The following is a 219,515-nucleotide window of genomic DNA, read 5'->3' as shown; positions in this document are numbered from 1 at the left end:
ATATATCGTGCGATCAGTTTTCGTTAGGTACTGTTTATATTTAATTTTAAATAAAAAATTACAATAATTATTGATCGCATTATATATAATGAACGAATATAATTAAAAGATCAGTAGAATCTTCGTAAAGAAAATTCGAATAAGATGCTCATTCTTTCGGAATGATGAAAAAACGAGGGTTACTTTATTTTTCTTGATCTTACCTTTTCTCTCTACCGGTCCGGATCTGGTAGCAATTTGCATGCCTTGTACTTATGTTTTGGTTTTCTTTTTGGGATGTGCTATCCACACATTTTATTTTACTTCTCACACACTTTTTAATAACTTCTGTCCGTTGATCTTCTTCAATTCATCCAATCCGACGGACGAAAATTAAAATGGTATGTGAGAAGTAAAATATGATTTGTGGATATCACACCTCTTTTTTTTTTTCCCTTCTTTATTCAACTGATCAATTATTATAACCATGATTATGATTACTTAACACTGTTACAATGTCCACCTTCTTATTTCTCCTGTTTGGATACCCTTCCCATCCTTTCTTATTTGTACAGTCATGGTTAAGCCATATCAACATTTTATATTCCTATTACTTTTTGTCTTATTATCTCTATAAAAAAAATTAATATAAAATATTAACGTGACTTAATCATGATCGTACAAATAAAATGGGATAAGAAAGACGTCCAAACAGGAAGGCAGACAATCTATCTCCCTCTATATTTACACCCCCAATTAAAAGTAAAAAGGGAGCAAAGTTATTTCCACACTTACCATTATTCCTAAAATAGCCTCAACGGTCCAATATTGTTTTTTCCTTGAATCCACCCGGCAATCCCTTCGTTAAACTCAATATTGAAGAATTTATTGGTAAGTTCATCGCTTCTCAATTTCGCAACCCTTTAAATCTATTAACTAAGCCTTCAAGCATCTAATTAAAACAAACAAACAAAACCAGATACAATTAATCTTTTGCTCTTTGAAGACCAACTTTAGTAAGCTTTTTTATGGTTTATTAAACTCTTATCTAATTTTGTCGACCAAATCACAAAACCCATCTAAAGAGTACCTAAATTGGTATCCGTGCTATTGCCGACAAACCCTAAGTTTTAATTTGTTACAAGTTTCTCACCATTTGCGTTTATATCATGAATCGTTTCTTAAATTCAAGAATTGTATAATATGTTTGCTTAATCGAATTTCTCTTCAATATTAATTGTGATGTGAATTGCAAACACCAAAATGAAGCAGCAACTTAAATCTTGGATCTTTTGCTTGAGTTGGGTTGTGAGGACCGGTGGTGCATCAGAAAGAGAAAGATGCGGAGCTGCCTACGTCACTCTAGTCCCCAAAAAAACTCTTTTTTTTATATTTTACTAGCATTTGCCTACACACTTTGTGTGTATGAACACATTGTTTTAGAAAATGAGAGAGAGAGAGAGAGAGAGAGAGAGAGAGAGAGAGAGAGAGAGAGAGAGAGAGAGAGAGAGAGAGAGAGAGAGAGAGAGAATGAGAGGTTTTTGCTTTTGGTTTTTTTTTTTTTTTTTAATAATAGAGGAGGTATTTTAACATCACTAGTAGGTGATGCTTCAATAAAAAATAGTAAAATTTGGACATGTGAAATTACATTATTGGCCATCATTTTTTTTTGTGTGATAGAAGATTAATTTGTCTTTTCATCATCTTTTGGTTGGCAAAGAAGGTTTCATTAATTAATAGAGATTATGTCTCATTCTATGAAATTTTGCCATAAGGTAAACTTGTTATTAAAACTTCCATTAAAACGTGTGTGGAATAATAGACAATGAGTGACGGGACTGAGATCCTCGCAAGATGTCTTTTTTGCGGGTTTGACGGACCCTTAAATCCTAGTCGTTCACGCAAATCAAACGGCCATAAATAAATCACGAAAACGATGTAGCACCACCCCTTTCTTCTGTTCACTTATGCTCTCTCTCTCTTTTTTTTTTTTTTTTTTTTTTTTTTTTTTTTTTTTGGGTGGGTTGGGGGGATAAAATATTACGCTCTCCCCTTTTTCTATCTCTGTTCACTGCCTTCATCTCCAACCCTCTTCCTGGATTTTGTTATCATTAGGCCCATGGAGTTCTTAATAGGAAAAAAAATGCAAAAATAGTTCTTGGGTTTTTTTATAAATTTTTTTTCAGAACCTAGACATGAAGAGAGGCAGGGAAAAATTTTAAAAGCATATCGGTGGCAAATTGCAATCAAAGGGAAAAAAAATTAAAGAGATTAGAAAGAAAAACAGTGAGTTATGAGTCTTGATTACTAATATCCATGGCGATGGAGCTACGAATAGAGAGAGAGAGAAAGTGAGGATAAAACGGAACGGAAGGAAGAAACTAGAAAGGGGTGAGACTATTAACTACATTAAGAAAGAATCAAAGAGCAATAAGAATGGTAGGAAAATGAAGTACTTGAGAGAGAAATAATTGAGAGAGAGAGTAAACTGTATGAAGTGTATTTCAGACTTGATGCAATAGATCCTCACAATTACAGAGTTTTTATACGCATATATCTAACTTAAAACTTCATTCTTACACTTCTAACTAACTAACTAATTTTTTTAATAATTTAACAGCTTTAGTATGACATGACAACCTCATTAACTACCTAATGTTGAGTTGTCAATTTATTAATACTCAAGAGAGGTAGCCTTGTTTCATGTAAAATAAATAAATAAATAATTATTTCTGGTCGTTTGATTTGTGTGAACGGCCAAGATTCAAGGATTCGTCGGATCCGCATAATTAAAGAGACGTGGAGATGATCTGAGTTCGGGGTGGGCATAATTATGATTATTTTATTTATAAAAAAATTCAGTTAATTTGACCACCTTTGAACTTTGGGAACTTTAACGAAAAACTTCTGGTACTGTTCACTTTAACGAAAAACCATATTTTTACACTAAAAAATCAATCTTGGTACTGTTCATTTTACCATTTATTTTATCCTTATCTTTCAAACCGTTTTTATTAGTTTTCCTTTGAACTTTCCAAGTCATCCCCTAGCCATAGAATGGTTGCCGCCAAAATATTTCGCCTAAGGTAGTGTTGCACATGTTGAATATTTGTTGGATCGAAAATAATACCTCTAGAATTTCATACAATTTTTTTTGTTGAACGAATGATATTATCTACTCTAAGGGGAAGGAAATAGGTTTAACCTCACAATGAACTAGTAAGAATGTGGTTCAAATTCGCATTTGATAAGAATTGAACTTATGACCTCTCACTTACAAGTGAAGAAGAGTACCACTAGATTGTAATACTAAGTAACTAAATTAAAAAAAATAATAATAAAAACCTTCAATTGCAGCTAATGTGTCATAAAAGTAGTTTATTTACAAAATTGCCCCCGCCTCTTCAGTTTCAGATTGGAAATTTTGATTATTTACGAAATTGCCACCCCTTCAACCATTCACATATCGACCATCGTAGAAAGGGTGGGGATGGAAACACACTTCATTTTCACTTGCTTCTTGAAACCCGAAGCTCCGATTGTATCCTAACGAGAGTTGGGGAACGAGTGTCCGTTGCAGAGAGATGGTACTAGCTGAACAGAGTTTCTCTCTTGCAATTCCTCTCCCACAGGCCTGAACCTCAACTAAGGATGGAAGCTCGCTTCTCTGTCTCAGCTGCTTCTTTTATTCTCCCCATTTAAAACCTCATCTTCCTTTCTCCTTTTCTTCTTCCTTGCTCTTCGGAAGATCCCACCTTCTGGGTTTAATCCCCATTTCTCTCTCATCCTTAACGTGTGCATGTCAGATCTCCGTCCCAAATCCTGGCCCAATAACACTTCAGAGGTAAAGTTCAACCTTCGTCCCATTTAGTTCCTATCCACAACACAGATTAGATAAAGATGAATCAAAAATGTCTCATGTATGTATGTTCTCTGTGAGTTATCTCGATTGACGAAGATGATATCGAAGAGTGGCTCAAATCACAAATTCAAAGGCTAAATACTGTTAGAATATATAGTCAATGGTCCATGATTGTGACACTTGTCACAATCTTGGTCTATTGGTTCATTAGTAACTAGTTTTGTAACTGCCTATATAAGGCAAGATTGTTGGATTACTTAGTATGAAAGAAATATACTTTACAGAAATAATATCTCATCTTCTTCTCCTTTTTCTCTCTCTCTCTACTCTCTCTAGTTCTTGCATACTATAGAAAGATTATAGAAAGATATATAGTTCAATTCATGAAGATTAACATGGTATCACTTGCCATTGTTGCTGACGCGTGATCTTCGATCCTTCTTGCTTCCGCTTCTTCCTTCTTCATCTTCGGTATTCTCGGTTTTTTTTTTCTGATCAGACTCAATCTTCTTTGTTTTTAGGGTTTTGTTGGTGATTATTCATTGTGATCGATTACTGGTTTAGTTTATGGATCAGTTTCTGGTTCGATTTGTTGTCTGCGATCTTTGCACATTACGTGTTTGTGAAAATTTCTGACTGAAATTGGGGTTGTGTTTCAAGAATTTGCAATCTTGCGTGAAACATGGTGACTGCGTCTCAGCTACAATTACTTCAATCGCCGGTTACGAACCTTATTTCGTCGATCTCGATCTCTGTTAACGTCAAGCTTGATGACTCCAATTATCTTAATTGGCATTTTCAGATGCAACTATTACTGGAAAGCAATGGTCTTATGGGATTTGTGGATGGATCGACCTCTTGTCCCTCACAAACTGGTGAATCTGGTATTAATTCTTCTATGTCTACTGAGAATGATGATGTTTTGATTTGGAGAATGCATGATAGGGCTATAATGCAATTGATTACTGCGACTTTATCACCTGTGGCTATGTCATGTGCTATTGAAAGTCAAAGTTCGAGAAATCTTTGGAATCGTTTAAAGGAGCAATTCTCCACTGTATCCAAAACAAGTATCTTTCAGATGAAGTCGAACTTGCAGACAATTAAAAAGGGGTCTGATTCCATTTTAGTTTATCTACAACGCATTAAAGAAGCTAGGGATTATTTGTCAACTACTGGAGTGTTATTTCAGGATGAGGATATTGTAATACTCGCTCTTAATGGCTTGCCTTCTGAATACAATACTTTTCGTTGTGTGATTCGAGGTCGTGAAAGTGTCATTACCCTGAAAGACTTTAGGGCACAGTTACTTGCTGAAGAATTCATTGTTGAGAATCATTCGAATGCTTCCTTTATAATTGCTATGGTTGCTAATTCTCAGCCTAAAAATGTATCATCCTCGCAGTCGTTTGGCAATATTCATGGTCAATCTCAATTTACCTTTGGCGGTTACAAAGCTTACAATGGGAATAAACATAAGGGTAAAGGAAAGTATCAGGGACATAGATTCTTCAATCCCAGACCTGTGTACTCAACTCAGGCACCTGGTTTGTCTACTTCTGCATCAGGAATTCTTGGTCACTCTCTAATATCTTCAGTGGGGCATTCCTCTACCTCTATGCTTCCTACATGTCAGTTATGTAACATTGGTGGTCACACTGCTCCATTTTGTGGTGCAAAGCCTTCAGAAAGGCATGGCTGTCAAATCTGTGGAAAAATGAATCATGTGACTTGGTTTTTTTCTACAATGATAAAAGACCTAACTACATTGGTTCTCCTAGTTCGCCACATTTCAATGGGTTCCCATCTGCCCCTCCTAACTATCACATACTGCCTCATTCACCTCGGTATTCATATCAAGTGTCTCCACGGCCACACACACATCAGTTACAGTAATCTTCAATATATGCTATACACACTGTGTTCAATTCTACACCTCAACCAGCTACTCCATCAGCACCTCCCCAAGTTTGGTTGACTGATTCTGGCGCAACCAATCATATGACTGCTGACATGAACAACTTATCCTTGGCATCACCTTAACCTACCAATGAGACCATACAAACTGCCAATGGTGAAGGTTTACAAGTCTTCCATGTTGGGAATTCTATTATTCATAATCCAGCAAAACCAATCAAATTAAATTATGTGTTATATGTTCCCAAGATAACACACAATTTATTGTCAGTACATAAGATCTGCCTTGATAATAATTGTTGGCTAATCTTTGATGCCTTTTGTTTTTGGACTCAGGACAAGGCCACGGGGAGGATCCTTTACAAAGGGCTATGTAGTAATGGACTATATCCTATTCATTCCCTTTCCTATCCCAACTCCGGTTCTTCACAAAGTTCACTATCTGCAAAAGCTTTTCTGGGACAACTTGTTAAATCTCAGCTTTGGCATGATAGGTTAGGTCACCCAACAAATCATGTTGTTTCTCTTATGTTACATAAAGCCAATGTACCTGGTACCCCTTCTAAGTCATCTGTTTTGTGCCATCATTGTCTTGAAGGAAAATTTAGCAAATTACTCTTTCCACCTCATGTCAATAAGTCTGTTAAGCCCTTTCAAATTATGCATAGTAACTTGTGGGGTTCTACACCTTGTGTTTCTGTTGATGGTTACAAATATTATGTAATCTTCATTGATGAATATAGTCGACATTGTTGGCTTTTTCCATTAATAAACAAGTTTGATTTGTACTCTACCTTTGTTGCATTCTATTATTTTGTACTTAATCAGTTCTCTACTACGATTAAGATTTTACAAAGTGACGGTGGAGGAGAGTATATGAGTCATAGGCTTCAATCTTTTCTTCTGGACAAAGGTATGGTTCATCATAAGTCCTGTCCATACACCCCTGAACAAAATGGGTTAGCTGAACGTAAACATAGACATATTATCGAAACCACTGTGACATTATTGCAAACTGCTACACTGCCACATCAATTTTGGTCTTATGCATATCAAACTGCTACCTATCTGATAAATAGAATGTCAACTGTTATTCTTCAAAACAGGCCACCATTTGAACTCTTATTTGGTAGTGTTCCATTATTATCCCATCTTCGAATTTTTGGTTGTGCCTGTTTTCCTTTGTTAAAACCATTTAACAGCATCAAACTTCAACCCAAAACCACCAGGTGTGTTTTCCTAGGCTATGCTTCTAAGTATAAGGGATATATGTGTTATGATGTGCCTAAGAAACGGATTTACATTTCTAGGCATGTTATTTTTTATGAACAACAGTTCCCATATGCAGCTTTACTGACACAAGCCACCATTACTCACCCTAATTCATCAGTTCTCACTTCATCTTCCCTTCCCATAGCAGTGGTTAATACAAACTATGTTATTGTGTCTTCATCACCAACATCTTCAAATCCTTCACTTAATCCTCAGTCCATTACTAGTGCACCTGTATCCTCTTCTCAGCTCCCTGTGGTACCTGATCCCAGTCCTCTACTAAGTATTGAGAACACTGAGTTTCATCCTGATTCTCTGAAAGCTGTTTTGGATATTCCTCCAATCAATTTGCATACAATGCAAACTCGAAGCAAAAATGGTATTTGTAAGAAGAAGGATTTCCTTGCATCTGCTCAAACCTGTGAAGGGATTGATTTGTCTCTAATTGAACCCAGCTCTTATAAGTAAACTCTTAAAAATCCTATATGGTTCAAAGCTATGCAAGAAGAACTGGATCTCTCCAAGCTCAGGGTACTTGGACTCTGGTTTCTTTGCCATCTACTAAAAATCTTGTTGACTGCAAGTGGATCTTCAAAATCAAAAAACACTCTGATGGATTTATTGCTCGACATAAAGCCCGTTTGGTAGCTAAAGGGTTTAGTCAAAAACCAGGTTTGGATTATGGTGAGACTTTTAGTCCTGTGGTTAAACCTACTACTGTGAGGTTAATCCTTGCTCTTGCTGCACATTTTGGGTGGGATCTTAGACAATTGGATGTTAAAAATGCATTCTTGCATGGAGTTTTGGAAGAAGAAGTTTATATGGCACAAGCACCTGGTTTTCAGGATCCAATTTAGTCTCATTTAGTGTGCAAACTTCATAAATCACTTTATGGCTTGAAGCAAGCTCCTAGAGCCTGGAATGATCGATTTACAAAATTCTTGCCTCAGCTGGGATTTGTCAATACATATGCAGATTCTTCACTGTTTGTCAAATATGTTGAAAATACAGTTGTGATACTATTGCTTTATGTGGATGATATAATCATCACTGGGAGTGCTACAACTTCAATTCCACAGGTTATCAGTGCTCTTACTACTGAGTTTGATATCAAAGATCTGGGGATTTTACATTTTTTCTTAGGCATTCAAATTTCCAAGACTCCCAGCGGATTGTTTCTGTCCCAAACTAAATACATTCATGATTTGTTAGTGAAGACTGAAATGCTTGACGCCAAGGCATGTGATACACCATGCATTCCATATAGTCGACTTCTTAAAGATGATGGTGATCCTTATTTTAATCCTGGTGCTTATAGGAGCATTGTGGGAGCTTTACAGTATTTTACTTTCACTAGGCCTGACATTGCATTTTCAGTGCATCAGGTATGCCAGTTTATGCAGCAACCTATGGTCGCTAATTATACTGCTGTAAAACGAATTCTCCGGTACTTAAAAGGTACTATGAATGTGGGAGTGACCTATGCTCGTGGAGATCTTCACCTCAAGGCCTTTAGTGATGCAGATTGGGCAGGAGATCCCAATGACAGACGGTCCACTACAGGGTTGGTTGTGTTTTTAGGATCAAATCCCATATCTTGGTCTTCCAAGAAACAACAAACTGTGTCTAGATCATTTACTGAAGCAGAATATAGAGCTCTTTCTTCCACTTCTGCAGAATTGGATTGGATTAAGCAACTGCTTGTCTTTCTACATATTCCCGTGACCATACCTCTAGTTCTTTTCTGTGATAATTTGTCAGCTATTGCCCTGTCATTTAATCTTGTGCAACACCAGAAGACTAAGCATATTGAAATCGATGTCCATTTTGTTCGCGAACGGGTGGCCAAGAAACAATTGACAATGCAGTTTGTTTCATCCCAAGAATAGTTTGCTGATATATTGACCAAAGGTTTAAGTGGTCCTCTGTTTAGAACTCATTGTATCAATCTCATGCTTAGTTCATCAAAGCATGAGCTTGCGGGGGGATGTTAGAATATATAGTCAATGGTCCATGATTGTGACACGTGTCACAATCTTGGTGTATTGGTTCATTAGTAACTAGTTTTGTAACTGCCTATATAAGGCAAGATTGTTGGATTACTTAGTATGAAAGAAATATACTTTACAGAAATAATATCTCCTCTTCTTCTCCTCTCTCTCTCTACTTTCTCTCTAGTTCTTGCATACTATAGAAAGATTATAGAAAGATATATAGTTAAATTCATGAAGATTAACAATACCACGTGATTCTCAAATCCAAAAGGTAAGGTAAAAATCTGACACCTCCCAAAATGATTTGACAAGTAAAATCTTATATATTAAGTTGTTTTCTCCCCAATTTAAATATTTGGAAATGACCCAAGAAGGGTTAGGATTTCTCTACATTTCTTATGTAATAGTGTCATGGATGCGCATGTAGGACTGAGGAATGAGGACTAGTATGGGTAGATTTGGGATTCAACGACGAATTTGGGTGATGTCACTTATGTGGGAGGAGAGAGAAATCGACAAGGAGGGTGGTGGGGTTCAGGTACTGAGGTGAGGCTTGAGTCTGAGGTGAGAGAGAATGAGGGTGTGGACAATTCCACCACTATTGATTGACCCGACTGACTAATCTCCCAGGCACAAAGCTAGCCTTTATGCGTATGTTGGGTTTTCAGAAAACCTATTATGTAATATACTATTGAAGTTTTTATAAACTTTGGGGCTTAGTATGTTGAATAACTGTTTTATAATTATGTATATCAACTTGGTCCACTTATGTTTGTTTTGCGCCCCCTCAGGACATAGGAATGATGATTACGACCCGAACTACGAGGTTTTCCCCTACCAGTGATATCATGTCATCTTTTTTGCTTTGACATCATTGTCAAATCACCTTTCGCTTGTATTCTAAATTAGATGTATGATCTGAACATGTCATGCATTATCATTATGTTTTCATTGTTGGCAGTTGAATTTATTTTATTATCTCAGTAGTTTATATTTAATTATTACTTTGCGTCTTTATATGTGAAATCTGCATGCATGTTTCACATGTCTTAGTATATACATTCATTAAATGACTTGCGTCACCCTCAAGTGTCGGCCAGCACGTGACCATCCTGATGTCCCACATACATCAGGATCGGGGCGTGTCAACAATCTTAACAACCTTATAACATATTCCCTAATCTATTGACACATGTCACTTTATGCATCCATTGATCCTATAATGTCATCATCCCCTATCAAGCTCAGGAGAGGAAGCACCAAGTCTGAGATTGCAGCAATGTGTATGAAAAAATGGTGTAGACAATTATTTTGTCAAGATATCATCAAACTGTTCATTTGATAAGACAAATTGCATGTGTAAAAGTTGTTTAGCAACCCTTTACCTAGCAAAGTGAACATCAATCTCTATATGCTTTGTCCTTTGACGCATGACTGGATTACATGTAAGAGAAATGACATACAAGTTATCACAAAACAATGTAGAAGGAATAGGCACTGGAATCTGTAGAAAAACAAGTAATTGTCCAATCCAATCAATATCAGCTGTTGTGGAGGCAATGACCCTATATTCAGTCTCAATAAAGGATCGAGAAACTGTGTTATGTTTCTTGGAAAACCAAGAGATAGGATTATACCCCAAGAAAACTACAAGTCCAGTTGTTGACCTTCTGTCAATAGGGTCTCTAGCCCAATCAGCATCATTAAATGCATGTAAATCTATGAAACCCTTAACAAATTGAATACCATAGTTCTGTGTACCCTACAAATACCCAAGTATCCTTTATACAGCAAAACTAACAGATTTGATGCACTGAGAATGCAATATCTGTTCTAGTAAAGGTAAGGCACTGAAGTGCCCCTACAATACTTCTATACAATTCAAGATTGTTAAAAGGTACCTGTAGACATCGAAATTTCAGTAAAACAAATGTTCACCAATGCATTAAAGTTTTGACGTGTCAAGGCATACATGGCATACGCCACGTGTTGTACAAATTGTACACATGGCGTGTGACTCAACAAAATAGGAAGAAATACCCTTGAAGGACTAAACAAGTTTTTCTTCTCATTTTGGGCAATGACAAGGCAAGTACATTTCAATCTATTGAGGATCAAAACAAGTTTTTCTTCTCATGTTGGGCAATGACAAGGCAAGCACACTTCAATCCATTACGGATCAAAGCAAGTTCTTCTCATTTTGGGCAATGACAAAGCATACACATTTCAAGTTTAAAATGGTGTTAAGTGGGAAATTAGGCCATAAGTTAGACCACTTCAAGTTTAAAATGGTATTAAGTGGGAAATTAGGCCATAAGTTACACCACTTCAATTTCAATATTGCATTAAGTGGGAAATTAGGCCATAAGTTACACCACTTCAAGTTTAAAATGGTATTAAGTGGGAAATTAGGCCATAAGTTACACCACTTCAATTTCAATATTGCATTAAGTGGGAAAATTAGGCAATGGTGCTTGGAAAGGAAAAAAATATTTTGTGGTGGTGATTCATTCTCAAAGCCTATAAATAGGCTTCTCCATCAAGGTATCAAGCATCAAGGAATTCACAAATACATTTCTCTACTCCAAAATTAGAAGAGAATTCCCCAAATCCTTGAAGCTTTGAAACTCCAAAGCTTCCAACCATCCAAATTCCCAAGAATTCCGAAGGACCAAGAAAGCTCTCTTCGTTCTTCGTTAAATCCTCTTTCAAGATCAAGCCCCGACGGCCCTTGAAGAAAGTGTTCAACTGTTCATCCTAAGATCAAGCCCCAACGGCCCTTTGGATCAACAACCTCAACAAATCCACACATCCAATCGTTCTTCAAGATTAAGCCCAAAAGCCCTTGAAGATCCGCTCATCCATCAACCTTCAAGATTAAGCCCAAAAGCCCTTGAAGAAATCCACACAACCATTATTCAAGATCAAGCCCCGACGGCCCTTGAAGAAGTCCACACAACCATTATTCAAGATCAAGCCCAAAAGCCCTTGAAGAAAACCAACTGTTCATTCAAGATCAAGCCTCGACGGCCCTTGAAGAAAACCAACCGTTCTTCAAGATCAAGCCCAAAAGCCCTTGAAGATCCGCCCATCCACCGTTCTTCAAGATCAAGCCCAAAAGCCCTTGAAGATCCGCTCATCCAACAACTATTCTTCAAGATCAAGCCCCGAAGGCCCTTGAAGAAACTTACAACTGTTCATCCAAGATCAAGCCTCGACGGCCCTTGGATCAACAAATCTACATCTTACGGAGATAGAATCAGAGGACCAAATTTGAGAGAGATCGTAACCCCAAAATCATAAACACAAAAATATTATTTTGTGCCACGTTATTCTGGTTTCTTGTTTCAAGGAATCTTTCGTGTTCACAAATTTGGCACGCCCAGTGGGACAATCTCTACCTCTCATCTCTGTCTCCGTTCAAGATATTCAAGCACAGTCCATGGCTTCAAACAAAGAACAAGTCATGACTATCGGCACTACCTCCATTGAAAAACAGCTGGTTCAGATGAAGGAAACAGTTGCAAGGCTGATAAAGACTGCAGAGGAGAAAAACTTGCAAACCGCCGGACTCATCAACCGTCTGGAGGCACAGCATGGCGTCAAAGTGAAACCAAGTTCTCTTCCAACTAAGAAGACCGAAGAAGGCTTTAACCCAAATGCCTACAAACTCATGTCAAAGGCTAGGCATGACTTTGCTTCCTCTTCAAATCTTGGAAAGAAGGTTTCAAACACCGTCAATGACAAAGATCGTGACCTCACCGAGACTCAAAAGAAGTTGAAGGAGCATGATTACGGAGTTGACAATAACAAAGCTGGACTTGGCTTCACACCAAATACACCCGTGAAGATTTCAAGCAAAGTGAAGAAAGCTAGCACTCAACACATCAGCGTGAGCATTGAACAAGACCAAAAAGAGCCTAAACCCGCCCCTCGGACGTCGGTCTTCGATAGGATGAGCCATTCAAGCTCCAGAATTTCAGTGTTTAATCGCATTGGTAGTCAAGGCCAAACCTCTGTCTTCAAGAGGCTTAACGCGCCAACATCCCAAAGCTCTGTTTTTGAAAGGTTGTTAAAGCCTAAGAAACAAAGCAACACAGCTATCTCTCCTCTGCGACGATCAGCTTCGGAAAGATTTGAAGATAATGAGAAGCCTTTTGGAAAGAGGAAGACAACACCAAAGGAAGAAAATTTCGATGGGTTAGCAGAAAAATGCGACGTTCGAAGCTTGATTCCTTCAAGGATGAAGCGCCAAGCAATCCTAGAGGTCGACACAAAAGGACCACTGAAAGTAAGGAGGCGCATCATCGTCCACACTGGCAAATCTTCATGCCAACAAACCCAAGAGAACGGCACTGAAGATGAAATCCCTAAGAAAGATGTCACTTCTGGCTCTTTCGACTCAAAGTCTTCACCTCGACTGTTGGGGGCATGCTCCAAGTCAAGTGAAATTGAAGGATGGACTTATGTCACTCCAAAGAAAATGCACAAGAAACATAGGTCTCCTCCACAAGTTCACCAATCGGAAAGGGGGCAAAGCAGCTACCGTCAACCTTCAAAGCTATATGAAAGTGTTGAGGATGAGGAAGTTATGACACAAAGATCGTCCGTTGCCATCACAATGCGCGATTTCTTCCCCAAAGACTTCTTCAATCACTCGGTCAAGACTCCTTGCTATGAAGATTGCAAGGAATGCCTCTCTAAGATCGTTTGACAAATTCAAACACGCTCCTGGTCCGCATGAGCCTAAAAGGCGACAACCAACGCTCCTGGTCCGCATGAGCATAAAAGGCGACAACCAACGCTCCTGGTTTGCACGAGCATAAAAGGCGACATCAATTGCTCCTTGCCTGCACGAGTTGAAACTGCAAGCAGCACCAAACGCTCCTTGCCTGCACGAGCTGAAACTGCAAACGGCACCAAACGCTCCTGGCCCGCAAGAGCATAAACTGTGTACGGCAAAATCATCAAAAAAAAAAAAAAAAAAAAAATCATCACTCATTTTGAACTACGTCATGACTTGATCCCTCCTCAACCAAGGGTACGTAGGCAACTTGAAACTTCAAAACTTCAAGTACAGTCACATCATCAAAAAAAAAAAAAAAAAAAGAGGAAATAACACATCTTGGTGATGTATATGTTTTATCTGTATTTAGCACAATACACTAAATAAGTAAAGCATGTTCATTGATCTCCGAGAAATTACAAGTGCGTACAAAAAAAAAAAAAAAAAAGAGATGGAGCTTTCATAAAGGTTGTTCACGTGAAGCCCCACTACTTGGGAAAACTACAGAAGCGGGAGGCATCAAAGAAGAGGCCTCAATACTTGGTGGAACGCTAGATGAGCCAGGAAAAAGGTGCCTCTGGAAAAAAGCAGCAAGCCTTTGACGGTCACTTTGAATTCGACCACTGGATTCTTGCAGCTCATCAAGCTTCCTCTTCATGCCCGTCGAATAGTTATTTGCAAGCACATGCAAACTTCTATTCTCGTGCTTAAGCTGTTTGATCTCTTGCTTAAGAGTTTCCACCTCCGCCATCAATGATTCCACTTGGCGGGATCGAGCAAGTAGGCGTTGGCCCATGTTGGACACAGAGCCTGCGCACTGAACACTGAGAGTTAGGGACTCTTGAACGGCCAACTCATCGGACCGTTCTGAAAGCAGCCTACTATCTTTTGGAGTGAGGAAGTTCCTAGCTACTATTGTAGCTGTTGTTGCGTCCTTCATCACAGAATCTTCACCTGTCAAAGGGCCATTAGAAGATAAGAAAGAAGGGCACCATACATTTACCTGACGCGGCGCACTCGGATCATTGCTGAGACTCAAATCTAAGCAAATGTTAGACGGGTTAGCCATTGTCAAAAGGTTAAAAGAGAAAGGTGGATGGAGTAAAATCAGAAAGGGCCGAAGACGATTTTCACAAACGGGCGATCTTCAAAGTGTGCATGTTGGAGGTAATCGATACCTCTATAAAAAGCCAAGGCGACACGACCACCGATTCAAAAAATCGGATTTTCCTGCGTGAAGTTCGGCGACGCTTTCGCGGCTTTTCAGATAACGCGTTCAACTTTGTCAAAAGATCTCTGACAAAGTTGAAAACACGTGAAGGTTATCATCCCAACTACGCGCCTTTGCCAACAAGCGTGGTGACAGAGCCGCACCCGTGACTACTTTTTCGAAGAGGCGCTCGCTCAGAAATCGAAAAGACGCTTGTTAAAAAATCGAAGAGACGTTTGTCGACAAGGGTAAAAGAACATAACCACCACTTGCTATTGGGAAATCCCTATATATGTCGACCTTCATCTTTTATGGCAAGGCATACCTGAAAAAAAAAATGCCCAACTCTTCCTCACCTCTGAGGGCGCACTCCCAGCAAAGCCTTTCGAAATACTCAATTTTTTCTTCTTCCCCAAAGAAGATACCAGATGCCTGGAGTACAGATGACCCAGGAGGAAACGGTAGATTGAAGTATGTGGAGACAAGCACAACAAATACATGTGCTGATCCATTCGCCGCTTCTTCAAAAGCAAAGGTATCTCATATCATCAAGGTCGAAAGCAAAGGTATCTCATATCATGCTTTTTCCTTGTCTTTTCCTTTGTCCTTGTTCTTACTCGCATGGCAAAGTGAAAGAAGCAATCAGCCGGCACTTGGAGTCAGTCTTCCGATCTGGAACCGACTGCCTGGAATCTATTCCCTGGTTGCTTACCTAGCGTTGCTCTCGAGTAGTCATCTTCAACGGTTGATACACTTCCAGAGAAGGGACCACTTCTGCAAAGGGGAGCAAGTAAGGCAAGTGAAAATGATACATTAAAGCATGTGGAGACAAGCAACAACTGCATATGCTGAGCTATCCTCTAACCCTCTTCAATACGAATTGGAGAGATTGAACAAAGAAACAGAAAAAAAGAGTAAAGCTCAGACCTTCGGGGAAGACCAAAATATCCTGCTGCCCAGTTCAAGACTAAGCCTGTGGAAAATCTACGATTGGAGGAAACCAAAAAATCTTCCAGTCGAACTCAAGATCAAGCCTCAATGGCCCTTGAAGAAATTTCCAGCCCAGTTCAAGACTAAGCCTGTGGAAAATCAACGATTGGAGGGAACCAGAAAATCTTCCAGTCGAACTCAAGATCAAGCCTCAATGGCCCTTGAAGAAATTTCCAGCCCAATTCAAGATCAAGCCTCGACGGCCCTTGGGTTGACATCTACATTAAGGGACTTCAAAACGCATCTTCTACACGTGACAAACACATGTCTACGACGCGCCTTGAAGTGGGGGCATTTGTAGACATCGAAATTTCAGTAAAACAAATGTTCACCAATGCATTAAAGTTTTGACGTGTCAAGGCATACATGGCATACGCCACGTGTTGTACAAATTGTACACATGGCGTGTGACTCAACAAAATAGGAAGAAATACCCTTGAAGGACTAAACAAGTTTTTCTTCTCATTTTGGGCAATGACAAGGCAAGTACATTTCAATCTATTGAGGATCAAAACAAGTTTTTCTTCTCATGTTGGGCAATGACAAGGCAAGCACACTTCAATCCATTACGGATCAAAGCAAGTTCTTCTCATTTTGGGCAATGACAAAGCATACACATTTCAAGTTTAAAATGGTGTTAAGTGGGAAATTAGGCCATAAGTTAGACCACTTCAAGTTTAAAATGGTATTAAGTGGGAAATTAGGCCATAAGTTACACCACTTCAATTTCAATATTGCATTAAGTGGGAAATTAGGCCATAAGTTACACCACTTCAAGTTTAAAATGGTATTAAGTGGGAAATTAGGCCATAAGTTACACCACTTCAATTTCAATATTGCATTAAGTGGGAAAATTAGGCAATGGTGCTTGGAAAGGAAAAAAATATTTTGTGGTGGTGATTCATTCTCAAAGCCTATAAATAGGCTTCTCCATCAAGGTATCAAGCATCAAGGAATTCACAAATACATTTCTCTACTCCAAAATTAGAAGAGAATTCCCCAAATCCTTGAAGCTTTGAAACTCCAAAGCTTCCAACCATCCAAATTCCCAAGAATTCCGAAGGACCAAGAAAGCTCTCTTCGTTCTTCGTTAAATCCTCTTTCAAGATCAAGCCCCGACGGCCCTTGAAGAAAGTGTTCAACTGTTCATCCTAAGATCAAGCCCCAACGGCCCTTTGGATCAACAACCTCAACAAATCCACACATCCAATCGTTCTTCAAGATTAAGCCCAAAAGCCCTTGAAGATCCGCTCATCCATCAACCTTCAAGATTAAGCCCAAAAGCCCTTGAAGAAATCCACACAACCATTATTCAAGATCAAGCCCCGACGGCCCTTGAAGAAGTCCACACAACCATTATTCAAGATCAAGCCCAAAAGCCCTTGAAGAAAACCAACTGTTCATTCAAGATCAAGCCTCGACGGCCCTTGAAGAAAACCAACCGTTCTTCAAGATCAAGCCCAAAAGCCCTTGAAGATCCGCCCATCCACCGTTCTTCAAGATCAAGCCCAAAAGCCCTTGAAGATCCGCTCATCCAACAACTATTCTTCAAGATCAAGCCCCGAAGGCCCTTGAAGAAACTTACAACTGTTCATCCAAGATCAAGCCTCGACGGCCCTTGGATCAACAAATCTACATCTTACGGAGATAGAATCAGAGGACCAAATTTGAGAGAGATCGTAACCCCAAAATCATAAACACAAAAATATTATTTTGTGCCACGTTATTCTGGTTTCTTGTTTCAAGGAATCTTTCGTGTTCACAGTACCCCGTCATCCTTGAGCAATATGTTATATGACACATTTCTGTTTTTGTAAGTAAATCAGACACGTACTTAGCTTGAGAAAGAAACAACCCCTCTTGATTCTAAGTAATCTAATTTATCTAAATGCCAAGAAAGTGTCCCCAAGTCTTTAATATCAAATTCCTTAGTCAAGGAAGCAATAGCCAGGTTGCTAAGACTGTTATAAGGTTGTTGAGTAACAGAAATATCTTCAATTGTTTTTGGTAATGACCACACAACGAGTTTGCATTGTAGGTAAAAAGCTCAATTCAATAAATCAAATATTGTAACCAATCATGTGACATGACAAACAATTAATAGATAGTTGGACTAATTTGCAAGGGTTATTATATACAAAATGGTCCTTGAGATTTGCATGATCAATAGAAATGGTCCTTGAAATTGAAAATCAACAGAAATGGTCCCTGAGATTGTCCACCATCTATGATTTTGGTCATTCTGTTAAAAATGATTTTGGACAATTTTCAAAACTTTATAACTCAATCATTTCTTAATCAAATTCGACCCATAATATATCAAAATGAAGATAGGAAAGTGTAGAATAACATTATACATATTTGGAAGCCCAATGGTTGCCGGAGATGGCCGGAAAATAGCCTGAAAGGTGACTAATCCGAGAGAAAACTGGTAAACTCGTCGGAAACTGGGTAAACTTTAAACGTTCATAACTTCTTTAATACACAACCAAATCGAGTGACTGGTCCCTGAGATTATTATAAATTGGATTATTATACAAAATGGTTCCTGAGATTGTCCACGGTCCATCCATGATTTTGGTCATTCCATTAAAAACTCTTTGGGCGATTTTCAAAGCTTCGTAACTCAATCAATTTTTAACCAAATTTGACCCATAATATATCAAAATGAAGATAAGAAAGTGTAGAACAAGATTATACCTATTTGGATGCCCAATGATTGCCGGAGATGGTCGAAAAATAGTCTGAAAGGTGACTGGTCCGCGGGAAAAAACTGGGTAAACTGGGTAAATAACCCCAAACACAAGTCTTATGTGAGGAACTTGACTTATATTGGATGGAAAACCTAACGGCAGTTAGGGTGAGGTGACAAATTAATGATTTTTTAAAGTTGGTATGACAAATTGCTTAAAATTTTAGTTTATATAACAATTTGAAAAATAGGAATAAGTTCATATGACATTTCAAAAATTTTCCCTTGAAAGTATCAAAAGTTGCCTAATTCCTTATAAACACATATAAGGTTTCTTATATTCTCAATGTGGGAACCCATACTCTCTATGTATTAAGAGCAATGTAGGTTGATGCATGGAATAAAAATTCTTTCAAAGTTATGAAAAAGAGTGAAAATTCTAAAATATATTAATGTATAACATACATTTATACAATGACGGAGTCTTTTTTTTTGTTGGGGGGGGGGGGTGGGGGGTTGGGTTGCGGATAGGCAAAACATATAATATAAAAGAAACATTTAATGATGGATAACTTGTGCAAATCAAGGAATAACGTAAGCTTGCTTAAATGGTGCGACAGGGTCAGGGCCACCTACAATCTATGTCAGGCTCCGGCCCTGGTTAGATACATGTGCCGAAAAATTTCAACAAATTTAAACACTTGTACTCTTCCTTCTATGGCATTTTCTTCTCAGGCCAACTTTGCTATCTCCACTCCAAATATTGCTCAAAAAAAGATCCTACTTCTTAGGCACTCTAATCTCCTTCAGCTATTTATATCCACCTATGTCCACTCTTCCAATAACTCCACCTTGCTTGCAGGATGACATGCCGTTTCTAACATGAATAAAAGTTGGAGGTATTCAAGAATGTATTGAGCAAAGTAGGAGGAGAAGGCGCGCTCGAAAGTTTGAACATGATCGATGTCGTTCAACGTCTAGGTATAGATTACCACTTTCGAAGAACAAATTGGCCTAATCATATCTATCAGCTCATGGCCTTTCTCATCAACATAATGACCTTCATGAAGTTGCCCTTCGGTTCTGGCTAGTCAGACAACATGGTCACTTCGTGCCTGAGGGTGAGTATAACTAAAATTTCGGTAACAATTTGTTTCATATATTTACGTAGTATTGTAGATTGATATTCAGTATCAGTCAATCACTCCCAATTATAACTTTTGTTATTAATAGATGTGTCAACAACTAGAAGGAAAGCGAAGGAAGCATTTTAAGAAAATGTTAATTAGTTTAGAGGTCAAGGGATTGGTGTATGAAGCTTCACGGCTAAGCATGGAAGCAGCAGATGCACTTGATGAAGCTGGAAAATTGAGTAGTGATCTCCTAAATAGATCATTGTCCTATCTTGGTCCTCATCAGGCCAGAGTTGTGGGCAACACACTGGAGTACCCCCATCACAAAAGCTTGGCCACATTCATGGCCACTCTTTTTTTTTTTTTTTACTAATTCCCTAGCTGGCGTGAACAATAGATGGCTAAATATGCTACAGGATGTGGGAAAACGGATTTTAATTTGGTTCAGTCCTTACGTCAAAAGGAGATATTCAAATTTTCAAAGTTAACTGACATCGTGCATTTAACAGCATTTCTTTAAAATGTGGTCCAATTTATCGTCAGTCATGTTGTGCACATATCTACAAGGTCGAAGTACTAACAATATTATCAATATCAAGAATATATCCGCATGTAGACAATATGGTTAACTGCACTATAGAAATCCTAATTTGTCTGTTTATTTCATCCAACAAATTAATTAGGTGGTGGAAAGAGATGGGACTGCCTAGGAACTGTAGTTTGCGCTCAACAGATCCAAACTGAGAGGATTCAGCTCACAAAACTATTTATTGATGACATTTTCGATGTACGAGACGCGTGATGAACTAACTCTCTTCACTGAGGCCGTCAATATGTAAACAATAAAATGTCCTGTACTTTCTTAATTGGCTTCACCAGTTTTCACCGTGAATTGATCAGTAAATATTATAGAGCACTTAAACCGGACTACATGAACATATATTTAATGGCTCTTTACAATATGACGAATGAAATCAGCTGCAAATTCTATCAAAAGCATGGGTGGTACCCATTACGTTCGTTTAAGGTAATATATTAAACCGGATTAGTGTCATGAAATTTAATTACTAATTTGTTCAAGAAAAGGTTTAACAGATAGTTAATTCTACTATCACGTGCAGTGGAGGATTCTGTGCAATGCATTTTTATCAGAAGCAAAGCGGTTCAAATGCGGGCACTTGCCGAAGGCGGAAGACTACTTAAAGAATGGTATTGTTTCTTCTGGGGTTTGTGCGATGATGGTGCATAGATTCTTTCTCTTGGGTCAAGGTACAACGAAAGTGTGGAGCCATTGAATGAAACTCCAGAAATTGCATTTTCCAAAGCAGCAATTCTTTGGCTTTGGGAAGATTTGGGAAGCGCCTAGGTGATTATATATATAATCAGATTCAAATCAAACACGTTACATAGAGTAAACATCTTGTTCATATCTCTCAAAATGTGCATAGTTTGACTGAAGGATGAGAATCAGGATCGGCACGAGGGGTCATAGATACGACGCTACTTAGATGAAAATCCGGGTTCTTCAATGGAGGAAGCACAAGAAAATACTGTAAATATGATTTAAGAAGAATGGAAGCAGCTAAACAAAGAATTGGTGTCTCCTAATTACCCTTGTCCAGCGACATTCACCACGGCTTCCCTTAATTTTGTAAGAATGGCCCCGTTAATGTGTCGCTACGATGATGACCAACACCTTCCACCTGTTGAGGCGTATTTGAAATCTATGCTGTATGAAAATCTGTGTAATAATAACTATTCAACACTGAAATTGAAGGAATATTTGAAGCTTGCACAAATTTAACTATAAAATTTAGAAGGGTCTAGCAATAAAAGCACAAACATTTCGACATGCGAAAAGAAACAAACAACAATAGAATTACATTATTCCTCTGAAGGCAACTGCAAATTGTAACTTAGCTATGTATTTGTGTTCCCAAGCCTCACAATCTTCTTTGCGTCATTGATCCTGGAAGCATTAGCTAGCCCATCCACCAGTCTGCACTCTGCAGTAACTCCACATCCACAAGGAGACGCCTTTTGAAAATTTCCTCGCCGAGTTCAAAGGCTATGTCCAAATCACTCCTCTCGCAAACAAAAGGTACAAGAGCCTGTGGAAAGTCCATTTTTGCAGAGCACAACTACTCTTCACCAGTTAACGATACCACTGTTTAGCTTCTTCTAATTTACCCTCATTAACAAATCCCTTGATCAAGGCATTGAAGCTTAACACATCAGGTTTACTTCCTTGTTCCTCATTTCCTCGAATAATTTAACCGCCTCGTCAGTTTTCTTCTCCGAAGCCAATCCCAACAACCTGGCATTGTAGCTCCTAACATCAGGGACAACATTCTTCATTCGACTCCATATCTTCTCGGCTGCCAAAAACTGACCATTCGCAAACAACGCATTCATGATCGTGTTGAATGTGATCATATCCGACTCAACACCCTTCTTCTCCATCTCAACGACCATCGAAACCGCCGCCTTGATCACAGTATTATACGACACCACATCTGGTTCAATTGACAACTTCTTAGAGACCCCTCTGAAAACCTCATCAACCTTGTCAAATGTCTTGGAGTTAACACAAGCACCCAAGAGGGCATTAAAGGACAAGACGGTGCGCTCACAGTTTTTCTCAGGCATTTCGTCAAGCACCGGGATTCTCGAACATGCCAGATTTCCCGTGAAGCATAACCAGTCGGACAGCGAATCCCTCGTTGGAGAGGTCCGCGTGCTGCTTCTCGTCCTCCAGGATCTCCTCGATCCACTCGAAGCGTTTTGCGGAGGCGAGACGGCGTACGGTGTCCTCGTAAATGAGAGTTTGGTATGGAAGCGATAGAGCACGGATGATTTTTTGAACTTCTCAACGAGGCGTTTGAGGTTGCGCTCTTTGTAGAGGTCGGTGGAGATGGCGCCAATGCTCCTACTGCTGGTGACGTTGGATTGGGTGGCGGTGCAGAAGGAGCGCTGGAGAACTCGAGAGAACGACATCCCCTCGGAGGTGTTGGCCGCGGGATTTTCGGATTTGGGCCTTTGTAGTTAGTACGTTTGAGAGAAAATAACTCGTCCTCTATTTCTTAAAAAACATTAAAAAAAAAAACAGAAAAAAACAACTCGAACTCTTTGGATACGGGCTTGAGTCTTGACCGCAGCCCAAAAAGAAAATGTACCCGTTGAGCATATTGGACTAGGTTATTTAGCTGTAAAATAAGTAATGTGACAACACATATATGAATACTTGATGAACATGCGTCTTGTTCCTCTCAGTAATCTTGTCCATTGACTAAATTTAACGATCAAGATTATTGCACTAAACTTATACATGTATATGATTAAATCGATTCCCAACCTAGGCCGTTTATGCATCCAAAAACGCATTATAAGTTCTGTAACAAAAATTGAACTTTCCATTTCACATTCATTTATTGTCGTTATTTGTTCTACGTACTCTTGACTCTTGAGCCTTTTCAAGACTAAAATTATAACTCATACATTGTTCTTCAACAGTAACACATCAAGCTTCGGCAGTCGCATATGCATTGGAGCATCCTTATCACAAGAGCTTGACAAAACTAGAGTTCAACATGGTTTAGTCTCTAATTGTTTAGACTCGATTTAACACCATCGCCCGCTATAATTAAGGCTGTTGGATGAAGAAAGGATTCCGGTTTTACACGTTAGATTTTGAGAGATTATTATTGTGATTTTGTCATGGTATTATTGCATTAGGATCAATCATGGCCGATGCCAGAAGATAGGCTGCTCAAGTTCAAATGAAGATCCCATGCAATCCTCTGGATAAGGATTGCTTTTGCTTGGTCGGTAAAGCTGGGATTAAAGATCCTCTGTTGTTTTATGGACTAATGTGACAAGGAACGTGAAAAAACTTTACCATGTTGTGCAGAAGGGATGCTGATTGTGATTAAGATGGTACAATTTGTAATGACTTTTCAGACTGGGTTCATAGTGGACTAATGTGAAAAGGTGATGTCACATTTTTTTTAATTGTTTTATTATGCGGATCCTATTAATTCACTAATTATAGATCTTGAAAATGTATTTTAATTGATTTTTTTTTTAATGCATCCTAGATATATCATTTATAACAAAGAAACATATCGGTTGGAAAAAAAGAAAATTTGACATTATCATGTTAGCCATCAAATTAACATTTGATATTTATACTTTGACATCTTCTTTAAAGATGATCTTAGTTGTGTATGTAGGTGAAAAAGGACGATGCATGGAGTGGAATTAATACCAATTTAGCTTTCAGTCTCGGGGTTCGTAATCAATGTTTAACAAAAACAATGAAAGTTCCACAAAGTTAGGGTTTTGGGTTGTTGTTCTTCTTAGAGGGAAAAGATTCCTGTTTAGATTCTCTTTGTCAGGATTCGGAGGATCGATCAATTACTGTCGTTCATCGTACATCGTATGATCAGAAATTATTTAAAATTTAAAATTTAAAATTAAATATAACTAATATTTAACGAAAACTGATCACATGATAATAATCGCGATTGATGAATTCTTCGGATCCCCACAAAGAAAATTCGAAAATAATCATTTCCCATCTTATAGTAAGTAGTCACTAGTCATTCGACGAAAATTTCAAAGTTGTACTCGTTTTTTTTCGAAAGTCTTGCCGGTCCGGTTTCCCGCAGCATACCAAAAAACAAACGTGTGGGATCACAATAGGATTTGACGTGAGTCTCGTATGCATCGTGAAAATGTCTGAGGATCACGTACAGTCCCATCAATATTACGTGCCATTCCCAACTTTACTTAACAAAGTCCCAAAATTAGGTTTGCTAGGCCATCCCTATTTCCTGTAATTATAATCATGAGGAATTAACAATTAATCTTTTTTATTATTACTGATAAATTGTTGAAAATCTTGTCAAAATTCTTTTTAAGGTTGTCCTTCACCTAACACTCAAAAATAATGTTCGAATAACTTTATTTTAAAATGGTATAAGTAGTAGTTTAATTAAATTAATCAATAAATTGAAAGAAAAAACAAATTAAAACTAATAAATTATTGATGGACTATGCTTAGCTCTTTCAGTTAAAAATGGTATATGAATATGCTCTGATACTATTTATTTAAAAAAAATAATAATTATACAACTATAATTTTGGATGGAATCATATTTAACCATTTTGGTTGAAGATGACCTTAGTAGTTAGTACCCAACTTTACTCATCATCTTCTGTCTAATTTGACTAATTTCAGTATTCCTACCATATCTCATGTATTATCCTTTCAGCTAAAAGAACAAAAGGGGAATCCGCTGATGAACAACCACCCTAGCTAACTTGCTAACGAAAGTGCTAATGATCTTCCGTCTTTAATAATCTCGCAAGGGAGAGTGCACATAAACTAAAGGAAAAAAAAAAAAAAATAGAGTCGTCAAAATGGAGCATTGAAACGTTTTTCTCAGTAGAAATGAAGGAAGAAAGAAGAAATAAAAATGATAATTGGCATTCAATCAGTACCACATAGGTCAAAAAAAAAAAGAAAAAAGAACAAAGAATAAGGAAAAAAAAAAAATGGAATCTCTCTTGTAGCCAGCGCTTTAGGAAAAAAAAAAAGAATAAGAAAACAAAAGTACGCATAAAAAAATGGTATAATAGGATAACTAACATGTAACAAATTTTTTTTTTATTCAAAATGGTTTTTGATGTCGATGCAAATTTTCGTCGTTTCTAGTTTTGACGAAAATGCATATGCAAAACATTTAGCACCTTTAATCAAAGACCTAGGCCTCATGCGCATGAATCTCTGATGCCTAAGTTAGTTTCTCTAAAAAGAGTAATTATTTAGGGCTTTTAGCGGCATCAAAAGCTTACTGAAATTTGGTAGAGATGGAGGAATTTATAGGAGGAGGTGCCGGCAATGGTGTTAGGGTTTTATCCTACACATGACGACATCCTATTGGCCAAGGTTTGTGGAGAGAATATTCCCAAGATATTAAATAGGAAATAATATCTTGAGATAATGGTGTAAATATCCCTAATCGATTTAAATATGGAATACTTACTTGAATGGAGTCAATCTTCAATTGGGAATATATTAAAGATAGAATTTGGGTAATTAATCATTATCCTTAATACTTTGACTTTTCCTTGTCATAGGCAGGTAAGCTGTGGACAGTCGTATACAATTGCTTGGACCTTCAGGGGTGCTGAACTGCGCTTGAGTTTCTGAGAAGCTTGCCTATTTAATGAGGGAAATATTGTCTTTCTTGAGCAAAAGTTCACATGTCACCTCTAGGATTTCTAGGATTATTTTAGGCTCCACACCTGGCATAACTCCTCATTTTGGTCCCTAAGATTTGAAATCAATAGAATTGGTCATTGAGTTTGTCCACCATTAATCATTTTGGTAATTTCGTGAAAAAATCTCCATTAAATAATGATACAATGACAAAAATACCCTCAAATTTTGTCAAATCATTTTGGCTTATTGTTTATTAAATTGAGGGTAATTTTGTCCTTTTAATCTTTATTTAACAAAACTATTCATAGAAAAAAAAAAAAAAAAAGATTGATGGTGGACAATCTCAGAGACCAATTGTATTGATTTCAAATCTAAATAACCAAATGAGAAGTTATGCAAATCTTCGAGATTATTTTGGCTAAATTTCCTTAAAAAATGTATAAAAAATAGTTTGGTCATAATTAGGTGGTGTTGAGTGCTGCTGTCGAACTCACTAAATTATATTCAACAAAAACAATTCTCTAAATAATACATAATTAACGAACTACGTAATCGTATACATGAACCTTAATGTAGATAATATCGTTTATTAAAAATAAAAAAAAATTCTATTTTGTTAGAAATTTTTTACCAAAAAACATAAAGAAATAGATATAGTTGAGATCCCCACAAGTTTGCCAAACCAAAAGGTTGTAGATCTGACTTCTGAGCGTATTTCATTTATTTATCTTTTTTCAGCAATTTGGGCAGATGTGTTTGGAAGCTTCCTTCAATATTGATGGTGTCCGAAACAAGCTTTTGCCGAATAGCACTATCTTCGCCTTCTGTACACTGCATTTGAACTTTCAAGCATATTTGGTTCTTTCTTAGATCCCGAGTTCCCGACCCCACCCCTGTACTTTTTTTGCAAATAGAAAGAAGAAGAAAAGATTCAAAGGTTACAAAATGTCTGAGCCGCCCATGTTGGTTTAAATTAATACTCTAGTCCCTTTGTTGTTATATATATAGTTTGGAACATTATTAACCAAATTTTGTGTACTTTAGAAAGTTCAAATTTCAACTTTGTTCATTGATGATGCAATATATGGAGGACAGGAGGAGGCCTGAAGGAGGATAGAGTAAGAAAATAAGAATGAAAAACAATAAGATTACTAAATGGTCCTTGTCAGTAGATCATCGCTCTAATAGGATAAAGGAGTATACACTTTAGTGCAAATTTTTTTTTTGCGTCAGACAGTGATCAGATGAGGTGGATTGTCTGATCTATCTTCAAAGAAAAACACCCATCTATATTTAGATGTTACTGTGATTTGTTTAGGTTGAAACTCCAATATAAGAGTTACATTCTATTATAAGTTAGTAGAACAATCCACCTAATCCCGTTGTTGATGAACATAAGACTTTGCAAGTTTCTCCCCTTCACGAGGGTTAACTTGAAATGAAAATTGAGGTTTCATTATAAAATCAAATGGCAGTATAGAGAATAGTCTAACCTCTTATAAGCTCTAGCAAGGTCTTTGATTTCACCAATGTAAGAATCTTTTACCTTTCACATCCTCACGCGTCATCTCGCGTGTGGCAAATTTTTAAGTCTAATAAATGAACAACACAAAAGGAGTAAGATAAAGCATGTGTGGGCGTTGAGCTTTACACGTGAGCCAACCTACTCTGATACCATAAAAACTTGAGATTTCACTATAAAATCAATTGCCATATGGGAGTATAGCCGAACTAATATGAGAGAAAAAGGCGTGCGGTACATATGATGGTGGAGTGATCGTTTTGAGCCCTAAACACAAATTTTGACAGGAAGATGTTCCTCCATCTTATGTTTCAAGAAATTCGTTACCTCAAGCTTTATGGTCAAATCAAGATTAGGCGGTGAGAAAAGTGGCCGCAAATTGTCTAAATGCATGACAGAATTATAGATTGTAGGATGCTTAATCTTAATTATTGTACTCTCTGCCTTTGAACTTTAAGTATATTTGATTCTTTCTTGGACCACCGACACAGATACTCAGGACTCCACACACGAAAGAAAACTTGAATAACTAGCGACGATTGATTTTCATGGCGATTATGTAAGACATATTCTGAAATCATAACAACAAGACATTAGAATCACAAATAAATCAAATCAATATGAAATAGAGATCGATTAATTATATTGAACTTATCTGTAGAATTCGGAAGACATGATTATGAAGATGAAGCCATTGATGAACTCTAGGTTGTCTTCTCCCTCCAATACTCCAAAATATCCCTCTACTATATGAATAGGTTTTAGTATTATGAGGAATTCAACGTATGGAAGCAGGGACTTAACCTAGTATTTATATACCATTAGGGTTCCTTATTAGCCGGCCTATTAACAACTAAGAAAGTCAACCCTATCACCTTGATTGAGTCCTATCATGATGCAATATCTTTGTATTTGAATCTCTAGATGATTCTCCTAGATTAGCTGCAATGATTTAAGACTCCACAATTCTTACCTACCTAGGACTCTTAATTTACTCGAATTGCACATCACTGAATAATCAAGTGATTTGTTCCACAAGTAAACCAATTGTCAGACATTGCCATTCACAGAACTTTACATTCTCCCACTTGAATGTCAATGTGATGTCCTGATAAGAACTCATGGTGATCATTGAGTCTTCATGAGTTTGCAACCAATCTTTCCTAACAACTTGTCACTTTTGAATCAAGTGCAGAACCACAGAAAACAAGGCACACATTGCACAGTTCCTTGCACTCCATGATTACATGCACACTTAACTCAAAGCACTATGTTACTAACAAAGTCATGATATCAAGAGCTAATAGTCAAAACATTAGCTCACAATAGTCGAACTGAAAATATGAAAATATATTTCAGTACAAAAGTAGTTCACAAAAGAACTCAACAACGTGGGTAACAAAATCCAACTTTTCTGTCAATTTAGAATATAATAAGAGAACACGTAAAATACGACATACTATTTACAAAATCAGGACCTCTTATTAAAACTTACGAACAAAATTTACTCTTAAAGTATCAGCCACTAACACTTCAAAAAAAAAAAAAAATTAACACGAAAGGTAATCTCTTACTCCCACTAATTAATAGAGACAAAATTATATATAGATAAATTATTATTACTCCCACTGATTAAGAGAGTAAAACAAAACTTTGTAAATGTCTACAAAATGAAATAGATACCTTTCAAATACTCCCATTAGCAAAACATTAGTCATGGGATCTAAAACATAAAATTTGTGAGCTCAACATCTTTATTCTAGATATCTGTACGGAAGTGACTCTTGTGACTGAAAAACTATACAAAATCATTTGGTCAGTTCTGTTCATCTAACATTTGACAAAAATAGAAAACTTTAACTAAATGTTTTCTAATGCATCAAAAGCATATAATTCTAGAATCATCTTTGGACAGAAACTAATTATATTAGGTTTGCATAGCTAAAACATAAAATACAAGGGCAAACATATATAGCTTCAATACTTTTGAGCAGATGAAGTATATACCATCTTGTCAGTTCCATGTTTCACTATACATTGATTTATAGTTGTACTGAATAAGAAAACACTTTTGAGCAGATTAATTATCCATCAATAACATATTAATCACAAGTCCAATTTCTTGAACAACATACAAGAATTAATAAGCAAAACACTTTTGAGCAGAATATACTCATTTACCCTTCTTGAATTTCCTACAAGATTAGTTGCATATATAACAAATAAAATATAAATGAGTATGACAATATACGTTTTATCTACCAAAACTATGACCATTAAAAGCATGCAAAATTGATTAGTGTGAAGCCCATAATACATTATTTCTCCCACTTGGGCAAACACTCAAAATTGCAAGATTAAACACTAGAGAAAGTGGGTTTCATATAACAAAATATAGGCTAGTTGAATCAATAAAGATAGTGTAAGCTCTAGCAAAATTTCAAAATTAATCATAATTTAAATAAAACCAATTTACAATCTTTAATATGCTCAAAACACAAAAATTTCTTAAACAAATTTGTTGAGTCACAAAATAGTCGGTTTGGACATAATAAACCAATCTATATGTATCGCAATTAGGCTTATATAAGGAACAATATCTCAACATTATTAATCAATCTAAAAGTGACAAGTGATTAGATAAACCAATGGCTACAAAATTTATTTTAGTGTATGAGAGAAGACACATATGTGTTAAAGATTAGGTCAAAAATTAAAAAGAAACCTAATAAAAGAATCCAAAATCAAAATTTATGTTTTAATTCTAAAACAAAGTCGATTAAAGTAAACACATAGATATCTCAACAACATCAATTTTTCAACAATAATTTTAATTCAATTTAGAACTCACAAAAAATTAAGGCAAAAGATTGGCAAATTTACCTACTCATTCTCAATTCTGCAAGATTCATCTGGAAGTAGTCGAGTTGTGGAGGATCGAATAAACTCCAAATTGCATGATTGTTACACCTTTGGCCAGAAACTAATCATGCAAAGAAAATACCCACATAGCTAGCCAAAACATAAAATACACAAAATACACATAGCTTCAACAACTTTGGCCAGATGAAAATATGTTAAAAGTACTTTATGATTTGCTATAATACTAATTTATAATTGGCGATTGATTTCCTGAAATTCCCATTGGGACAAAAGTATTCACCATATAAATTAGAATGTTGATTTTTCAAAATAATCCTTTAGAACAGTATTAAATAACTGTTTTGTTGGATATTCAATGATTCTCAAAAGATTAAATCAAACACAAAAGTATGTCGTTATTGACATTGAACAATAGAGTTCTCGAAAGAGACCAAAATGATCAATTAGTAAAATGATGCCACTTTCCAATTTTCTCTCAAAAGACAATTATCATCATAATCAGAATTGATGACCAAACAAAACATTGGTTTAAGCAAAACAAACCAATACATCTTTAAATCAAAATTTAATCGGTGTTGTCTATAAAATTCATTAGTATTGAGAATTTGCATAAAATAAGGATATATTGGAACCATAAAATTGTATAATAATTGGTACCAATAGATGTGCACAAATCAGTGAAACAATATCACATATCAAAACTAGTTTTGATGTACCAAAATTCAACAGTACTACTTTAGTTTGCAAATTCACTAAAAACTCAATTCTGTTTAGATTGTCATGAAAATTTTTAGGTATGCACTAGACATATATGGCTACTATTTCACAAAATTTAATGATTTTTAAAATTTTAAGCGAGCCAAAAATGAATTCGAAAAGAGAGGTGCTGTAGAAACTGCAGAAAATGTTCAGTACAAACCTGAGATTACAAATTCACCAAATATTCATTGTTCATCCGATATGCATGAAAATTTTCAAACATAAGGTAAACATACAAACCTGTTAATTCGCAAAATTTCATAATTTTTGACACTTTACATGTGTACTAAAAGAAAATACGAAATGGGATGTGCTGCAGAAACTACAAAAATTCTGCAGTACATACCGTAGACTAAATAATTCACCAAAAATTCAAATTTTTTTTTCTCCAATATGCATAAAAATTTCCAGAAATAAACTAGACATGTAAATCTATTGTCACCCAAAATTCCATGATTTTTTTTGTTTCGATTTTAAAATGGGCTAAAAATAAAAACCAAATGGAATTTGTTGCAGAAACCGCATAAATTCCGCAGGGCAGTCCCTGAGATTAAAAATTCACCAAGAATTCATTTTCAAACCAATGCTCATGAAAATTTCCAGATTTGAAATAAATATCTCAATGTATATCATACTAAAATTTCATGAATTTATCAATTACATAAATATATCAAAATAATATTACAAACACACTATTCTGCAGAAGTCCGCAGAATTCCAGCAACAGGGTATCTCACTTAAAAATTTACCATAAATCCATTTCTTGCCCAAAAAACGTGAAAAAATACCAGCATCTAAAGTCCATTTAATATTACGATATGACCGAATTTCATAAAATTTGAAGTCAGGGAAGTCCATCAAAAACTAGAATGTCTATCAGCCATACGAAATATGCACTTATACCAAACAAGAGTCTGCAAAAGATTTACGATGCCATTGAAAAAACCTCCCCAAAATCTCAATTAAGAATCGATAGCCCAGAACTACTCATATAAATAAGGTACAGGAATTTCAAATTTGTCAAAATAACTAAAGTCCATCAAAATTGCAAGATTTATGGCCCGAAAATAATCTAATTCATTGAAAGCCCCAATAAAAGTTTCCTTCCAACAGATTTAATTAATCATGAAATCAATACAGCAATATAATTAATAAATACAAATAACATAAATCCGTGTTGTAATCCTTCTCTGCAGCACAACGATAATTATTGTGGAAAAAGAAGACAGCCCTATATACTCAAGAAAACTCCATAATCTACCGAAAGGAAGAAGAAGGAAAAAAAAAAAAAAAAACAATTAGCCGGTGACTAATTATGAACTCCAAATTCACCGTGTAGTTAAATTATATCCCTTTTATTTTTCATGCCCAATTTCAATTTGTTTGGACCTAAATCCCTAAACAAAATTGCAAACTCAAGTGATACAAAATTGCGGAAGCATCTTTATGAAGTCTCACAGGATCGAATAGTCAAAATAGCCAACCAAACGATAAACACAAATTATGCTTCACTTTTGTCAATCATCTACAGTTAATCAAATTACCTGTGAATTGAACCCTAAGCTTGTTGTGTGGCTCTGATACCACATGTAAGACATATTCTGAAATCACAACAACAAGACATTAGGATCACAAAAAAATCAAATCAATACGAAACAGAGATCGACTAATTATATTTAACTTATTTGTAGAATTCGAAAGACATGATTATGAAGATGAAGCTATTGATGAACTCTAGGTTGTCTTCTCCTTCCAATACTCCAAAATATCCTTCTACTATATGAATAGGTTTTAGTATTATGAGGAATTCAACGTATGGAAGTAGGGACTAAACCTAGTATTTATATACCATTAGGGTTCCTTATTAGCCGGCCTATTAACAACTAATTAAGAAAGTCAACCCTGTCACCTTGATTGAGTCCTATCATGATGCAATATCTTTGTATTTGAATCTCTGGATGATTCTCCTAGATTAGCTGCAATGATTTAAGACTCCACAATTCTTACCTAACTAGGACTCTTAATTTACTCGAATTGCACATCACTGAATAATCAAGTGATTTGTTCCTCAAGTAAACCAATTGTCACACATTGCCATTCACATAACTTTACAAATTATAAATAGGAGAAATTTTTAGTGTGACCGTACATCAAGTGTCATACTACAAATGGTTGAAATTTTTTTTTTTCTTCAAATATTCAACCACTTGTATTATGAGACTAATTGGTGTATCGAAACATGTTCTACACACTGAACAATCTCTCTATAAATTGAGAGATCAAGAGGAGCGAAAAACATCTCATTTTCTCTATTGGCCTTCTACTTCTTTGGGAGTTGATTAGATATACAGAAACATGGAAATTTCTAAATTTCTGTCCTCCCTTGCGACCTCGTCTTGTACTCCTCCAATTGCTCTGAAAAACCCTAGTTCTAAAAAATGGAGCATCCCCGAAGATCACAGCTTGCTTTCTACTCCCTTAAAACCACTTAACTCCAAAACGAAGTATACTTCATCTAAGGTAAGAAAAATCCTCTCTTTCTCACACAAACACACACACACACACACACACACACACATCTAAGGTAAGAAAAATGGAGCATCCTTGTGCGCAGGATGGCATAATTTGTTTCCAGCATGAACAAAAATTGGCCGACTTAAGGCATGCATTAAAAAAAGTGGGAGGACAAGCAGTTGTAGGTTTGGACATGATCGATGCTGTTCAACGTCTAGGTATAGACTACCACTTTGAAGATGAAATTGACCAAATTCTCCAAAAGCAACATATAATATCTATTACTACTGCTCACGGTGCTCATGATCCCACCGACCTGCACGAAGTTGCTCTCCGCTTTCGACTACTCAGGCAGCATGGTTACTTCGTCTCTGATGGTGAGTACCATCTATATATAATTCAATATTGTAGGTTGGTATTCGGTACTAGTAAATTAGCTCAACCCACACTGGTATAATTTCAATATGTGATAACTAGCTAATCCAAAATTTGTGTTTATCATGTGAATATCGATGTGTTCAACAATTTCAAGGAAAGAGAAGGAAATTTCAATCAAATGTTAAGTGCAGACATCAAGGGGTTGATGAGTCTGTATGAAGCTTCACAGCTAAGTATAGAGGGTGAAGTTGTACTTGAAGAAGCTGGAAAGTTAGTGGCCATTTCCTAAATTCATCCCTGTTACATCTCGACATCACCAGGCCAGAGTTGTTGAAAACACATTGAGAAATGCTCATCACAAAAGCTTGGCCCCATTCATGGCCAAGAACTTTTTTGTCTCTGGTTTCCAAGGAACATACAATAGGTGGTTAAATATATTACAAACTGTAGCAAAAACAGATTTATATATGGTCCAGTCCCTTCACCAGAAGGAAGTTGTTCAAGTTTCCAAGTTAGTTAATAACTTTATTGGAAAATACCGCCCTAATCTTTAATTGTTGTCTCTACATCTAATTCATTAACCAATTATTAATCAATGTTAACTTATTTGTTTCAATTAACTTAATTAGATGGTGGGAAGAGCTGGGATTGTCTAAGGAGTTGAAATCAACCTATTAAATGGTACAATTGGTCCATGGCAGGCCTAACAAACCCAAACTTGTCAGATGAGAGGATTGAGTTCACAAAATCTGTATTATTTATCTATTTGATTGATGACATTTTTGATGTTTACGGGACGCTTGATGATCTCATTCTCTTCACGGAGGTTGTTAATGGGTAATAACAACTTAATTAACTTCTTAATTAACTTCACCAATTTTTACAGTTAACTGAACAGTAAATCGTTATGCTGCAGATGGGAAATTGGTGCTATAGAACACTTACCGGACTACATGAAGATATGCTTCAAAGCTCTTTATGATATGACGGATGAAATCAGCTGTAAGGTTTATGAAAAGCACGGATTGAACCCGTTGCATTCCCTAAAGAAGACGGTATATATACAAATCGTAGTATTGGCTTATTATTAAGTATATTTATCTAACTGGTTTAGTGTCGTGACAATGAAGTACTAGCATAATTAAGAAAGGCTTAATTAACAGATTGTTCATTCTATTTGCATGCATGCATGCAGTGGGAGAGTCTGTGCAATGCATTTTTAGTGGAAGCAAAATGGTTCAAATCCGGGCACTTGCCTAGGGCTGAAGAGTACTTGAAGAATGGAATTATTTCTTCTGGGGTGAATGTGATGTTGGTCCACATTTTCTTTCTCATGGGTGAAGGTATAACCAAACAAAGTGTGAAGCGCTCTTGAATGGCACTCCAGCCATTATATCTTCAACAGCAGCAATTCTTCGGCTTTGGGACGACTTGGGAAGTGCCAAGGTAACTACATATTTATAGCACCATTTATATCAAGCACCATAGTAACTAAATGCATATTCATCCCTGCATTTAAGGTTCTATATTATGTGTGGCGGATGTCTTATCCGGCTCCATCACACAAATATTTGTCTATCAAAATTTGTAGCATGCATATATGCACATAGAACACGTCAGATTTTCTTATCGTGATACTAATTGTAGGATGAGAATCAAGATGGGGACGATGGGTCATACATAAACTACTATTTAAATGAACATCAAGGCAAAACCATGGAGGAAGCACAAGAACATGTTACGAATATGATTTCACAAGAATGGAAGAAGCTGAACAAAGTATTGGTGTCTCCTAACCATTTCCAGCAGCATTCACAAAGGCTTCCCTAAATCTTGCAAGAATGGTGCCATTAATGTATAGTTAAGACGACAACCAGCGCCTTCCATCTCTTGACGAGTACGTGGAATCGATGCTTCATGCATGAAGTTGATTTGATTCCGATTTCATACGTGCAGTGGGTCCAAATAAAAATACCATAGTATATTATCTTATGGAGGTATAGAGTAAAAACAAGAAATAAACAATTAGAACATAAGTGCAAGGCACATGAATTGCTACCGCAAGAGAGAATGTAAAAATAAGAAATCTTAATTTGATGCTCTTGTAGTATTTTATTTTCTGAAGAAACAAAATATCCTAGTTCTTTTCTCCCTAAAGAAAATATCCTAGTTGTTGAATGGCCGAGATTTTTTACTAAACTTATTACCAACTGAACTTTTATGTCAGTTAAATTTTGACTATTCAACTAAAAATTGATTGACTGGATGAAAAGATACAAGATTATATCAACTATGTACATATTAAGTGAGACATTAATTCTTTGATATCAAGTTCATACTCTTAAAATAATCAACCAGCTGGATCATGACTAGCTTATCCTCATGAATTTGGGGCAAATATCTTGTGGCCCCAACATTTAGTAGTTTTATGGAGAGATTCTCTCCAAAACTAACGCACACTTTAGGTGGCCATATGCTCAGAAATTACTCCAATTATCTACTAACTGTTTTATCATGTCACATGTGGCGCCGGTTCAGAGTTTTTTTAGGTCTGGGGCGATATAAAAAAATATGTCCTAACTTCTTATAAGAAAATTATTTATTTTCACACGTAAGACATTAATAAAATTATACTTAGAAAAGCAGTTCAAACTTAATAATTTAAAAACACATAAAGACTAATATATTTTGTATCCAGAGAAGGAAACCAAAAAATTCCGAGCTTACATATAGATAGACGATAAGTTTTGTTTTCCATCTGAACTTTTGAAATGTTTTTGTAGAAAGCATGAGGTGTTTTTTCTTATTTATTAACCTTGTCAATATGAGACTAAAAAAATAATGATGTTTTTTAGTCTTTAATTAATATGTATAAGTAATGAATGGGCACTAAATTAAACTATTGATAACACGTCATATGATTTGCAAATTTGCTCCAAAAATTTGGTCTGCGTATTACTCTTTGTAGAAGATTAGACTTGAATTCAAACAAATATTTAAAAATAGTAACTCACATAGCTACTAGCTAGCAACTAAAAATAAATTAACAACCAAACAAATATTCGTAAAAATTGAAAAGAATAAACACGCATATAGCATTTCGAACTTAGGAAATCTTGTTAATTTTAAACAACAAAAATCATTGCTTCTAATTAAACTTCTTGATCATTTAACCAAATTTTATAAATTTATACTCTTATGAAAAAAAAATTGTAAAAATTGGAAAGTAACTAAGAACATGTAGTGTTTTGAACTCAAGACCTCTTCATTATTTTCCAACAACAAAACCACCACTTCTAGTTAAATTTCTTTGTCATTGAACCAAATTTTATAAATTTATACTCTTATAAAAACTTATATAAATTACCACCCTAATAATTTTGATGCCCCAAACCTTTTTTAGCCCCGATGTAACAACCCGTCCCGGGATTTAAGTAAAAAAATAAGTATTTTTGTATTTTTACTAAGTTTAGGGGATACTTTTCTTTTTAAAATTGTTTTTAGTCTTAATTGGTGAGCCAAGGGGCCCACCTCCTGTCTTGTTTCCCGGTTCCCTTTCCCTTTCCCTTTCCCTTTTCTTTTATTTTTTATTTTTTGAAATGTCTCTCTCTTCTCCCTCACTCTCTCTTCTCTACCGTGCTCTCTCCTTTCACCCCCTCTCGGTGCTCTTTTCTCCAACAAGAACACACACACACACACCCATGCCCACACCTGTAGCTCATTTCTAACCCCGTGGTTGTGTTTTGGACGTCAAACCATGAAGAAACCACCTCGGAGACATTTCTCCAGTTTTCCGGCGAGCACCGCCCATTTCGAGGAAATTTCCAGCCAAACCACGGCGAGTTGGTCGGCGTGAAAGATATCAATCTCTTCGTCTCGCTGAGTACTACAACTTTCCTTTTTATTTCACCCAATTTCATTGAGTATTAAAGAAGTTATACTCATTCGAATCTTACCCAGTTTCCGGCGGACACCCGTGGCTTCCAGGCTGTTTTCCGGCCAACTCCGACCACGATGACGGGAACCAAGGGTATATTTCGATTCCTTACCTTCGGGACTTCAATTTGGTATATTGAATGACATGTTTTGGTTGAGTTTTGAGCCCCATCGGAGCTTGGGAATTCTCCGACCGAAATCCGGCCTTCTCCTTCCTTGGAATCCGGCGAACACCCAAGGCCTTTGGGCCTTTCCTACCAAGCCCAAAACCCTGGGCAGCCCAACCCAACCCATTTTATTTATTTATTTTTGTATTGTTAATTTTAAGGCCTTTGGGCCGTTTCATTTAGGGCCTTTGGCCCGTTAACCCTAAACCCATTAAATCCCAACCATTAGGCCCAAACCCGGATCCAAGCCCAGACCCGTTTGACCTGTTAACCCGGACCCGGACTCAGTCTGACCGTTGACCCGGTCAACGTTGACTTTGACTAGTTAACGTTGACTTTGACTGGTCAACGTTGACTTTGACCGTTGCCTTTTTGGGTTTTTGTGCGGGACCCCTCCTAAGCTAATTTCGACGTTCTGAACCTGTTTCTGATGTCCATTTTCCCAAATTCAATCGTTTGAGTAGAGTTTGACTAAATGTACCATTTATGTGCTTAAGGACAATTATCTGTGGCGTTTCCTTCTTCGCTAGATGACGTGGCTTTTCAACGGCGAAGTACTGTGAATGGACCCCTTCTAAAAATGCATGTTTTGATAGTAGAAATGCATACATGAAAGCATGATTTGATGATTATTTTTTATGAAACGTTTTATGAGATAACATACTTACTGAGGCTAGTTTGAATTATTACTATTTTTCCTATAACCCATGTTCTTATAGAATATCTGATGGATGAAGATATGATATTTAGAACATGTTTAGAACACTTCTTTATAGTATAGATGATGGATGACTTTATACTATGAAGTTGATTTTCAATATATGTATGTTCACTGGTTTTGTACTTACCTAGTGGTCATTTCCGCTACGGGACGTAGTGATAGATCCGGTCCGTCCCGGGCGACGATTTGGTGTTGGCATAGGGCCTGGAGTGTGTTTTCCTCTGACTGTCTGCTTAGAGACGGGGAGCCGGCAAGGGGCCTGAAGTGTATTTTCCTCTGACTGTCTGCTCAGAAACGGGGAGCCGGCATGGGGCCTGAAGTGTTGTATCGGACATTCACTAGTGTTTATTATTTTTATGCGAATTATGATTTGAGACATTGCACGACATGTTAGGTTTCGGAAAACCTATGTTTATCATTATATATGTGTTTTCATAAAACCTGGGGGTTAGTATGTTGATAACTGTTTTATTATATATATATCAACTTGGTCCACTCATGTTTGTTTTGCGCCCCCTTCAGGACTTAGAATCGAGGCATACAATCCCGACGTCCAGGCACTTCCACATCGGTATCTTCGAGTCCTCGTGGTGTAGGACCCACTCCTTTGTTTCATTCAATTTTATATTATTTTCTTTTAGTGTTCTAGATTAGAGGTGTGCTCTGAACACGGTCCTTATTTGCATATTAATTATTCTTTTATATTTATAAGCCTTATTTATCCCTTGTTTTCAGCATTTGCACTTATTAAATGACTTTCGTCACCCTCGGATGTCGGCCAGCACGTGCCTATCCTGGTATTCGGGGAATATCGAGATCGTGACGTGTCACCCGGACGGTCCCCCTACCAGCACTGGACCTAGGCCAGGCCTGGTCATGTGATTGGTTACAACACTTGTTTTATTAAACTGAGCTTTTTACCTGCAGTGCAAATTTCTTGTGTGATCATTACGAAAAACATTTGGAGATATTTCTATTATGGTACAAATACCGCGATGGTATTTATTAAATGGCCTTATAAAATAAGTGTACTCTACGGTCTACAAGAAAGGAATATAGTCTGCCCTAACAAACCTACATTGTACCCCAAAAAAAAAAAAAAAAAAAAACCAACCTTCATTCGTTTATGTACTTTTTTCCAGTCAACAAGACCAACATGTATGACATGCATGAACATATTCAAACACAAAAACAACAGTAGCGATTTTTGCATACCATTTTCCTCCCTATCCACTCCTACCTTGAAATCGAGAGTTGGAAAAAGAAGAAGAGAGCGTAGAAAAAGAAAATGAGAATGTAAAAATCACTTCCCAAAAGCAAAACACACACATATATGCATGGTTGTTGAAGCTGCTTCTTGTTCCTCTCTTTAATCTCATCCATTGATTAAATTTAACGACCAAGATTATTTCAGTAAACATATAATTCGAAGGACTAAACTGAATGGCTAGAACATCTCTCTCTCTTTCTCTCTAAACAATCGTGATAAATTTATCTTGCATTCCTCTCCCCCACAAGCAATGGAATGATACCCTTGTAAGGGCCATCTATATAATTTCATAACAGAAACTACTTCTCCCACTTGTTTAAACTAACTTTGATCCAAAATATATCAAGAAATATGGACTCTGTGAGTTGTGTGTTGGATGAATTATGCTTAGTAGAAGGAGGCAGCCGAGGGGGAAGGATGGGTCGAAGGAGACACAACAATGGTGGCGAATTCAAATCCAAAAATCTCGTTGCTGAGAGGAAGAGAAGGGAGAAGCTCAGTGGAAGGCTCCTTGCACTACGTGCATTGGTCCCGAATATCACAAATGCAAGTCCTCAAAGCCTCCCTTAAATTTTTCCAGTTTCCATTATTAACACGAGAGTATCTCGACTATGGTCTTTCGTGTTTCAGATGAACAAAGCAACCATTGTTGAGGATGCCATCACTTACATCCAGGAGCTGCAGCAGAAAGTAGACTTCCTCAAAGACCAGCTTTTTGAGATGGAAGCATCATCAGAAGAAACACTGCAGCCGAACAAAGAAGAAACTCATGCTGCAGAAGAGATGAAGAAATTCGGGATTCAGGTTTTGACAACCAGCTAACAACTCATCATATTCAATCTCTTTGAAACAATATAGGAGTTTTTATTTTTTCTGCTCATATATTTCAATGTTGTTGCTGGTATGGGCAGACAGAGGTGAATGTGACTAAGATTGATGGGAACAAACTTTGGATGAAGACAGTCCTCGAGAAGAAACAAGGCGTGTTCACAAAACTGATGGAAGCCATGACCGGCTTTGGCTTCGAACTCACTGACACCAGCGTCACTACCTCCAACGGAGTAATGATGGTTTCATCCTGTATAACGGTAAGTCACAGTAAAAACAAAGAAAGCTCTGAAATTCTACCTGCACCAGAAGTTAATATAAATACTAATGAATTTCAGGGATTCTGCTGTGATAAGCTTGAAGTTGAGCAAACCCGGGAATTGATGCTGGAGATCATCAATGGCATATAGCAAAAGGGAAGGATCAGATCATACAAACATATTCAATTACAACACAACACAACACAACACAAACAACTTGAAAAAAAAAAAAAACAGAGTTTTCTGTTTTGATTTCTTGTTAATTTCACCTGGCATATGGCAATCCACAAAGTTATTACAGTCATGTTTTATCTGAGTGATATTCTAGTTTAATCTAAATAAAGGCATTTGATTAAAGAAATGGAAAATTGTTTGGCTAGCTTGGCAACATAAAAGAACAAAGGGGCCTGCACCATCCCACAAACGTGTCAATGAACAAAAATCACAAGCAAGAAAAGGCCACAAGACAGCTAACCAATATTCCAATATTGCAGGCTTAGGGATAGGAACCAAGCAGCTAAAGGGCAACCCAAGCCAACAAAGCTCCTTGCATTGTGAGGACTAAGACAAAAATATATAAAACCAGAAAATTTCCAATTGAGCAAACTTCCAAAATTGCACCATTTGATTCAAAATCTTACACTCACTTTTGCTTTCCTTTTGTTTTTTTTACAATCCTAACAAGCTTCTATGAACCTTCAATCTTTTTTGCTCAAAATTAAGAGAGAAAAATACCCAAAAACCAAAAAAGGAGAAAAATTATCCAAGTGACAAAAGATCAAATCTTCATCTCTGGGCCTGAAATCCAATCTTCCTTCCTCCTTCACTCTTCAATGAAATGCCTGCATTCCATGATTCTAATATCAATTTTACCAACCCTTAATGCTAAAAATTGCAATAATGCAACGATTTTCACACAACCATTTTCTCATCCAGCGCTCCCTTCTAAGATTTATTCAAACGCCACATAAAATCCAGGATGTACATTGGAGAAAAAGGTGTGCGGAACTCACTTCTTTTCACTAATACATTGGATCAAAATATCAAATAGACAAAAGGCGCGACCCCAAATCAACCAAGCTCCCTACTTTATAAAGGTCGGGAGAAACGTGTATCGCACTCAACTTTACTCTTGTTTTGTAAAGAGATTATTCTCATGACTCAAGATCACAGAGGAACAATCTTTCCGTTTCCTAAGGCTCAAATAGACAATTGGAATTTAATTGTGGAGAATAAAAATTCCCAAATTTACATTTCATTTCAAAGATTAGTACAAGTCTACTGAATTTGTAGAGAGAAAAGAGAATAAAAAGATGGGATTTTTTTAGTACCTTGAGATTGAGGCTTGGAGACGGGGGGGTCTTCAAATAGAGAGAGAGAAAGCTGCTTATGGGCAACACCAATGTCAAACAAAATCAACCCAGAAGACGGATCGCTCACTGAGATTCCCTTCACCGGCAGCCAAAGAAAAAGCTCCTCCTGAGTCAAACCCTCCAAGCCTCTGGGCACGCCATAGTTGAGATTAGCTCTAACTATGCTCTCAAAGTAGACTCGTCTCGAACTTGGTCATGCAAGAACGGTCCAGATGCACCTCCAGGTGGCCCATCTGATCGAGATTGTAGGACTTCACATTGTCCAGGAAGAGCCCGGCAGGAAGGCCTTGGCTTTGGAGGATGACACGCCCCGACCCCGATATTCCCCGAATACCAGGATAGGCACGTGCTGGCCGACACTTGAAGGTGACAAAAGCCATTTATTGAGTGCAAATGCTGAAAACAAGGGATAAATAAGGCTTATAAATGTAAAAGAATAATTAATATGCAAATAAGGACCGTGTTCAGAGCACACCTCTAATCTAGAACATTAAAGAAAATAATATAAAATTGAATGAAACCAAGGAGTGGGTCCTACACCGAGAGGACTCGAAGATACCGATGCGGAAGTGCCTGGACGTCGAGATTGTATGTCTCGATTCTAAGTCCTGAAGGGGGCGCAAAACAAACATGAGTGGACCAAGTTGATATATATATAATAAAACAGTTATCAATATACTAACCCCCAGGTTTTATGAAAACACATATATAATTATAAACATAGATTTTCCGAAACCTAGCATGTCGTGCAATGTCTCAAATCATAATTCGCATAAAATAATAATCACTAGTGAATGTCCGATATAACTCTTCAGGCCCCATGCCGGCTCCCCGTCTCTGAGCAGACAGTCAGAGGAAAATACACTTCATGCCCCATGCCGGCTCCCCGTCTCTGAGCAGACAGTCAAAGGAAAACACACTCCAGGCCCTATGCCAACACCAAACCGTCGCCCGGGACGGACCGGATCTATCCCTACGTCCCGTAGCGGAAATGACCACTAGGTAAGTACAAAACCAGTGAACATACATATATTGAAAATCAACTTCATAGTATAAAGTCATCCATCATCTATACTATAAAGAGGTGTTCTAAACATGTTCTCAATATCATATCGTCATCCATCAGATATTCTATAAGAACATGGGTTATAGGAAAAATAGTAATAATTCAAACTAGCCTCAGTAAGCATGTTATCTCGTAAAACGTTTCATAAAACATAATTATCAAATCATGCTTTTCATGTATGCATTTATACTATCAAAACATGCATTTTTAGAAGGGGTCCACTCACAGTACTTCGCCGTCGAAAAGCCACGCCATCTAACGAAGAAGGAAACGCCACCGATAAACGCCTCTAAACACATAAAGGGTACACTTAGTCAAACTCTACTCAAACGACTGAATTTGGGAAAACGGACATCGAAAACGGGTTCAGGATGTCGAAATTAGCCTAGGAGGGATCTCGCACGAAAACCCAAAAAGTCAACGGTAAAAATCAACGTTGACCGGTCAAAGTCAAAGGCAACGCTGACCGTTGACCGGGTCAACGGTCAGACCGGGTCCGGGTCCGGGTCAACAGGTCAAACGGGTTTGGGCTTGGATCCGGGTTGGGTTAAAGGGTTTTGGACTTGGGTTGGATCCGGGTTTGGGGCTTAGGGTTTGGGTTAAAGTAAATGAGTTTAGGTTTTAGGTGGGTTGGGTTTGGGCTTGAACCTCACGGCCCAATGGCCCAATTAAAAAGGGTTTTGGTTTGCTAACATGGCCCTAAGGCCTTTGGGTTTTTAAAGAAACAAAATAAAAATAAAAATGGAAAGGGTTAGGGTTTTGGGCCAAATACCAAAACAGGCCTAAGGCCCGTGGGGGAAGGAAACGGCCTGAAGGCCTGGGTGGTTTCTTGGGCTGGGTTTCACGCCGGAGAAGAAGGCCGGAATTTAGACAAATTTTGAACGTCCATAACTTTGTTAATACTGGACGAAATCAAGTGATTCAAAAATAAAAATCGTAGCTCTCGAAGAGACGAAGAGAATGGTACCTCACATGACGTCTAACTCGCCGTGGTTTGGCTGGAAAACACCTCGAAAGTCACTGAGGTTGCCGGAAACTGGGTAAGATTCAAATGAGTATAACTTCTTCAATACTCAATGAAATTGGGTGAAACAAAAAGGAAAGTTGTAGTACTCAGCGAGACGAAGAGATTGATACCTTGCACGCCGGCAAAATCGCCATGATTTGGCCAGAAATTTCCTCGAAAGGGGCGGTGCTCGCCGGAAAACTGGGAAATGTCTCCGAGGTGGTTTCTTCATGGTTTGACGTCCAAAACACGACCACGGGGGTTAGAAAAGAGCTATAGGTGTGGGCATGGGTGTGTGTGTGTTCTTGTCGGAGGAAGGAGCACCAAGAGGGGGGGAAAAAGAGAGAGCACGGAGGAAGAAAGAGAGAAGAGAGAAGAGAAGACTTTTCAGAAAAAAAGAAAAGAAAGGGAAAGGGAAAGGGAAAGGGAACCCGAAACAAGACAGGGGGGTGGGCCCCTTGGGCTCACCAATTAAGGTTCAAAAACAATTTTAAAAAGGAAGGTATCCCCCTAACTTAGTGAAAATATAAAAATACCCATTTTCTTCCGTAAATCCTGGAACGGGTTGTTACAGAGGAGGTTGTGGAGGGTTAAGGTGGCGGTGGGAGGAAGAAGGAGAAGGAGAAGGATACAGAGAGTGAGCAAAGATACTGGTGTCAGAGACATTGTGTGAAGGAAGGACAAACAAAAGCTGAATGTCTGAGGTTTCAAGGAGGGTTTTATTTGAGGTTTCGTTTTGGGGAAAGCTAACATGAGAAGATATTAGTATATAAGTTGGAAAAAAGAGTACATTTTATTTAAAAATAATTACACATAGAGTCAAATTACAAGACTATATTTAGAAGAGAGACATAGTTTTTTATTTATTTCATAAAGAAATAAAATTTATCCACGTGACAGGTGATGTCATAGTTGTTTTTTTAATTATCTTTGCATTTACAATTTACTCATATATGTGAGTCGTTATCTTCTCATTTTTCTTTTGTCTCTTTTTCTCTCCTCCTTCTTGAATTTACTTTTTATTTCATTTATGGGTACGATTGAGACTTTTTATTTTTTATTTTATTTTAGTTTTTTTTTTTAAAGTATTTGATTTTTCATGTTAGTTTTGACCAAAAAAATACTGGAGGTCTACCGTGGAGAGGTACTCAAATGAAACCAGTGATCGCTTTCTAGGTATTTTGATTAAGCGAAGCAACTTAGTTGTGGATTGGAACTGAATGAGAAGGGTAATTGCTTCAGTTCAGAATGCCCGAAGGGTTTTGATAAATACAAAAGTTTTGCTTAGAGCAGAAAACAGCATAACACTTTGCCTACTTGTACAGTCAGTGATGCTATTCGTTTTGTTGGATTTATATATTATATATCAGGACTATATAACTTTATCCATTTAGGATTAACCCCTACTCAGTCAGCATTTTCCCTACTGTTCAAGTTCGTTTTCTTAAATAAATCAGTGAAAATGGGTGTATTAAAATGATATTTCCGTACATAAACAGATAAACTTCATTATTCTTGGCAAATATTTAAGGAAGATGATTTTGTTGATGCATCAGGCAGCATAATCAAGTCTATTAACCATCAAATCAAAGGTTTGCTTCTTAAAGAGCTTTATCATTGTGCCTTCATGAGGCAGACAAATTCATTCGATGATTTTGATTCATGCCAATGGTCCTTTCCTAAGTTAATTTGTCCACTGATGCCACCTGCTGTGTTATCGCCTTAACAAAAAGCAATCAATAGCAAGTGGGTTAGATTAGTTGGTTAGATTAATGTGTTTGTCACTTACAATTAGGTTTAGATCAATTAGTTAGCACAATATATCCGTCCCCTTATAACAACAATTTATACCAAGTTTTTCTTTTTTTTTTTTTTGAACAATTTATACCAAGTATTGATTAAGAAGGTTTTGTCCAACATAATTATTCATTCGTACAAAGTTACAATCAAAGCCTCTGACTTGAAAAAGTTGTGGACAACCACAAGCCAGAGTTCTTACAATCTCCAAAACATCTTCAATTTACCCATCAATAAATCCTCCTCATGCTCAACCCTGCCTATTGTAAATAGTTGCTTCCATCATCCCTTATTTCTCCATACGAATTTGAGCTTCCGAAAAGACAATCTGCAGTTCCGTTCCATGTATTTCCCTATCTTCCTTCATCACTACCAAATTCATAGCAACAATCACCATTTCCATTGCCTCTCTTGAAAGCACGAGCAAGGCAAGGCCAGTACCCAAACAAACTCTCACAAATATCCATGGCTTCCAATCCATACCCACTAGGAACTTGATTATACACTTCCTTCTCATGTTCATAACTACCCTGCACAACTTCTTCACTTTTCTCAACTTGATTAGGGTTTTCTTCTACTCGATTATGGTTTTCATCTACTTGGCTTGGCTGATCTTCTATCCTTTCTTGGTGCTGCTTCTCTTCTTTAACCGCCCATATCAGTTCACTTCCATTTATGGGTTTTGGTGCTTGCTCAGCAGTTTCTTGCTTACCACTCAACGGCACGATAGAGCCATCAGTGACGCCATCGAAAGAGGAGGGATTTAAGGCACCAGGCCCAGAAGAACGTGGATAACAAGTTTCAAGTGAAGGCAAAAGGGGCTGTCCGTAGGTTTTTGGGTGATATCAAATCCACCATCATAAGTTGTAGGATCATATTCTTCAAATTCGGGCTCATTAAACTCGAAAGAAATGGAATAAAAGATCATAAACCGAGTCACTTCATTATCATAACTCGGGTTATAAACATTTGGGTTGTAATAGTGGAAAGAGGTTTGGTGTAAGAATTATGACAAGCATGATAGTATTGAGATGGAGTTGTATCATACTGAAAGAAATTTTGGGTAGGGGGCTCATAGCTAGAATAATTATAAGATATTGGTCCCTGATCTAGAGAAGCATGATGATCATGAGTATCAGCATAAGGGTTAACTTATACTCACCAAGATCACCAGCCTCATAGTAGTTGGAGCTATAGAATTCCATCTATGAATCAACCGACATGATTCATAGACGATTTTCTCTCCTTTCTGTTAGATTCCAGATGTTCTAGGATTGATATTTTCCACAACGTCAGAGGAATTACATTGAATTTTATAACATCAAAATGGACCCTAATTTACAACTGCCTGTGATTCCTATATATCTCTCTATCTTCTAACTAAATTCCCATACACACAAATCTATCCAGTTGGGAAGAAAATGTGTGCCTCACCAACTCATGTGCAAGAAATAGGAAAGGTGGGTTCGCTAAATGTCAACACATATAACAGACTGATGAGAGGGCAAAGGATTAAGCATTTCATAAACATGTGATTGGAGAGAATTACCTTTGCCAGAAAGTGGATTGAGATGTTGATGAAAAGGAATCCTGAGAAATTTCGCTTGAAAGATGATGAGATTCAACAAAATTTTCTGCGCTTTTTGTATTTTTTTGGTTGCCTAATTTCCTTTGCTTAGTAAGATGGTAGTTGTATAAATCATGGCAGCATGTACAGATTGCAGAAAAATTTGGCACTTTAGACACTACTTGTGTTTAGCGTTTGACACCGAAACCCTTGGATTGGATGATGGCATGGTTGCCAGAATAATAGCAAGTGCAATTAATTAGGGAACGACTTACTAGTTTTGATTCAATTTTTAGTTCATTCAAAATTAGCTATTTGTTTAGTAATACTTCTATCTCAAAATTTAAGGAAGTCCAAGTTCAAATTTCACCTTTGAGAATAACAAACAAGAAAATGTGCCAGTCATACATTAAAGAGGTAGATGCAAAGTTTTCCTATCTTCTCACAATAATGTCATTTGAACTATCATCCGCATGTTGTTTAGCCAACCATGCTTTTCTGGATTTTTAGATTAGGGTTAATTATGTTCATGCATGATTCATCGCAAAACACTTACAAAATAGCCTCACAATGGGCTTAACAATAATGTGGTTCAAATTCGCCTTTGACAATAATCAAACCTAAGACATCTCACTTACAGAATGTTTACCAACTTAAATTAGGAAAAGTGATAGAGAGGTGGAGATGTCAAATATTATGGGAGACTCATGTATTGGATTAAAAAAGTAATGTGAGCCTTAGCATACTTTTTGATTTCGTATAGTCAGAAACGTTTGAAAAGTTAGGAAATTGGGTTAATTTCATTTATTATCATACTCATTCTAATTTTCAGGTAAGCAAACATGTCAAAGTGTTTTTAGCGAACTCTAGTATTTGCCAAGGTTAATAGCAGACATTAATTTGTGCAATTTTAGGAAGCTGGACAAGCCAATGGCCCAATTTAAAAACCATATACCCACATAATATGAACTGGATCAGAAAAATGAAAAGTCAACTCAACTATTAAACCCCCAACTCATTTTGGATTGACCCGAATCAGGTTCCAGATTGTGGCCTAAAACCCTAAGGGAGCCCAAGGCATTGAAGTCAACCGTGTATGTTTTGACCTTTGTTTCTTGATTTCTTCTTTATAATTGACTTAATGTAAAAAATGGTTCAAAATCTCAGAGGATCTTTGTGAATGAAACAAGTATGAATTATCAACAATTGCAACTGCCCTTACGTATTTGACACTTGATTTTCTGAGTACTTACAAGATTAGGTGCATATTACATCACTAAGGTTGTCGAATCCAGTTGAAGAAAAACCGGATACGTCAATGATAATTTTTTCTCCTAAAACACCGAGTCTACGGGATATTGTTATATTTAAAATCAAAACAAATGGCCTCTACTTTTATTGATTATTATTTGACCAAATCTTATAAATAATAGTAGTTCAACAGAACTTTTTTTTGTTTTTTTTGTTTTCATAGAAGTACAGGAACACAACAAAAACTATTTGTTTATAAGATTGGGTTTGTTTTTCTAGTTTATGTGTCTATTAAAAAAATGGTTATTATTCTGAACTTTTTTGGAGATGTTGATTCGGATTTATGACCTAATTTAAAGGTAAAAAAATAAGTCGCACGAAATTAATACTAATAGCACTTTGTGTTGAAGATTTCAAATCTGAAAGGCAAAATTAACAGAAAAAATTTCAATATATAATACTTGTCTATTTTTAAATAAATTGAGGTTTATTAGAATAAAATCTCACTCCTATTGGACTAATAATGATCAAGTTGAAGATAATATTTGTGTTGAATTATAGTGTATGCGATTTTACAATTCGTATAAAAAAGTCGCTGATCCATTTAGGACAAGGGTATCTCACATATATTGATTTAAATCAACTGGCAACATAAATGACAATGTTGTCTCGTCTTGTTCCCCATGCATAATTGTCTCTTAGCTGTTGTATATATATGTAACTCTCTTTGATATTTAGTACTTTTATATCATGATATTAAGTTGGAGGGCAAGTAACTTAACCATCCAACTTCTTTTGTTCTTTACTATCAAAATTGAATGATATTAAAATTGAATGGTACAGAAGCTTCAACTTTTACAAGTAACTTAACCATCCAACTTGTTCTATTCTTTACCAGCTGCGTACATAAAAAAGTATTAAATATTAAAGAGAGTTACATAGTTTGTCAAAAGTTTAGAGCAACCTGTATTATTGTGAATCTTCCTGTATTAGAGCTACCTAACCTTGGATTAATTTTGTCAGCTCTCACGGTCATGCTTGTGATGTGGGTTACACAAAGTATACATAAAACATAGATTTGAGAAACCATGCATGACCTCAGATAAGGGACAAGAAAGAGGAAATCAAGAAGATCACTGTATTTTTGTTTTTTTTTTTGTTGCTTTTGAAGAAAGAAAAGAGAGGAGAAAATTTTCATTCATTGTGCCAAAATATTTGATTAATGATTATGACATTAGCGAAAGAAACAGAAAAAGAAGGTCCAACCCAACTTTCAACTCCATTTTAATTACCATCATGAAACCAACAAAAATTACTTTGTTATGCAACTCTTTATATATTCCAAGTCCTTTGATCAATTACAAGAAAGTTGACTTGCTTAAGAATTTTATCTATTATGCACAATGTATATCATACTTGCGAGAGGTCATCTATTGACCAACAGTTTGTAACCAGTCTTGTGAATTTAGAATATTCGGTATTATTTGTGAACATGTATTCGATTTAAAGATTATTTCTACTCATAAACACTTATGCTAGAATTTTTATTAGAAATACGTTGAATATTTTATTAAAATTCCTACTACTAATCTAAAAAACACTGAACCATATAGGATACATTTTGTCATTGTCATTTTGAGAAACCTAGGACACATCATTACAACCATCAAGAATGATGAGCTAAAGATATTGAAAGATTTGCGTGAAGAGCACGAGACAGAGCATGACACATAATTCAATCAATGTCCCAGTTAATTAAACACTTGTATATTTGTTAAGACTTAAGAAGTTCTCTTAATTAAATGGTTTAATAGATGTGGGACCTAATGATCGATGACCGAAGGAATGTTTTTGTATAACATGGGACAACCATGTCAACCTCATCACCCCACACGAAGGAGGGCCAAAGTAGACTAACTTGGTGACGTTTCATATTTAGGTCAACAAAGCTAATGATTAGTGACTTGTCGTTCTTTGGAATATTGGAGCCTCCTCTTTGGTGGAAAATGTATTGGAAATTAATTGAATTAGACTCCTGGAAGTCAATCTTGAGAGGGATGGCTATTGAGAGGGAACCAACTTTAACGAAAAATTTCCGATACTGTTTACTTTAACGAAAAATCACATTTTTACACTAAAAAATCAATTATGGCACTATTTACTTTACCCTTTATTTTGTCCTCATCGTTAAAACTCAAAGTTTTTAAGTTTTTTTCATTAATTTCCTTTTATTTTTGGGAGAGAGAGAGAGAGAGAGAGAGAGAGAGAGAGAGAAAGAGAGAGAGAGAGAGAGTAGGTGAAGACTAAAAAGATTAGAACAAGTAGACACCAACAGCTGCTCGATCAATCAAGATGATAAATTAAAGAAGAAGGACTGCACGAAAAAGCAAAGTTTAGAGCTTTATTTTCGCACTTTAATCATTTTTCAATTGAACACGCATGCCTTATCCCCACAAATCAATACAATATGCTTAGTTGCTCACTAAGGTAAACATAATATATTATTGCCTGTCTATAAAAACCATTAACTGATACAATTCCCATTAAACTACTCTAACCACTGCAATTGCCTTGCTTTTCATATCACAATTAATTGAATTCTTTTTACGTAATAGTTGCAATAAAAACTGAGACCAACTTACAAGACACATCACGATTATATCGTTGTAATGCCGTTTTGTTCATCTTTTTCAAAGAACTATAGAATAGCAGGAACATTTAAATAAATTTGATTTTAAGAACATATGAACAAAACATATATTTATATTTTTATCGTTAGCAAGAAATGCCTCAGTAACGATATATCATTACTGTAGAAGTCCTCACAAAAATAAAAAACAAGAAGATAGGATAAATGCGAACAAGAGAAAATAAAAGAATGGACGGCTCTCACTTTGGTGCGTGCTTAACTTAGTTTGGGGTAGACTAAGGATGCATAGCTAGACAAACACGTTTGATTTACACTACAGATGGTCCACTACCTTAGATTGGACTTAAAAAACACATGGTCAACTGGTGACCACTCAAACTCGTTTTGTTTTGTTATTTTTATTTTATTTTATTTTATTTTATTTATAAAAAAAATTCATCATAGAATTTCTCAAAATTTTCCATGTTGTTTTTGTTTTGGAATACTTTGGATGCGGTCTCTAATCCTTCACATTATTTAATTAAAACCTTAATAGTATTCAAAGTTTGATCAATGTCCCTTTACCTTGTACACCTCATTATATTACTATTAATATTAATATTTTTATAATTTTGACATTAATTATTTGATATTTTATGAGATTTATAATCCTATAAATTTAAAATCCCTTATTATAATACTATTAGAAACGGTTACAATAAAAAAAATTCAAACATTTTGATTGAATAAATGGATAAAAACTATGTAAAAATAAGAAATAATAAATGGCAAAAGAATGTATCCATAGTGTTAAAAAAAATTGGTACATTTCACATATAACAAAGTGGTACATTAATAAAGAAGAATGGGTACATTATAAATAAATTAGGGTACATATAAAAGATTAAAAATTATGTGTACAAATGAATTTTTAAAAATATAGGCGCTAAAAGAAATTAATACATTGGTACAAAATAAAACTAAAAAGAAAATACTACAAATTAAAAAAAAAATGTTGCAAATTAAAAGTGGGTATAAACTAAAAATATAAATATATGATACAAAGTTTAGGCATAAAACATAAATATACCATATGTAATTTTTCTATAATTGATTAAATATATAATGTCATGTGACGGTATACACATGAGTACAAACACAAATAAAACTTTAAAAAATATGGGCACAAAAAGAAACTAATATATGGGTACAAATTAAAAATGAAAAGAAAATTGGTACAAATTAAAGAATGTTTGCAAATTAAAAATAGGTACAAACTAAAAATAAAAATATATGATAAAAAATTTAGCCATAAATATAAATATACTAATTATAACATTTTTAACACTAAAGGAGTATATTTAAAAATAAAAATATTTTATTATTCGAATAATTAATGATGTTATTAATACTCAAAAACTTTGATCAAAAATTCAAAATGAATAGGATTTTAATCAATGGCCTAATGGAGTAATAAAAAGAGAATGTGAATCTAATTTTCCTTTTTGTTTTTCTTGTTAATACCATTTTGATTAGGCATGCCACGTGATCCCGTACGTGGTACTATTCCAAGGCCGCTACTCTTACTACATGTGAGTTCTTTTTGTGCACACCTCAAGACTTGCTCCGCATGACGTCACTAATTTTATTTATTTTTATATTAATATGTATGTTTAGAAAAGATAGAAATAAAATTAATTGTCATACTGTCAACCTACATCTCAATCATTAAAAGTGGACTAATTTAATGGCTAGAGACTTGTAAAGTTTTATTTATATTTAACTAGCATATGGGCACACACAAAGTGTGAGAAAATTTTTTATTTTTGTTTTTGAAATAGAAGGAGAGAGGAAGAGAGTGATAGAGAATGTGGGAGTAGAATTTTTTTTTTTTTAATTAGAGATATGTTAGGATTACAGGTATGTGAGGCTTTGAAAAAAAACAACAAAATTTGGTTGTGTGAAATTACATTTCTGCCTCATATTTCTTATTCATATTCTGTTTTAATTAGAGGGTTAAACTGGTAATTTCATAAGATTTTGGTTGAAAATGAGTGTTTTATTAATTAGTAGAGATTAGTATTTTTAGGAACATAGAAATAAAATTAATTGCCATATTGTCAACCTACATCTCAAACATTAAAAATGGACTAATCTAATAGCTAGAGACGTGTCACAAATTGTGTAAAAAAAATGATCTCACTGATCCGCCCCCATATATATTATATTTATTTTGAAAATTATTATTATTATTAATATCCAAAAGAAAATGGAAAATTCAAAAATATTACAATAATTAAAAAAAGAAGAAGATAATTTCGTATATATAATTGCATAGTCGATGCCAATATTCAATAGTAAATGATCATCAGTGCTAGCTAGGGTTAAATAATCACTTTCATATTATTGCATATGTGAGAATATTGAGGATAATACACGTATTATGATTTTAATACACTTATGTATTTGTAGGAATAACTGAGTACTTCTCTTTTTTTTCTTTTTTCTTTTTTTTTTTTGAACAAATTGAGTGCTTCTTTTTATCTTTGAGAATTGAGATAACCCAAATAGTACACGCGCCTTAATCCGAATTTAATGGGTAGGTGGTTTCTTCTTAAAGCTAACAAATATATAATTTGTGCAATGATCGTAATTAATTGCATAACATAATAATTAATGGATTAGTATTAAGCAATTAATTATAAGAACATTCACTCACTACTATGGTCTGTTGGTATTCCTCTTCACTTGGAAGCGAGAAGTCTTAGGTTCGAATCTCGTGGATGGCGAATTCGATACTAAATTAGGTTGCCTATTGTGTGGCTTAGCTGAACTCTTCCTCCCCGTAATGTAAAATATCGAGGTACTAAAAAAAAAAAAAAATTATAAGAACAAAATATGAACAAACCATTCGGGGTCTGGTAGGGAGTCACAGGGCGTGACATGAGCATGAGGGTCCAAGGTAGTCGGTTTTTATTATTGAGGGAGGAACATTTCTGTATGCACAAAAATACAAGTAGAAGATCCAATTAGAGTTGGATCGCTGTGACCTAATTTTCTTTTAAATCAAGACAAAAAAGAAAGCGATTATAACGTGTCTTACTCTCAATTGCAAAGCCGACACCTCTCCTATCCCATGCCATTAGGGTAATCGCCTCAAATTATAAGAGAAAGGATTTTTAATCCAACATCTTGTGCCACAAAAATAAAACATAAGAAAGCAAACGTTTTGTAATTAGTACTCAGTAGAAATTTGACATAACTAGTCGACTAGTGGTCAAAATTCTTGTTTTTTTTTGAGAGATTGTCATGGTACATTTTTGGTGGTTTCGTGAAGGTATTGGTCATTATAATATTTTTTTGCGGAATTATTGACTATCATTATTAGCGTAAAATTGGCTTATCAACGGGATTGGCATTATCTTTGGTTGAAAAGTGATTTTACTAGTGCTCTTGTTTGTCCTCGTTCAAAGGATTTTTTTTTCATCCTTGGCCTCTTCGCACTCAATATTATACTTGCTTGGATTGAATTCAGGAGATGATTTTTTGGTGCTCACACCATTTATTGAAAAGGGAATGTAGTTGCCAACAAATTCGATGCATGGGCTTGTCTTCTTCAACCATGGTTTGGCATGACTCCCCTCTACTGGCGGTCTATGCTTCTTTACATTTGGATTTTCTTGGTTTGTTTGGTTTTCGATTTTTAGATTAATGTGCATCCCCGGTTTACAGGTTTGTCCTCCTTCATGATGTGTGTTTCTCCTCTTTTTTTTTTTCTTCCTAACCTATTCCTTTTGGTGCTTTGCAACTTATTTTGTAGGTTTAGACCTTTTAGATTTTTGTTTAGAGGGGTTTAGGCTTTACTCTCCCCCCCTGTATTTTTATTTTTCTCTTAAGAGAGGTCAGGTTTATGTCACTCTTTTCTTATATTTTTCACTTTACTTGTTCTTCTTGTATTATTGAGGGGTAAAATTATATACCTCTGTGACTAGATATAACTTCTTTTTTTATGATTCAATAAAATTTCTCTTGAACTGTCGATGTTTTTCTAGTAATAAAAATGTTATATGTAAATGTACATACTTTTTTATGGCAAAACATGATTTTCTATTGATTTTGAATTTTCTCCACAGAATGGGGACTTGGGGAGTATAGTTTTATTTAAAATCCCATTAATATAAGCAAATACAAATTGCAATTTTTAAGCTAAAAAACTTAACAACCAACTTGAAAACACATTATCACATTAGTGTTAGAAACTTCAACCAAAAACTGAAAATCAATAAGGATTTAGTTGAAGAACATTGATAGCTAGAGACCACATCCAAATTTCATGATTAAACTAAAACCATTCATTCATTCAAAAAAAAAAAAAAAAAAAAAAAAAAAAAAAAAAAACCTAAAACTATTCATGGTAAAATGTTAGAACGTTAACATACATATGAACATTAACGTTCTAAAATGTTAGAAGGTTTTATCTTTATATTCATAGTTGTTTGTTCAAATATTCTCTCTTCCAATATCGCTTAGTGCTCTCAAAATTATATCTGACCTCCTAATTAAGTCACATTTCTAATTATCCAGTGGGAGACCATGGTTTTTCTTCTATTTTCCCCTCCATATATTTTGCAGGAATACCACGTTTTGGATATAAAGTATTGAATAAACAAAGTAATCATACCTAGTTGTATGCCGCCCATGATTTGGTTATGAGGATGGGAGCTGGGCTACGTGGTTGATTTTTTTTTTTTTTTTTTTGAACAAATGATATTATCTACATTAAGGAAGAGAGAGAGAGCTTTACTTCATAATGAATTAGTAATAATGTAATTCAAAATCGTCTTTAGCGAGAATCGAACGTAAGATCTCACATTGGGCTACGTCGTCGTGTTAGCTGCGAGAAATGATCATTTGAAGGAAAACCCCGTCTCTCAATTCTCAGGGCTATTTGACGGTTGTTGAGCTCAGCCAAGCTTGAGAGGCCCCAGCGTCGACGCACGCGTGCCTGCCCCAATGGGTCCCCGGTTGACTCATTTTGCTTCTCAAAGGACATAGGTCATAAGCATGCTTAACCAGTTAATTAACTAATCCAAATCAAACAAGAAGTCATACCTTTAATTTACTTGAATCAATTTTTTCTGCTGGTTAGTTCGATCAGATCTTGCTGTATCCTCTTTTTCTTTTTATTAGTGCTTTTAATCGATTTTTTTGTTTATTAGAGAAGATTGAGTAATAGCTTAACCTAAATAAAACCAATTACATAAACTATTAACCATTTTAGTAGTCAACCATTAATTTTTTATATTAATAGATATGAATATTAGGTAGTGGTCCATTGTATTAAGATGTACCATCAAATTTGAAAAAAGAAAGCAGAAGAAAGAAAAATTAGGTTGTTGTCCATCATAACTAGCTAATATTATTTTGTAAAGGAAATTTGAAAACAAAAACAATGAAACTATGTGTATATACACAAATTGGGATGACTAATACACATTTTTGTATCATTTCATTTAAGAAAACAAATTGTATTACACACGTGGACCGTTGTATGATCAGTATAATCAGTGTGTCAAAGCAGATTTGTTAAAAATTCCTACCATAATTATTAAGGACAGCTGCTGCAGAAACTCATGGATCTGACCTAACACTCCTTTTGAGTTCTATGTATAATTGCAGTCAACCATTTTCTTATTATTTTTAACATACATAGTCACTAACATCTGAACGAAATGTCAAAAATTATGGGCTGTAAGATTGCGTTTGGCTTAGTTGAGAATGAAAACTCATACCTGCACGTTTGCCCTAATTGACCGCCATCAAGAATATTCATTCATTCTATATATAAAATGTGGTCCTTGCTAGTCAGTTTTAGTTTAAAAGCCCAAGTGTTTCTTTCTACTTGTACTGTACATATGATGGTCAGCCCCAAATTCTATGCTCTTCTTACTTGAATTTTCAAAGGGATCGAAATATCAGACTTCAATTGCGTGGAAAATTGGAGCAGCAGCTTGTCAAGTCAACCGCGCTTACTGAATTAATCACCACTCGCTGACTTTAAAGAGTAGCTAGTTAGTGTTAGAGCTAGCCATCTTCTTCCGTAACTTACCAAGTGTCTACTTGCTGGCTTAAAATTCTTACCCTTTTGATCTTTTGTTAGATAAGGATGCATGATTGATTTCGGTATATTTGGTGGTTACGTAAACTTCTGATTGAACGTTGTTGGGGCTGTTCAAAACAGAGTTAAAATGACAAATTTACCATCGAAGTTTAAGCGATAAGACTGATGATGATTTGATCTAATGATATTCAATGCTTCAGAATAGGAAAATAGATTTGATAAAAAGGAGCCATATTTTAATGATTTCATACCATGAAAAATATGAAATGATTTTTTAAAATAAGCATATACAACACCATTTTCTTCCACAAAGCGTTAGGCAAATATGGTGTATTGCACAAATTACAGTAGCTAGGTTTGCTTTGTCCATCTTAGTTTTTTTCTAACTTGAATAGTTTGAGATATTCTGATATTATTCTCAAGGCTCTTTTATATATTTTGAATTTAGTTGAGCAATAAGCTACTCATCATCATACATTGAGGTTGCTACATTAAAATTGTTGAGGATCAAATAATATATGAAGACTCTGAACTGAAAAGTGAGCGTCACTCACCCCTGCGAATTGCGATGTCGTAGGGTTGGAAATTCAGAACATAGAAGCGTAACCTAATAACCGATAATCATTTATACGCAGTCCATCTAGTCCCCATGGGTCCTAATCTTGAAGATTTTATACTAGGACTTGGACTTTTCCATTATTATTCTAAGACCCTGATCAAATTTCAACCGTCTGATTTCAACAAAGACAATTTAAAAAGAAGTAAGTTATTCTTCCAAAACAGTGAGGTGGCGGTCAGATCAAACACCATCATCATCATCATCCCTTTATTCACAAGCATCAACATAAGAATTTTCCACACAAAAATAATATAAAATAACATAGAATATAAAATAACTATTAAAAACCGAAAAGAAAGAGATGAAGCATAAAAAATATATGGATAGGCTATAATAAACTATAATAAATAATAATAATTTCAAAGCTAAAAGAAAACGCAAAGAAAATTCGATTCGGAATGCTCTCTCTCATTTGTCCAATCATCTCCCTTAAAAAAATGTCAACCGGATTCCCGTAAAATAAATTGCAACTACTATATCCGTACCCACCCTACGGGCTACGGCCCTAACTGTTTGATATATAGAGTTGTAAATTGCAACTTTGCAAAGCTCGCAAGACAATATTTCATATTTCCTAATTGTGCTATATATAGCTTATAGCCTCCCTCTCGCTTATATGGTGAATACTTCTACTTCGTGAGACCCAAATACAAAGAGGCAAATTAAGAGCAAGGGATATATTTATTAACAAAGGTTGAAGTATTATTACTTTTGAGCTGAATAATACTATGGCGGAGGAGTTTCAGGCCGGGATTTGTGGCGGCAACTCATGGTGGAATTCATCGAGACACGTGCTGGCGGCGTCTCCGTGTTCTATGGGTTTTAATGATCATATGGGGGGCTTCGGCTACCCCAACGACATGGTGGACATCAAGGCAACAAGGTCTTCCTGCGGTGAGATTAATAACTCGGTTTCTGATGATCATGACGATGGTGATCATAGTAAATCTATTGCTAATTTTGATCAATATCAAGATGTTCAAAAGCCTGATCATGATCCCACCTTGCAAATGCTAGGTTTTGGTCTTCCGTCATCGTTATCTTCAACACCCTCAGATTTTAACCAAGCTTTGCTCGTGTAAGTTCTTTTGATTCATTTGCCAGCTAATTAAATAGCTACTTCTCTAAATTAGTTGAAACCCAGGCATGAAAATCCTTGATTATATTAATCTGGAAGAAGAAGGAGCTTCAGAAGAGAGAAAGAGCAAGAACACGACAGCAAAAGAAGAAGATAAAATCTCTTTGTATTTCTTTAGTCTTAGTTGTATTATTGATTTAGAAAAAGAGACTAATTTGATATAAAGATCTCTTTGTAGTCTTAGTTGTATCATTGATTTAGAAAAAGAGACTAATTTGATATGATCTTCTTGCAGTAGTCGCAGTAGTAGCGGAAGAGGTGAGAGCACTTTTCATAATCCTATGCTCCAAGAAGATATGGGTTTGAATACCAAGTTGAACACCGCCGCCCTAGGTGATGAAGAATCGTCTTCTATCATAAATGGTTTCAAGCCCATGAATCAAGATTTCTCTTTAGACCAATTAGGTTCACCATCATCTTCTGGCTTTCCTATAAGCTCATCATCAGCAGCTGCTAATTCTTATGGCTTCTCCTCAGCCTTAATGTTGCAAACTCTATTTGATTCTGTACCAGTACCTCAAACCCAACCCCAGCAATCACTTTTCAACAACAATCACCTTTCAAATGATTTGTTCTTATCACCTTCTCCTACTAGTAATTGTTGGCCGCCGAGATACTCTCCAAACAGTTGCCTAAGACCCTCGTCGCTTCCAAAGCAGTTACAACCTGGTGGCAACGGAGGCAGCGGCTTGCACTTTTCCAATAACATTAACACACCCTTCTGGAATGCCCCCGCTCCCGCGGCTTTAAATCAAGACAATACTGTTCGATCTAGTAATGATCTTTTTTCCTCCTCACAAGCACAGTACACAACACCTTCTCCGTCACCGTTTCACGAAAAGAAACCCAATTCCAACAACTTTACCACCAAGGTAATTCATGAAATTTACAGTTTACCTATTCAGCATATATGACAAAAGGGTTTGAGGCTAATGATTCAGATGTTGAAATTTTAGGCCAATACTAATGAAGATGTTCAAGACTCAAGCTCATCCGTTGTAAAGAAAAGTAGCAGCAGCGCCTGTGAACCTGTATTCAAAAGAGCTCGAATTGAAACACCTTCACCCTTACCGACTTTTAAGGTACAACACACACATGTCTAATCAAGCTTTTGGCAGCAGCCATCGATTGATCAGCTAGCAAGCTTTTTCTTTCTCAAAGTGATTTTTAAAGTTTTAATTAAAGCTTGATTAATTTGTTATTGATTAGGTTCGGAAAGAGAAGCTTGGGGACCGGATCACTGCTCTCCAGCAATTGGTTTCACCTTTCGGAAAGGTGAAGTTTTGTTGTTTTCTTCTTTACTTTTTCGAGAAAAAAAATACTTTACTAATTTGCTAGATAAAGGAATTCATCTAACTTACCTTGAATCCTTTTTGTTCTTTTCTTTTTCTTTTTCAGACTGATACAGCTTCTGTCCTCCACGAAGCTATTGAGTACATCAAATTCCTCCACGATCAAGTCAGTGTATGTTCCTTTTAGTATCTTCCTTTTTTTTTTTTTAGTTTAGACTTGTTAAAATTAGGTAACCCTAGTTGCCTCTAGAAACAAAATAAGTAATTGGTTAAATTGTTTTCTGGTTTGTACTTAAAAAAGAAGTTAGACCTAACGAAATTCTTTATACAAGTCTGGTTCTGATGTAAGTTTTTTCTTTATGTAATATTTCAGGTTTTAAGTACTCCATATATGAAAAATGGAGCTCCCATGCAACATCAACAGGGTATTGATAAAATGAAGGAGGCCTCGGAAGGAGCAAAACAAGATCTACAAAGCCGAGGGCTGTGTTTGGTTCCAATTTCAAGCACATTCCCGGTTGCTAATGGGACCACCGCTGATTTTTGGACACCAACATTCGGAGCAACTTTCAGGTGATCGGCAGAGAAGAGCTGATGGAGCCAAGGCCTAATATATATATGGTGCATGCCGGGCCAACTGCTAGCTGAGGAAGCGATTAATTATTAGCTAGTGACCATTTCTTTATAATTATGTAAAACCCTAATTATTATTAGGTGGGTTTGGAACAGGAACAGGTGCTAAATTTAGCGGACGTTGACAATATATTAGGGTTTAGAGATATTAAGTTGTTGACAAGAGCTGAATTTAGCAGATGGGGTGTGAAGAGCTGCCTTTTGTTCCTGTTCATGTACGTTGAGGGTTGGCACCAACACCTTCAGAGAAGAGAAAAATAAAAATTAAAGCGATCTTTATTGTAGTTAATTGATTTATATATTGTATATATTGTTGATTGTTGTAAGAACAGGAGAGAAAGATGAGGGTGTGGAGATTATTTGATTGGCGTTTTCACTTTTTGAATTCGTTTATTATATGTTTGGAATGTGGTAGTGGGAAGTCAGAGGTCGGCCCACTGTTCCTGCTTTTAGGGTTTGTGGTGAATCTGGTCATGACTCATGAGAAAGAGAGGGCGAGAGTGACAGAAAGATGTGCATGCGCGAGTACATGTCTTTGCGCGTGTAAAACCAACAACCCTTATGTTTTATCCTTCAATATTTCTTCCTATGGAAATGGCCACGCAAATTATAAGATTCGCCCATTAAACATATATCACGAACTGAAGAATCCTTATGAATAGATGGATAGGGTATTGAATTTCTACCTATGCGTCGTTCCAGGTTCGAAATTTTCTTTTTCCTATATTAATGTAATAGTCTTATACCCTGGCATTACTATATGTTTTATCCTTCATTTTCTTCCTATGGAAATGGCCACGCAAGTATAAGGTTCGTCCATTAAACATATAAAAAGAACTGAAAAATCCTTATGGATAGATGGATAGGAAGTTTCATACGTCCTAGGTTAGAAATTCTCCTCCCTATGGAAATGTAATAGTCTTAAACCTAGCATTATTATATGTTTTATCCTTTAATTTCCTCCTATGGAAATGGCCACGCAATTATAAGGTTCGTCGATTAAACATGTAACAAGAACTAAAGAATTCTTATAGATAAGGTGTTGGATTTCTCCCTCTGTGTCCCAAGTTCGAAATTCCATTCTCCCTATATTAATCTAAGTCTTAAACCTTCCCCTTCTGCTTAATAATAGCTTTTTTATTTTTATTTTTATTTTTATTATTATTATTTTTTGTAAAGAAGAATCTGTATTATAGAAAAATTAGCTGAAATAATCAATTTATAAATTCTAATAATTGAAATATAAAATTAAAAAAAAATTCATATTTGACTGATATGTTTTTAACAATAGATAATGTTAAGAATGAATCCCACATACTTATAATTAAGTTAGGCTATTCCTCATATTGCTAATTGGTTTTATAGTGGAATCTCAACTTTTTTTTTATAGTATCAAGGCAAGTTGTCACATGTCTGAAGCCAACGGCCACACGTGCCCAACATCACACAGTTCGCGTTGTCCACATGTTAGGCTTGAAAATTTGCCACATGTGAGAGGGCGTGTTGAAAATGAGTCTCACAATGATGAGAGGAGGGACCTTGCATGAGCTTATGAATAAGTTGGCTACTCCCCATATTGTAAATTGGTTTGTGGTGGAAGCTTAATTTTTCTTCAGATATGATGTTTATGTTTAATTCATTGGTAGTGCTAGGGGGAATATCTATTTAAATCAGTTTATGTAAAGCATATGACGTGGTTACTAATGATTGTGTTATTATTTAAGTGTTGATTAACGTGCTTAATTCATATTGGTGACACATCACATGGTTAATTTGCAAATGGGATTTAAAAATTATTCTACCTATCAGTACTTTTAATTCATATGTATTATATGATCTATAAGTTGTCAATATTTGATTTTGATGAGTTTAGAAATTAAAATTTATAGAATAATTATTTCAGTCAATTTCCCTATATTATATATATTTATGTTTGTGAAGAAGTAAATTACGTTATCGTAATTTGAGTCATCAATTATTTGCTTGGCAATATAAACGTATGTCTGGTAAAATAACACAGAATTCGGATTTTCTTTGTGTGGATCTCAAGAATCCTTGAATCGTATATGTTCATCGTACATCGTGTGATCAGAAATTATTTAATTTTTTTTATTTAATATTGAACACAAACGATACCTAATTAACAAAAACTGATTGTACGATGTACGATAAACGAATACGATTCAAGAATTCTCAGGATCCTCACAAAGAGGATCCGGAGAGGAATCCTGTTGGGTTATCACCTATAGTGTTGATTATCTTTTAACTTCTACGATTCCATGATCTACATAATATTATCCTTGGTGGCAACTAGCTAGAAGTCTACAACCAGCTCAGTTTAATTTAATGGCCGGATCATTTTCCTAGGGATTTTAGATATCCTGTGATTGTGACCGTTCATTGTATATCGTGCGGTCATAAATCATTTCAAATTTTAAAAATTAAATATAAATAGTACCTAATGAAAACCGATCGCATGATGTACAATGAACGGTCACGATCGCACGGATCCTTTTCCTAATTTAATTACTCATTTTGCTTTTTTGTGTTTGTTTATAGGCTAATGCTAGGGAGATTAAATTTGAAGACAAAATTATGAGTTTCCAATATGAATGAGCACGTTTATCAACATTTAAATATGCCAATCATCAATTTCTACGTCTTTTAGTTTCACAATTTTTTTTTTTTATAAATTTAATCTTCCTAACATTATCTTTATTTATATAGAATGAGAATCCTCTTTGTGAGGATCTTGAAGATCCTCCAATCACATCCGTTCATCGTATATTGTGTGATCAGCTTTCGTCATATATTGTTTATATTCAATTTTAAATAAAAAATTTAAAATAATTTCTGACTGCACGATGTACTATAAACAAATGTGATTGAAAGATCCCAAAGAGGATCCTTGTTCATTTATATATTGGAACTTCTACAAAGCATCACTGCATGGGGTGAAAGTTTTCCTCACTTTTCCCAACACGAACAGTGCAGATGGAACACTGCATATGTATTGTTACTTTCAGAATTATGGCTCATCATTTGCAATCTAAACGAGAGAAGTGATCATATCCAAACAGAACCTAATATGTACAAAACTCCTGACGAAAGTATAGCCGGTAGAACTTGCATACTTGTGCTGTCTAGTAAGCATAAATTATATTCATAACTCCATGTATAGAGAGAGAAATGTTAAAGGACTCTCTCAAAGTAGAACACTTCACAAATTTTTTGTTATCTTATGTTTTTGGCATAATATTTTATAATGTTGACACGAAAATTGACGTTAAACTATGAGGTGACAGAAAATCTATGAAGAGTCCCTTAACATTCCTCATCGTATATATAATTATTATTTTGAAAATCCCAGAGTATATTTTGGGTGTGTATATGTTATATATTACTAGTCATTGTTTGTTGAAATTAAAGTCGCTTTGAACAAATTCCAAATTTTGAAAACCAAAGAGCCTAATCAAGAGGAAGCTTAAAATTGAAGAATCCCTATAAAAGATGACTAATCATGAGAGAAAGCAAACGAAAGGTACTTTAATGGTTCAAAATCTGTTGGGGTTTGGTATCTCTTGGCGCCCACTTTATCATCTTTTTGTGACTTGTGAAATTGATCGGCGGAAGGGTGTGATACCAAGCACTTTGAAGCATTGGGATCAGTACCATTTGCTATAGCTAGCCTCTCTCTCTCTCTCTCTCTCTCTCTCTCTCTCTCTCTCTCCCTCTCTCTCGACTACTCGATGGAATATTGAAATCTGTAATTATTTTCTCCAAGCTTCGGCATGGTACTTAGTACTACTAGGTTTACTCATTTGAAAAGATGAAACATAAAACGAATACTTAAAGGGAAAGCATCTTGGCATTATTGTGTTATGCTGTAGTTGTAAATAAAGCAAATCTATGACTTCCAGCAATTACAAATCTTTACTTTAATGGATCAATACCTCTTTTTCTTGTTTTGGCTAATCAATGAAGACTCTTATCTCTGTCTTCTTCTTGACGTTTTCCAGCTTCAAAAGGCTTATTTCTTTTAAAAACTTTGAATCTTATCTTCCACCCCTGTTACCATTACATAAAGCTTCTAATTGAGTTCTTAAATGAGTTTGAAACACGCAAACTTAAGTTAGACTAGTTCGCTATAGTAGCGTGTTCTATTTTTGGCACACGGTATGAATCTTTCACCTTGAAAGTTAAAATTTAGAGAATCACATTGTTAAAGAAAAATAAGTGGAACTACATCTTTTCCCACTTACTAGCATGACATCCTTATTTTTGAGCCCAAGTCATACCTCATTAGTTCTTGGATATGGGCTCACTATTTCATTTTGGGTGCCTAATTTACTATTTTAGTTTCTTCAAGCTACCCCCATAACTTTTAGATGACCATCCCAAGAGAGAGAATAAAAATTCCTGGGAAAGTAGCCTTTGAGGTTAGCCAAGGGATGAGAAGGTGGATCGATGGGTTAGGATAAGGATAGCTTCAATATTTGATTCCTCCCATGTAACCCAAAAAAAAAAAAAAAAAAAATCCTTTAAACATGGTACAAGCTCCTTCTGCATATGGTCATGGAGTTCATCATATGCAGAAGGCGTTTGTCCAATGGACTACATAGACTCCTGAAGTGAATGTGATAAGATCACTTGGATCACACTCATCATGTAGATATTCAGCAACGTTAAGGTGCATGATGATGAAGCTATGGGCAGCCACTTGTGCCTTTGATAATTGGGGCTCTTGGGCCATGTTTGGTGCATATGATTGAATAGAATAGGATAACTTACAATTTTTAAAGTTACAGTGTGGAATACCGAGGCTTAGGCCACGTTTGATGTATTGGATTGGATTGGATAGCTCACCAAATTCAAGACTATGTTGTACAGTGTGGAATACTGAGGCTTAGGCCATGTTTGATGTATTGGATTGGATTGGCTAGCTCACCAGATTCAAAGCTATGTTGCATGGCCTTAGCATTCGTGGGATAACTTCTTTTTTGCATGGCCTCATTTGATATCTGAATGTGAAACTTCTCACAGCCAATGCTATATCCAAGTTACAATGAAAGGTGTAGCAACTGGTAAGAGACCGAGATCTCCAGTAAAGTTTACATTGTATACTGTATACAAGCTTTAATCTTCAGTAATAAAAACTGTTTATTCAATAATAAAACTTGTTACAACAAATACATTTGACAAAGCAAATTATTCTTCACGAAAACACGAAATTGCAAATTGAAAACCGGACTGAGAATCAAGAACAGAAGAAATGAAAGTACGGAACACTCAACAGCGATTGTATAATTGATCATCATAATTAGGCAGATCCCTTAAGCTTCTTTGCGATGCCAGCGAAGTACTTTCCCTGGTGGCTAGCTGTTTCTAGTTCTAGATCAGAAGGTTGTCTTGTGCCATCCCCAGCAAAAGTTCCCGCACCATAGGGGCTGCCACCCTTGACCTGCTCCATCTCGAACATGCCAGCTCCACTCGTGTATCCGATAGGTACAAAAATCATTCCGTGGTGAACAAGCTGAGTAATGGTTGTCAAGCTGCACGGTTTCAAGTAAATCAAAAACAGGACATGAAAAATCACATTGCAAACAATTCAGTAAAGTGCAACGCAATAGGGAAAGAACGAGAAACAGTTCAAAAAATCCAAGTTATTGTACACCTAATGAAACGAAATACTCTTGTTGGCTGAAAACTTACGGGGTAGTCTCTTGTCCACCACCTTGAGATCCAGTGCTGTAGAAAATTCCAGCGGGCTTGCCAGCAAGTGCTTGAGTTCTCCATAAGCCTCCAGTTGAATCAAAAAAGGCTTTAGACTGTGCAGCCATCATTCCAAATCTGGTAGGGAAACCGAAGATTATCCCATCAGCCTCCACAAGTTCCTCAGGTGAAATTACAGGCACTTCACTCTTTGGTGGTGCACCCATCTTTCCAAGAACTTCTGCTGGCAGTGTTTCTGGTACCTGTTAAGGCGCCAAGTATACTGAACCAGGTTAATTATGTCGACATTTTGCAGGAGAGAAACCAATATCCCTTTCAAAGACAAATTCTGAACACAAGATCCCAGCAAAAGAATTAGTGCTATTAGTACATTTTGATTAGAAACTCAAGTCAGCTTATCCTTTATCCAAAACTGCATGATTGTCCGACTTTTAAACTGCGGAAACCAATATGTGAGCTTAAGCTAGCGATTCAAAATATCTATGTATTCTAGAAGCTTAGTTACTAAACATCAAAAGATCAAACTAGAAATTTTATAAGAACACGTCGCTTTGGGATAAACTACAAGTCTACAATCTGCAATAGCAGCCTCATGGTTGTTGCCAAAATGTGCAAGGAACATTTATGTTTAACAAAAGGGTAAAAAAAAAAAAAACCATTTCCTGAGAGAACTTGCCTAAGAACAAAATTAATGTAGCACATCCAACCCGAGGACGTGTGACACACATGCATAATTATATGCATACAGATACTCTGGCTAACAGATGTTTTCTGTAGCTGTGATAATTTTATGTGTTGATTCAATGACAATTCGTACCTGCCATAGTTTGGCTTCTACTCCTTCGACAGATTGAACTCCTTTTAGTATCTCTTCAGCCAACCTGGCAACATGTCCGTACATAGAATAGTACCTGTAAAATGCATAGCATATTTTAAAAATTAACTCAAATTTGTAATAGCATATAACATTTGGAGATCAGTACTTTATTGTAATAATCTTCTTTGAATGCTAAAACAAAACTGCCTCAAATTGCCGGCGCATTCTTTCATTACACCATATATGGGAATGAATGTGGTGTAAAAATGAAATTTCTGTAGTACTACAACAGAAAATGTTATCCTTCAACTAGCCAAAAGAATATGGTAGGACAATGACCAAAGGGAGACCAAGCACGTAACAAAACTTTCAATTTAACTTGCCAGTGATAAAAGATGATCAAATAACCTTCATGGAGCCATCAAATACACCCATATGATTAACTGTTCGATTGTTTGACAAGAGTGTAGAAGAAATGTAAGACAGTTCAGAAGCAAATGTAAATATTGACAGGAACTCACACGCGTATCAATATAAACAGAAAGAACCAATTTCGACAATGGCGCATTCTGGGGCCACGGAAAGCAGGAAAGCAGAGACCTTGCATCTCTCTCTCTCTCTCTCTCTCTCTCTCTGTGTTTATGATTTCAAAAGGTAGGTCAGATATCACAACAACATTCGAATTGTTACTGGATAACAGCACAATGTCGTTTAAACCTTAAGACTTTCAATCTATTCGAATTACTAGTCCCTCCTTTTCTAGATATTGACACATACACACGGTAGTTAGTGTAAAGTTCAATTTCATGAATCGATCATGAAAATCAAAGAAAAACAGGCCTCTGTCTCACCCTCCCTCACCCCACTCAAGACCGGGAACAAGAACACAAATGATTGGAAATTCAAACCTACAAGAATACAAGCTAGACACTTTAGGCCACTACCTGCAACCTTACTTTTCTATGAGAGCAGATAAAACTTCCCCTAATCTTTTAAGCACTGGATGTTAAACTGAAACCGATGGGACGATAGGAAAACTGCAAAACTTTCTACCCAAAACCAAAAGTGAAATGTAGCTATCGAGATCTCGATCCCACAGTACAACCAGCAAATAATATGAATTATATAAATTATTTGTGATGCTTTAAGTTTGACTTTCAGTAAGCAAGAGCAAATGCTTCCCTTTTTTCTTTTTTCTTTTTTCCCAAGGCAGATTAAGAAAACAAATTAGCACACCCAAGTAAATTAACACTAAATAGATTAACCTTAGCAGATGTTCAGAGGTAATCATTTACAACGAAATGTTCCAATATATTGTTCTTCTAAACCCTTTTTAGCCGAAATGGTTATAAGATTGGAATAATTCCTCACTTTGTCCTGACATTGACAATCGGTAGAAGAGGTCTATGAGTTTGTCTTTCGTCAATCATTTTGATTCTATGAAAAATCTTCCGTTTATAAAAAAAAAAAAAGGTAAATGGAAATGTTGATTTGACAAAAATACCATCAATTTAATAAAGATTTTTCACGGACGGATCAAAATAATTGGCGGTGTTTGACCACTTCTATTGATTTTCAATCTCAATAAGAGTAAAGAGTTATATCAATCTCAGAGACCATTTTAGCTAAAAAATTCTTCCAAATAACAAGTCAACAAAAAATGACCAATGCAAACCATCTCCAACAGAATGCCAATCTTTTGCATTACCGAACCCACAACACAATCCATCACCTCGCAAGAAGCAAACTTGATAAACCCAGAAAAAGATTTCATTTTTCATTCATCAAAGATGATAAACATTTACTTAATTTAATTAAATAAACAAGACCCAGAAATACTAATATGGGAGCAAATAAAAACACTGATCAACCCAGAAAAGATTCATCTTTATTCATCAAAGATCATCGACATTCACTAAGTCAATGGAAAAAAAAACCCAAAAAGCATAAAATGGAAGCAACTAGAAACACCATTACTACTTTTAAGAACACAAACAAGTTTAATAAATCACTAAGCAATAGAGGGGGAGAGAGAGAGAGAGAGAGAGAGAGAGAGAGGCTTACACAATGTAGATTTTGGTGGCCATTGATGGAAGAGTATCTCTTTCTCTCTGGTTCTTTTTTGTGTATGCGCTTTGACAGGGGTGCACCAACCATTTGGGGGGGGACCCTATTTATAACGCACCATAAGCCTTAATTTTAATTTTGTAAAATTTAATTCTTTGTATAAAAAAACCTTAATTTTAATTTAATGTAATTTATTAGACTTTGTTAATGGAGAGCTTAAACCATTATTAGTGGATCGTGTCTCCTTGATACGTAATGTATACGGTATTGTTGATGTCATACATATCTACCTCATAATATTCCTTGTTTTCTCCAATATACCTATGGAAATTGATTTGCACATTTCTCCTTTTGCTCATTTATATTTATTTACATCATATGATTCTTTGATTTATTCACTTTAAAGGTAAGAAATATGCATAAGTTCGATTCCTGCACTAGTGAATCACACAATGGTGACCTAATGGGTTTCAAATGTTTTTATATGTCTTTCTGACCTCCGAAAAGATGGACTGTCATAGCTAAATCACTAATTGATTTTTTTTTTTTTTTTGAGAAAAAAGGAAAAAAAAGATACGTGGATGTGCATGGAAGAGAAAAGAAGCGTACAAAAATCAATTCTCTACCTTGTTGTATCAAATACATGATTTTTTTTTCTTACACATTTTAGCTTCCAACTATTGTACAAATACATACTTAATCCGATCACATGGATACTCCATCATCATGACATAATTCGTATGTCATTCATAGGTCAGCATATTTAACTTGTATTCATACTATAGAAAATCAATATATTTCACACAAAATTTTCATTTTCAACATAGTTTTGTGCTAGATTGAAAGCATATAGATCAAAATACAATGTTTGTCTTTGACCATATCAAGCATTCTAGCACAAATCCATCCCATAATTGATTTTTCTTTTTTTTTTTTTTTTTTTTTGTTAAAAAAGAGACCCGATGGTAACCAGGAAAACTTACAAAGGCATTTTAAGCTTTTTTTAGCCTCCATTGTGTTATTTAACAGCACTATAAATCGAACTCAGAACGTACCGTGTGAACCGGGGTATTATTATTGAGTGTAATTAATTTAAAGATCATCGGGTGATGTATTATTATTATTGTTATTGTTGTTATTTTAAAGATAGAGTGCAATATACTTAAACATAATTTGCAGAGAAAGTCACGTGCTTATGCCCAAACCACGAGGTATGATTTGCATTAACCAATCACCATCCCCATTAGGGCATATTTGACTTCGTAGATGTAGATGCCTCCTGTAAATAATAGTAAAATACAAAAAACAAGAAGAAAAATATATTTCAAGTAATTAAATATTCAATTTACAAATTAAAAAAATGGATATCCCGTATTGTGCGACCAATACCTTTGCAAATCGGAAGAAGAATCAGCCCAGATTCAAGGGTTACAGAAAGTCTGAGCCGCCCAACCAGGATTAAATTAAAAGTAAATTGTAGCAATGGTCCTTTAACTTTAATCAAATTGAAGCACTGATCCATTAACTAAAAATTCATTACCATTGTTCCCTCAACTTATCAAAATGTGTAGCTATAGTCATTTTCATCAATTTCGTCAAAATTTTGTCAAAATAAGTTATGTTGGAATAACCATTTATATAATTAGGATTCCTCAACTTATCAAAATGTGTAATTATGGTCATTTTCGTCAACTATGTCAAAATTTTTGTCAAAACGAGTTATGTTGGAATGACCATTGCTACAATTAGGTTAAAGTTAAGGGACAATTTCTTCAGTTGAATTAAAGTTAAGTGACCAATGGTAATAGATTTTTAGTTGAGGGACCATAGTTAGACGTTTTGATGAGTTGAGGGACCAATGGTAATGAATTTTTAATTAAGGGACCATTGCACCAATTGAGTTAAAGTTAAGGGACCATAGTTATAATTTAATTTTAAATTAAAACTCTGATTCCTTTGTTGTTATATATGGTTTGGAACATTATTCATTAAATTTTGTGTACTTTAAAAATATATTGTTCTACTTTCAATATGGTGGAGGTTAATGATGATGCAAGTCGCGGGATACAAAGGTTATCCTAAATGATTGAGAGTAAAGCATCTGTAGGTGGTTTTTTAAGTTCGTCGACAAATCTCAGAGCTCAACCGTGGACCTCCGGTGGAAACGACCAAGCAATATATGGTGGAGGCATGCAGGAGGATAGGAGTTTGGAGGCTTATATATTACATATTCTGCAATATAATGTTATAAATTAACATTTGATTCTTCTGTTCTATATAGTTTTCATTTTTTTATTTGTTATGGAGAAGAAATTAAAAATCAAAAAAGAAAACAGATTACTAAATGGGCATTTAGTTTTCACAAAATCCACCGCTCTAATAGAATAAAGGAGTATACACTCTAGTGTAGGAGAAATTCTTGCGTCTGACAGTTAAATCAAGTGGGTTGTTTGATCCATCCTCAAAGAAAAACACCACTTTGTGTTTAAATGTCTCTTGGTCTGTTTAGGTTGAAACTCCAACAAGTAAGGCCATCTCCAACCGAAAGGTCCAGAGGGCCAAAGGGCCGAAAATAGTCCGAAAACCGTCTCCAACCGAGGGCTAGGCCAGAGGGCTCTGGAATCTGAGAGGGCTCTGGAATCTGAGAGGGCCCCACAGAATCGGAGAGGGCTAAAGGGCTGGATGGCTAGCCAGAAAATTCAGTTTTCCTGTCAGTTATAACCGACAAGAATGCTTAAGAAAAAAATTCAAATGCAACGGCTAGCTGACGTCAACTAGCCGTTGCATTTGAATTTTTTTTTTTTATAGTTTTATTATTATTTTTTATTTACAAAATTTTTCCTACAACTTCTATTTTTAATATTTTTTTTTAAATTCTATTTTTTCCTATAACTTTTATTTTACAAAATTTGTTTCATTTTTTTTTAATTTCCATTTTTTCCTATAACTTTTATTTTACAAAATTTGTTTCATTTTTTTTTTAATTTCCATTTTTTCCTATAACTTTTATTTCACATAGTTGCTTTAATTTATTTTAAATTCTATTTTTATCCTATAACTTCTATTTCACAAAATTTGTTTCATATTTTTTTTAAATTATATTTTTTTCCTATAACTTCCTAAGCCATTATACAACATTAAATTAAATTAAGTAACATTAAACAATATGAAATAACATTAAATAACATTAACCAACATACAAATTATACAACATAAAAAAAAACATTTAACAACATGAAACTTAAACAACATTTTAAAAAACATTTAAGAACATAAAACTTAAACGCCTACTCCATGCTTCTTTTGGCCCAAAGATGTGCAACAAGATCATGTTGTAGGTACTTGTTTGTGGCACGAGAACGTATCATTCTATAGCACCTCATGTACTCATTTATAGAGATACTACCAGTTCTTGGATTGAAAGGCAAATTAGGCCCATCATATATTTTTGCACGAGCCCTTCTTGACCTATTTGGATCTTCTTGGTCGTCATCGGACTCTCCATCAATATACCCATCTCGCTCATCCTCCATTATCATATTGTGTAATATGATGCAAGACATCATGATGGAGTCCAAATTTTCTCGACTCCACCCTTTTGCTGGTTCGCTAATAATCTTCCACCGTGCTTGTAGAATACCGAAAGCTCTCTCAATATCTTTCCGGTATGCCTCTTGGTGTAAGGTAAACAACTTTTCTGCGTCATTCCTAGAGTTAGGAATTGCTTGGACAAGTGTCACCCATTTTGAGTAGATGTCATATACCAAGTAATACCCCATATTGTATTGACGATTGTTGATGTAGTAGTGAAGTTGAGGTGCTTTACCTTCCGTCAAGTTATTAAAGAGGGGTGAATGGCCAAGAACTGTAATGTCATTTTGGGATCCAGGGACTCCAAAGAAAGGATGCCAAATCCATGTGTCATATGAGGCAACCGCCCCTAACACAACAGTTGGCTTTTTCGACCTTCCGCTAAAGCCTTATTGCCATCCGGTGGGACGGTTCTTCCAATCCCAATGCATGTAGTCTAATGACTCTATCATGCCCGGAAACCCACAGTCTTCAGTTTTGCAAATAAGCCGATTCAGATCTTCTTGATTAGGCTCGCGGAGGTACTCGTCTTTGTGAACCTGAACAATTGTGTAACAGAATTGTTGAAGAGTATTAAGGCATGTAGACTCAGACATACCATGGGTTTCATCCATTGAATCAGCTGGGGAGCCATAGGCCATCATTCGAAGTGCAACAGTAACCTTCTGATGAGGTGAGAAACCAGGGCGGCCTGCTCTGTCCCACTTCTGTCGAAAGTATGGATTGACTTGCTAGACATCACGAAGTAAACGCTAGAAGACATGACACCTCATCCGGAAGTGACATCTGAAATCCTTTTCTGTGTACACCGTTGGGGTTAAAGTAGTTGTTCATCAAATTGGCATGTGACATCGCTCTGTTTCGTGGTTTGTAAGAGTGACCAGCAATAGAGCCACCCCATTGAGGTTGTTCCTCAGTTGGCTGACACACCATGGCCGCAGCCATGACTGATGCTATGTTTTGTTTGTTGCGCCTTACTTGAACTTCTTCATCAGACTCCTCATCTTCTCGTCTCATTTGCGCCCATTTTGCTTCCAATTTGGAATTGGATGAGGACCCCCAGTTGGAATCTAAAGAGGATCCAAAGTTGGAATTCATTGCAAACTTGAATTGAAATAGATTGAATTCAAAGTTGTGTGAATTATAGCCCAATATCCACCCTATTTATAGCAAAAGAAAATTCCAAATCCAACGGCTAGCTGACGTCATGCTGACATCACTTAGCCGTTGGATTTGAATTTAAGTTGTAGTTTTTAAATAATAAATTATGTTTGGCCCTATGGCCATTTGGTCCTTGGTTGGAGACGATTTTTTGTGGCAGGGCTAAAACGAGCCCTCTGGCCGTCTGGCCCTCAGTTGGAGACGAATATGGCCCTGTACTGTTCATTAAAATATTAATATCTTGGAGAATCTTGGAGGGCCAGAGGGTTAAAACGAGCCCTCTGGGCAGCTCTCGGTTGGAGATGGCCTAACGTTCTTTTATAAGTTTATCGAACAATCCACCCAATCCCCTTGTTGACTTGATGAACATAAGACTTTTGCAAGTTTCTCCCTTTCACGAGGGTTTACTATACAACAGTTAATGAGAAGGTAGGAGGTGTGGATGCTTGTTGCAGTTCAAATTAATATGCAGGTCAAATCACATATGATGATGGTGGTGCGATCACTTGAGTTTGAATGCCCTAAAGGCAAGTTTTGACAGGAAATCTTCCTCCATCTTGTCTTATGTCTCAAGAAATTAGTTACCTCAAGCTTTAAGGTCAAATCAAGATTAGGAGGGGAGATAAGTGGTCCCGAATTATCTACATGATAGAATTATTAGAATGGAGGATGCTTAATCTTAATTAGTTAACTATAATCTTTTTTTTTAAACGAAATGATTTTGGCATGAAAATGTGGCAAAGGTTAAATGATGAGGGAGGGAGTGTCTTTGCGGTAAAATTTGCTCTCCCTCTCTCTCTCTGGAGAATGAATCAATGGCTCTTGTCTTTAAGCGTGCTTCTCTTCTTGGTTCCCCAATCATCGATGATTCCTTCCATGCCCTCATCGATTTAATCCAGTTCACGCATTTTTCTAATAATTTCAACTCCACACCAAATGACATGGCCCCTTTCATCATATAATATCCAGGAGGGAGAGAGATCCCACAGTACATACAAAATAAGTGGAAGGCCGGCTACAGCGACTCTCTTAATTTTTTTAAAGAAAAGCACCGGCTGCAGGCTGCTCCCATCAAATACACACACACACACACATATATTTATAATGTTTTTGAGTAGTAAACAAAGGCGGCTGTCCATGAGTTCAATAATTTAACGATATCGTATTCTTATATGTGTTGATTCAAATACCAGAAAGAATTTTTATTATCGAAAAAACAAATACGAAAATATAGTTCTTTAGCCAAAACGGTTTATGAGATCGACATAACTCTTTACTTTAATTTTGACAATGAAATTCGATCCAAGTAGTCTTTAATGTTGTCCACCGTAAATCATTTTCGTCATTTTATGAAAAATCTGTCGTTATTTAGAGAGGTTGGCTTGACAAAAATACCCTTAAAAGGTGGTCACGTAAAATTTTCAATACTTGCTCTCCATTTCAGCATGACTGAATTCATGCTCAAGACGGATACACAAGAAGCCTTCATTGTTGCGTACCCTAAAAGGCTGAACACAATTCAAGTAACGACGTCTATTAACTAAGTTAACTTCAGAGGAAAGATATGCAGGCTCAAACATGCTGAATCACCAATCTACAATATTGCAACGCAACACATAAGTCGAGCAGAACCGTCAAAATTAATCAAAACACATATCAGCAAGTGGTACAGGATGTGAATTACTTGAGCTAACCCACCACAGTAACAGCTATAAGAAAAGATCATTGCCTATGCCTCAACCATAAACGATAACAAAGAACCCAACAAGTTTGGCACAATAACTGGAGTTCCTAGTATTCAAAATGGGGTAGCTCTTTTACAATACGCACCCACGTACTTCTACATTCCAAGTACGTATTCCCCATACAAAATACGAAAGGGCCTCCCCATCTCCATGAGTTAGGCAGACATATTATGGCTTAAGCCTACAGCAGAGCAAATCTCTCAAATTATGCATCAAATCTTTATATTTTTCAGAAACAAAGTTGAAAAGAAAGAGGTAAGTTACAAAGAGACAACACAATACATAGATAACTTTCACGTATATGCCTTCTAAAACTGTTTCTCAAGAACAACAAGATCTAGAACCAGCGTTTAATTACATCATATACACACCAGAATTAAAGTCAACTGGTGGTAGTCTTCAGAATGAATATGAAAGCAGCGGTTTATGATACATAACTGAGCTGCCTTGGGACACAGACTACCAATATAAGATTAGTACTCCAAAATGAAAAACTGACGATATTAAAAAATTCGTCTAACAAATAAACACCCATAAGAAATCAAGAATCATGTGAGACGTAAAGCATACAAAGACCCAAGTCCTGAGTTTCTTCATTTATGCATGAGTAAGAACTAAGAAGCTACTGAAACTGAGCTTAGGTAAAGAAGCATCCTAAGAGAAATAACTTCTCGGCCATTTATTGCTCTCAAGATTAAAGGCACGAGAACAATCAGAAGGGCCTGTGATCGGACATATGAGAGCGTTCTTACATAAACACATATGAGAAACATAAAAGTTTCTTATCATCACAATTACCATCAATATACAACCATGAAGGTTGCATAGGAAAACTTGTAAAATACTTTCCTTTTGTATCCTTCTTGATCTCATCACTACTAAAAAGATGTCATTGACCGAACTTTCCTCACCTTTCTACAATCCTAACATAAATCGAATTAATACAAATCACCGTTGGATCTAATTCATGTGGATACAATTTCATACTATAAACGGACTCTCGAGTTATTAGTTAATAGCACAAAAGATACATAAGTAGACAGTATTCGGAAACTATGAGATGGCACGGAAGTATCTAAAGATAGGACAGAGGAATTCATTTCCAGGAAACCAAAAAAATTCTATAAGCTGAGGCAACTTACAATTCAGATAACCAATTTGAAACTTTCATAATACATACTTAAACAACAGAAATCCAGCTCATCTGTGTACTATTTTTTATTTCGAATGTACAAGAAACAAACAACCATATCCCAACAAAAATCTAATCCCTTTTCTTTTGTACATAAAACTATCCCAACAGAAGGAGAAACAATAAACCAAAAACGCAACTCACCTCCACTGATGCCAACCATTCTAACCCGCAAAATCGATAATTTCTTCGGCTTCCATTCGCAGTTCAGCTCATGGAATGGTTCCCACTGAGAACCTGAACAAAATTAGAAGCATTTTTTCTAATCCTTTCATTGTCATCTTCAACCAAACTTACACAAATTGCCAAAGCCCCTTCATTTTTCGCATCCACACGCATTCTTTCGCTGTAAGAACAAAGCGAATTCAATGTAAGCAGGGCATACTGAACTCCCCTGGAGCTCCCATTCTCTAAAACCCTCACTAAAATCCCCACACATCCATTAAACCTCTCCATCTCTTCTCTACCTTCCTTGCACTTCGCCAAAAGACCGAGAACTTCAACCGCCCGTTCGAGGCCCGATTCAGCAATTCGGATCAAAAAAGACACCGCCCCACATTCCACCGCCCGCCGCCGATTATCTGGGAACAAACAGATGGTGTAAAGCGCCGTTGCCGCCTCTTTCTGCTCTCGACTCTTGCCGTCCCTGAGAAGCGAAACCAGAGCCCGAATTGCATACGGGTATGCCCCGATTGTGGCCTTGTTGACCTCCACCACCGCCAAGCTAGTCAACATCGTCGCCGCCACGGCGCGGCTGTTGGGGGACCCACCTTGGAGCACCTCCACGATTCGAGCGATTGCTCCCTCGGCGACAAGACCCACTTTGTTATCGTCGTCCAAGCTAACATTGAGCAGCAAAGTCAGAGCCTTTTCCTGGAGGCGGGGCTCCTCCGAGTCAACGCACTTGAGGACGGCGGAAACGGCGCCGGACTCGGTGAGCTTGGCGCGGAAGGCGGCGTCGCGCTTGGAGAGGCCAGTGAGCTGGTCGAGCGAGTCGAGCTTGGACTCGAGGGTGGAAGCTGGGGAGGTAAGCGTCGAGACTGGGGTTTGGGGCTGGGAGTGGCGCTGCTGGCGGTGGTGATGGTATTGGTGGTGGTGGGGGTGGTACTGGTGTTGTAATTTGGCAGGGGAGAGAAGGGTATAAGTGGAAATCAGGCTGCGGAGGGCGTGGTTGGGGATTAGGGAAGGGTGGTCGGGGAGCGGCAGTTTGGAAATTGGGCAGGTGCGGTGGCCGGCGTCGAGCCAGCGTTGGATGGAGGCCCGATCAAAGGTGTGACCCGAAGAGAGTATAACCGGGTCGGACATAATTTCGAGCGAAATCGGGCACTTGAAATCGACCGGGAACTGAGTCGCCATTTATCAACTCGCTCGCGTCAATCAGCAAAGAAATGAAATGGAAGAAAAGGGTTTACGAGGTTTTCGGGTGCTACGGGATGGAAGTGTCTTTGAGGCTTCCAGAATTCGAGCCAGAGGAGGGAGACAAACAGAGACTTTCACTACCAAATCCTACCTACACTCACAAATCTAAATAAACACATTAATACCCATTTTTTTCAGGCCAAAAAAGGAAAACAATTGTAATTAACGAAACTACCCTTAAGCCCTCCCTCATTTCTGTCTTCAAAGGCGTTTTTTCTTTGCTTCGACAACTTCCATCCAATTGAAAATAATTGTTTTTCTTATGAAATCATTAAGCCATTTGTAGTAATTTTATATATGGGTATAAGAGTCTTCTTACCTTTAACTAAAATTGACGGGTGTCTAGAGACGAAAGTCAGGTATACCAATCCTATAATGACCATATCTGAAGTCAATTACTTAACGTTAATAAATGCGTTATAACAAATAATAACGTGTAAGTAAATTTTGAAATGCATAACGATGGATAATTAGTTAAGGTTATTGGACAACTATATCCATGTTGTAAGTAAATTTATCTCCTTAAACAGTCACATAAAGAAGTTAAAACGTTAAAATACGTGATTGGCTTAAAATATTTTGTTATGATGGATGCATCTGCATACCAAACGATACCTTAGGTATCGTTTGGTATGCAGGCGGGATGGGACGGGACATGACGGAATGGAACAGAGCGGGACTAAAGATGCTCTCGGATGGAAACAAGGAGGAAGAAGAAGGAGACAGAGAGGTTATAATTTTGTGTTCATTGGATGTGGAACGAGTCGTTCCAGGGGGTGAGGTGGAACGAAAATTCACCCAAAGCTCATCCCGTGGAACAGCTCGTTCCACCCGTTTTAGGCGCACCAAACGTGGGACGGAACGCCTTATCCTACTCTGTTCCGTCCCGTAGGATAGAACGAGATTTACCTCATTGGCCAACTCTTGAACCGCATAAGGATTTCCACTGTTAATCAACATGCCAAACTAATCGTGCACTATCATGTGAGTTTTACCGTAACTAGTTTCATTGTCATTTTATGTAAGTTTTTATTTCCTTGAATTGAAAATTGACATGATTTTGAGATCACATGTCCACAATGCATTGACAATTTTTTATTTTTCTTTTGACAAACGATATTGTTAATTGATTAAATTATTAATTGTTAAGAAAGAAAAACAATGAATAATCAAATCATGCATAAACATTATTTCTTTTTACCATTACCGTAAAAACGTCATCTATTTAATGTCAATCTTTTTGTTTTTAAAGATGATGTGGTGTCGGTTACTTGCCAAAAGCACTCTATGTCCCTTTTTTCCTTCATTATTTTAACGGTTCTCTTCTTTATAATCACAATCACGGGAAAACCTCACCTGTTACCCAACAGTTGAAGAATGGAATCAACAACTACCTTTACTTTGATTTGAATTACTTAAATGCCCCTCTCAGAGTCAACATTGCCGGCCAAAAACAATTGCCACTTGGAACACACGTGTTTCCTTCCTCCTATGTCACGTGACCGATTATCCACGCCACTTTCACACCATAATTGAAGGAACAAATCTCACATTAACGTTGACAAATCCTCTAATTACGTTTGGAAAGGATTTTAGGCCACCATAATTAAATATATCTTTTTCATCTCTTAAATTAGTCACAGACAAAATGCTGTAAGAATTTGTTTGGAAAGTATTTTTAAATGATTAAAATTTTTAATGAATTTTTTGAAACAAATTCTTAATAAATCCAGGTAAACGTGATTAGGTAGACCTTAAATTCTCCATCCATATTTGTTTGAAAAAACACATGCATCATGAAATGTGAACGCTCTGGTCTAAATGCGATTAATAATTTGGTTTTATCACCTAAAAAACACAAATTTATTATTTTGTATAGAATGAGACGCAATCCGTGCTTTATTTTTTAGACCTTGGGGGTGATCGTTGAATGTTTTCTTCTATATTCTAATGCAATTATGTAGGGTGATTCTATACACACAAGATAAGTAAGGGCTAATTATGTAGAGTGATTCTATGGAGTCTGGAAAATCTACAGTAATTTGTGTAAACTAGGGGGAGGGGGCCAAATTTGAACACGAGACTTAGGGTGAATGCTCTTGACTCGTGAGCAACTGAACCACAAGCCTATTTGGCATTACTTATTCAAATTAAGTCTTTGTTCTTTCGTTAATTAAATAATTTCAAATCAAGTCTTGGTTCTTGAGTCAATTAATCAAGTTCAAATTAAGTTTTGGTTCTTTCGTCAATTAATCAAATCCAAAATCAATACAAATCATGTTTCAATCAAGACATGGAGAGGCATATAAATACAACGCTTTAAAACAAAGAAAGGGTCTTCACACATGCACACATCCCTCAGGCGCAAGGGTTACAAAAGGCCACTAAACCGCAAGGGTTATAAAAGGCTTATTATTGTAGGTTTAGTATTCCTTCAGTTTCTTTTTTAAATAAAGAAATTTCTATCGGGTTCCATCTATGTGTAATTTAAATAATTGAACTAATCTTAATCAATTTTCAATTCCTCACATATTTGGCAGAAACAAAAGAAAGAAGGTAAACTGATAAGGGGAAACAATACCCAGAACAACTGCATCAACTCGCACATATAGTTCTTGGTTTGCATCCAAATAAGTCCTTGTGTCCATCAAATCCCCATGCCATGTCGCGCACTCCCTCCCTCCCCACCTATCATCTGCATTCGAATATGCCATGCAAGAACATTTCCTCAAACACTCTTCTTCACACTCTTTCAAGCTCATACTTATGTTCACACGTGCCGTAGAAGCATTCGGCACCTTCACACGTGCCACCTTGACAAACCGTTGCCCATTTTGGCAAACGGGCACTCCTTTTCTCCTTACACACCCTCCCGACCCATCTCTCAAGTTCCATTCATTTTGCAACTTCGGTTCGAACACGGGTAGGCACGTGCACTCAAACTCATGGGCATTGGTAGGGTCGCAGTTGCTGTTTGGACCGCACTTTCCATAGAAATCACACAGCTCAACCGGGGCGGACCAAAACTTGTCCCATCGACGCGCTTGATCGTGCCACATGGACCCTTCTGTTAAAATGCTTGAAATAAACATGTTGGAATAATGGTAGGCTAGTCAATTTTCTTGTTCAAAGTTAGGCAAGTTAGGTTAGTCAAGCAAGTTAGGTAAGTTAGGCAAAATTAGGCTTATGTTTTTTTTCTTCCCTATATATATGTTTCATCTTGTAATTGTTTCATCAAGCAAATATACAAAACCATCTTCAACACTTCTCTCTCATGGGTTAAACCCTAGAACCCACGAAACCCTAGCAGGTTCATATTTTATCATGGTATCAGAGCACCGTTTCTGGTGACTCTGAATACCCCACCTATCTTCAATGCTTCCGCACCACAACCAACAACATCGTCATCATGAGTGATTCAGGAACCAACACAAAACCACTAGAGATGGCTACTGATCTCTCGAACCCGTTTTTATTACACCCCTCTGATCAACCTGGGAACATCTTGGTCTCCAAAACCCTTCAAGGAGACAACTACAACACACGAAGCCATGTGTTGAGCACAAAGCGAACAAGCTAGGTTTGGTCGATGGAACCATTGACCCACCTGCTGAAACAGATAAACAATTTGCATTGTGGCAACGATGCAATGACATGGTTCTCGCATGGATCCTGAATTCTGTACATGAAGACATTGCAAGCAGCGTTTGCTACTACACTTCAGCAGCAGATGTGTGGGCTGACTTGCGTGATCGTTTCTCTCAAGGGAACGATTCACGTGTTTACCAAATTAAGAGAGAAATTGTTGAGCACAGACAGGAGCAACAATCGATCTCAGTCTACTACACCAAACTAAAGGCATACTCTCTTGTTTTACAACAAGAGAAACAAGTGGAGGTATCTCTCACTCGTCATAACAACAGTTTGCATGCGATGCATTTGACAAGCCATAGGCTGCACAACGAGGTAACTCCTCTATTAAATGCTCATATTGTGATAAAAAATATCATACCGTAGATCGGTGTTTCTATCTCAATGGTTTTCCACCGGGGCACAAATACCATGGCAAAAAGACGATTCTTCCTAAACAAGAAGAAACCTGCGGCTAATCAAACAAAGACTGGCAGTGAAGTCGCCACAGTCACGGATCAGCACCGTCATGAAACCAACGGTGACAGCCCCAAGTTCACTCCTGAAGAGTACAACCAAATCATGGCCATGCTCAAGAAAAACAACTTGGATGGTAATCCTCACCATTTTGCAAACGCCACAGGACATGGCTACGAGGAGGACGATTGGCCTGGGCAAGCGATATAATGGGCTCTATTACTTGTCGTCAACACAAAATCCTCATTTAGCTCACAATGTCAACCGTCATTCAAACCTTTGGCACCCAGTAAGCCGGCTTCATCAAGAATGTCAAGCGTGTATTTCCGTTGTGAGATAGAAATACCTTGAGAAGACTTAGCCACCTCTACGCCGAGAAAGTATTTTAATGGTAATGGTGCAAACAGCTTACATACGGACCTCGAATCAACCTGCAGACTTGTTCACCAAACCACTAAGCTCGGCACAATTTGAGGTCTTAATTAGCAAGTTGGGTGTCATCGACATTCACACTCCAACTTGAGGGGGAGTGTTAAAATGCTTGAAATAAACATGTTGGAATAATGGTAGGCTAGTCAATTTTCTTGTTCAAAGTTAGGCAAGTTAGGTTAGTCAAGCAAGTTAGGTAAGTTAGGCAAAATTAGGTTTATGTTTTTTTTCTTCCCTATATATATGTTTCATCTTGTAATTGTTTCATCAAGCAAATATACAAAACCATCTTCAACACTTCTCTCTCATGGGTTAAACCCTAGAACCCACGAAACCCTAGCAGGTTCATATTTTATCACCTTCAGTGGTTCCTGATTCATCAATCACCATTCTTGCAGAGTAGATTGATTCATCCTTCAGCCAAACACATCGGATAACTCATCTTCGTTGTTCACAAAACTAGCATTGAAGATGAAATCAATTGTCATTTGGTGCAAACCGGCACATCTCTCACTGGTCCAAGTTCCAGCTCGCCACCACGGAGTTTGGCCCTTGTAAAACATTTGAGGAAAACCGCCTGGGTCAATCCGATATGAACAACTCCCAATTCCCGGGTCATCTTCAGATTTCCAAGGTGTCAGGAACCGAAACTTTCCGGACCGCCGGTTCAACCCAAGTTTCATAAACGGAAGCACAGTATTTGTGGGATAACCAAAGCCCTGCCACAGCAACCTTTCGCTACTACTGCCATTGTTTTCAAGCACAAGAAGATTTCCCGTATCCGAAAGCTTGGCTGTGATGGAACTATTGGGAGAAGAGATGGTAACGTTAGCATACGGGTATTTTGGTCCTTATCATAAATAACAAGGCCTCCATGCTCTCCATTAACCGCCATGACTTGTCCAGTCCCAGCGATAGGGTTGTCTCTGTTCGCAACCCACCCAACGGTTTTCTCTGGGACTTTGTTGTACCCGACTCTAACATACCGGTTCGGAGAACTGCCCGGGCTGAAGAACCCTAGGGCGAAGATCTTCTTGCTGGAGAGTAAAACTTCGCCGTCTTTGATTCAGCAAGGATTTGGAAGATAAGCAATACATGGATAATCACACATTTCTTAGAGTCCATATGTGTTTTCTGAGAGGAGTTTTTGTGAGTTCAATATTTGAGAAATAACTAAATGACCTGAGATTTGACATGGTGGAGGTAGCTGAGGTTTTAAATGCTACGTTCAAAGCTTAACTTCCCAGTCCACTAGGGGGTTAAAAAGAGACCATGAGAGAGAGAGACAGAGACGAGTGAAGATTTGCTCTCCACATGTTTAGGTACCACTTCGTTATTATCATTAAATGTGCTTGATTTAATTACAGCATTTACGAATCTCAAAAAGTAAATCCATTTAACGATATATCATGCGGTGGTGATGCTCAAAGACGCTCAATTAAAATGTTAGCTGGCTAGGTTTTGAACCAGGAAAACTTGCACGTCACATTGCATATCTTAGCTTCTCAATGAAAGTATAACATGTGATTTTTTTTTTTTTTTTAGCAATTCTTTTGTCAAAAAATTTAGATCGTTTTGAGAACTAATTATTTTATTTCGATGAATACTCTTCATGAGTTGTGACTTTTCAAATTGAAGAGCCTAGGGCATCAACTTACTACAAATCACATCATTTGTAGTTTTTATTTATAACAAGACAGATGATGAGTGTTGTAAATATAGAACTTAGATTTATAGTTATAATTTGTATATCCTCTTTATTTATGTCACTCATCACCTGATCATGCTCTCAGTTGAATGGTATAGTCTACCGCTTATACATCTGATTCTCCCCTTAGCGAGCTTCTACTTCTGTACAAGTCACATCGTTTATGGAGTAAGCTCCTTCAGTACTGGCTGATGGATCTCCACTAGCATGATAAGTTCTCTTCAACAAAAATCCAGGTTGCCTTGGTGAAGGAAGTGCTGCATCATTACCCAACATGAAAACCACTGCTGACATGAGTGGACGATCTGTCGCATGTTCTTGCACGCACAAGAGTGCAATTTGAATGCATCTTAGAACTTCATTGACAGGGTATGATTCTCCTAGAGACGAATCAATAATTTCCAACGCTCTACTTTCCTTCCACAAGTCCCAAACCTGAAAACCATTTACAAATTGTTCATCAAGTTATAGAAGCAGAAGGAGGGGAATTTGGTAACATCTTAATGTTATGCTTACATGTCCAACTAAGTTTGAGTCAGGATTATCGTGGTAGTAACCGGTGTTCTTTCTGCCGCTAATAATTTCTAGCAGTAAAACACCGAAGCTATACACATCAGACTTTACTGAAAAAAGTCCTTCCATTGCATACTCTGGTGACATATAACCACTGAAGCAACAAAGAATAGTGATTAATTATCACAGCTTCTTTATGTACTAATCAACAAAATTGTTGTACTCAAGTTTGTGGCCTTGTGACAGATGAATGAAATTGTAAAAAATAGTTGTACTTTCAGTTTTTGAAGGAAACTTACTATGTCCCAACCACACGATTTGTATTTGCTTCAATTTGTTCAGCGCCAAATATCCTAGCCATACCAAAATCAGAAATCTTGGGATTCATAGCAGAATCCAACAGAACATTGCTAGCCTTTAGATCTCTATGGATGATTTTTAATCTTGAATCCTGATGAAGGTATAAGATTCCTCTAGCAATCCCACAGATTATCTCAAAGCGTCTTGTCCAATCCAAAAATGCCCGTTTTGCTTCATCTAGAAAAGTAAGCAAAGTAAATTAGATTGTATTCTTGCTTGGTTAAAGGTTTTAACCGACAATTTTAGAAACACAGGTAAACAGCAAAGGGCTTGTAATTTATTTGGTTAAGAGAATTCAATCATGCATAGTTCGATTCTCTCTCCCCCAATATCTCTCGTATAACATGAAGATACAAAAGTAAAAAGAAGACATACCAAAAATGAAAAAGTCAAGACTTCCGTTTGGCAAGTATTCGTAGATCAACATCTTCTCATCATCTTGAACGCAGCAACCTATAATCCTCACAAGGTTCCTGTGTTGGAGCTTTGAAATCAGCAGCACTTCATTCTTAAACTCTCCAATTCCTTGGCCGGAATTCTTGGCTAGTCTTTTCACTGCTATCTCATTTCCATTATATAGCACACCCTGAAATTATAATCCAAATTATTCAAATTATAATGCATTTTTCTTCAAAGAAAGTTATCAACATATTCCTAGCTCTATATATATATCCTCCCATTGAAATTGCATTTATACTTTGACAGAGTAAAACTCAATGTATATACATAAAAATGTTTTGGCTAGTGTATTCCAAATGAAGGAGATACACGATTATAATAAAGAAAGATCCCAATATTTAAAAATTGTATCTAAAATGATTGTGAAAAGCAGAAATTAACAATACAATTCCCATCACTTCTCGATTAATGATTAGGTATGGATTTTACAACAGAGGCCCTAATGGAATTTATTATGGAGTCAACCTTCCTAGTCTTTATTGGCATGGAGCTCTTGATATTTTGTTTTCACCCTTTTTATATCTTCATGCACTCCAACGTCGAGAGCATAATTTTTTTTTTTTTTTTTTTATAAATAATTGGTTTGAAGTGCAAATAGCTGAAAAATGAGTCTCAAAATGTCCATCCAAAGTCTGATATACTATTTGAGACATTATCTGAGGGCAACTACTTACCTTATAAACGGAGCCGAAACCGCCTGTTCCAAGCTTGTTGTTGAAAGCGAAATTGTTTGTGGCTTTAGCTATGGTACTTAGTTCAAAGAATGGTAAGTCTGAATTTATTCTGCTTTCATCAATATCTGTTCTAGCAGGAGAATCTTCCCAGTAGGATGGTGTTGTGGTCACACTGAATGGAAACTTATCCCGACTTCTCCTACCTGTGAAAAAAGTACATAAACAGATAATGGTGAGTTCTTAAATTATTAGAACTAATACAATATCTAATTTACCTACTGGCTTTTTAAATAATTATGATGATAAGAGGGCAACCTAGTCAAAGGAAATTTGTTTACCTTTTCTCTTCCTCATCACCAACCAACATGCAAGGGAAAGCAAGAGAAGGAACACTAGACCACTTATTAGCGAAACTTCCAGCTTCCTCTTCTTGCCAAAAGAACCATTTGACTTCTTTGCATATTGAGCTGCAGAGATACAAGCATTTTTTTTTTTTTTTATATTTCAAAAACATTATGAAAAGCTCCAAAGAACATAAGAACTCAATTTTAGTGTTTACAGAAATTTCCGAATTTTTTATAGAAAAATTAGTATTTTTAAAAAATCATTTTGCACTCTTGATGGAACAATTCACTTTTCTTATTTGGCAAGAGATGAGTGCCAAATGATATTTTAGAATGTACGGCTCCCAATCTAAATAATTCCTCAAAATGAAATAAAAGAATGAAGATTTTTTTTTTTATGAAACTTCGATGGTACGAGGGGATTTATTGATAACGAAAAGAAAAGAAAGACAATAAATTGATAAGGGAAATATACCTAAAACAATTGCATCAACTCGCAAATATAAATCTTGGCCCGTATCCGAATAAGTCCTTGTGTCCATCAAGTCCCCATGCCAATGCACACACCCATTCCCTCCCTGCCTTTCATCTGCATTTGCGTATGCCATGCAAGAACAATTTCTCAGGCATTCTTCTTGACATGCTTTCAGACTCATACTCATGTTCACATGTGTCGTAGAAGAGTACGGCACCTTCACACGTTCAAACTTCACGAACCCTTCCCCGTTTTGGCAAACAGATGATCCTTTTCGCCTCACGCACCCGGCCGAACCATCTCTCAAATACCACTCATGTTGCAACTTGGGTTCGAATCCAGGTAGGCAATTGCACTCAAACTCATCCGCAATATATGGGTCACAATTGCTGTTTGGACCACACTTTCCGTAAAAATCACACTGCTCTACCGGGGCGGACCAAAACTTGACCCATTGATGCACTTGATCGTGCCACGTGGACCGTTCAACGATTCCTGATTCTTTGATCACCATTTTTGAGAAGATTGATTCATCAACAATACTATACATGACGGATACCTCATCTTCATTGTTCACAAAAGTAGCATTGAAGATGAATTTTTTTGTCATTTCCGGCACCCCGGACCATCTCTCACCGGTCCAAGATCCGCCCCGCCAAAGTGGAGCCTGACCCTTGTATAAGAACAGCTGCGGACTTTCACTTGGCTCTATCCGGTACGAGCAGTTTCCAATTCCCGGGTCATCTTGGGACTTCCAAGATGTGAGGAACCGGTTCAACCCGGACCGCCGGTCCAGCCCAATTTTCATAAAAGGAAGCAGTGTATTCGAGGGATAATCAAAACCTTGCCAAAGCACCTTACCATTATTTTCAACCACAACAAGATTTCCCGTATCCAAAAGCTTGGCTATCACGGAATTGTTTGGAGAAGAGACGGTGACATTAGCAGACCAGAGAGGGGTACTTTTCTCATTCCCATAGATCACAAGGCCTCCATGACTAATCACTGCTAGGAGTCCGGAGGTATTAGAGACAGGGTTGTTTCTATTTGCAACCCAAACGATGGTTTGCTCCTGAACTTTGTTGTACCAAATTCCGACATAGCGGTTCGAAGAATTGCCGGGGCTGAAGAACCCTAGTGCGAAGAATTTCTTGCTGGAGGTTAAAACGTCCCCGTCTTTGATGGGTTTGTTTAGGGTGATGGTGTCAAGGGAAAAAATGCAAGAGAAAAGAACAAATAGCTGGAAGATGAGCAATATATTTTTCATCTTCGCAACCCATTTAGTAGAGTTCATGGTTCGAATTTAAAAAAAAAAAAAAATTCAATGAGGACTTGAAGTGCAATAATTTGGTATAATAAGATGAAATTGATATGCTTTTGGGGTTGCTGAGATTTTAAATGCTACAAGCTGGACTTGATCAGATTTAGGTCCACACTGGGAGTAGTTGTAAAAAGATACCCTGAAAGAAACATCTCAACCATAATCTAAACCGGCGTGTACTGGCTAGAGTTTTTTGGTTCCTGTGCAGAGTCGTAAAAAGAGTTGCAAAATGCAATTTTTAAAGGTAACGGAGGACGCGTGAACGTGTAGGATCATCTGAAATACAAAAGGAGATCCAACTTTAAAATTGACAAAGTTCTACACCGCTACTTAGTTCAATTGGGGTTATGTCATGCTATTTATATACTTTTTTTTTATTTTTAAATTACCTCTTAAACATCCTTATTTAATTTCTGTTATTTGATATTCTGCAATTCATTTGATTCGATGATCAGAAAATGAAAAAGGTATGTGAGAGATTAAAAAAATGTGTGGATAGCACAACTTTACGCATATAGACCTATGATGAACTTTTGATCGAAGTAAGAATTACAAGGACACGAGATAAACAACAAAAGTGTAGCAGACTGTGTAACATATATACCGCTTATTATTTATTTAATATTTTTATTTTTATTTTTATTAATCAGTTTTATTTGTGCAGATTTATGAAAACGTCAAACATGGCATATGAACATAAAAAGGGTGAGATTAGACGATGTATCTTCAAAAATGGGCCACCATTTTGGCAGTATCTCATTGGAAACCTTGGCAGTTGAAACCTTTCCCACAGAACGCATCTGAGACTTTTCAACTCTTTTTCTGCAGCAGTTTGATCAAATGGTGGTGACGGTTTGTATATTTTGAAACCACTAATTCTAACTTCCTCCACACTTCAATTCATAAAGAAATTGTCGGCGGCAGCAACTATGCTTCATAGTTATCGGGAAAAAAATGGGTTAAGTTTTTTTTATTTTTATTTTTATTTTTTTATATTTTATGAGTTCTACCATTGATAAGCTTCATTTTACTTTCATTTTAAAACGCATGTTTAGGTAAAATTTGATCATCCTTTCTTCACACTAACAATACGATTAATATATGATGTTTTGCAAGCTGCCACGCTAGCTAGTATATGTTGTTGTAGCGTAAAGTGCATTCCTAAACTCTAAATCCTAGGCCACATGTTAGATCTCATATTGTCCAGGGAAGTGGATCCTTTATATCTTATATGTACATGCCCATCTCTTTTAGCACGAGGCCTTTTGGGAGCTCTCTAGCTTCGGAGTTCATCGGAACTCCGAAGTTAAGTGAGTTTGCGCGAGAGCAATCCTAAGATGGGTGACCCACTGAGAAGTTCTCGTGTGAGTTCCCAAAAACAAAACCGTGAGGGTGTGGTCGGGGCCCAAAGTGGACAATATCGTGTTACGGCGAAGTCGAGCTCGGGATGTGGTGGAGCCCGGGCGGGGATGTGACAATTTGGTATCAGAACCAATCCCTAGCCGGAAGTGTGCCGACGAGGACGTCTGACTCTTAAGGGGGTGGATTGTTAGATCCCCTCTTAGAAGGTGGATTGTTATATCACACATCGTCCATGGGAGTGGATCCTCTATACCTTATATGTACATGCCCACCTTCTTTAGCACGAGGCATTTTCGGAGTTCACTGGCTTCTGAGTTAAGTGAGTTTGCGTGAAAGCAATCCCAAGATGGATGACCCACTAGGAAGTTCTAGTGTGAGTTTCCAGAAACAAAATAGTGAGGGTGTGGTCGGGGCCTTAAGCGGACAATATCGTGCTACGGCGGAGTCGAGCCTGGGATGTGATGGAGCCCGAGCTAGGATGTGACACCACATGCTTTTCAAAGAGAACATATTTTTTAGTGTATCGAGAACAGGGTTCAACACACAAAATGTTGTAATACAAGTGGTTGAAATTTTTTCTTTTCATGTATTCAACCACATATACTATGACACTTGGGTACCGAACCGTGTTTTTGGCAAGCTAAAAAATTTCTCTTTCAAAAGATTCTCTAAACAACCAAACTTTTATTTTAAAAAGCTAAATTTAAAAATAATATCTCCAACAAACTCTATAAAATGTCTCTATGACAACTCTTCATCAACTAAATATTAAAAATAAAATAAAACTCAAAGGTGGATCCATGATCAAGGAGAAAAGGAAGAGACGGAAGACGGGTTTAAAAAATAAGTGGGTTGTGTTTGAATTGTTAATATTAAAACATTCAAAGTTTGTTAAAATAGATAGTGGTTTTGGAGATAAAATGTTAAATTGCGTAGCTAAAATAGTTTTATACATTAATTACTTGCTAGTTTAATACAATTTTAGAGCGTCTATTTACGATGCTTAACGACCTTCGACGTCTGTACATGTGACATCATTTATAGAAGGCTTTTTAGCCAAAATGGTCCTTGAGATTTACATAGCACATCACTTTGGTCCCTGAGATTTCAAATCAATAGAAGTAGTCCCTGAGATTGTCCATCATCGATCATTTTGGTCATTCCGTTAAAAATTCGGTTAAGTGTCTCGGAGCTCTTGGCCGTAAGTTTGGGCAATTTTCAAAGCTTTGTAACTCAATCGTTTCTTAACCAAATTCGACCCATAATATATCAAAATAAAGATAGGAAAGTGTAGAATAATATTATACCTATTTGTAGGCCTAATGGTTGCCGGAGATGGTTAGAAAATAGCCTTAAAGTTGACTGGTCCGAGGGAAATGGAAAACTTGCCGAAAACTAGGTAAACTTTAAATGTTCATAACTTCTTCAATACTCAACGAAATCAAGTGATTCAAAAACAAAAATCATACTTATCGACGAGATGAAGAGAATAGTACCTTTTTCAAAGGCTAACTCACCTTGATTTGGCCGGAAAAAGGCACGAAGTTAGCTGTCTTGGTCTCAAGTTCTTCAGTAGTACGACTCATCCTCAATAAAATTGCAGCTGTTTTGGGGAAGGAACTGCTACCTTGCTCGTTGCCTAGCATGAAAACGACCGCGGACAATGTTGGCGATTTTAATACTCACACCTTTATTAAACTCCTAACTAATTTTCAATTCAAAACATTTCCTCAAAAAAAATTAGAATAAGTTTGTACCCATTAATTTTTACAAAAAGGTTTCCAATTTTTTTAATCTTATATGTACCCATTCATCTAATTTTTTAATTTTTTTAATCTTAAAATGTACCCGTTCTTAAACATACCAATTTGTTGTAGTAAAATGTACCATTTTTTTTATATAAAATCTATTCCATTTTAGATAATCCATTTTTAAACTTATATGGGTACATTCTTTTTCTTGATTTGAGAATGTATCCATATCAAGTTTAATCAAAGAAATTTACTAATGTTATTAGGCCTAATATCTATTATTTTTGTGTGGTTTTGAAGAATGTACCCATATTTGGTACAAAATTTTTTTTGTTAATTTTGATAAATGTACCCATGTTTATATACATACATATATATATACACACACAATATATTGGAGAGCATAATTTATATTTTAATAATTTTAATCCAAAAATTGTGGTTTTTTTATTTAAAATCTCATTAATACAAACAACTATAATTTTTAATTTTTAATTAATATAGTAACCTACATATAAATACATTATCACATTAATTTCAGGAACTTCGATCAAAAATTAAAAATCAACAAGGTTTCAGTCAAAGAATATAGATGATTAGGGACCGCATCCAAAATATCCCTAAAAAAAAATAAAGCCATTTCCTGCGGTGTTTTGGGTGAAAGAGAAACCGAAATCACAATTTTTTGCAGTTCGATTTGGTGTGGTTTTGAAGCTAAAACCGAAATGAAACCAAACCGTTTGGTTCAGTTCGGTGCGATTTCAAACAATTTCGATTCGGTTTTCAAACCATTTACATATAAAATGAAAAAGATTCTCTTTGTTCTCCTCTCTGTCTCCCCTCTCTCACAAAAAATATTAAACAAAGCATACACACCCTAAGAGAGAGGTGTTGCTGCTAAATTGCCCAGCTTCTGTGGTGCAAGAGTATGCCACGACCGGCAAACAATGTTGGCAGTCGTTTTCATGCTAGGTAATGAAGAAACAGCTCCTTCACCAAAACAACCAGCATTTTTATTGAAGAGGAGTTATAATAGTGGAGATCCATCACCCATTTATTTATTATTATTATTATTATTATTATTATTATTTTTATAATTATTATTAAGGGAATGAAATGGTTCAAAACTATTATAAAAATTTAGGGGTGGAGACAATTTCGAAACTAGAACGTATGAGTGAAAACCGAATACCCTAATCATTAGGATATTGAATCACATGCATCACCCAATACTAAAAATTCTTTAAATGATGTGACATGTAATAACATAGAAACTTGCTAAAGTTGAACTCGTTAAGATATTTCGAGTGCATTGACGTGTAGGATGTCAGAATTATTGGTTAAGATTGCGAATTTGCTAGGTAATTGAAGAGAAACTAGTCTAGTTAGCTAATTCTGTCAATTGTGTGACGTACTATGGTGGAAACTTGATCGCTATCAGACACTTTCACGTCAATTAGTGTTGAAGAATGAGAGGTTTGTGGTAATCAAACTTCAGCATAGCATAGGGAGCAGGTAAGACTTTTTATCTAGGTTTTGGCTTCTGGGATTCATACAGGAGAAAAGATGTTGACCTGTGAATCTTTGCTTGCCAAATAAACAATGCTAGGACTTTTCAAATTGGTTAACTATTTCATTTTATCATGGATCACTTTTGTCATAGTGTCCACTACTTCTCAGACCTAGTATCTTACCACATACGAGTACAGTATCTGTTGGACTCTATCACAATAATAAAAAGTAAAACCATTCATTATATATTATACATATATTAAAACCCAAACTCTCGGTTACTGTTCATTAATAGTAAAGTGGCAAAACTGCACCTCAAAACTTTCGTCCTCTCCATTTTGGTGCTGCGTTTCAACAATGATAAGACCATTTTGCCCTTTTGGTTTTACAAGTCTTTCATCGCTAGGTGCTTTGGCTTTGGTAGTTCTAGATATTTCTTTCCATTTTCTCTTCTCAGTTCCCCTTGAATGCATAGCCCTACATTTTCCCCAATCCCTACCGCGATCTCGCCTTCAATGCCTGTGAAATCATGTTCCTAGCTTTCACCATTATAATTTATGTATTCATATTCGTGGGATTTTATATTATTTTTGCAGGAATTTAATTTAATTTAATTAATTTAGAATTTTAATTACTTAGTTATAAAGTTTGAAGTTTTGAAAATAATCATTTAAATTTCGTAGACATTTCGAGATCACAATTAATGTTTTCAAATAGAGTTCGATCCTACGAACGTGTAGGCGAAGACCATTTGTTAATTGAAGCTATAACGAAGAAGTTACAAGCAACGGAAATTGGAGATAAATATTAATTTAGGAATTTCTCTAAATAAAAAAAAATTATTATTTTTGTTTGGAAGAAGGACCAATCAAATTGTGGGGAAAGCCCCATTTAATGGAAGGGTGGACCAATCAGAAATAAGGGAGGGAGTGAACCAATGGGAGAGGAGAGAAATAAGAGAGTCAGTGGGTCTGGTCAGAGATTGACCCGCGTGACTCGATTGCTGACCAAAAGGCAACAAGCTCGAATTTAGGCGATTTTTAGCGAGCTGAAGTCCGCCACCACTTGCAAACATCTTCTCATCATCCCTCCTACGATTTTCACCCTAAACCTGACAAGTTTTGGCACCATTTCATGGTGCATAATGCACACGGGTCCGAGAACCCTCCACCGGCGATCCACCATTTCTGAAGCGTTTTCCTTCGACCACCACCATCTTTAGCATCATCTTGAGTCCAGGACCAAACCCCAAACCCCAAACAAGTTTGGGGGCTTCAGAGCAGCGAAGAAGACGAATCAACAACCACCCAATTCTAGGGTTTTTGATGATCCACATTGGATTTTAGGTATTTCCTGGCCAAATTGGACTTCGACCTAGTTATGAAAGTTCTTTCCCTAAAATCTTATAAAATTTGGTAATTTTTAGAGTTGATTGGAAAACTTAGTTTATGTTCACCGTGTGTGGCGACAATGCGTGGCCCGAGAAACTACTTGATCCTTCTAGGTTGAATTTGATACCTCAGTTCCATATTTGACAGCTGATTAGTGAAATTCTATCATTTGAACCTAGCTTCATTAAGGAAGACCACCTGACCATTGTAGCGAACGACGATCTAACCGTTGGATTGTCACCAAACTTTAGTATGTTATTGTACGTAATATTTAATAACTTTAGGAACTTACGAATCGAAAATCCGCTGGATGGATCTTCCTAATTGGATTACTAGGGTTGACTTTGGTCAAGATGTTCTGAAGCGTTCTTCAATACTAAAAGTAGCATTATTAGAGACTTAGTGGATCCTAGTGGGCCTATCTTAGTTAGCGAGTTATCCTAGGTGATATGCACCTCGATTTACATGCAAGTGGCACCTTATTGTGCTATACATGTTTACTAAACTTCTAGATGATATGAATGAATGTATGATTGCTAGTATTGAAATGAGAGCTTAGAATCTCATTAGAAGTATTATATAGAACTTATATGCTGGTATGACAAGATAGTTAGTAGTCGTGATAAGTTAATAGTGCAAGTGCTTACGTAGTAAATCATAGGGGTTAAGGTAGGGGTAAATAGGTTGTGTGTTGATCTAACTGCACCATGAAGCAGTGGTACATGCATGGTCCTACTTCGTGTATCCGCGATAGGTGATCACTGCCTGCACGATTAGATTATGCTTATGGTTCTACTTGGTATATTCGCAATAGGGGACCATACGCATTCTATGGGTGATGAGGATTTGTTGTACTTGGTACATTTCGATAGGCGACCATATTTTAATTGGATTCCGTTGAGTGGTCCGAAATCCCTACTCTTGCTTATTTCCATAAGGTTAGTCCGACCCTAGATTCGAGTGAATAGGAATTGCTCATAGTAGACGTTGTGTTTATAAATTAGATTTGTCATGCTATTACTTGGAATCCAGGTAGGGAATTATGTAGAATTCCTTTATTAAATTTCATGAATTGATACGTGATCTTATTGATTGATTAACATATTTAAATGTTAATATCGTGCATCTTTGATTCTTGGGATTGATTAATTAGAGTGATTGTGGAAAGATGTTGGATATGATTGTTATTACTATGATCAGGCATTCTTCTTGACATGCTTTCAGACTCATACTCATGTTCACATGTGTCGTAGAAGAGTACGGCACCTTCACACGTTCAAACTTCACGAACCCTTCCCCGTTTTGGCAAACAGATGATCCTTTTCGCCTCACGCACCCGGCCGAACCATCTCTCAAATACCACTCATGTTGCAACTTGGGTTCGAATCCAGGTAGGCAATTGCACTCAAACTCATCCGCAATATATGGGTCACAATTGCTGTTTGGACCACACTTTCCGTAAAAATCACACTGCTCTACCGGGGCGGACCAAAACTTGACCCATTGATGCACTTGATCGTGCCACGTGGACCGTTCAACGATTCCTGATTCTTCGATCACCATTTTTGAGAAGATTGATTCATCAACAATACTATACATGACGGATACCTCATCTTCATTGTTCACAAAAGTAACATTGAAGATGAAATTTTTTGTCATTACCGGCACCCCGGACCATCTCTCACCAGTCCAAGATCTGCTCCGCCAAAATGGAGCCTGACCCTTGTATAAGAACAGCTGCGGACTTTCACTTGGCTCTATCCGGTACGAGCAGTTTCCAATTCCCGGGTCATCTTGGGACTTCCAAGATGTGAGGAACCGGTTCAACCCGGACCGCCGGTCCAGCCCAATTTTCATAAAAGGAAGCAGTGTATTCGAGGGATAATCAAAACCTTGCCAAAGCACCTTACCATTATTTTCAACCACAACAAGATTTCCCGTATCCAAAAGCTTGGCTATCACGGAATTGTTTGGAGAAGAGACGGTGACATTAGCAGACCAGAGAGGGGTACTTTTCTCATTCCCATAGATCACAAGGCCTCCATGACTAATCACTGCTAGGAGTCCGGACCGGAGGTATTAGAGACAGGGTTGTTTCTATTTGCAACCCAAACGATGGTTTGCTCCTGAACTTTGTTGTACCAAATTCCGACATAGCGGTTCGAAGAATTGCCGGGGCTGAAGAACCCTAGTGCGAAGAATTTCTTGCTGGAGGTTAAAACGTCCCCGTCTTTGATGGGTTTGTTTAGGGTGATGGTGTCAAGGGAAAAAATGCAAGAGGGAAGAACAAATAGCTGGAAGATAAGCAATATATTTTTCATCTTCGCAACCCATTTAGTAGAGTTCATGGTTCGAATTTAAAAAAAAAAAAAAAATTCAATGAGGACTTGAAGTGCAATAATTTGGTATAATAAGATGAAATTGATATGCTTTTGGGGTTGCTAAGATGTTAAATGCTACAAGCTGGACTTGATCAGATTTAGGTCCACCCTGGGAGTAGTTGTAAAAAGATACCCTGAAAGAAACATCTCAACCATAATCTAAACTGGCGTGTACTAACTGGTTAGAGTTTTCTTGTTCCTCTGGAGAGTTGTAAAAAGAGTTGCAAAATGCAATTTTTAAAGTTAACGGAGGACGCGTGAACGCGTAGGATCATCTGAATACAAAAGGAGATCCACTTTAAAATTGACAAAGTTCTACACCGCTACTTATTTCAATTGGGGTTATGTCATGCTATTTATGTACTTTTTTTTTACTTCTTAAACATCCTTAGTTAATTTCTGTTCTTTGATCTTCTCCAGTTCATTCGATCTGAAAGTCAAAAATTAAGAAAGACGTGTAAAAGGTTAAAAAAATATGTGGATAACACAACCTTACGCATATAGACCTATGATGGACTTTTGATCGAAGTAAGAATTACAAGGACACGAGATAAACAACAAAAGTGTAGCGGACTGTGTAACATATATACCGCTTATTATCTATTTAGTATTTTTATTCTTATTTTTATTAGTCAGTTTTATTTGTGCAGATTTATGAAAACGTCAAACGTGGCATATGAACATAAAAAGGGTGAGATTAGATGATGTATCTTCAAAAATGGGCCACCGTTTTGGCAGTATCTCATTGGAAACCTTGGCAGTTGAAACCTTTCCCACAGAACGCATTTGAGACTTTTCAACTCTTTTTCTGCGGCAGTTTGATCACATGGTGGTGACGATTTGTATATTTTGAAGCCGCTAATTCTAACTTCCTCCACACTTCAATTGATAAAGAAACTGTCGGCGGCTGCAACTATGCTTCATAGTTATCGGAAAAAAAATGGGTTAAGTTTTTTTTTTTTTTAATTTTTAATTTTTTTTATATTTTATGAGTTCTACCATTGATAAGCTTCATTTTACTTTCATTTTAAAACGCATGTTTAAGTAAAATTTGATCATCCCTTCTTCACACAATAACAATGCGATTAATATATGATGTTTTGCAAGCTGCCACGCTGGCTAGTATATGTTGTTGTAGCGTAAAGTGCATTCCTAAACTCTAAATCCTAGGCCACATGTGAGATTTCACATCGTACAGGGATGTGGTGGAGCCCGAGCCGGGATGTGACAATTTGATATTAAAATCAATCCCTGGCCAGAAGTGTGCCGACGAGGACGTTGGGCTCTTAAGGTGGTGGATTGTTAGATCCCACATCGTCCAGAGGAGTGGATCCTCTATGTCTTATATGTACATGCCCATCTCCTTTAGTACGAGGCCTTTTGGGAGCTCACTGGCTTTGAAGTTCATCGGAACTCTATAGTTAAGTGAGTTTGCTCGAGAGCAATCCCAAGATGGGTAACTCACTGGGAAGTTATCGTGTGAGTTCCCAGAAACAAAACCGTGAGGGCGTGGTCGGGGCCCAAAGTGGTAAATATCGTGCTACGGCGGAGCCGAGCTCAGGATGTGGTGGAGCCCAAGCCTGGATGTGACACCACCACATGCTTCTCAAAGAGAACAAATTATTTAGTGTATCGAGAATAGGGTTCAATACACAAAATGTTGCAATACAAGTGGTTGAAAATTTTTCTTTTCATGTATTCAACCACCTATACTATGACACTTATGTACCGAACCGTGTTTTTGGCAAACTGAAAAAATTTCTCCTTCAAAAGATTTTCTAAACAACCAAAATTTTATTTTAAAAAGCTAAATTAAAAATAATATCTCCAACAGACTCTATAAAATATCTTTACAACAACTCTTCATCAACTAAATATTAAAAATAAAATAAAACTCAAAGGTGGATCCACGATCAAGGAGAAAAGGAAGAGATGGAAGACGGGTTTAAAAAATAAGTGGGTTATGTTTGAATTGTTAATATTAAAACATTCAAAGTTTAGGTAGTGTTTTTGGAGATAAAATGTTAAATTGAGTAGCTAAAATAGTTTTATACATTAATTACTTGCTAGTTTAACACAACTTTAGAACGTCTATTTATGATGCTTAACGATCTTCGACGTCTGTACATGTGACATCATTTATAGAAGACTTTTTAGCCAAAATGGTCCATGAGATTTGCATAACATATCACTTTGGTCCTTGAGATTTCAGATCAATAGAAGTGGTCCCTGAGATTGTCCACCATCCATCATTTTGGTCATTCCGTTAAAAATTTCATTAAGTGTCTCGGAGCTGTTAGCCGTAAGTTTGGGCAATTTTCAAAACTTCATAACTCAATTGTTTCTTAACCAAATTCGACTCATAATATATCAAAATGAAAATAGAAAAGTGTAGTATAAGATTATACCTATTTGTAAGCCTAATGGTTGCCAGAGATGGTCGGAAAATAGCCTCAAAGTTGACTGGTCCGAGGAAAAATTGGAAAACTCGCTGGAAACTGGGTAAACTTTAAACGTTCATAACTTCTTCAATACTCAACGAAATCAAGTGATTCAAAACGAAAATCACACTTCTCGATGAGATGAAGAGAATGGTAACTTTTTCAATGGCCAGCTCACCGTAGTTTGACCGGAAAATGGCTCGAAAGTGGCTGTCTTGGTCTCGAGTTCTCCAGTAGTACAACTCATCCTCAATAAAATTGCAGCTATTTTGGGGAAGGAACTGCTATCTAGCTCGTTGCCTAGCATGAAAACGACCACGGACAATGTTGGCCGGTCAGTGGCATATTCGTGCACACACAAGAGGGCGGTTTGGATGCATCTCAAAACTTACAGGGTACGATTCACCCAGAAATGAATCAATGATTTCTAGGGCATCGCCTTCTCTCCACCAGTTCCAACATATATATATAGTCAAGTTAGAATGAATTAATTAGAGACTAAGTTTATGATCATTCTTTGCAAATACGCTAGCCAACTTGCATGTCCAACCAAATTTATGTCAGGGTATCTCTCATTGTAATAACCAAAATTTTTACTGTCAGCAATGATTTCAAGTAGTAGCACGTCAATGCTATACACATCGGATTTTACTAAAAAGTCTTTCCATTGAATATTCAGGTGACATATAATCACTGCAAGAGAAGCAAAAAGGAAAGTGATTATCAAGCTTAGAGTTACCGCATAGAATAAACATGTAGACATTACAACTTCGAATAGAAAGCTCTTTGTTTTGTAGGAAACGTACTTTGTTCCAACGACACGATATGTATTTGCTTCATTTCGTCTCCTTTGAATATCCTAGCCATACCAAAATCCGCAATTTTGGGATTCGTAGCGGCATCCAATAGAACATTGCTTGCCCTTAGTCTCTATGGATGATTCTTAATCTTGAATCCTTGATGAAGATATAGGATCCCCCTCGCAACCCGGTACATAATATCAAAGCGGTTTGCCCAATCTAATACAACCATTCTTTTTGTTTCATTTGGATCACAAAGTAAAAAGTTAATGATGAATTCGTGCTTCCTTAGTTTCAAGTGACAAGTAAAGAAATTAAGAGAAAAAAAAAAAAAAAAAAACAGTACCAAAAATGAAAGAGTCCAAACTTTTGTTTGGAACGTATTTATAGATTAGCATCTTTTCTTCGCAGCAACCTAAAATCTTGACAAGGTACCTGTGTTGGAGTTTCGCAATAAGCAGGACTTCATTCCTAAACTCTTCGATTCCTTGACTAGAATGCTTCGAAGTCTTTTCACTGCTACTTTGTTTCCATTATAAAACACACCCTGATATTATGATCCAAGAACTTTCGTAACTAGACGCTTAACCTATCAATTTTCTCATTTTTGTTTTAGGCTTTTGTTCATAACAATATGATTTATGATTCAAGAAATTATCGAAGGGCAATTACCTTATAGACCGAGCCAAAAACTCCTCTTCCAAGCTTGTTTGCAACAGAAAAATTTTCCGTGGCCGCTGCAATGGTTGTTAGATCAATCGAAGGAAAATCTTCGTTTGTTTTACTTTCATCATGATCACTACCAGTAGATTCTTCAAATTACCCTGTGGTAAGTCTAAACGAATATTTGTTAAAAGATGATGCTAAATGAATAGATCGATATAGTTATAGCAAATTTGTTTACATTTTCTCTTCCTCTTTGCCAACCGACATAAAATGGATACTAGGAGGAACACAAGAGCAGATACTGGTGAAATTGCAATCCTTGCCTTCTTGCTAACAGAAGAACCACCATTTGCAAATTGAGCTGCAAAGCCAAAAAAAAACATCCAATGAACTTCATATTAGAAAACATATGGCTTTATATTCTAAGGATCGAGCTCCGCGGTGGCTAGCCGGGCTATGGCCTATTTGGGAACTTGGGTTCGAACCCGGGCAGGAAAACACAAGAGAAGTTAATATTAGTGTACGGATCACAGTTACTATTCGGACCGCATTGTCCATAACTATCACACCACTCACTTGGGGTTGTAGCTTAATCTGATCCATTGATTTTCTTGATCAAGCCACATCAACCGTTGATAATTTCCTGATTCATCAACTACTTGTGGAAATTGGGTCATTGGAAATATTATGCGTTACAGATATCTCGTATTGACTGTTCATAAAACTCATATCATAGATTCATAGTAGACAATAGTTAATAATATTTCGGGGTCCCCGTCCCATGTCTCCCCTGTTCAAGGCCCAGATCACCACCACGAACCTCGATCCGTGTACACAAATATCTGCGGAAACCCACATGGGGAAAATAAATAAATTAGAAAGACTCAAATCTTGTGTATAAATGATATTATTTATGGGAGGGGATTTGGATTAAGATTCACAATGAGACAACAATAATGTAGTTCAAATTTATATTTAACGAGAATCGAACTTAAGACTTCTCAATAATATGTTATATTTTGGTTATGTAAGTCCATTTTCTTTCATCTTTTTCAACACAAATAATTTTGAACCTGTTGTTAATATGGTATTTCATATGACCTTTTTGTTTAGATGTTTTGCAGGTAATCATGACAACAACACAATAATTCAAAATTCAAAAAAGAAAGAAAAGGAATGTATGAATTCGGGATTCTAATTAATATTTATAATTAATCATGGCAAGTGGTCCGTTGAAAATACAGTAGAATTTAAACTCATGTATGATTTATGGTCTTGGTTTCCAGGCACGAAGCTGGCAAAAAGATGGACGAATCCCTAATTGAAATTTTTGGAAGTACTTGTGTCGTTATCTGAATGTAGTCAGAGATGTGGGATACCTTAGGCTTCGACAAAAAAAATACTCATAATTTAATTTAGGGGTGGGATGGACATATAACAAATATTAAGACATTAACTAACAAAGAAATTGTCTTGGTATTTTCTCAAATTATTAGAGTAACGTTATTGTTGACCCTATAAATTACAAAGCCTACGTAGCGTGCAGGCCGAGTAACTAATCGGCTAACTAAGTCCTTCGGTTGAATGCGGGGCGTGCCAACTCGTCGGCCGAGCTCGACCGAGGAGTAAAATTCGTTGTTGTCGCGTTGAGCGCATTGCTGACTTCTTAATCTTGCGACTGTGACCAAGGAAGGAACACTCTCGGTCTTTGGGTTCTAGAGCCTGAAGACGAGGCTGCTAGTTCTGCGAAGTTCACAAATCGTCGGTGCCTGATTCGGTCACCGTGATTATATTCGTAAGAGTATAAGCACGTCGAATCGACACCAGACTACACGGACACAAATATTCAAAGGTAATGTATGTCTTGATAGTGAACGTGGTTCGGCCGTTAGAATGCCAAACTCTAAAACTCACCTGTGAATACCCAATCATAAAATTACTCGGCGTCCGATACGCCGAATGTCGTAACTCGTGACACCTTACTTCGCCGAGAAGGCTGATAAGATGACCCTTGCCAATAAGGATTCGAAAACCCTCCTCGGCGAGACTTGGATAGGTAACCAGTCGGCCTCGACGCAGTGCTGTTTATCCAAACTGAAGATGCCCCTTGGTCGGCTGATTTTACGACGACAGTGCTGTTGATCTAAACTGAAGATGTTCGCCGATTGCCTTCACAGTGCTGTTTATCCAAACTGAAGGTGTGTTGGCAGAAAAAGAAAATGAAAAATCTCAAGGTGTTTGAGAGGTTTTGCGCAGGGCAATTGTATGTTGAATTGAAGGTCCCTCTTTTTGTTGCATGATTTCTTGTATTTATAACACCCATTCCTTGAGATCGAATCGAACCCCTATCTGGATTGGGAGTCCTTGTCCCGTTCCAACTTTACTTCGAACAAACCTACTCCCATTAGGACTTTGAACTTTCCCCCATTCCGAGGCTTTATTCCTTGCTGGCCGGGAATCTTGGTTGCACCAGGACTTCCTCGACCCTTTTTATTTATCTGGACTACTTCTTAGGATAGGACTCGACCGACCCTACTAACTGGCCCGAAATCTATCACTCAGCCCATAGCATTTGACATAGCTTTGGCCCAAGCACAACCCTCTGCTCGGCCCAACAATATTATTTTGGGCCCAAACAGTTATTCATACTATGTTTTTGTACCACATTTTCATACCACTTTAGGTGACATTTGATGTGGACAATCACATCATTTGAATTAATCAGATTTTTAAATTTAATTCATTATTTAATAAACTAATAATTAAAAAAAACTAGTTAATTAAATAATGATTGTGGTATACGAGGAGTCTTTCTTCTTCATTTCCTTGAGTTTTGCAAGTTTTTCAAATGATGTAGCTGTCCACATCAGATGCCACCTAAGTCGGTATAGAAATGTGGTATAAAAATATGATATGAATAATATTACTCAAATTATTATGTATTGACTGAGTCTATATTTTTTTTAAGGAATGATTTCTTTAGACATGCCCATTTTTCCATTCTCCCCCTTTTATATACACCTGAGATTGACCGTAGCATCATTTGAATTAGGAATGCTACGACTTAAATGGTCCATCAAATTTGAAAAAGTCCAAGCTTTTGTGTGAATGCATGCAGGCAGCAACCAGCAACCAAAACGCCTTTGGACATGGCGTTATATATATATATATATATATATATATATATATATATATATATATATATATATATATATATATTAAATATTTTTGTGAGTTCTAACATCATGAAGCTTCACTTTGCTTGGGGAATCTTATCTTCAAAGCATAGTAAATTTGGTTCACCCTTTCTTCACACAGTAGCAAATTGTATGCGGTTAATATATTATCCTTTTGATAGCTGCTCCCAGTACATACATACATACATACATACATACATACATACATATATATATATATATATATATATATATATATATATTGCGGAACATGTTGGATATCCTAGGCCTTTCTTTAGCGAGCTTCTATTTCTGTACATGTCACATCATTTATAGAACCAGCACTCGTTGATGGATCTCCACTAGCACAACTCCTCAACAAAAACGCAGGCTGTTTTGGGGAAGGAACTGCTACCTCGTTACCTAGCATGAAAACAACCGCCAACATGGTTGGCCGGTCAGCAGCAAACTCTTGCACACACAAGAGGGCAATTTGGATGCATCTCACAACTTCATTGACATGGTACGAATCAGCCATAGATGAATCAACGATTTCCAAGGCTTTGCCTTCTCTCCACAAGTTCCAAACCTAAAATAGTTTTGAAAAAATCAACCAAGCGTGAATAAAATAGGGGATAAACTTGGGGGAAAATCACTCTTTGCAAATAGGCTATGGTTAACTTACATATCCAACCAAATTTGAGTGGGGATATTTTTTGTGGTAGAAACTGGAATTCCTTCTGCCAGTTAAGATTTCTAGCAGTAAAACGCCAAAACTGTACACATCAGATTTTACTGAAAAAATTCCTTCCATTGCATACTCTGGTGACATATAACCACTGCAACAGTATAAAGAGATAAAGGTGAGGTTTGTACTCTGAAGTTGGAACTGTTAACCTACTATTTTGGTAAGCTCTAGCCAACTTTTATCTTCAATTTTGTTGAAATTTAATTAACTTACTATGTTCCGACCACACGATGTGTATTTGCTTCACATTGGTCCCCCATAAATATTCTTGCCATGCCAAAATCTGCTATTTTGGGGCTCATAGATGCATCCAGTAGAACATTACTGGCCTTTAGATCTCTATGGATAATCCTTAATCTCGAATCTTGATGAAGATATAAAATCCCTCTAGCAATCCCACAGATAATCTCAAAGCGTTTTGTCCAATCTAAAAGATTTCTTTTCGTTTCATCTGGATAAGTAAGAAATTGAGACCAAATAAATTCTTGTTAACTTTAGTTTCAAAACGAAATTAAAAAGAAAAAAGGTAAGAAGAAGTACCAAAAATAAAAGAGTCCAAACTTTTGTTTGGTACGTATTCATAGATTAGCATCTTCTCTTCATCTTCAACGCAGCAGCCTATAATCTTGACAAGGTTCCTGTGTTGGAGTTTCGCAATTATCTTAACTTCATTCTTAAACTCAACAATTCCTTGACAAGAATGCTTCGATAGTCGTTTCACCGCTACTTCCTTCCCATTATGAAGTACACCCTGAAATTATAATCCAAGTACTTATGTTACAGTTCATTTTTAAAGGCTTCAAACATGAATTGTCATGTTTGTTGTAAACTTTTAGGTTAACCTGAAGTTATGCATGATTCAGAAAAGTATAGGAGGCTAACTACCTTATAGACTGAGCCAAAACCTCCTTTCCCAAGTTTGTTTGCTACAGAGAAATTGTCCGTGGCCGCTGCGATGGTTGTCAAATCAAAGAATGGTAATTCTGAGTTTATTTCACTTTGATCATCAAGATCTGTTCTATCTTCCATGAAAAACGTTTTTTTTCTCTGCCTTCCTGCTGTCATGAAATACATAACAAGCAATGCAGCGTTATAGCCTTTTGGTCATTAACAATCAGTATTGCGCGACACTACAAGAAAACTTACAATAACAGTTGGCATTAGTTTTACATAATAGAGTGAGTAAAAGGCCTCATAGTATACCTATCCAGTAGCCCCTAATAAGTCTTTTACCCATCTCATTTTGTTCAACACCATAATAGTTTTTTTTTTTTTTTGTTAAACAATAGATTTGTAGATTAGATGTTAAATTAAGGAGCCGACGGAGTTCGAACCCACGTCGTGGTACAAGAGCAACACTATCATCTCCACCAATGTGGTAGATGGTCACTTGCACCATAGTAGTTTATTAATGTAGTGTTGATGTAACAGAAGACGGACACAAGAGGGATACTAATTAAGATAAAGAAAGAAAATTATTTACCTTTCCTCTTTCTCCTTATCAACCAACACAAAAGGAATACTAGGACAAGGAACACAAGAGCGGATAGTAGCGAAATTGCCAGCCTTGCCTTCTTGCTAATTACAGAACCATTTGCAAATTGAGCTACAAGAATATAAAATAAAAATAAAAATCCAAAGAATTCAACAGTTGTGAACTGTAAATAGTAGCAAATCACTAAAAAAAAAATCAAGGAAAACTATAGGATTTTCTCATGTGTGAGATAATTGTGGTATGTAAGTAGCTAGGCGGATCAGGGCAAAGTACAACCGGTCAATCAACATGCAACTACGTACTATCCAACAAGATTTATCTCATAGTAGAGAAATTCTAATAGAAAGTGTAGAATACAAAATATTGTGAGTATGAAAAATAAAGTGACTACCTAGAGTAGCTGCATCCACTCGTACATACAAGTCCTGCCCAACATTTGAAAAAGTTCTTGTGTCCATCAAGTCCCCGTACCACGTCACACAACCCTTCCCTCCATCCCTTTCGTCTGCATTTGTGTATGCCGTGCAAGAACAATTCTTCCTGCACTCTTGCTCACACCCTTTCAGACTCAAACTCATATTCACACGTGCCCAAGATGAATCGGGTACCTTCACGCGTGCCACCCTGACAAACCCATCCCCTTTTTGGCATGTAGACGCTCCAGATTTTCTCAGGCATCCACCCCATCCAACTCTCAGAGACCAATCCCGGGGGAACTTGGGTTCAAATCCGGGCAGACAAAGGCAAGAGAAGTTATAATTACTGTATGGGTCACAGTTACTATTTGGACCACACTGTCCATAGTAGTCACACCACTCACTAGGGTTTGAGCTTACTTCGATCCATTTGTTTTCTTGCTCTCGCCATACGAACCGTTGAAAAATTCCTGACTCATCTACCACCCCCCTTGTGAAAACCGAGCCATTTGGAACTGTATACACCAGATATATCTCATCTTTATTGTTCACAAAGCTGCGGTGACTATTAGATGTTATTTCGGGGAGCCCGCTAAATCTCTGGCCAGTCCAAGGTCCAACTCGAAACCATTTGGTGCGACCCTTGTAAAAAACCAACTGCGGAAACCCGGTCGGATCAATCTCATACGAAAAACTCCCTGATCTGGGATCATCGTGGGACTTCCAAGATTTTAGGATCCAGTTCAGCCCTGACCGCCGGTTCCGCCCAATCTTCAACGACGGAAGCACTGTATCGGAGGGGTAATCAAACCCTTGCCACAGCACCCTTTGGCCACTACCGTCATTCTCAAGCAATACAAGATTTCCTGTATCCAAAAGTTTGGCTATTATGGAATTGTTTGGCGAAGAGACTTTGACATTAGCGGACCAAAGAGAGGTATTTTGGTCCTTCCCATAAATGATAAGGCCTCCATGATCTCCATGAATCGCTAGGAGCCCAGCTCCATCAATAGGAGTTATGGGGTTGTCTCTGTTTGCAGTCCAGACGATGGTTCGGACTGGAATTTTGTTGTACCAAACTCCGACGTAACGGTTATGAGAATTGCCTGGGCTATAAAACCCGAGTGCAAAGATTTTAGTGGTGGAGAGAAGAACGTCGCCATCTCTTAGGGGTTGGTTTGGTGTGATCGCGTCTATGGCAACCGAAAGGGAAGAGGGAAGAATCACAAGGAAGATAAGCAATGGACTTGTGACAAAAAAGAATTTAGTGGAATTCATGGTTGATGGTTAGCTTTCTCATTGAGGAGTTTACGTGCCAAAAAGGTTGCTTCTTTTAATGGCAAGCAGAAACAAAAAGCCGGAAGGGTTGATTGTTTTATTTTTTTCAAGTTGGAGTAACACTAACGGCAGAAACAAAAAGGTTGCTTTCTCATTGAGGAGTAACACTAATGGCGCATGGGCAACTTCCAGTCGTTGATGCTACGGTCAACTCACCCCCAACTTCCCGTCGTTGATGCAAGGGAACTTATCCACGACTTCCATTCATACGTGTCAACAAGGCATGAATTCCCTCAAACTGATCCTAGCTAGAAAACTCCACTTCAGTAATGGCTGACCACACTCCAGTTGTATCCACTTCGATTGATAAAGGCAGCTGAGCTAAATTGGCTCCGAGTAGGGCCAAGTACAAATATGGCATAAAAAAAAATCTCATGTTGAAAAATTGACAAAATAGAATACAACTAACAACGACATGCTGCGGATTTAAAAACCGTTTAAAATATTTGAAAATTTTTAAATATATATTGTAACACCCCATCCCGATATTTTATTTTCGGGTTTTTGAAACGAGAGTACGTCCGTAAAGGTACACTTTGGGCTAGACATTTTGCTTAAAATATTATTTGTGGGTCTTATTAGGTGTGCCCAAGAAGGGCCCACCTTCGGTTTGTATCCCCCGGCCCAATCACTCAACTCTCCCTCTTTCTCCGTCTCTCCTTCACTCTTTTCCTCTTTTTCCCCCGAGCCTCTCTGTGCTCTCTCCTTCTCCCCGAGTACCACACATACACACACCCATGCACACACAAAACAATACAATGGCTGCACCACCATCATCCTCACATCGTCATATCTTCCTCCCCGATCCTAAGCTCGTCGAACAATCCTTGGACCCACGTTCAAATCGGAGGAAAACTGGAAATGGAGAACTCCGGCGAGTTCTTACTTCCTCCAACATGGGTAAGTCATCTAACCACTCCAAATCATCGTAAATGGTGTTTAGAAGTAAACTTTGGTTGTTGTTGAAGTGGCTTGGCATGTTTGTACGCAGAAACGAACTCGAATCATAAACCCAGATTCCGGCGAGGAAACCATGGCATTCCCGGCCACTTCCCGGCCACGACTGGCCCCGTCATTGGTATGATTATCTTCCTCATCCCCGTAGCTTCATTATCACAGTTAGATCGTCGTTTTAAACGTTAGAATCAAGGTTGGCAGGAGCTGGGAAGCTCCGGCGTCCTTCTCCGATGAAATCGGCCAAACCCAGGCCTTCTGGCCGTTGCTTGTGAGCCCATACCCTTAACCCTTTGTTAAACCCAAAACCCGGATCTATATCCTTTGAACCCAGCCCAAGCCTTTGGGCCGGGCTGCTGAGCCCAAAACCCACTTCGAACCCAAGTTCCAAACCCCTTAACCCATAGCCCTTTTAGTTTACGCCCTTGGGCCGTATAGGACTCGGGCCTTAGACCCGTTAACCTCAAACCCAAACCCAAACCCTATTTTTCAAACCCTTAGAGCCAGGCCCTTGGGCCGTGCACCTGGGCCCAGGCCCGTTACCAACCCAGCCCAGTTGACCCGGATCCATTTGACCCGACCCGGTTGGAACCTTTCAAGAATATTCTCTGAAATATTCACATGTTGACTTTTTCGAAATTTACCCAGGACGGTTCTTAAGGTAATTCGACGTTTGGAATTCGTTTTTGACGTCCATTTTCCCAAATTCAATCGTTTTAATATAGTTTTATTAATTGGACCATTTATATGCTTACGGGCAATTATTTGTGGCGTTTCCGTCTTCGCTAGTTTGTGTGGCTCTTCGACGGTCGCTAAGTATCTGTGAGTGGGCCCCTTCTAAAATGCATATTTTAATAGTAGAAATGCATACATAAAAAGCATGACTTAATGATTACGTTTATGAGATACTATGCTTACTGAGAATATTTTGAATTACAATATTTTATCGAACTCATGTTCTTTGTAGTATAGATGATGGATGACTTTATACTGCTGATGAACATGCTTTTACACACTTTATAGTATAGATGATGGATGACTTTATATTATGAAGATGTTTTTGAGATATATGTACCTATATTTGGAAAGATTATGTTCAATGGTTTTGTGCGTATCTAGCGGTCATTGTTCTGCCTACGGGCGAGGGAGAAATAAGGCTGAGGGAGATATATTGTTGAGGGACATTTATGGTTGGCAAGAGGTATATGCTACTGGCTTCGGGCCGAGAGATACTAATACTGATACTAATACCACTAGTTAGCACACTATATACGAGATATGTTTTATTTTATGGCATGCTAGGGTTTTTGGAAAACCTATTACATATTATACTATTGCGTTTTCACTAAAATTTTGGGGGTTAGTATGTTAATAACTGTTTTAGTATTATATATATATATATATATATATATATATATATCAACTTGGTCCACTCATGTTTGTTTTGCGCCCCTTTAGGATTTAGATTCGAGGGGTACGATCCTAGCGTCAAGGCACTTACGCATCGGCATCTTCAAGTCCTCTCGGTGTAGGATCCATTTCTTGTACTCATTCAATTTTATATTATTTCTTTTTAGGGTTCTAATTAGTTGTATGCTCTAAACACGTTCTTCAATTGCATATTAATTATATTTAAATTTATAAGTCCTATTTATTTCTTGTCCTCATGCCATCTAATATGTCTTCGTCACCTTCGGGTGTCGGCCAGCACGTGCCTACCCTAGTGTTCGGTGAATATCAAGGTCGGGTGTGTCATATATGGTACAAAGTACTATTTATATATATGTTGAAATCTATTTATAATAATATGGATTGGTGGTTTTATTGCCATTGTTCTAATATTCACATCATTTGAATAAAATTTATTAAAGAAATATAGATTGTAGTTGTCACATCCCCGCCCGGAGTCTACCATATCCCGGGCCCGCTCCACCATCGTAGTACGATATTATCCGCTTTGAGCCCCGACCACGCCCTCACGGTTTTGTTTCTAGGAACTCACACGAGAACTTCCCAGTGGGTCACTCATCATAGGATTGCTCTCGCTCATTACTCGCTTAACTTCGGAGTTCCGATGGAACCCAAAGCTAGTGAGCTCTCAAAAGGCCTCATGCTAGGTAGGGATGGGAATATACATATAAGGATCACTCCTATGGGCGATGTGGGATATCACAATCCATCCCTCTTAGGGCCCGACGTCATTGTCAGCACACCACGGCCAAGGTTAGGCTCTAATACCAAATTGTCACATCCCGGCCCGGGGTCCACCACATCCCGAGCCTGCTCCACCACTGTAGCACGATATTGTTCGCTTTGGTCCCCGACCACGCCCTTATGGTTTTGTTTCTAGGAACTCACACGAGAACTTCCCAGTGGGTCACCCATCATGGGATTGCTCTAGCTCGTTACTCACTTAACTTCGGATTTCCGATGGAACCTAAATCCAGTGAGCTCTGAAAAGGCCTCGTGCTAGGTAGGGATGTGAATATACATATAGGGATCACTCCCCTGGACGATATGGGATGTCACAATCCATCCCTTTTAGGTGCCCGACGTCCTCGTCGGCACACCACGGCCAGGGTTAGGCTCTGATACCAAATTGTCACATCCCCGCTTGGGGTCCACCACATCACGGGTCCGCTTCACCACCGTAGCACGATATTGTCTGCTTTGGACCCCGACCACGCCCTCATGGTTTTGTTTCTAGGAACTCACACGAGAACTTCCCAGTGGATCACTCATTATGGGAATGCTCTCGCTCGTTACTCGCTTAACTTCGAAGTTCCTACGGAACCCGAAGCTAGTGAGCTCCCAAAAGGTCTCGTGCTAGGTAGGGATGAGAATATACATATAAGGATCACTCCCCTGAGCGATGTGGCATGTCACAGTAGCACACGGTTTTGTTTTTGGGAACTCACACGAGAACTTCCTAGTGGGTCACCCATCATGAGAGTACTCTCGCGCACTACTCATTTAACTTCGAAGTTCTTACGGAACCCGAAGCCAGTGAGCTCTCAAAAGGCCTCGTGCTAGGTAAGGATGAGAATATATATATAAGGATCACTCCCCTTAACGATGTGGGATGTCACAGTAGCATACCTTGTAATTTTTGGAAGCTAGGGAGCTGCAATATCAATAGTGAGATAATTTCTAGTCTTCTTAGAGTATGGGAAAAGGGAAATCCGAACAAGTTCCTCGTTCCTTTTTTGAGCAAATGAAAAAAAGTGATGTTTCTTTTTGGGAACCTGTAATTAGACAACGCTGCAATCAGATGATACAAAAATGCACAAAATAGAAATAAAAAAATAAAAATTGAACACTGAGTGGATAAAAAAAAAAGTCACCCTTCTCTTCTTGGTTGTATTGCTGTTGTTCTAATCTTACCATGTTTTACGAACCGATGTGCTAAATGTGGTTAACTGCACTATCAGCAGCGATGTAATTCCCTTCCAAACCATGAGTAAAAGTAAACTTGAATAGAATAGTTATTAAAAGCTGAAGAGAACAGCAAAAAAAAAATTACTATACAACATGAGGAAGAACTGTCGTAATTTGTTTATATAATTGATATGTTTGTCTGTATTTATTTTTTTTCCTCAGCAAGTAAAAAGGCCTATCCTTATTTTATCAAATTTGGAAGCACACAGAATATTATAATAAAATGATCAACTGCATATTACAAAATTACTGCCAAGACTTCTTATGGTTTAAATATAAACTAAGAAAAATTTGTAACAAAATCAAATCATACAACTCTTTGTTTATATCTTGAGTTAGTTGTTCATAATGGTGTGTTTCAGGCTGTTTACCAACTGTTCTACTACAACATCATAATTTGACTCTGCTCTCTAAATTTAGTTAAATTTTTTTATTAGAACACATAAGATAGGGTAATGAAATATCTTACCAAAATAGACATTGAATTTTTAACATTTAAAATTAAAGAGCACAAAATTGATAGATTTGGACAAAAAAAAAAAGAAAAGAAAAAAAACTGCTGTAAATCAAATAGTGAAAATGAAACGACATGTCTCCAAATTTTAAAGTTTTTATAATATTTTAATACATGAATTTACAAAAATACCCTTGCAGGCAAAATGTTGACTTTTGTTGATCGCCTTGTCGTGTCATGTAAGACTCATTTCCTTGGTATATCCTTGTAGTATTTGTCGTTACGAACGCGTGAGCCCAGACAGAACCGAATTTAGAGTTACGATAAATGTTTTATGGAACTATGAAGTCGAAGGGCAAAATTGTCAATGCACTATTCTAGATATTAAGTTTGGTTTTTTTAATTATTTAAATATTATCGTGGGGCCCACCTCCCCTTTTCTTTCTCGTGTTCCCTCATTCCTGAGAGATTTTTCAATGTAACCGTCACATGAGGTGGTACACCACGTGTCCCTAAATAAATAGTGGGTTATGTGTGTTAAAAGGTTAATAACTTAAAAATTAAAATTTTTTATCACTTGCATAAAAACACATGGTGTACCATTTGTATTCCCGTCACAACTAAAAATTTCTCCTCATTCCCAATCTCTTGGACTCTCTCGAAACCTTTCCTTACGCTCTTTCATTCTTCCCTCCCTTTTCTCCTTCTTATTCCTGTGGACGTCTCTCACCTTCTCACTCACAACTCTTATCTCTCTACCGTTATACTCTCTCTTCCCTTCAACTTCTACTCACTTCTACTCACTTTTTCGACATGTCGAATCCATATCCACTGTCCGTTTTTCCAAATTCTAACATTTTTGTAGAGTTTTACTAAATGGTCCCTAATTGTGTTTAGGCTCGTTGGCGGGAAGCAACATCATCCTCGCTAGCTCGAGCTGTTCTTAGGCAATAAAATATTTGTGAGTGGACCCCTTCCTAACTTATATGTTTTCATAAAATAGTAGCCTAGCATGCATTACGTATTTAGTGATTTGAGTATGTTTTATATTATGCTTTACGAACTTCTATAATTACAGTTTACGAAATATTCATGATTTTATCGAAATTACGTTTACGAATGGTTATGAATGATTGGATTTGCATGTATGGATTTCTATTGATCTTGAACATGACTTATATTATGAATTTACGAATATGATTTATTTTATGGATTTATGAAATGGGGCTTTGAATTTTCGAGCTCCAGTGTTTTAATACGAGTTTTAAAATATATTTTTGGTACTTATCTAGTGGGTTAGACCATCTCCAACCGAGGGCTGGCCAAAAGGCTTGTTTTAGCCCTCTGGCCCTCTAAGATATTAATATTTTAATAAACAGTATAGGGTCATATTTGCTTCCGTCTCCAACCGAGGGCTAAAGGGCCATAGGGCTCGTTTTAGTCTTTTCACAAAAAACCGTCTCCAACTGAGGGCCAAAGGGCCATAGGGTCAAACATAATTTATTATTTAAATTTAAAAACTACAACAACTTAAATTCAAATCCAACAACAACTTAAATTTAAAAACTACAACGGTAACTGGCCCAATAACCAAAAAAATTAGAACTTCAATTTAATGAATGGTTTAGGTATTCAATGGCTAGCTGACTAGCCGTTGTATTCAATGGTTTAGGTGTTCATTGGAACAAAGAACCAAAAAAAAAAAAAAATGAATACAATGGGTAGTTAATTTTTTTTAAGCAATCATGTCGATTATAACCGATAAGATTGCTCTATTTTCTGGCCAACCCCGGGCTGGCTGCAGCTAACCCTCGAGCCCTTTGGCCATTTCAAATTCCATGGGGCCCTTCAGATTCCACGAGCCCGCTGGCCTAACCCTCAGTTGGAGATTGTTTTCGGACTCTTTTCGGCCCTCTGGACCCTTCGGTTGGAGATAGTCTTATTATACAACACATCTGCACACCACGGGTATAAATGTCTATGGCCATAAGACAATTGATGAGGAGGAGTGAGATATGATATATGATATACCCCCAGCTTCACTGCCGAAAGCAGTGTCGGATAACTTCACTAGACACAACTAGTGTTGGTGTGGATGCTATTCTATTTTATACAGCTTCACCATCAGGTAATGGACATGTTATTCAGCTTCACCCTCGGGTGATGGACATGTACTGCCTTCGGGAGACTATGATACCCCTAGTTAAGTACATCACGGATACAATTTACAAATGTTTTATGATTGTTTTGCCTAGCATTCTAGGGTTTTCATTAAACCTATATGTATTATTATATATGTGTTTTCAAAACAGGGGGTTATTATGTTCAAAAATAAAATCTTTTCCTATTATTAGTACTAATATTATAAACTTTGGTCCACTCACCTTTTGGTTTTTGTGCTTCATTCCTCAGGAGTTAGGATGGAGGCACATGATTCCAACGTTAGGACTCTACATCATAGGTATCCTTGAGTTTCCTCAATATACGTATCATTCCCTTGTTTGTATATTTTCCTAGTAATTCTTCCTTATTATTTTTAGTAGGTTTATACTCTGAACACGTTTCTACTTTGGCATAATCGTTCTAATTACTTATTCTTTATTTGCATGCATGTTTAAACTGGTTTCGTCACCTTCGAGTGTCGGCCAGCACGTACCTTCCTTGATATTTGGGGATATATGTCAGAAAAGGAAGAGTAGCATAAAGAGTGAAAAGTAGGGGAAGATGTATGAAAATGTATGAAAAAAGTCGGTACCAAGTATACTAAATGATGCATTGGTCAAATTGGGTATTACAACTGTCAATCAGTTGTTAATTTGATAAAAAAAATATTTATATAAAAATGGAATAAATGATGTAGTGAGATGGATCAGACCTCTTTGATTTGTTTTTTTAGGCCTTATAGAGATGTAATTTGCTGAGGTATTTCACATATCTTAATTTGAGAGAAAATCATCATTTTCATCTTTTTTTCTTAGAGGAATTGCTTGTTACAAATTTATAGATAAACCCCTTTTCCTTTTGGTTTCCTTTATATACATAACCAATTATTCAACTGTTTATTGACAGGTTTAAGGTGGAGGTCTAAAAGTATGAATAACAATGCTCCCACTAAATACATGCCCTCTCCATGTGGTTTAATTGATCCAAAGAACATGTTACAACTGGAGAAATTATTAAAAAGAAAACTAATGAAAATGACTTGAAAATTTTGAGTTTTAACGATAAGGACAAAATAAAGGGTAAAGTGAATAGTATCAAGATTGACTTTTTAGTGTAAAAATATGGTTTTTCGTTAAAATGAACAGTACCACTGACTTTTCGTTAAAACTCCCATTATAGTGAGAAACGAAAATAGTATATGGATAGATTTAACTATTTCTCTATTATTAAGGTGTTTTTTTGGCTTAATTAAAGCATGTGGAGAGGGAATCTCTAGTGGTGACTTTTTTATTAATACGTTTGGATGTCGAACTAAACCTTTCAGTACTCAAGCAAACAATTGGTTATGTATTAAGAGGAAGTAAAAAGAAAATAATCACTTTCTATATTTATAACAGCCAATTTCCCCGAAGAAAAATGTTAGCAAAGATTGCATTTAAGTGTTAAATGTTGAGAAAGGAAAACTAATGAAGTATGAGTTTTAGTGCCATACCATTCGATTATTGTAGTAAGATACCATTCAATTGTTGTATTGCAATTGAGGGATGCGGTAGGCAACAATGGAATGAACCTGCTGAACTAGTGTTACTGTTCATTCATTACTTCTGAATAAGCAGGAATGAATTTAAATAAAGAAAAAGCATAGAAGGAAATAGATATATTATATATATATATATATATATATATATATATTTTTTTTTTTTAAACATGAAGGGTTTTAAATGTCACATCCCCGCCCGGGGCGGATCACTTCCCAGGCCCGCTCCACCACCGTAGCACGATATTGTCCGCTTTGGGCTTACCATTCCCTCACGGTTTTGTTTTTGGGAACTCACAAGCAACTTCCCAGTGGGTCACCCATCATGGGATTGCTCTAGCCCTCTTCTCGCTTAACTTCGGAGTTCCTACGGAACCCGAAGCCAGTGAGCTCCCAAAAGGCCTCGTGCTAGGTAGGGAAGGGAATATACATTTAAGGATCACTCCCCTGGGCGATGTGGGATGTCACAATCCACCCCCCTTAGGGGCCCGACGTCCTCGTCGGTACATTTCCGGCCAGGGATTGGCTCTGATACCAATTGTCACATCCCGGCCCGGGGCGGATCACTTCCCGGGCCCGCTCCACCACCGTAGCACGATATTGTCCGCTTTGGGCTTACCATTCCCTCACGGTTTTGTTTTTGGGAACTCACGAGCAACTTCCCAGTGGGTCACCCATCATGGGATTGCTCTAGCCCTCTTCTCGCTTAACTTCGGAGTTCCTACGGAACCCGAAGCCAGTGAGCTCCCAAAAGGCCTCGTGCTAGGTAGGGAAGGGAATATACATTTAAGGATCACTCCCCTGGGCGATGTGGGATGTCACATTAAATATCAGAAACGGAATGTGTTTAAAAGCAATGTTTTGTGAAGCTGGTGAGAGAATTATATAAGATACTTATACACAGTAGCTAATCAAGGATAGGAAACATACATAATCAGAAAGGTGAAAGGTAAAACGTAAAGACAAAGACGAAAAAAGAAAAAGGAAAAAGTTATGAACTGATAGATTTATAAAACTAACCTAATTTTATTCTAAATTTTGTAATACATCTTTAAAAACTATGTTAAGAGTGTAATTATTTGCACTGTTTTCTCCATTTTGTATCAATATTTTTAGACCTTCTTTTGATGTAACTCTGGACAATACAACATATAATTGTCCATGAGTGAATATAGGCTCATGAAGATATAAGCTAACTTGTTTTAAAGATTGTCCTTGGCTTTTGTTAATAGTCATTGCATAACATGTTCTAACTGGAAATTTACGCTTCTAAAAACGAAGGGCCACTTACTTTCAATTGATGTAAGAGTTATTCTGAGTATAAAAACTTTATGTCCAATATTGCTTCCAACAAGTATTTTAGCTTCAATAACCCTGTTAAAAATTTGAGTCACAATCAATCTAATTCCATTACACAAACCATAAAATTGATTTAAATTTCGTAACAATATAATTGGCATTCCTATTTTCAAAATTAGATTATGTGTTGGCAAACCATTGAAATCGTGTTTCTAGATTCTCAATGTTTCCACTTGAAGAACATATAGAATCATGACTTAAAAACATATATTGTTCTTCAGGTAACAAATTAATTATATAGCTATTTATTTTTGATACAGTTGTGTTGCGATGTGTTATAATAGCTCGTTCTCTTAAATAATCTAAATTGTCAAAACAATTTTCAAAATTGGGGAAAGTTGCAACAAAGATTGGAGAAATTGGGTTTGTAGAAGAATGAATCATTAAATCTTTAGGTGTGAAATCTCGTTCCTAGATTTCACAATTATAATTTATGTATTCATATTCGAGGGATTTTATATTATTTTTGCGTGAATTTAATTTAATTTAGTTTGTCACATCCTGGCCCGAGGCGGATCATTTCCCGGGCCCGCTCCACCATCGTACCAAATTGTCACATCCCGGTCCAGGACGGATCACTTCCTGGGCCCGCTCCACCACCGTAGCACGATATTGTCCGCTTTGGGCTTACCATTCCCTCACGGTTTTGTTTTTGGGAACTCACGAGCAACTTCCCAATGGGTCACCCATCATGGGATTGCTCTAGCCCCCTTCTCGCTTAACTTTGGAGTTCCTACGGAACCCGAAGCCAGTGAGCTCCCAAAAGGCCTCGTGCTAGGTAAGGATGAGAATATACATTTAAGGATCGCTCCCCTGGACGATGTGGGATGTTACAATCCACCCCGCTTAGGGGCCCGACGTCCTCGTCGGCACACCATGGCCAGGGTTAGGCTCTGATACCAAATTGTCACATCCCAGCTCGGTGCGGATCACTTCCCGGGCCCGCTCCACCACCGTAGCATGATATTGTCCGCTTTGGGCTTACCATTCCTTCACGGTTTTGTTTTTGGGAACTCACGAGCAACTTCCCAGTGGGTCACCCATCATGGGATTGCTCTAGCCCCCTTCTCGCTTAACTTCGGAGTTCCTACGGAACCCGAAGCCAGTGAGCTCCCAAAAGGCCTCGTGCTAGGTAAGGATGAGAATATACATTTAAGGATCACTCTCCTGGACGATGTGGGATGTTACATAGTTAATTTAGAATTTTAATTACTTAGTTATAAAGTTTGAATTTTAAAAATAATCATTTAAAATCCGTAGACCTTTCGAGGTCACAATTAATGTTTTCAAATAGAGCTCGATCCTACGAACGTAGGCTTAGGCCGTTCGTGAATCGAAGCTATAACGAAGAAGTTACGAGCAATGGAAATTGGAGATAAATATTAATTTAGGAATTTCTCTAAAATATTTGGAAGAATGACCAATAAGATTGTGGGGAAAGCCCCATTTAATGGGAGGGTGGACCAATCAAAAAAGGGAGAAGGGAGTGAACCAATGGGAGATGAGAGAAATAAGAGAAGGGAAAGGAGAGAGCCAGTGGGTCGGGTCAAAGATTGACCCGTGTGACTCGACGGCAGCAAGCTCAAATTCAGGTGATTTTTCGGCGAGACTGTCATGCCCCGATCCCGACATACAACCAAGATCGACACGTGACGTCACTGCATTCCTATTTATCTATCATGTTTCGCCTCCGAGACAAGACCAAAACACAAACAATGATTTAACCACGCATTCATTTTCTTTTATTTCATGATTGCATCTAACCGTAGCATTAGATTGCCTACGTACCCTAAGAAGGGATCAAGCTATTTGTAGTTAACCATTCACTAAACTTAGACATTTATCGCAGTTGGTTCTAACAAGAAGGCATAGCATTCCTTAATCAATTATTGGGACTTGACAAGCATGAATTACTAGATTCAGGGTTACATAACAAACCCACATGACAATCATGATTTTTCATTTCATCCATCTTGTAAATCACTATGCTTCAACATAATACCGTTATTTATAGCATGCAACGTCTCAAAGAACAACCAACGAAGCACAATATTATTCTCTAGCCACATTGATCAACGAATCTGATCATAGTAATAACAATCATATCCAACATCTTTCCACAATCACTCTAATTAATCAATCCCAAGAATCAAAGATGCACGATATTTAAATACGTTAATCAATCGATAAGATCACATATCAATTCACGAAATTTAATAAAGGAATTCTACATAATTCCCTACCTGGATTCCAAGTAATAGCATGACAAATCTAATTTATAAACACAACGTCTACTGTGAGCAATTCCTATTCACTCGAATCTAGGGTTGGACTAACCTTATGGAAATAAGCAAGAGTAGGGATTTCGGACCACTCAACGGAATCCAATTAAAATATGGTCGCATATCGAAATGTACCAAGTACAACTAATCCTCATCACCCATAGAATGCGTATGGTCCCCTATTGCGAATATACCAAGCAGAACCATAGGCATAATCTAATAGTACAGGCAGTGATCATCCATCGCGGATATACTAAGTAGGACCGTGCATGTACCATTGCTTCATGGTGCAGTTAGATCAACACACAACCTATTTACCCCCACCTTAACCCCTATGATTTTCTACGTAAGCACCTGCACTATTAACTTATCACGACCACTAACTATCTTGTCATACTAGCATATAAGTTCTATATAATACTTCTAATGAGATTCTAAGCTCGCATTTCAATACTAGCAATCATACATTTCATTCATATCATCTAGAAGTTTAGTAAACATGTATAGCACAATAATGCCACTTGCATGTAAATAGAGGTGCACATCACCTAGGATAACTCGCTAACTAAGATAGGCCCACTAGGATCCACTAAGTCTCTAATAATGCTACTTTTAGTATTGAAGAACGCTTCAGAACATCTTGACCAAAGTCAACCCTAGTAATCCAATTAGGAAGATCCATCCAGCGGATTTTCGATTCGTAAGTTCCTAAAGTTATTAAATATTACGTACAATAACATACTAAAGTTTGGTGACAATCCAACGGTTAGATCGTCGTTCGCTACAATGGGCAGGTGGTATTCCTTAATGAAACTAGGTTCAAATGATAGAATTTCACTAATCGGTTGTCAAATATGGAACCGAGGTATCAAATTCAACCTAGAAGGATCAAGTAGTTTCTCGGGCCACGCATTGTCGCCACGCACGGTGAACATAAACTAAGTTTTCCAATCAACTCTACAAATTACCAAATTTTATAGGATTGTAGGGAAAGAACTTTCATAATTGGATCGAAGTCCAATTTGGCCGGGAAATACCTAAAATCCAATGTGGATCACCGTAAACCCTAGAATTGGGTGGTTGTTGATTCGTCTTCTTCGCTGCTCTGTCGCCCCCAAACTTGTTTGGGGTTTGGGGTTTGGGGTTTGGTCCTGGACTCAAGATGATGCTAAAGATGGTGGTGGTCGAAGGAAAACGCTTCAGAAATGATGGATCGCTGGTGGAGGGTTCTTGGACCTGTGTGCATTATGCACTATGAAATGGGGCCAAAACTTGTCGGGTTTAGGTTGAAAATCGTAGGAGAGATGACGAGAAGACGTTTGCAGGTGGTGGCGGACTTCAGCTCGCCGAAAAATCACCTGAATTCGAGCTTGTTTCCTTTTGGTCAGCAGTCAAGTCATGCAAGTCAATCTCTGACCAGACCTGCTGACTCTCTTATTTCTCTCCTCTCCCATTGGTTCACTCCCTCCCCTATTTCTGATTGGTCCACCCTTCCATTAAATGGGGCTTTCCCCACAATTTGATTGGTCCTTCTTCCAAACAAAAATAATAATTTTTTTTATTTAGAGAAATTCCTAAATTAATATTTATCTCCAATTTCCGTTGCTCGTAACTTCTTCGTTATAGTTTCGATTCACAAATGGCCTTCGCCTACACGTTCGTAGGATCGAACTCTATTTGAAAACATTAATTGTGACCTCGAAATGTCTATGAAATTTAAATGATTATTTTCAAAACTTCAAACTTTATAACTAAGTAATTAAAATTCTAAATTAATTAAATTAAATTAAATTCCTGCAAAAATAATATAAAATCCCATGAATATGAATACATAAATTATAATGGTGAAAGCTAGGAATGTGATTTCACATGAATCGAAGGCGAGATCGCGGTAGGGATTAGGGAAAATGTAGGGCTATGCTTTCAAGGGGAACTGAGAAGAGAAAATGGAAAGAAATATCTAGAACAACCAAAGCCAAATCACCTAGCGATGAAAGACTTGTAGAACCAAAAGGGCAAAACGGTCTTATCACTGTAGAAACGCAGCACCAAAATGGAGAGGACGAAAGTTTTGAGGGGCAGTTTCGCCACTTTACTATTAATGAGCAGTAACCGAGAGTTTGGGTTTTAATATGTGTATAATATATAATGAATGGTTTTACTTTTTATTATTGTGATAGAGTCCAACAGATACTGTACTCGTATGTGGTAAGATACTAGGTCTGATTAGTAGTGGACACTATGATAAAAGTGATCCATGATAAAATGAAATAGTTAACCAATTTGAAAAGTCCTAGGATTGTTTATTTGGCAAGCAAAGAATCACAGGTCAACATCTTTTCTCCTGTATGAATCCCAGAAGCCAAAACCTAGATAAAAAGTCTTACCTGCTCCCTATGCTATGCTGAAGTTTGATTACCACAAACCTCTCATTCTTCAACACTAATTGATGTGAATGTGTCTGTTAGCGATCAAGTTTCCACCATAGTACGTCACACAATTGACAGAATTAGCTAACTAGACTAGTTTATCTTCAATTACCTAGCAAATTCGCAATCTTAACCAATAATTCTGACATCCTACACATCAATGCACTCGAAATATCTTAACGAGTTCAACTTTAGCAAGGTTCTATGTTATTACATGTCACATCATTTAAAGAATTTTTAGTATTGGGTGGTGCATGTGATTCAATATCCTAGTGGTTAGGGTATTCGGTTTTCACCCATACGTTCTAGGTTCGAAATTTTTATAATAGTTTTAAACCCTTCCATTCCCTTAATAATAATTATTAAAAAAAAAAAAAAAAAAAACTGGGTGATGGATCTCCACTGTTATAACTCCTCTTCAATAAAAATGCTGGTTGTTTTGGTGAAGGAGCTGCTTCTTCATTACCTAGCATGAAAACGACTGCCAACATTGTTTGCCGGTCGTGGCATACTCTTGCACATAGAAGCTGGGCAATTTAGCAGCAACACCTCTCTCTTAGGGTGTGCATGCTTTGTTTAATATTTTTTGTGAGAGAGGAGAACAAAGAGAATCTTTTTCATTTTATATGTAAATGGTTTGAAAACTAAACTGAAATTGTTTGAAACCGCACCGAACTGAATCAAATGGTTTGGTTTCATTTTGGTTTTAGCTTCAAAACCACACCGAATCGAACTGCAAAAAATTGTGATTTCGGTTTCTCTTTCACCCAAAACACCACAGGAAATGACTTTATTTTTTTTAGGGATATTTTGGATGCAGTCCCTAATCATCTATATTCTTTGACTGAAACCTTGTTGATTTTTAATTTTTGATCGAAGTTTCTGAAATTAATGTGATAATGTATTTATATGTAGGTTACTATATTAATTAAAAATTAAAATTTATAGTTGTTTGTATTAATGAGATTTTAAATAAAATAAAACCACAATTTTTGGATTAAAATTATTAAAATATAAATTATACTCTCCAATATATATAGTGTGTGTGTGTGTGTGTGTGTATGTATATATATGTGTGTATATAAACATGGGTACATTTATCAAAATTAACAAAAAAATTATTGTACCAAAATATGGGTACATTCTTCAAAACCACACAAAAATAATAGATATTAGGCTTAATAACATTAGTAAATTTCTTTGATTAAACTTGATATGGATACATTCTCAAATCAAGAAAAAGAATGTACCCATATAAGTTTAAAAATGGATTAGAAAAAATGGGATAGATTTTATATAAAAAAAAAGGGTACATTTTACTACAACAAATTGGTATGTTTAAGAACCGGTACATTTTAAGATTAAAAAAATTAAAAAATTAGATGAATGGGTACATATAAGATTAAAAAATTGAAACCTTTTTGTAAAAATTAATGGGTACAAACTTATTCTAATTTGTTTTTAGGAAATGTTTTGAATTGAAAATTAGTTAGGAGTTTGATAAAGGTGTGAGTATTAAAATCTTAAATCAATTATTAATTTTTATTTTAAAAATTATATAACTTACATGTAAATTTATTATTACATTAATGCTAGGGACCTTGATCAAAATTTGAAAACTAATAAGGTTTTCATCAAAGAACATTAGTTACTAATGACCGGATACTAATTTTTCCTTTTTATAGATTATATTTTTTATGAGTTCTAACATCAAGAAGCTTCCTTTTGCTTGGAGAATTTTCATTTTCAAGGCATATGGTAAATTTCGTTCACCCTTTCTTCACACAGTAGCCAATTGTATGAGGTTAATATATTATTCTTTGCAAGCTGCTACTAGTACATATATATAAATGTACGGAAATAGAAGCTCGCTAAAGAAAGGCCTAGGACATCCAACATGTTCCACAATAAATAAATAAATATATATATATATATATATATGTATGTATTTATTGTGGAACATGTTGGATGTCCTAGGCCTTTCTTTAGCGAGCTTCTATTTCCGTACATGTCACATCATTTATAGAACCAGCTCCTTCAGTACTCGTTGATGGATCTCCACTAGTACAATTCCTCAACAAAAATGCAACCTGTTTTGGGGAAGGAACTACATCGTTACCTAGCATGAAAATGACCGCCGATATGGTTGGCCGGTCAGCAGCAAACTCTTGCACACACAAGAGGGCAATTTGGATGCATCTCACAACTTCGTTGACATGGATGGATCAACGGTTTCCAAGGCATTGTCTTCTCTCCACAAGTTCCAAACCTAAAACAGTTTGAAAAAAATCAACCAAGCATGAATAAAGTAGGGGATAAACTTGTGGGAAAATCATTGTTTGCAAATAGGCTATAGTTAACTTACATATCCAACCAAATTTGAGTGGAGATATTTTTTGTGGTGGTAACCGGAATTCCTTCTGCCAGTTATGATTTCTAGCAGTAAAACACTAAAACTATACACATCAAATTTTACTGAAAAAATTCCTTCCATTTCATACTCTGGCGACATATAACCACTGCAACAGTATAAAGAGATCATGATGAGACTTGTACTCGGAAGTTGGAACTATTAACCTACTATTTTGGTAAGCTCTAGCCAACTTGTATCTTCAATTTTGCTGAAATTTAATTAACTTACTATGTTCCGACCACACGATGTGTATTTACTTCATATTGGTCCCCCGTAAATATTCTTGCCATACCAAAATATGCTATTTTGGCGTTCATAGATGCATCCAATAGAACATTGCTGGCCTTTAGATCTCTATGGATAATCCTTAATCTTGAATCTTGATGAAGATATAAAATCCCTCTAGCAATCCCACAGATAATCTCAAAGCGTTTTGTCCAATCTAAAAGATTTCTTTTTGTTTCATCTGGATACAGTAAGAAGTTGAGACCAAATAAATTCTTGTTAACTTTAGTTTCAAAACGAAATTAAAAGAGAAAAAAGTAAGAAGACGTACCAAAAAAAAAAAGAGTCCAAACTTTTGTTTGGTACGTATTCATAGATTAGCATCTTCTCTTCATCTTCAACGCAGCAACCTATAATCTTGACAAGGTTCTTGTGTTGGAGTTTGGCAATAATAACAACTTCATTCTTAAACTCTTCAATTCCTTGACCAGAATGCTTCGATAGTCGTTTCACTGCTACTTCCTTTCCATTATGAAGTACACCCTGAAATTACAATCCAAGCACTTATGTTACAGTTCATTTTAAAGGCTTCAAACATGAATTGTCATGTTTGTTGTAAGCTTCTAGGTTAACCTGAAGTTGTGCATGATTCGGAAAAGTATACGAGGCTAACTACCTTATAGACTGAGCCAAAACCTCCTTTCCCAAGCTTGTTTGCTACAGAGAAATTTCCCGTGGCCGCTGCAATGGTTGTTAGATCAAAGAATGGTAATTCTGAGTTTATATTACTTTGATCATCAAGATCTGTTCTATCTTCCATGAAAAACGTTTTTTTTTCTCTGCCTCCCTGCTGTCATGAAATACATAACAAGCAATACAACGTTATAGACTTTTGGTCATTAACAATCAGTATTGCGCGACACTGCAAGAAAACTTACAACAACCGTCGGCATTAGTTTTACATAATAGAGTGAGTAAAAGGCCTCATAGTATACCCACCCAGTAACCCCTAATAAGTCTTTTACCCATCTCATTTGTTCAACTAAAATTAGTGACATAGTAGTTTATTAATGTAGTGTTGATGTAACAGAAGACCAACACAAGAGGGATACTAATTAAGATAGAGAAAGAAAATTTATTTACCTTTCCTCTTCCTCCTTACCAACCAACATGAAAGGAATACTAGGACAAGGAACACAAGAGCGGATACTAGTGAAATTGCCAGCCTTGCCTTCTTGCTAATTACAGAACCATTTGCAAATTGAGCTACAAGCATATAAAATAAAAATAAAAATAAAAATACAAAGAATTCAACAGTTGTGAATTGTAAACAGTAACAAATCACTATAAAAAATAAAGGAAAATTATGTGGTTTCCTCATGTGCGAGATAATTGTGGGATGTAAGTAGCTAGGCGGATTAGGGAAAGTGCAGCTGGTCAATCAACATGCAACTACGTACTATCCAATAAGATTTGTCTCGTATTAGAAGAATTTCCGGTAGAAAGTGTAGAATACAAAATATTGTGAGTACGAAAAATAAAGTGATTACCTAGAGTAGCTGCATCGACTCGTACATACAAGTCCTGCCCAACATTTGAAAAAGTCCTTGCGTCTATCAAACTCATATTCACACGTGCCCCAGATGTGTCGGGTACCTTCACGCGTGCCACCTTAACAAATCCCTGCCCTTTTTGGCATGTAGACGCTCCCGATTTTCTCAGGCATCCACCCCATCCAACTCTCAGAGACCAATCCCGGGGGAACTTGGGTTCAAATACGGGTAGACAAAGGCAAGAGAAGTTATAATTACTGTATGGGTAACAGTTACTATTTGGACCACACTGTCCATGGTAGTCACACCACTCACTTGGGTTAGAGCTTACTTCGATCCATTTGTTTTCTTGATCTCGCCATACGAACCGTTGAAAAGTTCCTGATTCATCTACCACTCCCCTTGTGAAAACTGAGCCATTTGGAACAGTATACATCATATATGTCTCATCTTTATTGTTCACAAAGCTGCGGTAACCATTAGATGCTATCTCAGGGAGCCCGCTCAATCCCTTTCCGGTCCAAGGTCCAGCCCGAAACCATTTGGTTCGACCGTTGTACATAATCACCTGCGGAAACCCGGTTGGGTCAATGTCATGCAAAAAATTCCCCGATCTGGGATCATCGTGGGACTTCCAAGATTTTAGGACCGTGTTCAGCCCTGACCGTCGGTTCAGCCCAATCTTCATCACTGGAAGCACTGTATCTGAGGGGTAATCAAAGCCCTGCCATAGCACCCTTTGGCTACTACCATAATTCTCAAGCAATACAAGATTTCCTGTATCCAAAAGTTTGGCCATTACGTAATTGTTTGGCGAAGAGACTGTGACATTAGCAGACCAAAGAGGGTTATTTTGGTCCTTCCCATAGATGTCAAGGCCTCCATGTTCTCCATGAACAGCTAGGAGCCCAGCTCCAGAAATAGGAATTATGGGGTTGTCTCTGTTTGCAGTCCAGACGACGGTTTGGATTGGAATTTTGTTGTACCAAACTCCGACGTAACGATTATGAGAATTGCATGGGCTAAAAAACCCTAGTGCAAAGATTTTAGTGGTGGAGAGAAGAACGTCGCCATCTCTTAGGGGTTGGTTTGGTGTAATGGCGTCTATGGCAACCGAAAGGGAAGAGGGAAGAATCACAAGGAAGATAAGCAATAGACTTGTGAAAAAAAAGAATTTAGTGGAATTCATGGTTGATAGCTAGCTTTCTCATTGAGGAGTTTAAGTGCTAAAACGGTTGCTTCTTCTAATGCCAAGCAGAAACAAAAAGCCGGAAAGGTTGAATTTTTTATTTTGTTGGAGATTGAGTAACACTAACGGCGCGATTTCCAGTCGCACATGTCAACAAGACACGAATTCCCTCAAACTGATCCTAGCTAGAAAACTCCACTTCAGTAATGCTGACAATACCCCAGTTGTATCCCGTCGATTGATAAAGACAGCTAAATTGGTTCCGAAAAGGGCCAAGTACAAATTTAGAGAACAAAAAACAAAAAAAAAATCTGATGTCTAAAAATTGATAAAATAGAATACAATATAAATAAATGGTTTTATTTTTTATTATTGTGATAGAGCCCAACAGATAATATACTCGTAGGTGGTAAGCTATCAAGTCTGATTAGTAGTGGACACTATGAAAAAAGCGAACCATAATAAAATGAAATAGTAAACCAATTTGATAAGTCCTAGGATTTTTTATTTGGCAAGCAAAGAATCACAGGTCAACATCTTTTCTCCTGTATGAATCCCAGGAGCCAAAACCTAGATAAAAAGTCTTACCTGCTTCCTATGCTATGCTGAAGTTTGATTACCACAAACCTCTCATTCTTCAACACTAACTGATGTGAATGTGTCTGTTAGCGATCAAGTTTCCACCATAGTACATCACACAATCGACAGAATTAGCTAACCAGACTAGTTTCTCGTCAATTACCTAGTAAATTCGCAATCTAAACCAATAATTCTCACGCCCTATACATCAATGCACTAGAAATATCTTACGAAGTTCAACTTTAGCGGGGTTTCATGCTACTACATGTCACATCATTTAAAGAATTTTCAGTACTAGGTGATGGGATCTTTGCATGTGATCCAATATCCTAATGGTTAGGGTATTCGGTTTTTGTCTATGCGTCCTAGGTTCAAAACTGCCTTGTCTCCTAAATTGTTGTGATATTTTCGAACCCTCCCCTCCCTTTAATAATAATTTTAAAAAAACGGGTGATGGATCTCCACTGTTATAACTCATCTTCGATAAAAATGCTGGTTGTTTTGGTGAAGGAGCTGCTTCTTCATTACCTAGCATGAAAACGACCGCCGACATTGTTGGCCGGTCGTGGCATACTCTTGCACACAGAAGCTGGGCAATTTGGATGCATCTCAGAACTTGGTTGACATGGTCCGATTCAGCCAGAGATGAATCAACGATTTCCAAGGCATTTCCTTCTCTCCACAAGTTCCAAACCTAAAATAGATTTAATAGTTAGTTAATAAATACGTTTATATTTGTTACTTCAAAGTGCTAAATCCCCTAATTATCTTCATCCCCACCCATCATGCTCATTACTTAGTTGACTATTATCTCAGTACGGTTAATTCCTGTGACTACTTGTGAAGACAATTAGTGAATACTCTGTACCAAGCAAAGGGGAAAACAGGGTAACCGGGCCAGACTTTTTTCGGTTATCAACCAATGTACTGAAGCAGTATTCTACCCAAAATTACAACCTAGAGCTTTTTTCGCTGAAGTTTGGTAACACATGACATTACAAAAGACAGTTGTAAGAAATTTTCTTTGAATACGACGTATAAGCCCATGCCATTAGCACGCTTCAGTCATGGTTATTGTTAACTCATTTAGTGAACAAGTTTCTCCCTGCGATACTGCTGAGTTTGGATTTTTGGACTGTCATATAAATGCAGGTTTATCGGGAGAGGGAAGAGTTGTTTCATTACTCAACATGAAAATAACTTCCGACATGGTTGGCCTATCCGATGCACTTTCTTGCACGCAAAGTAGCCCGATCTGGATGCATCTTGAAACCTCGTGAGTAGGACGTGACTGATCCGAAGATGAATCAACTATACCTAATTCCTCCCACATATCCCAAATCTGATGCAATTAGGATCATTTTAGCGTACACTTTCAGAAATAAAAATTGGTAAATCATTCCATACATAATTTAGAAGTTTAATGAATTGCCTACTTGTCCAATCAAATTTAGGGACGGATACTCAATATCACAATTCTTGTTCCTTTTGCCGCTAACGATCTCTAGCAGTATGACACCAAAGCTAAAAACATCCGATTTTGTTGAATATCGCCCTTCCATTGCATATTCTGGTGACATGTATCCACAGCAGTTACATAGCATGATATAAAATATTGAGCATGTTAATTGTTTGCTAATCGCTGTATGTTTCTATCTGTATATGCTCAGCAAAATACTAAAACACTTACTATGTTCCGACCGCTCTGTTTGTGTTTGCTTGGATTTAGCCTTCCCCAAATATTTTTGCCAGTCCAAATTCTGAGATGTTGGGGTTCATAGTTGAATCCAATGAAACATAGCTAGCTTTTAGATTCCTGCGGATGACTTTCAGTCTTGAGTCTTGATGAAGGTATAAGACCCTTCGAGCGATTCCAACAATAATCTCGTTGCGCTTTTCCCGGTCCAACAATGACCTTCTACTTTCATCTAGTCCAAAAACATAAATTCAAAGTATGAAGAGTAAATAAAGCGAAAGATAGCATTGACAAGCTCTGCTGTAATTAGTTCTTCGTTATAGACTTTAGTTCATTCGAGTTATAGAAATCATTTAAATATGAGGTGAATAAATCAAAGGATTAAAAAAGAATTAAGGGACTTCAAACAAAAAGGGACGCGCATGAGGAGAAAAATGGTGAGCGGAAACACTTCCCATGAAAAAATTGTTGCTATTTGTAAATTAAAAGGTATATTAATTTTCTTTATTTTAGTTATTAGTCCAACACCATATCAAATGCTACGCTAAATTAGTCCAGCTTAGTCTATTCTAAGTTAGTCTAGATTAGTCTATGAACCTAGTCTAGTTTGAAATAATCCAGTGCAACAAACGCACCCAAAAGGTTCGCCAAATTTGCAAAATGTCCAAGCTTTTGTGTGAATGCATACATGCAGCAACCAAAAGCCACAGGAAATGGCGTATTTTTTAGTTTTATTATATTTAATTTTTATGAGTTCTAACATCAACAAGCTTCGCTATACTTGGAGAATCTTCATTTTCAAGGCATAGTAAATTTCGTTCACCGTTTCTTCACAAGGTAACAAATTGTATGTTGTTAATACATTATCTTTTGCAAGCTGCTACAAGTACATTCATGTTGTGGAACATGTCGGGTAATCCTAGGCTTTTCTTTAACGAGCTTCTATTTCTGTACATGTCACATCATTTATAGAACTAGCTCCTTCAATACTTGTTGATGGACCTACTCCAGTACGACTCCTCGTCAACAAAAATGCAGGCTGTGTTGGGGAAGGAACTGCTGCCTCGTTACCTAGCATGAAAACAACCGCCGACATGGTTGGCCGGTCAACAGCAAACTCTTGCACACACAAGAGAGCAATTTGGATGCATCTCACAACTTCGTTTACATGGTATGATTCGCCCATGGATGGATCAACGATTTCCAAGGCAATGCCTTCTCTCCACAAGTCCCAAACCTAAAAGAGTTTTGAAAAAATCAACCAAGCATGAATAAAGTAGGGGATAAACTTGTGGGAAAATCATTGTTTACAAATAGGCTATAGTTAGCTTACATATCCAACCAAATTTGAGTGGGGATATTTTTTGTGGTGATAACCGGAATTCCTTTTGCCAGTTATGATTTCTAGTAGTAATACGCCAAAACTGTACACATCAGATTTTACTGAAAAAATTCCTTCCATTGCATACTCTGGTGACATATAACCACTGCAACAATATAAGGAGATCATGGTGAGACTTGTTCTGGGAAGTTGGAACTATTAATTAACCTACTATTTTGGTAAGCTCTAGCCAACATGCATCTTCAATTTTGATGAATTTAATTAACTTACTATGTTCCGACCACACGATGTGTATTTGCTTCACATTGGTCCCCCAGAAATATTCTTGCCATACCAAAATCTGCTATTTTGGGACTCATAGATGCATCCAGTAGAATATTACTGGCCTTTAGATCTCTATGGATAATCCTTAATCTCGAATCTTGATGAAGATATAAAATCCCTCTAGCAATCCCACAAATAATATCAAAGCGTTTTGTCCAATCTAAAAGATTTCTTTTTGTTTCATCTGGATATCGTAAGAAGTTAAGACCAAATAAATTCTTGTTGACTTTAGTTTCAGAATGAAATTAAAGGAAAAAAAAGGAAGAAGACGTACCAAAAATAAAGGAGTCCAAACTTTTGTTTGGTACGTACTCATAGATTAGCATCTTCTCTTTATCTTCAACGCAGCAACCTATAATCTTGACAAGGTTCCTGTGTTGGAGTTTTGCAATTATCACAACTTCGTTCTTAAACTCTTCAATTCCTTGACCAGAATTCTTTGATAGTCGTTTTACCGCTACTTCCTTTCCATTACGAAGTACACCCTGAAATTATAATCCAAACACTTATGTTACAATTCATTTTTAAGGGCGTCAAAAATGAACTGTCATGTTTGTTGTAAGCTTCTAGGTTAACCTGAAGTTATGCATGATTCGGAAAATTATAGGAGGCCAAGTACCTTATAGACTGAGCCAAAACCTCATGTCCCAAGCTTGTTCGCTACAGAGAAATTGTCCGTGGCAGCTGCGACAGTTGTTTGATCAAAGAATTGTAATTCTGAGTTTATTTTACTTTGATCATCGAGATCTGTTCTATCTTCCATGAAAAACATATATTTTCTTTGCCTTCCTGCTGTCATGAAATACATAATTAACAAGCAATGCAATGTTATAGCCTTTTGGTCATAAACAATCCGTATTGCGCGACACTACAAGGAAACTTACAAATAACTGTTGGCATTAGTTGTACAGAATAGAATGAGTAAAAGGCCTCATAGTATACCCGGCCTGTAGCCATTAATAAGTCTTTTACCCATCTCAATTCTTACAACTAATATTAGCGACTATAGTCGTTTATTGTAATATTGACGTAATAGAGACCTCAACCGACACAAGAGGGATAGTAATTAAGATTGAGAAGCAAAATTTATTTACCTTTGCTCTTCCTCCTTACCAACCAACACAAAAGGAAAACTAGGCCAAGAAACACAAGAGCGGATAATAGTGAAATTGCCAGCCTTGCCTTCTTGCTAATTACAGAACCATTTGCAAATTGAGCTACAAGGACATAAAATAAAAATTAAAAAACTAACGAATTCAACAGTTGTGAACTGTAAACAATAGCAAATCACCATCAATCTCATGTGCAAGATAATTGTGGGATGTAATTAGCCAGGCGAACCAGGGCAAAGTACAGCCGGCCAATCAACTCGCAACTACTATCCAACAAGATTTGTCTCTTATTAGAGAAATTCCGGTAGAAAGTGCGGAATATATACAAAATATTGTGAGAATGAAAGATAAAGCGATTACCTAGAGTAACTGCATCAACTCGCACATACAAGTCCTGCCCAACACTTGAAAAAGTTCTTGTGTCTATCAAGTCCCCGTACCACATCACACAACCCTTCCCTCCTCCCCTTTCATCTGCACTCGCGTATGCCATGCAAGAACAATCCTTCATGCACTCTTGCTCACACCCTTTCAGACTGAAATTCATATTCACACGTGCCCCAGATGAGTCGGGTACCTTCACGCGTGCCACCTTAACAAACCCTTCCCCATTTTGGCATGTAGACGCTCCCGATTTTCTCATGCATCCACCCAATCCATCTCTCAGATACCAATCCTGGGGGAATTTGGGTTCAAATCCGGGCAGACAAAGGCAAGAGAAGTTATAATTACTGTATGGGTCACAGTTACCATTTGGACCACACTGTCCATAGTGGTCACACCACTCACTAGGGTTAGAGCTTCCTTCGATCCATTTGCTTTCGTGATCTCGCCATACGAACCGTTTAACAATTCCTGATTCATCTAGCACCCCTCTTGTGAATACTGAGTCATTTGGAACAGTTATCTCCATATATATCTCATCTTTATTGTTCACAAAGTTGCGGACACTATCAGTTGTATATTCGGGTACCCCGCTAAATCTTTGGCCGGTCCAAGTTCCGCCTCGAAACCATTTGGTTCGATCCTTGTAAACCATCAACTGCGGAAACCCGGTTGGGTCAATCTCATACGAAAAATTCCCTGATCCGGGATCATCCTGGGACTTCCGAGATGTTAGGCGCCTGTTCAGCCCTGACCGCCGGTTCTGCCCAATCTTCATCCATGGAAGCAGTGTATCTGTGGGGTAATCAAAGCCTTGCCACAGCACCCTTGGGTTACTACCATTGTGCTCAAGCAATACAAGATTTCCTGTATCCCGAAGTTTGGCTATTACGGAATTGTTTGGCGAAGAGACTGTGACATTAGCAGACCAAAGAGGGGTATTTTGGTCCTTCCCATAAATGACCAGGCCTCCATGATCTCCATGAATAGCTAGGAGCCCAGTTCCAGTTCCACCAATAGGAATTATGGGGTTGTCTCTGTTTGCAATCCAGACGATGGTTTTGATTGGAATATTGTTGTACCAAACTCCGATGTAACGGTTATGAGAATTGTCTGGGCTAAAAAAACCTAGTTTAAAGATTTTAGTGGCGGAGAGAAGAAAGTCGCCATCTCTTAGGGGTTGGTTTGGTGTAATGGCGTCTAGGGCAACAGAAATGGAAGAGGGATGAATCACAAGGAAGATAAGCAATCTAATTATGACAAAAAGGAATATAGTAGAATTCATGGTTAGTTTCTCTTTTAATGGCAGCAGAAACAAAAAGCCGGAAAGTTTCGATTTTATTTTCTTTGGTGTTGAATTCACCGGCGAATTCTAGTCGACGTAAGAATACTGATCCTAGCTAGAAAGGTCCACTTCATTAATGCTGACCACACCCCAGTTGTAGTAGATTGATAAAGACAAATTTTCTCCTATGCTGGGATTTTAAAGAATCACAGGTCAACATCTTTTAAAGAATTTTCTCTTATGCTTCGAGAAGATATTTTTCAATATGATCTTCACATGAGATGATACATTACGTATTCCTATATAAATGGTGGGTTATGTGTGTTAAAAGGTTAATAACTTAAAATTTAAAATTTTTCATCACTTTCATTAAAACACATGGTGTACCATCCGAATTCCCATCACAACTAAAAATTTCTCTCCACTCGGAAGTTTGATGACCACAAACCTCTCATTCTTAAACACTAATTGATGTGAATGCGTCTGTTAGTGTTCAAGTTTCCGTTCATAGTACGTCTCACAATTGACATAATTAATTAGAGCTAACTAGACTAGTATAATTTCGCTTCAATTACCTTGCAGGTTCGCAATTGTAACCAGTATTTCTGACGCCCTACAAGTCAATGCACTCAAAAATATCTTTAACAGTTCAACTTTAGCGAGGTTCTATGCCACTACATGTCACATTATTTAATGAATTTTCTCCTTTAGTACTGGGTAATGGAGTCTTTGCATGTGATCAAATATCTTAGTAGATAGGATGTTGGATTTTCACCCATGCATTCTAGGTTCAAAACTGCACCCTCCTCTAAATTGTTGTAATAGTTTCAAACCCTCGCCTCCCTTTAATAATAATTAAAAAAAAAAAAAAAAAACAAAGATAAACTGGGTGATTGATCTCCACTGTTATAACTCTAATGCTGGTTGTTTTGGTGAAGAAGCTGCTTCTTCAGTACTTAGCATGAAAGCAATCTTGATATTTTTGACCGGTCCGTGGCATACTCTTGTCCACATAAGCTGGGATATTTGGACGCATATCAGAACTTGACATGGTCCGATTGACCCAGAGATGAATCAATGATTTCCAATGCATCGCCTTCTCTCCACAAGTTAGAAACCTAAAACAAATTTAATAGCTGGTTGATAAAATCGTTTATTCATGTTACTGCAAAGCTACGATGCATGGCCATCGTGATTTCTTCTTGTATTCCCGTGTTGTATCGTATCCCTATGTTTGTGTCTGTATCCATGCAATCGTAGCTGCAAACTGTTAAATCCCCTAATTATCTCCATCTCCGTCACCACTCATCACGCTCATTACTTGGTTGACTGTTATTCTTAGTATGGTTAACTTCCGGTGACTATTCCTGAAGTCAATTCGTGAATACTCTGTACCAAGACGGGAAATACAGGGGAACAGGGGAAGACTTTTTTCAGTTATTAACTGATATACATTCTCTATACTAAACTAGGATAAGCAAAGAGGAATCAACATTCTACCAAAAATTACAAGCAAGAGCTTTTTTTTTCACTAAAGTTTGGTACCACATGACATTATAAAAGACAATGGCAAGAAATATTTCTTTGTATACGACGTATCAAATCATCCAGGAAAGTTGAATAACAAATTCATTCAGGAAAGATACATGCAATGTAAAAGGAAAAAGAGTCTCTATTTGAACAGACAAGAGTCAAACGAATCTTCAGTGCTAGGTGACTGTTGAAATCATTAAAAAATATTAGTAAGTATGAATTAGGATAAAAATACAGAATAGTGTCTGAAGTATATATTAACAAATGAAACCATAAATGTAAGAAGAAAATGAAATGGTATACTCTTGCACGCATAAGAGGGCAATTTGGATGCATCTCAGAACTTGGTTGACATGGTACGATTCATCCAGAGACATACAATAAAATAATTATCAAACGAATCTGAAATAGATTATTTTCTAGAAGCCATAAAATTTTGTGTTGGATAAAATTTCGGTTTTAATGACTACCATTTGGTACGAATTTTCTATTGAAGAGACAAAATGTCACTTTGAGGAAAGAAAAATGACTGCATTTCTAGAAATGTTGGACAATCAGAAGGGCATGAGTATTGACCATTTCATAAAGTTGAAGACCAAATTTATTAAGAAATTGATACCATGGCCCCATCACTCACTAGGTCACAGCCACAAAAGTCCACTTTGGAACTTTCCCATAAGAAATTTAAAATATTCCAACCACTCTAGCACTAATTACTAAACAGACAATTGCTAAATGCATGTTGTCCCTCAATAAGCTAACATACTTAATTAAAAAAAATTATACATTTTATTGCTAGTGGTTGGTGGTCGACGTGGATCTTATAAAATATTTCATGTAGGACAATTACTGTATTCTAAACTCGAGAAGAGGTGGCGCTGTAGCTTGGTTATAGTGCAATTGAGGGGGAATTTAGTTTTAATTACGAAATAGCCTTTTTTTTTTTTTTACTTTTTTTATTTATGTAAATATGGGCTCTTGGGTGGGTTTGTGGATTCGGGCCTTACATGCGTTGTGGTGGGAATTTGTGAGTTTGACCTTGTATTGTTATTTTTCATCACTTTGATAAAAACACGTAGTGTACCATCTGTATTCCTAATATAACTAAAAATTTCTCTCCACACGGAAGTTTGATGACCACAAACCTCTCATTCTTAAACACTAACTGATGTGAATGCGTCTATTAGTGTTCAAGTTTCCGTTCATAGTTCGTCTCACAATTGACATAATTAATTAGCTAACTAGACTAGTATAATTTCTCTTTAATTACCTTGCAAGTTCGCAATTGTAACCAGTATTTCCTACGCCCTACAAGTCAATGCACTCAAAAATATCTTTAACAGTTCAACTTTAGCGAGGTTCTATGCCACTACACGTCACATCATTTAATGAATTTTCTCCTTCAATACTGGGTAATGGAGTCTTTGCATGTGGTCCAATATCTTAGTAGATAGAATGTTGGATTTTCACCCATGAGTTCTAGGTTCAAAACTGCACCCTCCCCTAAATTGTTGTAATAGTTTCAAACCCTCGCCTCCCTTTAATAATAATTAAAAACAAAAAAAATAAATAAATAAAACAAAGATAAACTAGGTGATTGATCTCCACTGTTATAACTCTAATGCTGGTTGTTTTGGTGAAGAAGCTGCTTCGTCAGTACTTAGCATGAAAGCAATCTTGATATTTTTGACCGGTCCGTGGTATACTCTTGTCCACATAAGTTGGGATATTTGGACGCATTTCAGAACTTGACATGGTCCAATTGACCCAGACATGAATCAACGATTTCCAAGGCATTGCCTTCTCTCCACAAGTTCCAAACCTAAAACAAATTTAATAGCTAGTTGATAACGTCTTTTATTCATGTTACTGCAAAGCTACGATGCATGGACATCGTGATTTCTTCTTGTATTTCCGTGTTGTGTCGTATTGTTATGTTTGTGTCTGTATCCATGCAATCGTAGCTGCAAACTGTTAAATCCCCTAATTATCTTCATCTCCGTCACCACTCATCACACTCATTACTTGGTTGACTGTTATTCTTAGTATGGTTAACTTTCGGTGACTATTCCTGAAGACAATTCATGAATACTCTGTTCCAAGATAGGGGAAAAACAGGAAACAGGGGTAGACTTTTTTCAATTATTAACCGATATACATTCTCTGTGCTAAACTAGGATAAGCAGAGAGGAATCAACATTCTACCAAAAATTACAAGCAAGAGCTTTTTTTTTTCACTAAAGTTCGGTACCACATGACATTATAAAAGACAATGGCAAGAAATATTTCTTTGTATACGACGTATCAAATCATCCAGGAAAGTTGAATAACAAATTCATTCAGGAAAGATACATGCAATGTAAAAGGAAAAAGAGTCTCTATTTGAACAGACAAGAGTCAAACGAATCTTCAGTGCTAGATGACTGTTGAAATCATTAAAAAATATCAGTAAGTATGAATTAGGATAAAAATACAGAATAGTGTCTGAAGTATATATTAACAAATGAAACCATAAATGTAAGAAGAAAATGAAATGGTATACTCTTGCACACATAAGAGGACAATTTGGATGCATCTCAGAATTTGGTTGACATGGTACGATTCACCCAGAGACGTACAACCTAGATCATTACCGCGCTTCAACCACGGTTATTGTTAAGTCATTTAGCGAACAAATTTCTCCTCTTGATGCTTCTTTGTTTGGATTTGTGGATTGTAATATAAATGCAGGTTTCTTGGGACAGGGAAGAGTTGTTTCATTACACAACATGAAAACAACTTCCGACATGGTTGGCCTATCCAATGCACTTTCTTGCACACAAAGTAGCCCGATCTGGATGCATCGCGAAACCTCATGTGCAGGATATGACCGATCCAATGATGGATCGACTATACCTAATGCTTGCTCCTCCATCCACATATCCCAAATCTGATGCAATTTCAAACATCATGTTAGCACAAATATTCAGAAGTAAAAATTGGTAGCTCACAGCGTATATACTTTAGAACTTAATGAATTGCCTACTTGTCCAATCAAATTTGGGGAGTAACTTTTATCATCATAACTCGTGTTCCATTTGCCACTAACGATCTCTAGCAGTATGACACCAAAGCTAAAAACATCCGATTTTGTTGAATATCGCCCTCCCATTGCATATTCCGGTGACATGTAGCCACTGCAATCACACAACATGATACAAACTATTGAGCATGCCAATTGTTCCTTCATAATCATCATATGCTTCTAATCGGATGTACTCCGAAATACTTACTATGTTCCAACCACTCTGTTTGTTTTTGCTATGATTTGGTCTTCCCCAAACATTTTCGCCAGTCCAAAATCTGAGATCTTGGGGTTCATTGTTGAATCCAATAGAACATTGCTAGCTTTCAAATCCCTGTGGATGACTTTCAGTCTGGAGTCATGATGAAGGTATAAGACTCCTCGAGCGATTCCAACGATAATCTCAATACGCTTTTCCCAGTCCAACAATGAGCTTCTACTTTTATCTGGTCAAGAAACATAAACCTTGATTCAATGTATGGAGATTGGAGAGTAAGGAACCCATAGGATAACATTTACAAGCTCTGCTGCAATTAGTTCTTTGGTATATGCTTTAGTTCATTTGACTTATAATTCAAATATCCGATGAAGTAAGAAAAATGATTTCTACACACCCATTTTCGCTTTCAGCTTACCATTTTTTTGGCCTTTGGATTGAATATAACAGAGGCTTAAAGGAGAATCAAGGGAACATAAACAAAGAGAGGCGTGTAGGAGAAAAATGCCGTGGCGAAATAACTTCATGCAAAAAAATTGTTGCTATTTATAAATTGAAAGGTATACCAAATATGAAAAGGTCCAAGCTTTTGTTTGGTAAGTATTCATAGATCAACATCTTCTCTTCTGCCTGGACACAGCAACCTACAAGCCTCACCAGATTCCTGTGCTGAAGTTTTGCTATCAACATAACCTCATTCTTAAATTGTTCTAAACCTTGCCCCGAATCCTTTGATAATTGTTTCACAGCAACCTCTTGTCCATTAGCTAGTAAACCCTGAAAATTATCATCCCGTCTTTAGTTTAAGATTTGATACAGTAACGAAAATGCTATGTCAATGTGTGCTTAATTACATACTTAGGAATGGAGTACTACTTGAGAGATGTGCTTAATTATGTTATCGAGGTTTATGTATTATACTGAGATACCTTATAGACTGAGCCGAATCCACCTTCGCCGAGCTTGTTAGCAGCAGAGAAATTTTCCGTGGCAGCAACTAAGCTTTTTAGGTCATAAAATGGTAGGTCATGATGAGTTTCACTATCATCTTCCCTTTTTTCCTTTGAAGATCCTACATATAACATAAAGTGCCTATTAGACTCACTAATAAGAAGCTTGTAATACTTTGGGGGAATAAATTTTTGCTTACCTTTTCTCTTTCTCTTTAAACACCAACAACATCCGACGAAAATGAAGGAGGATACCATAGTAATAGATACTACCAAAACCGGCAGCATTCCCTTTTTGGCAAGAAAACTCTTCGACTTCTTTGCGTATTGGGCTACAAAGTTAAAAATACTTAATTGAGAGAAATATGCGAAAGAATATTATTTCAGTACTACTGAGAAAGTTAGCCGCATACCATACTCAAGTGCATCCACGCGAATGTAAAGCTCGTCACCACCCCCTTGGGTATTATCTCGAGTATCTATTAAATTCCCATACCATGTCAGGCAGCCAATGCCAACTCGTAATTTTGTGTATGCCAAGCAAGAGCAATTTCTCAAGCACTCATCCTTACATTGTTTCCAACTTGAATTTGTATCCACCAGTGCCCATGATGTGTCAGGAGTTCTCACGTTGGCAACTTTGATGAAACGTTCGCCATTTCTGCATGCCTCGTGCTTCCTCACACAGCCACTTGATGCATTTTTCATGTTCCACTCAACTTCCAACAAGGGTTGAAACCCTGGGAGGCATTTGCACTCGAACTCGCTCAAGCCATAAGTTCCAAAGGGGTCACATCTGCCGAATGCTCCACACCAGCCATAAGAGTCGCATTTGTTCAAGGGTTCAGACCAGACTAGGTTCCACCCCTGCTTTTGTTGATACCATATAAGTTCTTTGATTGATCCAGAACTGTCCATCACTATTACTCTTGAGATGATCGAAGGGTTGACAACGTCCCACATTATTGTGATCTCATTATCGTCATTAGTAGTGTAGATTTCAAGGCCACCTTGCACTGTGGTTGTACCATTCCACCACCCCCTATTCATATTCCAATTACCAGACCTCCACAATCGGACGTTACCTTTGTTCACCACAATCTGGGGAGCTCCACCTGGGTCAATCCTGTAGGTGTAATTCCCTGTTCCGGGATCATCTTCCGACTTCCAGGAAGTCAGGAACCGGTTCAATCCTGTCCTCTTGTCAATACCTAGTTTCATAAATGGTAGCTGCACATGCGTGGGGTAATCGAAGCTTTGCCATGCTACCTTTTCGCTGTCTTGTTGTTGCTCAACCAAAACCAAGTTTCCAGTTTCTAAGAGCTGAGCTTTGTAAATAGGATCTTGTTCGGATGATAACGATGAAATTGAAACCCCGGATTTGGTAGACCAGAGAGGAATATTGCTTCTGTTTTTCGCATAGACGAAAAGGTTTCCATCTGTACCGATTGAGAGGACTCCTGAAGTGTCATTGACCGGATTATCTCTGTTTGCGACCCACACAACTCTGTTTTCTACATCTTTCTTGTACCAAATTCCAACGTATCGCTTCGTGGATTTCCCAGGGCTAAAGAACCCAAGCTCAAACACTTCTCCACTCGAGACGAGAACTTCGCCATCCCTGATGGCTTGGTCTGCTGCTATGCTATCCGTTGAAGCGCAGCACCGGATGAGAAGAACGATTTGAACTAGTGTTGTAACAATCACTCTTTCTGTAAAATTCATGAACATGTATCTCTCTTCAACTAGAATACCATCAAAGAAATTTTTTCAATGAGAAGATTATATGTGACTGTTCCAGAGGAAAGTACTATTCATCCCAAACCAACGATTAGAGCATTCATTCAAAGAATTCGTTTCGAAAAAGAAAAAAAATATGCGACTGCAAGCTCCGGGGAAGAAGTGTTATGCATTAGGAAACCTCAACAACGACCTTGTGGCTAGAACTTGCAAGATTACAAGTGTTGAGAGATCCAGATTGAAAAATGAGAGATCTTATAAATAGTTGGGTTATTTTTCATACTGCTTATTACTTTTTCATGGTATTAAAGCAAGTTGTCCAACAATTACGTATATAGTTAAATTATTTTTTTTATTACTAATTAATTTTATAATAAAACCTCAACTTCTTTATTAAAATAGTTCTAGAAGAACCTTACTAGATCTTTCCTTCATATCTTTTTCAAGATTTGGCTGACAATGCTAAAAAAAGTCCACTATGGCAACCTTATAGTCACTGTTTGATGTTTGATGCGTAACAATTTTTAGCTCTTATAGAATTGACTGACTATGCTAAAATGGTCCGCTACGGCATCTTTATAGTCAAAGTTTAACTACTCATGCGTGACAATTTTAATTTTTTGTAAACCCAAGCGACAATGACAGTATATTCACATATGCAACTCTACCATCTCGGGCATATCTTTACGGTTAATGATTTTGAGGTTGGTTTGCGATGTATGTTTTGTGACATAGAATTGATGGATACGAAAGGAGAGCAAAAATAAATGAATCCGAAAAATGAAAAATGAAATTGAGTTAGAGTGATTTCAAAATGGCTCGGTTTTAGATTTTTTTTTTTTTTTTTTTTTTTAACTGAGAATTAAAATTGGTTACCAAAAATTTTCAGTTTTAGTTTTTGAAAAAAGTTAAAATTAAACTAAAACTTGTTACTAGCTTAGCACGTCTTCATCTTTACAACTAGGAATTTCAATTCTTTCTAACGGAACTTATCAGGTGCCTTAGCATTTATAAGTTGATTGGACAAATTGTTGTACCATCCTCTCTTCCATGCATATTCGGTTTTCTTACATTTATCGCGAAGGAAATAAGGGGGTAGATTGTTTGGCAAACTATGGTGTTGATCATGTTGGGGTTCATTGGTGGGATTCTTGTCCGCCATGTGCAGTTGTGGCTTTTGTTCATAATCCTTTGAAGCTTCCAAATTTTTTGTTTCTATTACAAGTTCTCTTAATTGATTTTTGTTTCTAATAATTTTCTACTTCTTGTTAGGGTTTGGCTTCATGTCCCTCTATATTTTTTTTATCTTTACTTTTTTCTTCAATATATATTCACAATAATGTCTCTTTCCATGCAATGCTGGAGGATATGACATTATTGTTTTAATTAAAAAAAAAAAAAAACTGAGAATTTCAATTTGTTACTCTGCTTACCACGTCTTCATGGTTGATCTAAAATTTAAACATTTAGGCCCGTTTGGATTCTAGGATTTGAATTTGAATCTTTATGTACAAAGAAATCTTGAATTGAGTATAAAGACTTAAGAAGTAATGCAAAATCTCTACAAGGATCTGAAAAATGCAAACTCAACGAGCTTCAATAACTGTGACTGTTACATCATTTACAGAAGAAGCTCCCCTAGAAGTTGAAGAATCCGGACCGCTATTTTTGAAGCTAAACGCTGCCTTTTTCGGATGTGGAAGAGTCATTTCGTTCCCCAGCATGAACACAACATCTAACATGGTCGGTCGGTCTGTTGCGTATTCTTGCACGCACAAGAGCCCAATCTGAATGCATCTCATAATTTCATGAGTCAAATATGACCCGTTTAGTGATAAATCAACTATGTCCAAGACTTTTCCTTCTGTCCACAAGTCCCATATCTGAAACCATTTCGGCATAAGTGTTTAGATGGATGGACTATTGAAAAGTTAAATTCATCATCTAAAATATTATCTGTTTACTTACTAGTCCAACCAAATTCAGAGAGGGGTTTTCGAATTGGAAATTGTTCTTCCTGCCGCTAATGATCTCTAGTGCCAAGACTCCAAAGCTAAACACATCAGATTTTGTGGAATATAGCCCATCCATAGCATACTCCGGTGACATGTAACCGCTGCAATGACACAATATTAGTACTAAAAAAATATTGGCTCTACTTGAGTTTTATTTCAAGGGAGAGAAGAGAATTACTAGGTGCCAACAACTCTATTCGTGTTGGCTTCAATCTGGTCATCCCCGAACATTCTTGCCATGCCAAAATCTGATATTTTTGGGTTCATTGAACCATCCAGTAAAACATTGCTTGCTTTCAAATCCCTGTGAATTATTTTTAGTCTCGAATCTTGATGAAGATATAGGACGCCTCGAGCAATCCCAATGATAATTTGAAATCGCTTTCTCCAGTCTAACGACGACTTTCTGTTTTTATCTGAACACAACACATAAAAGCGCCTATTAGCTAGATACTAGTTAAATGACGAAAGTATTTATTAGCGTATGTAGAGATCGCATACCAAAAATGAATAAGTCCAAGCTGCGATTCGGCATGTATTCATAGATTAACATCCTCTCTTCTTTATCTATGCAGCAACCCAAAAGCCTCACAAGGTTTCTATGCTGGAGTTTTGCTATAAGCATGACTTCATTCTTGAATTCGTCTACTCCTTGTCCTGAATTTCTCGATAATCTTTTGACAGCTATTTCCTGTCCATCAGCTAGATTTCCCTGAAATGGTGATGCAGACTCGAAAATCTTAACGACAAACTTCAGATCAATATAAAGTTTACATACAATTCTATCTTATCCTCCTCAACGTCACAGAGCTTATGTATTGGTATGTTCGTAAACAAAGTACAAGATGTGTACTTCACATTTTATTTTAAAGTCACACAATGCTGAGTTACACAGAACGGTTCTAGGAAAGTACCTTATATACCATGCCGAAGCCACCATGTCCAAGCATAGTAGCAAAAGAGAAATTTTCTGTGGCTGCAACCACGGTGGTTAAATCGAAAAAAGGTAAATCTGTTTTTCCTCTGTGCCCATCAACCTCTTTTCTTATTGGCAAATCTTCACAGCTTCGTGAACCAAAAGCAGCGGGATCATTCAGCAGTTCAGGTTGTCCTCCTCTCTCTGTTTCCATTCCATTGAAATTTCAGGTTATAAATTTCAAGACGAACAAAATGAAACTTGAGCTGAAATAAAGCCGTAAAACAAAATTACGAAACGAAAAAAGGGGAAATTTTTCGCATACCCTTCCTGCTTATTTTCCTGAACCAACACAAAACTGCGAGGATGAGCAATGAGGCGACAGAAATTGACGCTCCCAATATAATAGCCAGTCGCCTTTTTCCGGAAGAAAACCCTGCTCCTGACTTCTTTTTATACTGAGCTGGAAAAAAGAAGAAAAAAATATGTTACTAGTGCCATCAATGGTATGAAGTTGAAACATGTAGCTGACGCAATTTCTTGGAAGATAAGGTACCTAAAACTACTGCATCTGCGCGAATGTACAAATCTTGCCCGCCTTCTGTGAACTGCTTAGTATCCATCAAATCTTTATACCATGTCATGCATCCAGTACCTCCATTCCTCACATCTGCACTCGCATACGCTAAGCACGAGCAGTTCCTCAAGCACTCCTCCTCGCACACTTCCAAGCTCAAATTCGTCTCCAATTTTATGGAGGACGTGTCTGGAACCTTTACGTTTTTCATCTTCACAAATCCCTCGCCGTTCCTGCACATGGACCGCGAGCCCTGCTGCCTTTTGCACCCACCTGTTCCGTCTCTCAAATCCCAATCCTGCAGTGAGGTTGGTTCATAACCGGGGTAGCATGTGCAGTTGAACCCACTGTTAGTGTAGGGATTGCAATTGCCAAACTGACCACACTTGCCATAGCTGTCACAGGCATCCAATGGCGCTGACCAAAGCGAAACCCACTGGTGCTGTTGCCCCTGCCATGCTAGCTGGTTGAGTGTTCCCATCCCATCTATTGTGATCACCGAGTAAATTGAAGGGTCGAGAACAGTCCACTGCACAGCAATTTCATCTTTGTTGTTCACAAAATTGATCTTAAACACAACGTTCCGCTGTACAGCAGGTATGCCGCCCCATTGAATCCCGTTCCAATGTCCTGACCTCCACCACTTAGCCTCATTCTTGTACAAGATCAACTGAGGCGATCCATTCAGGTCCATTCTCAACGAAACATTACCCGTCCCTGGATCATTGTCCGATTTCCAACACATGAGGAACCGGTTGATGCCACTTGTCCTGTCCAACCCGATTTTCATATTCGAAAGAAGAATATGTGTAGGGTGATCAGTGCTCTGCCAAAAAACATCCTGGCTGCCTTGTTGAGCCAAAACAAGGCTTCCCGAATCAAGGATTTGGGCGAAAATATTGCTCGCTGATGATATCGAAACATTCGTTGACCACAGACGAACAAGGCCTTGGCTAGTATTGGCTTGCAGCTCTAGGTTTCCATCAGAACCTATTGAGAGAACTCCTGAGCTGCCATTGATGGGATTATCTCTGTTGGCCACCCACACAACCCTGTCTTCTGAAAACTTGTACCAAATTCCAACATAGCGGTCGGTAGATGTCCCGGGACTAAAGAACCCCAAGACAAAGGTCTCATTCTTGGACACCAAGAAATCACCGTCTCCGACGGGTTGATCAAATTTTATGGTGTCCAAGGAAGAGCAGAGCTGGACAAGGAGGAGATGAAGAACTAAAACATTTAGCAGACGTTTCACCAACTGCATTTTGCAGAACAATGGTTTGCCAAAGCACGATTGATTGCTTGCTCAAGTAATCTTTGAATTATTATTAATATTTTGTTTTATGCATAAATTTATGTAAAATATATGTAAATAATAATTTTTTGCCCCACTACGAAACGTACTTATGGAAGAAATTTTTGATACAGACAGACTCTACATAGATTGCAACACCTTTTGGACTTTGAACAACTTGGTGGGATTTGAAGGGTGAAGGGAGGATGGTGAAAAAAAAGTTTGTTTAAGTCTTATTCATTCACCATCCTCCCTTCACCTTTCGTTTATATATAAGTCTTAACTTTTTCATATTTATTATAAATAAAAAAGAAAATGTCTGTGAAAAAAAATGAGAAATGAAAAGTGAAGTGGATGATAGTGAATGATTAACTAAATAAAATTAAAACAAAAAATGAAAAACAATTTTTTTTCACATTCAAGTTTTTATTTTCATGTGGTCTCTTTTATTCATTCCTCTTCCTTCCTACCACCTCTCTTTCTCTTAAATATATATATATATATATATATATATATATATATATATATATATATTTTTCTATCTCACACACAAAAAGAAAAAAAGAAAAAAAGAAATGAAATAGTTATCAAACAAATTCTAATTAGATTATTTTCTAAATGTCATAAAATTTTCAATCTCACACATAAAAAAACAAAATAATTATCAGACGAATCTGAAATAGATTCTTTTCTAGAAGCCATAAAATTTTGTGTTGGATAAAATTTCGGTTTTAATTACTACCATTTGGTACGAATTTTCTATTGAAGAGACAAAATGTCACTTTGAGGAAAGAAAAATGACTGCGTTTCTAGAAATGTTGGACAATGAGAAGGGCATGAGTATTGACCATTTCATACAGTTCAAGACCAAATTTTTGAAGAAATTGATACCATCGCCCCATCACTCACTAGGTCACAGCCACAAAAATCCACTTTGGAACTTTCCCATAAGAAATTTAAAATGTTCCAACCACTCTAGCACTAATTACTAAACAGACAATTGCTAAATGCATGTTGTCACTCAATAAGCTAAAATACTTAATTAAAAAAAAATATACATTTTATTGCTAGTGGCTGGTGGTCGGCGTGGATCTTATAAAATATTTCATGTAGGACAATTACTGTATTCTAAACTCGGGAAGAGGTGGCGCTGTAGCTTGGTTATAGTGCAATTGAGGGGGAATTTAGTTTTAATTACGAAATAGCCATTTTTTTTAATTTTGTTTTTTACTTTTTTTTTTTTAATGTAAATATGGGCTCTTGTGTGGGTTTGTGGATTTGGGCCTTACATGTGTTGTGGTGGGAATTTTTGAGTTTGACCTTGTACTGTTATTTGGCTGGATTGTTGTCTTTACTCATTTATGCTCGTATTAGGCCTAATATAATTAGTTGTGGCTCATTTAAACGTATTTGGTTTTGCTTTAGAATTAGCGGTTTTAATAGTGATGCAACTTCATTTTTCATCAATAGATAGTGTGTGGTATCCCGTCCCCAAAATTATTATTTTATTTTATTCTTGACGTATTTCGAAGATTTGATTGGAACTAGTTCTTTATTTCTCCAAATTTAAGAAAACGAAGTGAGGGGTACTTTAGTCATTTCTAATTTTCTCGACCTTTTCAGTCAACTCTTGAATTGGTTAGGTAGAGTTCGATTCCATGAGCACGTAGGCGCAAACAGATCTTATTTCCGAGTCTGAACGGAGAAGTTAGAGTCGTTTGAAGTTGGTGGCTGGTTATATTACCAAAATGCTATAAATTGGGGGGATTTCAGAAAATGGGAGGAAAAACTGCACAAAACCGTTTTAGGGGGAAATTGACCCATAAACCCACCAAACTTGACCCGCTTGTATCTTTTTCATCCGAGCTCCGTTTTGGATGATCTTGGTGTCCCTGTAAAGCTCTTGACGAGCTCTACATCTCTGTGATTTTATATTTTCCCATTTCTTTTTCCATCCGTGCAGTTCGAGGTCGCAAAGTCCACGACCTTACCGGCGGATTTATCATCTTTCCGGTGATTCCGGCAACGATTTCCTTCGAGTGAGGTATGAAACTTCATCGACTCTTCATAATCTTCAAGTGGGTATGCTTAGTTTGTGCTTTCGTATTCATTTTAGAGTTGGGTGTTTAGAACACCTAGAAATCCGGTTTTCTCCGGTGAAATTGGACTGTTTCCGGTTAGAATTTTATCGCCGGCCTAGTTGTAAAAAGTGTTTCCCTTGTTGAGCTCTAGATACCACGTAAATTTGAGCTCCTCTAGTTAAGGTTGAAATTCGGGGTTTGTAAACCCTCCATCTTGGCTTCCACCGCGTGTGGCAGTGCGTGGGATCGTTCCCGAGTTTTGTCTAGGTTTTAAATACCTTCTAGTGACCATGTGAACCTATGTCTAGCTTGGTTTCCAAAGATTCAATTGTTGGGTGTGTAGATCAAATTTCTTGATCAAGGGTTTGGTTCAAAGGTCAATTTCTTGTTAATTTTGAGTCATGTTAGTTTTGGATGTTGTGTACATGACTTCTGGACTACCGGGAAGTATTTTGGGATGTGTGATATGAATTGGAAGTGGGTTGTTACGTAAGTTGCAGAAAATTGATTTCTTTGCAAAGAAAACTCAAGTTTCGAGTAGCCTTCTTTGGCTCTTAATTTCTAGGCCTTCATGTGCTCCTTTGGAGAAAATTTTTAGTGTGTTGAAAGTATATATGCTCATGATCGTAACCCAATTGGTTTCACTCAATTTCGTTGAGTTTTGGTTGATCAAAACCTTCTTTAAGTTTGGGTCGCGGGCTGCCAAACAGCAGCAGAAAATTGGGTTTCCAGTTTCAAGACTCCGTTTTTCCTTTTGGCATAACTTCCAATTTAGAGCTCCGTTTTCTACAAACTTTGTATGCTTTTAAAGTACAGAACACAAGCTTCAAAACCCATATAATATCACATGATTTGGTTTAGTTTGGAATGTCCCAAAGGGAGCCTAAACTTGGTCTAATAGTGCTGTTTTCTGCAGATTTTGTGGAGAAGTAGAGTACTTTTTTTGCCACATCTATTTTCTTTTCCAGTTTCCTTTCTAATCTTCTTTACTACTAATTGAGTGATATTATTTGAGTGGTAGATTCCATAATCAGTGTACTTTCTTTAGATAATATTAATTTTGTTCCTTTGAAGGGCCTAATCGGAACACAAAAGTACAATCAAGAGTATAAATACAAGTAGCACACATTACTAACCAAACTAAGCTATTAAAATGTGATTTCTTTTATAATTGGCCATCGATCTATTTTTGTTAAATGTGGTTTGATTATGGATGGGTAATATTGTGGAAAAGTGATTCGAATTGCATATTGAAATGTGAATTATATATATACATACGCCATAGACCTATGTTAATTAAATGTGAATTCTATTGAAGTGTTATTTTATTTGTGGCCAGTGATCTATTTTCAGTAAGTATGATTTGACTTGTGGATTGGAAATATGGTTTGTATTGTATGATTGGATTGATGTGATGAAATGCGAGAGCTAGTAGTGGACCTTTAATCCATTGTTATGGGGTTTGTTGCTTCGAAACATGTTTCAACCCTCGTGTCATTATTCATTCTCGTTTCATTGAGTCTTTGTACCTTGAGTAACTTGATCCATGTCTTGTTTTATCGATTGGTGTTACACATTCTACTCTGCGATTTCGTTGAGTGATGGTCCGAAATCGTATCCTGGTTTGGATTCCGTTGAGTGATGGTCCGGAATCCTTCCTACTCCACTCTGCGATTCCGTTGAGTGACGGTCCGGAATCGTATCTTGGTTTGGGTTCCGTTGAGTGATGGTCCGAAATCCCTCTTACTCCGCGATCCCGTTGAGTGATGGTCCGGGATTGTATCCACCTTAGTTCATGGAGTTTAGTTTGAGATGGTTGCAAAGTGTAGGTTTTGGATGAACAGTGTCGCCTAATTCTACTTTCATTGTGTGTATGTGAATATGGGTGTGAGATGTTATGGTCGTTTAAAATGAACTTTTGGATGTCTGGGTGCCTCCCTCGGAGTTTTCAAAAGTTTGGTATTGATTTCCTATGAAAGATTTATATTCAAGGTTTATAAATTATGATTGATGGCTGGTTTTATTATTGTATCACATGCTTATTTTATTGTCCCTCACCCGAGTCTCTCAGCTTATCTGAGTGCCTGAATTACCAGTGCACCAATTCCATAATATGGGCATTGACTTTACATATGACAGGTTTGGGTAGATTATGAGAAACCGCTTAATATTTTGGTTCCGTTGAGTGGTCCGGAACCCAATGTTGTTGGATTCCGTTGAGTGGTCCGGAATCCTTGCTCTTGTTCATTCCGTAAGGTGATTTAGAATCCTAAATTCGAGTAGATGGGAATTACCCACAATAGATATTGTGAAAATAAATTAGAATTACCATGTTATTATTCTTAATCCAAATTGGGAATTATGTAGAGTTCTTTAATTAAATTCGTGAAATGATATGTTATCTCATTGATTGATTAACGTAATTAAATGTTAATATTGTACTTCGTGATTCCTTGATATGTTACAAGCTATGTATTGAAATATAATGTTGGAAGTATAGTGATTAGTATGATGAAGTGAAATGTGATGTAACTTGGGTATTGGAAATGGTTATGACACATGATTGTAATGCATATTGAATTGCTTGGGAGATGTGAGGCTAGTAAATGACCGATGACCCATTGTGATGTGGATTTTACTCAAATATTGCTTTGCTTCGTTGAGTTTCGTGAATTGGGTAACTTGAATCATGTCTTGTTCCTTCGAGCCGTTGTTATGTTTCTTGGACTTCCGTTCAATTCAGTTGGGTGGATTGGAACTGAGTTCTGTTTGGATTCCATTGAGTGATGGTCCGGAATCCCCTTTGGAGCCTTGGTCCGTTGTGCGGTCCAAAATCCCCTTTTCCAAAGATGTAGTCTTCAACTGAATTGTGTTGCTCTAGCCTTGCGTTTCGACTTGTTGTATGTGTTATTGATGATGTGATGGTTGACATTATTGATTAATGTGATTGTGGAATGACGTTGGATATGAGTGGAGTTATCATGAGTATTTTAGTTGATTAATGTTTCTAGAGATTAATATGTTCTTTGTTAATTCTTAAATATGTTACTCGCTATGAAACGCGAATTTATGTGGGAAACGTGAGGAATTTATGTGAGGGTTGAAGTGGGATATGTTAATCGTCATGTGGGATTATTATGTTGGATACCATGGTTATTGTTATGACTAGACTTGTTGATAAATGTGGCTAGAGAATGGTATTATACATCTTTGATTCTTTGAAATGATATATGTTGTGAATTACGGTATCATGTTGTGACATAATGGCCTATATATTGTTGGAGGGGAAATCATGATTTTCAGATGGGTTGTTATGTAACCCTGAGTCTAGTATTTTCATGCTTGTCAAGTTCTATTGACTGATTGAGAAATGTTATACCTTTCGACTTAATCGGACTGTGTTATATGTCAATTATTGTGCATGACGAACTACGAATGGCTTGATCCCTGTCTAGGGTACGTAGGCAGTCTAACAGGGAGGTTAGATGCAGCCATAAAGCATACGAAAATAACTATGTGATTCGATTACTGAGTTGTGCTTGGCCATATCCCGGAGGTGGGATATGATAGATACGGATTTTTGTTGACGCCACGTGTCAATTCTGGACGTATGTCGGGATTGGGGCGTGACATAGTGGGTTGAATGTCATAATACGCACACTTAGTTGTATTGTCGCTGTTGTTGGGTCTTCCCACCATCGTCTTTTGGTCTTGGTTGGCTACGTTGGTTGGCTCCAGTTTGTGACTTGTGATGGCTCGCGATTTTGGAATTTTAGTGCAATAGGTTTGCAACAATTTTTGGTTGCTTGGTTGCAACAGGGCAACTTGGAACGGTGTTTTTTAGGTTCTGCAACTAAGGTTCTAAAAGATACTAGGCGCTAGTCGGACGATGAGCTGAGGCTTAGCGGCTAGACGGGGCCTAGGCATATCTAAATAAATCTGTTATATTTCGTGTAAATAAGTGTTTGTTTATACTTAAAATATATATAATTACATCATAAATTATGATGAGTCAATATTATATTCTAAATTTTACCCTATTCTTAGTATTAGTTTGTTGATTATTTTGGTAGAATTTTGATACTTTGCTTTATATTTTCAACATAGGATATTCGACTTCCTCTGGAGCAAAACATAATCAAATGGACGAATTTTGGAGTGATTCAAATTGGAGGACGTTCGTGTCTCTTGCTGTCTTCATATCAAAATTTGGAATTTTTCTACCAAGCGGTTATTCTAGCGATCAAATAAAGAAGCAGTGCGCATTGATGAAAAGTGAGGTTTATGGGCTAAAACTGAGTTTTTGGAGCCCAAGATGACATCAAATGGGTTTGTGGCCTTCTGGAGATGTTCAAAATAGTCCAAGCTTTAAATCCAACTATTTTGGGCCAGTTTTGGAGCTAACTTAGGTCCAAAACGTGGCTATGCAGATTTTTGGGCAAATTTACTAAGTTAATTTAGGATTATGTTTCCTATTTTATTTCAATTTATTAGGTTTCCTAGTTTTATTCTAAGACCTTTTCAAGGTAGGGTTTTATTTTCTAGTAGTGTAAATAAGGCTTGTTAGCCATTAGGGTTCGCTACACAACATTGGAGGGGAACGTACTTGGAGAATTTAGCTAGGCTTTTATGCTTTGTATTTTCAAGGTGTTTTCTATCCTTTTTCTATTTCAATAAAAAAAAAATTTATGGTTGTTCGTAGCTAATTTTCGTTTGCTAGGGTGATGCCTTGAGCCTTAGTATGAATATGTACTTTTTATTTAATTACTTATGATATTATTCATGTATACTTTGAATTACTAATCATTGTGCTTTAAACTGTCTCCATATCTTAATGCTTAGCTACCATTAGGATGTTCAAATAAGTAATTTGATGCAATTCGGTCGAAATGCCACTGGGGAATTGAGTATTGCTTCTTGTGATTGATACTTGTAAGTTCATCTAGGGCGAATGCCACATCTTAGGGGTTGCATGGTTTTTCAAAAGGTTTTCACAAAGCGTAATGAGTCATGCATGCTTATATTTAATCTGAATGCCACAGAAGGATTGCATGTTTGATATATGTTCTAGCTTGGATGCCATAAGTATATGCATAAGGAAAACCTAACCTTCAAAGTTGCATATGTAATTCATAAGTAATTGATAAAACTACATAGGATTGTTAAGGGGACGGCGGAACCCTAGGCTTTTACAATTTGATTTTCAAAACTATTTTCTTTTGTTTTCTTTACTTTGTCAATTTATTTAATTGTTTTAATTTAAAATTTTGTTTTTAAAATTTTAAGTCATAAAATCACCTTTTTCCAATTTTTGTTTTCAATTAATTAAGATTTGGTATTTACATAAATTATTCATTCAATTCCTGCGGAAACGACATTGCTTTAGCTGTTTATACTACAACTACCTTGTTCTCTTGCAAGTATTTTTAAGTGTTTTTATCCCTACTTTTGCAGGTGGTAAAATTTTTATCAAATTACAAAATAAAATGACATATATATTATGAAGTACTGAAACATAATGAAAACATGGGGAACAAGCATATAATTTGTGTTCATTTTAGTATTCAACAAGTTTCTTACAATTTATTTTTAAAAAATAATGCAAAATGAAAGTTATCTATTTTCTGTCTAAATGAGTCGCAACTTAGGTGGGTGTCTAAGCGTATTTAGGCGGGTTAGGCGATCTAGGCAGGCGCCTCAGCAGGTCTTGGTGGGCACCTCAACAGGTCTAGGTGCCATTTCTAAATTTTCAAATGTCTAGTCATTAATCGGGACAATGGCCAACTGTCTAGTGCCTAGGCCGCACTAAGCAGAGATTTTTAGAATAGTGTCAGTGTCTGCAACTATGATAAGTCTGCACCTACAGATTTGTGACACCTACACTGTACCAACCGCTTTTGGTTCTGCTTTGGAGAGGACTTTCAAATTGTTGCACCTACAGGTCCCACGCACTTTTTCAACAGGGAAAGGGATCATCTCCGGATCCCTTCCTCCTAATCCATCAAATTAGGGAATTCGTGCCGTTGAAAATTGATCCAACGGCTAAAGTTATTACAACTTTTAAAGTGGATCCTTATTTGTAGCCGTTGGATCAAATTTCAACGACACAGATCCCCTTATTTGGTGAATTAGGAGGAATGGATCCGAAGTGGATTCCTTTCCTTTCAACAGGCTAAATTTCAATTTTATATTACTTAATTTGTTATGTATTATTTTGGAATGAGTTTTGTTTTAGGTTGATTGCTTTTGGCTTTATTGGACAAGTCACCCATTGCCCTATGCCTATGGGGCTTCCTTGACTTCTCTGTTACTACGTTCAAATTGAATATTGTCATTGGTCAACAATCTCCAAAAGCACAGATCTTTGCTTCCATTGTCACAAATGGTGCAGAAAGTTCAATTTATATAAGCCAACTTCCTACTCCTACTATTCAAGAAGATGTGACTTATGTCAAGATTGGTGAGGACCTTAATCAAGATTAATTACGCTCATGCCGAACGAACCTCATGGGTGGACTTTTGTTAAAAAAAGGAATGATGCCGATGAAGATTGAGTTTCTCAAGGGTGCTTTGGCATCTTTATGGAAGCTTCACAATTCTTGGAATTGGTACCTCTAAGTAGGGAATGCATTTTGACCTTCACTTTTACACCGAAAAAGATATGAGAAGAGTGTGGGGTGGTGGAACCTGTACACTTCAATTTGGTCTTTTTAGGTTGTCTCACTGACAACCAGATTTCAAGCCTGGTGTGAAATCACATCTTCGTATTTCACTATTTAATTCTATGTATTTTGTATTTTTGTATTTCAATGGCAACCATGTTTCTTTTGTATTTTTATATTTTTTTTGATGAACCACGTTCATTTTATTTTGGTGTTTGAATTGAATATAGCAAAAGATAGTTTACGAAAAGTTTTAAGTAGGAATGTGCAGAATGAAAGGTAATGAAACAAAAATTCCTGCACAAATAAATACTTTTAAGCACTTGAATTACAAGTCTTGTAGCCTAACACTTACCACCTAATATTCAAGGTTTATTAATCTCAAATGCCTAAAATTGATCGAACGGGGATTAACTAGAGATTAGCCCATTTTAGTAGTCGAGGAAGAAACTCGGTCTTGTAACTAATAGAGAACGTGAAATGAATATAAAATGGTCAAAATTGGGATAACTCCTGCCACTCTTTTTCTTGTACAGTTATCAGAGTCCTATTCTTTTATCTCCCTTATAATTGAGTCTGTTGATATACTCTTGGCATGTTACGATTTAGGTAATTGTCAACAATACCAACAATGTCAATGTATAGGTGCCAAAGTCGCATGGAAAAAAATTAAAATCCATTTCAGACACTGAGATGCCCCGAAAATCTTTATGAAAGTGTTGCTTGTGGTTTTCCTCTTCCGATTCTGCACTTCCAGGGACACCCTCAACATCTGAAGTATGTTGATTGTTAACCCTTTCTTCTCCAAAAAACAGAATCATACTTGGATTCACATATTCATGAATAAATCACCATATCGTCACCTTTGGTATTCTTTTTACTATTCTTTAGCCAGTAATTTGGTTCTATTTTGTTCATATGCAATGGATACATGTCAACAAATTATGCAGTGCTTAGGAGGCCATTCAACAGCATCGGATGTCTTTAGTTAGGGGGGATCATGTTGTTGGAGATTGTGAGTGGCAAGAAACATGATACTATGACAGCTTTTATTAGGAGGGCCATTCCATGAACTTGATAGGACATGAAATTTATACAAACTTTGCGAACAATATACCTTTGCTACTTGCTACTTACGTTTATCCCTTTTTCTAAATGTTACTTTCAACTGCTAGTTTGGCAGCCGTGGAGAGAAGACAGAGCCTTAGAATCATGGATCCGTCTCTGGAGTTGTATCAGTCCAGTGAAGTCATGTGGCGCGTTCAAGTCTGATTCTAGTAACGACTTGACAATAACTGAATCCGAAGAGCGTTAATGGTGCAGATTCTGGCTTGAACAGTTGTCAAAGTTCCGTAATATCTTTGGCAGTTGACAAGTTTTGAATATCATCAGTAGTCATTTTGGAAGTAAAAATAGGCAACTATAAGTCAATTCAACCCACAGATACGTCGTTGTTTAGTAGCTCATACCAATTGACCAAAATTGCCAAAATTCAAAGAAGCCGCCAATTTGTCAAACCAAAAGTGTCAATTTATCCCCACACTCCATTTATTTTGTCGACAATTTGTGATGCTTGTTCTGGCGTGCCAATGGGAGGGTTAGCATGTCAAGACAAGTCATGGCTTGTCACGACATGTGACATGTCATTGCATACCAATAAAGATGTTTTAGTGTGCCACAATGCGAGGATTAGCGTGTCAAAGTGTTTGAAAAATGCATGGCATGACACGCTAACCCTTGCATCGTGACATGCCAAAACATTGTTGTTGGCCTTGACATGACAAGCATTGCGAATTGTCGATAGAATGCATGTCATGCCACGCCATGCATTCTAGTGACAATTCACGAGGCTTGTTATAGCGTGCCACGATAGGAGGGATAGCATGTCAGGACAAGTTATGGCTTGTTAAGACATGTCATGCCTTGCATTCTGCCAACAACTCACGAGGCTTGCTATGACATGCCTTTTTCTAAAGTTTGCCTACTATTTAGGAATAATTAAAAAAAAAAAAAAAAAGATATAGGAAAGAGTAGACCTCGAGGCCTAAAATTATTTTTTTAGAAATTAGTACAAAACATGATGGTAATCATATATGAACGTGTTTTTACCGGCCAGCAAGAACACGTTCATTAGTAGCTAGAGCTGAAAATTTACACGTGTTCTTACCAGTAAAAAACGTTCATTATGTGAGTTGAATATTTACAAGTCCTAGTCTAGTCCGAAATAGTCCAATACAACAAACGCACCCAAAAGGTCCAGCCAAATTTGAAAAAAAAAGTCCAAGCTTTTGTGTTAATGCATGCATGCAGCAACCAAACGCCACAGGAAATGGCGTATTTTTTTATTTTTATTATATTTAATTTTTATGAGTTCTAACATCAACAAGCTTCGCTTTACTTGGAGAGTCTTCATTTTCAAGGCATGATAAATTTCGTCCACCCTTTCTTCACACAGTAACAAATTGTATGTAGTTAATACATTATCTTTTGCAAGTCACTACAAGTACATATATATTGTGGAACATGTTGGGTAATCCTAGGCCTTTCTTTAGCGAGCTTCTATTTCTGTACATGTCACATCATTTATAGAATTAGCTCCTTCAGTACTCGTTGATGGATCTACTCCAGTACGACTCCTCGTCAACAAAAATGCAGGCTGTTTTGGGGAAAGAACTGCTGCTTCGTTACCTAGCATGAAAACAACCGCTGACATGGTTGGCCGGTCAACAGCAAACTCTTGCACACACAAGAGGGCAATTTGGATGCATCTCACAACTTCATTGACATGGTACGATTCGGCCATGGATGGATCAACGATTTCCAAGGCATTGCCTTCTCTCCACAAGTCCCAAACCTAAAAGAGTTTTGAAAAAAATCAACAAAGCATGAATAAAGTAGGAGATAAACTCGTGGGAAAATCATTGTTTGCAAATAGGCTATAGTTAACTTACATATCCAACCAAATTTGAGTGGGGATAATTTTTGTGGTGATAACCAGAATTCCTTCTGCCAATTATGATTTCTAGCAGTAATACGCCAAAACTGTATACATCAGATTTTACTGAAAAAATTCCTTCCATTGCATACTCTGGTGACATATAACCACTGCAATAGTATAAGGAGATCATGGTGAGACTTGTTCTGGGAAGTTGGAACAATTAATTAACCTACTATTTTGGTAAGCTCTAGGCAACATGTATCTTCAATTTTGATGAATTTAATTAACTTACTATGTTCCGACCACACGATGTGTATTTGCTTCACATTGGTCCCCCAGAAATATTCTTGCCATACCAAAATCTGCTATTTTGGGGCTCATGGATGCATCCAGTAGAATATTACTGGCCTTTAGATCTCTATGGATAATCCTTAATCTCGAATCTTGATGAAGATATAAAATCCCTCTAGCAATCCCACAGATAATCTCAAAGCGTTTTGTCCAATCTAAAAGATTTCTTTTTGTTTCATCTGGATATAGTAAGAAGTTAAGACCAAATAAATTCTTGTTGACTTTAGTTTCAGAATGAAATTAAAGGGAAAAAAAAAGGAAGAAGACGTACCAAAAATAAAAGAGTCCAAACTTTTGTTTACTACGTATTCATAAATTACCATCTTCTCTTTATCTTCAACGCAGCAACCTATAATCTTGACAAGGTTCCTGTGTTGGAGTTTTGCAATTATCACAACTTCATTCTTAAACTCTTCAACTCCTTGACCAGAATTCTTCGATAGTCGTTTCACCGCTACTTCCTTTCCATTATGAAGTACACCCTGAAATTATAATCCAAACACTCATGTTACAATTCATTTTTAAGGGCGTCAAAAATGAATTGTCATGTTTGTTGTAAGCTTCAAGGTTAACTTGAAGTTATGCATGATTCGGAAAATTATAGGAGGCTAAGTACCTTATAGACTGAGCCAAAACCTCCTTTCCCAAGCTTGTTCGCTACAGAGAAATTGTCCGTGGCAGCTGCGACGGTTGTTCGATCAAAGAATTGTAATTCTGAGTTTATTTTACTTTGATCATTGAGATCTGTTCTATCTTCCATGAAAAACATATATTTTCTCTGCCTCCCTGCTGTCATGAAATACATAATCAACAAGCAATGCAATGTTATAGCCTTTTGGTCATAAACAATCCGTATTGCGCGACACTACAACAAAACTTACAAATAACTGTTGGCATTAATTAGTTGTACAGAATAGAGTGAGTAAAAGGCCTCATAGTATACCTGGCCTGTAGCCATTAACAAGCCTTTTACGCATCTCAATTCTTACAACTAATATTAGCGACTATAGTCGTTTATTGTAATATTGACGTAATAGAGACCCTCGACCGACACAAGAGGGATACTAATTAAGATTGAGAATCAAAATTTATTTACCTTTGCTCTTCCTCCTTACCAACCAACACAAAACGAAAACTAGGCCAAGGAACACAAGAGCGGATAATAGTGAAATTCCCAGCCTTGCCTTCTTGCTAATTACAGAACCATTTGCAAATTGAGCTACAAGGACATAAAATAAAAATAAAAAAACCAACGAATTCAACAGTTGTGAACTGTAAACAGTAACAAATCACTATCAAAAATCAAGGAAAACTATGGGGTTTTCTCATGTACGAGATAATTGTGGGATGTAATTAGCCAGGTGGATCAGGGCAAAGTACAGCCGGCCAACCAACTCGCAACTACTATCCAACAAGATTTGTCTCGTATTGGAGAAATTCCGGTAGAAAGTGTAGAATACAAAATATTGTGAGAAAGAAAAAAATAAAGTGAGTACCTAGAGTAACTGCATCAACTCGTACATACAAGTCCTGCCCAACATTTGAAAAAGTTCTTGTGTCTATCAAGTCCCCATACCACGTCATGCAACCCTTCCCTCCTCCCGTTTCATCTGCACTCGCATATGCCATGCAAGAACAATCCTTCATGCACTCTTGCTCACACCCTTTCAGACTCAAATTCATTTTCACACGTGCCCCAGATGAGTCGGGTACCTTCACGCGTGCCACCTTAACAAACCCTTCCCCATTTTGGCATGTAGACGCTCCCGATTTTCTCTGGCATCCACCCGATCCAACTCTCATATACCAATCCTGGGGGAACTTGGGTTTAAATCCGGGCAGACAAAGGCAAGAGAAGTTATAATTGCTGTACGGGTCACAGTTACCATTTGGACCACACCGTCCATAGGAGTCACACCACTCACTAGGGTTAGAGCTTCCTTCGCTCCATTTGTTTTCGTGAGCTCCCCATATGAACCGTTTAACAATTCCTGATTCATCTAGCACCCCCCTTGTGAATACTGAGTCATTTGGAACAGTTATCTCCATATACATCTCATCTTTATTGTTCACAAAGTTGCGAACACTATTAGTTGTATATTCGGGTACCCCGCTAAATCTTTTGCCGGTCCAAGTTCCACCTCGAAACCATTTGTCTCGACCCTTGTAAACCATCAACTGCGGAAACCCGGTTGGGTCAATCTCATATGAAAAATTCCCTGATCCGGGATCATCCTGGGACTTCCAAGATGTTAGGCTCCAGTTCAACCCTGACCGCCGGTTCTGCCCAATCTTCATCCAAGGAAGCAGTGTATCTGTGGGGTAATCAAAGCCTTGCCACAGCTCCCTTGGGCTACTACCATTGTACTCAAGCAATACAAGATTTCCTGTATCCCGAAGTTTGGCTACGGAATTGTTTGGCAAAGAGACTGTGACATTAGTAGACCAAAGAGGGGTATTTTGGTCCCTCCCATAAATGACAAGGCCTCCATGATCTCCACGAATAGCTAGGAGCCCAGTTCCAGTTCCAGAAATAGGAATTATGGGGTTGTCTCTGTTTGCAATCCAGACGATGGTTGGGATTGGAATATTGTTGTACCAAACTCCGATGTAACGGTTATGAGAATTGCCTGGGCTAAAAAAACCTAGTTTAAAATTTTTTTTGGCGGAGAGAAGAAAGTCGCCATCTCTTAGGGGTTGGTTTGGTGTAATGGCGTCTAGGACAACAGAAATGGAAGAGGGAAGAATCACAAGGAAGATAAGCAATCTAATTATGACAAAAAGGAATATAGTAGAATTCATGGTTAGTTTCTCAGGGGTTGGTTAAGTGCTAAAAAGGTTGCTTCTTTTAATGGCAGCAGAAACAAAGAGCCGGAAAGGTTAGATTTTATTTTTCTTTGTCGAATGCGCAACGTTAAAGGCTTCCAGATGTTGAATTCACCGGCGAATTCCAGTCGACGTAAAAATACTGATCCTAGCTAGAAGGTCCACTTGACACGTCCCGACCCCGATATTCTCCGAATACAAGGATAAGCACGTGCTGGCCAACACCCGAGGGTGACGAAAGCCATTTATTGAGTGTAAAAACTGAAAACAAACGATAAATAAGGTTTATAAATATAAAAAAATAATGAATATGCGAATAAGGACCGTGTTCAGAGCACACCTCTAATCTAGAACACTAGAAGAAAATAATATAAAATTGAATGAAACAAAGAAGTGGGTCCTACACCAAAATGACTCGAAGATGCCGATGCGGAAGTGCTGGACGTCGAGATTGTATGTCTCAATTCTAAGTCCTGAAGAGGGCGCAAAACAAACATGAATGGACCAAGTTGATATATATATATATAATAAAACAGTTATCAACATACTAACCCCCAGGTTTTATGAAAACACATATATAATGATAAACATAGGTTTTCCGAAACCTAACATGTCGTGCAATATCTCAAATCATAACTTGTATATATAATAAACACTAGTGAATGTCCAATATAACTCTTCAGGCCCCATGCCGGCTCCCCGTCTTTGAGCAGACAGTTAGAGGAAAATAACTCTTCAGGCCTCATGCCGGTTCCCCGTCTCTGAGCAGACAGTCAGAGGAAAAAACACTCCAGGCCCTATGCCAACACCGAACCGTCGCCCAGAACGGACCGGATCTATCCTTACGTCCCGTAGCAGAAAACACCACTAGGTAAGTATAAAACCAGTGAACATACATATATTGAAAATCAACCTCATAGTATAAAGTCATGCATCATCTATACTATAAAGAGGTGTTCTAAACATATTCTAAATATCATATCGTCATCCATCAGATATTCTATAAGAACATGGGTTATAGAAAAAATAGTAATAATTCAAACTAGCATCAGTGAGCATGTTACCTCGTAAAACGTTTCATAAAACATAATCATCAAATCATGCTTTTCATGTATGCATTTCTACCATCAAAACATGCATTTTGAGAAGTGGTCCACTCACAGTACTTCGCCGTCGAAAAGCCACGCCATCTTGCGAAGAAGGAAACGCCACAGATAAACGCACCTAAACACATAAATGGTACATTTAGTCAAACTTTACTCAAACGATTGAATTTAGGGAAACAGACATCAGAAACGGGTTCAGAACGTCGAAATTAGCCTAGGAGGGGTCCCGCATGAAAACCCGAAAAATCAACGGTCAAAATCAAAGTCAACGCTGACCGTTGACCGGGTCAACGGTCAGACTGGGTCCGGGTCCCGGTCAACAGGTCAAACGGGTCTGGGTTTAGATCCGGATTGGGTTAAAGGGTTTGGACTTGGGTTGCATCCGGGTTTGAGCCTAAAAATGTTTGGGTCTAATGGGTTTAGTGTTAATGGGCCAAAGGCCATAAAGGGAACGGCCCAAAGGCCTTAAAATTAACAAAACAAAAAATAAAAAAATATAAAAAGGTTGGGTTGGGCTGCCCAGGGTCTTGGGCTTGGCAGGAAAGGCCCAAAGGCCTTGGGTTTGGGTGGTTCGCCGGATTCCAAGGAGGGAGAAGGCCGGAATTCGGCCGGAGAATTCCCAAGCTCCGTTGGAGCTCAAAACTCAACCAAAACATGTCATTCAATATACCAAATTGAAGCCCCGAAGGTAAGGAATCGAAATATACCCTTTGTTTCCATCATCGTGGCCGGAGTTGGCCGGAAAACAGCCTGAAAGCCACGGGTGTCCGCCAGAAACTGGGTAATATTCAAATGAGCATAACTTCTTCAATACTCAATGAAATTGGGTGAAACAAAAAGGAAAGTTGTAGTACTCAGCGAGACGAAGAGATTGATACCTAGCACGCGGGCCAACTAGCCGTGGTTTGGCCGGAAATTGCCTCGAAAGGGGCGGTGCTAGCCGGAAAACTGGGAAATGTCTCGGTTTCTTCGTGGTTTGACGTCCAAAACACAACCACGGGGTTAGAAAAGAGCTATAGGTGTGGGCATGGGTGTGTGTGTGTGTTCTTGTTGGAGAAAGGAGCACCGAGAGGGGGGAAAGAAGAGAGCACGGGTAGAGAAGAGAGAGTGAGGGAGAAGAGAGAGACTTTTCAGAAAACAAATAAAAGAAGATGGAAAAGGAAGGAACCGGGAACAAAAACAGGGGGTGAGTCCCTTGACCTTACCAATTAAGACTAAAAAAATAATTTTAGTTACGTAAATTTCAAGACGGATTGTTACACCACTTCATTAATGCTGAGTCAGTAGATTGATAAAGGCAACTTTCTAATTGAATGGAAGATTTGAAAAGTCCACGTCAACATCTTTTAAAGAATTTTCTCCTATGCTACGCGGAAGTTTGATGACCGCACACCTCTCATTCTTACACACTAATTGATGTGAACACATCTGCTAGCGTTCAAGTTTCCGGTCATAGATGTCTAACAATTGACAAAATTAATTAGATCAGTATAATATCTCTTCAATTACCTTGCAAGTTCGCAATCGTAACTGGTACTTTTGACGGTTTCAAAAAAAAAAAAAAAAAAAAAACCTGGTACTTTTGACATCCTACAAGTCAATGCACTCAAAATATCTTTAAGAGTTCAACTTTAGCGAGGTTCTATGTCACTACATGTCACATCATTTAACAAATTTTCTCCTTCAGTATTGGGTGACGAAGTCTTTGCATGTGTAGGATGTTGGATTTTCACCTATGCATTCTAGATTCGAAAATGTGCCCTCTCCTAAATTGTTGTAATAGTTTCAAATCCTCACCTCCCTTTAATAATAATAATAATAACTGTTAAATCCCCTAATTATCTCCATCTCCGTCACCACTCATCACGCTTATGAACGTGTTCTTACCGGCCAGTAAGAACACGTTCATTAGTAGCTAGAGCTGAAAATTTACACGTGTTCTTACCAGTAAAAAATGTTCCTTATATGAGTTGAATATTTATAAGTGTTCGTACCAGTAATAGCCTTTGTAAATAAGTGAAAAGGCCCAAAAAATGTTAAATGAAAGCTTTGCTTGTTGTGTTCTTCCTCCTCTTCCCATTTTGCACATCCGTTGACACCATAGAAACAGAAATATCTTCGAACTAGGGTTCTTCAGCCCCGGGAACTCCAGGTCCAGATATGTTGGAATTTGGTAATGCTCAAAAAGATAAAAAAAGCAGTGGTTTGGGTTGCAAACAGAAACAACCCCATCAAGGATACCTCTGGAATCCTTACTATAGACAGGTATGGAAGACTGCTTCTTTATGCTTACGATATGCATATTAGCCATAATCTTGCGGCTAATATGCATTATCTGGTATTCAAACCGTGAAAGTAGCCAAATCGTCAATGGAGAAGTTGTTGAGGATCGAACTAGTTACAATTGCATGATTATGTTACCCCTTTCAGTAGAAAACAAATCATGCATGAAAGACGTCTGCATGACATAGCCAAACCATGAAATACACTAGATACATATTCTTTCATCAGCTTTGGGCAGAAGAAAATATGTTAAAAATATTTTATGATTTAGTATATTCTATTTTACAGTTGATTGTGTGGTTCCAAAAATTTCCTTTGGAATAAAAGTACTCACAACATATAAATTAGAATTCTGATTTTCCAAAATAGTCATGTAGAACAATATCAAGTAATTCATTTTGGTGGAATATTAATTTAATGATTCTAAAAGACAGATATAAGAACATGTTGCTAGTGATATGGAACAACAAATTCTCAAGAGATAGAAACACGGTTATTCAATTGTTCAACAATGATAATAAAAAGATCACTTATTATACTGATGCTACTTTTCCAATTTTGTCTTGAAAAAAATGATCCTCATAATCAAAATTGATAATCAAATAAAACAATTGGTTTGAACAAAATAAACCAATAGTTATTTTCAACCAAATTTTGCTAATTCTGTAAATTATGTGACATGTACTATGGTGGAAGCTTGATCCTTAACAGCCTTGGATTTGAAATATAAATCCCTCCACTACATGACGCATTCACATAAATTAGAGTTTAAGAATATTGAGAGGTTTGTGGTTTGTGGTAATCCAACTTCAGCATACCATAGGAAGCAGGTAAGGCTTTTTAACTAGGTTTTGGCTGCTGGGGATTCATGTACAGGAGAGAAGATGTTGATCTGTGGTGCTTTGCTTGCCATATAAACAAATCCTATGACTGTTCAAATTGATTACCTTTATTTCATCTTATCATGGATCGCTTTTATCATAATGTCCACTACTAATCATACTTGGTATGAGATTTTTTGGTTCGCTAAATTCGTACGTACTTGGCCCCTTTCGAGCCAATTTGGCTCTGCGATTTCTTCGCATATGCACAGAAACGTTAATTAGAATTGTCTTTATCAACCCACTGGTTGCAACTGGTCAGAATTAAAGACGTGGAACTTTCTGGATTGTACTAAATGACAATATATAATATCACTTCTGGACTTGTTAAAAAGTTTTACTAGACCGGTCAAAATCAAATATCAAATCAAATAACAACCACGTATTGAAAAACTGAATTATTTCTGTAAGTGAGGATTTAGCTAGGTTTGAAAAATTATACTTTCGGCCAAGTCATGATTCGATATTATTCACCAACTCTTTTTGTTGAGTTGTTATTTGCTTTTCCGGATTTGGATCCTCTCCTGCCCAAGGAGAGGTTTCTCCTGATCAAATAACTTGAACCGTTGAATGAAAATTCAACGGTTATAATTATTATAATTTTAAAAAGATCATTTGTTTGTAACCGTTAGATTTTCATTCAACGACCCAAATTATTTGGTTAGGAGGATCATCTCTTTGGGCTCAGGAAAGGATCCAAGTCCCCCTCGTGGACTTTCGGTGTTCCTCCTGCCTTTTGCGCTGGTTATGAAAATTCTCAGTTCATCATAAAAAAAAAATAAAAAAAAACTAATGAAAAAGATTTGAAAACTTTAAGTTTTAACGAAAAAATAAAAGGTAAAGTGAATAGTATCAAGTTTGATTTTTTAATATAAAAATATGATTTTTCGTTAAAATAAACAGTACCACGAACTTTTCGTTAAAACTTCTAAAAAAAAAAAATGATTCAATATTATTGAGTTAAGCCCAGAATTGCGCCTTTAGAACTTGCCACGCAAAAACTTCGACGAAAACATCTAACATTGTCAATGATCCGACAGAAAAATAAGTAAAGCACCAAATGCCCAGAAAAATGGTTTTCAAACTACTTTTGCATGTTGTCTTCCTTCTCCTCATCGTCCTCTTCCCATTCTGCACATCCATAGACACCATAGCATTCAACCAACAGGTCAAAGATGGTGACTTCATAGTGTCGAAAGAAAGCAACTTTGAACTGGGATTCTTCAGCCCCGGCAACTCCAGCTCCCGCTACGTCGGAATTTGGTTTGCTCAAAAATATGAAAAGGGACAGAAGGTAGTGGTTTGGGTTGCAAACAGAAACAACCCCATCAATGATACCTCTGGTGTGCTCACAATTGACAGGCATGGAAATTTAGTTCTTTATGCTCTTGAGAATATTTCTATTTGGTCTGCTTACGTGTCGGTTCAAACCAGAAGCACTTCTGCGGCTCAGCTTTTGGATTCAGGAAACTTGGTGCTTTTCCAGGACAATAGAAGTGACAGCTTTATATGGCAGAGTTTTGATTATCCAACTGACACTTTACTTCCTGGAATGAAAGTTGGGTTGAATTGGAAAAAAGGGTTGGAATGGATCTTAACATCTTGGAAATCAGAAGGTGGCCCTTCAACCGGGGACTACAGTTTTCGGCTTTTTTCGAATCAGACTGCCATTCCACATTATTTTGTGTACAAGGGTTTAGCTAAGTATTGGAGATCTAATCCCGGGCCATGGCCTAATTATGTGAGCAATAGCGAAGAGAAGTATTATTTCCTTGTAAATGATCACACATCTGTAATCAGAACTGTCTTGAGGGACTATGGTTCATATCAACAACTGAAATGGAATGATGGTGATGATGAATGGAACTCTGGGAGGTGCCAAAATATCGGTGTGACAATTATGGACAGTGTGGTCCTAACAGCAGATGTAGCCCCGAAAATATTTTGTATGAGTGTGAGTGTCTTCCAGGGTATGAACCAAAATCTGTGAATGATTGGAACCGGAGAGATGGGTCGGATGGGTGCGTGAGTAAGCGAATTGGGGTGTCAAAGTGTGGGAATGGAGATCAGTTTGTGAAGGTGGTGCGTGTTAAAGATCCAGACACATCGAGAGCAGCACAGTTGTTAACAAATATCAGTGCAAATGAGTGTGAGCAAGTGTGCTTGAGCAATTGTTCCTGCACAGCATATCTGAGAGCAGAATGGGAAGGGCGGAGTGATTGCTTGTTTTGGTATGGTGATTTGATGGACATCTTAGTGCAGACAGAGTTGGGACGAGATATATATGTTCGCGTAGACAAAGTCGAATTAGGTACTCAATTTTCTTGTCTGGTTTTGGTGTCTAAATATGTTCTCCTTTCATGATTTTTTAATCCTTTATGTCACTCTTATTTGTAGATCAGAATACTAGAAAATCGAAAAGTTTTCTGAGATGGAGGGGTTTGCTTGTTATTCCAATAGTTTTTGTTCTTCTGGCATTTGTACTAATCATTGTGTTTGCCTGCTGGAAGCTTAAGAAAAAGTGGAAGACAGAAGGTATGAGAAGTGCTAATCCGTTCTGAATAGTTGAACGTAAATAAAAGCAATTTGATTTCATCTAACTGAATGTCTATTGGTTTTTGTGATAGCACAGACTTCGTGGAGGCAGATGAACTTGAAGCAACTAGGAGACACCCCGAGTTGCAACTTTTCGATCTGAGCACTATAATAGCAGCCACAGACAACTTTTCGCCCATCAGTGAACTTGGCCGAGGTGGTTTTGGGACTGTTTATAAGGTAAGTCCGAATTCAGAATTCCTAATCTTTTTATGATGGAATGATTTCTTCTAAGCAGTTTTGTTTGAGTCTCTGACTGTCTTTTCTTTTATCATGTGAAAGGCTAATAGTAAAACTGATTCTTTACTTTAGGGTCAGTTACCAAATGAACAGATTATTGCTGTAAAAAGATTGTCAAGAACGTCAGGACTAGGGGTTGAAGAATTCAAAATTGAAATTGCACTGATAGCGAGACTTCAGCACAGGAATCTCGTGAAACTTTTAGGCTGTTGTATAAAGGGAGAAGAAAGGATGTTAGTCCTCGAACACTTGCCGAACAAAAGCTTGAACTCCCTTCTTTTTGGTATGTCTAACTCAAACTATGGAGTATATATTTTCAAGTTTCATGCTAAAACGTACTACATATAATTACACAAATACCGATCAATGCAGATCACAGAAAAAGGTCCTTGTTGGATTGGAAAAAACGCTTTGAAATCATCAACGGGGTTGCTCGTGGAATTTTGTATCTTCATCAGGACTCAAGACTTAGAATTATCCATAGGGATCTAAAACCCAGCAACATTCTTCTAGATTCTAAGATGAACCCAAAAATTTCAGATTTCGGTATGGCAAGAGTCTTCCATGAAGACCAACTGCAGGACAAAACCAACAGAGTTGTTGGAACATAGTAAGAAACATACTAGCTCTCACACATTGATGGAATAAATCACAATAAAGTCACCTTTCATTAGCTTTCCTTCTCATTTTACTATTCTTCGGCTGTAACATATTGTTCTATTCATATGCAGTGGCTATATGTCACCTGAGTATGTAGTGTTTGGGAGATTTTCAACCAAATCGGATGTTTTTAGTTTTGGGATCATATTATTGGAGATTATAAGCGGCAAGAAAAACAACGGTGTTTATCAAGATGATCATTCCGTAAACTTGATAGGACATGTAAGTAACAGAAATTCTGCTAAAAATCTACCCTTTTTTTACTTCCCCTGTTTAAAATGATACTGTTACGACAGGTTTGGCAGCTGTGGAGAGAAGGCAGAGCCTTAGAAATTGTGGATTCATAACTAGAGTAATTTCAGTCAGATGAAGTAATGCGATGCATTCAAGTTGGGCTCTTGTGCGAGGAAGAAGATTCGAAGGACCGACCATCAATGTCAGCTGTTGTTTTCATGTTGAGTGGTGAAACATCTCCACCATCTCCTAATCAGCCTGCATTTGTCTTCTGAAAAAGTTCTTGTGATGATGCTGATCCATTAATTCCGAAAGGGTCAGATTCTATGAACGGCTTGACAATAACCGCATTTGAAGCTCGTTAGTTGTTAATGATGCAGGCTCTTGATTCTGTAATTACCAAAATTGTTTGATCATTTTGTTTCCCTTCCTTATTACTTGTATTAACCAAGAACTCATTTTCTAGCCTTTTAACTTCAATCCAATAATTTCACACCAAAGACATAGAGTTAAGATTACTTAATTCCATGTTTAGTTAAGATCAATGCACAGTTACCTGACGAATAACGAGGTCCATTTGGCAGTCGAGAAGTTTGAATTCAACTTAATCAGTAAGGGTAGTCATTTTCACACTCCCAGTTTCTCCTTCCGATGCCTCCCTTTACTTTTATTCTTTGTTCTATAAAACGAGGGTGGTGAAAATCACTTCGCAATCAGTAATCAAGGTGAAAGTAAAAATAGGCAACTGAATTACTGTCACCGAGTCGGTCAAATACCAGTTGAACAAAAATACCATATCCAAATAAATACCAATTCAACAAGATCCAAGGATCGACCAACCATGTCAGCCGTTGTTTCATGTTGAGCCGCGAAGCATCTCCACCATCTCCTCAGCAGCCTGCATTTGTCTCGTGAAAAAATTCATGCAGCGATGCGGATCCATCAGTTTCAAAAGAATCATGTTCTGCCGCTTAGCACTACTGTTTAGTGATATTCCTTTTTACTTGTAAGTGAGAAATATTAGGTTTGAATCTCGCCAAAGGTGAATTTGAACCACATTATTGCTAGCTCATTGTGAGGCTAAGTTCACTCCTTCTCTTAATGTAGATAATATCGTTTGTTTAAAATAAAAAAAAATAAAAAAAAAGAATCATGTTCTATAAATGACTTGACGATAACTAAATTCGAAGCTCGTGTGCACTTGATTTGTAGTATGATTATGAGCCCTTGTGATCTCTTTAACCCGCGTTAATTCTTGCTGCCATTTTGGCACAAGCAAATTATACAGAACCGAAAGATGTATGGTTGGGAGCTGTCACGCATCTCACATCTATAAATTACAGGACTAACTCTCTAGTGTGGTGTGACTTACACCGGCACATGTTACATAAGCAAAATTAAAAGGAAAACTCGATGGATACAACTGAACTGATGGCTAAAATTAGAACCAAAACGAAATGACCACAATGGTATAGTTCATGTGAGAAATGCAAATTACTGTACAACAATTTTTTTTTTAAACAAACGATATTAGCTATACCAAGTGAGTGGGGGAGTGGGCTAAGCCTCATCATGGACTATCAATAATGTGGTTCAAATTCGACTTTGATGAGAATTGAACTTAAAATCTCTCATTTTTAGGTGAAAATTATTACCCTTAAACAGTAGCATTATACATTTTCCCTTTCATTGCTGATTTTTTTTTCTTTTTTTTTGTTTAAATGGAGGCTTGCAGCCCAAACACTTTCTAAAAGTCGGCCCATAGTTAACATTGCCGTCAGCTGCTCAAGATTCGGCCCAATAAATCCAGACCTCATATTCAGATTTTTCGGAAAGGAAAATGAAAATTCCTTAAGAAAAGTCCCAATCTCTAAATTTTTTTTTTTTTTTTTTTTTTTTTAATTTTATGAACGATGTTTGGTTTATTTTGGTGGTTTGAATTGAATATAGCAAACGAGAGTTCATGAAAAATTTTAAGTAGGGGTGTGCAAAATGAAAGGTAATGAAACAGAAATTTATGTATAAATAAATGCTCTCAACCACTTGAGTTACGAGTCTTGCAGCCTACAATTATCACCTATATCCAAGGTTTATTAATCTCAAATGGCTGAAATTGATCTAACGCGGATTAACTAGAGATTCGTCCATTTTAGTAGTCGAGGAAGAAATTCGGTCTTGTAACTAACACAAAATCCTAGTGAAATGAATACAAGACGTGTACAAGTCTGATTCTAGTAACGACTTTGACAATAACTGAATTCGAAGATCGATAATGATGCAGGTCCTTGCTTGAACAGTTGTCAAAGTTCCATAATATCTTTGGCAGTTGACAAGTTTTGAATATGATCAGTAGTCATGGTGGAAGCAAAAATAGGCAACTGTAAGTCAATTCAATCTTTAGATACGTCGTTGTTGAGTAGCTCATACGACCCTACCAAAATTGCCAAAATTCAAAGAAGCCGCCAACTTGTCAAACCAAAAGTGTCAATTTATGGCGACAACTCAGAAAAATAAGTGAAAGGCCACTGGTTGATGGATGGAAATGCCCAGAAAAATGTTAATGAAAGCTTTGCTTCTTGTGTTCTTCCTCCTCTTCCCATTTTGCACGTCCGTTGACACCATAGCAACGGACCAACATGTCAAGGACGGTGACTTGCTGGTGTCTAAAGGTAATATCTTCGAACTAGGGTTCTTCAGCCCCGGGAACTCCAGGTACAGATATGTCGGAATTTGGTATGCTCAAAAAGATCAAAAAGCAGTGGTTTGGGTTGCAAACAGAAACAACCCCATCAATGATACCTCTGGAGTCCTTACTATAGACAGGTATGGAAGACTGCTTCTTTATGCTTACAATATGCAGGATATTCCTATATGGTGTACAAATGTGACGGTCCAAACCGCAATCACTAGTTGCAGGGCTCAGCTGTTAGATTCTGGAAATCTAGTTCTTTTCCAAGATAACAAAAGTGAAAGTTTTATGTGGCAGAGTTTTGATCATCCTACAGATACTCTCCTTCCGGGTATGAAACTTGGCTTCAATTGGAAAACGGGGATACAATGGGTCTTAACATCTTGGAAGTCACAAGATGACCCTGGAACTGGGGACTACACTGTTAGGCTCCGTTCCAATCAGCATTTCAAACCCCAATATTTTGTTACTTATAAAGGTTTGACTCCATATTGGCGAAGTGATCCACTGGAAGACCCTAGTTTTGTCAGTAATCAGGACGAAATGTATTACTTAATTCAAAGCGATACCACTCCAATAAGGGTGGTCTTGAATGATTCTGGGTTACTGCAACACCTGAGGTGGAACGACGCAGATAGCAAATGGAAGGAAATCTGGTCTGCGCCAAAATATCGGTGTGACCAGTATGGACAGTGTGGTGCCAACAGCAAATGTAGCCCTGACAATATCAATTTATTCGAGTGTGCGTGCCTGCCAGGGTATGAACCAAAGTCTGTCAATGATTGGAATAGGAGAGATGGGTCAGGTGGTTGTGTCAGTAAACGAGTTGCGGTGTCAAAGTGTGGGAACGGAGAGGGGTTCATGAAAGTGGCACGAGTTAAAGATCCTGACACAATGAAAGCAGCACGGTTGGAAAACAGTACAAGTGACAAAGAGTGCAAGCAGGTGTGCTTAAGAAATTGTTCTTGCACTGCATATATGACCATAGAAGCTGAAGGGCGCATTGATTGCTTGACATGGTATGGTGAGTTGCTGGACATTTTAGTGCACACACAGGTAGGGCGAGATCTACATGTTCGTGTGGACAAAATCGAATTAGGTACCACTTCTTGCCATGGAAAATTGAGTTTTAGATTTTCAGAATTTGTGATACATACTGCAATACTGGTTTTGATGTTTTCTAATCCTTTGTCCCACTCTTATGTGTAGCTGAAAATTCCAGAAACTCAAAAGGTTTGCTTAAAAGGAGGGGTATGCTGGCTATTCTGATGTTGTCTGTTCTTCTGGCATTGATACTAATCCTTGCGTTGTCCTGTTGGCGGCTCAAGAAAAAGAGGAAGACGAAAGGTATGTAGTCAGCGATTATGAATTCTTTAACCATGTCAACTAAACAGAAAGCATTCTACTCATTGAAGTATGGCGTTGGTCATAACACTTCTGCAGTTTGTAAATCACATCAAAGCTCTCTACTTCCGATGTCATTTTTTTCAAAGCAAATGGAGCAGTGAGGAGAAATGACATGGATAATGTTTTTCTTTTATTAATTGCAGATGAACTTGAAGAAACCAGAAGACACCCTGAATTGCAATTTTTCAATCTGAGCACGATAATAGCAGCTACGGACAATTTTTCTTCCGTCAATAAACTTGGCCAAGGTGGTTTTGGTACGGTTTATAAGGTTAGCCCAAATTTAGAAGCCATAGATATCTTATAATTGAATGATTTCTTCTCAGCATTAGAGAGTACTCTGTTTCTTTACTATTCTTCTTTAGCTTATTGCAAGTAAATATATCGTTAAAAGTGGCAATTACGTGAAAGCTTAATGATAATACTCAATAAAAACTTCAGGGCCAGTTACCAAATGATGATCGGATTATTGCTGTAAAAAGATTGTCCAGAACTTCAGGACAAGGGGTTGACGAATTCAAAAATGAAGTTGCGCTGATAGCAAGACTTCAACACAGGAACCTCGTCAAACTTTTAGGCTGTTGTATAAGGGGAGAAGAAAGGATGTTGATCCTGGAACACTTGCCGAACAAGAGCTTGGACTACTTTCTTTTTGGTATGTCTAGAAGAAAGATTCATTTGTTCATAATGTTTCTAAAACTATGTACAATATATGTGTGTGTGTTAAGCTTATATCAAAGAAAAATATGACATTTACATAGAAACCATATCATTTTGTAGACCATACAAGAAGGTCCTTGTTGGATTGGAAAAAACGTTTTGAAATCGTCAACGGGGTTGCTCGTGGGATTCTGTATCTCCATCAGGACTCAAGACTTAGGATTATCCACAGGGATCTAAAAACCAGTAATGTTCTTCTAGATGCTGAGTTGAACCCGAAAATCTCAGATTTCGGCATGGCAAGGATATTCCATGGGGACCAACTGCAGGATAAGACCAGCAGAATTGTCGGAACATAGTAAGAATCATACCACATTCACGCATTCATGAAATAAATCACACCGTACTGTCGTCTTTATATTCAACAGAGTTGTCTGTAATATGGTATTATCTGTTCATATGTAGTGGATATATGTCACCAGAATATGCAGTGTTTGGGAGGTATTCAACGAAATCGGATGTATTTAGTTTTGGGATCATCTTATTGGAGATTGTAAGCGGAAGTAAAAACAATGGTTCGTATCAGGAGGATCATTCCGTGAACTTGATAGGACATGTAAGTTACACAAAATCCGATAACAGTCCACCCTTACTACTAATTACTACTTACATTCATCCCTTTCTCAAAATGTTACTTTCAACCGCAGGTTTGGCAGCTGTGGAGAGAAGACAGAGCCTTAGAAATCGTGGATTCGTCATTGGAGTCGTATCAATCAGATGAAGTCATGCGATGCATTCAAGTCGGGCTCTTGTGCGTTCAAGAAGATTCAAAGGACCGACCGACTATGTCAGCAGTTGTATTCATGTTGAGTGGCGAAGCATCTCTACCATCTCCTCAGCAGCCTGCATTTGTCTTCAGAAAAAGTTCATGCAGTGTTGCTGATCCATCAATTCCGAAAGGATTATATTCTGTTGACGATTTCACAATAACTAGAGTTGAAGCTCGATAATGATTCAGCCTCTTGCTTGACTATAATTCCTAGATGATCTGTACAGTATACTGTGAAATGTAATCGTATAATGTATTCTAGATAAGTTCACGAGCGCCATTCGGACTCGGTAGCACGGTGCCAAAAATATCGAGAAATTTCAGTTCCTTCCTACAGAATAATGAACAAATCCGGTAGCTAGGTCTCTAACGAAATTTGGTCAACAATTCGGTTCGTTTGGCCGAACGGCTTTGATTAGAAGCTCCCTTTGGAAATGACCAACACAACATGTCTCTTGTATTCTTATAGAGTTCGAAATTCAAAAATCATAATTTTCTGTATCAAAATGTGTTTTTCATATTTTCCTCATGAGGAAAATGTTAAAATAATTAAAAGTAAATAAAAAGAAATTATCCCACCATTTTTTTGCGTACCGAGAAACTATGAAAAACTTAAAGAAGCACAAGAAAAAGTCACGCTGCAACTTTACAATGTATGAAAACGGTTTTAAGGAAGGACGATGATGCTTGCAGCCACTCTATGGGAACATAGACGAGCTGACTTATCTTGTGAAATTACTGGGATTGCTTTTTGCATGAAACCTGTGACTATAACTCAGTATTCACGTTGGCTAGCTATGCCTTAAAGAGTATACATGTACATTGTAGCTTCAAAGCTAGATGAACACTTCACTGAATATTGAACGGATGAATAATCATGTCTTCGTTTTCATACGGACCGTTCGATCCTTGATTCGGTAGCTTTTCATTCGTGTGATAAACTAAACTACCATGAAAAGTAAGGAAATGTTGCAGACAAGGCAGGGCTGCTTTGAATGTTATATGGATTTGTTTCAATCTCTGATAGGGAGAATAATGATCTTTCACAATAACAGTAACAATGTAAACAAAGAATATTAGGTAAAATCTAATCTCTACTTTTTGGGAAAAACTTCAATAGGTGTAGGAACACTTCAGAACAACAAAATCCTTCATGTACAGTGAAGATTACCGTCCTTCAATGGTTGTTATGGTATCAACATTTGCGGAGTATATACTGTCTTTCTGAGATTGAGGATTGGAGAGAGCCTTTTGGAAAGTAAATATTGGTCGCTGAGGTTGTGGACGATCTGTCTCGCTACTTAGCATCAAAACTACATCCGGCATGGTTGGCCTGTCTGTAGCATTGTCCTGTACACAAAGAAGCCCAATATGCACGCATCTCATAGCTTGGGATGATGGATATGAATCCGCCAAGACTTCATCTACTAAGTCCAATCCCCTGCCTTCGTTCCATAAGTGCCATGACTGAAAAATTGTAGAGATTGTTTAAGCTATGAGAAATAGAATTTCACATGAGTATTTTTAGGATGTGAACTTACATATGCTAGGAAGCCGAGCTGTTTTTCATGGTAATAAAAGCTGGTATTCTTTGTCCCGCTAACAATCTCCAACAGCAAGACGCCAAAGCTATAGACATCGGATTTTTCAGAAAGTATACCACCCATGGCATACTCCGGAGCCATATAGCCACTACACATGCAACTCATTAGTATTTAACAGACAAAAATTCAGCTTGTGTATAAATTCTATAGAATGATAATATGCTAATGTGAGTCTTGTGAGAACAATTCGGAGAAATGGAAAAGAATGGTGCTTACAGTGTTCCCACAACCTTCTGAGTATTCTCTAGATTCTGTGTCCCTTGAACGATACGTGCCAATCCAAAATCTGATATTTTCGGGTTCATATTCTCATCCAAGAGAATGTTACTGACCTTCAAATCTCTATGTATTACCTTCAAACGCGAATCGTGGTGGAGATAAAGAAGCCCTCTAGCAACACCCTGAATAACATCGAAGCGGCGGGCCCAATCAAGCTCTGCTCGGCGCTTTGGATCTAATCAATGCACCCATTCAAAATGTAAGCTGTAGTGTCACTCAAACATCATTACGCAAAATTCAGTTAACGAAAGAACAAGACTAGTAACAAAGAGAAATTGGAGCCATGAATAAAGTACAAGTGAAACTAACTGAATAGAATAGTATCCAAGCTTCCGTTTGGCATGAACTCGTAAACTAGTAACTTCTCATCATCTTTCACACAGCATCCCATGATCCTAACAAGATTTTTATGTTGGAGTTTGGAGATCAACAGCATCTCATTCTTGAACTCTTCTATGCCTTGCCCTGAGTTACTTGATAGTCTCTTTACTGCTATTTCCTTCCCTTCTTTTAGCTTACCCTGCAACGAGTCCACAAATTAATCGTTCAATTCATGTCTGTATTGCGCAGCTAATGCCGTAATTTTCTTTAGAAGAAAGAGAATGAATACACACTCACCTTGTAAACAGGGCCAAATCCTCCTTCCCCGAGTTTGTTTGTGATGCTGAAACTGTTCGTAGCAATTGATATGCTGTCAAACCTATAGATGAATAGATCCGACCGCTCATGTTCTCGTATATATTCTTGAAGAGTGCTGTCACTTGAATTCTCCTTCGGATCAGTCAGTTCAACGTACTTTTTTGTTACTTTGATGTTTCCTGATTTGGTAACTATAACAATCAAATAAACAAATATTCAGAGATTAAGAGCTAATATTGGCTTGCAACTAGTAAATATGCTTAACTGCTATTGCTCTATATCTTTATCTCTCTCTTACCCCTTCGGTTAGCTTGCAATCTGCAAAAAACGAACACCATGGCAACCAAGACACCGATAAAACATATAGCCGAGAAGCTGACAATTAACCATGTTCGCTTTCCTTCACCTGAAATAAATGAATTTTGTAGTACAAAAAGCATGAGACAGAAGCTGAAGATAATTCATAATTAAGTTGTGTAAGCAATATTATGACTTACCAGATTTTGTGTGTCGGAGGCGAATAAAAAGATCTTCTCCACCAGACGAAAACTCCTGAATATCAATTAGGTCTTTGGGCCAGACCAAACACCCGATGTTGTTAACATATGCATAAGCCAGGCAAGAACAACTATTTAGGCACTGTATCTTGCACTTTTCTGCATCCAAAGACGAAATAAATTCATGGAAATCTGGTAGTTTTACACTTGACATCTTCGTAAAACCGTCTCCATTTCCTCTCGAAGCAACTGACTGACTTGTGTTACTCTCACAAAACAGTTTGATTTGCCTCACACACCCTCCTCCCCTGTTTCCTCTGCTCCATTCCTCACGTGACTTCGGTACAAATCCTTTCAAACACTTGCAGATTGGAAATCCAGAAGCTTTGCAAACCCCGAAAGGTCCACATGCTCCATAATTGTCACATGGATTCTTTGCTGCTGGTGCTTCCCAGAATGTATTCCAGTTCTCACCATGTTTCGAATAGATGAGCCTTAATACACCTTCCGAAGAGATGTCCATAAATGCTGCAACAGTTTTATCAAACAAATCAAAAGAGAAGTACTTTTTTCCCTGCTGCGTATTATCCTCGAGATTAAATCCGCTTCGATATTGATCATCCATTTCTGGCACGCCGATGAACTTTGATTTATCCCATGGCCCGCTTCTCCAGTAGGGAGTCGACCCATTGATCCAAACTACCAACTGTGATGGCTCCTCGTGTGACAGTCCAGCCAAGAACATCCCAGTTGACGGATCATTCTCACTTTTCCAAGAAGTCAACGAATTCCTCGTACCAGATACACTATCGAATCCCATAAGCATGTGCGGTTGAAGCGTGTCGCTAGGATAATCAAAGCTCTCCCACAAGTACTGATCAGCTGCAACTCCTACATTAAATTTGACAACAAAGTTTCCATTGTCTAAAAGAACTGCAACTGCTGCTGAACCATTATTCAAACTCGATGCTGTTGCCGAAAAATTGGTTGACCAAACAGAATTCTGTTTGCCATCGACAATCTCCAAACTCCCATTGCTGCTGATTGTCAAACCAGCCGAGGTGTCTGTAGCTGCAATAGGCTTCTCTCTGTTGGCAACCCACACAACTTTTCGAGGAAGTATATCTTTGTGCCATATCCCCACGTACTTATTAGCGGAATTATTGAAGAATCCCAACTCGAAAACGTTGCCTGCCGAGACAAGAGTTTGTCCCTGCGCTAATGGTCGCGACGGAGTTATGTCGTAAATTTCTTTGGCGCAAGAAATCAGTGAAAGAAGAAGCAAAGTGAAGAAAATACAAAAACTTTGAGCGTCGAGAACCATTTGTATCCAAATAACTTAGTGCTCAATGTTCATTAAAACAAAGAATGATGACAATTCAGTACTGAATTCTGAACAAGTATGGTGTTATCTACTTGTCGTCCGAAACCTTAATGACGATAATTATGTGGTGTTTAAATGTAATCAATCATCGTTAAGCCTTTTTTTTTTATCAAGTTTATTTTCTCTGGTAGACTGGCAGGGATGGTCAACTTTGTCAACTTCTTAATTTCAGTAGTTTGATAGTCCATTATGCCCGGCCACCTGCGTATACTCTATTGGGGTTGGTACTTTTGGGTCCCTTTCTTTGATCACATTTTCTGGCGTCCAGCCTTTTTATTCGAATCATAACTTTGAAAAGTATTTGAGCAACTTGGAGATGCTATGATAAAATATTAAATTAACAATACTATGAAAGTATTGCTGATATAAAAGGAGAATTGTCAGCATGCCAGAAACACGGCCCTACACCAATTTTTCGTAATATAAATGGCTGAAATATGTTTTTTAAGTATCCAACAATTTGTATTATGAAGATGTACCAGACCGTATTTCAGCACTAAGTGAAAAATTGCTCTTATAAAATGACTAGTGAGGAATACAACGATGCTTCTTCACCCATTGTAATAAAATGTTGTGAGCCGACGAGAAATTTTTTTATTGTGACAGGAATACGAGTGGTACATCATGTATTTTTATGTAAGTGGTGAGGAATTTTATTTTTTAAGTTATTAACTTTTTAACACATATATCCCACCATTTGTTTAGTAACACGTGGTATACCACCTCGTGCGCCAGTCACATTGAAAAATCTCTCGTGAGCTGACACACCCAGCCCTGATATTCCCCGAACACAATGGTAGGCACGTGCTGGCCGACACCCAAGGCTGACGAAAATCATTTATTGAAAACATGAGAACTAAAATATGAATAAGATAAAAGAATTTTAATATAATTAATATGTAAATGAGGAACATGTTCAGAGCATACAACTAACTAGAACACTAAAAGTATGAATAAAAGAATGGGTCCTAGACCAAGAGAACTCGAATATGCCGATGCGTAAATGTCTTGACGTCAGGATTGTACGTCTCGATTCTAAGTCGTGAGGGGGTGCAAAACAAACATTAGTGGACCAAGTTGACAGTTATAATAAAAATAGTTATCAACATACTAATCCTCAAAATTTTATGGAAATTCAATAGTATAAGATTCCGAAAACTGTAGCATGCCATAAAACCTTTCAAAACGTAACTCGTATAAAGTGTGCTAACTAGTGGTATCATAATCGACCTGAAGGCCCCTACATCATTCGACCCGAAAGCCTAATATATAAATCTTCAATCGACCTGAAGGCCCCTACATCACCCGACCTGAAAGCCGATATAATAATCTTCAATCAACTCGGAAGCCCATGCATCACCCAACTCGAAGGCCAATATATTATCTTCAATTGACCCGAAGGCCCCTACTTTACCTAACTCGAAGGCCAATATAATAATCTTCAATCGACTCGGAGGCCCCTGCATCACTCGACCCTAAAAGCCAATATAATATCTTCAATCAACCCGAAGGCCCCTACATCACCCACACCGAAGGCCAATATAATATCATTGCCCGAAGGTAGAACAGTGACCACTAGATGCACACAAACCATTGAATATAGTATTTCCAAACATAGGTATATATATCTCAAAAACATCTTCATAGTATAAAGTCATCTATCATCTATAGTATAAAGAAGTGTGTAAAAACATGTTCTAAATAGTATATCGTCATCCATCACATATCTTACGAAGAACATGCGTTCAATAAAAAATATGGTATTCTAAAATATTCTAAGTAAACATAATATATCGTAAGTGTAAAGCCAATTTACTCATAAAATATAACCATTAAATCATGTTTTTCATGTATGCATTTCTACTATTAAAACATGCATTTTAGAAGAGGTCCACTCACAGATACTTCGCTGCCGAAGAGCCACACAAATTAGAGAAGACGGAATCGCCACAATATATACACCTAAACACATAAAGGTTACCATTAATGAAACTATATTCTGACGATTGAATTTGAAAAAACGAACATCAAAAACCGATTAAGAACGTCGAATTACCTTAAGAAAGGTCATGGGTAAATTTCGAAAAAATCAACACAATAATATTCCACCAGGTTGGGCTTGGATCTTAAGGGTTTTGGGTTAATAGGTAGGGGATTAGGTTAAAAGGGTTTGGGTTTTGGGTTATTTGGGCCACAAGGCCTGGGTCCACAAGGCCCTAGGGCCTTTGGGTTCCAGAAAACAAATAAAATAAATAAATAAATAAAAGGAGTTCGGGCTTTGGGGGTCACGGGCCTAAGGCCTGAGTTCTAAATGGCCCAAAGGCCTAGACTCAAAAGGACTTGGGCTTGGGCTTAAGTGGGTTGGGCTGGCCCAACTCAACTCATTGGTCGCCGGACCCAATGAAGGAGAAAGCCGGATTCCAGCCGGGATAACTCCCGAGCTCCGACGGAGCTCAAATCTCGACCAAAACATGTCATTTCATATACCAAAATGAAACCCAGAAAATAAGGAATCAAACCGTAACTTTGGTTTCCACAAACGTGGTGGGTGTTGGACGGAAAATGACTCGAAGCCACGGGGTATTCGCCGGAAAATATGGAGGATGCTCCCCGAGCAGTTTTCACGTTTAAACCTTCACCCAAAACCATTTTTTTTTAACAAAAACTAAGCCTGAAACTATCCTTGAGAACCAAATAAAAGGCTATGGGGACTCACCTACAACAAGGGCTAGCCGGAAAACGAACTGCACAGTGGTGTAGCCACGGTGCACTTGCTACGGTTGTCATTTCGTTCCAAACTTGTGGAACTCGCATGGGGGAAGGGAGTAATGGTGGGTTGCGAGAGAGAAAGGTCCGAGAGAAAGCGTTCGTGTGTGTGTGTGTGTGGTGCAGCTAGTGGAGAGGAAGAGAACAGAGATAGAAAGAGAGAGAGAGAGAGAGAGAATGAACTGTGAGAAAGCACTAGGGGTAGAGGAGAGGAGAGAGGCCGAGGGACAAAAGTTCCGGGGTGGGCCCCACGTGGCTCACCAACCAAACCCATAAAACAAATTTTAAAATAAAAATCCAAAACTTAGTGAAATTTCAAAAATATCATTTCTTTCCATAAATTTTGAGACGGACTGTCACAATGATCGACATTTAGCTTCCGTCTGTCGTCCTTCAAGCAATGTTATGGTGGCTTCATTGGCGGAGCAAGTATTGTCATACCACGGCCGTGGATCAGAAACTGGGTTTTCGAAAGTGAATATAGGCCGCTTAGGTTGTGGACGATCTATCTCGCCACTTAGCATGAAAACCACCTCGTGCATGGTTGGCCTATCTGCAGCATTGTCTTGCACGCAAAGAAGCCCAATATGCAAGCATCTCATCACTTCTTCTAATGCGAAACACGAACCATCCAATACTTCATCTACTAAGTACAATCCCTTGCCTTCACTTCAGATGTGCCATACCTGACAACATTCATAATGTTACATAAATGAAAGAGACTCATCATGAAATCACAATGTGACATTAAGATTGAGAGTTTGAACATACATAAGGTATGAAGGATAGCTTTCTTTCATGGTCATAGAAAGCTGGTGTTCTTCCAGCCGCTAATAATCTCCAATACCACGACCCCAAAGCTATACATGTCAGATTTTTCAGAGATTATCCCACCATGACATACTCTGGAGACATATAGCCACTGCACAAGAAAATTATTAGTACTTAACTAACAATTATCCACTTGAATTCTAAGAATAGAAAGAAGGGTGAAATGATCAATACTTACAGAGTTCTCACAACCTTCTGAGTGTTTGCTAAATTCTGTGTCCCTTCAAAGGTACGTGCTAGCCCAAAATCAGAAATTTTGAGATTCATGTTTTCGTCCAAGAGAATATTACTTGCCTTCAAATCCCAATGTATTACCTTCAAACAGGAATCATGGTGGAGATAAAGAAGCCTTCTAGCAACACCCTGAATAATATTGAAGCGTCTAGCCCAACCAAGCTCCTTTCTCCGCATAGGATCTAATTATTGCACACATTACAGTGAAAACATTTTCCAGAAGATACAGAACAGTTGTATGAACAATGAGAAACTGGAGGCAAACATAAAAGGCCGGTGAAACGAACCAAATAAATGAGTATCCAAGCTTTTGTTTGGCATGAATTCGTAAATTATTAACTTCTCATCATCTTTTATGCAGCAGCCCATCAGCTTACAAGGTTCCTGTGTTGGAGTTTGGAGATCAAGAACATCTCATTCTTGAACTCTTCGATGCTTTGCCCCGAGCTGCTAGGTGGTCTTTTTACTGCTATTTCCTTCCCTTCTTTTAGCTTACCCTATACGAGGTCGAAAAATTAACATTACATTCCTGTCTGTATACCTATATACTTTCTTTTGAAATTAAAGAAAACGCAAATGAATAATCACCATATAAACTATGCAAAATCCTCCTTGTCCGAGCTTGTTTGTGATGCTGAAATTGCTTGTAGCAATTACTATGCTATCGAAATCATATTCATAGACTAATAGCTCTGATGGATCATGTGTTCTAATATATTCTTGAAGTCTTTCTCTTGATGTATAACGTGTATCAGTCAATCTAATTTCCTTTCTTGCTTTGATGATTCCTGATTTTGCTTGCAACCTGTGCAAACCGAACACCAAGGCAACTATATATATACTGATAGAACAGATCGCCGCAAGGCCGACAATTAACTTTATCTGCTTTCCTTCTTCACCTGAGAAGAATATTGCATGGAGTATGAGACAGAAAAAATTGATAAGTGAAGTTGTTCAAGCAATATTATCACATACCGAATTCTGTGTTCGCTAAGAAAAGATTGATAACTTTAAAATGAGCATAATGATTGATAAAAGAAATGTCATTAAATTTATCAGAACTAACAGCCGATAAAAAATTAGACATTTACCTGAGCCGCAATCTAATTGTCATCCGAAACCTTGGTGATGAGTATTTAGGTGCTGGTTTTGGCTAATTAATTATCATAAAGCTTACTTAATCGACTTTATTTGCCCTCTCTCACTCTTTTTTTTTTTTTTTTTTTTGTTTTTGCAGTGGCTGTTATATTTAGCTCAAATAATATTTTAAACTATTCTAATTTTTTAAAAGAAAGAAGATTCGAACTGATGAGCACAATAATTGGATTATCTGCCCTCTCCATCCCATACCCTTCCCATCTCCTTCTATTTCTGTGGTTACGGTTAAGTCACGTCAACATTTTATATTCTCATTACTTTTTGTCTTATTATTTCTATAAAAAAATCAATATAAAATGTTGACTGGCTTAATCGTGATCACAGAATATAGGAGGGGATGGGAAGAGTATGGGATGGGAGGGCAGACAATCTAGGTCCAAAACCAAAAGGATTTGCACGCAACCAACTCTGACAAACGACCTAACAAAGCTAGTGAGCAAACTTAATGCTAATGATAGACTAATCAATTTTAACCAAAACTAAAAGGAATTGTTATTCGTACTCAAAATTCCTTATTCTACACTCTAAATTTTCTATATTTAGAAAAATACACTGTGTAGAATGAGATTTTTGAAGTGACAATAACACTTCCCAAACTAAAAATCCCACTAACTAAAATAAGCCAGTGCTGTGGTTGATTTGAATCGTGTGGATGCGATTGTCTTGTCTTATCTTCACAGATAATTAGCATCAGAGGTAGATTGTCTGCCCTCCTGTTTGGGTGTCGTTCTCATTCCCTCTTATTTGTGCGATCACGGTTAAGCCACGTTAACATTTTATATTCCTATTACTTTTTGTCTTATTATGTCTATTAAAAAATCAATATAAAATATTGACGTGGTTTAACCATGATCGTATAAAATAGAAGAGGATGAGAAAGACACCTAAACAGAGGGCAGACAATCTGCCTCAATCAAACATTTCTGCAAGTACCTCTGCATAATTTTTCGTGCCGTTATTTGTCGTGATTGCTTAAATGGATCCATTTAATCGTAATGTTGCTATGTACTTTTTGGGAACTAGGATAATTTTATTTTAGAAAACCTGGATGATATAAGAAGAATTTTAAGAAATTTGAAATAGGTCCAATTTTATAGACTACCTTTTGAAATAGGTTCAATTTTTAGTGACTTTTAACTTTTAAAATAGGTCTAATTTTTAGTTACTTTGGACCCATATCAAAAAATCCCAAAATTTTATTGATGGAGCCAAAAAAAAAAAAATTATATCTAGCCAGCAGGACATATAAACTTAGCCGATAGGACATATAAACTTTAACTCTTCGTAATACAAGAAATAAAATACATGAAAAAGAAGGAGGATATAAACAAATCCAGCTCTAAAGGTAGCCGGACAAGGCAACTGCCTAGGACCCTAAATTTTTGGGGCCCCCGAAATTTTTTTAATATATCTATTTGTATTATAAATACTATGAAAGTAAGATAGATGACAAGGAAAGCAAACTGGTGGAAGATATTCATGTATGTATGGAACCAGGATCCTCTCCTAATCTAAGGATGAGGATCCTCATGATCAAGAGATGTGGACCGTTAGATAAAAATCCAACGGTTATAATTATTATAACTTTAAATGGAGCCCCTGTTTGTAGCTGTTAGATAAAAATCCAACGGCCCACATCCCTTAGTCATGAGGATCCTCATCCTTAGATCAGGAAAGGATCCTGGTCAGTATGTTAGCTACAATTGTCAGAGTGGTCTGATGAATTCAGTTTGGAGCAAGATACGTTTCCCTCTCATTTCTCGTGCTTTTCTGTTTTGTGTGATCATAGTTAATCCACATCAACATTTTATATTGTTTTTTTATAAAGATAATAAGACAAAAATGAATAGTAATATAAAATATTGACGTGACTTAATTGTAACTACACAAACAAAAGAACACAGGAAGTGGGAGGGCAGAGAATCTGCCAATTTTCGTTGTATAGATTATTTTAAGCTATAAAAAAAGTAGACTGCTCATAATTTCACGTCTTATCAGATTAGAATTGTGAACTTAGGTCTGGTTTGGTACTGAGGTGATTCTGAAAAAAGCTGGTATCAAAAAATGTTGGGAGCTGTTTTTGTGTTTGGTAAACATTCAGTTTCAGCTTTTTTTCACAGTTTTGGGTGAAAAAAAGCCAAAAACAAGAAGCTGCAAAACCCAGCTTTGAAAAACCAGCTTTTTTTCACATCTATTTTACATAAAAGTTTACCAAACACTATAATACTGCTTATTTTTTTCAAAAGCACTTTTACAAAAAAGTTTACCAAACACTCTGCTGCTTTATTTCACAGCTACTTATTCTCACAGCACAGCAGAAGCAGCTTTCTTTCAAAGCACAACAATACCAAACCAGCCTTTACATAAACCGGAAAGCCTAGTTCTTCATTGTAATAAAAGCTGACATTAGTTCTTCATTGTAATAAAAGCTGACATTTTTCCTGCCATTTATAATCTCTAACAACAAGACTCCGAAGACATATAATTACTGAGCAAGTAATAAATTAGTATTTAACTATAAATATTGCTTCTTTGTTTCTGGTCTTAGAAAAATGTTATTCCAAAAAGAGAAGGAATGATTCTTATAGTGTTCCCACAACCTATTTGTTTTTCCTGTCCCTTCCACAGTACGTGCCAATCCAAAATCTGAAATTTTTGGGTTCATATTCTCATCCAAGAGAATATTACTGACCTTCAAATCTCTATGTATCACCTTCAAACAGGAATCATGATGAAGATAAAGAAGCCCTCTAGCAACACCCTGAATAATATTGAAACGTCTAGCCCAATCAAGCACAGCTCCTCGTGTTGGGTCTAATGAATGCGGTCATTTGGAATGAAAGCAATAATGTCATTCATATATCCCATGCATTTTACAGTGTTAAACAAGCAGGCCAGAGACTACGAATTATAGTAATGAAAAACGAGGCCTGTTACATAGAGAAATTGCAAGGTGAAGAAGAATAGGAAGAACATGAAGAAACTCAAAGCATTAACAGCAGTTTCGGTTCTTGTTCACACAGGAATAATTTAATTTTGGGTAAAGTATAAAAAACTACCTTAACTATTGGGGTCATGACAGTTTCATACCTCATCTTTTAAAATTGATAATGTCATACCGCATCTTACGAATTTGTGACAATGTCATACCTCCGTCAATTTTTCTGTTAAATGCTGACGTGGCAAGAGACGGGAACCACTTTCTATTAAAAAATTAATAAAATATTATTAAAAACTAAAAAAAAAATTTAATATTTTTTAAATATTAAAATAATAAATAAAAGTAAAATTAAAAAAAAAAAGGTAAAGTACAAAAAACTACCTCAACTATTGGGGTCACAACAGTTTTATACCTCATCTTTTAAAATTGACAATGTCATACCATATCTTACAAATTTGTGACAATGTCATACATCTGTCAATTTTTCTGTTAGTTTTTCTGTTAAGTGCTGACGTGGCTTGATTCGGGACATACTTTCTATTAAAAACTAAAAAAAAATTATTTAATATTTTTTAAATATTAAAATAATAATAAAAAGCAGAGAAAAAAAAAACCATCAGTTTGTCCCTCCCCTCCCCCTCCCCCTCCTCTCTCTTCTCCCCATTTTCATTTTCTTCCCTCCACATGCAAACCCAAAAAAATAAAAAAAATTTGAAAACCCAACAACCCCCTGCAGAAGAACAAGAAGGAGAAGGAGGAGGAGGAGGAGAAAGAAGAAGAAGAAGAAGAAGAGGAAAAAAAGGAGGAAGGAAAAAAAAAAATTTCCCCCCTGTCAGCGCGGAAGAAGAAGAAGGAAGAAGGAGAAGGAGGAAGAAGAAGAAGAGGAAGAAGAAGGAGGAAGAAGAAGAAGAGGAAAAAAAGAAGGAAAAAAAAAATTTGAAAACCCATCAAACCCCAAATCCACCACTTTCATCCATTCTCCACATCCTCTTCCGCACCCATCCTTCACCTTCTCTGCACACCCATCTTCCCGCCGACGGGATCTAGGTTTTTTTTTTTTTTTTTTCTGGGTTGCAGGAGGGAGAAGAGTGTGAGTGTGGGTGTGGGGAAATTGAGTGTGGGTGTGGGGGGAAGAAAAATTGGATTTTTTTTTTTTTTTTGTTGGGATTTGCAGGTGGGGGAAGAAGATGAAGATGGGGAGAGGAGAGAGGAGGGAGGAGGGGGAGGGGAGGGACGAAATTAGGGTTTTTATTTTTTTCTGCTTTTTATTATTATTATTTTAATATTTAAAAAATATTAAATAATTGTTTTTTAGTTTTTAATAATTTTTTTAATAGAAAGTAGGTCACGAATCAAGCCACGTCAGCACTTAACAGAAAAATTGACGGATGTATGGCATTGTCATAAAAGTATGACATTGTTAATTTTAAAAGATGAGGTATGAAACTGTCGTGACCCCAATAATTGAGGTAGTTTTTTGTACTTTACCCTTTTTTTTTTTTTTAAATTTTACTTTTATTTATTATTTTAATATTTAAAAAATATTAAATATTTTTTTTAGTTTTTAATAATATTTTATTAATTTTTTAATAGAAAGTGGTCCCCGTCTTTTGCTACGTCAGCATTTAACAGAAAAACTAACAGAAAAATTGATGGAGGTATGACATTGTCACAAATTCGTAAGATGCGGTATGACATTGTCAATTTTAAAAGATGAGGTATGAAACTGTCGTGACCCCAATAGTTGAGGTAGTTTTTTGTACTTTACCCTTTAATTTTTCTAGGAAAACAATACTAACAGTTGAATTTTGTTTTGGGTAAAATTCAGATGAACGAATTTTTTGAATATCAGGTGGATTCGCATTTGAAGCGTATTAGACTATTGGTAAACTTCACTATTAGCAAAATGACTTTTCCATTTTGTTGTGCAGAAAATTTCTGCCAATGCACTCAAAGTCAATATCTTTGCTTCATCTTTCAGCAGTTTCACATCTTATTTCAACAGCTGAGATTATAAAACTCTGTACTATTCTCATTCAGTAAATGGTATAAGCTTACATCTGTGTTTTATGTTGAATATTCCACATCAGCTGTTGAAAGAAAGAAAGAAGAGTTTAAATATTTCAACCCCACTCCATTTAATACCGAAGTCTTTTGTGGTAAAACTCCACACCTGTCAGACTGTGCAGGTGGTAATTAACAAGTTGGAAATGATATTGGTATTGTTAGAAATGAACTTTGGCCCGTCTCTCTAATAATTTGACATTTTATACAATGTAACAAGCAATCTGACTATTCAACATATAATACTGCTGGACGAAGACTATGACTAGTCTATAACCAAACCTAGCAACTTATGTGGCTGAGATTAACTCGACTTGTAGGTCTAAGAACATGACCGAAATTCATTGCATTGTGATGCATCGGTATGGGATTTTGCCTATCTTCCTTCAATCAATGTTATGGTACCTTCATCCACCGAGAAAATGCTGTCGTAATGTGGGTGAGGATCGTAGACTGATGAGTTTTCGAAATTAGTAAATATAGGCTGCTTAGGCGGTGGAAGATCCTTTTCACTACTTAGCATGAAAACTACATCAGGCATGGTAGGCCTGTCTGCGGCCTTGTCCTGCACGCAAAGAAGCCCGATGTGCATGCATCTCGTTACTTCTGATAAGGAATAAGAATCCGCCAACACTTCATCTACAAATTTCAATCCCCTGCCTTCATTCCACAAGTGCCATACCTGACAAAGTTCATTTATGTTGGCTACAATTATTAAACTGATCTGCTCATAATTTCATAATTCATTAGATTTAGGATGTGAGCTTACATAAGCTAGGAAGCCTAGTTGTTCTTCTTTGTAATAGAAGCTGGTACTTTTTCTGCCGCTAACAATTTCCAATAGCAAAACGCCGAAGCTATAAACATCAGATTTTTCAGAAAATATTCCGCCCATGGCATACTCTGGAGACATATAACCACTGGACAATCCATTAATTAGTATTTAGATAAAATTTTGCTTCTTTGTGTACGGTCTTAAGAAAAATGTTCTTCCAAGAAGAGGAAAAGAAATGATGCTTACAGTGTTCCCACAACCTTGTGAGTATTTGCTAGACTCTGTGCCGCTTCAACGATTCGTGACAATTCAAAATCCGAAATTTTTGGGTTCATTTTCTCATCCAAGAGAATGTTACTGACTTTCAAATAGGAATCACGATGAAGATAAAGAAGCCCTCTAGCAACACCCTGAATAATATTGAAGCGTCTACCCCAATCAAGCACTGCTCTTCGTGTTGGATCTGAACACAATACCCATTAAAATGTACAATTTAAAAAAAAAATAAAAAAAAAAAGTGAACAGAGATTACCAATACGTTATTAAGGAACTTGATGGGTAACAAAAAGAAATTTTAGCAAGACAGAAAGAGTGCCGGTGAAAAAAAACTAACTGAATAGAAGAGTATCCAAGCTTCTGTTTGCCATGAACTCGTAAATCAGTAACTTCTCGTCGTCTTTAACACAGCAACCCATGATCCTAACAAGATTTTTATGTTGGAGTTTGGAGATCAACAGCATTTCATTCTTGAACTCTTCCATGCCCTGCCCTGAGCTACTAGATAATCTTTTTACTGCTATTTCCTTCCCTTCTTCCAGCTTACCCTACACAAGGCCGGCGACAAATTAATCATTTCACTATGCAGTTGTAGACTTGTAGGCTTGTAGCTGTTGTGAAATTAAATTTCCTATATATGGAGAGAAAAAATAAAGAACGTATAATCACCTTGTAAACAGGGCCAAATCCTCCTTCCCCAAGTTTGTTTGTGATACTGAAATTGTTCGTTGCGATTAATATGCTATCAAAATTATAGATGAATAGCTCTGATGGATCATATTTTCTAATATATTCTTGAAGAGTGTCTCTTGCGTTCTCAATTGTATCAGTTAATCTGCCATTTCCTGATATGGAAAACGTAAGAATAAAAGACTGAATCAGATCGGCGGAATAACATATTCAGGTCAAAACAAGCATTTTGGTTAGTTTGCTCATATCAATCACATCCATCTAATTCTCTTACCCTTTTTGTTAGCTCGCAACCTCTGGAAACCAAAAGCTATGGCACCCAAGATACAAATCAAACAAATTGCTGTGAGGCTGGCAATTAACTTTAATGGCTTTCCTTCACCTGAAAAAATTGAATTAGTAAAACAAAATTTGTGTGAAACATATAACTAGCTAATTGGAGCTGTACAAGCAATATTATCACTTACCTAGTTCTGAGCGGTCCAGACGAACAAAAAGATCTTGTCCGCCATAGGAAAATTCCTGTATATCAATTAAGTCATTGGACCAGGCCAAACACCCTATATCATTGACATATGCATAAGCCAGGCAAGAACAATTATTTAAGCATCTCGTTTTGCACTCTTCTGCATCCGAAGACCTGATATATTCATGAAAATCTGGTACTTTTAACCGCACCACCTTCAAAACCCGTCTTCATTTCTTCTCGAAGCAACTGACTGGTTTGTATTAGTCTCACAAACCAATTTGGTTTGCCTCACACACCCTCCTGTCCTGTTTCCCTTGCTCCATTCCTCGTGTGACTTCGGTACAAACCCTTTCAAACACTTGCATATTGGAGTCGTTGGAGATTCAGAACGTTTGCAAATCCCGAAAGGTCCACATGCTGCATACTTATCACATGAACTGTTCAGTGCCACAAAGTTAAGAATCCAGTTCTCTCCACGCTCCGAAAACTTAAGCTTAACTACACCGTCTGAAGAGATGTCAAAGTATGCCAAAGTGTCCCCGAAATTATAAGAATAATACTTTGGTCCTTGCCTCACATTATCATCCAATATGAATCCACCTAGATACCCATCATTCGTACCTGGTAGCCCGATGAACTTTGATTTATCCCACGGCCCGCTTCTCCAGTAGGGAGTTGATCCATTAATCCAGATTACCATCTGTGATGGCACCTCTGGTGTCAGTCCAACCAAGAACATCCCCATCGATGGATCACTCTCACTTTTCCAGGAAGTCAGGAATTTTGTATCTCCAGATTTGTTATTGAACCGCAGCAGCATACTTGGTAAAAGTGTGTCGCTAGGATAATCAAAACTCTGCCACAATGGATCAGCTCCTACAGCATCATCTTTTACGACAAAGTTCCCACTGTCTAAAAGAGCTGCAGCTGAACCATTAGATGGCACCGAAATATTCGTTGACCAAAGAGAATTCAGTTTTCCATCTACAAGCTCCAGATTCCCCTTGCTGCTTATTCTCAAACTCGCCAAGGTGTCTGAAGCTGCAATCGGCTTTTCTCTGTTGGCCACCCATACAATTTTTCGAGGAAATATACTCTTGTGCCACATCCCCACGTACTTATTATTACCGAAATTATTATTAGGACTGAAGAATCCCAATTCGAAAACATGGCCAGGGGAGACAATAGTTTGTCCCTCTGATAATGGTTGCGAAGGGCTTATCTCATAAATTTCGGCACAACGGGACAGAAGAAGCAAGCTGAAGAAGAATACGAAGAACATGAAGAAATTCAAAGCATTTACTGTAGCAATACTAATAATTGAATACCGTTTTGGGCTAAAATTCAGATAAAATAATATTATGAATAGCAGATGGATTCGCATTTTAAGCATATTAAACTGTTAGTAAACTTCACTCTCAAAGTCAATATTTTTGCTTCATCTTTCAGCAGTTTCGCATTTTATTTCAACAGCTGAGATTATAAAATTCAGTAATCTCATGCGGTGCTTACGTCTGTGACTCTGTGTTTTATACATTGAAAGAAGCTTCTACACGAACTTTGACCAACTACAACCAATTTCAACAAGCAGTCTGACTATTTAACATATAATACTGATAGACTAAGACTGACTAGTCTATTAAACAAACGTAACAACTTATGTGACTGAGATTAAATTGAGTTGTAGGTCTAAGAACATTTCAGAATAATGATCGAAATTTCATTGCATTGGATGCAACGGTATGGGATTGCTTATCGTCCTTCAATCATTGTTATGGTAGCTTCATCCACAGAGAAAATGTTGTCGTAATGTGGGTGAGGATCGAAGACTGATGAGTTTTCGAAATTAGTAGATATAGGTGTTGGAAATTATATATTATATATTATAGTATATAATTTTAATAATTGAATGAAAAATATTGCTAACCAATTTCTTAGAAAGGTTATGTTGTTTAGTTGTATTCCCTTTATAAGTGATGTATACTTATAGATGAAAAGTTACATCTCTTTGATAAGTAGAAATTGGATTATATATAAACCCATGAAACCATTGGTATTAAATATAGAAAATTAGAGTTAATTTTTACTCTTGAGAAATAGGGTTTCCCCACTTTGTTTCTCTCATGTTTTGTGAGTCAAATTCCGAGTCGTGTCTTGAGAGTACAGAATATATAAAGTTCGTCAGAGTTCGAAGATTGAAGTGCTTTGACTTCGGATTATAGATTGTTGAATCCTGGGAGATGGACGCCTACCAAACTACAAGCACAAGAGTATGGGTGAAATTCTATCTTTAGGACATTGCATTTATGCAAGCCTCAATCTCTAAGTTTGTCAATTATTCTAACTTTTTCTCTAGTTGTTTATATTAATCTCATATATAATTGATGTCGTGAATTTCTTTATGATTATTATCATTGGAATTATATTGTTATTTTTCATATTTTCTAATATTGCTCCAACAATCTAAAGATAGAATTTTATTTGGAGTAATTAGAAAAAATGCGATTGTAAGATGTATATGCAGTTTACGAGAAAAGCAAAAGGGAATGTAAGCATTAGTCTTTACTTGATTCGTGCCTTTTGCATGGTGTGATTTTAAAATCTGGCAGCTATTAAGGCAATAAGTCAGTACCTTTTGGTAAAGAAAGACTGAGAGACACAAATGAATGGCGTGTCTGTTTAATACTTGTGTTTCATATACACAATCATGTTTGTAACTCTGATTTGAGGTTTTGCGATTATATGTTTTGACTTGATTGATAAATCTTTGAATAAAACTGAACATAAATATATGATAGTTAATAGTGCAGATTAGTATCAATCCGTGGGATAAGGTCCTCTTCAAGGAAGGGACTTCATCTAAATTTGATGCATTTAATTGATATACGTGCGGCCAAGAACTTGTGGCAGAAAGATGAGAAATGGCGAATCAGTTTTTATATTCAATGGATTTAGAACGGCCAAACGGTTTGGCTAGCCATGGAATTTGACTCATGCAGATACTCGTGTCCGTTGGTGGAAACATACCAGTATGTATAAATTAAAATATACAATCTCTTCAGTTTGGGTCCGTGATGACAAAGCCAAGGTGAACAGGTATGGTTGTTTATAATTGGTATGATTATTTGATTTCGATGATGAGGACTTGGGGGTTCAGTCTCGCTTGCGCCTATTAAAATGGTTTTTTAACCATGTTGTTATGAAGTGTCCTACAAGATAATCAAATTGATATGCAGTAGTACATTAGTTTAGAGAATCCCATTATTTAAAATGGAAGATGGAGTGGCTTCATGATCCAGACAAATCATGTCTTGATAAGAAAGATGCAAACCATTGCATATGCTTTGACGAAGCCATATATGGGCTTGATATGCCGGCTGATGTTTTTTACAGAAAAAACATGAAAAGGCATTTGGTGGTGAACTGAAAACAAACGTGGCTTTCCATTTGAATGGACGTATATGTAGCCAAGCAGTATTGTGCTTGTGGTGGCAAGTTCAGAAAATTAAAGTTTTTTTTTTTTTTTTTGTCTAAGTTCAATAGGCAAACTGGTTGGGCATGATTCAAAGAAGTTAAAACACTATATACCTCATTCCTATGATGGAAGAAGTGTGTTGTCTGTAGAAGTTTAGGATGTATATTTATACTTAATGACAATGATATCTTATAAATAGGAGGAATATTGCAGAGTATTCTTAATCAGTGGTCACCTATGTGAAAGTAGAAGTGGGTCGCTTCTATGAGTATGAGATGACTAAATTCTCTAAAGCTCTCATGAATTCGGGATTTGTTCAGGACCAAAATGAACACAACCGTATGAACCAGAATATATTAGGATTAGTGATGTGTGTTGCTTATTGTCTCGGTTTACTACTGCGGTGAACAGTTCAAGATTCTATATTCACTGCGTCACCAAGTAAATCAGATAAGTATTCACTATGGTAGGTTCAAGTCCAAAAGACACCTCTCCCGATGCATCTCTTGTCCGCCTGTACTCTCAAATTCTTCCTAATTTTTCATTCATGTGGGGGATTGTTGGAAATTATATATTATATATTATAGTATATAATTTTAATAATTGAATGAAAAATATTGTTAACCAATTTCTTAGAAAGGTTATGTTGTTTAGTTGTGTTCCCTTTATAAGTGATGTATACTTATAGATGAAAAATTACATCTATTTGATAAGTAGAAATTGAATTATATATAAACCCATGAAACCATTAGTATTAAATATAGAAAATTAGAGTTAATTTTTACTCTTGAGAAATAGGGTTTCCCCACTTTGTTTCTCTCATGTTTTGTGAGTCAAATTCCGAGTTGTGTCTTGAGAGTACGGAATATATAAAGTTCGTCAGAGTTCGAAGATTGAAGTGCTTTGACTTCGGATTATAGATTGTTGAATCCTGGAACATGGACGCCTAACGAACTACAAGCACAAGAGTAGGGGCAAAATTCTATCTTTAGGACATTGCATTTATGCAAGCCTCAATCTCCAAGTTTGTCAGTTATTCTAACTTTTTCTCTAGTTGTTTATATTAATCTCATATATAATTGATGTCGTAAATTTCTTTATGATTATTATCATTGGAATTATATTGTTATTTTTTATATTTTCTAATATTGCTCCAACAATAGGCTGCTTAGGTGGTGGAGGATCCTTTTCACTACTTAGTATGAAAACTACATCCGGCATGGTAGGCCTGTCCGCGGCCTCGTCCTGCACGCAAAGAAGCCCGATATGCATGCATCTCGTTACTTCTGATGAGGAATAAGAATCTGCCAACACTTCATCTACAAATTTCAATCCCCTCCATTCCATAACTGCCATGCCTGACAAAGTTCATTTATGTTGGCTACAATTGTTAAACTGATCTGCTCATAATTTCATAATTCATTAGATTCGAATGTGAACTTACATAAGCTAGGAAGCCTAGTTGTTCTTCGCTGTAATAGAAGGTGGTATTTTTCCGGCCACTAATGATCTCCAATAGCAAGACGCGGAAGCTATAGACATCAGATTTTTCAGAAAATATTCCGCCCATGGCATACTCTGGAGACATATAACCACTGGACAAGCAATTCGTTAATTAGTATTTAGCTAAATATTGCTTCTTTGCATAACGGTCTTAAGAAAAAAGTTCTTACAATAAGAGGAAAAGAAATTAAGCTTACAGTGTTCCCACAACCTTGTGAGTATTTGATAGACTCTATGTTGCTTCAACGATTCGTGACAATCCAAAATCTGAAATTTTTGGGTTCATTTTCTCATCCAAGAGAATGTTACTGACTTTCAAATCTCTATGTATTACTTTCAAACAAGAATCACGATGAAGATAAAGAAACCCTCTAGCGACACCCTGAATAATATTGAAGCGTCTACTCCAATCAAGCACTGCTCTCAGCGTTGGATCTAATCACAATAATACCCATTAAAAATGTACAATTTAAAACAATAGAACTGAGATTACCAATATATTAATTAAGGAACGCGATAGCTAACGAAAAGAAATTGTAGCAACACATAAAAAGTGCCGGTGAAAAAAACTAACTGAATAGAAGAGTATCCAAGCTTCAGTTTGGCATGAACTCATAAATCAGTAACTTCTCGTGGTCTTTAACGCATCAACCCATGATCCATTGGCAGATTTTGGGTGGTCAGGAGGTTCGGGTGTGGCATGATAGGTGGCTTCCATCCTTGCCCCTTGGACATCCGGTGCCGGTTGGCCAGGTTGCGGTTACTCCCAGTTTAAGGGTAAGTGCACTTATCTGTCCGGAGTCGGGGCGGTGGAACATCAGCTTTTTACAGCCTTTCATATCGGGGGAGGCTATGCAGGCTATTGAGGAGACGCCTCTTGGAGAGTTAAGTTGTAAAGATAGGCTTATCTGGGATATGAGTAAGAACGGGTCTTATTCGGTCAAGTCGGGATACAGATGGCTGCAAGAAAGATTGATGGCGAGAAGGGATTTGCGTTGGCCTTCTGTTCGTGGGGTTCCCAAAGCGTTTTGGAAAGGGATTTGGAAGCTGGAGGTGCCCCCCAAGTTGCGGCATTTCTTGTGGCTTACTGTTCACAATTGTCTTCCTACTCGGGATGCACTGTTCCGACGAAGGTCCTCTCAAACCTCTACTTGTCCTATTTGCTGCTGCCATGATGAAACCATTGAGCACATTTTCCTTTCCTGCTCTTGGGTTGCGCCAATTTGGTTTGGAGGGGCATTGGGTTATAAAATGGATCATCTTTCTCTCCCTTCTTGGTCGGACTGGATTCAGGGGGTTTTCTCTCCGAATCTATGCAACTCTGAAGATATAAGGTGGAGACAATCTTATATTGTTTTTACCTGTTGGTGTATATGGAAGGCTCGCTGCGCTTTTGTTTTCAAAGGGGTGCCCATTAACCCGTTAATGGTCCTGGCTGCTGTCTCTGAGGCGGTGAGCTCGTTTTTTGGTGCAAAGGCAAAGGCTGGGGATAGAGGAGGGGGCGATGGCAGGAGAAACTTGCTGGTTACGAGATGGTGTGCTCCGGCCTATCCTTTTGTGAAGATTAATGTGGATGCTAGCTGGTCCAAGGCTTCAAAGACGGGTTTTGTTGGATTGATTGTGAGGGACTTGGAGAGTAAGTTCGTGGCTGCTGCGAGGCATTCTATTACTGCTCCTTCTGCTGCAGCAGCGGAGGCCTATGCGTTGTTGCACGGGTGCAGGCTAGGTGCAGAGCTGGGTGTAAGGTATGTAATTCTGGAATCGGACTCCTTGGATGCGATTAAATGTCTCTCTAACTCGCTGTCTTTGGGTAGTTGGGAGGCTTACCCGATACTGGCTCGGGTTAAACAGCTGGGGGGGGATTTCATTGATTGCCGATGGTCTTGGGTGCCACGGTCTGCTAATGGCGTGGCTCACAAGATTGCATCGATTGGTTTTTCGGAGATGAGTGATGTCGTTTGGGTCGTTAGGCCCCCATCTTCGTTGGTCTATGTATTGAACAATGACGGATTACCGTGCCCTCATTAATGGGTTATGGTGGTGATGGGGATGACGCCTCTACTTGGTGGAGGGGTCGTTGTGAATTCCCTTGACACTGCTTAGTATTGTTTTATGTTTGCCTCTCTGTAGGCCTTCTATGCTATGGTTCTTGGTTTCAAAAAAAAAAAAAAAAAAAAAAAACAAGATTTTTACATTGGAGTTTGGAGATCAACAGCATTTCATTCTTGAACTCTTCCATGCCCTGCCCTGAGCTACTAGATAGTCTTTTTACTGCTATTTCCTTCCTTCTTCCAGCTTACCCTACACGAGGCCAGCGACAAATTAATCATTACACCGATATCTGTATCTTGCAGTTGTAGACTTGTAGGCTTGTAGCTGTGTGATACTAAATTTTCCTATAGATAGAGAGAAAAAAAATGCATAATCACCTTGTAAATAGGGCCAAATCCTCCTTCCCCGAGCTTGTTTGTGATACTGAAAGTGTTCGTTGCGATTAATATGCTATCAAAATTATAGATGAATAGCTCTGATGGATCATGTTTTCTAATATATTCTTGGAGATTGTCTCTTGTGTTCTCGAATGTATCAGTTGATCTGGCATTTCCTGATATGGATAATGTAAGAATAGAAAACCGAGTCAGATCAGCGTCCAAGCATTTTTGGTTAGTTTTCTCATGTCAATCACATCCATCTCATTCTCTTACCCTTTTTGTTAGCTCGCAACCTCTGGAAACTGTACGCTGTGGCACCCAAGATACTAATCAAACAAATTGCTGTGAGGCTGGAAATTAACTTTATTGGCTTTCCTTCACCTGAAAAAATTTGAATTAGTAATACAAAAGTTGTGTAAAACATATAGCTAGCTAATTGGAGCTGTACAAGCAATATTATCATTTACCTAGTTCTGAACGGTCCAGGAGAACAAAAAGATCTTCTCCGCGCCATAGGCAAATTCCTGTATGTCAATAAGGTCTTTGGACCAGACCAAACATCCTATGTTATTAACATGTGCATAAGCCAGGCAAGAACAATTTTTCAGGTACTGTGTCCTGCACTCTTCTGCATCCAAAGACATGATATATTCATGAAAATCTGGTACTTTTAACCACACCATCTTCAGAAACCCGTCTTCAGTTTTTCTCAAAGCAACTGACTGGTTTGTATTAGTCTCATAAACCAGTTTGGTTTGCCTCACACACCCTCCTGTCCTGTTTCCTTTGCTCCATTCCTTGTGTGACTTCGGTACAAAGCCTTTCAAACACTTGCATATTGGAGTTGTTGGAGATTCAGAACGTTTGCAAATCCCGAAAGGTCCACATGCTGCATATTTATCACATGAATTGTTCTGTGCTACAAAGTCAAGAATCATGTTCTCTCCATGTTCCGAATACATAAGCTTAAGTATACCATCTGAAGAGATGTCTGAGTATACCAAAGTGTCCCCAAAATTAAAAGAACTATACTTTGTTTCTTGCCTCACATTATCATCTAATTTGAGTCCATCTAGATGCCCATTATTCGTACCTGGTATCCCGATGTAACTTGATTTATCCCACGGCCCACTTCTCCAGTAGGGAGTTGATCCATTAATCCAGACTACAAGCTGTGATGGCACGTGTGGTGTCAGTCCAACCAAGAACATCCCCGTCGATGGATCACTCTCACTTTTCCAGGAAGTCAGGAAATTCGTATCTCCAGATTTGCTACGGAACCCCAGCAGCATACCTGGCAGATGTGTGTCACTAGGATAATCAAAACTCTGCCACAATGGAACAGCTCCTACATCATCATCTTTTACGACAAAGTTTCCGCTGTCTAAAAGAGCTGCTGCTGAGCCATTAGATGGCACTGAAATATTCATTGACCAAAGAGAATTCTTTTTTCCATCTACATGCTCCAGATTCCCCTTGCTGCTTATTCTCAAACTTGCCAAGGTGTCTGAAGCTGCAATCGGTTTCTCTGTTGGCCGCCCATACAACTTTTCAACGAAAAATACTCTTGTGCCATATCCCCACGTACTTATTCTTAGAGCAACTCCAGCGTTGGAGCCCTCCCCCTGGCAATACACTATTCAATCCACCTAATGAACAGTAACTGCCCTTAATGAACAGTAAGTAGCCCTGGCAATAGAATTTGCATCTCCACCGTTACACTTCAATAGCCCTGGCAATAGGCAATAAAATATTAGTATTTTTTTTTTTATAAAATAATACAAAATAATTTTAATTGTAATATCGGATAAGATTTTTAATCGTTCTCGTTGCGCCACGTGTCATTATCCGAAGTATTATTAAATAATACAAAATAATACAATTATTGGTGATGGATTTCTGATAAGATTATTAACCAATCACGTCGCGCCACGTGTCATAATCGGTTCACAATCTTTGAGGATAGATTTCCATCAGATTTTTAACGAATGACGGCATGCCACGTGTCATAATCTGTTCACAATCTTTGAGGATAGATTTCCATCAGATTTGTAACGAATGACGGCATGCCACGTGGCATTATGCAGAACCTAATCTTTTCTGAATCCTCTATATAATCCACCATCCATCCTCACAAATCTCACACCAAAATTCTCAAGATCTCTATCATTATTCATAGTTTCTGCTTCCTTATTCACAAAAATTTGTATCATTATTCATAATTTCTGTTTATTTCTTTCAATGTCGTCTTCTTCTTCCTCAAGGATGATGTGGGAATACAATCAGGAAGAGGAAGAATTGTTTAACGAATCTGAAGCAATCTTCAATCACCAGAGGGTAAGAAATGAGAGGGAAGACGATGAGGAGCGTCAAATGAGAAATGACGAAGTAAGAAGGGGCAGAGCCTCACATTTCCGTCGAGTCATCCAAGCTGCAGCTCAGATCTGCAGGCCCAGCCGTTCCGGAAACCTTGATAGAAGCAGGCAACGACGAGGTATGGAACTCTTGGATGATTATTTTGTTCCTAATAGTGCATTCCCTGATACGTACTTTAGACGTCGTTTTAGAATGGAACAACATTTGTTCAACAAAATCATGATTGCTGTTTGCAACCATGATTCTTATTTTGTGCAAAAAAAAGATGCTTTTGGTGCTATGGGTCTACTACCTGAGCAAAAAATTACTGTTGCCTTGCGGATGCTTGCATATGGAGTATCTGCAGACCAAGTGGATGAGATAACGAGGATGGGGCAATCAACCATTCTTGAGTCCCTGATGAGGTTTTGCGGAGCAATCGAATCTATCTACACTGCTGAGTACCTCCACAAACCTACACACATGGACTTGGAGCGGCTGTTGAAGAAGGCGGAGATGCGTGGCTTTCCTGGGATGATTGGAAGCATTGATTGTATGCACTGGACGTGGAAAAATTGTCCAAGTGCATGGCAAGGCGCTTACGGGGACAGAAAAGGAGCAAAAAGTATCATTCTGGAGGCGGTGGTATCTTTTGATACATGGATTTGGCACGCCTTTTTCGGGGTCCCGGGAGCTCAAAATGACATCAACGTCCTTGCCCAATCCTCAGTGTTCAACGATGTCCTGCAAGGAAAGGCACCAAAAGTTACGTATGAGGTCAACGGACGTATGTACGACGGGCCATACTACCTAGCCGACGGCATCTACCCGCGCTGGTTAACCTTTGTCAAAACAGTGCCACGTCCGCGGAGTGCAAAGGAAAAACACTTTGCAAGCTGTCAAGAGGGGTGCAGGAAGGATGTGGAGCGTTGTTTCGGTATCCTCCAAGCTCGCTGGGCCATCGTCACGGGTGCTGCCAGATTGTTTGATGTAGAGTCGCTTCGATCCATCATGATGACGTGCATTATTCTTCACAACATGATTGTGGAAGATGAGTACGATTACGAAGTTGTTGATGAATATGAGCCAGACCCGATGAACAATTCAAGAACACGTATATATTGTGCTCATGACGCCACCGATGAGCCCGTGCAACATGAGCCATTACAAAGGGATGGACGTTACAATGAAAGGCTCATTCAACGATATACTGCATTTCAAATGCCAGACATGCACAATGCCCGACAAATTGACTTGATAGAGCACCAGTGGGCATTGAAACAAGCTGAAGATAATTAAGTTCATTTAGTGTGTTTTTTTGAATTTGGTATGTTTATGTTATTTTATTTGGTGTGTTTTATTATTTGGTATGTTTATGTTTTTTTATGTTTATATTATGTAATTCTTAGTATATGTAATTATTTTATGTTTATGTTTATGTAAAGGACTTTTAATTAGAACGATGGACTTTTAATTATTTTATACAAGAACTTTTAATTTGAACAATGGACTTTTAATAAATAACTTACCAAATTAATTTGAATAAATATTCAAGAAATTGGAAACAATATAAATAATACAAACAATAAATAATAAATTACAACCCAAAGTGATTGGAAAATTATGGGCTCCGATTACAAAAAGTACTCTATTCATCATCACTTAACCAATTTGTGGTGCTAGGATGATCTTCTCTTGCGGTGCTAGAACCACCTTGGCTTGCTATTGCTTCTCTTGCACACCTCCTTCGCACAACGTCTGCTTTCTCTGACTTCCAAAAAAATTTAGAATTTGGAGACTTCCCTTCTAAAGACATGTTCATAATCTCACGATCTTGTTGAGCCCGTTTTTCTTCTCTAACATGTTCCCTTTCTTGCCTAATTAGCTCTCTTTCTCTCTCATTAGCATAAAATTCTCTCTCAACAGCTGCTTGTTTTGATGCCTCTCTAGCCTTATCAGCCTCATCTTTCGCCAGGTCCCTCGCCAAAGTCAATTCACCTTGGCGAGTAAGTTCTTCCATGAACTTTGCATAATCGTTCTTCGAAGCACTCCCTTTTCTCTTTGAAGCCTTCTTACCTTGAGGCCTAATTGGAAAACGGGTCGAACCCGACGCGCGTTCAGGGAGGGGCGTTTCGGGCACTTCTTCTGCATCATCTTCATGAACATGATCGGGTGTAGAGTGTAGAGGGGTGCTGTTCATGTGCACTTCTGGACCGACTGGCACAACTCTAAATTTAGGACAATCTTTGATAATATTCCAACATTCCCACCGGTTGAATGATTTATTTTTGCTTTTGGTTTTGGCAGCGTACCAAGCTTGTGCTTGAAGTTCCTACACAATAAAAATAAGTAACAAATAAATAATTATAATGAAAAATAAGTAACTAGCAAATATATACATATATATATAAGTAACAAATATAATGAAAATAAGTAAGAAGGCTTCAAGTTTAGTAAATAATGAAAATAAGTAACAAATAAATAATTATAATGAAAATAAGTAACTAGCAAATATATACATATATATATATAAGTAACAAATATAATGAAAATAAGTAAGAAGGCTTCAAGTTTAGTAAATATTGAAAATAAGTAACAAATAAATAATTATAATGAAAATAAGTAACTAGCAAATATATACATATATATATAAGTAACAAATATAATGAAAATAAGTAAGAAGGCTTCAAGTTTAGTAAATAATGAAAATAAGTAACAAATAAATAATTATAATGAAAATAAGTAACTAGCAAATATATACATATATATATAAGTAACAAATATAATGAAAATAAGTAAGAAGGCTTCAAGTTTAGTAAATAATGAAAATAAGTAACTAGCAAATATATATATATATGTCATGTTAATCATAACATGGGGCTAGAGTTCCAAGTTTAGTAAATAAATAATACAAACAACATAATTATAATGTAACAAATAAGTAACAATAAATAATAAATTTTGTACGTAACAAATAAATAATACAAACAAATAATTATAATGTAAGTATGTAACAAATAAATAATTCAAACAAATAATTATAATGTAAATTTGGGTATCAAATAAATAATATATTGTTACCTGATCCGAGTAATTTTCCCCACTTCGAATATTACTACTAGCTTGTGCCAAAGCGTCTCTCCACGTACTAAACGATTGGCTAAGTAATTTCCAACGACTGGACATCGATTCTTTGGTTCTTTTCCCACCAATTTTCTCAAGAAAATTGGTATGAATAAGACTCCACATTTCTCGCAACTGCATCTCATTACCCGGAAGCGAACTATGAGTAACTTCAACCCAGCTAGTACACAACGCAACATCTTCAATAAGCGACCAATTCGTACCTGCACCAGTGGTCATTTTGTTGAAAAAAAATGGATTCAAACTTTGAGACAAAGAAAGGAATGTGATTGAAAGTAGTTGAGAAAATATGAAATTGTTGTGTAAGGTAGATGATAATGAGAAGGTATTTATAGAAAAGTAAAAACAATTTTTTTTACAATTTTTTTCAGATTTTTCAGATATTTTTTTGAATTTTTTTGAATTTTTTACAATTTTTTTTAAATTTTTATTCAATTAATTAATCTCTGCCGTTAGATATAAAAAAAATTTGAATTCCAACGCTCCAGATTGTGCCATGTGTCACAACGGTAACTTTTCAAATTTTTAAAACTATTTTTTCATTTATTTTTTAATTTATAAAGCATTTTAATATCCACCGTTGATCTCAGATCGAACGGTGGATATTAAATCTGATCTTTTTTTTTTTTTTTACCGTTGAGATCTAACGGTCCACATTAAGTGACCATTAGGATCTAACGCACCGTGGGAAGCCACGTGGCTTCCCAACGGTAACTGACAATTGCTTTTTTAAATTTTTTTTGTGTCGGCGACGCACCCCCACGCGCGGGTGGGGTGCACGCGCCTGACACAAAAAAAATAAAATAATGCGCTGACGCCACCCTGGCGTCAGCCTTGCGTCAGCCCCACCTCGGGCTCAAGGCCTGGCAATCCCTCACGGGCCTGGCCCTCGGGCCATTGTTTTGGAGCCCGACCCCCGAGCAAAACCCCACGCTGGGGATGCTCTTACCGGAATTATTATTAGGACTGAAGAATCCCAATTCGAAAACCTGGCTGGGGGAGACAAGAGTTTGTCCCTCTGATAATGGTTGTGCAGGACTTATCTCGTAAACTTCGGCACAATGGTGCCGTGACAGAAGAAGCAAGCTAAAGAAGAACGGGAAGAACATGGAGGAATTCAAAGGATTAACACTATTTTTGGTTCCAATTTGCATCTGAATGGTTAAAAATTGCTGGGAATACAATACGATGGAACATTGAAATACTGTTTTGGGCTAAAATTGAGATGAAAGAATTTTACGAATAGCAGGTGAATTCGCATTTGAAGCGTACTAGACTATTCTTGAACTTCACTGTCAGTGAAATGACTTCCATTCTTAAGTCAATGTATTTGCTTCATCTTTCAGCAGTTTCAAGTTTTATTCCAACAGCTGAGATTTACTGACTTTGCTTCATTTTTCAGCAGTGTCACGTTTTATTCCAACAGCTGAGATTTATTGACATTGCTTCATCTTTCACGTTTTATTCCAACAGCTGAGATTTACTGACTTGACTTCATCTTTCAGCAGTTTCACGTTTTATTTCAGCAGCTGAGGTTTATTGACTTTGCTCAATCTTTCAGCAGTTTCACGTTTTATTTCGGCAGCTGAGATTATAAAAATCTGTACTCTCATTCGGTAAATGATATTACTTGCAACTGTGTTTTGTACAATGAAAGAAAATTCTACACGAACTCTGAGAGATTCAGGACTAGTGTGGGGTTGATGTACCTTTTTTTATAACTGCTTTTGTTGTGTTGTGCTGTGATAATAAGTAGTTGTGAAATAAGTGTTTGATAAACTATAATTATAAAAGTACTTTTAGCAAAAAAAAACCAATGTCGGAATGTTTTGTAAACTTTTATTATAAGTATATTTGACTTTGTAAAATGATTGAAAATGACATGATGTTATTTATGCTTTTATTTTTATCATTTGACAAAATAAGATATAACTCAAATTCTAAATAATTATCAGAGAAATTCGCATTAACACCGCCTAACTATACATTAGGGCCCATCACCTTACATCCATCATTCCTATTTAAATTAAACAGATGACTGAAATCAATCTCATCTGGTACAAAAGGTATTGAAGATTTGAAGTCTACAAATGCATAGTCTTAGTTGAGAAAATCGGATTCGACCTTTGCAGCCATTGTTACAATACAGGACTAGCTAGAGATGAGAGAGCGAGCTGTGAACAGTGCAAAATTAGCCTCCCAACTCCGTCCCGCCCTCCTCTGAGCTCTCGAAGTCATGCATGGAGAACTTTGAAATATGTAGTACACAACCTGTGCACAGGCAACAATCTTAGAATGCCACCGTTAGTATGTCTCGTGGGCATCTGACAGCCGTTGATCAATATTAACGCCGACACGTCTCAATCAAAACCAGTGTGGAACAAGATATTGATCCTTGAGGTGCCTACTTCATTTGTGACTAAATTTTTTTCAAGGGATGTAATGTTCCAGAAGCATGTTAAGGCAATCTGCAACATTCGTAGAGTGATTTTCGCATACGATTCCGATTGGAAAGTGAAGGGCGGTGGTGCAAGAGGGATGCTATTGAGTATGACAGTCATCATAATCCAAAATTTCACTGTCTCTTAGAATTCCGTTGTGAGTATTTACTTTTCCCCTGACGATTGTTTAACTAAAAATTACAGGCTATACAAATTTTGCTAATAACCCCCATAGGAGATGGAATAGCATATAAACATGGAGGAAGATTAACTATCATCTCCCTTCCAACATTGTAATCGTTACATTGTTCGAGGATGCTACATCCAGGCCTTCTGTACCAAAATTTGTATCCACGTGTCTCCTAATTGAAGTAAACATAGGTTGTACTGGTAACTGAAGATTTGCGGCTTCACTTTCCAGCATTAACACCACGGCCGGCATGCTTGGTCTACTAGCTGCATAGTCTTGCACACACAGCAACGCTACATGTATGCATCTCAATAATTCAGTTTCATTCGGGGAACATGTTTCTGCGATAGAAGGATCAATGAGGTCCACTGCTCGATTCTCGTTCCAAAGATGCCACGCCTGAAAACGTTCCAAAAAATTCGTATTCCATTGTTGTAGTTACTGATTGGAGAAGTAATAGCTAGGATTTGGCAATTAAAACATCACGTAAGAATAACTTACATATCCAATAAGGCTTAAGTGTTCCGTTGATCGCAAACTTGTGTTCCTTCGGCCACTCACAATCTCTAGCAGCAATACACCAAAGCTAAAGACATCTGACTTTACTGAAAACAGACCTTCCATTGCATATTCAGGTGACATATAACCGCTGCATTACGCATATTGTGATCAGATTGATAATTTTAACATGAGATAAATAAGTTATATTGCATTAGTGTCGACAAGTTGTTCTTACTATGTGCCAACAACTCGGGCTGTATTTTCTTCATTTTCATTACCCCCGAATATTCTTGCCATACCGAAGTCTGAAATTTTGGGAATCATATCTTCATCCAGCAAAATGTTGCTAGCTTTTAGGTCCCGATGAATAATTCTAAGTCTTGAATCACGATGGAGATAAAGGAGCCCTCGTGCAATCCCTTCAATAATCGTGAAGCGTTTTCTCCAATCTAGTAGTGATTGGTTGGCTGGATCTGTCATTTTACCAAAAAGACAACTGCTAAGTGAAACAAACTTCAGATATGTAATTATCAGAAAAGGAACACTTGATCAGCTGAAAGAGAACATACTGAAAAGAAAGAAATCCAAGCTTTTGTTTGGCATGTATTCATAAACCAGCATCTTTTCTTCTCCTTCAATGCAGCAGCCCAATAGTCTCACGAGATTCCTGTGTTGTAACTTAGCAATCAGACTAATCTCGTTCTTGAACTCCTCCAATCCTTGAGTAGACCTTCTCGAAAGTCTTTTTACAGCTATTTGTGGTAGCCCTGGAAGGCTACCCTTGTAGACAGTACCAAATCCCCCCTTCCCAAGCTTATTTTCTTCAGAAAAGTTGTTCGTAGCAGCTGCTACACAACTCAAATTTAACAGCCGTAATTCGCATCTATTTACTTGATTCCCTTCTGAATAAACATCTACTGATCCTGAAGCATCTGTTGAAAATTCTTCTCTCTTTCCAGCATCGAGCGTTGATGTATCACCTCCCCTTAACCATGAAATTGAAGAAGTGGTGGGCAACACTAGATAACAAAAAGAAGAAAAATAAGTTAGAAACTAAATGGACAGGAGAATAAATCATGGAACAGTTACCAGTTTTCTTAAGTTAACTAAAAAATTTGTCCTCTCATTCACCAGAAGGATGGAAATGTGCGTCCTACCTTTCAATTTTGCTTTAAACTTCCACAAAAGCAATAGGATGATGACAGCGAACAATGCTCCCGCTACAGAAATTACTGCTATCACAGCGGTGGACAATTTGTGCTTGCTACCTATATATAAAAGGAGATCAATTAAAAGATTAGTGCAGTATAATGCGTTGTAAGTTGTAAAATTTCAAACATTTAATAGTTATTTGAGCAGTTTCCTGGGCGTTTCGGTGCTATGTTCTGTATTTTCAATGATTTGAATGTACAGCACAGAAAGCATGTCTGGCCCTTGATATTATTAAAGGACATGGAATCAAAAGACAATAACTTATTTTTCGTTTTGGATGGATGAAAAAAAAAACAGATCAAGCGCTGCTGAAGTTACGAGTGCAATATGACTAATAGAAAAATCGCTGCAGAAGAGTTGGCCAGATAAAAGGACAATTCAAACGGAATGGGAAAACAAGCAAAGGCGTTTTAGATTATCTTTTATGGACTCGCTGCTGCAGCTTGCCTCGAGGCGAATTTAGAATTCAATGATCCACAAAAGGCAGAAGGTTTGATTTCCTGTGAAATGCATCAGTTTAAATTTTATCACAGCGATTGAATGGAACAGAACTTAAGGAAAATGAAGTGACTAAAATTCATCATTTGCTTTTTCTTGTATAGAAAGTAAAAGCCAAAACCAGAAACCTCAATAATGAACACAAATGGATTTTAGGAAAAGAACTGAATCGAATAGCACCAACAACAAGAAAAATGGATTTGAACTTTACCTAAATCTGAATGCGCAACACGTATATGCAACATGTTTCCTCCCTTTGTAAATTGTTGGACATCAATCAAGTCTTCGGTCCACATCATACAACCAATCCCTTGAACCATTGCATATGCAGTACAAGCACAATTCTCGAGACATTTCTCCTCGCAGCTCTCCCCTGGAACTGCAACAACCAAGTCTGCAAAATCCGGCAACTTGGCACACCTTATCGCTACAAATCCATCTGTTTCATCACTTGCCACCGTTCCATTAGAACTATTTCTCTGACACTGCAAAGGGGTTTTCCTAGAACACCCTTCCGACCAATTTCCCCCAGTCCATTGATCCAAATTCCTCGGTTGAAATCCATGCATACAACGGCAAATTGAACTCGATTCATCAGATGCACTACACACCCCAAACCTTCCACATTTGTTGTAAAACTCACATTGGTTGGTCTTGTTAGGCCGAGATTGTATCACTTCCCACTGGCTCTTCTCTTCCGCCCACTGCAGCTGCTCTTCGTACCCGTCCCACCTTATCCGAAACCTCAACTTATCTGAAGGATTCCACGGTCTGTATGTAAAATATGCTTTCCCATTCTCATCACTAAGCTTAAAACCAGATGCATAAGTAGTTGGCATATTCGGAAGTCCAATGAATATCTGCTTGTTCCAATGCCCGCTTCTCCACCGCCGTTCTGATCCTTCCCATATCACAATCTGCGGCGATCCTCGAGGATCAACCCCCATTGAGTACCCTCCGGCCGAAGGGTCACTTTCCGACTTCCACGAACTCAGAAACCGATTCTCTCCGATCTCATCACTCACCTCAACTTTCATTCCCGGCAAAAATGTGTCCGCTGCATCGTCAAAGCTCTGCCAATAGACCACGTTGGCATCGCCGCGGCGGGAAAGAATAAGACTTCCTTCGTCATGGAGTCTCGCCGTCGAGTTAGTGGCGGCTGAAGCGTTAGTAGACCAAACAGCGGTGCCATTTCCATCCAAAACAACCAGATTTCCATCGCTTTTAAATTCCAAGACTCCAGATTTATCAGAAATTGGGTTTTCTCTGTTTGCAACCCAGATCACTGACGGGTCCGAAATTTTGTAATACCGAATTCCGACGTACCGGGACGATGAATTCCCCGGACTGAAGAAACCCAGTTCGAATATTTCGCCATCCGAGATCAGTCTCTCTCCATCTTTTATAGATTGCCCCTGCGAAATCGAACTCGACGCAGAGCAAAACAGAGGGAGAGACCAGCAGAAAACATTAAGGAATGAGAAGTTACAAATTCTGCTACCTGGGTTTTTTCTAACGACTGCCATTGATGAACTCAGAGAAGTGCAGGCATTCATTAGCAGCAAACAAAGTCTTAAGTAGGTAAGGAAGAATGATGTGGGTGCGCGTAAAGGTGGCTAAGTCAGCATATGGGCATCAAAGGCGGCGTTCTGCTGCTCTTGGCTGACTCTGACTCGCTTTTTCTAAGAGTTGCGGAATTAGGCGACAGTGTTGTATTGGAAAGGTGTATATATTTTGTGAGGCTGGGAATCGTTTGGGTGGTGACTGTTTGTGTTTTGGCCTCGGGCCTTTTGGAATCTGTATGTTTGCAGGAAGATTACAATTGTTTGGTCGAATGGCAAAGGACTTGACCTACCACATCGAGGAATATTGGTTCGTTGAAGTCCCTGTAGAGACGAGTCAATGTCACATTGGATGACACGCTTTAAAAGACAAATTTTTCCATATGTTTATACTATTAGGGTTAAGAACATAATGGTTACCAATTTCTTAACATTAGGTGATCCAAAAAAGAAAAAAAAAACATTAGGTGTTCCAACATATCAACTAGTCATTTTTTTTATGTGTATACTATGCTAACCGGTCTTTTTGTTAATGGTACTTAATTCACTTTTGTTGTAGGGATTTCAAGTTTGCAAGTTTGACTCGCATAAATGTGGAGAATTAGATATATTGATAATGAGTTTTTTTTTTTTTTATAAAAGGAGATCAGCTGATGTATTCACAACGGTCCACCCTTCTTGAGGCTGAGAAGACTCAAAAGCATTTCAATCGAACACAGGACGTGCCGTGGGGATACAAGCTTAGAATTCGTTCCCAATTACTGTCCACCCCATGGTAGTTGATAATGAGTTAAGTTACTTAGTTATAACTTGCTCCATTGCTACGTTGTACTCTAGTGATATTTTTTCACTTTTGAATTATAAGTGAGAGGTCTTTGTTTGCTATGTGCAGGTAAATCAAATCACTTTTCAATCAAAATAAAAATCAAATTGCTCTAATATTTATTTTAGAGTAGAATAGCTTGGTATAAAAGGAGTAGGATCTCTCCCCCGTCATTCTCCTACCCTCTGGTCCCCTCTTCTTCTTTCTTTTTTTTTCTCTCTCTCTTTCTACAAAGAAAGCAACAAAAAATATTGACGCGACTTAATTGTGAACGTTCTAATAAAAGGGTACTGGAAGTTAGAGGTTTTATGTTTGATACTCGTCAAATGTGAATTTGAACATTATTGCTAGTATATTGTGAAACTTAGCCCACTCTCACAGCTTCTTAGTTTACACAATATGTTTGTTAAAAAAAAAAAAAAAAAAAAAAAAAAAGGATACTAGAGGGTAATTAAAATGGGAGAGGAGAGAATCCGTTGGTGTAGAATAGTCGTCAGATCCTTTTTTTTGGAATCCTAGGGATTCTGTGATTGTGACCGTTCATTGTATATCGTGCGGTCAGTTTTTATTAGATACTAATTATATTTAATTTTAAATTTTAAAATAATTTATGATCGCACGATGTACGATTAACGATGATAATTACAAGATTCCTATGATTCCTAGGATCCTTTTCCCAGAAAAAGGATGGGATTGGGACCCAATTGATTCCACCATGTTCAATCACGGTTTCCAACTTTCCGTGTTCTTAATTTATTTTTAATAACATTTTTAATTATTAGAAGGTACCTTGTCTTTTCTCGTGGTTTAATTGATTAGTTCGACTGGTGACCAACTTTTAATCTATACATGTGTTTTTATGTTGCCCTCCGGATTTGGGACAATCATAGAACCATCCCATAATTAACATGAGTTTAAGTGTTGACCATCACATTGATCAGACGGTGCCAGGAAGGTACAATTTTTAAAATTTTAAACGGGCGAACCATGTGGTCTTTAGTCATGTAATACCATTGAAACGGAAAATAGATACAGACTTATGCATAAATGAATAGAAATTTGTAGAAATAGTGTCTCAATTTTAATTTATTAAAGTAATGGTCTCGTAACTAAAAATTTATGATTATTGATCTATTAACTCATCAAAATGTACAATTATGGTCATTTTCATCAACCCTGTTAGAATTTCGTCAAAATAAATCATGTTGGAATGACCGTTGCTACAATTGAATTGAGGTTGAGGAGTCATTTCTCTAATTAGGTTCAAGTTGAGGGATCATTTCTGAATTGTATTAAAATTGGCGGACCATTGCTTCAATTGTTTTCATTTGGTTTTCCATATTTGTCCATTGATTCAGTCTCACGTGCGTGGCACGTGACTCATTTTGAGGGAAGTTCTAACTGAGTTAATGAAAATAACCATAGGTGCAATTTTGATAAGTTATGGAACTAATAGTCAAGAATTTTTAGTTAATGGATCATTATTCCAATTAGGTAAAAATTAAGAGACCATTGCTACAATTTCCTCTAAAATGAAACATTATTAATATGAATAGATGAATTTTTCAAAAATATTATTGATACTATAAAATAGTCACACATAACTGTTTTTTATTTCCTAAGTACATATCCAAGTGTTAATAACAGCTCTTCTCGTATGCATAATCGACTTCGTAAAATTTTTCTTGATTTCATCATGGTAAACGTTAGCATACTTAGCTGGCATTATGGTTGAGTAATTTATCCTGTTACACAATTAGACTTTCGGTTCTGGGCTTCAGGCCTTCTCCATCGTCGAATTCAACGAGAAAAAAAGCATTTTATGATGTGGGTTGTCTCACATATTTACAGCGAGACTCTGACAACACAAAATTTAAAGTAATGCTAAGAAAATTAAATTTGCAAACTAAATAATGTGTCACTTATAGGAATGAACATGTTTATCAACACTTAAGTAATAAACCAATCAACTTTCACATCTTGTAATTTTCAATATTTTATCTACAAATTTAGTCTCTCTAGCATGAGATTCAGACCAAGCATAGTTGTGATGGCGGGTGAGAGGGCAGCTAATGTGGCAATCTTGAATTACTTGAGCTAGCTTGCTCTTGTTGTTTGTGTCCATGAACTGAAGAAATTTTTAGTTGTAACAGGAACATAAGTGGTATACCACGTGTTTTTATATAAGTGGTGAAAATTTTTATTTTTTAAGTTATTAATTTTTTAACACATATCCTATCATTTATATAGCGACACGTGATGTACCATCCCGTGTGACGGTCACACTAAAAAATCACTCCATGAACTTGTGTCAGCCACCTTGGGAGCACGAATGGGAAGACAGTATCTCCTTCGGCCCGATTATTATAAGCAACCTTAGTTTTCCAAGCTTCGGTTAGCGTTCCTGCAGCACCGTTGAATATGATAATGTGTTGACACAATTCTAGATACAAGATATCCCCATCATTTGGGTCGAAAGCAAGCACACGTACGCCGTTATAAAAGCGGCGGTCCAGAGTCCATTTCATGGAGAGCGGATTAAGCGTAACCATTGTTTTCAGGTTCACTCTGCCAATTAAGCTCCAATAGTATTTGCCTGCTGCACCCTGATTATCTTGCTCGTAATCCCAAACACGGAGATCACGAAAGGAACCTGAACGCTGGCACATTCGCATACAAGGTCCTGATGACCATCTAAACACACCTAGCAAGTCAGATGTTGCTGCATCTTCACCTTCAGGCTTATCAATGAAATGACAATTAATGTAGTTCTTACCATCATCTTCGCATCCACCAGTAGCAGTAGTAGTAAGACTCACGGGAGGAGTGATACAGTTGTCGTCGTTGGAGTAGGGATCCAAACCAATAACAAAGCCGTCGGTGCTCAAGAAATACAACATTCTATTGAAAACAACTGCCACTTGCCTTGAAACCAAATTACCAACGCAAAATTTTGTGTTTTTTGGGTATAACACTACTCTTTCTGTCCATTTACGAGTCTCGGAAGCAAAAATCTCCGCTTTGAATTGGCCGAGGGATGAATTATACCTTTCATCTGTATCATCATCTGGAATAATAATTATTCGCACAACCCTGTGTTGACAATATCCACGTGCCGAAAGGTTGTTAGAGTTGTTATCAAATTAGTTAGTTAAATAGCTTAGTTTATATAGCAGGAACTTTAGATGGCTATATAAACTGTATTCTTATAGTTGTATAGATCAATTCAGTATCAATGTAATCAATTACTTTCTCTCTCTCTCTCTCTCTTTTATTTTCTTCTCTCTTTTCTTCTTCGATACATGCTCTTTCTGCATTTCTGTTAACATGGTATCAGAGTAGGTTGTCCCACGTGTGAAGCCAAACGACCACATGTGTTCCACGTCATCCCGTTGTGTTGTCCACCTGTTAGGCTAAAAAATTCACCACACATGAGGGGTGTGTTGAGAATGAGTCCCACATTGATGGGAGGAGGGACCTTGCTTGGGCTTATAAGAGGTTAGGTTACTTTCCATATTGCTAATTGGTTTTATGGTGGAACTTCAACTTTCTTCACCCTGTACCTATATTGATACTCACAAACACGGCGATCACCAAGGTTGTCGTAGGGATTGCACATGAGTCCAACGATTACTTAAATTGTTGGTGCATTGAGGAGGGCGAGGAAGGGCATCCCATTGCTTGGTGTATGGATAACATATGTAGTAATTCTGCTTATCAATTTGGACATGCAAAAAGTGGTCATCAAAACAAGGATTGTTAGAAACAAGTCTGCACCAACGCTTGCACAGGCACTTGCATTGAACTGCGGATTTACAGGGAAGCCGACGAAAGATTTCAACCAATATGGAATCATGGAGATCGTCAAGATTGAAGCCGATGGTGTTGGTGGTGAGTTTTGATCTTTTGAATCTTTTGGTGCGTCTCATGGGGAAAAATTAAGACCTATGATCGATATCGATGCGTTATCGCAACTGATATGTAGATCGATTGCAGTTTACATTCCATGCACGTACACGTATATATAAATAGTGACTGTTGTCAGAATTGGTCGTTGGTCGCTTCTAGTTTTCGGGCAACGGCAGGTCATCCCTAGCTTATGCTTTTAGGGTTTTCTCTACTAGTTATTTTTTGGTCTCTATTAGTTGTACAGAGTATTTATCTGTGTTGAAACCTGTTTATGTATTTCTTTTAAGTTTTTCAGCCAAAATGGTCCCTAAGATTTGCATAACTCCTTACTTTGGTCCATAGGATTTGAAATCTATAGAATTGGTCACTGAGTTTGTCCGCGATCAATCATTTTGGTAAGTCCGTAAAAAATCTCCATAAATAAGAATAAAATAACAAAAATACCCTCAATTTTTTGTCTAATCATTTTGGCCTATTGATTATTAAATTGAGGGTATTTTGTCATTTTGATCCTTATTTTACATAATTTTTCACAAAATGACCAAAATGATTAATGGTGAGCAATTTCAGGGACCACTTCTATTGATTCCAAATCTCAGGGACCAAAGTGAATATTTATACAAATTAAATCTCATGGACCATTTTGGCTAAAAATTCTTTCTTTTATTCATTGTTCTACAAATGTTGTAGAAAGAAACTAAAACTATTATTCATACTTTGTTTGCATAAATGATGGTTTTTTTTGTATGCTAGTCCGTTTTAAGGCTCAATATAAATTGTTTTGTTCGTTAGATGTAGATAATTTTTATTTTGATACTCCTCATATTCAATTAGTTTCATCTGTGAGGATCAGCTACCCCACTTAGTGAGAAAATATTTTGTTGTTGTTGTAATTTCATCCGTGAGGATCAGCTTGGAATGTCTCCTGGATTTAATTTTGAGTAGATTTGTTTGGGCTCTTACTTTTAGCCCCGTTTTTCAACCCAAAAAAAAAAAAAAAAAAAGTACTCTACCATTGACAAAATAAATTAAGGCAGATTAGATTCCTTCCTCACAAAATCTGCATGCCAAATGCATAAAGCTGCCTATTTGGATTACCATAGATATCAAATCAAACACGATCATCTCGACCTGCTCCTCCACTGGAATTTAAGTCTCCAACTAAAAATAAGTCAAAATTGAAGTTTGCATGTGTCCCTTGCATTTTATCAATACTTTTTTAAGTACAACAATATATTTTAAACGAGAAAGAGAGGGATAGTTTGGCTAAATAACATAGTAGGCAGCCTAATTTGGTGTCGAAATCGTCATATGTGAAACTCGATCATAAGACGTCTCACTTACAAGTGAAGATGAATATCACTATACCATAGTACTGAGTAACGGTTTTTTATCAACACTTACTGGACGAGAATATTTTTTTTTTTTAACAATCGATATTATCTACGCTAAGGGGAAGGGTTGGACTTAGCTTTATAATGGGCTAGCAATAATATGGTTCAAATTCATCTTTAGCGAAAATCGAACCTAAGACCTTTCACTTACTATTGAAGAAGAATATAACTAGACCGTAGTACTAAGTGACTACTGGACAAGAAAAATTGGGATGGACTCATGTACCCATGTGCCTAAAACTAAAGTCTTCCATTCATCCATTGTGCATACTCTTTTTCTATTCTTATATATGAGAAATAATAATACTTGGCGACTTAAAGAATGAGTAGGAGTTTCTACTCAAAATTGTTCGTTGTCAATTTATACAACTTTGTATCTATGATCAGAACTGTTCATATTATAAATCCCTCTATAAAGAACGCCTCTACAAAAAAATCAATTAAAACTAAGGTTGTTTAGTCATCGAACTGTATAAAAACAGATGAACGAAATTGGTACAAGCATTATGAACTGTCTATGCATTTGCTACAATAGAGAGACTAAACGACCTTAATTTTAATTCATTTTTTGCAGAGATGATCTTTATAATATGATTCATAATATGAACAGTTTTGAT

General features: G+C 37.2%; 17 protein-coding genes, 3 long non-coding RNA genes and 13 pseudogenes across 43 annotated transcripts; 9 read left to right on the top strand and 24 right to left on the bottom strand.

The window, feature by feature from the left end:
• Positions 1-4,523: 4,523 nt before the first annotated feature.
• Positions 4,524-6,135, top strand: LOC148693900 (uncharacterized; annotated as a pseudogene).
• Positions 6,136-19,589: 13,454 nt separating this feature from the next.
• Positions 19,590-21,639, top strand: LOC137728589 ((3S,6E)-nerolidol synthase 1, chloroplastic-like; annotated as a pseudogene).
• On the bottom strand, positions 21,635-22,832 carry LOC148693899 (small ribosomal subunit protein mL103 (rPPR7)-like; annotated as a pseudogene).
• A 10,948-nt stretch (positions 22,833-33,780) lies between these two features.
• LOC137729946 ((3S,6E)-nerolidol synthase 1-like) lies at positions 33,781-36,045 on the top strand (annotated as a pseudogene). Its single transcript, XR_015952499.1, has 6 exons — positions 33,781-34,116; positions 34,252-34,631; positions 34,750-34,957; positions 35,037-35,175; positions 35,316-35,566; positions 35,768-36,045. The product of XR_015952499.1 is annotated as a (3S,6E)-nerolidol synthase 1-like (transcript).
• A 1,682-nt stretch (positions 36,046-37,727) lies between these two features.
• LOC148693898 (uncharacterized) lies at positions 37,728-39,671 on the top strand. Its single transcript, XR_015952686.1, has 2 exons — positions 37,728-38,150; positions 39,467-39,671. It is a non-coding gene; the product is annotated as an uncharacterized LOC148693898 (long non-coding RNA).
• A 636-nt stretch (positions 39,672-40,307) lies between these two features.
• Positions 40,308-41,663, top strand: LOC137728588 (transcription factor DYT1-like). Its single transcript, XM_088678261.1, has 4 exons — positions 40,308-40,760; positions 40,845-41,018; positions 41,126-41,302; positions 41,381-41,663. The coding sequence occupies exons 1-4, from the start codon at positions 40,566-40,568 to the stop codon at positions 41,450-41,452; spliced, it is 618 nt and encodes a 205-aa protein (XP_088534387.1). The 5' UTR covers positions 40,308-40,565; the 3' UTR covers positions 41,453-41,663.
• Positions 41,664-41,892: 229 nt separating this feature from the next.
• LOC137729948 (uncharacterized) lies at positions 41,893-45,689 on the bottom strand (annotated as a pseudogene). Its single transcript, XR_015952500.1, has 3 exons — positions 45,326-45,689; positions 42,634-42,976; positions 41,893-42,144 (listed from the first exon to the last, which is right to left on the bottom strand). The product of XR_015952500.1 is annotated as an uncharacterized LOC137729948 (transcript).
• Positions 43,043-44,028, bottom strand: LOC148693897 (uncharacterized). The gene is made up of 2 exons (XR_015952505.1): positions 43,968-44,028; positions 43,043-43,283 (listed from the first exon to the last, which is right to left on the bottom strand). It is a non-coding gene; the product is annotated as an uncharacterized LOC148693897 (long non-coding RNA).
• A 1,068-nt stretch (positions 45,690-46,757) lies between the features above and the next one.
• Positions 46,758-47,749, bottom strand: LOC137728587 (uncharacterized; annotated as a pseudogene).
• Positions 47,750-59,238: 11,489 nt separating this feature from the next.
• LOC137729663 (transcription factor bHLH112) lies at positions 59,239-62,083 on the top strand. Of its 4 annotated transcripts, none has more exons than XM_068468664.2 (7): positions 59,239-59,625; positions 59,749-59,809; positions 60,105-60,741; positions 60,826-60,951; positions 61,079-61,144; positions 61,268-61,333; positions 61,535-62,083. In XM_068468664.2, exons 1-7 carry the CDS (start codon positions 59,460-59,462, stop codon positions 61,736-61,738), a joined length of 1,326 nt encoding a protein of 441 aa, XP_068324765.2. In that variant the 5' UTR covers positions 59,239-59,459; the 3' UTR covers positions 61,739-62,083. The 4 variants fall into 4 exon arrangements, with proteins under 4 accessions (XP_068324765.2, XP_068324763.2, XP_088533179.1 ...); XM_088677053.1 differs by having other exon boundaries at positions 59,277-59,625; positions 61,268-61,327; XM_068468662.2 differs by having other exon boundaries at positions 59,250-59,809.
• Positions 62,084-66,936: 4,853 nt separating this feature from the next.
• LOC137728757 (NAD(P)H dehydrogenase (quinone) FQR1) lies at positions 66,937-70,563 on the bottom strand. Its single transcript, XM_068467514.2, has 4 exons — positions 70,409-70,563; positions 68,345-68,438; positions 67,507-67,769; positions 66,937-67,346 (listed from the first exon to the last, which is right to left on the bottom strand). Exons 1-4 carry the CDS (start codon positions 70,429-70,431, stop codon positions 67,115-67,117), a joined length of 612 nt encoding a protein of 203 aa, XP_068323615.1. The 5' UTR covers positions 70,432-70,563; the 3' UTR covers positions 66,937-67,114.
• A 7,444-nt stretch (positions 70,564-78,007) lies between these two features.
• LOC137729742 (U-box domain-containing protein 8-like) lies at positions 78,008-79,749 on the bottom strand. Its single transcript, XM_068468761.2, has one exon. It carries the CDS (start codon positions 79,454-79,456, stop codon positions 78,308-78,310), a length of 1,149 nt encoding a protein of 382 aa, XP_068324862.2. The 5' UTR covers positions 79,457-79,749; the 3' UTR covers positions 78,008-78,307.
• Positions 79,750-81,917: 2,168 nt separating this feature from the next.
• LOC148693896 (G-type lectin S-receptor-like serine/threonine-protein kinase At1g11410 pseudogene) lies at positions 81,918-85,121 on the bottom strand (annotated as a pseudogene). Its single transcript, XR_015952462.1, has 2 exons — positions 84,415-85,121; positions 81,918-82,583 (listed from the first exon to the last, which is right to left on the bottom strand). The product of XR_015952462.1 is annotated as a G-type lectin S-receptor-like serine/threonine-protein kinase At1g11410 pseudogene (transcript).
• Positions 85,122-85,628: 507 nt separating this feature from the next.
• Positions 85,629-90,111, bottom strand: LOC137729642 (G-type lectin S-receptor-like serine/threonine-protein kinase At1g11410). Of its 2 annotated transcripts, XM_068468636.2 has the most exons (7): positions 88,589-90,111; positions 88,108-88,236; positions 87,770-87,972; positions 87,012-87,222; positions 86,576-86,813; positions 86,280-86,430; positions 85,629-86,198 (listed from the first exon to the last, which is right to left on the bottom strand). In XM_068468636.2, exons 1-7 carry the CDS (start codon positions 89,880-89,882, stop codon positions 85,890-85,892), a joined length of 2,535 nt encoding a protein of 844 aa, XP_068324737.2. In that variant the 5' UTR covers positions 89,883-90,111; the 3' UTR covers positions 85,629-85,889. The 2 variants fall into 2 exon arrangements, with proteins under 2 accessions (XP_068324737.2, XP_088533868.1); XM_088677742.1 differs by lacking the exon at positions 86,280-86,430 and having other exon boundaries at positions 88,589-89,985.
• A 6,963-nt stretch (positions 90,112-97,074) lies between these two features.
• On the bottom strand, positions 97,075-98,374 carry LOC148693895 (G-type lectin S-receptor-like serine/threonine-protein kinase At1g11410 pseudogene; annotated as a pseudogene).
• A 7,154-nt stretch (positions 98,375-105,528) lies between these two features.
• On the bottom strand, positions 105,529-109,456 carry LOC137729643 (G-type lectin S-receptor-like serine/threonine-protein kinase RKS1). 2 transcript variants are annotated; one of them, XM_068468637.2, is made up of 7 exons: positions 108,024-109,456; positions 107,621-107,743; positions 107,023-107,192; positions 106,678-106,888; positions 106,351-106,588; positions 106,075-106,228; positions 105,529-105,978 (listed from the first exon to the last, which is right to left on the bottom strand). In XM_068468637.2, exons 1-7 carry the CDS (start codon positions 109,324-109,326, stop codon positions 105,685-105,687), a joined length of 2,493 nt encoding a protein of 830 aa, XP_068324738.2. In that variant the 5' UTR covers positions 109,327-109,456; the 3' UTR covers positions 105,529-105,684. The 2 variants fall into 2 exon arrangements, with proteins under 2 accessions (XP_068324738.2, XP_088534145.1); XM_088678019.1 differs by having other exon boundaries at positions 107,023-107,195; positions 108,024-109,419.
• Positions 109,457-109,912: 456 nt separating this feature from the next.
• Positions 109,913-117,727, top strand: LOC148693894 (uncharacterized). Of its 3 annotated transcripts, none has more exons than XR_015952433.1 (4): positions 109,913-110,286; positions 110,378-110,464; positions 115,130-115,193; positions 116,645-117,196. XR_015952433.1 is itself a non-coding variant. In XM_088678020.1 (4 exons), exons 1-4 carry the CDS (start codon positions 110,124-110,126, stop codon positions 117,318-117,320), a joined length of 318 nt encoding a protein of 105 aa, XP_088534146.1. In that variant the 5' UTR covers positions 109,924-110,123; the 3' UTR covers positions 117,321-117,727. The 3 variants fall into 3 exon arrangements, 1 of the variants encoding a protein (XP_088534146.1); XM_088678020.1 differs by lacking the exon at positions 115,130-115,193 and adding an exon at positions 117,302-117,727 and having other exon boundaries at positions 109,924-110,286; positions 116,645-116,693; XR_015952432.1 differs by lacking the exons at positions 115,130-115,193; positions 116,645-117,196 and adding an exon at positions 111,799-112,146 and having other exon boundaries at positions 109,920-110,286.
• Positions 117,728-125,964: 8,237 nt separating this feature from the next.
• On the bottom strand, positions 125,965-129,599 carry LOC137730259 (G-type lectin S-receptor-like serine/threonine-protein kinase RKS1; annotated as a pseudogene). The gene is made up of 7 exons (XR_015952434.1): positions 128,191-129,599; positions 127,736-127,906; positions 127,317-127,477; positions 126,974-127,183; positions 126,644-126,882; positions 126,368-126,521; positions 125,965-126,271 (listed from the first exon to the last, which is right to left on the bottom strand). The product of XR_015952434.1 is annotated as a G-type lectin S-receptor-like serine/threonine-protein kinase RKS1 (transcript).
• Positions 129,600-130,025: 426 nt separating this feature from the next.
• LOC148693893 (receptor-like serine/threonine-protein kinase SD1-7) lies at positions 130,026-131,541 on the bottom strand. Its single transcript, XM_088678131.1, has 4 exons — positions 131,398-131,541; positions 131,163-131,303; positions 130,536-130,655; positions 130,026-130,124 (listed from the first exon to the last, which is right to left on the bottom strand). Exons 1-4 carry the CDS (start codon positions 131,539-131,541, stop codon positions 130,026-130,028), a joined length of 504 nt encoding a protein of 167 aa, XP_088534257.1.
• Positions 131,542-132,482: 941 nt separating this feature from the next.
• On the bottom strand, positions 132,483-133,731 carry LOC137730258 (G-type lectin S-receptor-like serine/threonine-protein kinase At1g11410). Its single transcript, XM_088678179.1, has 4 exons — positions 133,598-133,731; positions 133,270-133,507; positions 132,991-133,144; positions 132,483-132,894 (listed from the first exon to the last, which is right to left on the bottom strand). Exons 1-4 carry the CDS (start codon positions 133,647-133,649, stop codon positions 132,589-132,591), a joined length of 750 nt encoding a protein of 249 aa, XP_088534305.1. The 5' UTR covers positions 133,650-133,731; the 3' UTR covers positions 132,483-132,588.
• On the bottom strand, positions 133,525-136,198 carry LOC148693892 (G-type lectin S-receptor-like serine/threonine-protein kinase RKS1). Its single transcript, XM_088678178.1, has 4 exons — positions 134,796-136,198; positions 134,418-134,540; positions 133,943-134,115; positions 133,525-133,808 (listed from the first exon to the last, which is right to left on the bottom strand). The coding sequence occupies exons 1-3, from the start codon at positions 136,102-136,104 to the stop codon at positions 133,964-133,966; spliced, it is 1,584 nt and encodes a 527-aa protein (XP_088534304.1). The 5' UTR covers positions 136,105-136,198; the 3' UTR covers positions 133,525-133,808; positions 133,943-133,963.
• Positions 136,199-137,795: 1,597 nt separating this feature from the next.
• On the bottom strand, positions 137,796-143,906 carry LOC137729244 (G-type lectin S-receptor-like serine/threonine-protein kinase At1g11410). Of its 3 annotated transcripts, XR_015952479.1 has the most exons (8): positions 142,282-143,906; positions 142,069-142,200; positions 141,848-141,990; positions 141,485-141,695; positions 140,910-141,147; positions 140,663-140,813; positions 140,180-140,566; positions 137,796-137,941 (listed from the first exon to the last, which is right to left on the bottom strand). XR_015952479.1 is itself a non-coding variant. In XM_068468111.2 (7 exons), exons 1-7 carry the CDS (start codon positions 143,597-143,599, stop codon positions 140,267-140,269), a joined length of 2,493 nt encoding a protein of 830 aa, XP_068324212.2. In that variant the 5' UTR covers positions 143,600-143,865; the 3' UTR covers positions 140,035-140,266. The 3 variants fall into 3 exon arrangements, 2 of the variants coding, with proteins under 2 accessions (XP_068324212.2, XP_088534303.1); XM_068468111.2 differs by lacking the exon at positions 137,796-137,941 and having other exon boundaries at positions 140,035-140,566; positions 142,282-143,865; XM_088678177.1 differs by lacking the exon at positions 137,796-137,941 and having other exon boundaries at positions 140,035-140,566; positions 141,848-142,200; positions 142,282-143,867.
• A 1,211-nt stretch (positions 143,907-145,117) lies between these two features.
• Positions 145,118-148,440, bottom strand: LOC137730076 (G-type lectin S-receptor-like serine/threonine-protein kinase At1g11410). The gene is made up of 7 exons (XM_068469142.2): positions 147,096-148,440; positions 146,865-147,002; positions 146,538-146,743; positions 146,125-146,335; positions 145,802-146,039; positions 145,577-145,724; positions 145,118-145,491 (listed from the first exon to the last, which is right to left on the bottom strand). The coding sequence occupies exons 1-7, from the start codon at positions 148,378-148,380 to the stop codon at positions 145,195-145,197; spliced, it is 2,523 nt and encodes an 840-aa protein (XP_068325243.2). The 5' UTR covers positions 148,381-148,440; the 3' UTR covers positions 145,118-145,194.
• Positions 148,441-159,565: 11,125 nt separating this feature from the next.
• On the bottom strand, positions 159,566-165,561 carry LOC137727462 (G-type lectin S-receptor-like serine/threonine-protein kinase RKS1). 5 transcript variants are annotated; one of them, XM_088678316.1, is made up of 11 exons: positions 165,253-165,561; positions 165,082-165,124; positions 164,430-164,492; positions 163,673-163,741; positions 161,939-163,529; positions 161,539-161,661; positions 161,059-161,231; positions 160,714-160,924; positions 160,384-160,621; positions 160,105-160,258; positions 159,566-160,007 (listed from the first exon to the last, which is right to left on the bottom strand). In XM_088678316.1, exons 5-11 carry the CDS (start codon positions 163,242-163,244, stop codon positions 159,702-159,704), a joined length of 2,511 nt encoding a protein of 836 aa, XP_088534442.1. In that variant the 5' UTR covers positions 163,245-163,529; positions 163,673-163,741; positions 164,430-164,492; positions 165,082-165,124; positions 165,253-165,561; the 3' UTR covers positions 159,566-159,701. The 5 variants fall into 5 exon arrangements, with proteins under 5 accessions (XP_088534442.1, XP_088534443.1, XP_068322415.2 ...); XM_088678317.1 differs by having other exon boundaries at positions 161,059-161,228; positions 165,253-165,560; XM_068466314.2 differs by lacking the exons at positions 164,430-164,492; positions 165,082-165,124; positions 165,253-165,561 and having other exon boundaries at positions 161,939-163,713.
• A 2,960-nt stretch (positions 165,562-168,521) lies between these two features.
• Positions 168,522-171,767, top strand: LOC137728584 (G-type lectin S-receptor-like serine/threonine-protein kinase RKS1; annotated as a pseudogene). The gene is made up of 7 exons (XR_015952574.1): positions 168,522-169,849; positions 169,936-170,073; positions 170,171-170,313; positions 170,446-170,656; positions 170,746-170,983; positions 171,105-171,255; positions 171,330-171,767. The product of XR_015952574.1 is annotated as a G-type lectin S-receptor-like serine/threonine-protein kinase RKS1 (transcript).
• Positions 171,768-173,609: 1,842 nt separating this feature from the next.
• Positions 173,610-177,188, top strand: LOC137727463 (G-type lectin S-receptor-like serine/threonine-protein kinase RKS1). Of its 2 annotated transcripts, XM_088678418.1 has the most exons (8): positions 173,955-174,090; positions 174,254-175,055; positions 175,166-175,303; positions 175,507-175,634; positions 175,805-176,018; positions 176,144-176,381; positions 176,489-176,639; positions 176,731-177,128. In XM_088678418.1, exons 2-8 carry the CDS (start codon positions 174,290-174,292, stop codon positions 177,031-177,033), a joined length of 1,938 nt encoding a protein of 645 aa, XP_088534544.1. In that variant the 5' UTR covers positions 173,955-174,090; positions 174,254-174,289; the 3' UTR covers positions 177,034-177,128. The 2 variants fall into 2 exon arrangements, with proteins under 2 accessions (XP_068322418.2, XP_088534544.1); XM_068466317.2 differs by having other exon boundaries at positions 173,610-175,055; positions 176,731-177,188.
• Positions 177,189-177,689: 501 nt separating this feature from the next.
• Positions 177,690-181,436, bottom strand: LOC137727461 (G-type lectin S-receptor-like serine/threonine-protein kinase At1g61490). Of its 3 annotated transcripts, none has more exons than XM_088678266.1 (7): positions 179,872-181,436; positions 179,673-179,780; positions 179,354-179,553; positions 179,045-179,255; positions 178,673-178,910; positions 178,394-178,544; positions 177,690-178,319 (listed from the first exon to the last, which is right to left on the bottom strand). In XM_088678266.1, the coding sequence occupies exons 1-7, from the start codon at positions 181,193-181,195 to the stop codon at positions 178,020-178,022; spliced, it is 2,532 nt and encodes an 843-aa protein (XP_088534392.1). In that variant the 5' UTR covers positions 181,196-181,436; the 3' UTR covers positions 177,690-178,019. The 3 variants fall into 3 exon arrangements, with proteins under 3 accessions (XP_088534392.1, XP_068322414.2, XP_088534393.1); XM_068466313.2 differs by having other exon boundaries at positions 179,354-179,565; positions 179,872-181,343; XM_088678267.1 differs by lacking the exons at positions 177,690-178,319; positions 178,394-178,544 and having other exon boundaries at positions 178,679-178,902; positions 179,041-179,255; positions 179,872-181,350.
• A 1,661-nt stretch (positions 181,437-183,097) lies between these two features.
• Positions 183,098-184,192, bottom strand: LOC148693891 (uncharacterized). The gene is made up of 2 exons (XR_015952507.1): positions 183,972-184,192; positions 183,098-183,888 (listed from the first exon to the last, which is right to left on the bottom strand). It is a non-coding gene; the product is annotated as an uncharacterized LOC148693891 (long non-coding RNA).
• Positions 184,193-184,328: 136 nt separating this feature from the next.
• On the bottom strand, positions 184,329-185,977 carry LOC137728582 (G-type lectin S-receptor-like serine/threonine-protein kinase At1g11280; annotated as a pseudogene). The gene is made up of 4 exons (XR_015952506.1): positions 185,675-185,977; positions 185,031-185,583; positions 184,793-184,943; positions 184,329-184,707 (listed from the first exon to the last, which is right to left on the bottom strand). The product of XR_015952506.1 is annotated as a G-type lectin S-receptor-like serine/threonine-protein kinase At1g11280 (transcript).
• Positions 185,978-191,431: 5,454 nt separating this feature from the next.
• Positions 191,432-193,589, bottom strand: LOC137727951 (G-type lectin S-receptor-like serine/threonine-protein kinase At1g61430). Its single transcript, XM_088678265.1, has 7 exons — positions 193,458-193,589; positions 193,265-193,372; positions 192,970-193,145; positions 192,638-192,848; positions 192,271-192,487; positions 192,019-192,169; positions 191,432-191,931 (listed from the first exon to the last, which is right to left on the bottom strand). Exons 4-7 carry the CDS (start codon positions 192,783-192,785, stop codon positions 191,626-191,628), a joined length of 822 nt encoding a protein of 273 aa, XP_088534391.1. The 5' UTR covers positions 192,786-192,848; positions 192,970-193,145; positions 193,265-193,372; positions 193,458-193,589; the 3' UTR covers positions 191,432-191,625.
• Positions 193,590-193,673: 84 nt separating this feature from the next.
• On the bottom strand, positions 193,674-194,852 carry LOC148693890 (G-type lectin S-receptor-like serine/threonine-protein kinase At1g61390 pseudogene; annotated as a pseudogene).
• A 3,593-nt stretch (positions 194,853-198,445) lies between these two features.
• On the bottom strand, positions 198,446-207,723 carry LOC148693889 (G-type lectin S-receptor-like serine/threonine-protein kinase At1g61480; annotated as a pseudogene). Its single transcript, XR_015951962.1, has 5 exons — positions 207,301-207,723; positions 201,337-202,462; positions 201,214-201,250; positions 199,012-199,051; positions 198,446-198,529 (listed from the first exon to the last, which is right to left on the bottom strand). The product of XR_015951962.1 is annotated as a G-type lectin S-receptor-like serine/threonine-protein kinase At1g61480 (transcript).
• Positions 207,724-208,947: 1,224 nt separating this feature from the next.
• LOC137727950 (G-type lectin S-receptor-like serine/threonine-protein kinase B120) lies at positions 208,948-213,131 on the bottom strand. Its single transcript, XM_068466814.2, has 6 exons — positions 211,422-213,131; positions 210,658-210,768; positions 210,070-210,519; positions 209,736-209,973; positions 209,501-209,648; positions 208,948-209,398 (listed from the first exon to the last, which is right to left on the bottom strand). The coding sequence occupies exons 1-6, from the start codon at positions 212,764-212,766 to the stop codon at positions 209,084-209,086; spliced, it is 2,607 nt and encodes an 868-aa protein (XP_068322915.2). The 5' UTR covers positions 212,767-213,131; the 3' UTR covers positions 208,948-209,083.
• Between the last annotated feature and the right edge of the window lie 6,384 nt (positions 213,132-219,515).

Source organism: Pyrus communis, chromosome 10, assembly GCF_041283825.1.
Source record: "Pyrus communis isolate YQ-2024b chromosome 10, ASM4128382v1, whole genome shotgun sequence".
NCBI lineage: Eukaryota > Viridiplantae > Streptophyta > Magnoliopsida > Rosales > Rosaceae > Pyrus > Pyrus communis.
This window is presented reverse-complemented; position numbering and strand designations above follow the sequence as displayed.

Excerpts from the sequence above, each read along its gene's own strand:
- LOC137728588 (XM_088678261.1), top strand. The coding sequence starts at position 40,566 with ATGGACTCTGTGAGTTGTGTGTTGGATGAATTATGCTTAGTAGAAGGA. Across the intron at positions 41,019-41,125 it reads TGAAGAAATTCGGGATTCAG|ACAGAGGTGAATGTGACTAA; the intron begins GTTTTGACAACC and ends TGGTATGGGCAG. Across the intron at positions 41,303-41,380 it reads TGGTTTCATCCTGTATAACG|GGATTCTGCTGTGATAAGCT; the intron begins GTAAGTCACAGT and ends AATGAATTTCAG.
- LOC137729663 (XM_068468662.2), top strand. The coding sequence starts at position 59,460 with ATGGCGGAGGAGTTTCAGGCCGGGATTTGTGGCGGCAACTCATGGTGG. Across the intron at positions 59,810-60,104 it reads TTTAACCAAGCTTTGCTCGT|TAGTCGCAGTAGTAGCGGAA; the intron begins GTAAGTTCTTTT and ends ATCTTCTTGCAG. Across the intron at positions 60,952-61,078 it reads CACCCTTACCGACTTTTAAG|GTTCGGAAAGAGAAGCTTGG; the intron begins GTACAACACACA and ends GTTATTGATTAG.
- LOC137728757 (XM_068467514.2), bottom strand. The coding sequence starts at position 70,431 with ATGGCCACCAAAATCTACATTGT. Across the intron at positions 68,439-70,408 it reads GCCACCAAAATCTACATTGT|GTACTATTCTATGTACGGAC; the intron begins GTAAGCCTCTCT and ends TGCATTTTACAG. Across the intron at positions 67,770-68,344 it reads TAGAAGCCAAACTATGGCAG|GTACCAGAAACACTGCCAGC; the intron begins GTACGAATTGTC and ends GCGCCTTAACAG.
- LOC137729742 (XM_068468761.2), bottom strand. The coding sequence starts at position 79,456 with ATGGCGACTCAGTTCCCGGTCGATTTCAAGTGCCCGATTTCGCTCGAA.
- LOC137729642 (XM_068468636.2), bottom strand. The coding sequence starts at position 89,882 with ATGAACTCTACTAAATGGGTTGCGAAGATGAAAAATATATTGCTCATC. Across the intron at positions 88,237-88,588 it reads AGTTGATGCAATTGTTTTAG|CTCAATATGCAAAGAAGTCA; the intron begins GTATATTTCCCT and ends GTATCTCTGCAG. Across the intron at positions 86,199-86,279 it reads ACTCAAACTTAGTTGGACAT|GTTTGGGACTTGTGGAAGGA; the intron begins GTAAGCATAACA and ends AATGGTTTTCAG.
- LOC137729643 (XM_088678019.1), bottom strand. The coding sequence starts at position 109,326 with ATGAATTCCACTAAATTCTTTTTTGTCACAAGTCCATTGCTTATCTTC. Across the intron at positions 107,744-108,023 it reads AGTGGATGCAGCTACTCTAG|CTCAATTTGCAAATGGTTCT; the intron begins GTAGTCACTTTA and ends ATATTCTTGTAG. Across the intron at positions 105,979-106,074 it reads ACTCAAATTTGGTTGGATAT|GTTTGGAACTTGTGGAGAGA; the intron begins GTAAGTTAACCA and ends AAACTATTTTAG.
- LOC148693894 (XM_088678020.1), top strand. The coding sequence starts at position 110,124 with ATGCACACACAAAACAATACAATGGCTGCACCACCATCATCCTCACAT. Across the intron at positions 110,287-110,377 it reads TCTTACTTCCTCCAACATGG|AAACGAACTCGAATCATAAA; the intron begins GTAAGTCATCTA and ends GTTTGTACGCAG. Across the intron at positions 110,465-116,644 it reads CACGACTGGCCCCGTCATTG|GAGTTAGGATGGAGGCACAT; the intron begins GTATGATTATCT and ends TTCATTCCTCAG.
- LOC148693893 (XM_088678131.1), bottom strand. The coding sequence starts at position 131,541 with ATGTCACCAGAATATGCAATGGAAGGGCGATATTCAACAAAATCGGAT. Across the intron at positions 130,656-131,162 it reads ATAGGCCAACCATGTCGGAA|GTTTGGAACTTGTGGAGAGA; the intron begins GTTATTTTCATG and ends AATCTATTTTAG. Across the intron at positions 130,125-130,535 it reads CCCAGCTTCTGTGTGCAAGA|GTAATTGACGAGAAACTAGT; the intron begins GTATGCCACGAC and ends CGAATTTACTAG.
- LOC137730258 (XM_088678179.1), bottom strand. The coding sequence starts at position 133,649 with ATGCTAATCTATGAGTACGTACCAAACAAAAGTTTGGACTCCTTTATT. Across the intron at positions 133,508-133,597 it reads TTTGGACTCCTTTATTTTTG|ATGAAACAAAAAGAAATCTT; the intron begins GTACGTCTTCTT and ends TACGATATCCAG. Across the intron at positions 132,895-132,990 it reads ACTCAAATTTGGTTGGATAT|GTTTGGGACTTGTGGAGAGA; the intron begins GTAAGCTAACTA and ends AAACTCTTTTAG.
- LOC148693892 (XM_088678178.1), bottom strand. The coding sequence starts at position 136,104 with ATGAATTCTACTATATTCCTTTTTGTCATAATTAGATTGCTTATCTTC. Across the intron at positions 134,541-134,795 it reads AGTTGATGCAGTTACTCTAG|CTCAATTTGCAAATGGTTCT; the intron begins GTAATCGCTTTA and ends ATGTCCTTGTAG. Across the intron at positions 134,116-134,417 it reads GGTAAGGAGGAAGAGCAAAG|CAGGAAGGCAAAGAAAATAT; the intron begins GTAAATAAATTT and ends ATTTCATGACAG.
- LOC137729244 (XM_088678177.1), bottom strand. The coding sequence starts at position 143,599 with ATGTTCATGAATTTTACAGAAAGAGTGATTGTTACAACACTAGTTCAA. Across the intron at positions 142,201-142,281 it reads CGTGGATGCACTTGAGTATG|CCCAATACGCAAAGAAGTCG; the intron begins GTATGCGGCTAA and ends TTAACTTTGTAG. Across the intron at positions 141,696-141,847 it reads GATTCGGCTCAGTCTATAAG|GGTTTACTAGCTAATGGACA; the intron begins GTATCTCAGTAT and ends GATAATTTTCAG.
- LOC137730076 (XM_068469142.2), bottom strand. The coding sequence starts at position 148,380 with ATGCAGTTGGTGAAACGTCTGCTAAATGTTTTAGTTCTTCATCTCCTC. Across the intron at positions 145,725-145,801 it reads AATAGAGTTGTTGGCACCTA|CGGTTACATGTCACCGGAGT; the intron begins GTAATTCTCTTC and ends GTGTCATTGCAG. Across the intron at positions 145,492-145,576 it reads CTCTGAATTTGGTTGGACTA|ATATGGGACTTGTGGACAGA; the intron begins GTAAGTAAACAG and ends AAATGGTTTCAG.
- LOC137727462 (XM_088678316.1), bottom strand. The coding sequence starts at position 163,244 with ATGAATTCTACTATATTCCTTTTTGTCATAATTAGATTGCTTATCTTC. Across the intron at positions 160,925-161,058 it reads GTTTTGGCTCAGTCTATAAG|GGTGTACTTCATAATGGAAA; the intron begins GTACTTAGCCTC and ends TTATAATTTCAG. Across the intron at positions 160,259-160,383 it reads CATCGTGTGGTCGGAACATA|TGGTTATATGTCACCAGAGT; the intron begins GTAAGTTAATTA and ends ATACTATTGCAG.
- LOC137727463 (XM_068466317.2), top strand. The coding sequence starts at position 173,804 with ATGGAAATGCCCAGAAAAATGTTAATGAAAGCTTTGCTTCTTGTGTTC. Across the intron at positions 175,304-175,506 it reads GAAAAAGAGGAAGACGAAAG|ATGAACTTGAAGAAACCAGA; the intron begins GTATGTAGTCAG and ends TATTAATTGCAG. Across the intron at positions 175,635-175,804 it reads GTTTTGGTACGGTTTATAAG|GGCCAGTTACCAAATGATGA; the intron begins GTTAGCCCAAAT and ends TAAAAACTTCAG.
- LOC137727461 (XM_068466313.2), bottom strand. The coding sequence starts at position 181,195 with ATGGTTCTCGACGCTCAAAGTTTTTGTATTTTCTTCACTTTGCTTCTT. Across the intron at positions 178,911-179,044 it reads CTTGGATACTATTCTATTCA|ATCCAAAGCGCCGAGCAGAG; the intron begins GTTAGTTTCACT and ends TGCATTGATTAG. Across the intron at positions 178,545-178,672 it reads CAGAAGGTTGTGGGAACACT|TGGCTATATGGCTCCGGAGT; the intron begins GTAAGCACCATT and ends TTGCATGTGTAG.
- LOC137727951 (XM_088678265.1), bottom strand. The coding sequence starts at position 192,785 with ATGGAAGAGTTCAAGAATGAAATGCTGTTGATCTCCAAACTCCAACAT. Across the intron at positions 192,488-192,637 it reads CTTGGATACTCTTCTATTCA|ATCCAACACGAAGAGCAGTG; the intron begins GTTAGTTTTTTT and ends TATTGTGTTCAG. Across the intron at positions 192,170-192,270 it reads CACAAGGTTGTGGGAACACT|TGGTTATATGTCTCCAGAGT; the intron begins GTAAGCATCATT and ends TGGATTGTCCAG.
- LOC137727950 (XM_068466814.2), bottom strand. The coding sequence starts at position 212,766 with ATGAATGCCTGCACTTCTCTGAGTTCATCAATGGCAGTCGTTAGAAAA. Across the intron at positions 210,769-211,421 it reads TGTTGCGCATTCAGATTTAG|GTAGCAAGCACAAATTGTCC; the intron begins GTAAAGTTCAAA and ends TTTTATATATAG. Across the intron at positions 209,974-210,069 it reads CTTGGATTTCTTTCTTTTCA|ATCCAGCCAACCAATCACTA; the intron begins GTATGTTCTCTT and ends GTAAAATGACAG.